This window comes from Oncorhynchus mykiss, chromosome 25, assembly GCF_057628025.1.
Source record: "Oncorhynchus mykiss isolate SJ-2025 chromosome 25, ASM5762802v1, whole genome shotgun sequence".
In the NCBI taxonomy this organism is placed as follows: Eukaryota; Metazoa; Chordata; class Actinopteri; order Salmoniformes; family Salmonidae; genus Oncorhynchus; species Oncorhynchus mykiss.
In genome coordinates, this window is record NC_143046.1 from 53,973,186 (window position 1) to 54,261,543 (window position 288,358).

General features: G+C 41.8%; 11 protein-coding genes and 2 pseudogenes across 79 annotated transcripts; 6 read left to right on the top strand and 7 right to left on the bottom strand.

Annotated features, from left to right (window-relative positions):
• Positions 1-5,404: 5,404 nt before the first annotated feature.
• On the bottom strand, positions 5,405-31,536 carry LOC110505297 (antimicrobial peptide NK-lysin). 2 transcript variants are annotated; one of them, XM_090220505.1, is made up of 5 exons: positions 31,348-31,536; positions 6,522-6,601; positions 6,192-6,275; positions 5,917-6,074; positions 5,405-5,735 (listed from the first exon to the last, which is right to left on the bottom strand). In XM_090220505.1, exons 2-5 carry the CDS (start codon positions 6,522-6,524, stop codon positions 5,705-5,707), a joined length of 276 nt encoding a protein of 91 aa, XP_090076631.1. In that variant the 5' UTR covers positions 6,525-6,601; positions 31,348-31,536; the 3' UTR covers positions 5,405-5,704. The 2 variants fall into 2 exon arrangements, with proteins under 2 accessions (XP_090076631.1, XP_021440116.3); XM_021584441.3 differs by lacking the exon at positions 31,348-31,536 and adding an exon at positions 6,771-6,924.
• Positions 31,537-35,729: 4,193 nt separating this feature from the next.
• Positions 35,730-61,799, bottom strand: tonsl (tonsoku-like, DNA repair protein). Of its 4 annotated transcripts, none has more exons than XM_090220507.1 (28): positions 61,244-61,799; positions 60,859-60,954; positions 59,714-59,803; positions 59,171-59,606; positions 57,277-57,406; positions 56,703-56,874; positions 56,264-56,378; positions 55,928-56,076; positions 55,519-55,671; positions 55,226-55,351; positions 54,830-55,028; positions 54,570-54,616; positions 54,342-54,431; positions 54,183-54,255; positions 51,113-51,276; positions 50,867-50,990; positions 49,750-49,991; positions 49,087-49,561; positions 48,707-48,891; positions 48,142-48,236; positions 47,552-47,708; positions 44,820-44,898; positions 44,203-44,510; positions 41,996-42,167; positions 41,569-41,690; positions 36,566-36,639; positions 36,282-36,415; positions 35,730-36,192 (listed from the first exon to the last, which is right to left on the bottom strand). In XM_090220507.1, the coding sequence occupies exons 4-28, from the start codon at positions 59,196-59,198 to the stop codon at positions 35,993-35,995; spliced, it is 3,813 nt and encodes a 1,270-aa protein (XP_090076633.1). In that variant the 5' UTR covers positions 59,199-59,606; positions 59,714-59,803; positions 60,859-60,954; positions 61,244-61,799; the 3' UTR covers positions 35,730-35,992. The 4 variants fall into 4 exon arrangements, with proteins under 4 accessions (XP_090076633.1, XP_090076632.1, XP_021440117.3 ...); XM_090220506.1 differs by having other exon boundaries at positions 41,569-41,744; XM_021584442.3 differs by having other exon boundaries at positions 41,569-41,744; positions 59,171-59,354; positions 59,661-59,803; positions 61,244-61,775.
• An 8,788-nt stretch (positions 61,800-70,587) lies between these two features.
• LOC110505300 (gamma-aminobutyric acid receptor subunit rho-1-like) lies at positions 70,588-85,351 on the top strand. 2 transcript variants are annotated; one of them, XM_021584446.3, is made up of 10 exons: positions 70,588-71,239; positions 77,103-77,156; positions 77,383-77,489; positions 80,651-80,718; positions 81,119-81,342; positions 82,178-82,260; positions 82,376-82,516; positions 82,692-82,844; positions 83,084-83,280; positions 83,591-85,351. In XM_021584446.3, exons 1-10 carry the CDS (start codon positions 71,124-71,126, stop codon positions 83,906-83,908), a joined length of 1,461 nt encoding a protein of 486 aa, XP_021440121.1. In that variant the 5' UTR covers positions 70,588-71,123; the 3' UTR covers positions 83,909-85,351. The 2 variants fall into 2 exon arrangements, with proteins under 2 accessions (XP_021440121.1, XP_021440122.1); XM_021584447.3 differs by having other exon boundaries at positions 83,084-83,181.
• LOC110505301 (peptidase M20 domain-containing protein 2) lies at positions 84,335-90,982 on the bottom strand. Of its 4 annotated transcripts, none has more exons than XM_021584448.3 (7): positions 90,460-90,982; positions 90,133-90,281; positions 89,882-90,024; positions 86,440-86,594; positions 86,208-86,334; positions 86,010-86,117; positions 84,335-85,784 (listed from the first exon to the last, which is right to left on the bottom strand). In XM_021584448.3, the coding sequence occupies exons 1-7, from the start codon at positions 90,892-90,894 to the stop codon at positions 85,606-85,608; spliced, it is 1,296 nt and encodes a 431-aa protein (XP_021440123.2). In that variant the 5' UTR covers positions 90,895-90,982; the 3' UTR covers positions 84,335-85,605. The 4 variants fall into 4 exon arrangements, with proteins under 4 accessions (XP_021440123.2, XP_090076636.1, XP_021440124.1 ...); XM_021584449.3 differs by having other exon boundaries at positions 85,299-85,784; positions 90,417-90,541; XM_090220510.1 differs by lacking the exon at positions 86,208-86,334 and having other exon boundaries at positions 90,460-90,953.
• Positions 90,983-123,029: 32,047 nt separating this feature from the next.
• On the top strand, positions 123,030-126,189 carry LOC118944255 (cannabinoid receptor type 1A-like). The gene is made up of 2 exons (XM_036962706.2): positions 123,030-123,348; positions 124,198-126,189. Exon 2 carries the CDS (start codon positions 124,209-124,211, stop codon positions 125,649-125,651), a length of 1,443 nt encoding a protein of 480 aa, XP_036818601.2. The 5' UTR covers positions 123,030-123,348; positions 124,198-124,208; the 3' UTR covers positions 125,652-126,189.
• A 479-nt stretch (positions 126,190-126,668) lies between these two features.
• cf166 (CF166 protein) lies at positions 126,669-133,314 on the top strand. Of its 2 annotated transcripts, none has more exons than XM_021582992.3 (5): positions 126,669-128,012; positions 132,021-132,155; positions 132,281-132,430; positions 132,527-132,598; positions 132,740-133,314. In XM_021582992.3, exons 1-5 carry the CDS (start codon positions 127,844-127,846, stop codon positions 132,748-132,750), a joined length of 537 nt encoding a protein of 178 aa, XP_021438667.2. In that variant the 5' UTR covers positions 126,669-127,843; the 3' UTR covers positions 132,751-133,314.
• On the bottom strand, positions 132,740-153,959 carry LOC110505302 (origin recognition complex subunit 3-like; annotated as a pseudogene). The gene is made up of 17 exons (XR_016491548.1): positions 153,937-153,959; positions 140,637-140,667; positions 140,334-140,388; positions 140,108-140,214; positions 139,816-139,964; positions 139,565-139,672; positions 139,235-139,379; positions 137,261-137,418; positions 136,868-137,112; positions 136,218-136,395; positions 135,933-136,063; positions 135,740-135,817; positions 135,430-135,564; positions 135,037-135,297; positions 134,682-134,798; positions 134,501-134,578; positions 132,740-134,088 (listed from the first exon to the last, which is right to left on the bottom strand). The product of XR_016491548.1 is annotated as an origin recognition complex subunit 3-like (transcript).
• Positions 153,960-154,205: 246 nt separating this feature from the next.
• LOC110505304 (zinc finger protein 292) lies at positions 154,206-179,093 on the bottom strand. Its single transcript, XM_021584450.3, has 8 exons — positions 178,859-179,093; positions 165,116-165,270; positions 162,260-162,338; positions 161,860-161,995; positions 161,531-161,733; positions 161,179-161,315; positions 160,905-161,046; positions 154,206-160,808 (listed from the first exon to the last, which is right to left on the bottom strand). Exons 1-8 carry the CDS (start codon positions 179,006-179,008, stop codon positions 154,632-154,634), a joined length of 7,179 nt encoding a protein of 2,392 aa, XP_021440125.3. The 5' UTR covers positions 179,009-179,093; the 3' UTR covers positions 154,206-154,631.
• A 494-nt stretch (positions 179,094-179,587) lies between these two features.
• On the bottom strand, positions 179,588-181,183 carry LOC110505305 (glycoprotein hormones alpha chain 1). The gene is made up of 4 exons (XM_021584451.3): positions 181,147-181,183; positions 180,929-181,041; positions 180,480-180,667; positions 179,588-180,286 (listed from the first exon to the last, which is right to left on the bottom strand). The coding sequence occupies exons 2-4, from the start codon at positions 181,020-181,022 to the stop codon at positions 180,212-180,214; spliced, it is 357 nt and encodes a 118-aa protein (XP_021440126.1). The 5' UTR covers positions 181,023-181,041; positions 181,147-181,183; the 3' UTR covers positions 179,588-180,211.
• A 1,363-nt stretch (positions 181,184-182,546) lies between these two features.
• On the bottom strand, positions 182,547-183,683 carry LOC110504182 (5-hydroxytryptamine receptor 1E-like; annotated as a pseudogene).
• Positions 183,684-202,096: 18,413 nt separating this feature from the next.
• Positions 202,097-211,251, top strand: LOC110505306 (heterogeneous nuclear ribonucleoprotein Q). 10 transcript variants are annotated; one of them, XM_036962580.2, is made up of 13 exons: positions 202,097-202,308; positions 203,798-203,957; positions 204,724-204,842; positions 204,950-205,057; positions 205,174-205,287; positions 205,524-205,700; positions 205,807-205,942; positions 206,593-206,798; positions 207,016-207,165; positions 207,265-207,386; positions 207,573-207,943; positions 209,634-209,672; positions 209,937-211,251. In XM_036962580.2, the coding sequence occupies exons 2-13, from the start codon at positions 203,810-203,812 to the stop codon at positions 209,963-209,965; spliced, it is 1,719 nt and encodes a 572-aa protein (XP_036818475.2). In that variant the 5' UTR covers positions 202,097-202,308; positions 203,798-203,809; the 3' UTR covers positions 209,966-211,251. The 10 variants fall into 10 exon arrangements, with proteins under 10 accessions (XP_036818475.2, XP_090076637.1, XP_090076638.1 ...); XM_090220511.1 differs by having other exon boundaries at positions 207,573-207,916; XM_090220512.1 differs by lacking the exon at positions 209,634-209,672.
• A 400-nt stretch (positions 211,252-211,651) lies between these two features.
• On the top strand, positions 211,652-238,898 carry LOC110505307 (sorting nexin-14). 50 transcript variants are annotated; one of them, XM_021584465.3, is made up of 29 exons: positions 211,652-211,981; positions 212,072-212,300; positions 212,526-212,646; positions 214,206-214,279; positions 216,168-216,246; positions 216,342-216,385; positions 216,491-216,578; positions 216,666-216,750; positions 216,848-217,004; positions 217,227-217,302; positions 219,987-220,112; positions 220,199-220,313; positions 224,379-224,534; positions 224,807-224,931; positions 226,536-226,594; positions 227,131-227,157; positions 228,498-228,630; positions 230,373-230,559; positions 234,562-234,645; positions 234,882-234,982; positions 235,483-235,594; positions 235,759-235,799; positions 236,076-236,195; positions 236,605-236,728; positions 237,006-237,170; positions 237,344-237,439; positions 237,646-237,737; positions 238,240-238,296; positions 238,588-238,898. In XM_021584465.3, the coding sequence occupies exons 2-29, from the start codon at positions 212,164-212,166 to the stop codon at positions 238,630-238,632; spliced, it is 2,826 nt and encodes a 941-aa protein (XP_021440140.2). In that variant the 5' UTR covers positions 211,652-211,981; positions 212,072-212,163; the 3' UTR covers positions 238,633-238,898. The 50 variants fall into 50 exon arrangements, with proteins under 50 accessions (XP_021440140.2, XP_090076650.1, XP_021440133.2 ...); XM_090220524.1 differs by having other exon boundaries at positions 238,591-238,898; XM_021584458.3 differs by lacking the exon at positions 227,131-227,157 and adding an exon at positions 227,746-227,904.
• Positions 238,899-269,249: 30,351 nt separating this feature from the next.
• Positions 269,250-271,151, top strand: LOC110505309 (5-hydroxytryptamine receptor 1B-like). The gene has a single exon (XM_021584469.3). It carries the CDS (start codon positions 269,742-269,744, stop codon positions 270,882-270,884), a length of 1,143 nt encoding a protein of 380 aa, XP_021440144.2. The 5' UTR covers positions 269,250-269,741; the 3' UTR covers positions 270,885-271,151.
• The last annotated feature ends 17,207 nt before the right edge of the window (positions 271,152-288,358 follow it).

Genomic DNA, 288,358 nt, shown 5'->3' on the forward strand with positions numbered 1-288,358 from the left:
CTTTATTTCCCTTTGAAGTCTCTGGTAATGCAATAATTGACATTTTCATTAGCTCACACATTGGAACTGTTAACTACATGCAATATGGCAATCGAGATTGCTCACACATTCTATGCAGAAGAGCACCATCTACAGACAGCATAGTGAACATTGTGTTCTCATGATTATACATAGCATCAATAAGCAATATGGTCACCAAGTCACTGACTCACAGTTTTTCATCCCTCTTTATACATCTGTCACAAATTATTCATAAAAGTCCCACACAGATAGCCGGGCCTCCAATTTTTGCACCCACACGTGAATTAGCTTATGCTAATTGGCTCATCATTTGCTCAACTGGACCACTTAAATTATCTTCGCCCCATCAAGCTGTTATGATTTGTATGCTAATGAAAACCGCTGTATTGTGGCTCCCAGACACAATGCAGCAGGATTCTATAAGTATTTTCATAATGTCTATCACAGCATCCCAGGGACTGTATTTGGAGGGCTTCTGAGTGGCGCAGTGGTCTAAGGCACTGTATCTCAGTGCTTGAAGCGGCCAAGCCTGGTTCAAATCCAGGCTTTATCACATCCAGCTGTGATTGGGAGTCCCATAGGGCGGCACGCAATTGGCCCAGCATCGTCCAGGTTTGGCCAGGGTAGGCCATCATGGTAAATAAAAATTTGTTCTTGACTAACCTAGTTAAAATACAAAAAAAAAATATATTTTTGTATTGATTATGGATCCTCATTAGCTGATGCCAAGGCAGCAGCTACTCTTCCTGTCATGTATAATGAATAGGAGACAGGCACAGGAATACAAAAATAGTTTTAAAAATTTCTCTACCCAAAATAGCGTACGTCATGACGGGGATGAAACCCAAACACACGTGTGTGTGTGTGTGTAATATATATATATATATATATATATATATATATATATATATATATATAAAAACACAGGGCTATAACCCAAACAAAGAGTGAGGTGTACCTCTAATAAATACAAGGGACGAGGCCCCTCTAATAACAAGTGCACACAAGCCGATAAAACAGCACAGGTACTCACAAGACCAACGGACATGGAACAATAATCAACAAGGACAATGGGGAACAGAGGGCACATATATACACATACTAATCAGGGGGAATGGGAACCAGGTGTGCGTAATGAGACAAGACAGTCTGGGGTTGGTGGTAATGAATCAAGTTCAGTGACGCCTAGAAGGCCGGTGAGGTAGACCTCCAGAGCTGGTGAACAGAATGAGCAGCAGTACCGGGGGAATCTGTGACACTTCCTGGGGTACAGCAAAATTAAGGCAGCTATACGTTTTAAAAACATTACAATACATTCATAACAGATTTCACAACATATTAAGGGTGTGCCCTCAGGACTCTACTCTACTACCACATATCTATAACACAAAATCCATGTGTACATGTGTGTACAGTGTGTATGTTACCATGAATTTGAATGCATGTGTTTATGTTGCTTCACAGTCCCATAAGGTGTTTTTTTTATCTGTTTTCTAAATCTAATTTTACTGCTGGCATTATTTACTGGATGTGAAATAGAGTTCCATGTACTGTAGTCATGTCTCTATGTAGTACTGTGTACTGTACTGTACTCACATAGTCTGTTTTGGAATTGGGGACTGTGAAGAGACCTCTGATGGCATGTCTTGTGGGGTATGCATGGGTGTCCGAGCTGTGTGGCAGTAATTCAAAAAAATAACTGTGACAGTCAATCTGAAGAATGTTACTTCAGGGTGAAGTGGTATTAACTCTTTTCTGACTGAACCTTATTGTGATCAGTCCACTTTCCTATCCGGTGCACATGTTAGGAAACCACTCTGTTCATGTTCAGTCCCCACGACCTTGACTGCAGCAGAGGATAAACCATGAGGTCCATTATTAGGAGATGGTTTTACTGCAGCTCTCAGGTTCAGTTGCCCCATAAGGCAGCTGTTCAGAAGTGTGGTGGCTGTGACTGCTGGATTATTATTTTGGCAGGAGGCAGAGACCGTTCTAAAGACGTGCCCTTGTCTTGCTCCCCTGTTCTCTGTCTTTGTCATGACATCCTACATTGGTGTTAGCCTGACATTAGCCTGTATTGCACTGGCAACATTTAGCATTTAGAGTGTTGCAGCATGAACAAAAGTGCTACCCAGCTTGGTGAATCCAACGGCTGTTTTTTTTACATATATCACACAATGTACACTTTGTCGCACAATGGTGTGGTTGGGTGTGAGTCGGTGGGTGGGTGTGTGTCGGTGGGTGTGTGTGTGCTTGCGCACGTGCGTGCGTGTCGTGGGAAAGAAAGAGGTGCTAAAAAAAAAACGTGTCTAGCTCTAAGCCATAATAGACAGGCTGTGGTAGTAGTTTGTCACTTGGCTCGTTTTGGAAGGCAAAATTAAAACGAGAAAAAGGAAGCCAGTGACAGAAGAACAAAAGGGAAACTGTAGCAAAAATGAGCTGTGACACAGCAAAACCCACTTGGCCGCTTCATTGCTTCGCCTCAGCTAGGAATGCCTGGACTATCTCCAGATACTCAGTGAGATTGCCGGTGAAATTAAGAAGAAAAAAGGCTGCTTCAGGTATGCTTGAGGTATGCCATCTCAACACAACCTTCTACCGAAGTTACAGAAATACTTTAATTAACAAAAGGTTCCTCACAGGTATATATAGCATGCCAGGTGCCACAATTTGTCAAAACAATAATTTGATTCATCCCCCGGATTTATATACAACTATTAATAAATCACTGACCTATGAAATGATTAGTGGAAGTTGCCTCAAAGTGTGTTGAGGATTATATTAAGAGCTGCAGGTTGTAGCTTAACTGAGGTTCCCCATAGAGTCGTTTTAGTCGTTGAATGAACATGAGGCTGACGTTAATAACTCACACTCTCCCAGTTGTCATGCCAATGAGCTGTATGTCAGTGCCCGTTGTGAAAACTGGCATTGGCCTCCTGGCTGGTACCCTTCAACAGCTGGCCCCTCAAACAATCATAACTCTCCTGTAGCTCAACATGATGCCTGTTTGTCTTACAATGCCCTCGTCCATTCTATCTACTTGGTCCATTTCCCTCAGTTGTCCAATAATATAAGAGTCTATGGTATGACTCAACCTTCTAGTATCCGGGCGGATAATTTAACCATGTGTAATAAAACTAGGGTTCATGTGCCATGGGTAGAGTTTTTGTTTTGTTCAGCTGACATCTCCGGAACAAGCCGGGAACGAGACAAAAACCTCCAGGTGACCATGACAGAGCGTTCTAAGTGCATCCTATAAACATCCTTGGGGACGTCCCCAGAACAAACCGGGTAGGGGTGAGTGGGGTATGTTCAGCAATCTTTACATTCAGCATCACTATGTCAAGGGAAATATGGTATTATTTCTAACAAAGATATCTACATATATTTCTGGATGTTGTGTATCCCTGGGAGTAATCATAATTCATGTAAACATACGTTTTGAAAACATATCTTGTCCAAAAAAAGCAGTCTCTTGACATGGGGTAAGTTGAATATAGGGGCAGCGTAAGTTGAGCCGCCTTGGGGTACGTGGGTAATGGTGTACTGTGACAGTGGGTGATGGTGCTGGTAGGTGATAATTCATGGAATGGGGTGTGGTATATTGTATATCTTAAATGTATGCCAACATCCAGATATAGAGCTCTCTGTTCAATATCACTTACCCTTCCATTTCTTGACCAGTTGTCTGGGACTAGGATTTTGTTTTGATGTAGCAATTCGTAGGCAAGTTCTCTGCATTTGGGGCAACTAAGCCCATTAAACTGGTCCGCAAGCTCCGACTCCATGTGACAGGTATCAGACCTTGTGTGCCTCTGCTACTATTTCATAGCCTCTCTTTCGCACAGATATGTTTGTTTTCTTTTTTGTCAATGTACCTCTTCAGCAGGGTTTATTAGGTTACTTTCTAAATGTAATCTGTTACAGTTACCCACATTCAGTAATGTAATCTGATGACTTTAAGTTACTATTTTTATATATAATACTGTGCATTCTGAAGGTATCCAGACCCCTTCACATTTTCCAAATTTTGTTACGTTACAGCCTTATTCTAAAATGTTTGTTTTTTTAAACAATCAACACACAAAGCGAAAACAGGGTTTTAGACATTTTTGCAAATAAAAAACATACCTTATGTTCAGATATATTCAGACCCTTTGCTATGAGACTCAAAATTGAGCTCAGGTGCTTCCCGTTTCCATTGATCATCCTTGAGATGTTTCTACAACTTGGAGTCCACCTGTGGTAAATTCAATTGATTGGACATTATTTGGAAAGGCACACACCTGTCTATAAAAGGCACCTAAAGGACTCTCGGACCATGAGAAACAACATTCTCTAGTCTGATGAAACCAAGAGCGAACTCCTTGGCCTGAATGCCATAAGCATCACGTCTGGAGGAAACCTGGCACCATGGTGGCAGCATCATGCTGTGGGGATGTTTTTCAGCGGCAGGGACTGGAAGACTAGTCAGGATTGAGGGAAAGATGAACTGAGCAAAGTACAGAAAGATCTTTGATGAAAACCTGCTCAGTCTGGGGCAAAGGTTAACCTTCCAACAGGACAACGACTCTAACCACACAGCCAAGACAACGCAGCTTTGGGATAAGTCTCTGGAGGGACCGAAAATTGCTGTGAAGCGACGCTCCCCATCCAATCTGACAGAGCTTGAGAGGATCTGCAGAGAAGGGATAAACTCCCCAAAATATAGGTGTGCCAAGCTTGTAGCATCATATCCAAGAAGACTCTAGGCTGTAATCGCTGCCAAAGGTGCTTCAACAAAGTACTGAGTAAAGGGTCTGAATACTTATGGAAATGTAATATTTCCCGTTTTTTTATTTTCAATGCATTTGCAAAAAAAATATTATAAACTGTTTTTGCTTTGTCAATATCGGGTATTGTGTGTAGATTGATGAGGGGAAAAAACAATTGAATCCATTTTAGAATAAGGATGTAACGTAACAAAATGTGGAAAAAGTGAAGGGGTCTGAATACTTTCCGAATGCACTGTATGTCATGTGTTTATACTCTACATGAAGAGATCAAACAGAAGCTGGTGGCAGTCTGTGGTGAAATTTGCTTCCTCAAATCTTTGTGAAAAAGTTGAAAATAGCTTTTAATCACAATCTTAATAATTCATATTTCTATACATTTTTCAGACGACAGCCCTTGCTGGATGTAATTTCCTACTAAGCGATCAAGATTCTTTACAGAAAGATGAGATTCTAAATAAAAATGTCAACATGAGTTTAGACATTGTCATGAAATGTTTTATCATTGTGTTATCATTGAATTTTTTTACTTCGGATGAGTAAAAATGGGTTCAGATGCCAAAGGTTTTCTTTTGGATAAGGAAGTTGGTGTCAATGAAGGGTAGCAGTTGTACTCTATATTAAATGAAGTTTATTTTTTGCTGACCAAAAAATTCACACAAACATAAAAAATTCAGAGAATAATAGACTATTTTATACTAAAATAGCAAAAAGTCAACAAAAATTACATGTTAAAAAATGTACTGCAATTTAAGAATGACTATACACTTATAATAATGTTCCAAAAACATTATTTCAGAACATATCATTCCAATAATGAATTTGAGATAGCAAGAGGCTGGCAGCATAGCATTGTCTTGACACCTGAACATCCATCTTCTCACTTTGGAATCTGGATACTGGCTGCTTGGTCAGTAGCTCAGATCCAAAATGTATTTTGGTCTAAAAGATACACAAAAAGATGACATGAGCGGAAGATCAAAAGACATAACCCCATATTATGTATTAATGAATACATTCTATTCAATAGTGTTTCAATTAACAAGCTCAGGTGATAATCTCTATACTATTAGGTCATCTGAACAGTCACTAAAGAGTATCCAGAGCAGTTTCTTCGACTCACTTGCAGGCCTTAATGTTAATGCAGATGGTCCTCACGTCATCGTTGGTGCTAAGCTCCTCAACCAACACCCACAAGTGCCTTTTCACCATGCCTTTACACAGAGATTTAAGGAGGCCCAATTTATCACAAACAGACAATAGCTTCTGCTTTATCTGTACCTATTGAAGAGAAATCATCAACACCAGTTGAAATTGAAATTTTCTGAGAAATATTTCAGTAAATAGTCAAATTTCTTGAAGGGACACACATGAATTGTAATGCTATTGGGTAGTTACCTCGCTAGAGGAAGAGGAGATGTGTTTCTTCACTTTGTTCAGTGCCCACATACACGCCCAGCATGTTCCCTTTAACTGTTGCACCTTTGGAAAGCATAAACAGACAATGATGTACATGGTGTGATGTATTCAGTATTATGGTTTAAGTACATTTGAATAATGAATGAAAGTCAGGTTGGACAAGAGTTTAATCAATGTCTTGGTTGCATTCATGTCTTTGGTTAAGTGCTGTTACACAGTAGCAGGTTAGTTGAGTATTCCAATAGAACGTTGCAGAAATGTCTACTGCTAGTTCATTACATTTTGACCATATAGTATATATACTGTTACCATGTGCTTTTCTGGCTGTGCTTCCACTACTTCCTGGTCATCAAGGTTAACCTCTTGGCATTGTCCACAGACGTCCCAAACTGTGAAGTGAAAATGGTACAACATTCCATTATATTGTACTGAAACGAAAGGTGAACTTGGAGTGGATTTTAGGTCCCCCCTTTACAGATTATCGCACACCGTGACCCAATCGAATGCATCTGCTCCATTTACAGCAGTTACTACTTGAGTTAACAAATGAAAGCTCACCTGAACAAGCCAGTAGGCCGAGGGTAAGGAGGACCAGAGATGTCTTCATGATTTGTGGTGGTAAGAGATGTGAAGAGTAAAGTTGTGTTGGGGTTTGGTAAAGTGACTTATGATTCAGACAAGCCCCTTTATACACCGAGGCCTGTCTACCCACATCCCCCTGTACAACCCCCACCCACGACGACCTTTAATCTCTTTTTCATCTGTCTTATCTTCCTTTTCATTTGTCAATTACAGATACCCCTTGGATTTCTTCATATTTTATTGTGCTACAAAATGGGATTACATTGTTATTATTTCTTTCAACAATCTACTCAAAATGTGATGGCTAAAATATAGTCGTTACAAAAGTGTTTAGCCCCTTTGTTCAGGCAAGCCTAAATTAGTTCAGGATTTTAAAAAAAAATGGCTTAACAAATCACATAAGTTACATTGACTCACTCTGTGTGAAAAAGTAGAGGTTGACATGATTTTTGAATGATTAACCCTTCCTCTGTCCCACTTATGTTCAACATCTGTAAGGTCCCTCAGACAAGTATTGAATTTCAAGCACAGATACAACTACAAAGACCAGGGAGCTTTTCAAAAGCCTCACAAAGAAGGGTAGCGATTGGTAGATGGGTAACAATAACAAATCAGACATTCACTGTTAATAGTTATGCTGTGGATTATGTATTAAACCACCCGGACACATCAAAGATACGGTCATCCTTCTGAACTAAGCTGCAGGACAGGAATGAAACTGCTCAGGGGTGACTTTAAAATGGCTGTGATGGGAGGAAACTTAGGATGGGTCAACAACATAGTAGTGACTCCACAATAATTACTTAAATGATAGAGTGAAAAGAAGAATACAAATATACAGAATATAAATATTCCAAAACATGCATATTGTATGCAACAAGGCACTAAAGTAATACTGAAGAATAAATGCAAAGCCTTATGTTTGGGGCAAATCCAACACAACACATCACTGAGAAACTGGCTCCTTATTTTCAAGCATGGTGGTGGCTGCATCATGGTATGGGTAGGCTTGACATTGGCAAATACTGGTGGAGGTTTTGAGGATAAATAAATGCGATGAAGCTAAGCACAGGCAAAATCCTAGAGGAAAACCTGGTTCAGTCTGCTTTCCACCAGACACTGGGAGAGAAATTCCCCTTTCAGCAAGACAATAACCTACAACACAGGGCCAAATCTAAACGTGTGTTGCTTACTAAGAAGACATTGAATGTTCCTGAATGGCCAAGTTACAGTTTTGACTTATATCTGCTTTAAAATCTATTCTATTCCACTAAGCTAACATGTGAAATTGTTTTAAGATGGTCATACCAAGAATCATTTAGTTATTTCATTTTGAATTTTAGTTCCCTATTAAGTATAAAAACTTTTTTTTGATGAAACATTCAATTTGGCCTTACTGCTATTAGCCCATAGAAACGCATTGAATAACAGGTTCATACATGGAACAACAGATGGTCAATGAGTTAGGTCGCCATTGGCGGATGAGGTAGAATGAGACGCAGCCCATGCAACAAAAAAAACGGATATCTCTAGCTTAATCAGAAAATAATAATAATCATCTTCCTTCCACTTTGACATTAGAGCATTTTGTGTAGATTGTTGACACTTTGTAGCACAATAAAATCCAAACATAACAATGGTCATTATGGCCAAACAGTTCTATTTTTGTTTCATCAGACCAGAGGACACCAAAAAGTACGATCTTTGTCCCCATGTGCAGTTGCAAACTGTAGACTGGCCTTTTTATGGCGGTTTTGGAGCAGTGGCATCTTCCTTGCTGAGCGGCCTTTTAGGTTATGCGATATAGGACTCGTTTTTCTGTGGATATAGATACTTTTGTACCTGTTTCCATAGTAGGGAATGAGTTTCTTGAAATGCTTATGCAACTAGCTATCTAGCTAACGTTAGCTGTACTAAATGTGTAATGTTTTGGTATCAGAACTTCGGAATAAAGTGAGAGGTCATAGTTACATCTATTTACAGGTTTCTATAACATGAGAGATTGGCCCACTGCAGGTTTGCGATTTCTCAGCACAAGCATCCCCAGTGTAATGCAATGGAGGAGCAATGGTGAGTTTATGCTACCTAAATAGCTAGAAACTACAACGGTGCTTATAACAGCAGATCGACAACCAGAATAATTAGCTAACTAACTAGTTGACTTGGCTATTCCTTTTGCCTTGCCCCACCTATCCCGATGTAATGTTAACCTCATGTTACTGTTGTCACTGACATGCTTGACATTCTGATGATCTCGAACAGAATACAGGCCTATACTGTGAAAATATGCAGCTCAATTGAAAGACAGAGGAACAATATCAACACACATTATGTGCTTTCTTTCTGAGGTAGGGTTCAGTGGAGCTGTAGCTGGGTCAGGGTATTGTGAAAGCCTAGGGAAAGGGCTGCAATCGGGGTAGGGAATCTCTTTGGGGGCAAACAGTTTGAATGTGCTTGTGCTTGAGAATAAGATAATAAACAGCCCAACTTCTGTAGCCTACAGTTCACCAGATTATCAAACCTGTCATTTGCGTGTTTATCATCCCAAAGAGTTGCATGTGGATCGCAGGCTGTGATCGTAGTACCACTGAGACACGACACAATCTGCGTTGTCTTTCTGCATTTACAACCAACCCAGTATATGCGGAAATGTGCGAATAATTTTGCACGCCCAATTTTTCCGTTTTTGATTTGTTAAAAAAGTTTGAAATATCCAATAAATGTCGTTCCACTTCATGATTGTGTCCCACTTGTTGTTGATTCTTCACAAAAAAATACAGTTTTATATCTTTATGTTTGAAGCCTGAAATGTGGCAAAAGGTCGCAAAGTTCAAGGGGGCCGAATACTTTCGCAAGGCACTGTATATATATATATATATACACACACACTATCTACTGCCTAGAAGGCCAGCATCCCAGAGTCGCCTCTTCACTGTTGACATTGAGACTGGTGTTTTGCGGGTACTATTTAATGAAGCTGCCAGTTGACTTGTGAGGTGTCTGTTTCTCAAACTAGACACTAATGTACATGTCCTCTTGCTCAGTTGTGCACCAGGGCCTCCCACTCCTCTTTCATTCTGGTTAGTGCCAGTTTGCGCTGTTCTGTGAAGGGAGTAGCACACAGCGTTGTACGAAATCTTCAGCATGGACTAGCTTTCATTTCTCAGATCAAGGATAGACTGATGAGTTTCAGAAGAAAGCCTTTTGTTTCTGGCCATTTTGAGCCTGTAATCGATCCCACAAATGCTGATGCTCCAGATACTCAACTAGTCTAAAGAAGGCCAGTTGTATTGCTTCTTTAATCAGGACAACAGTTTTCAGCTGTGATAACATAATTGCAAAAGGGTTTTCTAATGATCAATTAGCCTTTTATAATGATACATTTGGATTAGCTAACATAACGTGCCATTGGAACACAGGAGTGATGGTTGCTGATAACGGGCCTCTGTACACCTACAGTATGTAGGTATTCCATAAAAAAATCAGCCATTTCCAGCTACAATAGTCATTTACAACATTAACAATGTCTACACTGTATTTCTGATCAATTTGATGTTATTTTAAATGGACAAATACATTTCCTTTTTTTTTTTTTTCTAAGTGACCCCAAACCTTTGAACGGTAGTGAATATATTCTTATTCCATTCCTTTGCTTAGATTTGTGTGGATTAGGTAGTCGTTGTGGAACTGTTAGACTACATGTTGGATATTGCTGCACGGTCAGAACTAGAAGCACAAGCATTTCGTTACACTCACAATAACATCTGCTAACCGTATGTATGTGACCAATAAAATTTGATTTGATCAATTGAATGTTAAACATACTTGTGATGTTCACCTACATGCCTGTCATGTTCTCTTACAGACTTCTCCTGTCGGCCATGCATTACAATGAGAATGCAGACAGGCCTCAGGCAACCACTCCAGCCGGAAGAATCCAGGTTCAAATTCGGTTCCCTAAGGGGGCTTTCACACCAAATTGGTTTGGAGCTTTTTTTTTTTTTTTACTCTGGTCCATTTACCCTGTTAGTTCAGTTCTTTTGGACTGGTGTAAACACTCTATTCGCACTCGGGGAACGCAGTAAGTAACACACTGTGGTTCGCACAAAAAGGGTGGTCTCAGTCCGATTCGTACCGTGGCAGTTCGCTTCAGATGACAACACAGTCCAGACTAAACGCAGGAAAATAACCAGAGTCGCACAGTATTATTGGTTGTTTGACTGTGAGCATTTGATGAAATGCACGCAGCATCATAACTTGAGATGTCTGAAACATTCTGTGAGTAGCAGCGCATTTATGAGCACATCCGATGCAAATTAGGGTAGACGGGGCTATCTGATGCAGATTACGGGAGACAGGGCTATACCGGGGATATAGGCTACTGAATATAGCCTATTCACGTTGTAGTTAGAGCGGCTATTCCTGCATGTTGTTGGAAGACCAAAGTGAAAGTAATATTAAGATAAGATTGGCTTCATGATAACCATAGATGGATTTAACTTGAGCATGGACATGTGGCTTTGTTTAGGAATGTTTGTTTGTTTGACATTTGGCAATGTCAAACCAACCAGACCAAATGAAAAAATATATAATGTGACAAATAATTGAACTCCATTTTGAAATATAGCTCAAAACTATGTGTTAAAAAAGCCCTAGTTCGGTTGGACTGGTGTGAACACTAGGTGTGTGCCGTTATGGCCATACTTGTATTCGTAAACATATCTATAAATTGACAGTTGATAGTCGGATAGGATGATACTCGAGATCGGAAAAAAATGAAATGTTTTCATATGTCAAAGTAGGAAAAATCTCCCTGCACCAAATGAAAAAAATACAATGTAACAAATAATCTAAATCTAATATGAACTATAGCTCAGAACTATATATGCAGTGTAATATAGAAAATCCCCATCAACTGGATGAGTCACCATTTATAGTTTGGTGGAAATTATCCAACCATTATGTAGGTTGGTGGAAATCCCCATCAACGGAGGATGAGGGGTCTCCATTATGTCGATGTGTAAAGATTAGGCTGAATAATAATTAACTGCATTTGGTGACTGGAGTCATTGACAATTTTTGGGTTCTTCCTCTGACACCGTCTGGTATATAGTTCCTGGATGGCAGGAAGCTTGGCCACAGTCATGTCCTGGGCTGTACACACTACCCTCTGTAGCGCCTTACGGTCAGATGCCGAGTAGTTGCCATACCAGGCGGTGATGCAACTAGTCAGGATGCTCTCGATGGTGCAGCTGTAGAACTTTTTGAGGATCTTGTCGTGCCCTCTTCACAACTATCTTGGTGTGTTTGGACCATGATAGTTTGTTGGTGAACACCAAGGAACTTGAAATTCTCGAATACATAATATCCTTCTTAACAGTCTTAACAGCATAGAAAATTCCCTACTATGATATACAAACGTACATCAGGAGATCGGTTTACCAATGACTTCATGATCTAAGTTTAAATCCAGCTTTGATTCTTCCAAGATCACCAACTCCCAATATCTCCTATCATCTAATTAACATCACTTTGCATGGACCTAAACATTGAAACAAAGGCATGAAACTTCACACACATTCACACACCTCAACACTGTATAATAAGTGTCGCTCCTCTTTGAACTATCTGCCGTACAGAATAACACAGTTTCTCTGTAACAATACGTCCATAGCACTTACAGTACAGTGAAACATATCAACATTTATTGCTCTTCATGAACTCTTCAAACAATCCAAACATGACAATTGAACTCACAGAATATCATTCATTTAGTCAGTGACCCGAGGGCTTCCGTGAGAATGTCTCTTCATCAAGATTGCCACAGATCAGGTGTGTTTGACCCGTGATAACCCACAGATTGGTCTTTCACTCAAACAATGTCATAAATCGTGATTAAGTCATCACACTCTGCTGCCACACCAACCAGTCGCAAGTCGCAAGTATCACCTTCTCACAGTCTTCCACTACATGTGTGAAAACACCCTGAGAACGAAGGAAACCACAGTGTGCAACTGTGTGTCTTTAGAAGATCACACCTAGTAGGGGGGGAAATAGTTTTAATGATATTCCACCCATAGAGTTGTCGGAGATATATCGGCTGTGGGAAGAGATTAGGGGAGACATAGCAGAATGAAAGGCAAATGTTTGGGTTTGACCTTTACTTCAGTCAGTCAGCAAATTTTGGGAGTTTGCATGGAAAAAAGCACCATGGCAATAAACATACCGTAGTCCAAAAATCATTTTATTTTTCATTGAATACATATAAATACATAGACACAATACAAACAGACACAATTCACATGTACAGTGCCTTGCAAAAGTATTCACCCCCCTTGGCGTGTTTCCTATTTTGTTACATTACAACCTGTAATTTAAATGGATTTTTATGCATGTGTATTCACCCACTTTGCTATGAAGCCCCTAAAAAAGATCTGGCGCAACCAATTACCTTCAGAAGTCACATAATTAGTTAAATAAAGTCCACCTGTGTGCAATCTAAGTGTCACATGATCTGTCACATGATCTCAGTATATATACACCTGTTCTGAAAGGCCCCAGAGTCTGCAACACCACTAAGCAAGAGGCACCACCAAGCAAGCAACACTATGAAGACCAAGGAGCTCTCCAAACAGGTCAGGGACAAAGTTATGGAGAAGTGCAGATCAGGGTTGGGTTATAAAACAAATATCAGAAACTTTTAGCATCCCACCATTAAATCCATTATTAAAAAATGGAAAGAATATGGCACCACAACAAACCTGCCAAGAGAGGGCCGCCCACCAAAACTCACGGACCAGGCAAGGAGGGCATTAATCAGAGGCAACAAAGAGACCAAAGATAACCCTGAATGAGCTGCAAAGCTCTACAGCGGAGATTGGAGTATCTGTCCATAGGACCCCTTTAAGCCGCATACTCCACAGAGCTGGGCTATACGCAGAGCGGCCAGAACAATTACTTAAAGGAAAAATAAGCAAACTCGTTTGGTGTTCGCCAAAAGGCATGTGGGAGACTACCCAAACATATGGAAGAAGGTACTCTGGTCAGATGAGACTAAAATTCAGCTTTTTGACCATCAAGGAAAACGCTATGCCTGGTGAAAAACCAACACCTCCCATCACCCCGAGAATACCATCATAGTGAAGCATGGTGGTGGCAGCATCATGCTGTGGGGATGTTTTTCATCGGCAGGGACTGGGAAACTGGTCAGAATTGAAGGAACGATGGATGGTGCTAAATACAGAGAAATTCTTGAGGGAAACCTGTTTCAGTCTTCCAGAGATTTGAGACTGGGACGGAGGTTCACCTTCCAGCAGGAAAATGACGCTAATCATACTGCTGAAGCAACACTTGAGTGGTTTAAGGGGAAACATTTAAATGTCTTGGAATGCCTAGTCAAAGCCCAGACCTCAATCCAACTGAGAATCTGTGGTATGACTTAAAGATTGATGTACACCAGCGGAACCCTTCCAACTTGAAGGAGCTGGAGCAGTATTGCCTTGAAGAATGGACAAAAATCCCAGTGGCTAGAGATGCCAAGCTTATAGAGACATACCCCAAGAGACTTGCAGCTGTAGTTGCTGCAAAAGGTGGCTCTACAAAGTATTGACTTTGGGGGGGGGGGGGGGGGGGGTGAATAGTTATGAACTCTCAAATGTTCAGTTTTTGTCTTATTTCTTGTTTGTTTCACAATAAAAAATATTTTGCATCTTCAAAGTGGTAGGCATGTTGTGGAAATCAAATGATACACCCCCCCCCAAAAAAAAATAATAATAATAATTCCAGGTTGTAAGGCAGCAAAATAGGAAAAATGCCAAGAGGGGTGAATACATTCGCAACCCACTGTATAAGCACACACACACACACACTGTATGGATGGTCAGTCCCTTACATCCATAGCTCTGCCTATGAACCTGACAGTGGTTACACTTTTCCAGTGTTTTCCAATTACATTTACAGTGCCTTGCGAAAGTATTCGGCCCCCTTGAACTTTGCGACCTTTTGCCACATTTCAGGCTTCAAACATAAATATATAAAACTGTATTTTTTTGTGAAGAATCAACAACAAGTGGGACACAATCATGAAGTGGAACGACATTTATTGGATATTTCAAACTTTTTTAACAAATCAAAAACTGAAAAATTGGGCGTGCAAAATTATTCAGCCCCTTTACTTTCAGTGCAGCAAACTCTCTCCAGAAGTTCAGTGAGGATCTCTGAATGATCCAATGTTGACCTAAATGACTAATGATGATAAATACAATCCACCTGTGTGTAATCAAGTCTCCTTATCAATGCACCTGCACTGTGATAGTCTCAGAGGTCCGTTAAAAGCGCAGAGAGCATCATGAAGAACAAGGAACACACCAGGCAGGTCCGAGATACTGTTGTGAAGAAGTTTAAAGCCGGATTTGGATACAAAAAGATTTCCCAAGCTTTAAACATCCCAAGGAGCACTGTGCAAGCGATAATATTGAAATGGAAGGAGTATCAGACCACTGCAAATCTACCAAGACCTGGCCGTCCCTCTAAACTTTCAGCTCATACAAGGAGAAGACTGATCAGAGATGCAGCCAAGAGGCCCATGATCACTCTAGATGAACTGCAGAGATCTACAGCTGAGGTGGGAGACTCTGTCCATAGGACAACAATCAGTCGTATATTGCACAAATCTGGCCTTTATGGAAGAGTGGCAAGAAGAAAGCCATTTCTTAAAGATATCCATAAAAAGTGTCGTTTAAAGTTTGCCACAAGCCACCTGGGAGACACACCAAACATGTGGAAGAAGGTGCTCTGGTCAGATGAAACCAAAATGTAACTTTTTGGCAACAATGCAAAACGTTATGTTTGGCGTAAAAGCAACACAGCTGAACACACCATCCCCACTGTCAAACATGGTGGTGGCAGCATCATGGTTTGGGCCTGCTTTTCTTCAGCAGGGACAGGGAAGATGGTTCAAATTGATGGGAACATGGATGGAGCCAAATACAGGACCATTCTGGAAGAAAACCTGATGGAGTCTGCAAAAGACCTGAGACTGGGACGGAGATTTGTCTTCCAACAAGACAATGATCCAAAACATAAAGCAAAATCTACAATGGAATGGTTCAATAATAAACATATCCAGGTGTTAGAATGGCCAAGTCAAAGTCCAGACCTGAATCCAATCGAGAATCTGTGGAAAGAACTGAAAATTGCTGTTCACAAATGCTCTCCCTCCAACTTCACTGAGCTCGAGCTGTTTTGCAAGGAGGAATGGGAAAAAATTTCAGTCTCTCGATGTGCAAAACTGATAGAGACATACCCCAAGCGACTTACAGCTGTAATCGCAGCAAAAGGTGGCGCTACAAAGTATTAACTTAAGGGGGCTGAATAATTTTGCACGCCCAATTTTTCAGTTTTTGATTTGTTAAAAAAGTTTGAAATATCCAATAAATGTCGTTCCACTTCACTTGTTGTTGATTCTTCACAAAAAAATACAGTTTTATATCTTCAGTTTTATATCGTTTGAAGCCTGAAATGTGGCAAAAGGTCGCAAAGTTCAAGGGGGCCGAATACTTTCGCAAGGCACTGTATTTGCCATGTTGGGGGAAAATTCAGAGGTGTCAGAGCTGTCTCCCCGATATACAGGACCAGTCAAAAGTTTGGACACACCTACTCATTCAAGGGGTTTTCTTTATTTTTACTATTTTCTACATTGTAGAATAATAGTGAAGACATCAAAACTATGAAACAACACATTTGGAATCATGTAGTAATCAAAAAAAGTGTTAAACAAATCAAAATATATTTTATATTTGAGATTCTTCAAAGTAGCCACCCTTTGATTTTTAAGCTTTGAGACATGAATTTTATATGTGTGCCATTCAGAGAGTGAAGATTTAAGTGGTACTAGGTGCCAGGAGCATCGGTTTGTGTCAAGAACTGCAATGCTGCTGGGTTTTTCATGCTGAGCAGTTTCCGGTGTGTATCAAGAATTGTCCACCACCCAAAGAACATCCAGCCAACTTTAAACAACTGTGGGTAGCATTGGAGTCAACATTGGCCAGCATCCCTATGGAATGCTTTTCGACACCTTGTAGAGTTTATGCCCTGAGGAATTGAGGCTGTTCCGAGTGTAAAAGGGGGAGGGTGCAAGTCAATATTAGGAAGGTGTTCATAATGTTTTGTATACTCAGTGTATACTGATGTTCCCTTACAGCCTGCGCTAGAGGGTCTAGTGAGAGTTCAAATAGGCATCCCTGTTTTGTACTCCTATGCAATACAACTCAGGCGGACCAGGTTTCCTATTTGGATGCATGCAGTGGGACCACGATAGAGGGTACGAACCATATGGATAAATGAGGGTGCGAAGCCAAAACGCAAACAAAGCTGGACATAGATAGTCCCACTCCACGCCGTCAAAGGCCTTCTCTGCATCCAAAGAAAAGACTGAACAAGACTGCTGCTGAGCATGGGCAGCATCAATAAAACTGTACGTAGTAAACAACGGATATTATCCGAAGCCATACGGCCCTTTATGAATCCTGCCTCATCTAAATTTACCAGGGACGAAATACAAGTGTCCAATCTTCTTGATAGAACCTTTGCATACAGCTTGAAATCACAATTCAAGTTTGACAAGGCCCTGTAGCTGGAACATTCCACAGAATCTTTTACACTTTTTAAAAGAAGGGAAATAAGTGCAGTTTTCTGTTATCTGTGAAAAGTTCCAACCTCAAGTGAATAATGAATTGAGTCCAGAACAACAGAACCAACAGTATCCCATAATACAGTGAATAATTTGGGTGGTATGCCATCCAGCCCTGGCCATTTTGATTTTGAAATTGAGTCTAAATAATCTTTCAATTCACCCAAGGTGATGGAAGCATGTCATTTCATTGCATGATTCTCTGAGTGTAGGGTGTAGGGAGCTCCAAAGAATTGCCAAAAGTCTGCTCAGCCTGCATTTTCATAGTTGTTTTGACAGGTTGGAGAAATGGAGAAATTCTGCCTTGGAGGACAGATACTTGCATTCAGATTTGACAGTTCCCTCTGTCTGTCATCTGTATAGTTGGATCTCTGTAAAGATTCAAGGCGAGATATTTTATTCTCAAGGGAAGATGACTTACAGTTAGGTTCTCTATTCCGATGTGAGGAAAATTATGTACAAGCTCCATTTATGAAACAATTTGTTACTTTCCATAAGGAGTGTGAATTGACATCTGATTGAGAATAAACCTCAAAACCTCTTGACCGCCTTTCTTAATTTGGCTAAAGAAGTTGTTATTCTGTGAGAGAGAAACATTGAAATGCCACCTCTTAAACCCAGAAGGTCCAGGGGTGTTCAAAATAAATCAGGGCAGGCGCATGATCTGAGAATAGTTGCATGGGTAATCCATTAAAAAATATATATATAATACATTTGAGAAAATGAATGGTGGCGATAGAAATAGAAGGTGTAGTCCTTGGTAGTTGGGTTTGTAATAGAATCAATAGAGTGGTCAACTAGTAAGTTCAAATCATCTCCCAGGATGAGAACATAGTCTGAGAAATCCTACAACTTTAGCTTTAGACCATAAAAAAGGAGGGGTTGAACACATTAGGTGCACATATTGAGGACAGGCAGAATTGGGTACAAAACCTTCCCTCACTGTCTCCACCGGAAATTCCAATCTTAACATTAATCAACCCGCAAAATATAGAAAATGCGGTGTACAATCAGAGAGGTCAGAGCATATTTTTTTTAGATGCACTCAAAAGGGTTCCAAAAGGGCTCTTCGGCTGTCTGCATAGGAGAACCCTTTTTGGTTCCAGGTAGAATCCTTTTTGGTTCCAGGTAGTCACCCTTTTATGTTCCAAGTAGAACCCTCTCTGGAAAGGGTTCTACATGGAATCCAAAAGGGTTATCCTTTGGGGACAGCCAAAGAACACTTTTAGGTTCTAGATAGCACCATTTTCTAAGAGTGTAGACCTACGTTTTTGCTTATAATTTCCTATATGTTTGTAGACTGTTAGTCAACTTGTCTAAAGAGACATGCTGCTTTTCTGTAATTACTTGTTGCCCTAGAATACTAAACAACCCAGTAGAGTCGATTTAGTATTCTAGGTGCGTCTTTCCCGAAAATCGGTCTTCTCACGAAAGAGATTTGGGAGAAGAACAGGGAGTATGTCTCAAGGACAAGGTCACTAATCTCTGGCGGCTGGGTAGCAGGATATGTGTGTGCGTCTGTTTGTATGCATGTGTGTGTGTGTGTGTGTGTGTGTGTGTGTGTGTACGTCTGTTTGTATGCATGTGTGTGTGTGTATGGCTGTGGGAATGTATGGGCGTGAGAAGTCAGTATAAAATGAATTGTTTTGTATTCCTGACTTTAGGACGTTCCCGTGAATAAACCTTTTTGACTATCTATTGTCGCTGGGCCACCGTCTGTTTCATTCGACCAGGATCTTACAAATTCTGGTATGCAGACTGAGTAATATAATTAAATTGAGCTACGTACCTGGAGAACAAAATTCTCTTATCAATTGGTCCTTCGAGCCGGATCTCAATACCTGCCTCTGTCGTCCCAAGGAACTGCTGAGAACCGTGCACGGGCGGATCCAGGATCCGTAAGATGTATGGGAAGTAAGAACATAGAACATGCCAAAGGACAGAGAATGTTACAACCGACAAGACAAGGAGTTCCGAGGATTTTAGTAAGATAAAAAGGCCCAGAGAGGATGTCTGGTGGTTATGTGGAGGTATGAAGCTGTGGCATAACCTGCCAACAAATTGGACCGGTATATGTACACTGGTGCAGTTAGGCATGCCCTTCACCTTTATTCGACACAAAGACCTAGGGCCAGGTAGAAGAGTAAGGAGTGCTCCGTCAGGATCTTTTGACAATAGAATTTACATAGGATAGTATTGGATATGTTACTGGCTGAAAAGGGTGGTAGGGTGTGTGATATTCGGAAGTAGAATGTTGTACTTTAATCCCCGATAACACAGCTCCAGACGGATCAGTGACCAAGGCCCTGGCTGGTTTAACAACATTAGCTCACGAATTGGCAGAGAACTCTGGGGTAGATAATGCTCTAACAAATTGGTTTGATAGTATGTTTGGGAAACTGAAAAATGTAATAATCACTGTGTTATGGGCAACCTTCACCTGTATGAATGTTTTGGTTCTGTGTGGGTGTTGTTTGGTCCCCTGTGTGAAAGTTTTGCTTATCAGGACTCTGGAGAGGTCAATGATGCAACAGATGGTGAGGTACGAACCGATTTCGAGCTCCGGCCTGTGTGATGACGAATACGGGCCTACAGGCCTAGGAGATGGCTCCGTTTCTTTTAACTACAAGGAGCCAATGTTGGATGAGACTATTTTTGAGGGTTAAGACTGTTTTTTTATGAAGATTGTAATAAAAACAGGAAGTGTTAGGATACCTAATGTAGGCCTATAACTGTCATTGATGAAAATACACGTATTGGTTTTGTGAGATTGATTTTGAGTGACATTGACAATATTAATAAAAATAGATGTGTCATTTTTTGTAGTAAATGTTTAGGCAATAATTAAAAGGATTCCACCCTGTCACTGTAAAACATATGGAAATGTGTTTGAATCAAAGCAGACAAGGAACTGTGGCAGATAACTTATGACCACCGTGAATCTGATAGCAGGGAAGGAGGTCTCCCCACCCAGAGAGGGGAGAAACCGTTGGGCTTGCAATAGATGGGGTAACATATAGCAGGATATGATTAGCAATGTATTGGTCTGGATTATTCTTGTGTACAATTGATGTATCAGTGTGTATTATTTAGTCATTTAGGGTGGATTGTCAGGTGAAAATTATCAGGTTAATTGAATGATTAGAATATTCCGCCCTGAAACATATAATTCTATGGAAGTGATTTGAATGCATAACATCATAATCAATAAATGTGTAGTCTAGTCAGAAGTAGGGTAAAGACAATATGTCTTTATGGTATTATAAACACAGACTGTCTGAGCTTGGTGCCGACCTGACTAGAGATTTGGGAGAAGAACAGGGAGTATGTCTCAAGGACAAGGTCACTAATCTCTGGCGGCTGAGTAGCAGGACATGTGTGTGCATCTGTTTGTATGCGTGTGTGTGTGTGTGTGTGTCTGTCTGTTTGTATGCACGTGTGTGTGTGTGTGTGTGTGTGTGTGTGCGTATGGTTGTGGGAATGTGTGGGCGTGAGAAGTCAGTATGAAGGTTTTACTGCTAACCTACAAAGCATTACATGGGCTTGCTCCTACCTATCTCTCTGATTTGGTACTGCCGTACATACCTACACGTACGCTACGGTCACAAGACACAGGCCTCCTAATTGTCCCTAGAATTTCTAAGCAAACAGCTGGAGGCAGGGCTTTCTCCTATAGAGCTCCATTTTTCTGGAATGGTCTGCCTACCCATGTGAGAGACGCAAACTCGGTCTCAACCTTTCAGTCTTTACTGAAGACTCATCTCTTCAGTGGGTCATATGATTGAGTGTAGTCTGGCCCAGGAGTGTGAAGGTGAACGGAAAGGCTCTGGAGCAACGAACCGCCCTTGCTGTCTCTGCCTGGCCGGTTCCCCTCTTTCCACTGGGATTCTCTGCCTCTAACCCTATTACAGGGGCTGAGTCACTGGCTTACTAGGGCTCTTTCATACCGTCCCTAGGAGGGGTGCGTCACTTGAGTGGGTTGAGTCACTGATGTGATCTTCCTGTCTGGGTTGGCGCCCCCCCTTGGGTTGTGCCGTGGAGGAGATCTTTGTGGGTCATACTCGGCCTTGTCTCAGGATGGTAAGTTGGTGGTTGAAGATTACCCTCTAGTGGTGTGGGGGCTGTGCTTTGGCAAAGTGGGTGGGGTTATATCCTTCCTGTTTGGCCCTGTCCGGGGGTGTCATCGGATGGGGCCACAGTGTCTCCTGACCCCTCCTGTCTCAGCCTCCAGTATTTATGCTGCAGTAGTTTGTGTCGGGGGGCTAGGGTCAGTTTGTTATATCTGGAGTACTTCTCCTGTCCTATCCGGTGTCCTGTGTGAATTTAAGTATGCTCTCTCTAATTCTCTCTTTCTTTCTCTCTCTCGGAGGACCTGAGCCCTAGGACCATGCCTCAGGACTACCTGACATGATGACTCCTTGCTGTCCCCAGTCCACCTGGCCGTGCTGCTGCTCCAGTTTCAACTGTTCTGCCTGTGATTATTATTATTTGACCATGCTGGTCATTTATGAACATTTGAACATCTTGGCCATGTTCTGTTATAATCTCCACCCAACACAGCCAGAAGAGGACTGGCCACCCCACATAGCCTGGTTCCTCTCTAGGTTTCTTCCTAGGTTTTGGCCTTTCTAGGGAGTTTTTCCTAGCCACCGTGCTTCTACACCTGTATTGCTTGCTGTTTGGGGTTTTAGGCTGGGTTTCTGTACAGCACTTTGAGATATCAGCTGATGTACGAAGGGCTATATAAATACATTTGTTGTTTTGTATTCCTGACTTTAGGACGTTCCTGTGAATAAACCTTTTAGACTATCTATTGTAGCTGGGCCTCCGTCTATTTCATTCGACCAGGATCTTACAAATTCTGGTTTGCAGACTGAGTAATATAACTAAATTGGGTTATGTACCTGGAGAACAAAATTCTCTTATCAACAAATAAAACCCCAAAATTCAGACAAACTCCAAGCATTGATTATGCAAGAATGGTCTGCCATCAGTCAGGATGTGGCCCAGAAGTTAATTGACAGCATACCAGGGCAGATTGCAGAGGTCTTGAAAAACAAGTGTCAACACAGCAAATATTGACTATTTGCATCAACTTCATGTAATTTTCAATAAAAGCCTTTGACACTTATGAAATGCTTGTAATTATACTTCAGTATTCCATAGTAACATCTGACAAAAATATCTAAAGACACTGAGGCAGCAGACTTTGTGAAAATTAATTTTGTGTCATTCTCAAAACTTTTGGCCACGACTGTACCTACAGTCAGTATCCACATTTCAGGCTACTATTCCATTGTGGACCCCAAGAAGAGTAGCTGATTCTATTGCAACAGCTAATGAGGATGCTAATAAAATCCAACAAAAAATCTGAAAAAGTAGCCTATAGTTCCCTTGACGTGCCATTTTGAAGTCACGTCTTGTGACTGTCACAATCGTCACACAATTGCTATCATCCTCTTTTAGCACTTCACCAAATATTGAACAAATATTAGGCTTCTGGTAATTGGCATGTACACTGAGGATACCAAACATTAGGAACACCTTCCTAATATTGAGTTGCGCTGGATGTCCTTTGGGTGGTGGACCATTCCTGATACACATGGCAAACTGTTGAGCGTGAAAACCCCAACAGCTTTGCAGTTCTTGACACAAACCGGTGCACCTAGCACCTACTACCATACCCCGTTCAAAGGCACTGAAATATTTTGTCTTGCCCTTTCACCCTCTGAATGGCACACATACACAATCCATGTCTCAATTGTGTCGAGGCTTAAAAATCATTCTTTAACCTGTCTCCTCCCCTTCATCTACACTGATTGAAGTGGATTTAACAGGTGACATCAATAAGGGATCATAACTTTCACCTGGATTCACTTGGTCAGTCTATGTCATGGAAAGAGTAGGTGTTCTTAATGTTTTGTACACTCAGTGTATTTGGAGGGCGTACAGTTCTAACGACAGAGAAAAATTCTGAATGAAAATCCTCAGTGGAAGCCTATAGAATGAATTGCACAAGAATGATACATTTATGGATTTTAAATGCATTGTTTTCTCTTCTTTCAACCCACCACACACCCGTCCTTCATCCACACAATATTTCAACCCACGCATCACTAATTTGTACTCTACGAAGAAGACTTTGGCCATACAGATTCAGTGCTCCACCACATCCCCACAGGCACCACCCCACCCAGCCGAGAACGGTTCCGTTCAATCCCCCATCACTCTACCAGGAAATTCACAGCCTTTTGAAACAGATGCTGGACAGAGGAGTGGTACATGAGAGTGCTAGCCCTTGGGCTGCACCTATTGTCCTGGTCAAGAAGAAGAATGGTACATGGCGTTCCTGTGTTGATTACAGAAAGCGCAACTCAGTAACCCACATCCCAGGATCGAGTATTCCTTAACCTGAAAAAAGGATGCCTGGTACTCCACTCTTGACCTCGCCAGTGGCTACTGGCAAGTGGAGGTGGACCCCCGAGACCGGGAGTAGAATGCCTTCACCACTCCACTGGGCTGTTCGAGTTTAAAAAGATGCCGTTCGGGTTGTGTTACCTGCCAGCCCCTGATGCAAAGGTGTCTGCGGAACCAGGTAGGAGAATCATTGGTTATCAACCTTGACGATGTAACCCCTGAAGTGTCACCTGTTCCAGAGGCAGGTCACTTACCTTGGGCATGTGGTGGGCACCCAGGGGGACACACCGGACCCTGGTAAGGTCGAAGCAGTAAAGGAACGGGTTACCCCTACCACAGTGAGTCAGGTAAAATCATTCCTGGGCTATGTGGGGTATTATATATGATTGATCCCCAAGTTCTCCATGATTGCCGTACCTCTCAATAAGCTATTGGGCAGCCAGAGGTTCAGCTCACGAAAAAAAAGTGTCCCAGCACAGTGGTCTCTAGAGTGTCAAACTGCTTTTGATACCTTGAAAAGTAACCTTTTAGTATATGCTGACTTTTGTCTCCCCCTTCCTGCTCTAAGTAGATGCAAGCTTCCGAGGGCTGGGGGCTGTTGTCTCAAGTGCAGAATGGGCTGGAAAGGGTCATCGCTTACGGCAGCCGGAGTCTGATCGAAACTATCAAAACCACAGCTCCTTCAAGCTGTAACTGCTGGGACTGAAATGAGTGGTAACAGAGAAATTTAAACTTAGCTCCATTTTCACTGTTTACACTGACAATAATCCGCTTGGCCATCTGCATAAAGCTAACCTCGGGGCAGTCGAGCAGCTCTGAGCCGCACAGTTGGCAAACTACCAGTTTGACATCAAGTACCATGCAGAAGCCCACAGTATAAATGCTTCTCTAGGCTTCCAGAGGAAGGAGGTATAATACTTCATGATAAGCTGTAGACCACACTATCTCCCAAGAGCGTTCTTATCTACATTATTAGTAGCTGTGTCTATTTACCACCACAAACCGATGCTGGCACTAAGACCGCACTCAACAAGCTGTATAAGGCCATAAGCAAACAAGAAAATGCTCATCCAGAAGCGGCTCTCCTAGTTGCCGGGGACTTTAATGTAGGCAAACTTAAATCAGTTTTACCTAACTTCTACCAGCATGTCACATCCAGAGGGAAAAAAACTAAACCAGGAAGTACCAGTGACTTACTCAATACGGAAGTGGTCAGATGACGCGGATGCTACGCTACAGGACTGTTTTTCTAGCACAGACTGGAATATGTACCAGGATTCATCCAATGGCATTGAGGAGTATACCAACTCAGTCACTGGCTAATAAGTGGCATCAACGACGTCGTCCCCACAGTGGCCGCACGTACATATTCCAACCAGAAGCCATGGGTTACAGGACACATCTGCACCGAGCTAAAGGCTAGAGTTTCCGCTTTCAAGGAGCGGGACACTAATCCGGACGCTTATAAGAAATCCCGCCATGCCCTCAGACGAACCATCAATACAGGACTAAGATCGAATCCTACTACACTGGCTCTGACGCTCGTCGGATGTGGCAGGGCTTGAAAAATATTACGGACTACAAAGGGAAACCCAGCCCTACCGGCCAAACCCTCCCTAACCCGGACGACGCTAGGCCAATTGTGCGTCGCCCCATGGACCTCCCGGTCGGCTGCGACAGACCTGGGCGTGAACCCAGAGTCTCTGGTGGCACAGCTAGCACTGCGATGCAGTGCCCACTGCGCCACCCGGGAGGTCCTTAATTCTATTTCTTGGGTTTAAGGGCTTGTAAGTAAGCATTTCATGGTCATACAACACCTGTTGTATTCGGCGCATGTGACAAATAACATTTGATTTACCTCTCCCTGGGTCGCCCAGCCGACCCACTTACTGATGATGGTTGATGAGGTACACATGGGCTGGGCCCACAAAGGACCAGACGGACCACAACACAGCTTGAGAGCTATGGAAACACCTCTTCAAAACCTTTGGTTACCCCAAGCGTGTTCACAGCAACCGAGGGACAACTTGAGTCCACAGTGGTCAAACAGCTGTGTGAATTGTATTGGGATACTTGTGAGGATAAACCAGACACTGTTGACTCTGTTAAACACACTGAGCGAAAAAGTGCAGGCACATTGGGAAGAACAGCTACCAGCCATCCTTCAAGCCTACAACAATACAGTCCACAGCAGGACTGGGTACACTCCACACTTTCTAATGGTTGGTAGACATGCACGGTTGCCCATTCAATGTGTCCTTAGGAGTCAAATGTCCCAAGACAGGTGGATCACTGGGTGCAGCATCATGATGGGTCCTCCTGGAGGACTTTTTAATTGTTTCCGCAGGAGATCACATGGAAAGTTGGCGGATCGTTGGGACCCCATGCCTTCTGTATCAAACTCAAAAATCCCTTAATACGCCAGACATATTTTCTATAGTCGGACCCTTCTAGTTTTAGTGAAGGAAGAGCAATGCTTTTTGATGACATTATGAATGAATCAAACAGGCCTAGCTGCGCTCCGGGCTGCCGCATTCACAAAGACAGAACCGGCATGGACACAACATGTGACACATAAAATAATGTGACCTGCAAAACAAAAACCCTGTTTACACAACCTATGGTACCCTAACAACACTGTCACACTATCACCAATAGCAACAACAACCATGCCACATCAAAGGTGACAGGCTGGTGGTTGCTGAAAGACCAGCGACCATAACGGTGACGCAAACAAATTAGCAACACCGAGGTAAAGACAGTTTCAGGTTGGATATTCGATGGATATTCGCCTGTAGTTTTCCTTACGTCCACCAACAGCAGTTAGGGACTGTCAACATAGTGACAAATCTTTTTTTTAACCATTACTCAGAAAACTTTCAAAATGGCATACACACATTGCACACACTTTTTACATCTTGCACTATTTTAAATTAATTATTTACATTTTTGAATTTCAATTACTCATTGGTCATGTGACCTAGTGACTTCAAACAAGGTTCAGAATGTCCACTGATTACCCTTCTATATTGCACACCCTTTAGTTTCATCTCACAAGATTTGACATTCATTTTTCAAAATGTAACATTTCAATAGCTCCTTGGTCATGTGACCTACTGACTTCAAACATGGTGCAGAATGTACCCTTCTATATTACACTCTTGTTTGTGTACTGTAAAATCACGCAGTTTAACGTACATTTTACAATTTAAATTTCAATTGCTCCTTGGTCATGTCAATTACACACCTAAGAAGCGTGCAGTGGATATACACCCATACGGCATAACCTCTAGTTATATCTCTTCTATGTTGTTGTACATTAATATTAGTTTGACAATTAGGGGGTTCAGTCCAGTGTTGTGTTTACCCTTTTCTTTAATATTTATCTATAATAACTGGTAGTTCTAAGTACTTATTTTCCCAGTTTTCCCATAGGAGAGAGACAGATAATATCTCCTTACTTCGTTAATATCAACCATAAAGGAAAAGGGCAACGTACGAGAGTCATGCTATTAATTGTCCAAAGCAGGGATGGAGAGTGAGCTGGTGAGGTAGGCTGCAGTGGGTTTGCTGGTCAATACATATACTGAACATGTAACCACAGTAATGGTGGCCAGTAAATCAATTCAAACAGAAATTGTAGACCTTTAATCTTTTCCAACGTGTCAACATACAACTTAAAATAAGTATGAAACATTTCAGTGTTAACTTTCTCTTTATCCCTGGTTGATGTACATGTCAGAGCCTCTTCAGTGTGGATGGGGTATAGCATACATTTTCAACAACAAAGACTGCACTTCCAGTTTGTGTTGTTTGCTCTGTTGAACTATTTTGTCTTCATTCCTAGTTACAGCACATGGAACCACCGTTGGAATACAAAACATTCAATCTAAAACAAAATGTAACACGTTATAAATAATATCAAATATCAATGTAGTATGACGAATTAGCCACCCATTGTGTTATATCGTAAATTGTCTTACATGCCGTCACTGTTGTCAAAAGATGATAAACATGTTACTAACCCAGGCAGTCTTTGGGCCACATCCAGGTTCTTTATCAGTGGCACACATGAAGCAGTTGTTGGCTTTGTTGAACTCTGAAATCATAGGCATGAACTGAACATATGACTACATAAAAATAAAGAATTTACATTTACTTTTAATTAAATGTCATTACAAACCAGACATTTTTAGTATATCCTCAGCCATTTATTTTCGCACTTGCTCCATGTGTTTTTGAAGGTTCCATATCAATTTGGAAGGGGATGTTGGGGAAGTTCTGTGCAACTTCCTTGGCCATCTACACAAAAAAATTAAATATTTTTTTGATCTACTTGTCACATAACAGCTAACCAATCATTATTGAAAATATAACTATCAAACCTGCATTACAAAAACCACACAGCTGAAGGTGTCCTGCTGCATGGTGGGAGTTATTTCCCCTCCTTTCCACTTCATGTCCATCGTCTTTTCCATGGCAGGATCTCATTTTGAAGTTCTCTCTTTTTTATAGACAAATGAATACACAAGCCAAATGTGTATGCTGTTTTCCTTATCACTATAATCTAGTAGTAATTTAGTAGCAGAGGTAATTTCCTTTATGCCCCATTCTACACACACACAGCCTAAATTATAGGCGCTGAACCATTTACAGGACAATAATAAAAGGAGCATATAGGATCCAACCCTATCACAGAGTGAATAAATGTAGAGCGTTTGTGGACTTTAAGAAAAAAATATTAAGTGACAGTTTCATCAGTACGTGCCTAAAGAAAGTCTTCACAAAGATCACAGATCTTAGGTTCCATGATAATTTGGGTGAGATTGAGGGCATCTAGCTTAGATTGTAGGATGGCCGGGGTGTTAAGCATATCCCAGTTTAGGTCACCTAACAGTACAAACTCTGAAGATAAATGGGGGGCAATTAATTCACATATGGTGTCCAGGGCGCAGCTGGGGGCTGAGGGGGGTCTGTAACAAGCGACTTATTATTTCTGGAAAGGTGGATTTTTAAAAGTAGAAGCTCGAACTGTTTGGGCACAGACCTGGATAGCATGACAGAACTCTGCAGTAGATTGCAACTGCACCCCCTTTGGCAGTTCTGTCTTGGGGGAAAATGTATACACACACAGAGGCATTTTTCAGCTATGATTTTACCACTCAGAATCCAGAATGGATATGACAATGTGACCAGCACAGGACGTAATACACCCTTATAACAATCTACTTTCTGATCTTTTTGACTTCTTATTTGGTAAACTGCTACTGTGTGTCAAGAAAAGAGCCCCAATTAGGGGTTAGAGTACTCCAGTAAAAAAGGGCTGGTTTAGATTAAAAACTATTGTCCTGTGTCCCCATTCATAGGGGCATGAGAGACTCGTCACTGGTAGAATTGAGTTTGCACTTTATTGGCCCAAACACCCACAGACCCACAAGGTTGAGGTTACTCATGGACAGTAATTAGTAATAATATTTTTTTTTTGCATTGATTCATTGGGTCTTCTAACTGTCCAAGAAGAGGATCCAAAGTGTTAGGAAATATTTTTTCACAGAAATACAAAGGAGGATGTCTCTCCTCATACCTCAGGCACTTTTGTCAGACTGCCAGACTGTGCACCACAGAGCCAATCAGGAGAGAATACATACAGGTCAACGGTGCCAATTGAAAGTCAAGGGGTGTGTCGGTGCCTTTTGGATTACTCTCTCTATACAGAGAACACCTGTGGTTCAAGTTAAGAGCTACCCTTCCCCTTTCAGTCTTAAAGTGACAGAGCCAGCAGCCATGAGAGTTTTTCACAGTATGTCATAAAAACGTATTACACTTATGAATGTATGTAAAATGCTAATATGTATTAGATCCAGTACAATGGAATAACTAAGACCTGAATTTGAATGCAGCGTGTTCCGATTCCTCCTTCTCTTTCTGTCCAGCAGGGTCAACCAAAAACACGTGGCCTGATGGTTCATGAAGATACTGGGGAAGCAATATAGGAATGTATTGATCCCTTAAAGGATTTGACTATTAAAGGACCCATATCACAACCCTCATACCTCTTCACGAAAATGTGCCTAAATCAATTTTGGAAAAAGGATTTTACTCAGAAAAGACATAGGAATTTATTTTTCCAGTTAGAAATAGTAGGCCATGCATCAAATAACTATTTTCATCAGACAAATTAACCCTCAAATACACTATTGCATTTTGTAAGTTGTCTGCAGGTGGCTGGTTTTGAATGCACTGAAATATCAAATCATTATCAGGTTATGTAAACGGCGTTCTAATACTCAACGTAGAAGGATTTGTCTTAATGTACAGTATATGAAAGTGATGCTATGAAAAAGATTATTTCACGTTATCAAGCTCACTGACTGACAAACCACTACCTATTACTGTGATTAAAAAGCGCATATGAAACATTGTTTTTCATGAGGCCTACCTGTGCGCCTTCCTTTAAGCACCTCTGTTCAAACACCTCTCTTGTCCTTGATCCATACCACATATAGCCATTTGCGGATCTTTACAGTGTCCATGTGAAAGATAGTTATTGCGAGTATGGAACATTTGTTAACTTAAAAAAATGTTTTTTTACACCCATGTAAAATGAAGGCCTGCAAAGCTTGCAGATTTCAGTCTAATAGCATGAGATGAAAGTAGACAAACATCAGAATGTGCGATATAAAAGGTATAGTCAGTGGACATTCTGAACCTTGTTTGAGGTCAGTAGGTCACATGACCAAGGAGCTATTGAAATTCTACATTTTGAAATATTAATGTAAAATCTTGTGAGATGAAAATGGACAAACTAAAGGATGTGCAATGTGTAGGCCCACAGATAGAACATTCTGAACCTATTGAAATTATACATTGATTTTTTTAAATGTAAAACCATGTGAGATGAAAATGGACAAACTATAGGGTGTGCAATATAGGAGGGTAGTCAGTGGACATTCTGAACCTTGCTTGAAGTCATTAAGTCACATGACCAAGGAGCTAGTGAAATTTTAAATTTGGGAAAATTAATGTAACATCTTGTGAGATGAAAATTGACAACCTAAAGGGTGTGCAATATAGAAGGGTAGTCAGTGGACATTCTGAACCTTATTTGAATCAAGTAGGTCACATGACCAAGGAGCTATTGAAATTCTAATGTAAAAAAAGGTTTGTACTTTGTTTACGCTCCCTAACTAATTCAACGAAGAATACAAAATGCTGCTCACATTTCCACGTTTATTAGCGTTGGAAAGTGAATGAATGTCCAAATCGTGAAAATAAGACCCGTGTAAATTGGTGCGCAATTTTTCCAACAGCATGACCATTATTTGGTGTCTGTGGCTCAAGTGGTTTGAAAGCGCGAATATCCGTCGAATATCCAACTTGAAACTGTCTTTACCTCGTTATTAGCAACAACATCCACCTTGAAGTTGATAACTATAGAATAACTACCTTCAAAGTAATGACTCGGGACTTCGGTTGTGAGATGAAAGCTTATTTTTAGTAATAATACTTGTTCACATTACATTTTACCACTTTAGATTCTACAAAACAATAAAAGAAAGTAGCTAGCGAAAGCCAGGATAATCTTGTCACTTGTACATAACTGGCGTGTTCTCGTTTTTTATTCCTTCTTTTCGCAAGGCATTCTGGTACTTGCAGTCAATAGCGTAAACCTATAGTAACCAATACAACATAAATATGTACATAGTTCCCTCAATCTCCATCACATGAATTCTAATACAATCACTCTTACAAATGTAAATAACTGTAAAATAAAATATCTTAAGCTACAGCTCAATGAATTAACTGTAAGCACTAACTCTGTAACCCATTAAAGTTACAACATCCTCCTCCCCGATGAACAAATGTGTTCAGATAAATCTCTCAACAGTATATCAACTGAATAGGTCTTCTCATCAAAGTCCCTGAGAAAGTACGAACTGAGCATGACCTAACTAGGCTATCTGGGCCTTCTGTCCCACTTTTGACTGAGTTAGCTCGATTTTTCTACCCAGAGACCACCAAAGAAAATCCTGATTGGATATTTTTTTCTCTTCAGTATTAACCATTCTCTTTCCAACAAAAACTGAAGAGTTTCAATCAAAAGATCATAAAAATGATCGTAAAGATGAAGTAAAAATCCAAATGAAATTGAATTAAATATATACAGTACCAGTCAAAAGTTTGAACAAGGGTTTTTCTTTATTTTTTACTATTTTCTACATTGTAGAATAATAGTGAATACATCAAAACTATGAAATAAAACTTATGGAATGATGTAGTAAAAAAGTGTTAAACAAATCTAAATGTATTTATATTTGAGATTCTTCAAAGTAGCCACCGTTTGCCTTGATGACAGCTTTAGGGCTCCCACTCAGGGCTCCCGAGTGGCGCAGCGTTCTAAGGCACTGCATCAGTGCTAGAGGCATCACTACAGATCCTGGGCTGTATCACAACAGGACGTGATTGAGAGTCCCATAGGGTGGTGCACAATTGGTCTAGCGTCGTCCGGGTTAAGGTTTGGCTGGGGTAGGCCGTCATTGTAAATAAGAATTGTTCATATTTTAATTGTTTTATCAATGTGTATTCGCTTCTGAGTCTCAGTCTCTTCAACCCAGCAAGTGAGGCACAGCTGTCGTAAAGAAGCTGTCGTAAAGAAGTGACTCTGGAGGCTGGAAAGTCCCGCCTATGACACTGTCAAATGAAGCACAACGCTGGAAATCTATCTGCATCCACATGAACTAGTCCCGGCATTGTTCTTTGACAAACACAGAAGGTTGTAAATTTAATTCAATAGAAGAAAACAGAGGGGGAGAGAGACTGCCAATTCCTTAATGTAGCAATTGGCTACAGTCTTTCCCTCTCCTTCTCTCGCTCTGTTTTATTGTATTGAATCATATGTAGCCTAATACTTAAACACTTATCTAAAGTGGGCAGGGGGGAACACTTGAAATGCACTAATCTGAAATATGTAGTTTGGCTGTTATAAGGTATTATATAAGCCAACGGTCATCTATTAGGCATTTATTCAGTAATAGTAATTCTATATCTAATAAATGTGTTCATTCATTCATAAGTAGGAAGTTGCTGGGCCCAGCACATGCAGTGTGGTCCCCTGTTCTTCTGGTACCAGTGCAGTGGGAAAGGATACTAGTTTTAGCAGAGACAGCTCAGAAGTAAGTACAGTAGATATAGGAGAAGAGAGACACAGATGTAATGTCAGTTAATATGTTGGCTCTACATGTAATAGCAATTAACACTTAGGAGTGACAGCGACAAGGAGAATCACAGACAGAAAGACAGTGACAGGCAGACAGAGACAGACTGCACACCAGGGAGGCAACAGAGGCACAGTTAAACTGGTGAGTTGTATCTCCAGTGGTGCTTTTACCTGTTGTATTTTATTAAACATGAGCTGGTTAAAAAAAAGGATGATGTTTCACCAGTCACCGGAACTGTAAAATGAGAGAGCGGAATTTGTCCCAGTACACCCTTGTTTTTAAGAGACACTTCCTACCTTTCCCAAATAAAGTATTGTTAATTGTGAAACATACCTGGTTGTCAGTCATACTTCGTGAATTTGCACCATAACCAGTGTTCTCATATCTGACATGTCTAACTCTGGCTTGCCTTACACGTAAAGGTTAGCACAGCAGCTGTGGGAAGAGAACATGACCACAGATATGCACTTGCTGCACGTTTGCAACACTGTCCTATACCATAATACTGTAGTTTGCAACAGTTTACACATCAAATCAAATTGTATTTGTCACATGCTCTGAATACAACAGATGTAGGTAGACCTTACAGTGAAATGCTTACTTACAGGCCCTTAACAACAATGCTTTAAAAAGTTAAGAAAAATAAATAAAAAGAAGTGTTAAGAAAACATTTTAAATAGAAAATAAAAGTAACAAATCATTTAAAAGCATTTAATCATTTAAAAGCTGCAGTAAAATAACAATATATCCAGCGGGTACCAGTAGAGAGTCAATGTGCACTGGTTAGTTAAGGTAATTGAGGTAATATGTACATGTAGGTAGAGTTAAAGTGACTATGCATAGATTATAAACAGAGTAGCAGCAGCGTAAAAGAGGGGTCTGGGTAGCCATTTGTTTAGCTGTTCAGGAGTCTTGTAGCTTGGGGGTAGAAGCTGTTAAGAAGCCTCTTGGACCTCGACTTGGCGCTCCAGTACTGCTTGCCATACGGTAGCAGAGAGAACAGTCTATGAATAGGGTGGCTGAAGTCTTTGACCATTTTTAGGGCCTTCCTCTGACCTCCTGGTATAGAGGTCCTCCTGGATGGCAGGAAGCTTAGCCCTGTGATGTACTGGGATGTACACACTACCCTCTATAGTGCCTTGCGGTCGGAGGCAGAGCAGTTGCCATACCAGGCAGTGATGCAACCAGTCAGGATGCTCTCGATGGTGCAGCTGTAGAACCTTTTGAGGATCTGAGGACCCATGCCAAATCTTTTCAGTCTCCTGAGGGGGAATAGGCTTTGTCGTGCCATCTTCACAATTGTCTTAGTGTGTTTGGACCATGATAGTTTATTGGTGATGTGGACACCAAGGAATTTGAAGCTCTCAACCTGTTCCACTAACAGCCCCGACGATGAGAATGGGGGCGTGCTTTGTCCTCTTTTTCCTTTAGTCCACAATCATCTCTTGGACACAGGGACTATGGTGGTCTGCTTAAAACATGTTGGTATTACAGACTCAGTCAGGGAGAGGTTGAAAATGTCAGTGAAGACACTTGCCAGTTGGTCAGCGCATGCTCGGAGTACACGTCCTGGTAATCCCTCTGGCCTTGTGACTGTTGACCTGTTTAAAGGTCCTTCTCATATCGGCTACGGAGAGCGTGATCAGTCGTCCGGAACGGCTGGTGCTCTCATGCATGTTTCAGTGTTACTTGCATAGAAGTAATTTAGCTCATCTGGTAGGTTTGTGTCACTGGGCAGCTCGTGGCTGTGCTTCCCTTTGTAGTCTGTAATTGTTTGCAAGCCCTGCCACATCCGACGAGCGTCGGAGCCGATGTAGTACGATTTAATCTTAGTCCTGTATTGACGCTTGCCTGTTTGATGGTTTGTCAGAGGGGGGATTTCTTATAGGCTTCCGAGTTATAGTCCCGCTCCTTGAAAGCGCCAACTCTACCCTTTAGCTCCGTGCGGATGTTGCCTGTAATCCATGGCTTCTGTTTGGGTCTACTTAAACAGTTAACAAGGTGGCAGTAGCACCATCAGAAACCATTTACAGATTTTTTTATAAATTGGAAATGACAATAACTAGTAAAGAAATTAGTTCTAACCATAATCACCTTGGCCCAATCGCTGAGTCATATTGTGGAACACTGAGGTGTGTGGTGTGAGTAGGCACTTTTCCCACATGATCTTGAAGCCAGTGGAGGCTGGTGAGAGGAGCTATAGGAGGACATGTGGTTTCCATGTTTGATACCATTCCATTAATTCCATTCTAGATATTACAATGAGCCGGACCTCCTATAGCTCCTCCTACCTCTGCTTGAAGCCCACCCAACACCATCCTCTGTGGAACTATTCAACAGTGAGAAGACCAGTCAGTGGGTTAACTAACAAGGTTGGAAACCACAGTGTGCAACTGTGTCTTCAGAAGCTCACACCAAGTAGGCGGGGAACAGCCCCGTTTGCAAGACTCATGATGCTCCACCCTGAGAGTTGTGTCGGAGACAGCGGCTGAGGAAAGAGACTAGGAGACAGAAGCGAGGGATTTAATCATTTCACAGTTTGACCGTAAAATCAGCTAATTTTGTGAGGTTGCATGGAAAAAAGCACCATGGAAATAAACAGCCCAAAAATAATGACAATCATGTTCACTTTATTTTTTTATGTTTTCCATTGAATACATACAAATACATAGACATATATAAACACCCACAAACACAGAAAATTATATCTACATTATGCATACAAGATCATTCATTCGGAGATCCTTCTGCAGCCTGTGTCACCAAAATATGCCACAAATACGACGACCAAAGGGTGTAAATCATCTCAAGTGTATGTATTGGAATCCAAGTGACACTAGTCTTTAACGGTGTGAGAACTCAAGGAGGCGTCCTCACAGTGAGGGGGCAACAGTGAGCAGGCACTTGGCATCTCTGGAGAGGAAGTGGCCCACGGGAGTCCTCTGGCCCCAGGTCTGCTGCAGGACCTCGCGGTCCAGTTTGTTGAGCCTCTGGGAGCACAGCCGCAGGTCCTGGACCTGTTCTGACAGGCCGTCCAAACTACAGCTGTCCCAGGGGCCGGCTACCTGACAACCTGAGAAAGAGAGATGGAACAAATTAGAGGGACTTAGAGAGAGACAAATACAGACTGAGAACCAATAGACTACTATAGGCCTAATGTACCTTGGAGGTTGAGATGGGTCAAAGGTCTCTGGGCGTCACGGAGGGCGGAGAGGAGGCTGTAGAGTCCTGCTGAGGTCACCGCCGGGTTCCCTGACAGGTCCACAGACACCACGGAGGGACAGACAGGCAGACATCTGGACACACAGAACATACGGATCTCAATATTGGACAGTCACATAAATCAGAGGTACTGTACAGAGCAGACACTTGGAAAAGGCACAGGCAGCTCAACTAAAGGACAAGGGTGACATGAATAGAGAGAAAACACAAAAATGCACACACACCTGGCGAGGGTGGCCACGCTGTTGTCCGTCAGTCCATTTCCCCCCAGGCTTAGATGGGTCAGGGAGCAGTCATCCTGTGGAACACACAAAGAACCAATCAGAACCATGTCCTCCGTGACTCAGCAAGGGACCAATCAAATCCCTGATCTCATGGTGTGCCCTTGACCAGGCAATTATAACGATGTATTAGTAGTACGTCTTAGTACCAGACCTGGGTGTGTATTTGATCATTTATTTAAATATGTATTTTATGTGTGAGAATTTTCAAATAAATGTGTCCCGAATCAACTACTTCTAGTGGTTAAATGGATTTGAGTCAGTGAATTAGTTTTTCAAATACATGCCAATACTTCAAGTGGATATCCAAAAACGTGTTTTCTGGAAAATAATGCATTTATTAATTTGCCAGTTGAAAATGTGACAACATCCACTGAAGTAGCTAGCAAGTCTACTGGCTAGATAGTTGCAGTAGTTGCCTTGGTAACCAAACCATCATCCTGGGCTTGCTATTATGAAAATCGAATTAAACAATGCCAATGTCTTCAATTCAACTTTTGCCTTCAAAAGCAGCTCAAAAATAGAACATGTAAGAATGAACTTCATAGCCATTTGAATTATACCGCGCAATTGTATGGAAATAATTCAGCAATAAAAAGGCCTGAGGGGGTGTGGTATATGGACAATATACCACGGCAACGCTGTCAGAGGAAGGCCCAACGCTTGGACACAATCCTTAGCAGTGGTATATTGGCCATATATCAGAGGTGCCTTATTGCCATTATAAACTGTTTACCAATGGAATTATAAACAGTTTACCAATGGAAAATAAGTGTTTTGTCATACCCATAGTATATTCCACAGCTATCAGACATGCAGGGCTTATTATAAACTGGGTGGTTCGAGCCCTGAATGCTGATTGGCTGACAGCCGTGGTATACCACAGGTATGACAGAACTGTCATTTACTTTTATAATAGCAATAACACATCTCAGGGGGGAGTGATATACAGTACATTCGGAAAGTATTCAGACCCCTTGCCTTTTCCCACATTTTGTTACGTACCAGTCATATTCTAAAATTGATTAAATGGTTTATTTCCCCTCATCAATCTACACCCAATACCCTATGACAAAGCAAAAACAGGTTTTTATAAATTTTGCACATTTATTAAAAAAATCAAAAAACTAAACTATTCAGACCCTTTACTCAGGACTTTGTTGAAGCACCTTTGGCAGGGATTACAGCCTCGAGTCTTCTTGGGTCTGACACTACAAGCTTGCCACACCTTTATTTGGGAAGTTATCCCATTCTTCTCTGCAGATCCTCTCAAGCTCTGTCAGGTTGGAAGGGGAGCGTCTCTGCACAGCTATTTTCAGGTCTCTCCAGAAATGTTTGATCGTGTTCAAGTCCGGGCACTGGCTGGGCCACTCAAGGACATTCAGAGACTTGTCCCGAAGCCACTCCAGCGTGGTCTTGGCTGTATGCTTAGGGTTGTTGTCCTGTTGGAAGGTGAACCTTCACCACAGTCTGAGGTCCTGCGCGCTCTGGAGCAGGTTTTCATCAAGGATCTCTATAATTTGCTCCGTTCATCTTTCCTTCTATCCTAACTAGTCTCCCAGTCCCTGCCGCTGAAAAACATCCACCACCACCATGCTTCACTGTAGGGATGGTGCCAGGTTTTCTCCAGACGTGACGCTTGGCATTCAGGCCAAAGAGTTCAATCTGGTTTCATCTGACCAGAGCATCTTGTTTCTCATGGTCTGAGAGTCCTTTAGGTGCCTTTTGGCTAACTCAAAGTTTGCTGTCGTGCGCCTTTTACTGAGGAGTGGCTTCTTCCATTTAAGAATGATGGAGGCCACTGTGTTCTTGGGGACCTTGAATGCTGCAAAAATGTTTTGGCACCCGTCCACAGATCTGTGCCTCGACATAAATCCAGTCTCTGAGCTCTACGGACAATTCCTTCAACCTCATGGCTTGGTTTTTGCTCTGACATACAGTCAACTGTGGGACTTTGTATAGACAGGTAGGTGCCTTTCCAAATCGTGTCCAATCAATTGAATTTACCACAGGTGGACTCCAATCAAGTTGTAGAAACATCTCAAGGATGATCAATTTAAACAGGATGCACCTGACCTCAATTTCAAGTCTCAATAAATGTGTTTTTTTTTATAAATGTGCAAATGTCTAAAAACATGTTATTGCTTTGTCATTATGGGTTATTTCATGTAGATTGTTGAGGAATTTCCTTTTAATCTATTTTAGAATAAGGCTGTAACAAAATGTGGGAAAAGTCAAGGGGTCTGAATACTTTCCAAATGCAATATATGGCCAATATACCACGGCTACGGTCTGTGTCCAGGCACTAACAGCCCTTAGCCGTGGTATATTGGCCATATACCACACCTCCTTGGGCCTTATTGCTTAAATATTCAACTATTTGTATTTTCAAATAAACAATATCTGAATACTTACTTCAAAATGTACAGTACGTGAAAGTAATTGAGAAATGTAAAATAGTATTTCAACCCAGGTCTGCTTAGTACCAGGCAGTGAGTACTATGTCACCCAATATATCAATGTTTAGTTCTCAGCTTGGCCTCCAGCTTTAAACATTAGTCGACATGAATCCTACTTAACAGGGGGACCATCACCACATTTGTTCCTCTATTGAAGACAATCTTGCCAGAGCTCCCCTTTAAGTCAAATGCTATATACACTTTAAGATACAACCATTGTGTCTTCCTTAACATATCAGCACGTCTCTTGGCCTGAATAGCAAACGGCAACGTTGTGCAGCAGATAAGTGTGAATGACATGCTTCCTTTTCAACCTGTGAAATGTTATTTCCACACGCTTTCAGCTGCGCCTGCCTCAGACCTGTGGTACAGGTAACTGCCAAAATAAAGGAAACACCAACAAAAGGAGTTGGGCCACTACGAGCCGGCCAGAACAGCCTCAATGCACCGTGGCATAGATTCTACAAGTGGCTGGAAGTATATTAGAGGGATGTGACACCCTTCTTCCATGAGAAATACCATCATTAGGTGTTTCATGTTTGAGATGAAAAAAAATTTCAGGCTCCACTCCAGAATCTTCCATAAGTGTTCTATAGAACTCGCCAGCTTGTCGTCCTAAAAAAAGCGGAAATTAGTTAGCATTTTCTACCTCTTGTTCCGTTGGGCATTCCTAAAGGGGAAATGAATGGGGAAAATAAACAGGGTATAAGGGAGATATGCCAAAAATAAGGTCTGAAGTTAACACAGGCTAAGGATATCTTATACGCTTTGTTCTAGGAGAGCCTTTATGTGCTCAGAATAAGTAAGTTGCTAACGAGTCACTAACCGTCTGAGAAATGGAACTACAACATTAGTCACAACATTTCCGAATCACTACAGCGACCACGCAAACTAGTCTACGCTACATTACGCCAAAAAAGTAGATGGTTAAGTTAGCTTTCTGCTTACCAGCTCAAACAAAAATACAAGGATGGTATATTGTTTTGCTCCAGGCTGCAAACCATATCTCTTCAGCGGGAAGGTGCTCATTTTATCATTTCTCGAACGATGTTGTCCCGAGGAGACTTTGGGTCCGTCTAATAAGTAATCTAAGTCTGTTAGCTAGACGTCAAAGGCATGCGACCAGAGGGGTTTTATTTTTTGACATGTTAGCACAGATGTTAGCTTTTTACAAAATCCACAAAAAGTGATGTTAGCTGATGAGATCTCATAGAAGAAAATGTATAAGATCTCATAATCCTGTATAGGGTTGCACATTATGGGGAACATTCAGAGGTGGAAAGTTTGTGGGAATTAACAGGAATACATGGGAATTAATGGGAATATATGCAAATTAATATTAATACCATTTAAATGTAGATGTTTTTTTTGCATTGGATATATTTACCATATCATATGGAGACAGAAACCTTTTATCTTATCATAAGTAGACATAATTAAAATGATTAAATCCTTCCAATAGAAATAGAAAAAAACTATTTAGTTACGAATTTAACTTTAATTAAATGAGTTCACTCTGCACATGGGATGATTTCACTAAACAACAAAAGAAAGGGACTATTGAATGATCCATTGCATCTCCCAAAAACATTTTCAACATACATCTGTAAAAGTCTAGAAACTAAAGCTTTGATTGTCTTCCTCTCAGGCTTCCATGTCTTCTCCCTGGACCTCCTCAATGTCCACCTCTTGAACAGACTCTGAGGCCTTATCTTCACTGTCACGTTCCAACCTTGTTGCGGATGGCTCGTTGCCAGGCTCAAAAAGCCTCAAATTTGCCCGAATGGTCACCAATTTTTCAACCCTTGTATTGGTCCAAACAAGGACCATTTGCACTTTGAGGTGGCTGCTGGTGGTGGGATTTGTAGGATGATCGAGGCAACAGGGGAAAGAGCCTCAGATCCACAAAGTCCCTTCCACCAGGTGTCTGATGAGATATGTTGGCACGACTGCCATATTGCATCTCCATCCCAAAGCCCTTGCTTGGAAGTGTCCTTCGCCAGACTGCCAAGAACCTTGCCCTCATCCAGGCCAAGATGGGACTCAGTAGTGCTGGGCATTTTTATACTAATTAACTCAGGTACCACACCTGTGTGGAAGCACCTGCATTATATATACTTTATATCCATTATTTACTCAAGTGTTTCCTTTATTTTGGCAGTAACCTGTATGGGTTTACTGGTTAGAGAGAAACAAGAGTTACCAGAAACCTAACCAATTGTTTGGCCAATATCCAATAATAGCATTTTTATAATTTACCAATGTATTTATTTTAATTGCACAGCAGTTTCTTTTCGTGTACATTCACGAACAAATTTACACCCACTTAAGGCTACTTAGAGAATATGATAGTTTGTGCAGTTCTTTCGCCAAACAATGCTTAATTAATGTCAAGTATTCTAATGATGCAGTTTTTTATTTTGTGCGTGTGCACGCGCGTGTATGTGTGTGTGTGTGTGCATTTGTGTGTTTGCATGTGCTGTGTACCTGGGACAGGACTGACGTCAGGTGTTCTAAAGCAGGGTGGTCAGCGGGTCCACAGCGGATGGCAGACAGATGGAGGTGTGTGAGACAGTGGAGAGGCAGAGTCTTCAGGACCAGCTCAAAGCCTGTAGAGCCCAGAGCATTATGGGATAGATTCACAGACTTCAGGTGCCCTGTACCTGTAGGATGATGAGATGATACTGATTCTTCTGGAACATTTCAAACTACCTCAAACAGATAGAAATGTGTCCATTTGGAGTGGTCTCCACCATTTATATACATTATATTTAATAATAATAATAATAATAATAATAAAATACAATTTATCCAAAGCGACTTACAGTCATGCATGCATACATTTTATCTATGGGTGGTCCCGGGACTCTGTAGAATATCAGTGTGAAAAGGGTATATTAATGAGCCTGTTTACCTGCCAGGGCTCTGGCCAGTAGGAGACGGTGTTGCTGTAGGCAGCGGGCTGTGAGGTTGCAGGCCTGCAGGGAGAGGTTGGCCAGTAGGGGGCACGCTGACAGCAGGCAGGACAGGGCCTGGGACAGACCATCACCCAGCGGGTTCACACTCAGGTCCAATTCCTCCAGACACTAGAGAGAGATGGGAGGGAAGAGACGACCATTTTGTTTAGCTCGCCATCAACACATCCATCCATATGTAGCACGTGATGTAGCCGCACTACGCCTTCCTTTACATAGTCGTCCTGTTCTTATAGTTTAGATATGAATAATCTACACATTGATGAACCTATGGGTGAGCAACAATAGTGAACACATACATACCACATGATTGATTCAAACTTTTGGTCAGTCATATACTATTCTTAAATAACATGACCTCTGTGCAGAATAGAACCATATAAAATGACACAGACCGGTGTACTGTAAACCATCACTGAAGATAAGGTACAGAATCCTGGGCCCCTACACGTCCATATAAAGGGCACAGCACAGCGAGAGTCTTACAGGTGAGTATTATACTTCAGTCCCATAGGGGCGCATATGTTTCTGAAACAACATTCTGGGATGCTAAAACATTCAAGGATAACAAAAAAGGACTTCTAACATTCATAGCTTCACTTGCTTTCCAGCTGAGAGTATTTCACTAGAAAATAAGAAACTATTCTTACAAATTACACTAAGTAAATACAAACGAACTAAGTAAATACAAAATCAATCACTATTTATACTGAACAAAAATATAAACGCAACATGTAAAGTGTTGGTCCCATGTTTCATGAGCTGAAATAAAAGATCCCAGAAATGTTCCATATTCACAAAAAGCTTTTCTCTATTTAGTGCACAAATGTGTTCACATCTCTGTTAGTGAGCATTTGTCAATTTCCAAGATAATCCATCCACTAGACAGGTGGCATATAAAGAAGCAGATTAAACAGCATGATCATTACACAGGTGCACCTTGTGCTGGGGAAAATAAAAGGCCACTAAAATGTGCTGTTTTGTCAACACAATGTTGAAGGAGCGTGCAATTTGCATGTTGACTGCAGGAATGTCCACCAGAGCTATTGCCAGATAATTTAATGTTAATTTCTCTACCATAAGCTGCCTCAAACTTTGTTTTAGAGAATTTGGCAGTCCATTCATCCGGCCTCACAAACGCAGAGCACGTGTGGACACGCTAGGCCAGGACCTCCACATCCGGCTTCTTACCAAACCAGGATCGTCTGAGATCAGCCACCTAGACAGCTGATGAAACTGTGGGTTTGCACAACCGAAGAATGTCTGCACAAACTGTCAGAAACCGTCTCAGGGAAGCTCATCTGCGGGGTCATTGTCCCCACCAGGACATGACTGCAGTTCGGTGACGTGACCAACTTCAGTGGGCAAATGCTCACCCTCAATGGTCACTGGCACGCTGAAGAAGTGTGCTCTTCACGGATGAATCCCGATTTCAACTGTATCGGGCAGATGGCAGACAGCGTGTATGAAGTTGTGTGGGCGAGTGGTTTGCTGATGTCAACGTTGTGTGCCCCATGGTGGCGGTGGGGTTATGGTATGGGCATAAGCTACGGAAAACGAACACAATTGCATTTTATCGATGGCAATTTGAATGCACAGAGATACCGTGACGACATCCTGAGGGCCATTGTCGTGCCATTCATCCGCCACCATCACCTCGTTTCAGCATGATAATGCACGGCCCCACATCGCAAGGATCTGTACACAATTCCTGGAAGCTGAAAAAGTCCCAGTTCATACGCACCAGACATGTCACCCATTGAGCATGGTTGGGATGCTCTAGATCGACGTGTACGACAGCGTTTTCCAGTTCCCGCCGATATCCAGCAACTTCGCACAGCCATTGAAGAGGAGTTGGACAACGTTCCTCAGGTCACAATCAACAGCCTCTATACGTGTCACGCTGCATGAGGCAAATGGTCACACCAGATACGGACTGGTTTTCTGATCCACACCCCTACATTTTTTTTAAGGTGTCTGTGAGCAACAGATGCATATTTGTATTCCCAGTCATGTGAAATCCATAGATTAGGGCCTAATGAATTTATTTAAATTTACTGATTTCCTTATATGAACTGTAACTCACTTTAAAATCTTTTTTAAAATTGTTGCATGTTGCGTTTATATTTTTGTTCATTGTAGTTACCGGGAAAGCAGGTTGAGTCTGCCCTTCCAAGGCGTTTGCCGCCTTCTTAAGCCCCTCCCCCGTGATGTGATTGGAGGACACATCCAGATGGCGGAGCCGGGGCATGGTGACGGCAGTGGCGACCAACTCAGGGAAGAGGTCATCGTGTAGACGGTTGCCAGACAGCTGTAGCTGGGTGAGGCTGGCCTGCAGTTTGAGGGCACGGAGGAGAGGGGAGAGGGAGGAGGAGGGCAGGCTGAGGCCACACACTGACACAGAGGGACTGCCGTCCTGCACCTCACACAGACGAGCCACACGCTTGTTCTCCTCTAGAGACAACACACACACACAGAAACACATGGCATGGATTAACAATGCACTTCAGGTATTCAAATACCAGTAATTTAGGGATACACGCTCAAAACTGTGAATTCTGTTATTCACCGATGAACTGGGTGTTGATTAAGGGAGCCCCACGCACCTCTCTTATTCAGAGGAGTTGGGTTAAATGCGGAAGACACATTTAGGTTGAATGCATTAAATTGCGCAACGGACTAGGTTCCCCCTTTCCTTCCCATATTCGCACATTTCCGCGGCAGGAAATTAACCAGAGAGGTATCAGTTGTTCACATACTCACCCACTGCCAGGCTGCGACAGGCCTTCTTGTAGCGCTCAGGAAGAGGGGGGAGGTCCCACGAACACACCTCAGCCACGACCTGCAGTGGACATAATCATCAGATTACACATTTGTGTTTCTAATATTGCAATCTTTCACATCACCATTTAAAACGGAGGTGGTACTGTTCCAGATGATCAACACAAGTAACAGAATTTGCCATCACAGTCCTACTTATGCCTATTTCAAGGTAGGAGTTTCTTCTACCGACAGATCTAGGATCAGATTACCCTATCCTCACTCTTAAATGTTAACCATTAGACTGAGGGATTAAATACGATCTGATCCTGTGTCAGTGGTTAAAAAGGTCCAATGCAGCAGTTATCATCTCAATATCAAATCATTTCTGGGTAACAATTAGGTACCTCCGTGTGATTGTTTACAATAAAAATGGTCAAAAAGGTACAAAAATAGATTCTTAGCAACAAAAATGTTGCTAGGAATGTCGGAGTGGGCAGGGGAAAATTAGCTGTTATTGGCAGAGAAGCACCAGTGACTCTGTCTATAAAAAAAAAGTGGTCAGATGAAGCAGATGCTAAACTACAGGACGGTTTTGCTAGTACAGACTGGAATATGTTCCGGGATTCTTCCGATGGCATTGAGGAGTACACCACATCAGTCATCAATAAGTGCATCGAGGACATCGTCCCCACAGTGACCGTACGTACATACCGCAACCAGAAGCCATGGATTACAGGCAACATTCGCACTGAGCTAAAGGGTAGAGCTGCTGCTTTCAAGGAGCGGGACTCTAACCCGGAAGCCTATAAGAAATCCCGCTATGCCCTCCGACAAACCATCAAATAGGCAAAGTGTCAATACAGGACTAAGATTGAGTCCTACTACACCGGCTCCGACGCTAGTCGGATGTGGCAGGGCTTGCAAACGATTACAGACTACAAAAGGGAAGCACAGCCGAGAGCTGCCCAGTGATACGAACCTACCAGATGAGCTAAATTACTTCGATGCTCGCTTCGATTCAAATAACACTGAAATATGCATGAGAGCATCACCTGTTCCGGACGACTGTGTGATCACACTCATATGAGTTAAGAGCTTTAAACAGGTGAACAATTCACAAGGCTGCAGACCCAGAGGGATTACCAGGACGTGTACTCCGAGCATGCACTGACCAACTGGCAAGTGTCTTCACTGACATTTTCAACCTCTCCCTGACTGAGTCCGTAATACCAACATGTTTCAAGCAGACCACCAGAGTCCCTGTGCCCAAGAACACTAAGGTAACCTGCCTAAATGACTACCAACCTGTTGTACTCACTTCTGTAGCCATGAAATGCTTTGAAAGGCTGGTCATGGCTCACATCAACACCATTTTCCCCGAAACCCTAGACCCACTCCAATGTGCATACCGCACCAACAGATACACAGATGATACAATCTCTATAGCACTCCATACAGCCCTTTCCCACTTGGACAAAAGGAACACCTATATGAGAATGCTGTTCATTGAATACAGCTCAGCGTTCAACACCACAGTGCCCTCAAAGCTCATCACTAAGCTAAGGACCCTGGGACTAAACACCTCCCTCTGCAACTGGCCGCCCCCAGGTGTTAAGGGTAGGTAACAACACATCTGCCACACTGATCCTCAACACGGGGTCCCCTCAGGGGTGAGGGCGCAGTCCCCTCCTGTACTCCTTGTTCACTCATGACTGCGTGGCCAGGCACAACTCCAACACCATCATTAAGTTTGCCGATGACAACAGTGGTAGGCCTGATCACCGACAATGATGAGACAGCCTATAGGGACGAGATCAGAGACCTGGCAGTGTGGTGTCAGGACAACAACCTCTCCCTCAACGTGATCAAGATAAAGGAGATGATTGAGGACTACAGGATAAGAAGGACCGAGCACGCCCCCATTCTCATCAAAGGGCTGTAGTGAAGCAGGTTGAGAGCTTCAAGTTCCTTGGCATCCACATAACCAACAAACTAACATGTCCAAGCACACCAAGACAGTCGTGAAGATGGCACGACAAAATCTATTCCTCCTCAGGAGACTGAAAATATTTGGCATGGGTCCTCAGATCCTCAAAAGGTTCTACAGCTGCACCACCGAGAGCATCCTGACGGGTTGAATCACTGCCTGGTATGGCGACTTCTCTGCCTCTGACCGCAAAGCACCACAGAGGGTGCCGGGGCCAAGCTTCCTGCCATCCAGGACCTCTATACCAGGCTGTGTCAGAGGAAGGCCCTAAAAATTGTCAATGACTCCAACCACCTTAGTCAGACTGTTCTCTCTGCTACCGCACGGCAAGCAGTACCGGAGCGCCTAAGTTTTGGTCCAAGAGGCTTCTAAACAGCTTCTACACCCAAGCCATAAGACTCCGGAACAGCTAATCAAATGGCTATCCAGACTATTTGCATTGCTTTGCATTTTCTTAAAACTGCATTGTCGGTTAAGGGCTTGTAAGTAAGCATTTCACTGTAAGGTCTACTACACCTGTTGTATTCAGCGCAGGTGACTAACGTAATTTGATTTGAGAAGTTTGGAACTCTTTCCTATTGGTCTATTAATTAATTTACTCCATCCTACCAAAACAGGCTGACATTTCAGGCGGTCTTTTCAAACAGCTCTTATACACTAAAAGTGCATTATCATTCTCACACAATTATTCCAACCTCCAGTGTTTTATGTGTATTTCCACACTATCGTAAGTGTTTGGCCTCACCTCTTCATTGGTGTGGAGAACAGCCAGTAGCAGGTCTTGGGGAGAGAGCAGAGCGCCCTCTTTCTGCAGCGAAAGGCGTGGCAGGAGGCCACAGGCCTGGTAGTAGCGCTGGGCCGCCTGTTCACATAGCCACGACACCGTGCATGAGTCTGCCTCGCTGGAATACACAGTGACACACACAAACACACACACCCCAGTTACAAAATATTTTCTTCTTCTTGAACTGCACTGTTGGTTAAGGGCGTGTTAGTAAGCATTTCACGGTAAAGTCTACACTTCGGCAAATGTGACAAATAAAGTTTGATTTGATTTTAGTATAGAAGCTGAATCTCAAGCAAGGCCAAAAGGGTCCCCCAAGTGCGGCAGGTAGCCTAGCGGTTAAGATTGACGAAAGGTCACAGATTCGAACCACTGAGCCGACTAAGTGAAAAATCTGCCAGTGCCCTTGAGCAAGGCACTTAACCCCAATTGCTCCTGTAAGTCACTCTGGATAAGAGCGTCTGCTAAATGACAAACATTTCAATTTAAATGTACCACTTTAGACATTCACTCACTTTCACACATACATGCAGGAAGACAAATACACCAACCTATGTGGTACTGGTATCAGAAACACGTTAGCTTGAACCCTGACCCGCATTCTGATTGGTGCAAGCATTGGCGCAGCGACTGTCTGGTTTGGGACCTGAGGTTGAGAGGCAGAGAAATACAATTTTAGAAACGATAAAAATATAATTACTAGAACAAAATCCCCATTCAAGTCAATGATCCGTGATGGGTGAACCAGTCTAGTAAAATATATTTCTACGTTACAAACCATGAACTACCCATGAACTGAGTCTGCGACATATCTTTGCAAGTCCGTTCACCTCTTTAGGACCTTCATCTCCCTACTGCCATCCCCGACAGTCCAAAACAGAATCTTGATGAACGATGTTCCGGTAACAGCCTAATATGTCCTGCTACAGTAATGATGTGACTTGACTCTGTCTCTCACGCTGTGCTTGATGGAGCTTGCTTGTTAAAATTGAACCAATAGAAAAGGTCCAAAAGGGCAAACCCGCCCACCTGGCAGACTAAATCAAACGCTCAAGCTATTTGAAAGATTTGAAAGAGTATTTGAACCCAGGTCGGATTTCACTTGATCTCTCTGACCTGCTGAGTGCTGTAGCGGGTCTGAGGCGGCGTGGAAGCTTGAGGGTCGTCGTCATCAGTTACGGTGGGACTCTGTGCCCTGCTGACCTCTCGGCGGCCCAGCATTACCATGCCGGAGAGCTGAGTCATCTTCACCTGCCGCGGCATGCCGCGCAGAGGGGGACCCCTACTGGAGGACGTTGACACTGCAGGACAAGAGAGAGATAGAGAAAGAAAAAAAAAACGGTTGTGATTCCACTGGCTAATACTGCCCCTTATAGTTCATAGATAGTAACATGGATATGCTTGTGCTCCTCTGTTAGCTTCCATATGGTTTCTACATTGAAGTACAGATATGGGGCTGCTTGCGCGTGCGTGTAATCAGTGCAGCTGCTACACACCTCTGCTAGCCATTTCAGTCGTGGTTGAACGACAGTTCTGACTCCTGGCCCCTGATGACATCATATTCAAGTCCCGCCTTCCATTCTGCTCCTCCCCCACTCTCCTCTTCTTCTTTGGGTGAACATTGCCCATGTCATTCTCCAGCCAATCATCTATCAGATATTCCTCCTCAGGAACAAGTGCTGGCCTGCTATTGGACGACACCGCCGGTGTGCTGCTGAACTGTGGCAGGCTCTGGGAGAGAAGGCGGGTCTTGGCACTGCCTAGGCTGCGAATGGTACTGTGGTACTCCTCCCTGCCAAAGACAGAGGGTACCGCAGACTCTCTCGCTTCAGGAACAGAAGAGCTTGTTTCCTGGCTGGGGGGAACTTCCTGTGGAGCTGGGGCTGCTCGGAAACGTCGGCGTGGTCGGACAGGGCGCAGAGGGCTAACCGCGCCATCCAAGTCACTGTGGTCGGAGGAGCTGCTGTCATCCTGAGAAAGACGGAGATTGTTTGTCAATTGAACAGTGTCTCACTTGCAAATCTGCTTCACAACAGCTAACTTTATGAACGCTGCTCTTGACTGACATTCTATGACAGTCGTAAAGTACTGGGTCATTGAGAATTGGTTTCAAACCTATGACAGACATCTAATTTCCTATGCTCTAAATCAACTAGTACCCCAAAGAGGATGGAGGCCTCTGTCCCTCTGTGTCGTTGTTGGGGCCCCGCTGTGCCGTTGGAGTGCCTCGGTTTGGGGATAGGTGGTACTGCGCTCTCCTTGGGGCTCCTAGTTCTGGGTTGGTTGTTGGTGGACGAATGGTGCCCTCTGGTGGGGATCAGAGGCTCTGAGTTCTCAGCATCAAACAGCTGACTGTCCTGCAGAGCAACAAATGGCTTGGGGGGCGCAGGAGCGGTGGGGACTGTGGTACAGAGAGTGTAGAAAAGTTAAGTGCACAGTGGAATAGTTGACGTCCTTACAGCAACAGGAATGTATGTTGTGGGAGACGCCATATTTTCTGGACATTAATTAAGCAGATTTTAGGCCTCACAGTGTGTGTGTGTGTGTGTGTGTGTAAGATGATGAATTCATATGTACAGAGTATTTTTACACACAACACAAACTAACTGTGACACATTGAATATACAAAATGTACAAACAAACGTCTTATCCACAATATAAAAAAAACTCTGATATGATAAGAACAAATGTTTGAAGCAGAGCATCAGTATCAAATAAGCATGTTACCCATAATAAAAACGAAAAAGCTATGATAGGAAACAGTGGGTGAGAACAAATCATCTGGAGATAGATTTGCCTGGAAGCTAGCAGATTTAGCCTTACGCAGCAGAGCATCAGGGTAGACTTCTCTGTGGCAAACAGTTCCTCTGGCAATCGTTGAAACCTACTTGGTAACGAGGGCACTCAGCATGCCTGTACTGAGGGAGGCTCTGTACCGGGTTTTGTTTTTGGAAATTCATATGTACGGAGTATATTTACACACAACACAACTAACCGTGACACATTGAATATACAACAGGGTTGGGGTCAATTTCATTTGAATTCTAGTCAATTCAGGAAGTGCACTGAAATTCCAATTCTCTTTAACGCTTTTCACTGAGGAACATTTTGAATTTGGTTTACTCTCTGAATTGACTGGAATTTCAATGGAATTGACCCCAACCCAAACAAAGGCCTCATAACCACACAGTTTCATTATATAAACCACTCTACACTGTTCTAGCCTTCTTGTATTGCATAGGCCTACACCCACTAGAGGAAGTATGTAGGCCTCACCTAACCCTGCTAGGGCCCTCCTCAGCAGTTCCTCTGTGCTGGACAGCTCATGTCTGGCCTCCTGGTCCAGCTCTCTTCTGTACATCCTCTGCCACAGACGCAGGCTGTCCAGGGGTGTCTCACCCTGAGGGGGACACAGACATACATGAGCCACTTGCACAAACACTCACAGGTGCATGCACCCCCCACCCCAAACAAACATGTGCACAGTCCTCCAAAACACACACACACACATCTTGTCCTGACCTTGGCATTGCGGACAGTGACTGAGGCCCCCCTCTCCACCAGTAATCTGGCCGCTTGGAAGTGTCCACAGTTGAGAGCGTCGTGCAGGGGGGTGACGCCCTCACACAGTGACCCCCCTGGGTCGTTAATGTCAGCCCCCCTTTCTAGCAACAGAGCCACCACGTCTGAGAGAGAGAACAGAGAGAGAGAGAAGCAGATGAGGGTTAAAATGCTGATTAAGTCCAGACCTGCCCACCCTGTCCAGCTTTTTAGAGTACCAGACGCGCGCGGCAAATTGGGGTTTCAACTCATGCACCGAATTTGGGTTCTCTCCCCCCCGCAACGCTCGTGCGCGCTCTGTTTGTGAGTCTGATCGCAATTCTAGAATTGTACCAAATCTAGTCTTTAAAAGGTTGGAGTACTTTCTTCTTGACAGCATTCCACTTACACATATGATAATAGTCCCTAACAAGATGTAATGAGAGAGAACACACAAAGGGCCTTTATTCTTAGGAGTTTAAAAAAAAATGTATTAAACAAATAATAACAAAATTATTTGTTTAGGTACAAAATGTACAAACGTCTTATCCACGATGTTAAGAAAAAAAAAAAAACTCTGATATGATAAGAACAAATGTTTGAAGCAGAGCATCAGTATCAAATAAGCATGTTACCCATAATCAAAACGAAAAAGCTATGATAGGAAACAGTGGGTGAGAACAAATCATCTGGAGATAGATTTGCCTGGAAGCTAGCAGATTTAGCCTTACGCAGCAGAGCATCAGGGTAGACTTCTCTGTGGCAAACAGTTCCTCTGGCAATCGTTGAAACCTACTTGGTAACGAGGGCACGTACAGCATGTCTGTACTGAGGGAGGCTCTGTACCGGGTTTTGTTCTTGGAAACGAGACTGAGTATTCGTTCGCAGTCTGAATCGCTGTGGAATATGACCAATATGCCCAGCATCACAGCCGAAAAAGGTGGGAGTAGATCAGGCTGCCCTCCCCTCTCATTGTGCCGATTTCTCTCCAGGCCTGATCCGTGCGCATGTTGCCCAGACTCCGCTCAAAGGTTGTTGCCTGATAGAGTCGAAACTCATCTTCCACCAGATCAACAGAGGCTCCCCTCGGGAATAACGCAGGGAAAGCCTGCCATGAAAAAGTTGAGGGATGAGAACTTGGTTGTCTGCTTGTTGGCAATGTCAACAACCACTGCATGCTGGCGGAGCACATCTCCAAATGGACATTTCATGTAGTCTACTGCAGAAGAAAATATATTTCTGACATCTGCATAGGTCTTCAGATCCAGCTTGCCTTGGCCCCCCAAGTTTAGTCTCTATAGTAGAGGAACGCTTGTCACCTCTCAAAACAGGACCAATCACTAGGGCCAGCTCACAAGTCCTTGGCTTTTTAGACGCGGTTCCTAATCAACACTAAAACCAAAATCATTTTGAAAACATAAAAACAAATTATCACATCGACACAGACCGCAAACTGGCTACACAAAGCTTAAGTAGGCTACCGCAAAGGGAATCTGGCCGCTGTTCTGTAGGCTACCGTAAAAGGAAAATCTGTCCGCTGTTCAGTAGGCTACCACAAAGGCTATCTGGTCGCTGTTCAGTAGGCTACCGCATAAGGAATCTGGCAGCTGTTCAGTAGGCTACCGCAAAGGGAATCTGACCGCTGTTCAGTAGTCTACCACAAAGGGAATCTGACCGCTGTTCAGTAGTCTACCACAAAGGGAATCTGGCAGCTGTTCAGTAGGCTACCGCAAAGGGAATCTGGCAGCTGTTATGTAGGATACCGCAAAGGGAATCTGGCCCCTGTTCAGTAGGCTACCGCAAAGGGAATCTGGCCCCTGTTCAGTAGGCTACCGCAAAGGGAATCTGGCAGCTGTTCAGTAGGCTACCGCAAAGGGAATCTGACCACTGTTCAGTAGTCTACCACAAAGGGAATCTGACCGCTGTTCAGTAGGCTACCACAAAGGGAATCTGACCACTGTTCAGTAGGCTACCACAAAGGGAATCTGACCACTGTTCAGTAGTCTACCACAAAGGGAATCTGACCGCTGTTCAGTAGGCTACCACAAAGGGAATCTGACCACTGTTCAGTAGTCTACCACAAAGGGAATCTGGCAGCTGTTCAGTAGGCTACCGCAAAGGGAATCTGGCAGCTGTTCAGTAGGCTACCGCAAAGGGAATCTGGCCACTGTTCAGTAGTCTACCACAAAGGGAATCTGACCGCTGTTCAGTAGTCTACCGCAAAGGGAATCTGACCGCTGTTTCAGAGAGTGTCTGCTGTTTCAGCCTATGTAAAGATGCCTATTGGATTTCTTTGCAACGCATAGATCATTACAGATCTTTGAAATTGATTGAAATCTCAAATCTAGTGCAAAGGCACATTAGAAGCATTGCCTCCATCTATAGCTAATACTCATTCATTCTTCATCGCGCCGTCTTCTATACTCCCGACTCCATTTAATGCCAAGATGTTTATATTTATTTTGATTCTACTTTTGTAATGCTTTTTGTGACGTGGATCATAATTACAGTTACAGTCTATCAGGTTGTGTGATCCTTGTAATGTTACGTGGAAAATACAACTACTGGGATGCAGAATTAAACGTATATCACACTCGCACAAACGTGACCAGTTCTTTTTTTGTATTTGCATTTCATTTCTTTCACTAGCAAATGCGAGTGAACTGCTGGCACTTTAGAGCCCACTGAATGTCCATCTTATGTTCGCTAACGTTAGCTTGAAACAATCCGTGTTCACCTTCCCACAACACACGGAGTCGAAAAGGGATTTTGGCCATGTGTTTACGTACAGCTGACAGTCGGCAAACTCAGCATCACAACAAACAGGGGGCAGCTACGTCGAATAACGATGTATTGATCTCCATGTCCGTTGACACAAACCCCTTACATGTCTGTGTGTTGCAGCTCGAGAATCGGGATGTTCGATTTACTCAGTGTATTTTTTTTTATTTATTAAAATGTAAAAATAACATTTCAAAAAACGTGCTAAAATTATTATTATTATTTTTTTTAAATCAGGCCCTATTTATTTCTGCATACTTTTAACTGTTACCTGTGTGTCCGTGGTTGCTGGCCTCGTGGAGAGGAGTCCAGCCACAGTAGTCCCTGGGGTTGACAGGATGACCCTGAGACACAGACATACTGGCTGAATACTACCACAGACAGTACCATGGCCACAAAGTAGTAGGAGTATAAACCCAGTTCCACTCACCTGCTCCACCAGGTACTGGACCTGCTTCAGGTTCCCATCTATACAGGCTCTGTGGAGAGACGTCTCCCCTTTCTCATTCCTCTTGTTCCACTGAAATCCAGGCAGACAGACATGAGTCTCTGCTTCTTTCAGTAATTTGAATGCAGACTGCTTTTACACAAGTTTTTTTATTTTTTATATCCCAAACAAATCAAAAACAAAGCCATCATTGACAAATCTGGCACTTACCCGAGCCGGCTTTCTCCTGCCACTACAGACCATCTTGTCATCGTCCTCTACGGTGAGACAAGAGAAAGACAATTAGCCAGACTAAAATAATCTGCCAAAGCAGTGTCAATTTTCATTGCTTTATTCAGCAACATCCTGTATGCTAAACTAAATGACTGGATGGCTCAAACTGAGGTAAAAAAAAAGAAAGTGTTTATTCCGTCATATGACAGATGCCCGCAGAGGACAAACATCGCGGTGGAGACCGTAGTCTCACTCACCAGAGTCTGAGAACTGGATATCGCTGTCCTCCATGAGTTCACTGTTCTCCATCTCCTCTTCGTCCTCCTCTCCCTCGCTCCCCCCCTCAGGACTCCAGCCCTCGGTGGCACACAGCTCCTCTAGCCTGGCCTGCGTGTCATCAGTCTGCGACGAGCCCCCGCGGCTCTGGGCAGCCAGCCACGTCTTCAGCACTCGCCTCTGGTGAAGAGAGCGACAGAAGGAAGGAGAAAGAGACCAAGAAAGATAGAAATAAAATCTGCTGTCCGCAGAATAAAATATTTGATCCATACAGGCCAAGTGCTGTTCATTTAACCGAGAGAAAAAAAGAAAAGAAAAACGATGAGCATATTTCTACGGTGAGCCCAGTCAGAGTGGGCCACTGCAACCTACAGTACCTGGAGTTTGGGTTGGCCAGCCCTCTGTGCACAGCGCAGGGCAGTGTCGTAGCTACAGTCCACATCCTCCACGGTCCTCCCATTCTCCTCCTGGGCTGCTGCGATGTTCAGCCACGTGTTACACTCCTGGCACACACACATACAACAAAATAACACGAGCATGGATTAAAAGAAGCACAGCCAATGCTAAGATAGTATGCACCAAAGGAAACTTTTCTATATGACAAGCCCAGACTAAGAAATCCAGCCCCCATTCTGTCCAGCCCCAGGCCTGAGTCCCAGGCACGTCGTACCTCTTTGGGGTTGCCCTGTCTGAGGGCCAGCTCCTGTCTGTAATGTTCCACAGCCTTGTCATGCTGCCTGATGTCTGTGTAGGTGGCCGCCAGGGACACGTGAATGACAGCCAGCTCCCGAGCAGGCTTCCCCAATGCCTCTGCACTGGATAGCTACCGAACAGCGGCGACAGACAAGTGTCATGTCATTGGATAGGTCAAGGTTACACAATAAATACATGGATTGTTCATGCAGCTCACGACACACAAGACTGACAGGTATAGATGGGGCGGGAAGTGGGGATACGTTTGGATGGACGTGTACTCATCCAGGCAAGTGATTTCAATAGTTAAACTTTAACAAACAGGAAGTGAAAATGGACACCGGAAGTGGTGACTGTGTGGGGCTAAGTGAGTGTGATGTTTTCACCTGCGTACGGTAGGCGTCCAGGGCTTTGCGGTAGCATCCCACTTTACAATAGAGGTCCCCCAGCTGCTCCGCCAGTCCCACAGCCTCCTGGAAACGCCCCTCGTCACCCAGCTCCCCCGCTGCTTCCTCCAGCTGACTGCCCCGAATCGCTACGGCAACCACACACACAGAGAGAGTTCAAAGTTGCTGCAAGAGTAAGAAAAAACATTGAATCTATGAAAATGACATTTTCCCCCAGACACAGAAAGCCCAGTCCAGGTTGACACGTGTGGCCCAGCTCCACTCTCTCCATCTCTGTGGTTTTAAGAGAAACAAACAAGCCTCTCTCTCTCTCACCTTGTTTGAAGGCCTTCTTCACAGCCTCCCTGTCCACATCCTGCTGGGAGCCCAGAGAGAAGGCCTTCTTCAGGGAACGCCTGGCCGCCACAAAGTCCCCCAGGGACAGCTGCACCTACACACACACACAACGTACATAGAGACACATGTAACAGAGGTGATTGAGTGACCACCCTCTCGTGATCACTTGAGAAACCCTGCTCAAGATCTGAAGAGTTGCATTGCGAGTCAATACCCAGGCAATTAATGGGCAGGCGGAGACCCAGGTTCGAAACCTGTCGCATGCTCGAATGCACAGCCAAATGCGCGCACACACACTAGCTTATACTGTTAATGGGAAGTCAGTTATAACATAAAACTGTAATGCTTTATAACTGACTGAATTAGTGTGTTAATTTAAAACGAAAAATCGAATGCCATGAGAATTTCCACTCCTTACCTTGCCGATGGAGTGGAAGCACTCGCTCTCGCTGAACTTGTCTTTGATCTTGCGGGCACACTCCTTGGCCTGCTCGAGACTGCGCAGGGCATTGGAGTGGTGCCCGTTGCGGAAGTAGATGTTGCCCAGGTTTAAGTTGGCACGGTACAAATCCTCCAGGAGCTGGTTCTTCCTATACAGACAAGGCAGAGGGACATCAACTCACTTAATGGTAAGATATTAGGAAAGGTATTATCTACTGTACAAGGATGCCATGGCTTGAACCTTACTCTAGGTCCTAGTTCAAAGTGTATTAGACCTAGGTGTATTTTTACAGAGTGTGGCATTGTATTGCGCTGTACTTCATGTTCGGTCAGCTATTAAATGTGTGGCATTGCAGGTGCATCTAGCCGATGCCATTGAACAGCACAGGTTGGTGTCATGGTGTGCTGTGTTACCATTGGCAGACCAGGGCCCGCATCCACAAAGCCATAGGAGAGCTGATCTAGGATCAGAATCCCACCTGTTCATATAATCTTATCAATTATGATGTGAAAGGCCGTGGATACGGGCCCAGGTTGAGGTGAGCTCTTACTCTGCAATGTAGACGCTGAGGCGGATGTATTCACTGCATTGCTTGGGCTCCCCCAGGTGGTCACACACCAGCCCAAGGTTGAGGTACAGGCGAGCCCTCATCTCACTCAGCTCCAGAGCAGCCACGGATCCTGATGAGGAGAGGAGATGAAGCGTTGTACAGGAGGAAGAGAAAGACGGAAAACCCTTTGGCTTACCTCATGAATAGGCCCAGGGGTTTATCCTGATCAGATCAAGTGTTCAGGAAAAACTCTGTGCCCCAAATATGCCCAAAAATGTGACTTTTCTGTTCACACATGTATTTGCCTCACTTGGATTCATATATAAAAGCCATCCCACAAACACACAGTACCAGTCAAGTTTGGACAAGCCTACTCATTCAAGGGTTTTTCTTTATTTATTTATTTTTACTATTTTCTACATTGTAGAATAATAGTGAAGACATCAAAACTATGAAATAACACATATGGAATCATGTAGCAACCAATAAAGTGTTAAACAAATCCAAATATATTTTAGATTTGAGATTCTTCAAAGTGGCCACCATTTACCTTGATGACAGCTTTGCACACTCTTGGCATTCTCTCAACCATAATAATGAGGTAATAACCTGGAATGCATTTCAATTAACAGGTGTGCCTTGTTAAAAGTTAATTTATTGAATTTATTTCCTTCTTAATGTGTTTGAGCCAATCAGTTGTGTTGTGACAAGATAGGGGTGGTATACAGAAGATAGCCCTATTTGGTAAAAGACCAAGTCCATATTAAGGCAAGAACAGCTCAAATAAGCAAAGAGAAACGATAGTCCATCATTACTTTACGACCATCAAGCATTATGATGAAACTGACTCTGATGAGGACCACCAAAGGAAAGGAAGACCCAGAGTTACCTCTGCTGCAGAGGATAAGTTCATTAGAGTTACCAGCCTCTGATTCCAGCCCAAATAAATGCTTCACCGAGTTCAAATAACAGACACATCTCAACATCAACTGTTCAGAGGAGACTGCGTGAATCAAGCCTTCATGGTCGAATTGCTGCAAAGAAACCACTACTAAAAGGACACCAATAATAAGAAGAGACTTTCTTGGGCCAAGAAACACAAGCAATGGACATTAGACCGGTGGAAACCTGTCCTTTGGTCTGATGTGTCCAAATTTGAGATTTATGGTTCCAACCACCGTGTCTTTGTGAGACGCAGAGTAGGTGAACGGATGATCTCCACATGTGTGGTTCCCACTGTGAAGCATGGAGGTGGTGGTGTAATGGTGCTTTGCTGGTGACAGTGTGTGATTTATTTAGAATTCAAGGTACACTTAACCAGCATGGCTACCACAGCAGTCTGCAGCAATACTCCATCCCATCTGGTTTGCGCCTAGTGGGACTATTATTTGTTTTTCAAAAGGACAATGACCCAAAACACACCTCCAGGCTGTGTGATGGCTATTTGACCAAGAAGAAAAGTGATGGGAGTGCTGCATCAGATGACCTGGCCTCCACAATCACCCGACCTCAACCCATTTGAAATGATTTTGACCGCAGAGTGAAGGAAAAGCAGCCAACAAGTGCTCAGCATATGTGGGAACTCCTTCAAGACTGTTGGAAAAGTATTACTCATGAAGCTGGTTGAGAGAATGCAAAGAGCGTGCAAAGCTGTCATCAAGGCAAAGAGCGGCTACTTCAAAGAATCTCAAATATATTTTGATTTGTTTAACACTTGGTGACTACATGATTCCATGTGTTATTTTATCATTTTGATGTCTTCAATATTCTTCTACAAATAATATGGGAAAACACTTTTTACAAGTGAGGACCGGCAAAATGTCCTCAATTCTCAGAATTTTTGTTGGTTTGCTGTTCTTGTGGTACTCACAAGTATAGCAAAACGTGTACACACCTTCCAGTTCTTTGTCCACAATAGCCATGCTCTTCCTAAAGGCATCTTCCGCCTGCTTCAAGCTGTCCCTCGATTGGTCAGACTCGTAGCGGAAGAGGAAGGTTCTTCCAATGGTGGCCAGTGCCCTTTGTTCCTCTGCATGATCATTGACGGAGCGAGCCAGATCAAGATGACACCGCTGGTGCTGAATCCAAACACACACTCTTAATTAATATACTCTGCTTGTGTATGATTGGCAACAAGTGAAATGGTGGGGATACTCTTGTAATAAACTGTTGGTTAGTACAGAATCTGATTGTATTAAACATTTCGCCTGTTCTTGTTGTGCCTTTCAGGCTGCATAGTTAGTCACAAAAAAGTATCCAAAATGTGTAGCACAAGCCCAATCTGAAGTTCCAGTCCTGCAGACAGTTGGCATCCCAAGTAATGTGCCCATCTGAAACAAAAGCAGGTAGAGGATCAGAGAGTAAAGCTTGAGCTGTTCACTGACCTTCAAAGCCGCCTCAATGTTCCCCATCTCCGCATAACACTCCCCAATCTTACGATTGGCCACTGCACGTCCAATGACGTCATGCATTGCCGTGGAAATTTGCAATTCCTGCCGATGTTCCTCAATGGCAGCTCCGTAATCGCCTGATAGGAAACAGAAATGTGCAGAATCGTAGAGATGAATCAAGAAAATGATGATGATTAAATGATTCCTCATGAAACCCTGACACACAAAAAAAAAAAGAACAGGACTTGGGGGATTTTCACGAAATGTAATGCATAGAATAGTCCTTTGGAGGAAGGATTGTTGACATATGCTTTTAGATACAAATGTCAAATATGATTGAGAAATAATTACTCAAAATTGCTAAATGTATGATATTTTGGCCTTACCCGGGCCTTCTTTAAGACTCAATGTTTCATCTGTAGATGTTACAAAACAAAAATTGGGGTCATATGAAGCTTAACGCTTGCTCTGTAATAGGAGTAGTATTTTGATTTGAATCAAATAAACATTCATTTTTCAACATTGAAAAATATAAACATGAATATTGAAATCCCAAATCTTAGATTTGGCAAATGTTTCAATATATTGTTGAACATAATACTCTATTGCATATCAAAGTTGCAGAGTGGGATCACCAACAGAGGGTGGCCATTTTCACTCCATTTTCACATTCACTCTGTTGGTAATGCTGACAAATTGGATCATAACTCTAAAAGTAGCAGAGACTCCAATCTGGAACATTGATATTCCCTTAGAGTATATTCTATTCAGTAATATATACAAACATTAAAATCTAAAATGTTCTATTTTCAATATTCATGTTTATACTTGTCAATATTAATATAAGAAGGTTATTGAAGTCAAAATACTATCATATTACAGAGCAAGCGGTACATTTTCATATGAAACCAATATTTGCTTCGTACCACCTAAAGATTAAACCCCATGGAGTCTTAAAGTAGGCCTGGGAAAAGGACAAAATGTCATAAATATGCCAACTTTCCTAAAAGCATAACTGAGAAATAATTTTAATACACACATATGTCAACAATCCTTCCTACAAAATGACTATTCTATGGATTTGTGAAAACACCAAAACTCATGGTCTTTTTATGTCCGAGTTTCATAAAGAACAGATATGACTAAATTGACACGTTCTCTATGCAATACAGTACAAAGATGGCCACATTACCATTTCGTGACAGCACCTCTCCCAGTTGATTGCACAGACTGGCCTCTTCGCTCAGATTATTATTGCTCTGAGCTTTACTCTTCGCTTTCTGTAGTTCTGTGGGTAAAAATATGAAAATGCATTGTGTGTAATATACACACACATGACAATTGCCTGAATGCCTTGGTATGAGGGTATGTTTGGTCAACAATTGTCTCGCGTTGCCATACCTTCAACATCACGTCAACAACAACCAGGCAATCATTATATATATATATATATATATATATATATATATATATATAAAAAACGTTCTGGCATGTTTAACTAACAGCCAATGCAGCTTTTGGCAACTAGCTAGCTAGTACTCATCATTACATGATCGGAGTAAAGGTGAGCAACTTACGTTTTACCTCCCGGGCAGTGTTCATCTTGTCCCGTTTGAAAGCGTACGTTAGGCAGAACTGACAAAATAAAACGAAGATCTGCAAGCTAGCTAGCTTTCATTGACAGAGTAAGGTACTAACGTTACACGGCTGGCTTGCTAGCTAAATTAGCTGGCTAACTAGGAGTGATTGTGAAGACACGAACATCAGCTACCGTTTTTATTGTTCTGTCTGCTGTTAGACTTTACTGACTACCTCATTATACGACTTTCTACACTCACATTTTTCTTGATCACGATCCATAGTTCCTATATAATCCGATTATTAACGTTTATCCGTTTTTGTAGCTAAAATCATTTGTTATCGTCTCAATACCTTTCCATAAAGTCCCGCCAATGTTTATTCTTCTTCCGGATTGGGTTGGCAGATCACATCCAACGTTTCAGGTGCATACACCGCCACCTACTGTAATGGAGTGTGAGGCTAGCCACGGCCTACCGACATTAAATTCTCTTCATTATTCCTGTTCCTCTAAGAAAGTGAAACAGAGCCCTAGACACCACTTCCCTCCCTGCACTACACCACCCAAACCCGTCCAGCCTCTCTAACTCTTTCACCCAATCTCACCCTATCTACGTCATACAGTTCACAAAATATCAACACACTTGCACCGTTTCCTCCACTAAACACTAATAATCGTAGACTTGTTTCATGTCTCCCTATCATCCATAACGTGGCATTCAAACCTGTGAGCACAAACCGTAGTCTACTCCACACAACTTCCTCTCTCCTACATGCCATACTCCCCACCTCTTCCTTTACTGACCGGTGCAGAGGATAAAATTGCCTCCCCTTACTTCTAGCATCCTACTCCCTTTGCCAAAGATCGAGCCCATTTGCCCGGATCAAGAACTTGACTTCCCTGCAGCCCAGCGGGACCTTAATATCTACTCCCTCTCTACTCACAGCACTCTTAGCCACAGCATTGTCTTTCTCATTATCCTCCACACCCACATTGGCCCAGCAAAAGCTTACCACCACTCCCATTCTCTCAAATCCCATTAACAGCACCATCATATCCTATCCGACCTGCCCGTCTTCACACTACTCAACACTGCATCAGAATCAGAACAGATCACCACTCTGAGTCGTTTCACCTCCTCCACCCATCTCATACCTAGAATCATGGCCATCAACTTGTCCGCATACTCTGACACATAATCAGTTAACTGCTTACATACTCTAACATTGAACTCTGGGATATTCACCCCTACCCCCACTCTACTGTACCACTGACTGGATCCTCTGAACCATCTGTATACAGTTGAAGTCGGACGTTTACATACACTTAGGTTGGAGTCATTAAAACTCGTTTTTTCAACCACAATTGTTTACAAACAACAATTGTTTACAGACAGATTATTTCACTTATAATTCACTGCATCACAATTCCAGTGGGTCAGAAGTTTACATACACTAAGTTGACTGTGCCTTTAAACAGCTTGGAAAATTCCAGAAAATTATGTCATGGCTTTAGAAGCTTCTGATAGGCTAATTCAAATCAAATGTTATTGGTCACATACACGTAGTTAGCAGATGTTAACGCGAGTGTAGCGAAATGCTTGTGCTTCTAGTTCCGACCATGCAGTAATATCTAACAAGTAATCTAACAATTTCACAACAACTACCTTATACACACAAATGTAAGGAATGAATAAGAATATGTACATATAAATATATGGATGAGCGATGGCCGAACGGCATAGGCAAGATGCAGTAGATGGTATAGAGTACAGTATATACATATGAGGTGAGTAATGTAGGGTATGTAAACATTATATAAAGTGGCAATGTTTAAAGTGACTAGTGATACATTTATTACATCACATTTTTTATTATTAAAGTGGCTAGAGATTTGAGTCAGTATTTTGCCAGCTGCCGCTCAATGTTAGTGATGGCTGTTTAACAGTCTGATGGCCTTGAGATAGAAGCTGTTTTTCAGTCTCTCGGTCCCAGCTTTGATGCACCTGTACTGACCTTGCCTTCTGAATGATAGCGGAGTGAACAGGCAGTGGCTCGGGTGGTTGTTGTCCTTGATTATATTTTTGGCCTTCCTGTGACATCAGGTGGTGTAGGTGTCTTGGAGGGCAGGTAGTTTGCCCCCGGTGATGCTTTGTGCAGACCTCACTACCCTCTGGAGAGCCTTGCGGTTGTGGGAGGACCAGTTGCCGTACCAGGCAGTGATACAGCACAACAGGATGCTCTCGATTGTGCATCTGTGACATTTTTGGTGACAAGCCAAATTTCTTCAGCCTCCTGAGGTTGAAGAGGCGCTGTTGTGCCTTCTTCACCACGCTGTCTGTGTGGGTGGACCATTTAGGTTTGTCCTGGATGTGTACGCCGAGGAACTTAAAACTTTCCACCTTCTCCACTACTGTCCCATCGATGTGGATAGGGGGGTGCTCCCTCTGTTGATTCCTGAAGTCCACAATCATCTCCTTTGTTTTGTTGACATTGAGTGTGAGGTTGTTTTCCTGACACCACACTCCGAGGGCCCTCACCTCCTCCCTGTAGGCCGTCTCGTCGTTGTTGGTAATCAAGCCTACCACTAATTGACACAATTTGAGTCAATAGGAGGTGTACCTGTGGATGTATTTCAAGGCCTACCTTCAAACTCAGTGCCTCTTTGCTTGACATCATGGGAAAATCAAAAGAAATCAGTCAAGAAATCAGAAAAAAAAGTCTGGTTCATCATTGGGAGCAATTTCCAAATGCTTGAAGGTACCACGTTCATCTGTAATACGCAAGTATAAACACCATGGGACCACACAGCCATCATACCGCTCAAGAAGGAGACGCATTCTGTCTCCTAGAGATGAACGTACTTTGGTGCAAAAAGTGCAAATCAATCCCAGAACAACAGCAAAGGACCTTGTGAAGATGCTGGAGGAAACAGGTACAAAGTATCTATATCCACAGTAAAATGAGTCCTATATCAACATAACCTGAAAGGCCCCTCAGCAAGGAAGAAGCCACTGCTCCAAAACCGCCATAAAAAAGCCAGACTACGGTTTGCAACTTGACGTAGCAGAATCATAATTAGTTAGGTAACATTGATAAATAAGATGTTTTATTTACATAATAATGCTTATGTGAGATATTTGTCATTAGGATGTTTTATTTTGGATAATACTGTTGGCAGTTGCAGTTATCCCTTCTTAGCTTGGACTTAGTCACTTGGGGCCCAGAGAGGGGAGAGATCAGGATTGTCTTCATATGTGAGGGTATCTGTTAAACCATGTGAAGGGCTCCACAATATCTGTACACCAGTCACTCCCTAATTTTCCCATTGGGGGGAGGAGTATGGCAGTGTTTGGAACCATTGTATGTCCTCTCTGAGGTTGCCCTTATCTTGACCTAGTATATGACCTAAGAGGTTCACTGTCTTTTCTGAGCTTGTCCAGGAGGGGGTGTATTTGAGATGGGAGTATCTAGATTTGACAATTGATATATGCCATTGGATGAGGTAATGTTTTGGTCCTAAGTGGTACCAAGAACGAGATTAGAATCTCGTCTAAAGAGACCAAACTGAACGATAATTTATAGCTAATGCTATCTGGATGGGATACTCCTCTCTCAAGTAAAATTCTTCATTTGTGCAGTTTTCCTAAGACCTGTGGTTTGTCATGTCGACTAGGGGGTGGATCTTTGCTATAAAGGATCTCAGTTGCCATTATGTTGACACTCTCAGAGAATTCATTTATAGACACTGAATTGATCTGAGAGTCAAAAAGGGCTATGGTGAAACTCATATAATTAAAGATGGACTCTATAATATAACTCTGACTTGTGTGTGGTTTGCTCTCTCAATGTTTAGTAATACAGGGAAATTACCACGACAAACTGCACATGGGGACAAAGATTGAACTTTTTGGAGACATGTCTTCTGGTCTGATGAATCAAAGATAGAACTGTTTGGCCATAATGACCATCATTATGTTTGGAGGAAAAAGGGGAGGCTTGCAATCCGAAGAACACCATCCTAACCGTGAAGCATGGGGGTGGCAACATCATGTTGTGGGGGTGCTTTGCTGCAGGAGGGACTGGTGCACTTCACAAAATAGATGGCATCATGAGGCAGGGGAAATTCTGTGGATATATTGAAGCAACATCTCAAGACATCAGTTAACACTTGTTCGCAAATGGGTCTTCCAAATGGACAATGACCCCAAGCATACTTCCAAAGTTGTGGCAAAATGGCTTAAGGACAACAAAGTCAAGGTATTGGAGTGGCCATCACAAAGCCCTGGCCTCAATCCTATAGAAAATGTGTGGGCAGAACTGAAAAAGCGTGTGCGAGCAAGGAGGCCTATGAACCTGACTCAGTTACACCAGCTCTGTCAGGAGGAATGGGCCAAAATTCACGTGACTTATTGTGGGAAGCTTGTGGAAGGCTACCCGAAACGTTTGACCCAAGTTTAACAACTTTAAGGCAATGCTACCAAATACTAATTGAGTGTATGTAAACTTCGGACCCACTGAGAATATGATGAAAGAAATAAAAGCTGAAATAAATAATTCTCTCTACTATTATTCTGACATTTCACATTCTTAAAAAAAGTGGTGATCCTAACTGAACTTAAGACAGGGCATTTTTACTAGGATTAAATGTCAGGAATTGTGAAAAACTGAGTTTAAATGTATTTGGCTAAGGTGTATGTATACTTCCAACTTCAACTGTATCTCTCCACACATATATCCTCACCCCATTCACTCCTACCCTCAATCATGTCCACATCTACACTTGGTTTCGGAAACAGCCACGGAGGAATGTTCCCCAATGCAATTGCCTGCCCTATCTCTCTCTTCCCCAGTCCATATTCTACCACCTTTTGCCCGATAGTCCACCCGTACAGTACGCCCTCTGCTTACCCACTCCTCGCTCCCAGCATTCCCCAGTTGCCGTGACCGCAGGATGTCCTTCTGAACTCCCTTTCGATCTCGCCCAGTACACTAATGCAAGTTTGTCCCACCTTATCCTCAGTGGCAGTTCCCCACTGTCCACCTGCAATGCCTCAACAGGTGTTTTCCCGAAGGGACCCACACACAATCTCAGGGCCCTTGACTGTATCCTATTCAGGCACTTTGTCTCCCGATCCATATACAAAGCATCCATAATTCAAATATGACCTGATCAATGCCTGGTACACATACACCAGTGTATGTCTATCTGACTCTCAATCATATCCTGCCACTGCCCTCATCAGGTTCAGCACCTTCCTACACTTAATTGCAATATGCTCAACATGTCTCTTCCATGTAAGCCCCTCATTAAACGACATACCTAAATACTTCAACTCAGACACCCTACTTATATCCTGACCATATATTTGCATATATTTCCTCCTAGAATACACCATAAACCCCCATGTAAGAGACCAATCTTCCACAACTCCCACAGCTTGCATCTTCCTCATCACAGCTTGCATCTTCCTCATCTTCCTCATCACATATTTCACATTCCCACCTCTTTTCCATACAGCCCCATCATCAGCATACAAGGCCACAACCACTCCCTTTCCCACCTCCTTAAATATATCATTTATCATCAGGGTGAACGACACTGGACTAAACATACTTCCCTGAGGAGAAACCCTTGTTCACTCTCTCTTGTATGACTCTGAGAAACACCAAAAGAAAGATGCCCAGGGTCCCTGCTCATCTGTGTGAACTTGCCTTAGGCATGCTGCAAGGAGGCATGAGGACTGCAGATGTGGCCAGGGCAATAAATTGTAATGTCCGTACTGTAAGACGCCTAAGACAGCGCTACAGGGAGACAGGACGGACAGCTGATCGTCCTCACAGTGGCAGACCACATGTAACAACACCTGCATAGGATTGGTACATCCGAACATCACACCTGCGGGATAGGTACAGGATGGCAACAACAACTGCCCAAGGTACACCAGGAACTCACAATCCCTTCATTAGTGCTCAGACTGTCCGCAATAGGCTGAGAGAGGCTGGACTGATGGCTTTTAGGCCTGTTGTAAGGCAGGTCCTCACCAGACATCACCGGCAACAACGTTGCCTACGGGCACAAACCCACCATCGCTGGACCAGACAGGACTTGCAAAAAGTGCTCTTCACTGACGAGTCGCGGTTTTGTCTCACCAGGGGTGATGGTCCTATCAGATCTTATCTGTCGGAAAGATATCAGTTTGTCTCTGTGAATGGTCTGTCCTCTGACAAATCAACTGTACATTTCGGTGTTCCTCAAGGTTCCGTTTTAGGACCACTATTGTTTTCACTATATATTTTACCTCTTGGGGATGTTATTCGAAAACATAATGTTAACTTTCACTGCTATGCGGATGACACACAGCTGTACATTTCAATTAAACATGGTGAAGCCCCAAAATTGCCCTTGCTAGAAGAATGTGTTTCAGACATAAGGAAGTGGATGGCTGCAAACTTTCTACTTTTAAACTCGGACAAAACAGAGATGCTTGTTCTAGGTCCCAAGAAACAAAGAGATCTTCTGTTGAATCTGACAATTAATCTTAATGGTTGTACAGTCGTCTCAAATAAAACTGTGAAGGACCTCGGCGTTACTCTGGACCCTGATCTCTCTTTTGAAGAACATATCAAGACCATTTCAAGGACAGCTTTTTTCCATCTACGTAACATTGCAAAAATCAGGAACTTTCTGTCCAAAAATGATGCAGAAAAATTAATCCATGCTTTTGTCACTTCCAGGTTAGACTACTGCAATGCTCTACTTTCCGGCTACCCGGATAAAGCACTAAATAAACTTCAGTTAGTGCTAAATACGGCTGCTAGAATCCTGACTAGAACCAAAAAATTTGATCATATTACTCCAGTGCTAGCCTCTCTACACTGGCTTCCTGTCAAAGCAAGGGCTGATTTCAAGGTTTTACTGCTAACCTACAAAGCATTACATGGGCTTGCTCCTATCTATCTCTCTGATTTGGTCCTGCCGTACATACCTACACGTACGCTACGGTCACAAGACGCAGGCCTCCTAATTGTCCCTAGAATTTTTAAGCAAACAGCTGGAGGCAGGGCTTTCTCCTATAGAGCTCCATTTTTATGGAACGATCTGCCTACCCATGTCAGAGACGCAAACTCGGTCTCAACCTTTAAGTCTCTACTGAAGACTCATCTCTTCAGTGGGTCATATGATTGAGTGTAGTCTGGCCCAGGAGTGGGAGGGTGAACGGAAAGGCTCTGGAGCAACGAACCACCCTTGCTGTCTCTGCCTGGCCGGTTCCCCTCTTTCCACTGGGATTCTCTGCCTCTAACCCTATTACAGGGGCTGAGTCACTGGCTTTACTGGGGCTCTCTCATGCCGTCCCTGGAGGGGGTGCGTCACCTGAGTGGGTTGAGTCACTGATGTGGTCATCCTGTCTGGGTTGGCGCCCCCCCCCCCCTTAAGTTGTGCCGTGGCGGAGGTCTTTGTGGGCTATACTCAGCCTTGTCTCAGGATGGTATGTTGGTGGTTGAAGATATCCCTCTAGTGGTGTGGGGGCTGTGCTTTGGCAAAGTGGGTGGGGTTATATCCTTCCTGTTTGGCCCTGTCCGGGGGTGTCCTCGGAGTGGGCCACAGTGTCTCCTGACCCCTCCTGTCTCAGCCTCCAGTATTTATGCTGCAGTAGTTTATGTGTCGGGGGGCTAGGGTCAGTTTGTTATATCTGGAGTACTTCTTCTGTCCTATTCGGTGTCCTGTGTGAATCTAAGTGTGCGTTCTCTAATTCTCTCCTTCTCTCTTTCTCTCTCTCGGAGGACCTGAGCCCTAGGACCATGCCCCAGGACTACCTGACATGATGACTCCTTGCTGTCCCCAGTCCACCTGGCTGTGCTGCTGCTCCAGTTTCAACTGTTCTGCCTTATTATTATTCGACCATGCTGATCATTTATGAACATTTGAACATCTTGGCCATGTTCTGTTATAATCTCCACCCGGCACAGCCAGAAGAGGACTGGCCATCCCACATATGCTCTCTCTAATTCTCTCTTTCTTTCTCTCTCTTGGAGGACCTGAGCCCTAGGACCATGCCCCAGGAATACCTGACATGATGACTCCTTGATGTCCCCAGTCCACCTGACTGTGTTGCTGCTCCAGTTTCAACTATTCTGCCTTATTATTATTCGACCATGCTGGTCATTTATGAACATTTGAACATCTTGACCATGTTTTGTTATAATCTCCACCAGGCACAGCCAGAAGAGGACTGGCCACCCCACATAGCCTGGTTCCTCTCTAGGTTTCTTCCTAGGTTTTGGCCTTTCTAGGGAGTTTTTCCTAGCCACCGTGCTTCTTCACCTGCATTGCTTGCTGTTTGGGGTTTTAGGCTGGGTTTCTGTACAGCACTTTGAGATATCAGCTGATGTACGAAGGGCTATATAAAATAAATTTGATTGAAATTTGATTTGATGGTCCGATTCGCGTTTATTGTCAAAGGAATGAGCGTTACACCGAGGCCTGTACTCTGTAGCGGGATCGATTTGGAGGTGGAGGGTCCGTCATAGTATTGGGCGGTGTGTCACAGCATCATCGGACTGAGCTTGTTGTCATTGCAGGCAATCTCAATGCTGTGCGTTACAGGGAAGACATCCTCCTCTCTCATGTGGTACCCTTCTTGCAGGCTCATCCTGACATACTGCTCGTTCTGTGCGTGATTTCCTGCAAGACAGGAATGTCAGTGTTCTGCCATGGCCAGTGAAGAGCCCGGATCTCAATCCCATTGAGCACGTCTGGGACCTGTTGGATCGGAGGGTGAGGGCTAGGGCCATTCCCCCCCAGAAATGTCCGGGAACTTGCAGGTTTCTTGGTGGAATAGTGGGGTAACATCTCACAGCAAGAACTGGCAAATCTGGTGCAGTCCATGAGGAGGAGATGCACTGCAGTACTTAATGCAGCTGGTGGCCACATCAGATACGGACTGTTACTTTTGATTTTGACCCCCCCTTTGTTCAGGGACACATTATTCCATTTCTGTTAGTCACATGTCTGTGGAACTTGTTCAGTTTATGTCTCAGAATCTTGTTATGTTCACACAAATATTTACACATGTTAAGTTTGCTGAAAATAAACACAGTTGACAGTGAGAGGATGCTTCTTTTTTTGCTGAGTTTATGTGGATTATCAAAATAACTACTAAGAAACAGAGCTGACTTCCTAAAAATAATGAATGACAGCCTATACTGATATACTCTTCATTGATGAATATGATTAATTTATATATTAATGAACTATTTGTTTAAATAGGTTAGGCTCATCCAATAGACACCAATCTCTTTAGAGCGTGTATGTAGGCCAATCCCACATAACTATGTTAGCAAAACTCAGGCTGAAGCCAAATTTTAGCAGCATACTCTTGCAGCCTTCGAAGACGTCTTAGCAAAATAGCCTCGGGAGACACTTTGAATAGCACTTATAAATACACAGCTAAGGGATTTAACAGCCTTCCACATCAAAGACTCTGTGTCCGACTGTGCGATCCAGATCCTGTAGCTGCAATATCTCCCACCATTGACCTCCCCAACGAGCATGCCGCATCATTATGAGAATTGGTCTGGGCGGTACAGAGCAGAGTAGAGTAGAGCAGCAGAGCAGAGCGAGTGAGCCACATCCGCCACTGGAGGGATCTAATCTGTGCAATCTGACGCTCAAGGATTTATAGGTTTAGTCAAAATTGCTTTTCTCCACTGTGGAGATTAAGTACCGTGGGATGTTTTGTTGGTCAGGCCAGAGCTGCTGCTTCTTACCCAGCCCGAAGCTGTTCTGCTGAAGACAATGTCCCAGGACCCACGCAGAGAGGTTTTAGCCCTAGTGGGGTGTGGAATTTGACTGGAATTTGAGGGGTCCACGGTGGTATGTGCACCATGCAAGTGGATACTGTGTTTGTGCTGTTCTGCGTCTGCCTCATGGGGGTTGCTGGGAGATCAGCTCATCAAAGAGGCCAAAAGCTAGAGACCTACAAACAAAGCAGGTAAATGCACCTTACAGCCTGGCATCTATTCATAAAATGCATTTTAAAATGGCATGAAATGTATAATTTGATTCACATTTTAACCCATGCCCAGATCTAAAATGTGAATCAAGTTATACATTTCATGCCATTTTAACATTTATTTTATGTATAGATGACTCTGTATTGTTTTAAAAGTGATTTCATTTAATGTAATAGTATTAATAATAAGCCATTTAGCAGACTCTTTCATCCAAAGCGATGTATGCGTGTGCGTGCACACATTTTTGCTTATGGATGGTCTCAGGAATCGAAGCCACAATCCTTGCATTGCGATCGCCATGCTCAACCAACTGACCCATATTTGATTGGTGCTGAGTGCCTGGGTGAGGTCCACTTGGTGACAATAATGTGTCACCTGTTCTGTTTTCCTCACCTGTTTCCTCACTCCACCAGGTGAATTCAGATTGATTCAGAAAGGGGATTAAGAGAGGGCACCTATATTCCAGTATCTATTTATGTTCTATTGGTGGATGTTGTGGCTGTTGCTCCATGGTGTGCTGGATGTGGCACTATTGGCAGATATAATGTATGTAATTCTGATCAGCTTATGATACATGTTTATGGAGCCCTAGCTCAACCTAGCCTAGTCATAGATCTGTTTGTGCTGTATTGTGGTGTTTAGTCACCTATTTTTGGCATGTCAACGACCATAGCTGGTGGCAAGACAGCACAAACAGATCTGGGACCAGGCTAGGCTCAATGAATACTTTGTATGAAATGCATACACTTAACAACAAACATAAGTAATTATGCGGGACTGATGGATTAATTGCTAGCTGCAAATACCATAACAAATACCACAGCATGCAAACTATGAAATATTCATTAAACGTGGTAGCTGAATTCTACAGTACAATGACAAGTGCACCCGTTAATCTCTGGTAAAGATGATAAGGATTTTTCCTATCCAAAGTGCAGGGTGCCTTTATCAGCTTTGAGTGATTTATACCCACTTAATGTATTCCAAAGGCCCTTTCATATCATAATCCCACAAACCATGTCTCCTTTAGACAGTATCACTCTCATGTGATCATGGCCCTTTGAGCTATTTTTAGGTCTGATCTGAAAACAGCAACTAGAAATCTGTTCACCATTAGACCAATCTTACAGATGGTTTATACCTACAGTGCCTTGCGAAAGTATTCGGCCCCCTTGAACTTTGCGACCTTTTGCCACATTTCAGGCTTCAAACATAAAGATATAAAACTGTATTTTTTTGTGAAGAATCAACAACAAGTGGGACACAATCATGAAGTGGAACGACATTTATTGGATATTTCAAACTTTTTTAACAAATCAAAAACTGAAAAATTGGGCGTGCAAAATTATTCAGCCCCCTTAAGTTAATACTTTGTAGCGCCACCTTTTGCTGCGATTACAGCTGTAAATCGCTTGGGGTATGTCTCTATCAGTTTTGCACATCGAGAGACTGAAATGTTTTCCCATTCCTCCTTGCAAAACAGCTCGAGCTCAGTGAGGTTGGATGGAGAGCATTTGTGAACAGCAGTTTTCAGTTCTTTCCACAGATTCTCGATTGGATTCAGGTCTGGACTTTGACTTGGCCATTCTAACACCTGGATATGTTTATTTTTGAACCATTCCATTGTAGATTTTGCTTTATGTTTTGGATCATTGTCTTGTTGGAAGACAAATCTCCGTCCCAGTCTCAGGTCTTTTGCAGACGCATCAGGTTTTCTTCCAGAATGGTCCTGTATTTGGCTCCATCCATCTTCCCATCAATTTTAACCATCTTCCCTGTCCCTGCTGAAGAAAAGCAGGCCCAAACCATGATGCTGCCACCACCATGTTTGACAGTGGGGATGGTGTGTTCAGGGTGATGAGCTGTGTTGCTTTTACGCCAAACATAACGTTTTGCATTGTTGCCAAAAAGTTCAATTTTGGTTTCATCTGACCAGAGCACCTTCTTCCACATGTTTGGTGTGTCTCCCGGGTGGCTTGTGGCAAACTTTAAACAACACTTTTTATGGATATCTTTAAGAAATGGCTTTCTTCTTGCCACTCTTCCATAAAGGCCAGATTTGTGCAATATACGACTTGATTGTTGTCCTATGGACAGAGTCTCCCACCTCAGCTGTAGATCTCTGCAGTTCATCCAGAGTGATCATGGGCCTCTTGGCTGCATCTCTGATCAGTCTTCTCCTTGTATGAGCTGAAAGTTTAGAGGGACGGCCAGGTCTTGGTAGATTTGCAGTGGTCTGATACTCCTTCCATTTCAATATTATCGCTTGCACAGTGCTCCTTGGGATGTTTAAAGCTTGGGAAATCTTTTTGTATCCAAATCCGGCTTTAAACTTCTTCACAACAGTATCTCGGACCTGCCTGGTGTGTTCCTTGTTCTTCATGATGCTCTCTGCGCTTTTAACGGACCTCTGAGACTATCACAGTGCAGGTGCATTTATACGGAGACTTGATTACACACAGGTGGATTGTATTTATCATCATTAGTCATTTAGGTCAACATTGGATCATTCAGAGATCCTCACTGAACTTCTGGAGAGAGTTTGCTGCACTGAAAGTAAAGGGGCTGAATAATTTTGCACGCCCAATTTTTCAGTTTTTGATTTGTTAAAAAAGTTTGAAATATCCAATAAATGTCGTTCCACTTCATGATTGTGTCCCACTTGTTGTTGATTCTTCACAAAAAAATACAGTTTTATATCTTTATGTTTGAAGCCTGAAATGTGGCAAAAGGTCGCAAAGTTCAAAGGGGCCGAATACTTTCGCAAGGCACTGTATATATAACTATATATCAATGGTTTATTATAGAGCAGGGTTCCCCAACTGGCGGCCCTTGGGTGATTTCATTTGGCACCCCAAGTTTTTGTATTTACATGTTTTAATTGTTGTACATAAAAGACTGTAAAAAACACCAGTAAATCAGCTCCAAGTGATTTTAATTATGGAAATCTGTTCCAATGTAACCCCACGCATATTAGAGATTTTAATATGTGATTGTGTACAAATAGATGTAAGCAAAGTTTTAAATTATAATTTTTGTTAATTATATAATTATATAATTATTATATTATAATTGTTGTTATATCTTTTTGGGCTTCTTGCGGTCAATTTGCTGCCTACAAATGATATGTAATTGTGTTCCAGCACCATCCGCTCAAGAAGAAAAATCACCCCGCGGCTGAATTAGTTGATGATCCCTGTTGTGGAGTCGGACCTCTCACAAGAGATATAGTCTATCAATAGGCATTAGGCAACGCATACTTTTACAGGACAACCATGTTTTAAATTTAAAGGAAAAAACATTGTGTTAAGATAGTGAATCACAATTATATGTTTCAGGGAAAATGTAAAGTTCTTTATTTCAAAGTTATTCAAATGAAGAGTTTATTTCCAAAATGCTATATCCACCAATTCTTCGCATTATAGACCACGGCTGTCAGCCAATCAGCATTCATGGCTTGAACCACCCAGTTGATAAATAGCGTTTGGAAATTACTCTTCAAATATTGTTGTAGATCACCAATTTCTCTCTCATGTAGACTGGAAATGATTAATTGTATGGTCATAGATGCCACACATTTTTGCAATTGAAACATAGCGGATTGGTGTGGGTGATACCAAATGTTAGTGACACATAACTTGAACCAGACCTATAAACTGGACATACTGTATATGGCTTAGACTTGAACATGTGTTATTTTCTCTCTATAAAAAACAAGCGAACAGAGTACAACAAAAACACTATCAGACCAGCTTAGCTAAGTTTAACAGACACTGATGGTATACTAACTAACCCTGACTTCTCACCCCGAAGGTGTTTCTCCAAAAGTCATGAAAAACATCCCCTGTCCTCTTGAATGGCACCAAATAACAACAATAATCAATAGTACAATCCGATTCTGAGAAATGCAATGGCGTGTTGGCTTACTGTGGTTCCAATCACAAAACTTGAGCAAACCTATTTCTGGACCGAGCAATTTTCAATTGGGATCTGTGAACTGCGATGCACTTTTAACTGAGTTTGTACTTCTTATGTGCACTTAACAGGAGTCGGTTAGTGATCATGTTGTTGACTCCGTCTGTCCAGAAAAGGCAGGCAGCTGTATAGCAGCAGCAGAACTATAGGAAGCCCAAAGGCAGTGTTCTGCAGACAGACAGACAGACAGACAGACAGACTCACAGACTCACAGACACACACATTCAGTCGTACACACACACACACACACATGCATACACACACACTGACAGACTGTTCTAGTCTCTGGTTCGTGGAGGGGATTCTGTCAAGCGGATTAGCTGCTGGGGCGTACAGAGAGGAATAGCATCCATTACCCATCAGCCCACAGCAGTTAGCACCCAGTAGCTCTCTCTCTCTGATTGTCACGGTAGATAATAATGCTGTCGGCTGTTCTCTCTCCATGCACGCCTGTGGGGCATGTCAACACATGCACTCATGCCTCTAGGCTACCCATTAATCCAGTTTAGGGTTTTAGGGGGAAATCTATTTTTGTATTCTGTTTCAAATGTTTATGCCCTGACTGGGATAATGCAATCAAAGAGACAATTCATTCAGATGTAGGATCTCTTTGAACGTTGTCAAGAGATGAGTGTGTTCTCTTGAAATAGAGTGTTTCTCTGAATGCCTTCATGCCCTTCATATCTTTTGGGATAAAAATGGCAATGAATCAGCCTGATCTATCTCCCTGAGCCAAGTTGAAAGTAAAAGAGACATTTTTGCTTAGCTGTAAAAGAAAACATGATATAAAGTGAGCTAGAAAAGTATTGGGACAGTGACATTTCTGTTTGTTTTGGCTCTGTACTCCAGCACATTGGATTTGGAAGGATACAATGACTATGAGGTTAAATACGGTCAGCTTTAATTTGAGGGTATTTTCATCAATATCAGGTAAACCGTTTAGAAATTACAGCCCTTTTTGTCCTTCCTGCAGTCCCCCCATTTTAGGGGACCAAAAGTATTGGGACAAATTCACTTATAGGTATTAAAGTAGTCAGATGTTTAGTATTTGGTTCCATATTCCTAGCACGCAATGACTGCATCAATTTTGTGGCTCTACAAACAAAATGCTGGATGCATTTTCTGTTTGTTTTGGTTGTGTTTCAGAATATTTTTTGTCCAATAGAAATGAATGGCAAATAATCTATTGTGTTATTTTGGAGTCACTTTTATTGTAAATAAGAATACAATATTTTTATAAACACTTCTACATTAATATGGATGCTACCATAATTTGTAGAGTCACAAGGTTGACGTAATCATTGCGTGCTAGAAATATGGAACCAAATACTAAAATTTTGTCCCAATACTTTTGATCTCCTAAAATGGGGGTTACTACTGTATGGACAACTTCTAAACGGTTCACCTGGTATGGATGACAATGCCCTCAAATTAAAACTGACAGTCTGCACTTTAACCTCATAGTCAGTGTATGATTTCAAATCCAAAGTGCTGGAGTACAGAGGCAAAACAACACAAAATGTGTCACTGTCAATACATTCGTAGCTCACTGTAGGCTAAGCTTTTGTATTTTTTTGCTTTGAATGATTTGTTTGTTGTTGTTGCTGCACCAAACTTCCTCTGTAATTCAGCCTCACAATACTGTCATACAATAGTCTTCAGCAAGATGATAGGTCATTACAGGGTTACTACACTTCTATGCTCCTTTGTCACTTCTTCTGTTTCTACCACCTATACTGGAATTCGTCTTGACATTTTGACCAGAAGTTGTTTGCAATCATTTTGTGATCTTTTCATTATGCCCAGGTGAATGCCACTATTTATTTCCTAAAAACAACAAACATCTTGTGATTTTTCCATCAACAGATCCAGGAGACAAACGTCAAGAATGGATGGAGAAACTCATAGCAACTCTGAAAGGTTAGAGTTCATTGTCATTGTACAAAACGCTGATCTGAAAAAGTAGGTTGCAAACTCATAGCATAAAATGAAAGGTGTTATCAATACTATTGATATTGTAAATACAGTAAAGCTGATATTGTAATTTGATACCCTACTTGACAGTGTAAAACATGTCTTTGCCCATTGAAAAAAGAGATCATCTCATTGCCTAACCCTATAAAATAACACATTTTCCTATCTACAGACCAATTCTAAAGCGAAGTTCAGACATGACAAAATCTCCCATGACAAAATCTGAGCAGCTCCTAAGAATAGATGACCATGATTTTACCATGAGACCAGCATTTGGAGGTAAGACTTTACAGGAGTCATATAATTTGTATATTTCTACCTAGTGAAATCATCAGGGTTAGTACAGTTGAAGTCGGACGTTTACACTTTAGCCAAACACATTTAAACTCAGTTCTTCACAATTCCTGATATTTAATCCTAGTAAAAATTCCCTGTCTTAGGCCAGTTAGGATCACCACTTTATTTTAAGAATGTGACATGTCAGAATAATAGTAGAGAGAATGATTTATTTCAGCTTTTATTTCTTTCATCACATTCCCAGTGGGTCAGAAGTGTACATACACTCAATTAGTATTTGGTAGCATTGCCTTTAAATTGATTAACTTGGGTCAAACATTTCAGGTAATCTTCCACAAGCTTCCCACAATAAGTTGGGTGAATTTTGGCCCATTCCTCCTGACAGACCGGGTGTAACTGAGTCAGGTTTGTAGGCCTCCTTGCTCGCATACATTTTCTATAGGATTGAAGTCAGGGCTTTGTGATGGCCACTCCAATACCTTGACTTTGTTGTCCTTAAGCCATTTTGCCACAACTTTGGAAGTATGCTTGGGGTCATTGTCCATTTGTAAGACCCATTTGCGACCAAGCTTTAACTTCCTGACGGATGTTGCTTCAATATATCCACATAATTTTCCGTTCCTCATGATGCCATCTATTTTGTGAAGTGCACCAGTCCCTCTTGCAGCAAAGCACCCCCACAACATGATGCTGCCACCCCCGTGCTTCACGGTTGGGATGGTGTTCTTCGGCTTGCAAGCCTCACCCTTTTTCCTCCAAACATAACGATGGTCATTATGGCCAGACAGTTCTATTTTGATTCATCAGACCAGAGGACATTTCTCCAAAAAGTACGATCTTTTTCCCCATGTGCACTTGCAAACCGTAGTCTGGCCTTTTTTATGGTGGTTTTGGAGCAGTGGCTTCTTCCTTGCTGAGCGGCCTTTCAGGTTATGTCGATATAGGACTCGTTTTACTGTGGATATAGATACTTTTGTACCCATTTCCTACAGCATCTTCACAAGATCCTTTGCTGTTGTTCTGGGATTGATTTGCACTTTTTGCACCTAAGTACATTCATCTCTAGGAGACAGAATGCGTCTCCGTCCTGAGCGGTATGACAGCTGCGTGGTCCCATGGTGTTTATACTTGCGTACTATTGTTTGTACAGATAAACGTGGTACCTTCAGGCATTTGAAATTGCTCCCAATGATGAACCAGACTTGTGGAGGTCTACAATTGTTTTTCTGAGGTCTTGCCTGATTTCTTTGATGTTCCCATGACATCAAGCAAAGAGGCACTAAATTTGAAGGTAGGCCTTGAAATACATTCACAGGTACACCTCCAATTGACTCAAATGATGTTAATTAGCCTATCAGAAACTTCTAAAGCCATGACATCATTTTCTGGAATTTTCCAAGCTGTTTAAAGGCACAGTCAACTTAGTGTATGTAAACTTCTGACCCACTGGAATCGTGATACAGTGAATTATAAGTGAAATAATCTGTCTGTAAACAATTGTTGGAAAAATGACTTGTTTCATGGACAAAGTAGATGTCCTAACCGACTTGCCAAAACTATAGTTTGTTAACAAGAAATTTGTGGAGTGGTTTGAAAAACGTGTTTTAACGACTCCAACCTGAGTGTATGTAAACTTCCGACTTCAACTGTATGTGAAAAACATGCTCCACATAAGATTTGAAGGTGCACTTCATCAATGTGCGTACTGTGCATCAACAGTGATGCACAAATTACTTTGAGGGCAATGTACAAATAGTTTATTCGCTCCTTTTAGTTGTTTGTAGTTGCTTTTAAAAATATATATATATTGTTGCTTAGAGCATAATTTTTTCCCTCGAACGGGGTCGTCCAATCTATCCAATGGTCTTATCAGCTCAGGCCTCCAAAAGCCCTTATGACATCAGCAACATGACAAGCTGTACATTGGCATGCTAGTACTCTTTCTTTTAACAGGGATGTTGACAGAGTGTTTGTGGTTTCATGGTCAATGTACAGGAATTTGCTGTTGTGGGATTAAAGGCCCTGCATGTGGGATCTATTGTATTAGTGAGAGGCTTAATGGGTTCTCATGTTAAAGTAACATGTTCTTTTTTTAGTTATTTACATGTTTGGAATCCATAATACCTCGAGGGCGGCCATCTCAGGTCAGAGATACATCAATGATCAAGGCCAAATGACAAAATGTGTTTCACACAAGCCCATGGATCAAGCAACGTGGGTTGCTGAAAATTAATGTCATATTTTTGACCAGAACAATGGCCAAATATATATTGTTTTATGTGTTTTATGAATATATAAAAATAAACAATAACAGACTGTAAGAGTAATCTGAGTGATAAAAATATCACACTATGAATGATCCTCCTTTAAAATGTCTACTATTAGGCCTCCCGAGTGGCGCAGTGGTCTAAGGCACTGCATCGCAGTGCTAGCTGTGCTACATGAGATTCAGGCTCTGTCGCAGCCGGCTGCGACCGGGAGACCCATGGGGCGGCGCACAATTGGCCCAGCCTCGTCCGGGTTAGGGGAGGGTTTGGCCGGCAGGGATGTCCTTGTCCCATCGCACACTAGCGACTCCTGTGGCGTGCAGTGCACTCTGACACGGTTGCCAGGTGCACGGTGTTTCCTCCGACAAATTGGTGCGGCAGGCAGGCTTCCGGGTTAAGTGGGCAAAAAATGTCTCCTTTTGCCACACCAGCTCCAAATCTGTCTGGAAGAGAGAGAAAAAACCTCAATAGCTTCCAGATGTTTGACGCTGCAACAAATTGATCCATTGTGACCTAATTGTATTCCTGTACAATGGCGGATGATGGCGAGTAAAGGCTAAAATAGGTAAAAAAAATAGCCAGTCATGGCACAAGCAAATCCAGCCTATTAATAGGCCTACACTGTATTTGAATAAAACTACTGTATACTACACACAAGCCTAGTCACAATACACTCAGTGGCCAGTGTATTAGGTATACCCATCTAGTTTCGAGGCAGACACCAATGCATGAATGAATGAATGAATGAAGGAAAAACTGTAGTGCTCTTCTGATTACATTTCTTTGATTTTGATAAGAGGTCAAATATAGTAAATTCAATCTGAAAATCTACTCTCTCATGGAACTTTCTATTAATATAATTGTCTTTAATTACAGGACCCCCTATTCCAGTTGGGGTAGATGTTCAGGTTGAAAGTCTGGACACAATCTCTGAAGTGGATATGGTGAGTGGGATTTGAGTCTCTTTATTACACCGTGAAGAGTAATCGTTCCTAGCCTGGTGTAACAAGCCTCATAGCGCGATAGCTCACATTCTGTTTCACTCGAAGCGAAAGGAAACGTGAGCACAGCAATGAGTCTGCTTGACCAAGCTAAATCTTTGGCCTATACTATTGCAAAAGTATTCCACTATCTAGAAAATGTTTCAACCAGAGAAGCCTTTCATGAATATTACGTAAGCACAAAAAATGAAGCTCACTCAAATCAGATATCTCATATGTGGAATCCTCCAACACATGCTGTACCTACATTCAATACAAAAAAGCAGCTTCATCGATAGGTGTCATTGTCCCCCAACAGAGGGCATCACCACCGCCATAACATGCCCCTGTTGTGTTGTTTCAGGACTTCACCATGACCCTGTACCTGCGGCACTACTGGAAAGACGAGCGCCTGTCCTTCCCCAGCACCAATAACCAGAGCATGACCTTCGACAGCAGGCTGGCCAAGAAGATCTGGGTTCCTGACATGTTCTTCGTCCACTCCAAGAGGTCCTTCATCCACGACACAACCACGGACAACGTCATGCTGAGGGTGCACCCTGACGGAAACGTGCTCTACAGTCTAAGGTAGCTGCTCAGCTCTCCTGTATTAGAATGATGAGAACTGGGCCGTGTCCATGTCCATTAGGGCACGGACACAACGGAACGGAACACTAAAACAAGCGTTTCTTATTGGACAGGTTCCGATAGTACCCCCGTTTCCGAACGTTTTCATGCTAGCTGAACACGACCCTCGTTACATGACTTACCCTCAAGGGTATTGGATTTAGCGCTGAGCTCATGTTCAAACTGATTTATCAAGGTATATGAAGAAGGCCAATTTGTTGGACTGCTAAACAAAGTTATTGAAAATGCTACTTAGTAAGCATGTAATGTTACCATATGGGAAAGGTTTGATCAGGTGCGAGCAACCTTCCTGGGTTGTTGAATTGGACAACCTGGGACACTTGAATGAGTTATCTTAACACGTATTTTGTCCATTGAATAAATTATGTACATTGAAAGATATACAGTGCGTGACATAATTTTTCCATTTTATGAGACAGATGGACAACACTGAAAGGGATGCTACACACTTTCCCTTCCCCAGCCAAATAGAGACCTCATGTAACCCATGTTATACATAAGTCATTCAGTGACATCCCACTGGGCAAAAACTGGTTGATTCAACACTGTTTCCACATAATTTCATCCCAAAAAATAATGTCATGACGTTGAATCAATGTGGAAAACTGATTGGCTTTGCCAATAGTAATCAACGTAGGGGCATTTTGTCGTCTTTTTTTCACCCAATGACATAGTGACATTTTTTGGATTGAATTCACATTAGTTGAAAACTCAACCAAATGTAAATCAAAACTAGACGTTAAGTCAGGCTATGGTGTCACTTTTGTTCTAACAGAATCACAGTCACGGCCATGTGCAACATGGACCTGAGTCGCTTCCCTCTGGACACACAGACCTGCTCGCTGGAGATAGAAAGCTGTGAGTGCATCTCTCAACTTCACCATTTACCTACACATCTCTGATGACATTTGATCCAGTTTTATCACAATCATGTGAGGTATTCATTGGGGGGTTTTTAACGTTCTCTCATCAGACGCGTACACGGACGATGACCTCATGCTGTACTGGAAGAAAGGCAACGAGTCACTGAACACGGACGAGAGGATATCTTTATCTCAGTTCCTCATCCAGAAGTTCCACACCACTACAAAGCTGGCCTTTTATAGCAGTACAGGTAACCCTGAAGTCACATATTTACTAAGACAACCATATGGGCCACATTAAACTGCCATGTGGGCCGCATTTAGCCAGCGGGTCGTGAGTTTCAGACCTCTGCACTGTGGGAATGGAAACAAATGAAAGGGACAGGATCTGCGTAGAATATCAACTGTGTTCTTTTTCCTTCCCAGGCTGGTACAACCGTCTGTACATCCACTTCACTCTACGACGCCACGTCTTCTTCTTCCTGCTCCAGACCTACTTCCCTGCCACCCTCATGGTCATGCTGTCCTGGGTCTCCTTCTGGATTGACCGCAGGGCTGTCCCCGCTAGGGTCCCCTTGGGTAGGAAAGGCCCTTGCCAGAAGGACAAGAAAGTTTCTAGCTCTAGGTTTAATGGATATTTCAGTTTTCTATTTGAGATGTAGTACAGTCTTGATGCTCATGCGTTTGATTGTGATGTTTGGTCTCAATGGTGGCCCCAATGAGGTTTTAAAATGAACTGTAAACTAAAAAGCTATTTCAATGGAGATCGGTGTCAAATCACCTAGGTTGCTGAACCCTCTTGTTTTGACTCTGTCCAGGTATCACCACGGTGCTCACCATGTCCACCATCATCACTGGAGTCAACGCCTCCATGCCCAGAGTGTCCTACATCAAAGCAGTAGACATCTACCTGTGGGTCAGTTTTGTGTTTGTCTTCCTCTCGGTCATAGAGTATGCAGCGGTCAACTACCTCTCGACCGTGCAGGAACGGAAAGAGAGGAAGCTAAGAGAAAGGGTACATTTTGTTTAATTTCATTAACATGAAATGTTTTTCTGCTTCTCTGTATTCATTTAGTTTTAGGGGCAACATCTGGTGCATTGCTCATATCGCTCCATATGCCAAATGTTGTGGCATACGGAGCTTAAACTACATAAGTAGCCTCAGGAGGAAGTCCCCGAAAACTTTTCTTGCCTCAAACAACCTTCTTTAGAAGCCCTATGCAAAATAAGTTACATATTAGTGTCTATAAAGCCACTTCAAATACTTCGGTTTTGTAGTTTAAGTCTTGTCCGTTAATTCACCTTTTACCTCCGCCTACTTGCAGTTGCCCTGTACCTGTGGTATTGGCAACCCGGACGACATGACGTGCGACCCCCAGATCTCCGGCTACACCACCATGGACGTCAACCGCACAGCGAACTATGGCACAGCAGGGAACTATGGGATGCCAGAGAACGGCGGCAGGCAGGAGAGGATGTTGGCCCAGGTGGTTCTGGGGGATCCCCAGCTCACGGGCCAGGTAAAGAGGCCAGGCTATGTGAACATTTGGATAGACACCCACGCCATAGACAAGTACTCACGGGTCCTATTCCCTGGTTCCTATGCCCTGTTTAACATCATCTACTGGTCTATCTACTCCTAACGCCTGGCCTGTGCCACAAATGGGGAAGGACCCTTCTACCCTATCACACTCACATGCTGCAGTTAGAGCACAACATGGTCATATTTATTAAGCACTAAATGGGCAGAGAACTGACTCAAACAGGGAGGGAGTGGGACTACATGAACTTGTCGATTTTTAGAGGGTGCCCTAATGAATATGACCCAGGACTCCACTGTGACTCTATTAACAGGGATAGTGGCCACATAGAGAACATGTTTTTGTCTGTTTTTCAAGACAGCGAAAGAGATTGAGATATGGCTTATAAAATGCAAGGAACATTGCCTTCTTGACCGAGCCTCTTAAATGGACTTATTTAAATATGTACTCTTTCCATGTGTATTCAAGAAAACAGTTATAAGGGTTTATTGTCATTTCCACTGAGCCACCGGGTCAAGCATTACAAAATTGGGTGCAGTATTTTTATTTAAACATCCACTGAAAATGTTCAGTTACAATATGGTTTCTCAAACATCAGACTAATTAATATTGATAACTGGTGCATCGGGGTTGAAAAACTATTTTTGATTGCAATGTTTTGGGAGTGTCAAATTTTGAAATACAATGTTGTTTGCACATGTGAATTATTTTCCATAGAACGTATAGCCCCTTGTTGATTATATATTTGACATTGAGATGTTTTTTTTTTTATTATGGTCACCATTAATTAAAACTTTTTGGGATTGTGTCATATTGATTGATTGTGACCAATGGACAACTAAGCAACTGAAAAACAACATTGATAGGTTTTAGATCTGAATGCTTGCCCACCGGGTGAAGGGCCTTGACATGAAGTGTATATATTAGTGACTTAGCATGACTATGACTAGACAGTGCCCCGGAGAGTGCTATCCCTTTAAACTCTAAAGCCTGAATTTCAGGTGATATCTTTACATTTTTCGTATTTGCAGTTCTAAAATATGAACACACTGTTTGGATGTTATGTATCGTTGCTTCTGATCTTAAACACTAGTTTGTTGGTAATAAGCAACCATTTGACCTTTGTGCTAATTTTCACAGCAATAGCACAACTACATGTGACACGAATAGATAAGAAACAAACCGGTTAGGTTATTTGAAGCCAAAATGTACAAATCACTTTAGGCTGTTTTCTTTTCCACTATTTTGAGACTTTTGAAGTTAATGTCTCTTCGTGTATATTATTATGTGAGATTCACTGTATTAGTTGTTTCGGGTTTTAGAGTTCATTCCCCTTTGAATCCGTTTGAATAAATAACCTCGTAGATAACCTCATATATAGCTACAGGATGGATATATTATTGTCTTACTAGGAGAGATTGTGTCTTCAAATACCCCCTTATTTTTTATAATCAATATGAGCATAAATCACTCAACACACCTATGTAAAAGCTATGTTGTGATCATTGTTAAACATATTTAATAAATGTGCTGTTTTCTGAGAAAGAGGAAGTCATTGCATCTGAAATGGAAGAACATGTTTTGAACTAGCCTAAAGACATGGAAATTGACATATTACAGTAATTGCAATGCTGCAGCGTCTCATTAGAAACTTTGCTTTATGGTGTATTAGAATTGCTTCATTGATAACAATGATTACCATTCTTCGAAAATCATGAGCAACTTGGCACTGATTGCAGACTAGAGGTAGTTTGAATCAATACTTCCTGTTAATCACGAGGTCATCAATGTTTTTTTTTTCATGAATGTGTGGAGCCAGTAGTGTCCTTGTCTTTCGGTCCTTGCTCCTGCTTCAGTTTGGCCTCAGAGAATTCCACCCTCATCTTGTGAAACAGCTCAGGGCAGCACAGCACATCCACAGCTGTCATGGCCAGGGCCTTGGCCGTCCGGAGTGTGTAAAACTGGGCCTTTTCTGCACCTGGACCGTTCAATGGAATAGGCATATGTGAATCAGTGGAGGCTGCTGAGGGGAGGATGGCTTATAAGCCATCCTCCCCTCAACAGCCTCCACTGATGTGAATAATGTCATAATGGTCAGAAAATCAGTCTGTACCAGGGTCCATTTTGTATCCATTTTATAGAGCTTAAAATAGGCTGAAGTCAAGTTGAGCAGTACCCATCTCTTTTTATTACTGGATCCTACCTGCAGCTGCGGTGTACTCCTCAGTGTGGTTCAGTGCATCGGTGCCAATGTAAAAGAAAGGGTGTATCCCAGGGACGACAAATGACACGTTGCCAAAGTCAGTGGAACCTGCCAAGACATAGACAAGACTATGAAGACAAGTGCTCATCTCCAGTAATATTACTCCCTCTACAATTATTATTATTTCATTTTTGCTACCTGAGAAATTGTTCTGCACTTCCACAAACTCAATCCCCAAGGCTCTACCATTCTCTTCGTAGAGCTGTGCAAGGGTGGTGTTGGGAAGGATGTTGGAATATGTGTGGTTTGGATAAGTTATCTCCACCTATGGGAAATAAACTTACACGACTTAACCATCCAACATATTTTCCCTCAACCTTGATGGCAAACAAGGGACAACGGAAGAAAATGCTATTTTGAGCATGCTTACTTGACAACCAGTTGCCATGGCAGCTGACCTGAAGCAGGCCTCTGCCTTGGCTTTGAGGTCAGACAGGTCCGTGACCAGTGGAGTGCGCAAGTAATACTCCAGCTCGGTGTAGGCTGGGATGATGTTAGGCTTCACTCCACCATGTTTGATGATGCCTGTTGAAGAAGACAAAGAAGAAACCAATTGAACCTTTATGTCCGATAAGGAAGAGGTGTACACAGAGACTGTGGATCAGCCAGGTATGGTGGTTTGCTCAACAGCTGTTACAGTATGAAGCCATCAATGGTGTACACAAAGACTTGATACATTACTGCACAGGCGCAACAGGTGAATACCAAAATATCACTTTACTTTCAATGGTTATGCCCACACATGCAGGCAGGGGCACAACTTTGGTTTTAGAAGTGTGGGGTGGGGGTTGGGGACATTATATACAGTGCCTTGCGAAAGTATTCGGCCCCCTTGAACTTTGCGACCTTTTACCACATTTCAGGCTTCAAACATGAAGATATAAAACTGTATTTTTTTGTGAAGAATCAACAACAAGTGGGACACAATCATGAAGTGGAACGACATTTATTGGATATTTCCATTTTAACACCTGGATATGTTTATTTTTGAACCATTCCATTGTAGATTTTGCTTTATGTTTTGGATCATTGTCTTGTTGGACGACAAATCTCCGTCCCAGTCTCAGGTCTTTTGCAGAATGGTCCTGTATTTGGCTCCATCCATCTTTCCATCAATTTTAACCATCTTCCCTGTCCCTGCTGAAGAAAAGCAGGCCCAAACCATGATGCTGCCACCACCATGTTTGACAGTGGGGATGGTGTGTTCAGCTGTGTTGCTTTTACGCCAAACATAACGTTTTGCATTGTTGCCAAAAAGTTCAATTTTGGTTTCATCTGACCAGAGCACCTTCTCCCACATGTTTGGTGTGTCTCCCAGGTGGCTTGTGGCAAACTTTAAACGACACTTTTTATGGATATCTTTAAGAAATGGCTTTCTTCTTGCCACTCTTCCATAAAGGCCAGATTTGTGCAATATACAATTGATGATTGTTGTCCTATGGACAGAGTCTCCCACCTCAGCTGTAGATCTCTGCAGTTCATCCAGAGTGATCATGGGCCTCTTGGCTGCATCTCTGATCAGTCTTCTCCTTGTATGAGCTGAAAGTTTAGAGGGACGGCCAGGTCTTGGTAGATTTGCAGTGGTCTGATACTCCTTCCATTTCAATATTATCGCTTGCACAGTGCTCCTTGGGATGTTTAAAGCTTGGGAAATCTTTTTGTATCCAAATCCGGCTTTAAACTTCTTCACAACAGTATCTCGGACCTGCCTGGTGTGTTCCTTGTTCTTCATGATGCTCTCTGCGCTTTTAACGGACCTCTGAGACTATCAGGTGCAGGTGCATTTATACGGAGACTTGATTACACACAGGTGGATTGTATTTATCATCATTAGTCATTTAGGTCAACATTGGATCATTCAGAGATCCTCACTGAACTTCTGGAGAGAGTTTGCTGCACTGAAAGTAAAGGGGCTGAATAATTTTGCACACCCAATTTTTCAGTTTTTGATTTGTTAAAAAAGTTTGAAATATCCAATAAATGTCGTTCCACTTCATGATTGTGTCCCACTTGTTGTTGATTCTTCACAAAAAAATACAGTTTTATATCTTTATGTTTGAAGCCTGAAATGTGGCAAAAGGTCGCAAAGTTCTAGGGGGCCGAATACTTTCACAAGGCACTGTATATATATATATCACAGTTGAAGTTGGAAGTTTACATACACCTTAGCCAAATACATTTAAACTCAGTTTTCACAATTCCTGACATTTAATCTTAGTAAAAATTCCCTGTCTTAGGTCAGTTAGGATCACCACTTTATTTTAAGAATGTGAAATGTCAGAATAATAGTAGAGAGAATGATTAATTTCAGCTTTTATTTATTTCATCACATTCCCACTGGGTCAGAAGTTTACATACACTCAATTAGTATTTGGTAGCATTGCCTTTAAATCGTTTAACTTGGGTCAAACGTGTTGGGTAGCCAAAACAAGCTTCCCACAATAAGTTGGGTGAATTTTGGCCCATTCCTCCTGACAGAGCTGGTGTAACTGAGTAAGATTTTGTAGGCCCTCGTTGATCGCACACGCTTTTTTCAGTTCTGCCCACAAGTGTTCTATAGGATTGAAGTCAGGGCTTTGTGATGGCCACTCCAATACCTTGACTTTGTTGTCCTTAAGCCATTTTGCCACAACTATGGAAGTATGCTTGGGGTCATTGTCCATTTGGAAGACCCATTTGCGACCAAGCTTTAACTTCCTGACTGATGTCTTGAGATGTTGCTTCAATATATCCACAGAATTTTCCTTTCCTCATGATGCCATCTATTTTGTGAAGTGCACCAGTCCCTCCTGCAGCAAAGCATCCCCACAACATGATGCTGCCACCCCCGTGCTTCACGGTTAGGATGGTGCTCTTTGGCTTGCAAGCCTCACCCTTTTTCCTCCAAACATAACAATGGTCATTATGGCCAAACCGTTCTATTTTTGTTTCATCAGACCAGAGGACATTTCTCCACAAAGTACAATCTTTGTCCCCATGTGCAGTTGCAAACCGTAGTCTGGCTTTTTTATGGCGGTTTTGGAGCAGTGGCTTCTTCCTTGCTGAGCGGCCTTTCTGGTTATGTCGATATAGGACTCGTTTTACTGTGGATATAGATACTTTTGTATCTGTTTCCTCCAGCATCTCCACAAGGTCCTTTGCAGTTGTTCTGTGATTGATTTGCCCCTAAGTACGTTCATCTCCAGGAGACAGAACGCGTCTCCTTCCTGAGCGGTATGACGGCTGCGTGGTCCCATGGTGTTTATACTTGTGTACTATTGTTTGTACAGATGAACGTGGTACCTTCAGGTGTTTTTAAACTGCTCCCAAGGATTGACCAGACTTGTGGAGGTAAAAAAATAAAACATTGTAGACATTTAGGTCTTGGTTGATTTCTTTTGATTTTCCCATGATGTCAAGCAAAGAGGCACTGAGTTTGAAGGTAGGCCATGAAATACATCCACAGGATCAAATTATGTTCATTCGCCTATCAGAAGCCTCTAAAGCCATGACATCATTTTCTGGAATTTTCCAAGCTGTTAAAGGCACAGTCAACTTAGTGTATGTAAACTTATGACCCACTGGAATTGTGATACAGTGAATTATAGGTGAAATAATCTGTCTGAAAACAATTGTTGGAAAAATCACTGCACAAAGTAGATGTCCTAACCGACTTGCCAAAACTATAGTTTGTTAACAAGAAATTTGCAGAGTGGTCAACCTGAGTGTATGTAAACTTCTGACTTCAACTGTACACCTCCCGTCCCCAGTGAAAGTTGGCGCCTCTGCATGCAGGCACATGACAGTAGGAGCCTCTCTCATTCGTCACTTACCATGGAGTCTCCAGTCTGGCTTCAGCTGCTGCCTCAGAACTGACAGGCTGTTGTACGCTAGCACTGCTGCATCCAGGGCATTGACCCCCTCCCAGGGGTACGCTGCAGCATGAGACGCCTTCCCATGGTACTTCACTGTCACACTGAGAATAGATTAACAGAGATGGAACCCAAAATGGAAGCATATATAACAGTCAGTTAAAATGTTGTAAAACTGGAACCGGATACAGACGGCAGAAACAGAATCTCACTCTGTGATGGATACACAGGGTAGGAAGGCAACATCCTGCTGAGCGGGGTGAGCCATGAAGACAACATCCATGTCTTCAAATGCCCCAGCCAGGATGAGGTCAACCTTCCCTCCTCCATCCTCTTCTGCTGGGGTCCCAAGAACTGTCACCTATGGCAATGACACATGGCTGTGTTTACTGAGGCAATGTAATCAATCAGTAGGTCAATCGATAATTTATTCAAATGGCAGATGGTGACATTTTATCCATGCACAATAAATTAGTAAGTGGACAAATGGACACACCTTTAATGCCACAATATATGCACTCCCTGCTGGAAAAATGTACCTTTACACGGAGAGGAGTCAGACAGTCTGTTGGTTCTCTTACTAATCCTAATGCACCCGTCAGCCCTAGTGCAGCAGCCACACCGACTTCTGCTATAAGGTTGTGTCCACATGCATGGCCAATACCTGGCAACGCGTCGTACTCGCATAGGAATCCCACATTCAAAACTCTGTCGCCGTCTTTGCCACCAAATGGGCCCCATGTCGCCCTAACTGCGGTAGGCAGTTTGTAGTGACTTTCAACCTCCCATAAGTTATCATCAGAGAGAAAACGAACGAGCCTGTCGTGCGACTGTTTCTCCCCATATGCAAGCTCTGGACACCTCCATATGTCTTGGCTTAGAACGAACAGTTTGTCTTGAATTGTGTCTATGCAGGTTCCAATATTGTGTTTCAACTGCATTCGATTTTCATGCGATTGAGAGCCTAGTGCCATAATCTTTTTTTTTTTTTGCAGTCCAGCAAACTCGTAATAGTCTTGCGCAGTAAAAGTTGTTTATGTTTTTTATTTCTCTGTGGCAGATGATTTTCAGCTGGCAGAGGTTGCCATCTACTGTCTGGAGTAAGAATGTGCACTTATTCAATGTGAGGTATCTGAGGAAGGCTGTAGTTATTATGGGGCTATAATTTAAACCATTCTGAAATTAACTAGGCCTGAAATTTAAATAGGCCTGAAAAGCATTTGTTTTAATCTATAGATGGTCATAAGCAAGGCTGAGACTGTTTTGAATGGTGTCCTTTTTGCAATCTCACATATGTAGGCTAAACGAGAAGCGAATCGAGTGAAGTCCATCAACCTCCTGCATTTCAATTAATATGAAGAGGTTGTTTTTCACTCTTACTACACTAGAGGGACCCAAAGTAATATGTTTGTGCCGATGCAAGCAACACGCTTCATGGTTGTTATTACTGTATTATATATCACTGCCTACAGCACTTAAAATCCTATTATTTGACAGAATGAGGGTTTAGCAGCAATTATTTCAGAATCCATTTTGTGAAAAAGACACTACACTGTATTGAATACAACATTTGTCTCTCACCTTGAATTAATAATGAAATCCAAACGGACAGTATTAGTGTGAAATAAAAGCGTAGAAGGAATAAATGATTCACCCCTCCTTTTTCGAATGTCAAGATACTTTTTTCATGGTCACTTGAATAATAAAACACTCATGCAGGAAACAAGGAAGTACCTTGGGATGGGGCTACACAACTGCGAGCAAGGTCTGACCCAGCGGAGCGAGCTCAATTACTGCCAAATGAATAAAGACAAGGCCATATGGCTGTCACGCTACGATAGAGGACTCAAGTGTGTGTGCGTCTGTGTGTGTGTGTGTGTGTGTTAGAGAGAGCAATTGTGTGCATGCGCTGTGTGTATGTGTGTGCGCACTCTTCATGCGCGCGTGTGTATAGAGGGGCTGCCGTGTAGGAGTTGGGGGGTTAATTGGGGTCTTTGTCAGCCACAGGAGGAGATGTTGTTGGACAGTGCAGAGCACGCTGTCACCAGTACCCCTCTCTGACAGGGCCTGTCACTCAGTTTACTTTACACACCATCGGTGTCACTCTCTATTGTCTGTCAATTAACTGACATGAGGGAAATAACCTTTTTGCTTTCCTATTTTCTTAATCACTGATTTAGTTTGTGGACCGCTGTTTAATTCCACCTGATTACCTAGTAGTGCTTCCTACCCTTTAATATCTACCCTGAGAGGATCAAGACTGTTCCATGCCAAACCATTTCCGTCAGCTTTCCCTCGGTTTCTCAGTGGTGGATAAAAACATAATATCTATGTTATTGCACTACTAAAACAGACGGTACGATATCAGCTCAATAGTGTAGAACACATTTCAACTCGTGTCTTCATATGAAATAAAGGTGCCAGGAATGCCAATCTGAATGATGGGCCAAATAAAATCCTTGCCAAATCCATAAAGTTCTCTCTTGCGGCAACATAGAGACATTTCCTATGTTCAATATTTCAAGTAAACCCTTGACGTGATGACTTGATCAGTGCAATCCGTCAGCGAATTGGCATCAATCCAAAGTAGAGTGATGTAATGTGCACATACAGGCATCACAACAACAGGAATTCCTTAGGGAATAGTGTGTTGCTAGGCAGAATAAATGTGCTCCTCATTTCAATGAAATCAGTGATTGGATAACAAAGACCTGTGTTTACTGCGTCGCGTGTGCTGTGTGCTACCTCTGTTGTGTGTGTGTGTGTGTGTGCGTGTGTGTGTGTGTGTGTGTGTGTTTGTGTCATTGACTCTCATCACAAACAGTGATGTCCTCAGAGACACACTCAGACAGTACTGATCAGACGGTTTTAAAACATGAGGTTTCAGTCGACTGAGGTGAACTGTCATTCTGTCATTATTTCTGGAAAGATGGGATCTCAATACCACTATCGAAAAAAAAAGCACACCCCAGCATGCACTGCTCCTCAGGCCAAGAGCTCTGTTAATTGGAGGAGAGGCCGCAGGGCCTCTTGAGGGTGTCTGTTCGCATGCTGCTTGACAGCCCTTCTTGCCATTTATGTCACACTGCACACACAATCACAGCACTCCTGCTGTGGTAGACACCTTCGATACAATTGGTTTTTCTTCCTGTAGGTCTAGGAGGAGGTTGGGTGGGATTCTCTCAGTGATGGTCCTGGTTTTGTGAAGACCGAATTACAAAAACTGTCACAAAATATTGTCCAGGTACTTTTTTGTCTATTAGGTAAAACATAATACAGTATATAAATGCTTGCTAAAACACAAATATTCCCTCCAAAACTCTTCCCCAGCATTGTAATACAAAACAATGTTGTAATGCATTTCTCTCCTTAGATAAATTATGCACGGGGGTCCTATTCTTCTGCCTACTTCAGTTCTGTCAGTCAGTGGATTGTGATTCTCAAGATTCACACAGAGAGCCCATACAACTGCCCAGCTACTCCCCAATATTCCACTGGAGGAGCTTATAGTTCCTTTGTGACACCACAGAAAAGGCTGCTGCCAGTCTGAATAATGTCAGCCTTTGTTGCGAGTGAGCTGTTCCTCCTACCGCAGAATAGCCTATCAGCAGGGTGGGTGGAGAGGTCTAGAGAATCAAAGGTTAGCACAGTCTCATGGTTTTTCTGTCCACAGAAGGTTGACCGCATGCTGTGCTTAAGTCTGTTGAGAGGCTAAAACGGCATTGTAGTATACCGTCTGAGTGCAGTGCAGAGACAACTACATCCTGGTCATGAGGAGAAAAATAATCATTAGACATTAGGACATCAGACATTTCTCAAACAGACGCATCCAATGCTACTAAGGTTGGAACTGGTCTGTGTGTCTGTCTGTATCAAACCTATAGTCCCCAATACTAAGCGACAAAGTGTAAACTAATACATACAGACGACAATAATCCAGCAGGTAAACAATTTTTTAAAATAAGTCCGTGTTGGTGGAGCGTTCACAGAGTTCAACCGTGGCTTTACAAACATTTTACATTTTGGTAGAGGACCTACAATACCTCCTCTCAGTAAGAGCTTATTACAACTAGAATGTCTTCAACTAGCTTGAAAGTTCAAACACTGAACCCTGCATGTGTATTCACAGAGACATGAAAGCTACAGAAGCTACAACCGCAGTGCATTCCCCAATGGAAAGATCTTTGTTGGATATTTCCCACTTGGTAAGGACAAAGATATTTGGATCTATTAATATTTTGAAGATTAGCTTTTTATTTTGGGTCCGTGATTAATTTCTCTCGTATCTGTGCATCCTTCCACTGCTATTTTCATCATAATGATGCCACATATCTTTATTATTGATTTAGTTCACCAGTTTAACATGTTCTTTGCCATGACCTTTGAATTACAGCAGTTGACTTATCACTAAGGAAGATAGTCCATTTGACCTCACAGATAGATTCATCATGACATGGTTCCTCTGGTGCATTCATTGTTGAGATGATGGGTTATAGGTCTTTGAAAAGCGGTATAAATAAAACATGGTCTGGTGATGAGAGACTTGAGCACAGGTGGCTGGTGTCACCTTAATTGAGGAGGATGGGTTCATAGTAATGGCTGGGACGGAGCTAATGGATTATAGTATCAAACACATCAAAAACATGGTTTCCATGTGTTCGATACCGTTCCTGTCACGACTTCCGCCAAAGTCGGTCCCTCTCCTTGTTCGGGCGGTGTTCGGCGGTCGACGTCACCGGTCTTCTAGCCATCACTGATCCATTTTTATTTTTCCATTGGTTTTGTCTCGTCTTCCTTCACACCTGGTTCCAATCCCATCAATTAGATGTTGTGTATTTAACCCTCTGTTTCCCATCTCCTTGTCGGAGATTGTTTGTTTGTATGTTTGTGTATTATGTATTGGTGCGCGACGGGTTCTTGTACCCACTTTTATTTATCTTGTAATTTTGGTTCTGGAGTTTTGTTAAGTCTATTAAACGACTCCATTTATACCAAGTTCGATTCTCCTGCGACTGACTTCCCTGCCACCTACACACACGCTATTACAGTTCCACTCACTCCATTCCAGCCATTATGAAGAGCCGTCCTCCCCTCACCAGCCCCCTGTGGACTGGAGTGCACCTGTCGAGTATGAAAACATATTGATATCACAAATGCTGCGTTGCCTCACTGAATACTAAGAACGCTGGTGTATTCCTCCTCACAGTGGTTCAATTAAAAAAGGTGAAACTGTAGCTCAAAAGTCAAGCTGTTGCCATGAAATGGATCTGCTGTGATTTAGCGTAGTAGGCGTGAGGTGTGGGGGGAGGGTGAGGATCAGATAGGAGTGTCATTGTCCTCAGGTGAACTCTCTCTCTCTGGGACACCTGCAGTCACAAATGGTCATATCCACTACCTCAGTGTGGACTGGTCACAGCCACTTGGAGGATACAAGTAGATGTGAGTCATAAACAGGGTCTCTCAGAGGTAACATTAGGTTTTGTTTTTGTCCAAGTTATATGTCGAAAATGTTATCTAAGAAGGTTTAAAGAAACAAATCAAATATGACCATCTGGGGATTTCAAACTTCTTTCTTTCATTTTTGGTTGGATCTCTAACTTCACAGTTACAAACGTGCATACATGCCCACACTTACGCTTTCAGGCACGCACTCACTCACTCCAACGCATCAGCCAGAGAGCTAGAGTAATTGGTAACTCTCCTATGGGAACTCTGGGGCATCTTTCTTTGTCCTTGGTGTTCATGAGCTAATGTGATTGGCCACGGCTGCCTTGGATTCACACTCCTTGAATAACGCACATACTTAATATTCGCTCTTTAAAGAAAGGGTTTTACCTGTTGTCCCTAGAAAATAGAAGTGGGTGTATTGTTGTTACACACTAGAGACCATGTCCACATGGTTACTTGTTAGTGTGTGATTTATTGCAAGTGTTTACTAATGCATTTACTTTGTGCATTCCCTGGCTGTTAGTGTGATAAATGTTGTTAGGTAATGTTTCTTTAGTATGAAAAAGTATGAGTATCCTAAAAAATAATTTACTTTGATTCAATTACTATGTATACTACTGAAATGTCCCCTGCAGAACAAATTAAATTTAATGAATGTCATGTGCTTGATCACTTAAATTGTAACCTCTAGTGATGACGCAATTCTTTTTCTGACTGAAGAATAATGTTGTCTCTACATGGTTTGTCTTCTGCTCATGGACACAGTCATACAAGAATGATACCATAATATCATGAATAGGAAATTAAAAGGAGCTACTCATTATTAATAGCAACTGAACCAGAGTCATGATTAAATTACTTGATGGATTTGACTGTATTGATCAGCCAAACATCAGTATTCACATCACAAAATGCACATACATTTTGGATGATTTCATGCACAATGCATCATACCCATTAGGTCACATTTGGCCCTTCAACAGTATAATATTTACATAATAAGTAGGGTGTGATTACATTTCATATTCAACTCTTATTTGTATTAGTAGCTGTGTTTTCATCCAATTGGCAACAGATTTTCATGCAAATATGTCCAAATCCACATAAAAACAGTATGCGCCTTTTCACATCAGAGATATGTTTCCATCAAATTGATTTGTTGCAGATACTGTAAAAGGTTGACATAATGCACATACAAATTAAATGGGTTTCCATTGCATTTTCAACTCTGATGGTTTTCTCACAACAACAAAAACATGTAGCGTGATATAGCAAGTGTGCCCACGCTGGTATTGACACATACGCTCTAGACAACAGTTTGCAGATAGAGTGCAGGCAGGCCAGCCTACATGATGAGATTTTTATGGACAAATGTATTGGTTTCCACTAGTTACCATAGCCACAAAGTCCAAATTGGCCAAAAGTAAAAATGTATTGAAAAAATATATATTGTTTTTTGGTCTTATTTTAAAGGTTAGGGTTATGCATAAGGTTAGAAATTAAGTAAAGGTTAGGGTTAGGTTTAAAATCACATTTTAAGAAGAGAAGTTGCAGAAATAGATAGAGGTTTATGACTTTTTGGTTGTGGTAACTAGCGGCGACCAGATTATTGTAATTTATAAACTGGGTGGTTCCAGCCCTGAATGCTGATTGGCTGATTGTCACGCCCTGACCTTAGTTATCTTTGTTTTTATTATTTTGGTTAGGTCAGGGTGTGACATGGGTGGTTTGTTTAGTTTTTGGATTGTCTAGGAGTTTTGTATGTCTAGGGGTTTTTCTCGTCTAGGGGTTTATATGTCTATGGTTGCCTAGATTGAGAACCAATCAGAGGCAGCTGTTTATCGTTGTCTCTGATTGGGGACCATATTTAAGTAGCCATATTCCTTGGGTACTTTGTGGGTTGTTGTTCTATGTCTAGTTGCCTGTCTGCACTAGCCGTATTAGCGGCATGGTTCGGTTTGTTGTTTTTGTTAGTTTGTTCAGTGTTAATTCTTTAATTAAAGAAGTATGTTCGCATATCACGCTGCGCCTTGGTCTCCTCCTTACGACGACCGTGACAGAACAACCTACCATAAAAGGACCAAGCAGCGTGCTAAAGAGGAGTGAATATCTTGGACCCGGGAGGAGGTAATGGCAGGGGACAAGACCCTGCCATGGAAGCAGGTGGAGATAGCACAGGAGGAACGGCGACGATATGAGGGTACATGGCTGGCACGGAGGCCCGAGAGGCAGCTCCAAGATTTGTTTGGGGGGGGCACACGAGGAGATTGCATGAGTCAGGTCGGAGACCTGTGCCAACTCCATGTGCTTACTGTGGCCAATGGACTGTGTGGTATAACACTGACATAGAGGTAATATGCATTATAAACCTGTGGAAACGGACAAACACAATTTGAGAAAATGAATTACAATTTTTAAAGGAACTGTTTGACTTTGTCCTAGCTAGCTAGGTCTTTTTATTTTGTCTAAATTTGCAGTAAGAATGGCATAATCAAGTTAATCAAGTTACAGTGCCTTGCGAAAGTATTCGCCCCCCTTGAACTTTGCGACCTTTTGCCACATTTCAGGCTTCAAACATAAAGATATAAAACTGTATTTTTTTTGTGAAGAATCAACAACAAGTGGGACACAATCATGTAGTGGAACGACATTTATTGGATATTTCAAACTTTTTTAACAAATCAAAAACGGAAAAATTGGGCGTGCAAAATTATTCAGCCCCCTTAAGTTAATACTTTGTAGCGCCACCTTTTGCTGCGATTACAGCTGTAAGTCACTTGGGGTATGTCTCTATCAGTTTTGCACATCGAGAGACTGACATTTTTTCCCATTCCTCCTTGCAAAACAGCTCGAGCTCAGTGAGGTTGGATGGAGAGCATTTGTGAACAGCAGTTTTCAGTTCTTTCCACAGATTCTCGATTGGATTCAGGTCTGGACTTTGACTTGGCCATTCTAACACCTGGATATGTTTATTTTTGAACCATTCCATTGTAGATTTTGCTTTATGTTTTGGATCATTGTCTTGTTGGAAGACAAATCTCCGTCCCAGTCTCAGGTCTTTTGCAGACTCCATCAGGTTTTCTTCCAGAATGGTCCTGTATTTGGCTCCATCCATCTTCCCATCAATTTTAACCATCTTCCCTGTCCCTGCTGAAGAAAAGCAGGCCCAAACCATGATGCTGCCACCACCATGTTTGACAGTGGGGATGGTGTGTTCAGCTGTGTTGCTTTTACGCCAAACATAACATTTTGCATTGTAGCCAAAAAGTGCAATTTTGGTTTCATCTGACCATAGCACCTTCTTCCACATGTTTGGTGTGTCTCCCAGGTGGCTTGTGGCAAACTTTAAACGACACTTTTTATGGATATCTTTAAGAAATGGCTTTCTTCTTGCCACTCTTCCATGAAGGCCAGATTTGTTGTTGTCCTATGGACAGAGTCTCCCACCTCAGCTGTAGATCTCTGCAGTTCATCCAGAGTGATCATGGGCCTCTTGGCTGCATCTCTGATCAGTCTTCTCCTTGTATGAGCTGAAAGTTTAGAGGGACGGCCAGGTCTTGGTAGATTTGCAGTGGTCTGATACTCCTTCCATTTCAATATTATCGCTTGCACAGTGCTCCTTGGGATGTTTAAAGCTTGGGAAATCTTTTTGTATCCAAACTTCTTCACAAAAGTATCTCGGACCTGCCTGGTGTGTTCCTTGTTCTTCATGATGCTCTCTGCGCTTTTAACGGACCTCTGAGACTATCACAGTGCAGGTGCATTTATACGGAGACTTGATTACACACAGGTGGATTGTATTTATCATCATTAGTCATTTAGGTCAACATTGGATCATTCAGAGATCCTCACTGAACTTCTGGAGAGAGTTTGCTGCACTGAAAGTAAAGGGGCTGAATAATTTTGCACGCCCAATTTTTCAGTTTTTGATTTGTTAAAAAAGTTTGAAATATCCACTAAATGTCGTTCCACTTCATGATTGTGTCCCACTTGTTGTTGATTCTTCACAAAAAATACAGTTTTATGTCTTTATGTTTGAAGCCTGAAATGTGGCAAAAGGTCACAAAGTTCAAGGGGGCCAAATACTTTACGGTGTCTCCAGTACCGATTCTATCCCAGTGCGCTCTATTCCAGCTCCTCGCATTGGCCGGGCTAGAATGGGCATCCAGCCAGGAAGGAGGATGCCGGCTCAGCGCTCCTGGTCTCCAGTCTACCTCCTTGGACCAGGATATCCTGCGCTGGCTCTGCGTACTGTGTCTCCGGTGAGTTTGCAGGTGAGTTTGCAGGGCGAGAATAAACATCCAGCCAGGACGGGTTGTGACAGCTCTACACTCCAGACATCTAGTGCGCCTCCACAGTCAGGTACGTCCTGTTCCTCCTCCCTGCACTCGCCCTGAGGTGCGTGTCACCAGCCCGGACCACCAATGCCGGCACCACGCACCAGGCCTACAGTGCGCCTTGGCAGTCCAGAGCGTCCGGTGACAGCACCCAGTCCAGAGCGACGGGCCACAGTCCGGAACCTCCAGCGACGGGCCACAGTCCGGAACCTCCAGCGACGGGCCACAGTCCGGAACCTCCAGCGACGGGCCACAGTCCGGGGTCTCCAGCGACGGGCCACGCAGCGAGGGTCCCCAGCCCTGGGCCTCCGGCGATGATCCACAGGTCAGTGCTACAAGAGCGGACTCAGGGTAAAGAAGGGGGGGCGGCATCCAGAACCGAGGTTAGATGCCCACACAGACCCTCCCATACAGGTTTAGGTTTGCGGCCAAGAGTCCGCACCTTTGGGGGGGAGGTACTGTCACGCCCTGACCTCGTTATATTTGTTTTCTTTATTATTTTGGTTAGGTCAGGGTGTGACAAGGGTGGTTTGTTTAGTTTTTGTATGTCTAGGGGTTTTGCTAGTCTAGGTGTTTATGTCTATGGTTGCCTAGATTGAGAACCAATCAGAGGCAGCTGTTTATCGTTGTCTCTGATTGGGGACCATATTTAGGTAGCCATATTCCTTGGGTATTTTGTGGGTTGTTATTCTGTGTTTAGTTGCCTGTCTGCACTAGCCATATTAGGTTCACGTTTTGTTGTTTTTGTTTGTTCAGTGTTCTGTCTTTAATTAAAGAAGTATGTACGCATCTCACGCTGCGCCTTGGTCTCCTCCTTACGACGACCGTGACACTGATAGCCGTAGTATATCAGACCTTATACAAGGGGTATGACAAAACAGTTATTTGTACTGCTCTAATTACATTGGTAACCAGTTTAAATAAAGCATCTCGGGTTGTGGAATATGGCCAATATACAATGGCTAAGTACAGGCAAGCTGTGATGCGTGCATAAAAACAGCCCTTAGCAATGGTATATTGGCCATATACCACAACCCCTCTGCCTTATTGCTTAACTGTCAAACGGCATTGATGATCATGTCACCAGAATAAGACACTCAATATTTATTGGAAAGTAGCATCATTTCATCACCTTGCACTTTCACCACCCTGTGAAGTTCATCATAATTTATTTAATCTGTAGACTAATAAATTGCATGCTTTCCTGCAGTGTTGCCATGTTCACGGCTTTCCTGTGAAATTGGGCTACTTTGAAAATGATATCACGGGTGAAAATGTATTTGTTGCAAAATAAATGTAAACACGTTTTTCAATCTTTGCACCCACACTGCTTGCGCACGTAACCAGGCGCTAAAATAGAACTTGGTTCTATTTATGACGTGTGACGCGCTGCAAGTCCCGCCGCTCCCATCTCAATGGTTTTTAGGAGCCCACATGGGGAATTGAAAGATGAACTGAGATCCACACTCCAGTCCAGTCGGAGGGGTAATGCACCTTAAAGTTGGTTGCCAACCACCATATAAAGTCCTAAGAAGCCTGAAGGAGGAGAGATTACTAGAAACAAACTCAGTTTACCGTGTTATCTGGTGTGAGAGAGCAGCACAGCTCTTCGCTGAGTCATGTGAGCGAGAGGAGATTAGGCTACAGGTAAAACAAATTCTAAAAAATCTGACAAGCATATTCGGTTCATGTACATACAGTGGCTTGCGAAAGTATTCGGCCCCCTTGAACTTTGCAACCTTTCGCCACATTTCAGGCTTCAAACATAAAGATATAAAACTGTATTTTTTTTGTGAAGAATCAACAACAAGTGGGACACAATCATGAAGTGGAACGACATTTATTGGATATTTCAAACTTTTTTAACAAATCAAAAATTGAAAAATTGGGCGTGCAAAATTATTCAGCCCCTTTACTTTCAGTGCAGCAAACTCTCTCCAGAATTTCAGTGAGGATCTCTGAATGATCCAATGTTGACCTAAATGACTAATGATGATAAATACAATCCACCTGTGTGTAATCAAGTCTCCGTATAAATGCACCTGCACTGTGATAGTCTCAGAGGTCCGTTAAAAGCGCAGAGAGCATCATGAAGAACAAGGAACACACCAGGCAGGTCCGAGATACTGTTGTGAAGAAGTTTAAAGCCGGATTTGGATACAAAAAGATTTCCCAAGCTTTAAACATCCCAAGGAGCACTGTGCAAGCGATAATATTGAAATGGAAGGAGTATCAGACCACTGCAAATCTACCAAGACCTGGCCGTCCCTCTAAACTTTCAGCTCATACAAGGAGAAGACTGATCAGAGATGCAGCCAAGAGGCCCATGATCACTCTGGATGAACTGCAGAGATCTACAGCTGATGTGGGAGACTCTGTCCATAGGACAACAATCAGTCGTATATTGCACAAATCTGGCCTTTATGGAAGAGTGGCAAGAAGAAAGCCATTTCTTAAAGATATCCATAAAAAGTGTCGTTTAAAGTTTGCCACAAGCCACCTGGGAGACACACCAAACGTGGAAGAAGGTGCTCTGGTCAGATGAAACCAAAATTGAACTTTTTGGCAACAATGCAAAACGTTATGTTTGGCGTAAAAGCAACACAGCTGAACACACCATCCCCACTGTCAAACATGGTGGTGGCAGCATCATGGTTTGGGGCTGCTTTTCTTCAGCAGGGACAGGGAAGATGGTTAAAATTGATGGGAAGATGGATGGAGCCAAATACAGGACCATTCTGGAAGAAAACCTGATGGAGTCTGCAAAAGACTTGAGACTGGGACGGAGATTTGTCTTCCAACAAGACAATGATCCAAAACATAAAGCAAAATCTACAATGGAATGGTTCAAAAATAAACATATCCATGTGTTAGAATGGCCAAGTCAAAGTCCAGACCTGAATCCAATCGAGAATCTGTGGAAAGAACTGAAAACTGCTGTTCACAAATGCTCTCCATCCAACCTCACTGAGCTCGAGCTGTTTTGCAAGGAGGAATGGGAAAAAATTCCAGTCTCTCGATGTGCAAAACTGATAGAGACATACCCCAAGCGACTTACAGCTGTAAGAGGTGGCGGCAAAAGGTGGCGCTACAAAGTATTAACTTAAGGGGGCTGAATAACTTTGCACGCCCAATTTTTCCGTTTTTGATTTGTTAAAAAAGTTTGAAATATCCAATAAATGTCATCCACTTCATGATTGTGTCCCACTTGTTGTTGATTCTTCACAAAAAAATACAGTTTTATATCTTTATGTTTGAAGCCTGAAATGTGGCAAAAGGTCGCAAAGTTCAAGGGGGCCGAATACTTTCGCAAGGCACTGTATGTTTTATATTTAATTCAGTGATTCAAATTATGACCCCATCCTCAGTAGCCTATTCCAGCAGGCTATTGGGAAACACTTCTTACCTCTTAATAGCCTCGCTATTCATGTTGAATAAATTAATCTGATAATTTGAAATAAGCAAGTTGCTAAATCGTTCAGTTTACATCTTGCCTACATCTTGTCTAGGCTACTGTATACCATCGGAAATTAGATGTAGGCCTATCAGGGGCAATAGAATACTTGCCTTTATCCAAGCAAACCATGGCAAATTTGAATTACAATCAAAAACCTAGATTTGAGTCTGCAGCCTATGACTATTGAAATGGGTCATTTGTAATCTTAATATTTGGCACATAACAGCACAATTGCCAGAAAATAGCCTAACATTAGTTTTTATGTTGATTCAAGTTTTTCTGTCCAATTTTCATCCCTCAAACTTTCCTGTCGGGTTTATCTATAGTTACTCACATGCGCAAAGGGGATTTATTTACAATTATCAACCTGGTTCGAGCCCTGAATGCTGATTGGCTGAAAGCTGTGGTATATCAGACCGTATACCATGGGTATGACAAGACACTACTTTTTACTGTTGTAATTACGTTGGTAACCAGTTTATAATAGCAATAGCGTATTTTATTTAGTCGACAAAGTTAGCAGACAAATGTTTTTTTTTTCCATTAGGCCTGTCATGACATTTTCTACAGTAATACAAGTGTTCTCACAGGATTGTTCATGAATTATTGGTGGAGGAGAAATTGGGAAAATCTAAATATCTGCCATGGTTGCTTTACAAAGACTCATTTTTTTTCCGTATGGAGATCCAATCAGCTCAGATTTGATTACTATTATAAAATGAATACTATCACAAAATCTGAAAATAATTTCACAGGAAATGATAAAGAGTATCTTCACTTTCTGCAATCAGTCATTTCTAAAAAAAAAAAAAAAAAAGCTTAATGATGGCTTCACTCCATGCTCTGACTAAAGGAATGCAAAATGCAGACTTCACCCCTTCTATAATCAACAGTACTATTTCCAATCAGAAACATGTTAGTAGATGAGATGTTTGCCAAAGAAAATGCCATCCATGATAGTACAGACACAAATTAATCAGAAGAACCTACTATTTCCCCTTCTATAATGATTCTGTTCAACATGACCAGATAATATTGGTTCCTAATACACTATTTCGGAGCATGACATCGTTGATGGAGTGGCATCATCCCAAATTAAATGTCAATACTGAATCCAAACGGTATATCACTCTGCAGAGTCTGCACCCATACTCAAGAGATGTTTGTTAGCTTTAGAACATCCTGTATCAGTATTCTAAACATGGGAAGATTGCGTTTCTATTAAGCAATGTCGTTAAAGCATCAAACGATGAAAATGAAACAGTCTCCGTTGATGAAGAGGGATTTATCTTCTTTGAAAGAATAGAAAGGGACAGTGGATGGAAAATAATGACACAGATCAGATGAAAAGCAGAAGACAAAACACTGTAATATACTTTAATTATAGATGTTATCCCCGATGTCTACCTCCTGTGACATTACACTGACTTTGTCCCAGCCAGTCGGAACCAAGTCTTGTCTATCAGGGATATATTTAAAGCTCATTCATCAATGACATAATCAATGTTCCCATTCTGAAACCACTGCTTCCTCAAACAGAATGAAGGGAGGCTGATAATGACCATGTGCTCCAGAGGTCACGTTTAAACAATATATTGAGACATCAATTTCACATTCGGGCTTGATGAAAAGTATAATATGCTGATCTTCCTGTGTGAACAGGTGTCCTTGTTTGACAGTGCCATTAATCAATCAAAACCTAACAATGAACTCCCTTGACCTTGGGCATGGACACAAGTTGGAGTGAGAGAGATTCAATGTAGTTAAAAGGTAAACCATTTAGACGTATGGGCTGGATAGAAGACAATGGGAGATCAGTTTCGTCTCCTGACAAGACATGTGGCATTGGCCTTCACTGGAGAAGCTCTGCCCTCATCTTGACATCTACCATGGTACTGTATGAAAATACTACCTCAGCCAATGACTGCTATAGCTCTGTACTGTATACTGTATGCCTCTTGGGAAGACTTACACACGTGACATAATGAGTATCAGAGTGTCTGGTACAATATGGTCAAAGAGTCTTGGTGAAGTTGCTATGGTGATTTGCCCTCCAATGCAGGTAAAATTGTATTAGTCCTCCTCATAATCTCCCTAAATGTAATTTCAAATGGGGATTGATAATTGCATTTGTCTAGATGTTATTTGATTGGGGACATGGATAGTAGTCAGAGCCAATTGCCAGAGGGATAGAAACAGTAGGAATGTGTGAATTACTACAGCACTGGGACAGCTATACAGACACATTGGATAATATGATGATGGTAATCATCACAGAAAGGTTAAGACTATTTGAAGATTTGAACTCCTTTTGACCTTTTGTCGTCTTCTTTTGACCAGGCTCAATACAGCAAGAAAGGTCAACACATTCACCCCCATCACTCTCATGAAAACAAATATGTTACATGCAGTGAGCTGATCAGAGGTACTGGACTGGGGCGGAGGGGGGGTGTGTGACTGTTTCTACATTCGGTTGTGTTAAAGCCTGAACTAAAGATGGATTAAATTGAGATGTTGTGTCACTGGCCTACACATTCCCCATAATGTGAAATTGGAATTATTGTTTTTAGACATTTTGACAAATTAATTAAAAGTGAAAAGCTGAAATGTCATGAGCCATCAAGTATTCAACCCCTTTGTTATGGCAAGCATGAAACAGTTCAGGAGTAGAAATGTGCTTAACAAGTCACATATGTTGTAGTGACTCAATCTAGGTGCAATAATAGTGTTTTTAAAATTGTTATAAAAATAGAGATGTTTTTTTACCCCTTTTTCACCCCAATTTTGTGGTATCCAATTGGTAGTTACAGTCTTGTCTCGTCGCTGCAACTCCCGTACGGACTCGGGAGAGGTGAAAGTATCGAGCTGTGCGTCCTTCGAAACACAACCTAACCAGGCCGCACTGCTTCTTGACACAAAGCCCACTTAACCCAGAAGCCAGCCGCACCAATGTGTCGGGAGGAAACAGTGCACCTGGCGACTATGTCAGCGTGCACTGCGCCCGGCCCGCCACAGGAGTCGCGAGTGCGCGATGGGACAAGGACATCCCTGCCACTCGAGAGGCCCTCAATAATAGTGTTTAACATTATTTTTTTATGACTACCTTATCTCTGTACCCCACACATACATTTATCTGTAAGGTCCCTTAGTCAAGCAGTGAATTTCAAACACAGATTCAACCACAAATACCAGGGAGGTTTTCCAATGCCTTGTAAAGAAGGGCACCGATTGGTAGATGGGTAAAAAAAAAGAAGCATTATATCCCTTTGAGCATGGTGAAGTTATTAATTACACTTTGGATGGTGTATCAATATACCCAGTCACTACAAAGATACAGGCGTCCTTTCTAAATGAGTTGCCGGAGAGGAATTTCACCATGAGGCAAATAGCAACTTTTAAAAAATTACATAGTTTAATGGTTGTGATAGGAGAAAGCTGAGGATGGATCAACATTGCTACTTTTTGTCCTGAATACATTGTGTTATTTAGGGTAAATCCAATACAACGGCCACTTATGTTGCTTATGCCTAGAAACGGTCAAATGGTACAGCCAGTGTACATTCAATCCTCAGACATCAGGCAAAAGTTTAGAACTGTCTCACAACTAATCTAATTTCCCTCTCAACCGCTTGTGATATAGTATTTGTGCTGCTGTTTAGATTACTGCTCAAAACACTGAAAAAAATGTGATATTGGAAAACAGATTTCAAAACCAAGCTGCTAATTACTAATTCAAAACTTCTGTTCTCTCCAAAAATCGAATGGTCTTTGTACATAGCTAGTACTTTCCACAGGTTTACAAATCATTAAACTAGTTAGTAATCCATCCAATTGGTGCCCCAACTGTTTAGCAATCAATGTAAATGTAAATCCTTGAATTAATAAAGCCACATAAAACATGGTCTCTTTTTTGCTTTCTTGACTAAGGCAGCTCCACAATGCAGGTGTTTCAGCCTAGCTCAGTGCTTCCTGTGGTGGGGCAGCCAGCGGAAAATACAGAGTGTAGGGGTTGGTAATGTTCTCTAGTTGCGCTGTGATTGGCTCAGTGTTCTGTCACTCATGGGGACAGCTTGAAAATTCAAGCCCCTTAGGGCTTAGATTTACATTAGAAGTGCACATCCAAGAAGGCTCAAGGTCATTGGCCAAAGATAAAATTACGTCAAATCACTTTGTATAGCTCTGATTGGACTGATCATGTCAACATCATACTTTCAATATATTAGCTAGCAAGCTAACAAGCAGTAATCATCATGAATCAAGTTGACAATCTACTGGCAAATCCTTTTCAATTTTTATTTTATTTTATTAATCTTTGTTTAACTAGGCAAGTCAGGCGGCCTACCAAAAGGCAAAAGGCTTCCTGCGGGGACAGGGGCCTGGGATTAAAAAAATAATAAAATAAATACAATATAAATATAGGACAAAACACACATCACAACAAAAGAGACAAAACACTACATAAAGAGAGACTGAAGACAACAACATAACAGCAAAACATGACAACAACATGGTAGCAACACAACATGGTAGCAACACAAAAACATGGTACAAACATTACTGGGCAAAGTCAACAGCACAAAGTCAAGAAGGTAGTGAGAACAATACAACATACAAAGCAGCCACAACTGTCAGTAAGAGTGTCCATGATTGAGTCTATGAATGAAGAAATTGAGTTAAAACTGCCCAGTTAGAGTGTTTTGTGCAGCTCGTTCCAGTCGCTAGCTGCTGCGAACTGAAAAGAGGTGCGACCCAGGAATATGTGTGCTTTGAGGACCTTTAACAGAATGTGACAGGCAGAACTTGTATGTGGAGAATGAGGGCTTCAGTAGATATCTCAGATAGGGGGGAGTGAGGCCTTTATAAATAAGCATCAACCAGTGGGTCTTGCGACGGGTATACAGAGATGACCAGTTTACAGAAGAGTATAGAGTGTAGTGATGTGTCCTATAAGGAGCATTGGTGGCAAATCTGATGGCCAAATGGTAAAGAACATCTAGCTGCTCGAGAGCACCCTTACCTGCCGATCTATAAATTATGTCTCCGTAATCTCGCATGCGTAGGATGATCATCTGAATTAGGATTAGTTTGGCAGCTGGGGTGAAAGAGGATGGAGGAAACCAAGTCTAGATTTAACTTTAGCCTGCAGCTTTGATATGTGCTGAGAGAAGGACAGTGCACCGTCTAGCCATACTCCCAAGTACTTGTATGAGGTGACTACCTCAAGCTCTAAAACCCTCAGAGGTAGAAATAACATCTGTGGGAAGAGGGGCATTCTTCTTACCAAACCACATGACCTTAATTTTGGAGGTGTTCAGAACAAGGTTAAAGGTAGAGAAAGCTTGTTGGACACTAAGGAAGCTTTGTTGTAGAGCATTTGACACAAAATCCGGGGAGAGGCCAGCTGAGTATAAGACTGTATCATCTGCATATAAATGGATGAGAGAGCTTCCTACTGCCTGAGCTATGTTGTTGATGTAAATTGAGAAGAGTGTGGGGCCTAGGATTGAGCCTTGGGGTACTCCCTTGATGACAGACAGTGGCTGAGACAGCAGATCTTCTGACTTCATACACTGCACTTATTGAGAGAGGTAGTTAGCAAACCAGACCAAAGACCCCTCAGAGACACCAATATTCCTTAGCCGGTCCACAAGAATGGAGGGCTCTGCCTTATCAAAAGCTTTGGCCAAGTCAATAAAAATATCAGCACAATATTGCTTAGAATCAAGGGCAATGGTGACATCATTGAGGACCTTTAAGGTTGCAGTAACACATCCATAACCTGAGATGAAACCAGATTGCAAAACAGAGAGAATACTATAGACATCAAGAAAGCCAGTCAGTTGATTATTGACAAGTTTTTCCAACACTTTTGATAAACAGGACAAAATAGAAATAGGCCTATAACAGTTAGGATCAGCTTGATCTCCCCTTTAAAGAAAGGATGAACTGTGACTGCCTTCCAAGCAATGGAAACCTCCCCAGAAAGAAGAGACGGGTTAGAAAGGTTGGAGTTAGGCTTTGCGATGATAGGGGCAGCAACCTTAAAGAAGAAAGGGTCTAAACCATCTGACCCAGATGTTTTTTGGGGTCAAGTTTAAGGAGCTCCTTTAGCACCTCGGACTCAGTGACTGCCTGCAGGGAGGAACTTTGTAGCTGGGCAGGGGATAAAGAGGGAGAAGCATTGGGGATAGTCGCATTAGAAGGGGTGGGATATGAGGAAATGTTAGACGAGCAAGGAGGCATGTCTGAGTCAAATAGGAATCCACACTTAATGAAGTGGTGATTAAGGAGCTCAGCCATGTGCTTCTTGTCAGTAACAACCACATCATCAACATTAAGGGACATGGGCAAGTGTGAGGAGGGTTTATTCTCCAGGTCTTTACCCGTTCTTGGGGTTAAAGCCACAGAGAGAGAACTGCTCCTTAAAGTAACTAACTTTGGCCTTCCGGATAGCCTGAGTGCACTTATTTCTCATTTGCCTGAACAATAGCCAGTCAGCCTGAGTATGCGTGTGCCGAGCCATTCGCCAAATGCAATTGTTGAGGTGGAGTAACTCTGCAAGATCACGGTCGAACCAGGGGCTGAACCTGTTTTTAATTATCAATCCTTGTCATATGAAGAGAAATTATAGATAAAAAGGTATCGGTGCTCATCGGCCATTGGACAAAAACATCGGCCATTGGAATCAATGACTAACTGCAAGCGTTGCAAAGCAATCACTAGCCTGCTATTCAGTAGAGTGGGTGTGTGGTACAATTATTTTCCTTTTTAAAAGGATAAACATTCACATGCAACACCATGGGCCAGAAAAAGTTGAATACATTGGCCATGCTGTCAATCCAGCATGACTTCTGCCGCGTTAAAAACAACTGGTAACTCTGAACTGGGAAATCTCCGACTTCAGTGAGTTCAAGACAACTGGGAACTCTGAGAAAAACTAGTTCCGACTGGGAAAATACGTTTTGAACGGTCATCCAACTCTGAATTCCAAGTCGGGAGTTCGGGCCTCTTTCTAAAGCGCCGACCTGAAGATCACTGATGCCATGTTTCGACCTGTTTTTTCCCCCCGAGTTCTCAGTTGTCTTGAAAGCACCATAAATCCAGAGAATGCCAAAAACTTTGATAACAACATTTTCCCACATAAGAACCGCTGTACCACCTTCCTGTTCAAGAGAGCACAGCACAACACGGTGAGTCCAAATATGTCTTGCATGATGCTGCATAAATGATGTAATATGCCAGGGAGATTTGTATACCGCAGATAAGAAAGTAATACTAAGTGTATGTTGTGTATTAAGCTGATCATTTTGTCCCTTTCCCCCTCATAACTTAGCCTACTGTTCGGACTTGGTGGTGCACATGTAGCCTATAGCCTGTTTGAGAGAAATGTCATGATTTAATTTTGTAAGAGCTTTCATTGTCTGCTTATAAGCCCCCTTTATGTATCCTATGGTTCTAACTTGGTGTACAGGAAGATTACTGAGAATACTGAATACCATGGACAGCGACAGGATTCAGAACATTTCAAAAGTGCTGAACAAATAGTTATATTTACTATGTCTGTCTTAGCTCGGTCATTCATTTCTTAATCAAAATTATGGATTGCCTCTTATCCACTCATTGTTCCCTCATGCCATAGTCTGTACATCTCAATTAACAGTAGAAACCGCATTTGTTAAGCAAGTCAGCCATATCATCTATGTTTCTTAAAAAGGCAGTAAATCAGGCTAAATGAACTGTTTCACTGCCAGACAAGGCTCCGCTGATAGCCAGGTGTAGCGGTGGTAAGGACACTCCACGGGGCTGAAAAGAAAACTCTGCTGTTTGGGACAGCTTTATGAAGGCCCTAACAGGTTGTAGGCTCCGTTTGTCACCGTTATAGTGCAATTCATGTATTGGTTAGTGTTGTGTAGTGGCTTTGCTGGCATGCAACATATTTTTTAAGTGAGCCCCATCAAGGTTTACATGCTAAAATCGCCATGGCAGACAGTGCAGGAAGGCTTGCCAACATGATGAGATGATTATGGACAAAAGAGCGAGATGTTGTTTTTTTGTCAAAAGGCAGCCAAGCATCGATCGTGATGTCACCAGAATAAGACCCTCGATATTCAAAGGAGCATCAATTATCATGCACTTTCACCACCCTGTGAAATTCATCAAAACGTATTTAATCTGGAGCCTAATTAACTGCATGCTATCAAAACTACGAAATAACACATATGGAATCGTGTAGTAATCAAAAAAGTGTTAAACACATTGGCATTCTCTCAACAAGCTTCACCTGGAATGCTTTTCCAACAGTCTTGAAGGAGTTCCCACATATGCTGAGCACTTGTTATGCTCAGTTGTGATGTCTTCACTATTATTCTACAATGTAGAAAATAGTCAAAATAAAGAAAAACCCATGAATGTGTAGCTGTGTTCCTCTCTTCTCTGAACTCAGGTCCTGTGAGGAGCACTCTCTCCTCGAAGCTACACAGACATCTCCTACTGTTTACATTCCTATATCTCCTTAGTCATCTGCTGTTTGCCCGTAGCCTGTGATACACTTCCAGTGTTTTAGGGACTTAAAGATAGTGTGTCGCTGAGCTGAACTGAGCGAGAGTAGTCATGGGAAAAATCATTGATGTCGACACAGTGTAGGACAGGAGAATATCCCAGATAGAGCGATGTGGAGACCTCTCTTTAGAAAAAAACACATCAATAAGGTTGATTCAAGGAATGGACACTGCTAAAATGGATTTTGGATATTTTTGGCATATATGTGTTATCATGCAGCTCCGTTAAGCAGGCCAGCAATATCACCCCACAGCCGGCTTTCACACTGTCTGTCACTATCTGACACAGGCAGTGCGGGGTGCCTCACATTAATTTGTGGCCCACCGAAGGTCATACAGTGAGCTCCAAAAGTATTGGGACATCATGGTAGCATCCACATTAATATAAAAGTGTTTATAAACATATTATATTCACAATAAAAAATAAATAAAAAAGACCATTAATTTCTATTCGTCACAAAATAATCACAAGCTTGATGTTGTCATTACGTGCTATAAATACGGGGACCAAATACTTAACTTTTTACTGCTTTAATACACATATAGTGCATTCGAAAATTATTCAGACCCTTTGACTTTTTCCACATTTTATGTTACAGCCTTATTCTAAAATGGGTAAAGCATTTCCCTCATCAATCTACACACAATACCCCATAATGACAAAGCGAAAACAGAAATACCTTAAGTAAATAAGTCAGCTCCCTGACCAAGGCCCTTCTTTTTTTTGAAAATCTAAAAGTAAACGAAACTGAAATAGCTTCCTTGGATAAGTGTCCACCCCCTTGTAATAGCAATCCTAAATTAGCTCAGGTGTAACCAATCACTTTCAAAATCACACACCAAGTGAATTGGCCTGTATTAAACACCTGTATTAAAATGTATTGATTCAGATGATTTCAGAATGAATTTAGCAGTTCCTGTAAGTTCCCTCTGCTGGGTAATGGAATGCAAAGCAAACAGTCAACCATGAGCACCAATGAGCTTTCAAAAGAAAGACACAGATCAGGGGATGAGTATAAAAAGATTTCAAAGGCCTTGGATATCCCTTGGAGCACAGTCAAGACTAAGAAGTGGAAGGTGTATGGCACCACTAAGACCGTACCTAGATCAAGCTATCCCTCCAAATTGGATGACTGAGCATGTTGGAGACGGATCAGAGAAGCTACCAACAGTCCAATGGTAACTTTGAAAGAGTTACAGTCATTTTTTTTCTCCAAGACTGGTCAAAGCGTGCTTGTAACAACAGTGCCCCAAGCAGCCATTACTTACGATAGCCCACCTTGATTCCAATTTGAAGTATGCAAAAAAAAATATTCAAGAGATTCTGTATCCAAGTGGCAATTTTTTTTGTGGTCTGACGATGCAAACATATTTTGGGGGGGCCTTATTGCAAAGCGTTATGTTTGGCGCAAACTCAACATGGCACATCACCCAAAATGAATGGAGCAATGTACAGAAAAGTCCTTGAGGAAAACCTGCAGCTCTCTGCAAGAAAGCTGAAACTGTGACGGAAGTTCACCTTTCAGCATGACTACCACCTGAAGCACACAGCCAAAGCTACAGTGGAGTGGCTAACGAATAAAAATATAAACATCCTTGTCAGCCCAGTCAGAGCCCCGACCTAAATCCAATCGAAGATTTGTGGCATGACTTGAAGATTGCTGTCCATCAATGCTCCACAAAGAATTTGACAGAGCTTTGACAATTTTGTAAAGAAGAATGGTCAAATATTGTCAAATCTAGGTGTGCAAAGTTGGTAGAGACCTATCCCAACAGACTCACAGCTATAATTGCTGCCATTGGTGCTTCCACCAAGTTTTTACTCAGGGTGATTGCAACTTATACAAGTATGATATTTAAGCTTTGTGCTTTGAATATATTGTTTTTTTCACAATAATAAAAAAAACATCCTTAAAGTGTGGAGTATGGTGTGTTTGGGGGGGAAAAAATTATTATTTAAATGTATGAAACTCCGAGGCACTGACACAACAAAATGTGAAAAAAGTTCAAGGGGGTGTAGACTTGCCATAGTCACTGTTTAAATGGCCTTTGCTTTTATTGGTTTATAAAATACATTAAATACTTTTGTTCACTTTCTGGCATTCAAAATAATAGATATCTCAAAATCCCCAAAGCATGTCACATCACTACTGGGACAAGCCAATTTTACCCTAAGTACTTTAAGCAATGCATAAACATAACGTGTTGCTGTTTAAAGGACTGGCATTATGTTTTATCAATTATCAACAGTTCAATATAAACAAAAACATGTATGATGTGTAACAATTTGTCATTGTTATTGATAGTTGCAAAGGCAAGGGAGGCAAATGCCCTCGCAATTCAAGAACGACCCATTATGACATTGTCAAGTTGCATTCATTTAATTATTTTTGTATGAAGATGGAAAGATTGTGTTTCTGCCACACATCTGCACACGTGTTGCATACTTGTTACACATACTATACCCAGATGTACAGTAAGAACCCGACATCAAAATGATGTGACTTGGGGACACTTCATGAAAACACGAGGGGATTTACACAAGAATGCGTACATATCTGATGTTCTGCGGGGCATGTGAGAGAGCAGTAATGCTGTACAGTAAGATACTAACAACGGAATCACTTTCTCACTGCTTGTATGTAGCCACCTGTATGCCATCCCTACCTCTCTGAGGTAAGACTGTACTCCCCTATCCCAGTCTGTCTCCACGTGGATCTTCCATTACTATGGGAGTAGAGCAATAGTCTATGTAGGAAAAGCAATTATCCTTTAGCTACTTATCTTAAACAGCAACAGTACTATTCTGCTGGTATGGGAAAAAGGGATAAGGGTAAAGATCTAGTGCCATGTCACAGGGGGGGTTTGTTCCCTCTGGGAGGCATGGATTCATCCCAGGAGTGATATGACTCCAAGCATATCATGCTTTACTTCAGAGTCATTCAGTTCAGTCTGTGGTCAAGGTGAGCTGATACCTCTGTTTCCCAGGATGTATACATATGGAACAGCCTTTCACCTTATGTGAGGTCAACCACTGATGAGTGATGTATAAGGGTCATCCCTGGTCATGCAGACTGCGGTCGCTAGAGATGACTTGGCAGGGCATAGGGCACTTTCCAGGAAAGAAGAAAATGTCTTGGAAGTAGGTCTTTTAAAAATAGAAAGTAGGTCTTGAAATAAAAGTAAGTCTTGAAAACATGTATTTCATTTTGATATTGTCACATAACCAAAGTGTTTTCAAGACCTTTTACAGGGCAGAATGACGCAGAATGATGCCATTCAAGACACACTGTTGGTATGTTTTTAAGTATAACCCCTTAATTTCAAAAACTTGTGACGTTTACCCATTTGCTTACATTTGGCCAAAATGACTGGGAAGATGAAAACCCTCAGGTGAAACATAACTCACAATGTGGACCCTGCATAGGACCACGAATCACCATTCACTAACTGCACCCGTCTCTATCACCTCTTAGCCCATGGAGATCATGTCGGTTTGGTGTGCACAGAGATTTATTGTAATGTGAGACCACAAAATGAATTATACATTTTCTGCTGTGGGCTTTTTATATTGCGTATAGAAGCCCAAACTCCCCTGGCGACCTTATTACCACAACACACAGTATATGCAGAGATAGGCCTCATTTCTTCCTTTTGTCCCCTAGCCTCCCACAAACAGCCTGCAACTGGAACCATTAGCCTACTAGCTGAAGACAGCCGTTTTCATGACAATAATCATCAATCATCTTTGTTTGCGCTGCCTGTTTCCAATTGCCGTACAAAGAATACGAGCCAGACACAAATATGATAGCTATGATATACACAGAATGGGCGTCAAAGGCAAACTTGAGGACAAAAAAAATGCCTTAAAAAGTCCTTACGCATTCATATTCGGAGGACTATGAAGATAATTGCAGTACCTTCAGAAAGTATTCATACAAGTATTCATAAATTATTCAAGGTCTGTGAAATTGGTTGTTGATCATTGGTAGATAGACAACCATTTTTAGGTCTTGCCATAGATTTTCAAGTATTTTCAACATTCACTGTCTTCTTGGTAAACAACTCCAATGTAGAATTGGCCTCGTGTTTTAGGTTACTGTCCTGCTGAAAGGTGCATTCATCTCCCAGTGTCTGGTTTTCCTCTAGGATTTTGCCTGTGCTTAGCTCCATTCCGTTTCTTTTTATCCTAAAACTCCCTATTCCTTGCCAAGCATAACCATAACATGATTCAGCCACCACTATGCTTGACAATCTGGAGAGTGGTAACCAGTGATGTTTTGTATTGGATTTGTCCCAAACATGAGACTTTGTATTCAGGACAAAAAAGTGAATTGCTTTGCCACATTCTTTGCAGTAAACTTTAGCGCCTTTTTGCAAACAGGATGCATGTTTTGGAATATTTTTATTCTGTACAAGCTTCCTTCTTTTCACTCTGTAACAAAGAGGTTGAATACGTACTGACCCAAGACATTTCAGTTTTGCATTTTTATTAAATTTGTAAGAATGTTGAAAAACATAATTACACTTTGACCTTATGGGGTATTGTCTGTAGGCCAGTGACCAAAAAAAATCAAATTCCATCCATTTTTAATTCAGGCTGTAGCACAACAAAATGTGGAAAAAGTCAAGGGGTGTGTCATTACTGTTTGAACACGACAGGGATGAAAGTAAGCCGGTCCGGTCCGGCAAAATAGTGAACCTATCACAATAATTAACGCAAAATGCCAAGAAAAATTGAGGCTATTTATTATTTAACATTACCTCATATCAGCCAAATGAAAAATGGCAAATGCTACAAATTGCATTGTGGTTCAAAGAGAACACTTATATTATTCCAAGCAGAGATGAGTGGTCGAGACCGAGACACAGGCAGACAACAACCGCAGAATGTCATTACATTACACGTTTAATTTACAATACACGTTTAATTATTTTTTAACAGATGTCTCTTTCCATTCATCAAATTGCGGGTACACAGTGCACTGTTTGAATGCTATAATTATTTTGAGTGGACCAACATGTGCAGGTAGCCTACAGGAGTGCCTTTGGAGGTGATTGTTTGACAATTAGATGAAAACAGGATGACTGGTCGTGTTTATGCCTCATTAAAAAGGTAATAGGCTACTAGGCCCACAGAGATCATATTACATTTATTTGGGTTCTATATGTAATTGTTTGATTAAACCTAGGTCATAAAAAAAGTTTGTGTGCCTGCTTGGGTGCCCCGTACCTGTAAGAAATTAAATCTACTTTCACCCCTGGCGCGTGGTGATGTGGGCTGGTGTTGCTGAAATGCCAGGGCTAAATTTTTGTCCCAGTCCTTCCCTGGATGTCCGTTTGCATTGATGGTGCTTTTCCTTGGTAATGACACTTCAAATGTATGGCCGTAATAGAGCTGGATGGAAAGACTAATGTTTTCTTTCATATTGTTTCATATGACGGGAGAGACAGCATTTTCATCAATGCTATGTTACTCTGTTTTGTCCATGTCTCATAGGCTACATTTGTGAGGCAGAAAAGACACACAGAAACAAATTAATGCAGTCTTACAAATGCAGAGACATGGAACAGATTATACTTAATGGGCCTGATAAAGTGTTATGAATACATTCTCATTGGCATTTAAACACAGTGTTGCTTTTGGACACAGTTTCTGTGACAGTCCAAGAGTAAGTGCTGAATTCCATCTTTGCTATATTGTAGAGGTCACATACACAATGAAAAGTGTCTGAACATTTTCCAAAATGCCGCATCTAAAAATAGTATGTTATTATCCTGAAAAGTTGTTTTTCATTTGGCGGTGGGGGTGTTTGGTGTCAGAGTTCATGGTGGAAGTAATTTTGCAGCTGTGCAACACAGAGAGGAACTACTTCAATCTTTACATATTATTTCATAATATTTATGGGCAAAAAAAGTGGTAAAAGGCACACTCACACCACACAAATAATGCTAGCAAAAATAGCCAGCCTCACAAACCCTGTCACCCTCATAAACCCCCATAGACTTGTCTGTTCAAAGTCAGTCTCAAAACCCAACCCTAGGCAAAAGCAATGTGGTCTCAGGGCAATTTATATTATTCTGTTGGTGGCGGATGTGTTGTTACCTACCCCTACCACCTGGGGGCGGCCCATCAGGAAGATCAGGATCCAGTTGCAGAGGGAGGTGTTCAGTCCCAGAATCCTTGTTGTTTATTGTTGAGCTTTGAAGGTACTATGGTGTTGAACACTGAGTGGTAGACAATGAATAGCATTCTTCAGATAGGTGTTCCTTTTGTCCAGGTGGGAAAGGGCCGTGTGGAGTGCAATAGAGATTGCATCACCTGTGGATCTGTTAGGGTGATATGCAAATTGGAGTGGGTCTAGGGTTTCTGGGATAAGTCTAGGGTCTAGGGTTTCTGGGTTGTTGATGTGAGCCATGACCAGCCTTTCAAATCACTTCATGGCTACAGACGTGAGTGCTACGGGTCGGTAGTCATTTAGGCAGATTACCTTAGTGTTCTTGGGAACAGGGACTATGGTGGTCTGCTTGAAACATGTTGGTATTACGGACTCGGACAGGGAGTGGTTGAAAATGTCAGTGAAGACACTTGCCAGTTGATCAGCGCATGCTCGCATTACACGTCCTGGTAATCAGTCTGGCCCTGGGGCCTCCCGGGTGGCGCAGTGGTTAAGGGCGCTGTACTGCAGCGCCAGCTGTGCCATTAGAGTCCCTGGGTTCACGCCCAGGCTCTGTCGTAACCGGCCGCGACCGGGAGGTCCGTGGGGTGACGCACAATTGGCCTAGCGTCGTTAGGGAGGGATTGGTCGGTAAGGATCTCCTTGTCTCGTCGCGCACCAGCGACTCCTGGGGTAAAATTCAAAACAAAACAAAAATCAGTCTGGCCTTGTGAATGTTGACCTGTTTAAAAGTCTTACATCAGCTGCGGAGAGCATGATCACACAGTCGTCCGGAATAGCTGGTCTCATGCATGTTTCAGTGTTATTTGCCTCGAAGCGAGCATGGAAGTAGTTTAGCTCATCTGGTAGGCTCGTGTCACTGGCCAGCTCTCGGCTGTGCTTCCCTTTGTAGTCTGTAATATTTCACAAGCCCTGCCACATCTGACAAGCATCTGAGTCATGGTAGTACGATTCGAGCTTAGTCCTGTATTGACCCTTTTCCTGTTTGATGGTTCGTCGGAGGGCATAGCAGGATTTCTTATAGGCTTCCGGGTTAGAGTCCCACTCCTTGAAAGCGGCAGCTCTAGCCTTTAGCTCAGTGTGGGTGCTGCCTGTAATCCATGGCTTCTGGTTGGGGTATGTACGGACGGTCACTGTGAGGACGACGTCATCGATGCACTTATTGATGAAGCCAGTGACTGATGTGGTGTACTCCTCAATGCCCTCGGAAGAATCCCGGAACATATTCCAGTCTGTGCTAGCAAAACAGTCCTGTACCTTAGCATCTGCTTCATCTGACCACTTTTTTATTGACCGGGTCACTGGTGCTTCCTGCTTAGATTTTTGCTTGTAAGCAGGAATCCGGAGGATAGAATTATGGTCAGATTTGCCAAATGGAGGGCGTCTCTGTGTGTGGAGTAAAGGTGGTCTAGAGTTTTTTTCCCTCTGGTTGCACATTTAACATGCTGATAGAAATTTGGTAAAAAAGGATTTAAGTTTCCCTGCATTAAAGTCCCCGGCCACTCGAAGCGCCGCCTCTGGATGAGCGTTATTCTATTTGCTTATTGCGGAATACAGCTCTTTGAGTGTTGTCTTAGTGCCAGCATCGGTCTGTGGTGGTATGTAGACAACTACGAAAAATACAGATGAAAACTCTGTTGGTAGTTAGCTTATCATGAGATTCTCCATCTCAGGCGAGCAAAACCTTGAGACTTCCTTAGATATCGTACACCAGCTGTTGTTCACAAATATACATAGTCCGCCCACCATTGTCTTACCAGACTCCGCTGTTCTATCCTGCCGATACAGCGTATAACCAGCCAGCTGTATGCTGATAATGTCGTCGTTCAGCCACTACTCCGTGAAGCACAAGATATTGCAGTTTTTAAAGTCCTGGTGGTAGTTTCATCTTCCTCGTAGGTCTTTGTTTTTATTTTCCAATGATTGCATGTTAGCTAGTAGAACGGAAGGCAGTGGGGGTTTATTCGCCTACGAAATTTATCGCCTATGAAATTCTCAGAAGGCAGCCTGACCTCTGTCCTCTTTTTCTCCGTCTTCTCGTCACGCAAATGACAGGGATCGGGCAGTATGTCTTTCACGTAGGGCTCGTCGGACTCGTTAAAGAAAAAAAAAGCTTCTGCCAGTTCGTGGTGAGTAATCGCTGTTCTGATGTCCAGAAGTTATTTTCAGTCATAAGAGATGGTAGCAGCAACATTATGTACAGAATAAGTTCAAAAATAAGTTAAACAACGCAAAAAAACTAACAAAAAACATATTTGGTTACCAGCCATTTTCTCTGGCACCATGATGTAATGTTAGGTTACATTATGAAAGGAATAGTACAATATCATAGAAATTGTAGGACGTATAGTATCATACATCTTACCCGGTCGTACAATAACATACGAATTGGATGATGTAATTTATCATATGCCTTCCGAGGGGGTATAGAATTATACGTCTTATATTGAGACCAGGTTGCTTGCTACGTCATAACAACAAAGGAGAATTACAGGGATAATTTTCGTTGGGGTTAGGGAAACAAAACGCACAGTGCCTTGCGAAAGTATTCGACCCCCTTGAACTTTGTGACCTTTTGCCACATTTCAGGCTTCAAACATAAAGATATAAAACGGTATTTTTTTGTGAAGAATCAACAACAAGTGGGACACAATCATGAAGTGGAACGACATTTATTGGATATTTCAAACTTTTTTAACAAATCAAAAACTGAAAAATTGGGCGTGCAAAATTATTCAGCCCCTTTACTTTCAGTGCAGCAAACTCTCTCCAGAAGTTCAGTGAGGATCTCTGAATGATCCAATGTTGACCTAAATGACTAATGATGATAAATACAATCCACCTGTGTGTAATCAAGTCTCCGTATAAATGCACCTGCACTGTGATAGTCTCAGAGGTCCGTTAAAAGCGCAGAGAGCATCATGAAGAACAAGGAACACACTAGGCAGGTCCGAGATACTGTTGTGAAGCAGTTTAAAGCCGGATTTGGATACAAAAAGATTTCCCAAGCTTTAAACATCCCAAGGAGCACTGTGCAAGCGATAATATTGAAATGGAAGGAGTATCAGACCACTGCAAATCTACCAAGACCTGGCCGTCCCTCTAAACTTTCAGCTCATACAAGGAGAAGACTGATCAGAGATGCAGCCAAGAGGCCCATGATCACTCTGGATGAACTGCAGAGATCTACAGCTGAGGTGGGAGACTCTGTCCATAGGACAACAATCATCAATTGTATATTGCACAAATCTGGCCTTTATGGAAGAGTGGCAAGAATAAAGCCATTTCTTAAAGATATCCATGAAAAATGTTGTTTAAAGTTTGCCACAAGCCACCTGGGAGACACACCAAACATGTGGAAGAAGGTGCTCTGGTCAGATGAAACCAAAATTGAACTTTTTGGCAACAATGCAAAAAGTTATGTTTGGCGTAAAAGCAACACAGCTCACACCATCCCCACTGTCAAACATGGTGGTGGCAGCATTATGGTTTGGGCCTGCTTTTCTTCAGCAGGGACAGGGAAGATGGTTAAAATTGATGGGAAGATGGATGGAGCCAAATACAGGACCATTCTGGAAGAAAACCTGATGGAGTCTGCAAAAGACCTGAGACTGGGATGGAGATTTGTCTTCCAACAAGACAATGATCCAAAACATAAAGCAAAATCTACAATGGAATGGTTCAAAAATAAACATATCCAGGTGTTAGAATGGCCAAGTCAAAGTCCAGACCTGAATCCAATCGAGAATCTGTGGAAAGAACTGAAAACTGCTGTTCACAAATGCTCTCCATCCAACCTCACTGAGCTCGAGCTGTTTTGCAAGGAGGAATGAGAAAAAATGTCAGTCTCTCGATGTGCAAAACTGATAGAGACATACCCCAAGCGACTTACAGCTGTAATCACAGCTAAAGGTGGCGCTACAAAGTATTAACTTAAGGGGGCTGAATAATTTTGCACGCCCAATTTTTCAGTTTTTGATTTGTTAAAAAAGTTTGAAATATCCAATAAATGGCGTTCCACTTCATGATTGTGTCCCACTTGTTGTTGATTCTTCACAAAAAAATACAGTTTTATATCTTTATGTTTGAAGCCTGAAATGTGGCTAAAGGTCGCAAAGTTCAAGGGGGCCGAATACTTTTGTAAGGCACTGTATAAAGAAAAGGTATAAAGCCTGTGTTTACCACATACCTTATTTTGGGCGTTTATCCAAAAATACAACAACAAAAAAAACGTGAATTTCCCCTTAGGCTTTGCCCAACCAGCCGTGGCAGAGTTTGTGCCTACAAAAAGATGCCTTTAGCCTACTATTGCTTTCTATTGAAACCAGACCCTAGTCATTGTTGCCTATGGTTCGATTTTCGAGACTTTGATTGAGGACATGTAACCATTTTTTTTTTATGTTGTGTTGTGCTGTATTTTTATTTTACATTGTATTGATCACAGTTTTTTTTCCATATTGTATTTGATTGTTATGTTACTGGGATCAGGGCACCCTTGTGAATGAGACCCTGGTCTCAATTGGTTTTTCCCTGAATAAATAAAGAATAAATAATTAACTTCCTCAATGGGAAGTAATCCTCAGACTGAATTCACATGATGGGCAGCTGACTCTAATAGCCCACTTACCAGAGACATATAGCCTATTCTCTGCAGTTGTCCCACTACACACCCACAACCTCATTTTAACACCTCTGCAGCTCCTGATATTATATATTTTTCAACACAATGCTACATGTGGTTAAATATATCACACTTGGCTGGATATTTTTTATTTACCCACTCTTCCTTCCAGGCTATAGAACACATCATGCCTTTTTTCCAGTCAAAATAAATGGCACACTCTACCATTAGTGATGGTTGCATACATACAAGAACACATCATACAGACATATTACCCAAGAAAGGAGGATGTCATCATTTCTTATAGGTTGAAGTGAGAATCTAAACACAATAGTAATAAAAAAGTGGTTTGCCAAGTAAATGTTAGTGTTTTAACATTAATTACAACAATGGTACTCATGCTTTCGTTTTCCTCAACACATCGATAATGGTTGGGTGGGTGATCAAAATGATGGAGTGTCTCATTATTGAGCGAGCGTGGATGTTGGGATGCGATGCGAGCGCACTATACTGGTCCAAGGCGTTGTGGCACCTCGGAGCACGTGACACAGAAGCGCACAAAGCGACCCCTTCCTTATAAATAATAATCCCATACCTCAGACAGACACATCGCTGTCTCTTGGCTTTACTAAACAATGATGCGAGGCTCATCATGACGAAAATTCGAAATAAAAACTACTTTTGATGCACTTTGAAAAAGCAACTGTTGACATCAATAGGCTACGATTCCTGAGAGTGGATGTGTGGATACACTTTCTCTTGTCTTCATGTAATAAATTAAATCTGGCATATGGATCGACGCAAGTTATTTGTGCAAAGAATGTGAAGGTAAAAACACATTTTGTTTTAATAAAATCAAATGTTGCATTAATGCATAGTCAAAAATGTGTTACTTCATTGATTTCGCTATAACCTTATGACAGTGTTTATTCTAATGCGAGTCTAATTACTTGCCTGCAGCCTCTCTACAACCCTACTTATTGTTGGTCTTTCTTATTCGTTCATGAGTAGGACAAGGGGCATCGTCACATTGTTGTATATTCTATATCACAACCAGTAAATGGTTTGCTTATCTATAAACATCTGCATGAAAATGTTATCACAATTATTCTCAATAGCCTGTACTTTTTTATTAATGAAAAACAAACATGTCGAATAGGCCTATGTAGGTTATTGTAATTTTTTTAGCCAAATGTACAGATGTATTAATTATCAAATGGAAGGGTTATGTACTGTTTATCTATGAGAGCAAAACATAGTCATTTACAGTTCTACAGATTGATTCAACAAATCAATCTTGTCTTGAGAGAATATAACTACCTTGATGCATAATTAATTGAATCATAATTTTGAAACGTAATTACCCCTTAATTGAAAGGAAAGATTGACCTACATAGGCTACTTAATGCAATGTTTTTATCCTGGGGGCAGCACAGAAGGTTAGATATGGGTCTCATTAATTTGTCATCGACTGTTAATTCTCTCATTATTGTCTGAGACGCATCTGCTGGAGAGTCAGCTGGCTGATACAGCAGGGATGTCAATAATGTCACTCAGCAACCTACCCACATCACCCACAGTTAAATACATACACGTTTGCCATCCCCCACGTCACAATTAAACTAAATAATAAAAAGTATTGATCATTTCTAAATTGTCTGGAACTTTTTTCTCTAGATACTCATCTTATGTTACATAATTTACCTTCCAACTGGACAGCCATGAAGTCTGCTCTGGATGGAATAGCTGACACCACTTTCCGAACAATAACTAATGGTTTGCAATATCTTGGCTCCAACGATGTAAGCTACAGTGACCCATCCATAGAGTCTGGCTTTGCCAAGACTGGATTCCATTTAGAGAAGGCTCACTCTGCCCCACTTAGAAACTACTTCCCTCGAGTAGCTAGAGACGAGGAGCTTATCTTTAACTCCATTTACCAGACCAACTTCTCTGATCTGGTTGGCAATGGGACCTTTGTGGACAGCGGGGATTCTATCCAATGCGGGGAGAACTCTGTGGACATGGAGTGCTTCATGATTCTGACCCCCAGCCAGCAGTTGGTAGTAGCGATCATGGCACTCACCCTGGGAACCTTCACAGTGCTGGAGAACCTTATCGTACTGTGTGTGATCCTCTACTCCAGCACCCTGCGCTGTCGGCCCTCCTACCACTTCATAGGAAGCCTGGCTGTGGCCGACCTTCTGGGCAGTGTCATATTTGTGTACAGTTTCTTGGACTTCCATGTGCTACACCGGAAGGACAGCCCCAATGTGTTTCTCTTTAAGCTTGGTGGGGTCATCGCCTCTTTCAGTGCCTCTGTGGGCAGTCTCTTTCTCACAGCCATAGACCGCTACATCTCCATCCACAGGCCCATGGCTTACAAGCGGATCGTCACCAAGACAAAGGCTGTCATCGCCTTCTGCATGATGTGGACTATCTCAATTGTCATCGCGGTGCTCCCCCTACTGGGCTGGAACTGTAAGCAACTGAACTCAGTGTGCTCTGACATTTTCCCACTCATCGACGTGAAGTACCTGATGTTCTGGATAGGGATGACCAGTGTGCTGCTGCTGTTTATCATCTATGCCTACATGTTCATCCTGTGGAAGGCCCACCACCACGCCGTGCGCATGATGAGCCACCACTCCCAGAAGAGCATCATCGTCTACACAGCGCATGGCACCAAGGTACAGACAATGCGACCCGAGCAGGCCCGCATGGACATCCGCCTGGCCAAGACCTTAGTGCTGATTCTGGTGGTCCTCGTCATCTGCTGGGGCCCTGTGCTGGCCATCATGGTCTACGACCTGTTCTGGAAGATGAACAACTTTATCAAGACGGTTTTTGCCTTCTGCAGCATGCTCTGCCTGCTCAACTCCACCATCAACCCCATCATCTACGCCCTGAGGAGTAAGGACCTGCGCCTGGCCTTTCTTAACATCTGTCAGACATGCAGGGGAACTTCTCAACTACTGGACAACAGTGCTGAGTCCGATTGCCACAGCAGGAGCGTAAAAGGCACAGCCACGGCCTACAAATCCACGGCTAGCTGTGCAAACACCACTGTGAAATTGGCCAAAGTTACCCTTTTGGTCTCCCCCGAGACAACTGCATCTACCATCATGTGACTGTGAAGGAATCGACTCTGAAGGAATTATGCAGAGTAGTCACTACCCCAACTTGCACTGCACTGAAAGTTTGCTAAACATCAACTTCTAATTCAGTTCTTTGAAGTATATGTAGCTATAGGATAAGAGAATGTGGCTTTTTATTTCAATCTTTCAGAAGAAATTCATTTTCATTGGGAAATAATGGCGATAATCATTGTTAAACTGTACAGTTGTGTATTTAGTGGCATGCTTTGACTGTATGGTTTGTCTCTATAAAGTGCTTGTAGGTGAAATTGGCTGCTCTTTATATTGTAAATTAGTACATTGTGATGGTTTGTAGTTCTTGTCATAAAGCATGTTGTATGAAACTGTTTTGATTTCCTTATTTTTTGAGTGATGCATAATTGAGGACCATGTTATGAAATACAAGAGTAGACCATGTACATCTTTTCAATGATTCACATTATTTAATTTTATGCGGAGACAGATTTCTGCCAAAGAAGAACCACAAAGACATGTCATGTTGTGCAGTATTAAATATGTTTTCCCCCTCTCCATATGCATTGTGTTTTTCTATGAATACACATTATAATAAATTTTTTAAATAAAAACATTCAGGAAAGCAGCTTGTGAACCACATACAGTATAATACACATGTATTTTTTTGTGCATCTCATGAGATTGAGGATGGCACTGCAATGCTACTGTGAAGAAAATACCTTATCTCATGAAACTACAGAGACAGAAAAAATATAAAGTATTTATGTGCAGTTACTTATTCCAAACCAGCTAATTTAGTAATAAGCAATGTATATGAATGTTTTCATCTGATCACAGCAATTGAAACACAATAGCCAGTGTGTTTTATTGCAGCTGTACCTACATCAAAAGCTTCCATCATCAACCAAAAACAGACAAAACAATGACAAATGAAAGAAAATCTGCAGAGGCCCTTCTAAGTCAGTGAAGAACTAAAGGAATGTGAATTTTTAAGAGGTCCCTACTAGGATAAAATGTGCACATACTTCATTTACAATCATAATCATTTATTTTCAAAATTATTAAACACCTTTATGTGGTTTAGTTTCCAAGCCTCTGAATAAAGTCAAGTGTGCACAGTACTCATAAAGGCAGTCTTATCGGGTTTTGGTTGTATATGTTTTTGTCAGTCTGGAGGAGAAAGAGGTGTAGGTAGTGGCACATGAGATAACGTGCCATGTTTTGTGAGGTACTGTACTGCCTCAAAAAGTAAGTTAAACCCAAGATAAAAAATAAATATAAAGTGAAAAACTAACAGAAAAGGCACAAAACCTATAAGTGAAACAAGCAATTTCACATTAGGGCCCATGCATTTGCAGAGCAAAAGAGACAGGCAAAGACTAATGGAAATACACCAATCTTCAAGATTAAAGTAACAAGAATGTGTATGAATATGGCTACTAACTAACTAATGTATATGGATAGCAGCGCAAAATGATGTAATTTATTATGTAATTCCATAACCACACAAACGACCAACTTTTGTCTGCACTACAAAAGGTTAGTGCTATCCGGAATCCTTGAGATGTGCCTACCCTTATCTCACTATTTGACCATTTTAAATGTCATAATTAATCGGCTAATGTCAGAGCTGGGACCTCCTATGGATTCCAGATTGCAGGGACCGCAGTCCAAATCACCGCCATCATCAGTCTCATCTGCGCATGCCCAACCGAACCGGCATGAGCGCATAATTGAATATTTGACGTCATCAATACGAGAAACAGACGGCTCTGGTGGTCAAAAACAAGAAAAAGCTGACGTTCGCTGCCTTTCAAGATGGTAACGTTAGGCAGCAAGTTATATCTTCGTCTGAATGTATAACTTAGCTAGCTAAGGACATCCAAACAGATAACGTTATAAGATAGTGAAAACAAAAGTCAACGTTACACGGGCGTCGGAGTGATAAGAGGAGGGTAACTTTTCCCGGAAAGGTGAAGGGAATTTGTTTTAATTTGGTTGGTTAACGCTAGCTAGCTAGCGTGATAAGTTAGCTAACAGTAGCAATACTCCTTCCTGGACTTGTCGAAGTTGCAAAGCTAGCTGAAAAGCCATCAGGATAAGCTCTTTCTTAGCTAGCTAACGAACGTTAGAAAGCCATTTTCTTTTGTGTTTCGCATTAGCCACACCGTTCCTCGTTCGGTCTTTGTAGACCCTCCTAGGTTCAAATCATGGCGTGTGGAGCGACCCTGAAAAGGACCATGGATTTTGATCCATTGATGAGTCCGACGTCCCCTAAAAGAAGAAGATGTATTCCGGTGTCCCCATCATCATCACCACGGAAATACCTTCGCATGGAGCCGTCACCATTTGGAGAAGTGTCATCCAGACTATCAGCTGGTAAGTACTATACCGGATAAACCCAAACTCATATCAGACATCTATAGCAAGATGGGCAGTGGGAAATCTTGCTGCACGTTAAAGGTCCAATGCAGCAGTAGTTTTTAATCAAAATATAAAATAATTTATGGGTAATTAAGTACCTTACTGTGATTTTTATTTAAAACAATGGTCAAAAAGAAATTGCTGGTAGGCCAAAACTCAATTCCACCAAAACAGGCTGAAATTTCAGGTGGTCTTTTAAAACAGCTCTTACGCTAGAAGGGCATTTTTCACAATATTATTTCAACCTCAGTGTGGAAATATAAAACACAGGAAAATCACGTTAATGGCACGGGGCCTTTTAAGGTAGCATGTTCTTTTCCCAAGATCATTCTAGGTGTTAGCCAATAGCTACTTGTGTTATTGCAGCAGCTACAGTGCATTCAGAAAGTATTCAGACACCTTGACTTTTTCCACATTTTGTTACATTACAGCCTTACTCTAAAATTAATTAAATATTTTTTCTCTCACCAATCTACAAAGTACCCCATAATGACAATCAATTTACCAATTGATTGGTAAATTCAATTGATTGGACATGATTTGGAAAGGCACACACCCGTCTATATAAGGTCCAACAGATGACAGTGCATGTCAGAGCAAAAACCAAGCCATGAAGTCGAAGGAATTGTCTGTAGATCTCAGAGGCAGGATTGTGTCAGGCACAGATCTGGGGAAGGGTACCAAAAAATGTCTGCAGCATTGAAGGTCCCCAAGAACACAGCGGCCTCCATTCTTAAATGGAAGAATTTTGGAACCACCAAGACTCTTCCTAGAGCTGACCGCCCAGCCAAACTGAGCAATCGCGGGAGAAGGACCTTGGTCAGGGAGGTGACCAAGAACCCAATGGTCACTCTGACAGAGCTCCAGAGTTCCTCTGTGGAGATGGGAGAACCTTCCAGAAGAACAACCATCTTTGCAGCACTTCTCCAATCAGGCGTTTATGGTAGAGTAACTAGGTGGAAGCTTCTCCTCAATAAAAAGGCACATGACAGCCCGCTTGGAGTTTACCAAAAGGCTAAAGGACTCTGACCTTGAAAAAAGATTCTCTGGTCTGATGAAACCAAGATTGAACTCTTTGGCCTAAATGCCAAGCGTCACATCTGGAGGAAACCTGGCAACATCCCTACGGTGAAGCATGGTGGTGGCAGCATTATGCTGTGGGGATATTTTTTAGCGGCAGGGACAGGAAGACTATTCAGGATCGAGGCAAAGATTAGCACAGCAAAGGACAGAGAGATCCTTAATGAAAACCTGCTCCAGAGCGCTCAGGACCTTAGGCTAGAGAGAAGGTTCACCTTCCAACAGGACAACGATCCTAAGCACACAGCCAAGACAACATAGGAGTGGCTTCGGGACAAGTCTCTGAATGCCCTTGAGTGGCCCAGCCAGAGCCCGGACTTGACCCCATCGAACATATCTGGAGAGACCTGAAAATAGCTGTGCAGCAATGCTCCACATCCAACCTGACTGAGCTTGAGAATGGGAGAATGGGAGAAACTCCCTAAATACAGTTGTGCCAAGCTTGTAGCATCATACCCAAGAAGACTCAAGGCTGTAATCTCTGCCAAAGGTGCTTCAACAAAGTACTGAGTAAAGGGTCTGAATACTTATGTAAATGTGAAAGAGTGTAGGTTGAGGAGGGGGGAAACAATTTAATCCATCTTAGAATGAGGCTGTAACAAACAAAATATGGGCAAAGTCAAGGGGTCTGAATACTTTCCGAATGCACTGTATCTTGAAAAAAGATCAGTGTTTTCAAACCCAGAGGCGCAACATCGTGATACTTACGGGAACGCATTGCGAAGCAAACTATTATGGAGTGAGAGACCTGCCAAAAGGTTGAACGTAGGTATTGTTAGATCACAAGAAAATGTATATGTAAATTGTTAGGATCGTAAGAAAAGCCATGCGTGAAACATGAAACGTAAAATTTCATCTGTGAACATACAAACACCATGTTATGATTACGGACTAACATTTTAGGCTTGAACCAATCTTGTTGCAATCCTTACGAACAATAATACCTTTTGAGTTTTGTCAGTTTCATATCACCAACACAAAGAAACGCACACCAAATGGCCTGTGAGGAGTGCTACGTGAACAAGCATAACACAGCATAATTTTTATTTATTTTTTTAAGTCAAGGAAACCGGAAAGAGGTATCCAGCATGTTTAAGTCTCCATTCTCTATTACTCTTTAGTTAAGTTTACTTCACATTAGGTACTTAATGTAATGGATTTGTTTGCCAGCGCAAGTGTAGATAGCACTAGCTCTGTTATGCCTACACCTAGCGTACTGAAACTTCACTGTTGTATCTCTAAAGCATGGGCATATCTCTGGGTGAAGTGACGTGGACATCCTCATCCATGCACCTTATCAAATAAGACTAATTCAATATTGCACCATTCCATTCTCTGGGCTCTGTCTGCAATCATAACCAGTAGTCTCTACCAGGAATAATGAAACACAGAACAATAATAGATCACTCAATCTTGCCAAAGCATACTCTGTACGATGGGTTAATATGAATGTAAAATAATTTGACATAATTTATATGAACCGGGTCATGAACATATGGACTGTGAAATGAATAATGGAGAGGTTAAACGTAGGCTAAGTCTGGCATAAGCTTATTCCCACACTTTACAGTAACTCTGTTGCAATGGTCTTAAGTAGTCTCCATATAGGCTATTCCCTCCATCGTGACACTGCTGGCCAGTTGAAGAGCTTGTGCAGCACCATGCGACTTTGGAAAAGCACCCCTCAGCCTCAGAAGATGCCCTTCTGGAGGCATGCAGCTATAGTTGTTACACCCTAATGTAGGCCTATTTGCCTACTAGCCAAATAAAGTGATGAGCATGCATGATGCGTGCAACTCGTCATTTGAACATTGAATTCATCCTTCATTCAGTTCAGTCAGTATGCCTTCCATTCAGTAATTTGTTGCAATAGGAACTAAATCAAAGAATAGAGCATTCTTATCCATGTATTTATTGAAATCTGTATTATCATTTTAATAATTAAATGTTTAATTTAGTCCTATCCAAATAAAATAAAAAAGCCTAAATTACAATGCCTAAAAGTTGAAGGCCTATCATTTTGGGTACGGGTGTCTTGCGGAATAATTTGAGAACTGTGTTTAATACCTGTTTTTATTATAGGGCTCCCCTTTAAAAGAGACCCTAGCTCCCAGGCCTCTAAATATAGCATCTAAATCATTTTTAAACAAAATAGTTGCTGATAGCTTAAACAGATCTGGCAATAAGAATAGGCTACAGATAGTCTTTGGGACCCCTTGGCTATTTCGCTGAGGACAGGTTATAGCCAAGACTTGAGCAATATTTTGTTTCATCTCATTTATTGACATGGATATAGCCTCTGCATGATGGGGTTGTGCAACGTAAATGTCTAAAACAAGCCTACATACAGAGTGGAATTCTTTAAAACAATAGTCAAAATGCCTAATAAAAGGCCTACAGTCCGTACTCCAAAATACTGGAAAAGGTGTGATTCATTAGGTTACATGATCACCACAGTAGCCCCACGCGGCTATAAAAATAAATGATGCACTTATATGGCGATTAAATAACACAACAGCATGGCATATTTAGATAGCGGAATAGACCTAGCCTAAATCATATTTACTTCTGTCTTTATCATTCTCACACAAGTCAAAGGCCCAAGCCAATACTACACCATCTACTGGTATAAAGTCGTTATTGAATGCAGATCTAAAACAAGGTGACGTGATGACGTATTTCTGCGCATGAGCTTTGCTAGCGAACATCATCTTGACATCGCTGACAAGTGTGATCAGGGATTTCTATTGGAGAAGCAGTTTCTGCATATCTTCATACTGTACTGTCTTTGTTAACATGTTGTCGGCCATAAGGATTGCACTGCAGTGCAAGGCCTCCATTAGATTTGACAAGTTGTTTGACCAACGTTCTATCTTATTCTAGAGCAAATTCTGAACAACATCAAGCAGGAGTACAAACGCATTCAGAAGAGAAAGCACATAGATGGAGTTTACCAACAGACAGAGGGTTGCTACTCGCCAGAGTCTCCACCCCATCTTAGTGGATCCAGTATGCCAGGTTTGTTATGAGCTTATAGTGTACTATTAGCCTAAACCCTGGTGAGTGGAGGAGATCCACAATACTAAAGGAACTAGACCCCCAACATGCAAATGACCTAATTGCTTTACTTGTGTCCTCTGCAGGCACATCTGCTGGAGGTTCTTCTCCATCAAAGAAAGAACAGCCCTTATTTACTCTTAGACAAGTTGGAATGATTTGTGAACGTCTACTGAAGGAGCGTGAAGACAAAGTGCGGGAGGAATATGAGGAGACCATGACTTCCAAGTTGGCAGGTGTGGACAGTCAAACACAATTCAGAAAGTGCACCATGTGATTTTTAGTTACAGTCAAATTAAACCCCTCCCTTTTCTCCCACATTTCTATTACAGAACAATATGACACTTTTGTGAAGTTTACACATGACCAGTTGATGCGAAGATTTGGAGAGCAACCTGCAAGCTGTGAGTATTGTGATATTTAATTATCAGTGCATGTACCATTCCATTGCTGAATGTGAGAAGGCAACTGTGACTCCTGAATGGAAAACTCTAAAAGGTTATGCTAATATGGCTGGTTTTCTGCTTTTATCTATTCATTTCCAGATGTTTCCTGAGAGACCGACTTTGCCAGGCGACCTTCTCTTGCTGGAAGTTAGAGTTTAAATCTTTGGAAATCCCTGCAAGTGATTGGTTTAATGAAACGTCTTACTGTGCCATATTTCTCCTTTGGGCAAAGGTTTATCTAAGCCGTTGTCAGTGGTAATCTCTCTCACGTAAGCAACTAGGTGCTTCCTAATGTAATTATATGGACCCCCTCTACCAGTGGCCTACATTTCTCCTGCTGTACCTGTATCGATAAGTTGTCACTCTCTTACTTTTATAAAGACATCTGGCATTCCAGACTTTATTCACTGTTTTATTTCTTTGTTACACATGTATATATGATAAAGGAATGTAGACAAAGGTTTGCTGGTCAATCTATTAGCAAGTGGAAGGTACGGTTTGGAGAAGATAATTTGCAATGCCCCAGAGCCTTTTTTAATGGACTTTACAAAGACTAACTTCAATTCATTAGATGTCTTCTGCTTTCAAAATGTTATTTATTTCATTGACTGTTTTGCTTTCAAACCTATGTACTTAGTAGAAAAACCAAACAATAAAATGTTAAGTTTCATGTCGTCACAACAGGATAATGCTTTAATTAACTGAAGTACTAATATTTCAATTGTTAATAGCTAATAATGTAATCAAGTAGATATACCGATATCAGGTTCTGTCAACACAGTCGCTTGTGTTCCACCACAGCTTCCTGCCTCCACTATGGAGTGACCAAGTCAAAGGCACTTTCAATCTCATTCCACGGAGGGCCGAGTGTCTACAGGATTCTGTACCACCCTTGTACTTGATCGGTGAATTAAGGTCACTAATTAGTAGGAATTCCCCTCACCTGGTTGTCTAGGTCTTAATTGGAAAAACCAAAACCCCACACACTCGGCCCTCCGTGTAAGTATTGATTGAATGTTCATCCCAGTTGCACTTCATCTAGCCCTCAAGTGGTAGAATGATCTTGTTTTGTCACCTGTTTACAACCACTACATGAAGACCCATCTGTTCATTACATATGAATGCACCCCTTAAACTTGTTAACATGGCTGCTTTTATAATTTTTGTGATACTGCTACTTGATGACAAAATATTTTATATTGCATATACACACTTCTCTTTGAGTGTGTTTGTTAATGGAGTAAACTGTAAACATGTGTGCATTTTCCACACATCTTAAGAATACACTGGAGCAAATCATGATAAAACAATTGACACATGCATACTATACAACACAAGCTCAGAGACTGTGAAACAGCAGCCTCCGCAGGTCAGACTTCTGCTTGGTGGATTTTACGAATCCCCGGAACTCTAGCTCAGAAACAGCCTGGATAAAAAATTTAAAAAACCTGGTTGCCTTTGGCAGGAGGCTGAAACTTGGACGCAAGTGAATCTTCCAGCAAGACAATAACCCTAAGCACACATCGAAGTCAACGTTTTGCTATGGCCATCTGATTCGCCACACTTGAACCCCATTGACAACCTGTGGTTTGAATTCAAGAGGGTTGTCTTTTCTGAGCAATTGTATTAGTATAATAATATTTTCAAAATTGCATTCAACATAGCTCACTCAGTATTTGTGCTAATTCATTTTCTACAGTCTTGTTGCTCAACTTTATCAAGGGTGCCAATAATTTGACCTGACTGTATATCTAGGCTATGGGAAAGGAAAGCGACTGCAGTAGGACATGTGGTATGAAAAGCAATATTCAAAATACATCACGAGCAAGCATTTTAAAACTTCCAACAGTTAAAGGATACCGTTTGAGTTCATCCACTTTGCCATAGTCCACAGTCAGCATCATTGCCCTCTGCAGCCGAGACCACTGTAGCATAAGCCTGCAAAATACATACAAATTCACTCAATGCAATATGTAAAGTGCTCTTGTTCAGTAAAGAATACCAACAATAGTGTTTCATTTGATTCTTTATAAAAACCTACCTCCTGCCAGTGATACAGGTTGATGAGCCTCCCACACTCCATATGGAGTTTGTACACAATGCAGATGTCAGGAGCAGCATTTGAAATTGTCCCGTCCTCGGTCCGCAGGTTTTCATTCTGAACCACACAACATTAGCATCAGCTGCTGTTGTAGCTTTAACACTTAAAGTTTGGGCTGATACTCAGTTGTCTAAAGAGACTGTCTTACCTCCTTTCCTTTTCCTTCATCTGCACTGAAATAATTGTGAATAGGTGACCGTAAGCCCACTGATAGTAGTCCACCAGGGAGAGGATATGAGGAAAGGAGTTTACTAGACACTATTGAGACAAAGCCTCTCAGTGGTAAGTTGTTTACCTTCAGGTAAAGGTAGGGGTTGCTGAGGGCAGTCTGGATGGCGTGGCGTTGAGGTGGGGTCTCAGGACAGCAGAGGAGCTTTAGTAGCACACATACTGGGATTCGGGTAGGGGCATTACTGTACATATTAGAAGTGTATTCAAATCGGTCTTTCTTTTCCATTACAAAAATGTTACCTTTTGCAGTTGGAACAGGTCTGTTTTCTTCTGGAGGCCTTTCCTTGGAGAAGAGATTATCTCCCCAGCTGCACCCGCTGCAGTAGCAACATCTGATAGGGTCGAAGCAATCAAAAAGTACATTTCACCACCATAGAAATATAATTAAAAAGTCTGCTATTTTAATGCGTCAGAGATCCAAATAAAAATGGTAAAGCAAAACCCTCATCGCTACTTTCTGTCCGACTGGTCAACTTTGGCAAGTAAATCCTCCAGTTGGAGCAGTGCAGCGCTCATTTTCTTGCTCTTGCCAGGTTTTAGGATCTCAGTGCACTTTTGCAGTGCTGCTACAAGTTCATCTTTGGCCATCATCCTGGGGTGAAACGTAGAGTGTTGTCAAAAGAAAGGAGAGCAAACAAACTGAACTTTCTTATCTTAGCAGGTAACCGAGTACATGGCAACTTGTATAGAACTTTGAAATAAGTTTCGTAAGGCAATGTTTGTGCTTTATATCGACGTTAAACAACGATTTTGGAATCAATCATTACCTCAGCTGCATGGCAGACACATGCTCTTCATTCTCCCACACATTCTTCTCCAGACAGGAGAATGTGCAGTTCCCTTATCTGAAAATCGAGGCATATGTGGAACATGCGAGACAGTTGGTGCCATGCTCTACAATTACATTCCTAACATGAGGTATTATTTCAATGGCAACCTTGATAAACAAAATGTTCAAACCTGTTTCCCCAGAGGGTATTTAGGTAGAGAAGACGTTAGAACGTGGAGAGGCATTGAGACAAAGCACTCAATATTTACCTTCACATGGTCATCACTGGTCAACAGCTCCATTTGCTCCTGGGGAGCCTGCTATGTACCTGGGGGAAAGGGTGCGAGGTAAACAAGCATCACAACAAGTTTTAAACAGACAAAACACACAACATTTAAATAATGTTACTCAACCATCATATGGGTAGAAGTGTGTGTGTGTTGGAGACTTGTGGGCCTGCGTGTGCGTATGTGTGTGAGACAGTCACCTCATGAAGGATGGCAGCTGTTGGATCCTCTCTACATCCCTGTGGCTGAGCTCAGTGGCGTGGCCCAGGGCCGCCGCCTCCTTACAGCACAGCACGCTCAGAGGCTGGCTGTGGAAGTGCTCCAGCAGAGCCAACTGGTAAGGGGGCCCCATGTTCAACACACAAACCTGAGATCAAGCAATGCAAAAGATAAATTCACAGGAATAATCCAAAATAATACATCCAGTGGGGTTAGGATCACCTTGAGACACAGACGGGAAAGCAATACACACACTAAAGTCTAAATTCTAACTTGGGAAAGACGTGTAACAAAACAAAAATAAAAAAATTATGTCATCAATGGGGATCAAGAGTGAAAATGTGCGTTGATCTCTAGTTGGTATTCAACTTCACCTTTAGAACCCTATTGGGTTTAGGAATAGGGCACAGAGGAGCATGATCACTGTGTCCAATACAACTACATCAAAGTGAATGGATGGGTCCGTGGTAGCTACAGACTACCTTGTCAATTCAATTCAATTCAATTCAATTTGCTTTATTGGCATGATGTAACAATGTACATATTGCCAAAGATTATTTTGGATATTTACAATATAAAATAAAAATAAGAATCAAAATTGTCAAAGGGACAACAATAACCAAGTGTCAAAATAACCATACATTCAACAATAACAATAAGCATACAGTAGAGTACATGTGCAGGTTGATTGGTTTGTCTATGACAGTGGTCAGGTGCAGGGTGCAGGACAGGGACTGGAAGAGCTCAATGCACAGCAGAAAGGATATGGACTGGGGTAGCATGTGCTGATTGGTGCTGCGAGACGTGGTGATGCCAAAGACGAACATCAGAGGAAACTGCTCCACGTACCGACTTGTCGCAGAGAACGGGGAGATTATATAGCACGTCACGCATGGGCATTTTTAACATATAGCTAGAGGTACCCTCACACAAGTACAAGTGCATTTTCGCCATTTAATCAATCTAACAGAGACAGAGGTCAGGGATCATGCTTTTCTCCCCCCTGCAGGTGGTGAGGTCTTGCAGCACTCTAGGGTTGAAAGCCTCTAGGTCTATGAAGATCACTAAAATGGGAGGATTCTGTTGCATGTCTTTGCCAAAAGAAGTACACTTTTTGCCTGGGGTGCCAGACAAATTATTAGGACCAAACAAATGATTTGTGCACATAAGACTCATGATCTGTAATGAGCATTTACACAATGTAGAGATAGTAAGGTCAAAATCTATAAGATGTGACTGTTTTACATAAAAGCCTTACATTAGTCCTTGATTGTGTGCAGTAGCTTCGTACCTTTGTCACAGTCTATCTATCCTACCCTGCCTTTCTAAGGTCTTCGAAAGCCAAGTTAACAAAACAGATCACCGACCATTTCGAATCCCACCATACCTTCTCCGCTACGCAATCTGTTTTCTGAGCTGGTCATGGGTGCACCTCAGCCACGCTCAAGGTCCTAAATAATATCATAACCGCCATCGATAAAAGACAATACTGTGCAGCCGTATTCATCGACTTGGCCAATGCTTTTGACTCTGTCAATCACCACATTCTTATCGGCAGACACAACAGCCTTGGTTTCTCAAATGACTGCCTCGCCTGGTTCACCAACTACTTCTCAGATAGAGTTCAGTGTGTCAAATCGGAGGGCCAGTTGTCGGGACCTCAGGAAGTCTCTATGGTGGTGCCACAGGGTTCAATTCTCGGGCCGACTCTTTTCTCTGTATACATCAATGATGTCGCTCTTGCTGCTGGTGATTCTCTGGTCCACCTCTACGCAGACGACACCATTCTGTATACATCTGGCCTTCTTTGGACACTGTGTTAACTAACCTCCAGACGAGCTTCAATGCCATACAACTCTCCTTCCGTGGCCTCCAACTGCTCTTAAATGCAAGTAAAACTAAATGCATGCTCTTCAACCAATTGCTGCCTGCACCTGCCCGCCCGTCTAGCATCACTACTTTGGATGGGTCTGACTTAGAATATGTGGACAACTACAAATACCTAGGTGTCTGGTTAGACTGTAAACTCTCCTTCCAGACTCACATTAAGCATCTCCAATCCTAAATTAAATCTAGAATCAGCTTCCTATTTCGCAACAAAGCATCCTTCACTCATGCTGCCAAACATACCCTCATAAAACTGACTATCCTACTGATCCTTGACTTCGGCGATGTCATTTACAAAATAGCCTCCAACACTCTACTCAGCAGACTGGATGTAATCTATTACAGGGCCATCCATTTTGTCACCAAAGCCCCATATACTACCCACCACTGCAACCTGTATGCTCTCGTTGGCTGGCCCTCGCTTCATATTCATTGCCAAACCCACTGGCTCCAGGTCATTTATACATTTTTGCTAGGTAAAGCACCGCCTTATCTCAGCTCACTGGTCACCATAGCAGCACCCACCCATAGTGTGCTCCAGAAGATATATTTCACTGGTCACCCCCAAAAGCCAATTCCTCCATTGCCCGCCTTCCCTTCCAGTTCTCTGCTGCCAATGACTGGAACAAACTGAAAAACAATCACTGAAGCTGGAGACTCAAATCTCCCTCACTAACTTTAAGCATCAGCTATCAGAGGAGATTACAGATCATTGCATCTGTACATAGCCCATCCAACTACCTCATCCCCATACTGTTATTTATTTTTGCTACTTTGCACCCCTGTATCTCTACTTGCACATTCATCTTCTGCACATCTATCACTCCAGTGTTTAATTGCTAAATTGTAATTACTTCACCACTACGGCCTATTTATTGCCTTTACCTCCCTAATCTTACCGCACTTGCACACACTGTATATAGACTTTTTTATTGTGTTATTGACTGCACGTTTGTTTATTCCATGTGTAACTCTGTGTTGTTGTTTGTGTCGCCCTGCTTTGCTTTATCTTGGCCAGGTCGCAGTTGTAAATGAGAACTTGTTCTCAACTGGCCTACCTGGTTAAATAAAGGTGGGGGAAAAAGTAATGTACCAGTCACAGAGGGTGCCAGAGGGTGCCAAGGGAGCAGTGCACCCTCTTCTGGTTAACATATGTACTGTGTTGCTTAGGCTCTTCCTTCTCTTCAACATCCACTGACACACAAGCACTCAGTCTCACTAGAACCCTATGCATCAGGTGCTTGAAGATTTGAGTGAGGTAGTATCCACGTGTCATAATAAAAAAAATGGCATGCAGATACTTATTTACATGAAAGTATAAATAAATTAAATCTACCCAATTACCAACCTCAAATAGCAGTTGTACAAATTCCCTTGTTGACTAATAATAGAAATAAGAGTTGTTTCTCAAGTACCACATACATGGGACTGACCTGCACACTCTTTGGCTTGTATGGAGACAACAAAAAGGAGTCACCGACTGCTGCAGCTGGTTAGAGGAGCTCTGGAAGGTAATTTCATGATTTGGCACATTCACTCTTACACAGTAAGAAGAGAAGAGACATACAGTTACTTGGTTAATCTCTATCCCATGGACAACATATCAAAATACACAAATTTAGGCATATGGCATGAGCCCTGGTCATGCCAAAGACTTTTGCGTGTGCACCCTCTCTCTAACATGCCACGCACTAGGGCAGCTGTAGGAATCTCATTGGCTCTCATACCTCTTGCCCAGTCATCCGTGCCCCGCTGGAAAGTGGAGTCACTCTTTCTGATAAACTCCAATAGGCTGTCTAAGATGATCCTGTTCAGCTCATCCTGCAGAACCTGTAAAGACGAAACAATGTACATTTCCATGCCTGATAACGGAACTTTTCTGTGAGGTGAAACGTTCACAACGTTACAGATAGAAATGTAATAAATAGAGCCGACACAATTCCCTATTCTGCATGACATGTATAGGCTCTCACCTCGGTGTCTGCCTTCATTGTAGGTTCTCACCTGGGTGTCTGCCTTCATTTTCCCCAATAATGTCTGCTATTCTCCGTGTCCTCATTGCCATGAGCGAAATAATCCTCTGGAGAAAACATGCGCGCGCGATCAATACAAAATGGCACTGGCAGAATATTCCGGTTTCACAAAACAAAGTACACGTATTATTCAATTACTGTGTTTATAATCTATAAAATCACTCACCCACAGTTGGCCTCTTCTTTCTCTTTTTGGCACTGGGCTTGAACACAAAGCAACCCTATCCATGCGGGGGATATACACATGATGACATGATCATTGTTACGTCAGTGGGCTGACAACAAGCAATAATTTAAACAAGTTTTGTGGCTAGATACCTAGAATTTTGTTATGGTCGTTTTGCCGAGCTAAAGTTAGTAAACCAGCTGACATACGTGGGAAAGATGTAACGTTATTTGCCACGATGATGTACTAATTCACCACTCCCAACAGGAAACCTCAATAAAACCAATGGACTCATTAGCCTACCTTTGAAACCGAAGAAGTTGTCAAAATGTGACTGTCCCAGACAGACTATGATCAGTAAAATGTTTTATTATTTGACAGATTGTACGGCGCACTTCAGTAGTCATGGTGGTGGGGAACGACAAACGGCCAGACTAATCTAATATCAATTCTCCCGTTTAAAAAAAAATCATTTCACTGATTTTTTTTCAAATTAATTCGTGTTTTTGTTTTTAACAGTTCTCTCCGATTTTGTATTCGTTCCCTCATTACATTTTTTTTTATTCCCTCAATTTTAATAATCTGCATGTTTTTCCATTCATTGTGTATGCAACCCTAAACCAGAAACATGCTGCTGATGGAACCATGGTCTGGAATCGATTAAAACAGGCAAATGATTTCTAATGTCTTATGTAGCTAGCTGTCTTGCTCTTTCGCGGTGTAGGAATTTAAGCAATTGATAGCTATTTGCTTTGTTGCTATGACAATACGTTCACCTGTAACGCTATACTAGCTGATAGCCAGGCTAGGATACGTAGCTAGCTAGCTTTTGATAGATATCCAACCAGTCTGCCCCCTCCATCCTCCGGAGTATAGGCTAGCAAGAGATGGAGCAGAACCAGGAATTGCTGCGCTTTTTGAGAGATCGAGGGTTTGATGAGGATCTGTTACAGACCTTCATCAATGAAAAGGTGGCCTACGTGATAGCTAACTTTTAGGGGTTTCATAACAAAATAGTTATAGCGCAGGGATGAGAGCGCACCATCATTGACATTTGCACCTGTTAACACCGAAGCCTCCAGTCCTAGAAATGATTCCTTTCTGCCTCTGACAATTAAACAATCAAACTCATCAAACCGTTTGCCTGATGCCATGTTTTACTGGAAGATTAAATTATGTCACTAAGCAAGCACATTTAGCGTAGTTCCGGGAGGAAAAAGTTGCGTTCTGTGCATGGTTGAGCTCTGTATTTACAATTCAGCAATATAATAATGTAGTTGACAGTACGGTAAGGAGCAGGCAAAATAAACTTTCCAGTGACCTGAACCATTGTCATGTCAGTGTTATTTCATGGTGTAATCTCAATTATCCAGCAGATGGCGCTGTTCATGTTGTACATATATCATGAATCCGAGTTTGCGCATTGTGTCTAGTTTGCGTCGTAAACATGCATAATTCAGTTATGACAGCTAGCGAGGGTCCTGACTTTTCAGGTTATTGAAATTGCTAAACTTAAAAGTGTACTTAAGGTCACCGTTCATAGAGCTACACAGATCCAGTCTGGAGTAGACTCATGCAAACTATAAAGTCAGCCATAGTTCTGAAAAGGGAGTAAAACAGGCAGTAAAGAGTTTGTCTCAATATATTACAATACTATACAAACAATGAATTCATAGGCTATTATAACCAAAAGTAGTAATGAAATGATAGCCTATCAACAAACAAAATGACTAATAAATGCAGTTCAAAGTGTCAAAGAAAAGTGTCTCGTCAAAACAACATTCTATTCAGATCAATAAACTGCATCAGAGGAATGTTGTCATGTATGTATGTATATATATATATATATATATATATATAAAAATCCATAAATAACTAATGAGCTTCACAAAAGAAAATTGATATTCAAGCCACTGAAGGCTGTCATGTTACTGCAAGGCTACTATCGGTGCACATAACAGCTTCCCGGAAATACAATCAATGACAGATAAATCAACAAATAAATCTTGGTTTATGATGAATTTAAATAAAATATAGAATGCCTACTTATTAAAGGAAGTTAAAGACGCATGCATGACAAACAAATCAAACTCAACCAAATAATGTGGAAATGACATTTGGGGAACCATGGTCAACTCTTTGGTGCTGGAAGGACAGCGCCGCTGCCTTGCCAGATATACAGTGCATTCGCAAAGTATTCAGACTCCTTCGCTTTTCCCACATTGTTACGTTATTGCCTTATTCTAAATAGTCCCCCCCCCTCAATCTACACACAATACCCCATAAAGTCCCCCCCCCCCCACCAAAAAAATTGAATAAACATTTCCGTAAGTATTCAGACTCTTCTCTCAGTACTTTGTTGAAGCATCTTTGGCTGCGATTACAGCCTCAAGTCTTCTTGGGTATGACACTACAAGCTTGGCACGCCTGTATTTGGGGAGTTTCTCCCATTCTTCTTTGCAGATCCTCTCAAGCTCTGTCACATTGGATGGGGAGCGTCGCTGCACAGCTATTTTCAGGTCTCTCCAGAGATGTTCAATCGGGTTCAAGTCAAGGCTCTGGCTGGGTCACTCAATGAAATTCAGAGACTTGTCCCGAAGCCACTCCTGCGTTGTCTTGGCTGTGTGCTTAGGGTCGTTGTCCTGTTGGAAGGTGAACCTTCGCCCCAAGTCTGAGGTCCTGAGCGCTCTGGAGCAGGTTTTCATCAAGGATCTCTGTACTTTGCTCCGTTCATCTTTCCCTCGAGTCTCCCAGTCCCTGCCACTGAAAAACATCCCCACAGCATGATGCTGCAAACACCATGCTTCACCGTAGGGATGGTGCCAGATTTCCTCCAGATGTGATGCTTGGCATTCAGGCCAAACAGTTCAATCTTGGTTTCATCAGACCAGAGAAATCTTGTTTATCATGGTCAGAGTCCTTTAGGTGCCTTTTACTGAGGAGTGGCTTCCATCTGGCCACTATCACAAAGGCCTGATTTGGTGGAGTGCTGCAGAGATGGTTGTCCTTCTGGAGGTTACTCCCTTCTCCACAGAGGAGCTCTGTCAGATTGACCATCAGGTTCTTGGTCACCTCCTGTGGGACCTTATATACACAGGTGTGTGCTTTTCCAAATCATGTCCAATCAATTAAATTTACTACAGGTGGACTCCAATCACGTTGTAGAAACTTCTCAAAGATGACCAATGGAAACAGGATGCACCTGAGCTCAATTTCGAGTCTCACAACATTAAAAAAAAAACTGTTTTCGCATTGTCATTATGGGGTATTGTGTGTAGATTGAGGAACAAAATGTATTTAATACATTTTAGAATAAGGCTGTAACGTAACAAAAAGTGGAAAAAGTCAAGGGGTTCGAATTCTTTCCAAATGCCCTGTATAATTCAACCCGCTTTTGGGCAGTGGATAGTTGGGGCACAGTTTGTCACAACATTTTGGGACTTATATATAAATAAATAAATAAAAACAATGCCTCATGAGCTTAGTTCAACAGTCATCCCCCCATCAGAACCCAAATTTGATTTTGTTTTTATTTTGGATGGTCAGTCCTTGCATCCATAGCTCTGTGTATGAATTTGAGAGTTGTTACATTACACCAGGCCCATTCCTCAGCTTTTTACCAAAAGAGGCAGGGTTGGCTGCTTTCTTATCATTTCAATTAAGGATTCTTGCTTTAATTGAGCTATGTATTCATCCATCCACTATAACCATCCATCAAATCAAGTTAATTACACTAAGTTGTAACTACTTTCTTTTGTTTTCAGATTTACTGCAGTGCCGTCAAGGTCATGATGGATGCCGAACTCGCAAAATACGTGCCCAGATTTGGTGATCGTATTGCCATAAGGCAGTACTGCAAAAGAGAAGTGGCCGCTCTCCAGGGATCCAGTGTGTTCAAAACTGCAGATCCGTTTTTTAATTGTTCCATAAGCCTAAAGAAAAGTCATAAGTAGCCTGCAAAACTTTGTGGAAACTCCAACGCTAAGACAACAGAACGTACTTTCAAAATTGGATGGCTGGAACAAGTTGGAGTCGACTCATTCTGCCAAGTTAGAGAGAAGAAAAAGGTGGTGGGACAAGACAATTAAAGGCACCAAAGATGGTCACTAAGGCACTTATTTCCAAATGGAAAAAGAAAACTCAATGATTTGGAATTTAACATGCAAGACTTTACTAAGGGAGCGCTAGACCCATCTACTTCATTGGTTGAACAATACGAACTCAGAAAAGAAAACATTTTAAGTCTATATCTTTCCAGCAGATGAAACTTGGCAGCTGCCTCCATCTCCAAAGAGAAGAATAACAGAACCAAGTACAGCAGAATCAAATGTTTATCAGTAACGTAACCTTTTGATTACCCAAACTCAGTAATGTAATCTGATTCCATTCCGTTACTTTTAGATTACTTTCCCCTTAAGAGGCATTAGAAGAAAACAAAAATGTATGTTAACAATTGAACGACATCTATTGCAGGATAAATCTGTTAAAGTTTACAGTGGCCATAAATGGATGTTACATTTTATGGGGTGGTTATTTAGGCTTCTTCTAACCCATAGCTTTCTAGTACATATAATAATACGATTAAATTATTTTTACATTAAAAACCAAAGTCTATCAAAATTCCAGTAATTCCAAGTCCTATGGATTTTTTTATCAGCATGAATTAGATTGATCAATAAAAGCCCCACTTACTCCATAGGCTTGGATCCGCGCTATGCAGCTGTTGCAAGAGCACATTTTTCACTGGCTGTCCACTGGTTTCAAAAACAATGATTGATAGGCAGCTTAAACTTCTTGAATTCAACCATTTAGATTTGTGAACAGCTATCCACAGCAACCACAATCCATAAGGCGCAAATAGCTAAATGAGAGAGCAGCAGTGTGATTCACTTCACATCAATGCGCTATGTAGATATAAATAATAAGTGATATCCGTATCACAGTAGACTACGCCACTGCTGCCATCCTTACCTCCAAGCATTTATTCAAGGTGAATAATCTTTGGATGCTGCACCATGGGAAGACAGCTTGGACTGTAGCCTACAAAAAATGTATATTCCTGCTCTTTACCCACGATCCATTAAGCACATTTGGTATCATCATTAGTGGTCTCTGACTTGTGGTCAGACTCGTTCAGGTGGAACAAACTTCAACTTGAGCCTTTTTTTCAATGCTCATTTGCATGTCATTGAGAAAGCAGAGAATTGTCAAAGATTTTTTTCCGCTAACATCCTTAATAAATTTAAAAATAATCCTCGAAGTAATCTAGTTTTTCAAAAGTATCTGTAAACTGATTACAATATTAAATGCTGGTAATGTAACAGATTACAGTTACCGTTTTTTTGTAATCCCTTACATGTAACCCATTACTCCCCACCCCTGACAGAGTCAAAATGCATGGGGGGGGGGGGGGGGGGGGGGTACGGACACATTTCCAAAGTGTGGGTGATGGACATCATTTTCATGTCAGACATTTTCTCTCACACACACAAATTAACTTGCTCAAATCAATCATGTAGAACTAGGGGTCGAATTGTCAAAAGTTACCAAGGAGGATGGTAGTTAGGTTATTGGGGAGCGGTATACATGTGTCGGTCTTGTTCCACCAGGCTACCTCACCCAACCCCCCACCAAACGATATGTTCAACAACTACATTCACAATATTATGTTTTACACGTTCTTAAAACAGGTGCAGATGTCCTTGTTTTGAGACCAAGAGTGACTTTGGAAGAAGCCCCCAAGACTGCTGAAGAACACACACATGCTGTACACAGTGTCGGCGTTGTCAGTGTCGCTTCGACATTAGGACCTGGCCACTATCAAGCTGGCCCTGATGATTGCAAACAGTGGCAAAACAGTTCTAAGTGATTACGCAGCCATATATTTCATATAATAGAAGTATGTATTTAAAGTTTTACTTGCAGTGTAATCTCAGATCCAAAAACCAAATGTAACAAACTTAAGCAAATGTTTAATAAAATATATATATATTTTTTTTAAGTGCAGAAATGGCTGTAGTTGAAGTAGATGGTTAGTTCATTGACCACCCCTCGCAAAGCCTCAAACACTCTCCACAGGCCCTCCCATTCCCTAAAGTCCCTCCATGTCAAGCACCACAAGAAAAATAAGTGTCATTGCAAGACCGAGTTTGGGAATCCCCGGCCTAGAGCATTAAAACATGTAGGCTCCCCACAGGTCTTCAGACAACGTTCAATTCATGCAGTTAAGAGTAAATGGCTGAAAATGGTGCCCCATAGAGGGGAAATAACTTTCAAATGACCAAAAACAATCAAAACAACATTCTAGTATTTTGTCACATTTCGTTTTAGGAAGTCACCAGTGGTGGAAAAAGTAACTAATTGTCGTACTTGAGTAAAAGTAAAAAGATAACTTCATAGAAAATGACAAAAGTGAGTGACCCAGTAAAATACTACTTGAGTAAGAAAGTCAAAAAGTATTTGGTTTTAAATATACTTAAGTATCAAAATTAAATGCAATTGCTAAAATATACTTATGTATTAAATGTAAAGGTATAAATCATGTCAAATTCCTAATATTAAGCAAACCGGATAATGCAAAAAATGTATTAAAAAAACACTGAAATACCTTATTTACGTAAGTACTCAGATCCTTTGCTATGAGACACAGAATTGAGCTGAGATGCAACCTGTTTCCATTGATCATGTTTCTACAAGTTGATTGGAGTCCACCTGTGGTAAATTCAATTGACTGGACATGATTTGGAAAGGCACACACCTGTCTATATAAAAAGGTCCCACAGTTGAAAAAAACCAAGCCATGAGGTTGAAGGAATTGTCCGTAGAGCTCCGACACAGGATCGTGTCTAGGTACAGATCTGGGGAAGTGTACCAAAATATTTCTGCAGCATCGAAGGTCGACAAGAACGGTGGCCTCCATCATTCTTAAATGGAAGACGTTTTGAACCACCAATAATCTTCCTAGAGCTGGCCTCCCGGCCAAACTGAGCAATCAAGGTCAGGGAGGTAACCAAGAACTCGATGGTCACTGACAGAGCTCCTCTGTGGAGATGAAACCTTCCAGAAGGATAATCATCTATGCAGCACTCCACCAATCAGGTCTTTATGGTAGAGTGGCCAGATGGAACCACTCCTCAGTAAAAAGGCACAACAGCCCGCTTGGAGTTTGCCAAAAGGCACCTAAAGGGCTCTGACCATGAAAAACAAGATTCTCTGGTCTGATGAAACCAAGATTGAACTCTTTGGCCTGAATACCAAGCGTCACATCTAGAGAAAACCTGGCACCATCCCTAGGGTGAGGCATGGTGGTGGCAGCATTTTGCTGTGGGGATGTTTTTCAGCAGTCAAGATCGAAGCAAAGATGAACGGAGCAAAGTACTTGGAGATTCTTGATGTAAACCTGCTCCAGAGCACTCAGGAACTCAGACTTGGGGCGAAGGTTCACCTTCCAACAGGACAACGACCCTAAGCACACAGCCAAGACAACGCAGGAGTGGCTTCGGGACGAGTCTCAATGTCCTGCCAGAGCCTGGACTCAAACCCGATCTAACATCTCTGGAGAGACATGAAAATAGCTGTGCAGCAGCACACCCCATCCAACATGACAGAGCTTGAGAGGATCTCCAGAGAAGAATGGGAGAAACTCCCCAAATACAGGCGTTCCAAGATTGTAACGTCATACCATGGAAGACTCAATGCTGTAATCGCTGCCAAAAGGTGCTTCAACAAAGTACTGAGTAAAGGGTCTGAATACTTATGTAAATGTGATATTTATATATTTTTTATTAAAACATTTCTAAAAACCTAATTCCTGCTTTGTCATAGTGTAATGTGTATAGATTGATGAATACTTTTTTAATCAATTTTAGATTAAGGCTGTAATGTAACAAAATATGGGAAAAGACAAGGGGTCTGAATACTTTCCGAAGGCACTGTAGCTAAAGTTAGTTACTTATTGTGTATTTATTTGTTGTATTATTTTTCTATTTCTAAAATGTTTCTCTCTGCAATAGTGGTAAGGGCCAGTAAGTATGTAAGCATAGTCTACACCTCTTAAGACCCATTTGACAAATAACATTGTATTTGGTTTGACAGTGGTTCAATCAATGGAGTTCTATTCTGCTACTTGTAGGCTACTGTCTAATAATTTCTCTCAATATATTTCATGATGTGTATGTAACCTAACATGCGCAATGTTGTGCCAAATCAGTGATTTAGTCCATTTTTATTGTGTAGGCATAGTAATAAGCCACCTCAATATTTGCAGCCGTAGGTGTTAATATCGCTCTTGGAGCTGATCCGTCATCAGTATTGTGAAATAATTATAAAAGTTAAGGTAAGATTTGAATGGAGAAAGCTGATCTGAGAGCAGTGCTCACTTTCTTTCGATCCTATTAGTATCGACACATGCCCCAACATCTCACTAAACGAGCGTTCTCTCTTCGTGGTGTTTTGGGAAATGCATCTTTGGCCATTGTTGGAAAGATGCATGTTTAAACACTTGTCAGCCTAAGTTCCATCGCTATCGGGAAACAGGGCCCTGGACATATATTTTGCCAACACATGGCTCACCTTTGTTCAACCAGCTAAACCAGATTGGGAGTTAGTCTATTAGCTAGAAAAAGGTATGCTAGAGTTATTACTTCCTCTTCCAACTATGTACCAAGTCCATTCATTTGAAAATGTTCCTTACTTGCCATTATCATTCATCTGATAAGACAAATTAATATTTTTTTTTGGGGGGGGGTTTACATGATTGGGGTCCCTAGGTCTGTCTCGGCAGGGTTCCATGGCAAGAAAAAGGCCCCTGAGCTAAACAGCTGCTTTTAGCGAAAATGTGTTTGGAGTTACATAGCCTATTGGCTAGAAAAATGTATGTGTACAATATGTACTGTAGGTCTCAAACTCACCAAAAAAAGAAACATCTGCTCACAGTCAACTGCGTTTATTTTCAAGAAACTTAACGTGTCAATATTTGTATGTACATAAGATTCAACAGACCAACTGAATAAGTTCCACAGACATTTGACTAACAGAAATGGAATAATGTGTCCCTGAACAAAGCAGGGGGGGGGGGGGGTTAAAATCAAAAGTAACAGTCATTATCTGGTGTGGCCACCAGCTGCATAAAGTACTGCAGTGAATCTCCTCATGGACTGCACCAGATTTGCCAGTTCTTGCTGTGAGAGATGTTACCCCACTCTTCCGCCAAGGCACCTGCAATTTCTGGGGAGGGGAATGGCCCTAGCCCTCACCCTCCGATCCAACAGGTCCCAGATGTGCTCAATGGGATTGAGATCCGGGTTCATCGATGCCATGGCAGAACACTGACATTCCTGTCTTGCAGGAAATCAAGCACAGAACGAGCAGTATGGCTGGTGGCATTGTCATGCTGGAGGGTCATGTCAGGATGAGCCACCTGCAGGAAGGGTACCACGAGCGAGGTCTTCCCTGTAACGCACAGCGTTGATTGCCTGCAATGACAACAAGCTCATTCCGATGATGCTGTGACACACCGTCCCAGACCATGACGTACCCACCTCCAAATCGATCCCGCTCCAGAGTACAGGCCTCGATGTAACGCTCATTCCTTCGACGATAAACGCGAATACGACCATCACCCCCGGTGAGACAAAACTGCGATTAGTCAGTGAAGAGCACTTTTTGCCCGTCCTGTCTGGTGCAGCGACGGTGGGTTTGTGCCCGTAGGCGACACTGTTGCCGATGATGTCTGGTGAGGACCTGCCTTTACAACAGGCCTACAAGCCCTCAGTCCAGCCTCTCTCAGCCTATTGTGGACAGTGACCACTGACGGAGTGATTGTGCGTTCTTGGTGTAACTCGGGCAGTTGTTGTTGTCATCCTGTACCTGTCCCACAGGTGTGATGTTCGGATGTACCGATCCTGTGCTGGTGTTGTTACACATAGTCTGCCACTGCAAGGACGATCAGCTGTCCGTCCTGTCTCCCTGTCTTAGGCGTCTCACAGTACGGACATCAATTTATTGCCCTGGCCACATCTGCAGTCTTCATGCCTTGCAGCATGCCTGAGGCACGTTCACGCAGATGAGCAGAGACCCCTGGCATCTTTCTTTTGGTGTTTTTCAGAGTCAGTAGAAAGGCCTCTTTAGTGTCCTAAGTTTTCATAACTTTGATCTTAATTGCCTACCGTCTGCAAGCTGTTAATGTCTTATCGACAATTCCACAGGTGCATGTTCATTAATTGTTTATGGAAGTTATTTAGATTTTTACAAGTTATATTTGAAAGACAGAGTCCTGAAAAAGGGACATTTTATTTTTTGCTGAGCTTCTCTCTCATATATAGTTATATACACTTAATTAAGTTGGAGTCATTAAAATTCATTTTTCAAACACTCCACAAATTTCTTGTTATCAAACTATAGTTTTGGCAAGTCGGTTAGGACATCTACTTTGTGCATGACAAGTAATTTTCCAACAATTGTTTACAGACAGATTATTTCACTTATAATTCATTGTATAACAATTCCAGTGGGTCAGAAGTTTACAAACACTGAGTTGACTGTGCCTTTAAACAGCTTGGAAAATTACAGAAAATGAGACCTCATTTGAGTCAATTGGAGGTGTACCTGTGGTTGTATTTCAAGGCCTACCTTCAAACAATGCCTCTTTGCTTGACATCATGGGAAAATCAAAAGAAATCAGCCAAGACCTCAGATAAACAATTGTAGACCTCCACAAGTCTGGTTCATTCTTGGGAGCAATTTCCAAATGCCTGAAGGTACACACAATAGTACGCAAGTATAAACACCATGGGACCACGCAGCCGTCATACCGTTCAGGAAGGAGACGCGTTCTGTCTCCTAGAGATGAACGTACTCAGGTGCGAAAAGTGCAAATCAATCACAGAACAGCAGCAAAGGACCTTGTGAAGATGCTGGAGGAAACAGGTACAAAAGTATCTATATCCACAGTAAAACGAGTCCTATGTCGACATAACCTGAAAGGCCGTTCAGCAAGAAAGAAGCCACTGCTCCAAAACCGTCATAAAAAAGCCAGACTACGGTTTGCAACTGCACATGGGGACAAAGATCGTACTTTGTAAAGAAATGTCCTCTGGTCTGATGAAACAAAAATAAAACTGTTTGGCCATAATGACCATCGTTATGTTTGGAGGAAAAAGGGGGATGCTTGCAAGCCGAAGAACACCATCCCAACCGTGAAGCACGGGGGGGGGGGGGGGGGGGGGGGTAGCATCATGTTGTGGGGGTGCTTTGCTGCAGAAGGGATTAGCGCATTTCACAAAATAGATGGCATCATGAGGAAAGGAAAATTCTGTGGATATATTGAAGCAACATCTCAATACATCAGTCAGGAAGTTAAAGCTTGGTCGCAAATGGGTCTCCCAAATGGACAACGACCCCAAGCATACTTCCAAAGTTGTGGCAAAATAGTTTAAGGACAACAAAGTCAAGGTATTCAAGTGGCCATCACAAAGCCCTGACCTCAATCCTATAGAAAAATTGTGGGCAGAACTGAAAAAGCGTGTGCGAGTTAGGAGGCCTACAAACCTGACTCAGTTACACCAGCTCTGTCGGGAGGAATGGGCCAAAATTCACCCAATTTATTGTGGGAAGCTTGTGGAAGGCTACACAAAACGTTTGACCCAAGTTAAACAATTTAAAGGTAATGCTACCAAATACTAATTGACTGCATGTAAACGTCTGACCCACTGGAAATGTGATGAAAGAAATAAACGCTGGTAAATCGTCTACACTCCGCAGTCACCATATTTAATGGTTGCTTGATAACTTGTGACAAACCTGGAACTTGCATCAAATACTTTGTCATTACTCTGGGCCGATTAAATTGACGTATACCAGTTTTTTCCAAAGGACCTCTAATTATTCATGATTTGGTACCAGAAGTAGTTGCAACGGTGACCTTAAAAGGAAAAGAAGGTTTTAATATCTGAGACTGTCGTCATGCATTATGCCACACATTTGCAATGATACAAAGTTTGTGCCACATAAAATGAGCTTTGTCAGTTACTTCATCAGGGGCGGCAGGTAGCCTAGTGGTTAGAGCGTTAGACCGAGCTGACAAGGTAAAAAAAAAACTGCCCCTGAACAAGGCAGTTAACCCACTGTTCCTAGGCCATCATTGACAATAAGAATGTGTTCTTAACTGACTTGCCTAGTTAAATAAAGGTAACATTTAAAAAAAAAAAAAAAAAAGTGAATTGTCAAAGAATCTGTATAAATGATCTTGGCTGCAACTGTCACTATGATCAACTGAAGATATTATTAAATGTAGCCTACACGTGAGCCTGTAGGACTTGTGCAACACTGTTTTATATGTTAAGTCTATGAAGAGTGCAATGATTAATACAAGGATAATAATCAATCTCCAAAAAGTTAACCTGTAGCTGCATGGCCTATAGCATTGACAACAGTTCACTGTAGATAGCTTTGTTGTTCGAAGGTAGAGCACCTTAACTATGCGGTGATCACTTTAGTTGAAGTCACCTACAGCCGATGATGCACCAAAAACCGGTGCGTGTAGCAGATCTGTCACTGGGTCCCTGAATAGGCCTGGTCTTGCCGGACTCTCTGTGCTTTGCTGAACAGACGCTCTTTTGGGACTTCTGGTCGAAACAGCCGCACCACACCTTTTCGTTCTTTACTCTTTCCCTCACAAAACAGCTGATTCTTTCCACGTCATTGGCACTTTTATATTTGAGAATACAGGAGCCACATACTGCTTTTGAAAACCCATCACTCAGCGTGACAGGTCCTGCTTTCTTTTCTAAAGCCAGTGTGTAGTCCGATCGCAATGAAGACGATTTACCTTCCAAAAGGTTGTTTCTTCCTGTTACAATTGTTCTGTTCACCACAAACACGGCATACATGAACATATTTTGATGGGGTTTTAAACCGCCGATTTCACCGCCATCCTCACACACTGTTGCACCTGACACTAATCTCGCCCAAACAAGGCATCAATGATTTACACCGGGTTCCCGCCCCTTTTATAACTGATTTTGTGCGATGGACTTTCCCAGGCTTCCCTTTTTTGTAACCTGGGGCTCCTGACTAGCTAACCATGAGCTAGTTGCTAGCTAGATAACAGCTAGTGTAAATGTAAAACTTGCTCAAGACAGTTCACAGAATTGTCAAATAGAAAATGTTGCTAACAGATAGTTAACAGATCCAGAGATTCTTACCTTTGCCTCAATTTGGCAGTATCATCCAGATAATGGCCCTGGTGAGTGATGTGAAGCTTGAGACAGGTATTTGTAGTTCTGTATGATAGCCACATTAGCATTTCATTTGGGGGGACATTACACCTGGGTAAGCCTACACAAAACACTACCCCATCTGAAGTGTTTCTAAAATCCCCTATGGGAAAAATAAATGGTGGAAAAAACGATTGGAACCATTTCCGTATGACGACTCTGTGGTTCATTATAGCAGTTCCAACAATCTTTGATCATTCTTTAAAACACTCACCCAACAATATAATGTGACTGGACATCAGTAAAACCAACCAACAAAAATGATGCACTGTCTTGAGTCATTTTGTCATAAACCCACTGCTCTGAAACCATTTTCTTTCATTACTTACCTGAGGCACTGTCTGATCATCATTATGGACGTAGTAGTAGATGCCATGTGAAGGGTATCAGGGAATCAGGGCTCAAACGGTCTAGCTGAATAAATACATAAATTACAAATTATTAGTCAGTTCTTATGCCTTCAATAAGGGTCCGGGTTATGGCGGTTTAACTCAATGTGTGTGTGTGTCAAAACCACCAGTCAAATGTAATGACATCAAATGGGCTCTTCACATAGTTGCTTCATAATACTGAATGTAAATAACATCATGCAAACAAGTTTTACAAAGGCAAACAGTTATTTTATTTAACACTTTGTGGAAGACATGTAAATATTACAGATACTAGTGTTGAAACATTTAAATAAACAAAAAATATAATCCCATAGGGATATATAAAAACAGTTTTTCCTTAAAATTCTTCATTTAGCAAAAACAATTAGTACTAGAAGCCTCATAAATACAAACATGTTCTAAAGTCTATGTTCCCTATAGATTACCTGGTTCTTATATGACTAACATACATTACCCAAACTTAAAATCAATCATAATAAGTAGAAAATACTCCTTCAATTGTTTAATGGTGAAAACAGTTTACCATTTGATATCTGAACAATATTAACATATATGTTTGCAGCATGTTACTTTTCTAATCCTGAGTTAAAAGAGTAAAAAATAAAAACGTCAGGCTGTGAGCTATCCATCAACTATGAAGCCACTTTTTTTATTAAAACCATGGGTCGCATATCTTGAAGTTGCTTTAGCAAAAGCTCAGCACCATTGGAAAAGGTTTTGTCCATTACTATCTTCACATTGTTCACCGATTGAAGACTGAGAGGATTTCTGAAGTCTACAAGGTTTTGACAGGCTTCAATAAATATATCAGGTGTTTCGCATATAATGTTGGCCGTCTTCTGCTGAAAGGTACGCTGCTGTTTTAATGGCAACTCTGTTCTTGAACCTCCACTCATTTTTCTTTTGGGAGTGTGGGTCGATGGTGAAGTTTCCAGGAACTTTAACAAAGTGTCCAGTGCAACACCATCCTCTGTTTCTTCCTCTTGAGAAGCAGTGAAGCCCTGGTCTAAAGTGTCTGTCAACCGGTAAACTTTATCTGCTGGACGATTTCTCAGAGTCAATCTTCTGTCCGGACAAGCTAATGCTCGCCGCGACGATTTGAGGGGACGCCCCCTTTTTTTGACCTCCGAAGTAGAAGACTGGGATTCAGAACTAGCATCAGTTGACAGTTTAGCCTCTGCTTGAATGATCCCATCCAACGCTTCTTGCCTCTGACAGGTGGTCTTTGAAATCTCAGGTTCACTCTCATTAGGGTCCGTCTCCTCAGCGGAGGCGTCTGTTGACATACCCTCGGATTTGTTTGCATCTTTGAATCTTGAGCGTGGGTACTTTTTGCAGAAAATGAACTGGCTTCTCTGATCCTCTATATATCTCTCAGTGAGTCCATGTGTGGTGTAATGTCTGAATATGTTCCGTTCAGCCCTCTCAACAGCATCACAGCCTTTTATCATGCATGGGTATTGCAAAGAGAAGTTTTTTGTGCACATGGCAGATGCTTCATCCATAGATTTCAGAGAGGGTTTTCCAAAGCTAGTCCAGTGGTCAGGTGATTTGTCATCTTTCTTTTTAGTGTTTTTTTTCTTCACTTTGAATTTGTTTTCAATGTTCTCTTTACCATTGTTGGGAATGACGCCTGTTCTCTGTTGCTGTGTTCTGGGAATATAAATTAAATTATGCTTTTTCATCTCATGACGAAGGAGGTTTGACTTTGTAGTGTAGACCCGGTCACAGCCATCATACTCGCACTTGAAAGTCTGATCCACACTGCCTCTCTCAGAGATGTTTATTTCCTTGTGAAAGTTTTTTATGTGGTCAATGTATTTCTCCACAGAGGTGAAGGAGAGTGTACATTCTGACCGGTCACACTGGAATGTCCCTACCTTGATGCTTGACATCATAACAGTGGCTTTATCTCGAGTGAATTTATGAAGCAAGAGGTAATGCTGCACTAAGGTGGTGATCCCCGGGAATATTCTTGAACAGTCTTTCACTTGACATCTGATTTCATTATTCTGGACTTCAGCAGCTTGTTGACCAGGGATGTCAGTATCAAGGTCTCCTGAAGGCAGGGGGAGGGATGACTGATGCATAGCCCTACAGTGAAGTATCAAATTTTGCTGGATCGTAAAAGCTGCAGCGCATCCTTCATGAACACAACGGTACGGCCTATATGGACTGAAAGAATTGTCAGCGTCACACAGTTGAAGCCCCAACCTTTTCTGAACCTTTTCTTTCTTTTGGACATGAACCTCATCTTTAGATATTGTGTTTTTTGAACAACCTGCTTTTTCAGGTAAGGGTTTCACAGTCTGGCTGGATATTGCTTCTGTTGCATGGCTAAAAGATTTAGTGTTTGAACTTGCTTCTGGCTCTTTTAGAGTGTCACCTTGACCTAATTTCTGCTTCAACACTGGGGTGTGGTTCATTTGCATGGCTGTCATCGATGGCTCATTCTTGGTGTATCCTGTCTTTGATGGTGATTCTAACTGGTAAAATGACTTGTCAAGGTCCTCCAGAGTATCTTGTGGTGATTGCAACCTCTCAACTGTTAACTGATGGAAGGAATCCTCTAGTACTACATCTCCTGCTGTAATGATCTCAGAGGACTGTGCATGTCCCTCTTGATTTGTGCTTTGCATTGGACAGCCAATGTCAATATCAAGTGGCTCTTGTTTGATTAAAGTCGACACAACTGAAGATCCAGTTCCATTACTACTCTCTACCTCTGTTTTGATAGAAGAGTTGCTTGACTTTTTTTTGCGACTTCCAACCTTTAACTTGTTCATCTCTGCCTGCGTCAGGTGGTGAACCTTTTCATAGTGAATTCTTAGGCCTGTGGTTCTGGTAAATGTTTTAGGGCAAATGTGACAAGGATATGGAGAGAATTTGACTGGGGTTTTCTTGAGGTCCTCAATCATCTCAATTGTGTAATCATGAACTCGAGCAAGGTGTCTGAACAACGCCTCTTTGGTCATGAACCCATATTCACAATTATCCATTTCACACTTGAACGGCTTGGGGCCATTGTCACGATTCTGGTCCTCCTTCATAATCATTTTTGTTGTCATGCTTTGATCACTATCTTTTTGCATGACATTATTGCTTGAGATTGCATTGCTTTGGCGGTCATTGTACTTTGAGGAACAATTTTCCTGCAAACTTTTCTCATGTGCAGCTTCAACTAAATCCAACATTTGTAAGGCATTTTGAATTTCTATAACCTTGTCATCTTGACATGCTGCAATGGAAGTTGTATTTGACCTTTTTTCAGCAAGACTATCATTCGACTTTCGATCCTTCTGCGGACTACCAACATTATTTTTTGACTGTATCAATTCTATCCAAACTTCTGTTTTATTTGGGCAGGGTTTGGATTGTCCACCTGTCAAAACTGAAGGAAAGGTGTTTAATGAATGAGAATCCAGTGGTTTTGAGGTTTCCTTTTGTGCTAAATCAGAGGTATTTGGTGTGGAGAGATTACCAACAACTTCCTGTGGGAATTCAACATTTACCAAGTTGTTTGATGAATCATTGGTTTCAGGAACATTTGGGTCATTGAGAAAGTCGAGAAATGATGTAGGCAAATCGTCCGTTAAATCCATTTCATCTAATGGTTTGCACTGGGAGCGTTTTGAAAGATGACCTCCGAGAGATTTCGTGCTTGAGAATTCTCTAAAGCATCTCCGGCAGATAACTTTACCATCCTTTATAATAGCAGGCCATTTCGTTCTCTTGCTGAGTCTGCAGCGTTTTACTGTCTGTGTCTCATGAACAGCATTCTTGTCATCTGCAGGGATAGCTTCAGATTCTGCATGACATGTGTCATCATATGATACATCAGTTTGGATAGAAGCATGTGGACTAAGAAGCATGTCATCTACAGAGCTGTTCATCTGATTCTCATAATTGGGTGATGTAAAATGGGTTATGTTCTCAATGTTGTTCATCTCCACTGTGTTTCTTGGTGCTACTTGGCCATCATGACTCAATACATTGCTTGGAATGTCTGTTGATGGCCTTGATCTTGAATTAAGATTGGAAGATTCATCTGGGACATATGAAGCAAAGAAACCGCCAGCTGACAAATTGCTACCATTACTTTCTTGGGAAAACATACTGGAATTGTTTTTTCTCATTAGGGAAACATCAAGACTATCTGCATTAACCCCCGAGTTAATTATCCCATAGTGTTGTCCTCCACTGTGCATGTGTCCTCCATTATCCAGCATAAGCGAGCTTGACACATAATCTGACATCTGATTCATCAAACTTGATTCTGATTTAATGGGATGGATGGCACTGCCATGCATATTTGCTGGTGTCTGTTCTCTGCCTCTTTCTAATGGATAGCCAGTTGGATAAGATTCTGATTGCCAAGGAGTTACACTCTTATTGGGGTATTCATTCAGATGGAAGACATCTGCATAGCAATTGTTCAATGTAGATGTCCACACTTCACCCATCTCTGACTGCATTAGCCCAGTCTGATTTGGTGGGGCTTCCCAAGGGGGGCAAACAGCAGGTAAACTTGAACATGCCATCGGATATTCAAACTGTTGTAGTCCAGTATTTCTGCATTGTGATACTTGATGAAGTGGTGTTTGGTCCTTTGAAGTCCTGTTCACGGAAGGAACCTTTCTCGAAGTTATTTTGGCAACTTTCTTGTACTTCTTAGCCAGTTTCCAGTCTTCAAAAATGTCTGGATGGTTTTTCTTTACATGTCGGGAGAGACTTTTAGGGGTACTGTATTTGCGGTCACATGCTTCAAGTGGACAACTATGTGCGTCTTCATCTCTACCAGTTATTGCAGGAGTGCTTTCATATGGATGTAGCAAAAACGGGGGTTCACTCTTAATTTCTGGTAGAGGAAAGGCCTGTGGTAACACTTTCTGAACAGCTTGAGTTGGTTGGTTATCCAGGTCCTCTTTTGGATACCCTTTCAAGGGATTGGTTCCACAGTGATTTTTATCCTCACAATTGGCAATCATATCTTGGAGTGGGACATCAGGAGATAGTTTTGCATTCTCCAATCCGAGCTTAGTTTTGATGAGTGGAACATAACACTTCTGTAACTCCTTTCTAGGATTGGTAACAGAATTCAACATGCTCTCGACTGAATGTTTTATTTTCACTGTGCCGTTTGGGTTCTCAGGAACTGTTGATGTTGACGAACCTGATTTAACTACTCCTTCCTTCACGTAATCATGTGCAGTCTTCTGATCTAGAATGACAGAGGCAGAGCAGGTTTCCTCTTGCCTAGCGGAGCACTGGGTGGAAGGTTCCATTTTAGGTACAGGATGGTTCTCACTTGTGATGGGCACTTCATTTGTATCATGGTTCTGCTGATGCAAATTTAGCTGGGACTGTGAATAGAAAATCTTCCCACAATTAGCTATTTTGCAAGTGAATGTAAGGTAATGTTGTGCCTCATGATCATACAACAGGTAGGCCTCATTGAAAATCCTTCCACAATTAGGGAACATACAACCTGCCTTAAAGTCAGTGTGTTGTCTTTTATGCATGAGAAGTTCCGAATTGCAGTGAAAGCTGGCTGTGCAATTCAGCTGTATGCAATAATATGGCTTAGCACCACAGTGCATTTGCAAATGATCATTGAGATGTCTGGCATTAACAAACTGCCGACGACAATACTGACACACAACCTTCTGTCGTTGTATCTCCAAAAAACGTGTTGCTTCCTCGTCATTTTTGTGGGCTTTTACATGAGTTACAAGACTCCGAAAAAACTTGAATACCTTCTGACAGTATGTAACAGGGCAGACACAATCCTCTGTAAATTCAGCTTCATATCTAGTTTGTACAGGCTTTGGAGGACTGACCTTAGTTTGTACAGGATTTTGAGTATTGACTTTGACAGTTTCAGCACTGTTGTGATTTCCATCCAGAAAATTAGCATCATTTGGACTGACATTGGTCTCTGCCTCAAGATTAACGACAGCTCTATCTTTCAAATGATTCCAATGACTGCTGGTGGATTGCATTGGCTTGGGCAATTTCCTAGTTGCTTTCATTGCAGCAAGTCGCTCTTTGCAAGATTGCTTTACATGTGATGCTACATGTGGCTCAAGGATCTCCTTAGTGTTAAAGCTGTCAGCACAAATTGGACAGGTGTAGACCCCATCTTTAAAATGCTTCTGTGCATGACGGACTATCCTGTGGCCAAGGAACTCTTTATCACATAGAACACAATACTGCATATAGGCTCGCCAATTCCTAAATCTTGCCGAAACAAACCCTTTCTCCCTTAATTTCTTAGCTTCCCTATTTTTCTCTTTTTCATCTGCAATTTCATTCAATTCATTTGTTGTGTTCAAAATAAAATCCTCAAGGTCTTTGAACTCTGAACCTTTTTCTGCGGCATCATCCTCAAGTCCCTCATCAGTGTCATTGAGAGTGTCGATAGATGACACAATGGATGCCTCCTCACCCATCAATGCCAAACAATTGCGCTTCAAGGTTCTCCAGTCCCAAAATTCTGGATCAAAAGGCCACTGTGTCTTCAAGGCCAACAGTAACTCACAGCGTAGTGAGTTGGGTACTGGAAGATTCTCATCCTCACGCTTTTCATCAGATTCATTATAGAGTGATTCAACAGCATAATATGAGTTCACAGTAGGCTGATTGAGGAACTCTGTTAGTTGGCATGCCTGTTTCACCTCGAAATCAGTGGGCAAAAGGCAGGAAATAGTTTTGCAGATGGTGGTCCTGCTGTCTGTGTTGTCACTGGATGCCATTTGTAGAGCTCGAATGCACATTTCAATGCACACAGGCAGTCCCACTCCTCCAACCTGAGAAAAGAATAAAGCCCAAGTCAGTCATGAGAATATAAATCGCTACAGGCTATATCCAGGCAGTAACGTATACAATTTTACAAAGAATTTCACCTCGGACTGGATAACCTTGATGAGGAAGAGGATATGACAGACGTTCCTTGATAGCAGGACCAACTTTCTGCATTGATCAAGAAATGAATCTCCTGAAGACTCTGACCGTATTAAAAGCTTACTCCAGAAGAGTGTGAGCTCCCTGGAAGAAGAAAAGTATATCATTATTGGTCTGCTACACATGAAGGGCTTTACAAGAGGTAGTTTGTCGTCAACACAACATCCGCTCTAAACTGTGAGAGCGAGTGGAAAATGAAAAGAGGGAAATACTCACCAGGCACAATACACATCTCCCTGGAGAAGCTGCCGCTTGAGGAAAGCAGAGCACAAACAAAGGGCTCCTTTTTCATCCCCATCCGATTCCAGGTTACAAATCATCTCCAATGCATCCTTACAGTCTACCTGGGTGATCTGGCACAGAGAAAACATATAATGATGGTAATTCATTGCCATCCACAGTTGATCATTTTACATTAGGGTCATCTTAATTTATCATTATCAAACAGGAGTTGTTTAATTTCTTCAGCAAATCTCCATCCGTAATTAAAAGACAAGCATTTGGGTCAGCACCCTTATTTGAATGCACTTGCCTGGTAAACGACTTAATGTAAATGCTATTCACTCACCTCTTGCATGAGTTGTTCTTGTGTTTTTGTTACACACAGGCAAACAAAGTATGTCTGCTTGAAGTTCCCTTTTCCTTCGTACTCTGGATACTCCGAGCACACCTTCGCTAAGACAGCTGCTTTCTCTGCTCGATTCTGTTTGATAAGGTGCTTTATTCGCATATTAAGGAGTGTAGGACCTTCCATCTGCAGGAACTCATTAACTGTGGAGTAGAGAAAGAGAACACTATTACAGATAGCACTTCTGAGCCGTCACCACAACATTTAATCAGTCAACTCACATGTAGAAAGTTGCTATTAGGAAAAAAAACAGGTAGGCTAAAACTAACCTCTGTCAATTTCAGGTATCTCATTAGACAGAATGCTGCACAGAGTGGTGTTGTTCCACACACCAGGCGCCTGTGCCATAGCTGATAGCATGTGAAGCTGTGTGTTCCCATTTTCTTGCAAAAGGCCGTGCGCCAACTATAAATGAAAGGAAATAACTTCATAAAATAACTTCATAAAACTTTTCAGATATACCGACCAAACAACTTTCTAAACACAAGATTCTCTAATTATGTCAAATAGGGTTTGTGATATGTGCATGCATATTCCAATTCAGTTTCAAAGCGACACCATGTCACTTTTTCTAGAGAGAATTGTCAGTACAAATAAATAAATACTCACTCCATACATTTCTGTTTTATGCAAAGTTGATAAAAAAAAAAGAGCAGCGTTGAGACTAACCTTGATAGAGGACTGAAACTCCCCCCATAAGGCACCAGGGACATGCTCAGGCAATCTGAGAAGGAGCTCCAGACAGCTCCTGCAAGTAAAACAGGGTCATTCAATAAGTTTGTTTAGGTTCATGCAAATGCTGCTAAAGTTGTGTGCAGATGACTAAAATGAAAGAAGCACTACACACTTCTGCCGCAGCTCTTATTATAAGGAAAGCCTCATTTATTTAGCTTGTGAAATGAGTGAGGCAGGATTACACGGAACCCAAACCGGCTGCGCGCGTGCGCAATCGTGCATACATTTATTTTGTCCCCCCCACACCAAACACGATCATGACACACAGGTTAAAATATCAAAAACTCTGAACCAAAGACATTAATTTGGGGACAGATCGAAAAGCTTTAAACATGTATGGCAATTTAGCTAGCTAGCTTGCACTTGCTAGCTAATTTGTCCTATTTAGCTAGCTTATTTGTCCTGGGATATATACATTGAGTTGTTATTTTACCTGAAATGCACATGGTCCTCTACTCCGACAATTAATCCACACATAAAATGGTCAACCAAATCGTTTCTAGTCATCTCTCCTCCTTCTCTGGACTTTATATTGCGATTGGCACCTTTCATAAATTCGGGGAATTACCGCCACCAACCTCATTTGTCTTTCAGTCACCCATGTGGGTATAACCAATGAGGAGATGGCACGTGGGTACCTGCTTCTATAAACCAATGAGGAGATGGGAGAGGCAGGACTTGCAGCGCAATCTGCGTCACAAATAGTGACTTCTATTTTAGCCCTTGGTAACGCAGACGCTCGTTGACTTGTGTGGGTGCAATAATTGAATAATATAGATTTCTAAATGAATTTTGCGACGTTCGCATCGCTTCAGAGTATTAGGGCTGTGGCAGTCATGACATTTTGTCAGCCGGTGATTGTCAAGCAAATAACGGTTGGTCTCACGGTAATTGACCGTTAATTAACAAACACATTTTGCATCTCCTGGCTTCCACGCATAGCCTACAAGCCATTGATGCGGACCTTTGGAACATGTACAATTTTTTTAAAGTCTAGTAATTCCATGTAATATAGCCTACACCATCACAATAAATCCATTTATTTAGACAGGTCTGAAGAAAATGTATTCTATTTCATTAGAACAGAATAGCATACTCTGAGTTGTCTGTATGTTAGGCCCTGATATGGTTATGCCATATGGCTGTGGGCTACACTAGTTCATTTAGCAGACAAGATTTGCTTAGAATTCCATGGCATTATTTTATAGTATGAAGCATACAATTGAACATAGCTGAATAAAATAGAAAGGATATTTTCTCCAACTGATTTGAGGGAGTACGCACAAGACTATTCTGTGTTGAGCGGTTAATAAAGAAACAGGAACTCCGGTTTGCTTAATTTAGTTATGATACAAATGTTGGGCTATAGATGATTTGAAAAAAGTTGCATGAAAGGCATGAGCTCAGCTTTGTTTTTTTGCGCAAGCTGTACACACGTCATCAGTCTCTCATTCACAATTTGACAAGCACTTGAATTTTCCGGCTGCACCCCCTTTGTGTGGCCGTAATGTCCCTTTAAAAAAAAATCTGTGCCTTGTGGCCAGTGGCCGTTGTGCCCTTGGGATGAACATAATAATTAAAATTCCCTTCTCCCGGCTGCATGCCCGAAGCACTCGGCACCTCTCGCTCTCCGTCACGTAAATGGGTCTTCTCACAGGCTACAAGTAAAGACAGACATTTGGCTGCAACACTGCTGGGATCGAACCCGGGTCTGGAGTGACACCTACAGCACTGCAGTGCCTTAAACCACTGCGCCACTCGGGAGGCCCATAAAGGTGCAATTTTCACCATAAAAATATCTTCCCCAAACTTGACTCAAACTTAATTGTATGCCAATTAGGCTCCTACATCCATTGTAAAGCAGATAAATGTGCTTCAATTTAAGTTATTTGGCCACTTTAGTTGTGATACAAACCTTATCAAAACATATAGGCCTATGGGCTAGGCTACAAAAGTTTTAAAAGCATGCGCTGTTTCTTGCCTTGAGCTGGGCATCATTCACAAGTGGTAATACATAATTCAGAAGTGGTAGGCTAATATTGTCACCCACCACACTATTATTGATTCAATCTTGTCTTTACATATACAAAATAATATATGGGTGAAATTTGTTTGGATTTAGAATGGACCATTATCATGCACCCGTCTCGAAACAGGGGCAGCGTAAAAAAATACATGACATTTATGAAATTAAATAGCGAATGGAGGGCGCTTTTCCCGTGGTTCATTTTCATACCAGCGAGGTAGGCTATACTCCTGTTTTAAAGAGAAGGAATGTGCTTAATATTAGGAAAGTTGAGAAATAAATATAGCAGGCCTAGCCTATAGAAAGGTAATGGGATCCTCTTTTTAATAGAGGCCATCAACTTCTCACGCAATTGTGTAGCCTATAGAAATGTTGCACAACATGAGCTCAAGTGTTTGATTAGATTTTAGATTACATTTGCATTGATGTCAGAGTTAGAGGGACAAGAGTGCGGAGTACCAGGCAGTTAGCAAGTTTGGTACGCTACTAACGACCATCAGCAGCATCAGTTTGGAAAAGCCTAACTACCGTGACTAAACGGTCACCAGGAATTTGACTGCATCATGACTTATGACCGCCGGTGTGGCGGTAATACGGTCACCATAACAACCCTAGGCAGGATACAGTTGTATTGGTCAGTAGCACTAGCAGAAGTGGAATGCAAACAGTCATTCAACAACATAGGCCTAGCACCATCTGAAATAATGCATAGCTGGTTCCATGAAGCATCTATGCATATGAATCAGACCATCTCGAGTACTCACATTGCTAGGTTTTCAAGAACGAGTGGCACATTTTCACATTCGGAGGAGAGACAGGACGTGGCCTTCGCATAACTGAGTATGGCCACTGTGTATGCCTCCAGTAAAGGCAGTGGCTCCTCCTCAGTCTTCCATCGGCCTGCATGTTCCACAAGGATCTGTAAACAAATGACAACATCATGGCATGCTCTCAGTCAGGCATAAAATGTGGCAAGCTGATTAGTGCTCGCTATTAAATGTATTTGTATTTTTTCAACTTTCCAACTACTTGACAATTTTCATAGAAAATGACTAATGGACTAATTTCATTAAGTATTAGTCCTTCCAAGTAAATTAGGCTACACTCCATTAAAATAGCAAATTGAGAAAACCACAACTACCAAAACAATTGGGAAATAATCAGGGCCGGAATGACACCAGTATCACCATACTCGTTAAGTTGTTTCGTAAGCCACAATACAATTTATGAACGCAGCCCTCATCCAGGGTCACATTTAATTTATTTTCCAAGCTATAGCTCACAATATTTTACGTATAGCAGGTTTTTAAAAGACCAAAGAGTTTGGCCTGCTTGGTGTTTACATTTTTGCCATGGAAAACATACTGTGATACTGGCATCATCCCAGCCCTAGAAATAATAGTCTATACTCTAGCCCAGGGATGGGAAACTCCTGCCCTCAGGTCCCTGATTGGTATCACACTTCCCCCCCAGCCCCACAGCTAACACACCTGATTAAACAAATTACATTCTAAACTGAAATAGATAAACATCCACGCATGATGACCTAGTGCAAATGTGCCCACTCTAGTCTTGGCACATACGCTCTAGCCAACAGCTCACAGATACAGCGGGTAGGCTAGTCTACATGAGATTATGGATAAGAAGCAAGAATATTTTTATTTGTCAAACAGAGCCAATCATCATGTCACCTCAATATGTATTGGAAAGGAGCATCAAGTTCATCAGTGCACTTACACCATCCTGTGAAGTTCATAACTTATTTTATCTGTAGCCTAATAAAGTGCATGGTTTCACGAGTCGTAGTGGGAGGACCACACACACACACAATATTGCGTGACGCCAAGTTAACTTTTATATGATGGGTATTATTTCAATATTAGAGTTAATACTTTTCCACCGCTATTTCTCATAATTGAAATGACAAAAAGAATCTCACAACGTACAAATTGTTGGCATTTATACAATTGCATCGAAACAATTTCAATAACAGCTGTTGCGATGTTATTTTTTATGCGGTATGACTTTTACTCAAATAAAAACAAAGGTTACCAAAGGTATCACAAACCATGTTAATACAGTCAAACAATGCACTGCACAAAATTGGAACGTTACCTAAAACATTCTTGCTTGTAGATGTTGTAATAAAATTACATTTGAATTGAATCCGCACAGGTAACAGAGTAACCTTCCTAAATATCCACAGTAAAGTACTAAACCGCCTTTTCAAACTCTGTTACCGGCGTTGAGATTTCTATTATTTGGCACATGCTCAAACCCATGTAAAGACCTGCAAGACTTCGGTTAGCATGCGTGCATCGCGTACATGTACTTACATCTTGTGCGCTTGCCTCTGGCAATGAACAAACAAACCATGAGAGCCACAGAGACCCTTGTTTTGAAGTTGGTTTAAAGCTGCCCTATAAAGAAATCTCTGTCATTTTCTGGTTGCTAAAATTGTAAGTTTGACTAATTTCTGTTTGTGTGACAAAAACAAGCAAGTACAGCATAGAAAATCATTCTACCATTTATACCACTGAAATATATTTTATATAACCAAAAATATTGTATTTTCAGCTGTTTGAAGACTCAAAAATGAAACACTTCAGAACAGGAATCATAGAAATAGCGCCATAGAAAATACCTACTGCTTCTTAGACTTGCTTACAATGCAAATGACAGACATAGAAAATACATTTCTATATGAATTTGGTCAGTGCGCCCAAAAAGTTATATATTGCAGCTTTATTAACACTTGTGGTTATTTTTTCTAAAATGTATATTAACAAAAGGACCAACTGAACCGACAACTGGTAGAGTAAATACATTTTATTCAACATTCTGGCTTGTAGTGGTTCAGAAGAAACTTTTAAAAAATATATGTTTTGCAGTGCATCGTTTCAGACTAAAAACCAACCAAAAAGGTATCACAGCCAGATATATTAGGCAAAGTCCTGTCAAGCAGCACCCCTTGGAAATTGTTGGCTAGTTCATTTTCCTTTAGGTCTTGAAATGTGTCAAGCCCAAACCCTGATACAGAAGTCCATTGAGACTCAGTCCTGGGATGCTCCATTCAACCGCAATTGGGAAAGTATGCATACCTCGACTTTTTCCACATTTTGTTACATTACAGTTCTCTTCTAAACTGGATACATGTATAAAACATTTTTTTAAAAAAAGGTAAATCCTCAAACTACACACAATACCCCAAAATGAAAAGGCAAAAACAGGTTTGACAATTTTGAAAAAAATAAGTCAGAAAAAACTTGTTTGCATACAGTACCAGTCAAATGTTTGGACATACCTACTCATTCAAGGGATTCTTTATTTGTATTATTGTCTACATTGTAGAATAATAGTGAAGACATCAAAACGATGAAATAACTAATAGAATCATGTAGTAAACAAAAAAAAGTAAACAAATCAAAATATATTTTCGAATCTTCATTTGTGCAATATACGACTGATTGTTGTCCTATGGACAGAGTCTCCCACCTCAGCTGTAGATCTCTGCAGTTCATCCAGAGTGATCATGGGCCTCTTGGCTGCATCTCTGATCAGTCTTCTCCTCGTATGAGCTGAAAGTTTAGAGGGACGGCCAGGTCTTGGTAGATTTGCAGTGGTCTAATACTCCTTCCATTTCAATATTATCGCTTGCACAGTGCTCCTTGGGATGTTTAAAGCTTGGGAAATCTTTTTGTATCCAAATCCGGCTTTAAACTTCTTCACAACAGTATCTCGGACCTGCCTGGTGTGTTCCTTGTTCTTCATGATGCTCTCTGCGCTTTTAACGGACCTCTGAGACTATCACAGTGCAGGTGCATTTATACGGAGACTTGATTACACACAGGTGGATTGTATTTATCATCATTAGTCATTTAGGTCAACATTGGATCATTCAGAGATCCTCACTGAACTTCTGGAGAGAGTTTGCTGCACTGAAAGTAAAGGGGCTGAATAATTTTGCACGCCCAATTTTTCAGTTTTTGATTTGTTAAAAAAGTTTGAAATATCCACTAAATGTCGTTCCACTTCATGATTGTGTCCCACTTGTTGTTGATTCTTCACAAAAAAATACAGTTTTATATCTTTATGTTTGAAGCCTGAAATGTGGCAAAAGGTCGCAAAGTTCAAGGGGGCCGAATACTTTCGCAAGGCACTGTAACTCTGGGTCTTCCTTTCCTGTGGTGGTCCTCATGAGAGCCACATTCTAGCGCTTGATGATTTTGTGACTGAACTTGAAGAAACCTTAAAAGTTGTTGACATTTTTGGGAGTGACTGACCATCATGTCTTAAAGTAATGATGAACTGTCATTTCTCTTTGCTTATTTGAGCGATTTTATTGCCATAATATGGACTTGATCTTTTACCAAATAGGGCCATCTTCTATATACAGTAGGGCAAAAAAGTAATTCAATCAGCCACCAATTGTGCAAGTTCTCCAACTTAAAAAGACGAGGCCTGTAATTTATCATAGGTACACTTCAACTATGAAAGACAAAATGAGAATAAAAAATCCAGAAAATCACATTGTAGGATTTTTTATTAATTTATTTGCAAATTATGGTGGAAAATAAGTATTTGGTCACCTACAAACAAACAAGATTTCTGGCTCTCACAGACCTGTAACTTCTTCTTTAAGAGGCTCCTCTGTCCTCCACTTGTTACCTGTATTAATGGCACCTGTTTGAACTTGTTATCAGTATAAAAGACACCTGTCCACAACCTCATTCAATCACACTCTAAACTCCACTATGCCAAGACCAAAGAGCTGTCAAAGGACACCAGAAACAAAATTGTAGACCTGCACCAGGCTGGGAAGACTGAATCTGCAATAGGTAAGCAGCTTGGTTTGAAGAAATCAACTGTGGGAGCAATTATTAGGAAATGGAAGACATACAAGACCACTGATAATCTCCCTCGATCTGGGGCTCCACGCAAGATCTCACCCCGTGGGGTCAAAATGATCACAAGAACGGTGAGCAAAAATCCCAGAACCACACCTAGTGAATGACCTGCAGAGAGCTGGGACCAAAGTAACAAAGCCTACCATCAGTGACCCACTACGCTGCCAGGGACTCAAATCCTGCAGTTCCAGACATGTCCCCCTGCCTAAGCCAGTACATGTCCAGGCCCGTCTGAAGTTTGCTAGAGAGCATTTGGATGATCCAGAAGAAGATTGGGAGAATGTCATATGTTCAGATGAAACCAAAATTGAAGGAGGACAAAGAATGCTGAGTTGCATCCAAAGAACACCATACCTACTGTGAAGCATGGGGATGGAAACATCATGCTTTGGGGCTGTTTTTCTGCAAAGAGACCAGGACGACTGATCCGTGTAAAGGAAAGAATGAATGGGGCCATGTATCGTGAGATTGAGTGAAAACCTCCTTCCATCAGCAAGGGCATTGAAGATGAAACGTGGCTGGGTCTTTCAGCATGACAATGATCCCAAACACACCGCCCGGGCAACGAATGAGTGGCTTCGTAAGAAGCATTTCAAGGTCCTGGAGTGGCCTAGCCAGTCTCCAGATCTCAACCCCATAGAAAATCTTTGGAGGGAGTTGAAAGTCCGTGTTGCCCAGCAACAGCACCCAAAACATCACTGCTCTAGAGGAGATCTGCATGGAGGAATGGGCCAAAATACCAGCAACAGTGTGTGAAAACCTTGTGAAGACTTGCGGAAAATGTTTGACCTCTGTCATTGCCAACAAAGGGTATATAACAAAGTATTGAGATAAACTTTTGTTATTGACCAAATACTTATTTGCCACCATAATTTGCAAATAAATTCATTACAAATCCTACAATGTGATTTTCTGCATTTTTGTTTCTCATTTTGTCTGTCATAGTTGAAGTGTACCTATGATGAAAATTACAGGCCTCTCATCTTAAGTGGGAGAACTTGCACAATTGATGGCTGACTAAATACTTTTTTGCCCCACTGTACCACCCCTACCTTGTCACAACAACTGATTGGTTCAAACGGATTAACAAGGAAAGAAATTCCACAAATTAACCTTCAAGGAACACCTGTTAATTTAAATGCATTCCAGGGGACTACCCCATGAAGCTGGTTGAGAGAATGCCAAGAGTGTGCAAAGCTGTCATCAAGGCAAAGGGTGGCTTCTTTGAAGAACCTTTGTTTAACACTTTTTGGTTTCTACATGATTCCATGTGTTGTTTCATAATTTTTATGTATTCACTATTATTATAGAATGTAGAAATAGTACAAATAAAGAAAAACCCTGGAATGAATAGGTGTCCAAACTTTTGACTGGTACTGTAAGAATTCAGACAATTTGCTATGAGACTCAATATTGATACTCAGGTGAATCTTGTTTCCATTATTCATATTTGAGATGTTTAAACAACTTGATTGGACTTGAACTTGATTATTCAATTGATTGGACATGATTTGGAAAGGTACACCCGACTATATAAAAAAAAAAGAAGGTCCCACAGTTGACAGTGCATGGTTAGAGCAAAAACCAAGCCATGAAGCCGAAGAAATTGTACGTGGAATCCGAGACAGGATTGTCACCGACAGCTCTCCAGAGTTCCTCTGTTGAGATGGGAGAACCATCCAAAAGGGCAACCAGCACCAATCAGGTATTTATGGTAGAGTGCCAAGACAGAAGGCACTCAGAAAAATGCACGACAGTTTGCCAAAGGGCACCTAAAGGACTGTCAGACCATGAGAAACAAGATTCTCTGGTCTGATGAAACCTTTGGCCTGAATGCCAAGCATCACATCTGGAGGAAATCTGGCACCATCCCTATGGTGAAGCATGGTTTTCAGCGGCAGGGACTGGGAGACTACTTACTCAGGCTCGAGGGAAAGATGAAGAGGAAAATACAGTGAGATCCTTGATGAAGTCCTGAGTGCTCTGGAGCAGGTACCCAGACTGGGGCAAAGGTTCACCTTCCAACAGGACAATGACCAAAAGCACACAGCCAGGACAACACAGGCGTTGCTTCGGGACAAGCCTCTGAATGTCCTTGGGTTCATGTCCGGGTTCTGGCTGGGCCACTCGATCAAACATCTCTGGAGAGACCTGAAGATAGCTGTGCAGCGACGCTCCCCATCCAACCTGACAGAGCTTGAGAGGATCTGCAGAGAAGAATGGAGGAGAAACTCCCCAAATACTGGTGTGCCAAGCTTGTAGCATCATACCCAAGAAGACTTGAGGCTGTAATTGCTGCCAAAGGTGCTTCAACAAAGTACTGAGTAAAGGGACTGAATTCTTATGTAAATGTGATATTTCAGGGGGGGGGGGGATATATAAAATTTGCAAAGATTCATAAAAACCTGTGTTTTGTCATTATGGGGTATTGTGTGTAGATTGATTAGGAAAATTATTTAATCAATTTTCGATAAAGGCTGTAACGTAACAAAACGTGGAAAAAGAGGTCTGAATACTTTCCGAATGCACCGTATAAATCCTAGTGCAGTCTCCTGTAGGCATATTTGTCATTCACTAATGTAAAGAATAGGGATGCACAATATATCGGTGAAAATATAGGAAAATCGTCCGATATTAGCCAAAAAAGCCAACATCTGTATCGGCCCGATGTCTAGTTTAACGGCGATGTGCAAAACCGATGTCAAAGCTGACGTGCGTACCTAAATAACGTACATGACGCAACGATGGCATGTAAAATTCTGCGCTACATGTGCAAAACAGCATTCCTAACCTAGCCCACAATGTCTGCTGTGTGAATCGAGCAGGTAACAAGTCGGCTGGCAATTGAAAGAGTAAGAAAATTTCAGAGAGACAGCAAAGGTGAAATTCATTAACGGCAAGACAGCGTAATTCGTTGCACTTGACAATCAACTGTTCTGTCGTGGGTGATGTTGGCTTTCTGATTGAGCACCGGTATACACTACCAAGTGCGCTATTTTTCACATGTTGCCCTACCGGAGTTACACAGTAATAGCACTGCTATAAGCTTCACGACATACCATGGAATGCCATTTGGGTCTTCGCGTGTCAAAAGATATGTCAAATAACACTATTTATCAAGTCAAATAACAGTTCTATTATAGAATGTTGTGTGTTAGGAATTTGCACGTGCAAGCCAAGCGCCACTACTACTATCAGTAGCACTGTCAAAGCTGTACAACAACAAAAAAGTCTGCAAACGAGCAAACACCGGCAACGAACGATGTCTTTAAAATACTGCGTTGGTAATGAAGCATTATTTGTTTGACCGCAACTTCTGGGGTAGCTAGCTTTAGCTTGGTACCTAGCTAGCACCAATACCACCAACCTGAAAACAATGACCAGTAGAAACTGCAGTCATTTTCATTATTCTTAGCAATGATTTAGGAATTATTTTGAGTAAGTTTTAGCTAGGTAGCCACTTGTTCGCCTATTGAAATTGAACTTCAGTTCTTGAAAATGAACAGCTAGTCAGTTACTTAAGCCTATTGCTCTAAACTAACGTTAGAAACAGCCAGCTAGCTTCATCTGGCTAGTGAGTCGAGGCCGGTCTGGATTATGTGTTGTGAAGCTAGCCACAATAACGATTAGGCACAAAAGTGGAATTTAAGGGTTGGCTTCAAAATAAAAGTAACTCTTTGAAAGTGATGCAGAAGGTTACAATTGGTGGAATCATGCCATATTTAGACTAGATAATGTTAAACAAGGTTGGCATGTGAAGCAATCTAATTATCAGTCTACTCGGTGACACTCACAGAACACAACTGTTAAGAGTTTACGCAAATATTAGCGTTGTAGCTCTTATTGCAGGACTGTGACAGTGTGAAATCACCTCCCCAGTCAGCCTATTGTGTGTATTGACATTCATATTGCACTGTACAGCTTTACCTAAGGATTGGGGATCAATGAAATGGGGTATCAGTCTACTCAATACCCAATATATTTTTTCCCCAACATCCTCCTCAGAGTTATCAGACTCCAAAACATCCACGCAGTATTGTTTTTCCTGGGGAATAGTGTTCAATACACATAGGTTGACAATAAATGTGGCTAAATTCATTAAGAGCTACGACGCTAATGTTCTCTGGGTGTCACGGAGTAGACTGATACCCCGTCATTGATCCACAATCCATAGGTAAGGCTGTACAGTGAAATAAGTAAGCCCCCAATGCAATTCTAAAGTATAATACATCCAGTGTGATTTCAGATATAAAATCAACAAAAGATAATTTGACATAACATTCCAACCTCGTTCAGCATCATCTATTCAAGTATGGCATAAATCTACTATTTGTATTAATTTGCATCACTGTCAATTACATACTTTTATTTTGAAGGCTACCTGCAAAATCCACTATTGTGGCTAATCCTTATTGTGGCTAGCTTCACATAGATGGGTCCGACCACCATTAATCAAATAAGAACCGTCTTATAAATTAGGGTTATTTTTGATGACACCTAGCTATATAGTTAGCTAACTGTAGCTACTGAAACAGATTGTCGTTTTTGCTATGTTTCTGGGGAAGAACATTGTTTGCATCCACAAGCTAGCTAGCTTTTTTTTTAAAAATTATGACCAGCACTGTAGGTGCGCAAGATAACTTTACCAACTTTAGCATCATAGCATACGTATCGATGAATCGTTGTGACATATGAAATACGAGTGATAGTGTAATCAATGTGTAATAACTACAGAAAATTATGAACGTAAAATTATGTGACATGCAGTCATATTCATGTCCTGAATGGTCAAATAGTGTTATTTTACACATCAAATAATGACGCAAACAGCATTCCATAGTATGAGAAATCCTGGGTGAGAATGAAACGACTGAACAACGAAAAAGCACAGCAAGAAAGTGAAAGAAATAGGTTTTGATTGTGTTTTATTGGTAATGGGGACATCGTTAAATGACAAAATAACATTTTGGTCAGTGTGGTGTGTGAAACCTTTAACTTGGCAAGTCAGTTAAGAACAAATTCTTATTTACAATGACGGCCTACCCCGGCCAAATTCGGACAACGCTGGGCCAATTGTGCGCCGCACTATGGGACTCCCAATCACGGCCGGATGTGACACAGCCTGGATTCGAACCAGGGACTGTAGTGACACCTCTTGCACGGAGATACAGTGCCTTAGACCGCTGCGTCCATATGTGTGTTAACTATTTAACTGTACTAGAATGCTTAAAAGGCCGCTAAAATGTTACATATCAGTTATCTGGATCGTTTTTTGGCTAGGAAAATATTGGATATCGTTATCGGCCAAAAATGTCATATCGGTGCATCACTAGTAAAGAACACTTTGTTGGACTGCGAACATTCACCTCCTCATATATGTGGTCTAATAAAAAAAATGAAAGATGAACCAGTGCCTTCAGAAAGTTATTTGTACTTATTCCACATTTTGTTTTACAGCCTGAATGCAAAATGTATTAAATATATTTATCTCACCCATCTACACACAATATACCCCATAATGACAAAGTGAAAACATGTTTTTCGAAATGTTTGCAAATTTATTGACAATGAAATACAGCAATAGCTTATTTACATAAGTATTCACCCCATGAGTAGGGCTGGGCGGTAAACTGTTTTTTACAATATACCGGTATTGATGCACAGACCGGTTTGAGTTTTTACTTTACCTTCTACAACAGTATTTGAATGTTTGGTTTGTTAAATGGGATATGCCGTGTGTCCATTTTTATAGTTTACTTCGCTACTTGAGTCATCTCTCTCCGCTCTTGCTCTCCATGCTGGTTTCCACACAGATCTAACCCCGCCCGCCGCCTGTCACTCAAGGAGCGCATTTGTTGTTCCTCGAAAACTTGCGTTCAGTCTGCATGGTCAACGCAGCACATGCAACAATGTTGACGACAATGAAGCCGTTTTCACTTTGCTTCTTAATATAAATCCACTAGCGTTCTACAATTACACTTAATTTGTGTTTCTTACATCTGCAAACAGCTAGTTTGTCTTTTATTAGCAAGTTAGGCCTAAATCTTCTTTGCTGCTAATGCTAAGTTAGCTGGCTAGCTAGCTAATAAATGTACTGAGTAAGAGAACCTAATTAGCTATACAGCCTGATTATACCAGTGATGATATAGACCTAAATCTGCATGTGTGCAACAGTATCTTTTAAATCAAAGAGGAATACGTGAAGCATGAATAAGTAAGCTACATGAAGTAGCTAATTGAAAAAAATCAATGTAGCCAAAGATTATAGGGTCCCCTTGGAAACACTTGTCAACACTTTGGTTCCTACCCTTTCACAATAACTCCTCTCTGGCATCGTCATGTCAAACACTATTCAAAGTGCCCACAATTATATTCCAGCTATAAAAGGAGAACAATCATTATATTTCCATCATTCCAACAGCTCACCCAAGTGTTTCTCTAATTCACAAGTCAAATCACAATTGCAACATTTGGTTAAAAATAAGGCCTAGGTTGTTGGCCCATATCGTGCAACCCTACATGGCAGTGTTAAAATGATCTCAAATTAGTGCAGGAAATGCAGAAATGTATTTGGTTGAAGTTGAATTGAACTGTATAAAACAAATCAGAGTTGAGAAAGACACATTCTAAAGGATTTCAATGGATGTTGCCACCCACTACCCATGAAGCAAATGTATAACTTTTATTATTCAAAAACATAAAATAACATGATTTGATATTTTGCCCATATCACCCAGCCCTACCTCTGAGTCAATACTTTGTAGAAGCTCTTTAGGCATCGATTGCAGCTGAGAGTCTTTCTGGGTAAGTCTAAGAGTTTCCACACCTTGATTGTGCAACATTTGCCCATTATTCTTTTCAAAATTCTGCAAGCTCTGTCAAATTTGTTGTTGATCATTCCTAGGCAACCAGGTCTTACCATAGATTGAAGTCGAAACTAACTTGGCCACTCAGGAACATTCACTGTATTCTTGGGAAGAACTCATGTAGATTTGGCCTTGTGTTTTAAACTATTGTCCTGCTGAAAGGTGAATTCATCTCCCAGTGTAGAGTGGAAAGCAGACTGAAAAAGGTTTTCGTCTAGGATTTTGCCTGTGCTTAGCTCCATCACGTTTCTTTTTTATCCTGAAAAACTCACCAGTCTACCAATTACAAACATACTCATAACATTATGCAGCTACCTCTCGGCTTGAAAATATGGAGAGTGGTACTCAGTAATGTGTTCTATTGGATGTTTTTTTGCAGTATTACTTGAATGGTTTCCTTCCTCTTCAGCAACAGAGTTACGAAGGACGCCTGTATCTTTGTAGTGACTGGGTGTATTGATCAGTGGTGTAAAGTACTTAAGTAGTACTTTAAAGTATTTTTACTGATGTAGTTTTTAGGGTATTTGACAACTTTTACTTAACTACATTCCTAAAAAAAGAATGTACTTTTCACTCCACCACCCAAAAGGACTCATTACATTTTGTGTACTTAGCACGACAGAAAAAATTTCTCATTCACACACTTATCAAGAGAACATCCCAGTCATCTCTACTGTCTCTGATCTGGTGGGCTCACTAAACACATGCTTAGTTTGTAAATTATGTCTGAGTGTTGGAGCGTGCCCCTGGTTATGCGTAAATTAAACAAAACAAGAAAACGGTACCGTCTGGTTTGCTTTTAAGTATCAAAAGTCAAAAATAATTTAAGTGTATTTTAGAGTCAATGTCTATTAAGGTATCTTTACTCTTACTCAAGTATGACAATTGAGTATTTTTTCCACCACTGGTATTGATAAACCATCCAAAGTGTAATGAATAACATGCTCAAAGGGATATTCAATGTCTCTTGTTTTTTTAACCCATCTACCAATAGATGCCCTTCTTTACGAGGCATTGGAAAACCTCCATGGTATTTGTGGTTGAATCTGCTCGACCGAGGGACCTTACAGATAATTGTATGTGTGGGGTACAGAGATGAGGTAGTCATTCAAAAATCATGTTAAATACTATTAATGCAGAGTGAGTCCATGCAACTTATGTGACTTGTTAATCATATTCTTACTCCTGAACTTAAGCTTGTCATAACAAAAAGGGGGTTGAATACTTATTGACAAGACATTTAAGCTTTTCATTCATTTGTAAAAATATATATATATAAAAACATAATTCCACTTAAACATTGTCGGGTATTGTGGTCCAGTGACTAAAACATCTAATCCATTTTAAAATCAGGCTGTAACATAATAAAATGTGCAACGTCAAGGGGTTTGAATACTTTCTGAAGACACTATAGCTACACAAGCATTATACAGGAGGCTGCTTGGACTTCTATAAGCCCGGCTCCTGATTGGAGCCTATAGTGTGGGCCAAATGGAATTCATGCAGTAGCCTACAATAGGCTAAACCACACGGAGTAGTTCATAGGCTACCCATGCAGGACAACATTCAAAGTTGAGAGTGAGACTAACTTGAATGCTACAAGCACTGACATTCTTCTCCCTGCCTGTCATCCCTTCCCCCAGTCGAAGCCTAATCTCTGCTCAATGAGTAAGGGTCTTCTAAGAAGGACAGTCCTAAATAGACTACAACTCAGGCTATTGCTAAACGTAGCCTAACATACCATGATATTTCATTGCATTTCCAACATATGAAAATAAATAAAAATGTAATTCTCAGCACATTATAATAAACACACACAAATCTTGAGGTGACCAGGTATTTAGAGGTTGCAGAGAAAACCCTGTATTTTAGTAAGTTAGCCTTGTAACCATCTAGCCAATCTTGTGTGTATTCTTATTACAGTCAGTGTCAGATAAAACACTAGTCGTTTTATATCCAAATGGAGCCTGAAGTTCATTCATAATCCCTAATATGACCAATGAATTAATCACTTCGCACAGATGGGGCTTCAAACAAGGCCCACCAGGTTTGCCACATTACACAAAAAAAACAGACTATATATCAAGCACAAAACCGAATAAACCTACCCAAACAGGCTGATGAGTTAATATTGTTTTTCTAACAATTAAAACTATGCATACGTAGTTAACCTATGCTGTGCATGAAAATCAATACCATTAGGTTGACCAGGCCCTATACAATACTTTTGCAGGCACACTCAATATTGATCCACTAACACAATGGACGAAAGGGAAAACGTTCTGTTGCCATAATTTAAGGTAAAATATGCACGTTTACATGGATGAATTATGTTTCGTCTCGTGCAAAACCTAAAACACTAACAGCTAGAGCAAGTCTGCACAAAACGCTAACTAGCTCTTCCCAGCATTAAGGAGCCTTAACTAGCTAGCTAGCCAGCCAGCATTCAACTAGCAACTCGCTAACTAGCTTGGGAAAATTAGTGATGCTCGAGTATAATTCGAAAGTAAGGGAATGAACTAAATATCGGAAAACACGTATGATGTATATAGTTCACTAACTACTATCGTTGGAAGTTAAAACGGGGAGTAATTGTGTTTTTTTATGTTCTGATGTGGCTAGCGCGAGCTAGCTACATTGTTGTACCTAACGTACACGCGCATCATCAGGCTGGAAGCTGGATGGAAGACTGCAAACCACTAGGATGGGTAGTCGGAAGGGAAAAAATGCTGACCTGGCAGAATTCCTGGCAGAAACGCAAAGAGGCCTCAGACAGTGATTCCGAGCTTTCTTTTAGCGTTGTGGTCAATTCCTGGAACCGTTCTCGGAGCCCTTCGATAGCTTTCCTTGTGTCATATTCCTTCTCTGTCTCTCCCCCCGCCATCTTCACAACAATCACGACCGCGTACGCACAGATGTTACGCTGCCAGGCTTGCACACGCACGGACAGGGGGAGGGGAGAGACGACGATAAAAGCGCTACATCGGTGTCACCGGCATAAGCGTGCATGACCTTTAATAAAAATAAGATAAAGCAAAAATACATAATACATTACTTATTAATTGAAAGATTCAAATAAGATGTTGACAATTATGTTAATATGCCTACTAGATATAACCTAGACTACAAATTGCGGATTGCCCATCAGCCAAGACCTGTGGTGGTAATCGAATAATGTTCCCCACATGCAATCTAATACTACAAAGTTCTGAAGTATTTTAGTAAATATCATGCTTAACCTACAGCTTGTTAGGCTACTTGAGGACATATAAACTCATAGTATGGCCACTAGGCTTACCTGAGGCTGTGTCATTATGCACATTTTATGTTGATCCATATGCTATTGAGTGTGGTGTAGTTTGGGAGAGGAACAATATTTGTATTTCTCGTAAAACCATAAACCATTGGTTTTACTCAAGGCATTAGTTTCTCAATAAAGAAGCAGAGGAGAGATCATGTGTCAAAATAATATGCATGTTAAGGACATTTGAATAGTTATTCAATTCATACAGTAAAGTATTTTGTTGATCAACACAGTACAGGAATACAACTTTATATAATTGTGACCATTAGAGCACTATAAATATTCTCAGCAGACTATCTTAATGTGATTGTTTTCAATTAAAATGGTCAAAAATAAACAAAAATAGCTTCTTAGCAAAGAGCAATTTCTCAAGCAAGAATTTGCTAGGACTGCCTGGGAGGGGTCTGAGTGGAAGGGGAACATTTTAAACTAGCTGTTATTGGCAGAGAAGTTTGGAACTCTCTTATTTGTCTATTAACTAATTTACCGTCTGGTGACATTACCAGGCAGGCCCAAATCCATCCCACCAAAACAGGCTGACATTTCAGGTGGTCTTTTCAAACACCTTACAATAAAAGAGTATTATCATCATTTTCAGTTTCACAGTATTATTCCAACCTCGTAGTGTGAAAACATATATAAAACACAGGAAAATCACATTTTTGACTGCACTGGGCTTTTAAAACACAAGGAACTTCAGGAATGAGTTGTGTAAAATATATAGTATCTGGTGCCAAGCTTTTACTTCTGCAAACAAGGAGATTTCCAGCCCTCACAGAGAGTTTATGACTTATGGTGATAACAAGTGCTGCAGTGACACTCTGTATGATTCGTCAGCTTGATGTTGTCGACCACCACCTGAGAAGAGAGAGAGAATCGAGAGACAGAGAGATGGTTTAAAAAAAACACATTTGGTAAATTTGAGTTGTTCTTAAATATTACGTTTAGATGTTATGTGATACTAGGAATGTCGTCATGTCAGATGGTCAAACTTTATGTAGCTGAAGATATCAATCCCAACTCCTATACCGAAATAGCTAATCATTCTTACCCTTTTCCCTTCTTTTGCAACGCAGCATGTGGCTTCAGAGGTGATGTTCTTTGGGACCAACATGGTTTTCTTGGACCGTAGTGGGGTTGGATAAGCTCTGGAGAAGCAACAGCCTGTACACTGATAGACAGGGGCACCCGGGTTTGAGAAGACTTTGTTCTCCCTCAGTTTGCATTCCTCACAGCCCACTGTAAAGATAATAAAGACATAAATTAATAGAAAATCTATTGAACAGTCTGATCTGTAAACTTGATGCACCATGCAACACCAATGTGTTGTCTCTCTTCCTTGTAAGCACACACTTTTTGGGAGTAAGGAGGTCATGTACCAATTTATATTCTCTCTAATGACAACCTACTCCAAGAACAACTCACCGGTCATTTTGTTTCCAGAACATGTAGACCATTAATAAAAACAGTACTTTCAAAGTAATGTCACGTAAAACGTACTGTTTGTCATGTCGCTGTTTGGATAAGAGTCTGCGATATTCAGAAGTATGGACAGGATGAGGGACACTCCAGTTAATTTAAACAAGCACATCATAGTGGCGGGTGGCAATAACCTGACAAGAAAAATGAAGAAAACCATAGTTGAAAACTCATAAACACAAAAACAGCAGTGAAACAATACAATGGAAACCCAATATATTGAGTGTAAAAAGCATTACCTGTTGTAATTGTCTCTTGGTGGAAGCCTGTTCAGCGTTCAGTGAAGAGCCTACTGCTCCCACCATTAACTTTTATACTGCTGTCCCTCTGCCCATGTGCTCAACGGGGATTAAGTGAACCCCTCCAACCTTATCAGTGATCTCTGCGAGGCATTGACCACTTAGCTACCTGCCTCATAATCCTTGAAATGAAAAAAGGTACAGCACACGCGGTCACAAGTCAAAACACACTTCCATCCTTCCATCCTGACTCTGGATGGGAGCTTTTAATCCCTTAAACAGATGGGATGCTGTTACTAGATAACTGCTGTTATGTCTCAGAGGGCGAGGCAGGGTCATTGGTTCATTAGTTTAACTTATGTTCATGGTCTTTTGCTTTGTAAATCATTAAATCTAAAGTAATTTTGAATACTTTAAATATCTGATTCCTCTTTCCATGCAGGATTGTAACCCCCCAAAAAATATGTAAATATATACACACAAAAGTGAAAGATTTGTCGTGAAATAAATGGGGTTTCTTATATAAACCATGAGGACTAGTCCCTGGCCGAGCTTTGTAATCCTCTGGGACAGAGCTAACATGAATGCAAGCAATGAATACTGTATGTGAAATAATGAACGTTGAATATTAAAGGGGCAATCTGTGATTGCGACATACATTTTTAAACTTTTATATTTGTGATAAACACTGAGTGTACAAAACATTAAGAACACCTTCCTAATATTGACCCCCCCCCATCGCCTCTGAAGCCACATGCTGCGTTGCAAAAGAAGGGAAAAGGGTAAGAATGATTAGCTATTTCGGTATAGGAGTTGGGATTGATATCTTCAGCTACATAAAGCTTGATCATCTCACATGACAATATTCCTAGTATCAAATAACATCTAAATGTAATAATTAAACTGTTGTACCCCATCAGAACCCAACATATAAGCTTGTTTTACTCCCTTGTTTGCGAACAAAGTAATTGTAAACAAACCCTTTATAGTCTCAAAACATAGATATAACTATAATATTGATATCATGGATGGTCAGTCCTTGCATCCATTTCTCTGTCTATGAATTTGAGTGTTTACACCTCTCCAGCCCCATCCTTCAGCTGTTTACCCAAAAAAGTGGTGGGGTGTCCGCTTTGTTATTGTTTAAACTGCTGTTTGCCCCTTTAAGATGCAGTACTATCTCTTCATCTTTCTGTTTACCGGTGTGTTTTTAAATCTCCCGGCCTTGGTTGCGTTGGAGACTAGACCTGGCAGATGTAACTCAATAAGCATTGAGGATAGCACATGAAATGTCTGACATTTAAAGGCTCTTTTTAGTTTATGGCGCAATCATGTCATGACTCATAAATATTCTTTACTCCACTCTTACAGTAATTGTATTCTAGGATTCAGAATGTTAATTGGCTTCTTTAATACATTTTCTACAGCCAATCAACAATCAGCCCAGACACAGCCAAGAAAGCAGTCCTATTTGCGCTTGTTACATCGGAGCAGTTTCTTAAAAGCCTTTTTGAAGTCCTCATTGAAGCTGGTGTAGAGCAGGGGGTTGATGAGTGAGTTAACATATCCCAGCCACGTGAGGCATGAAACGCCTGGATGCCGACCAGCAACTCTTTAACAAAGAAAGGCAGCCAGCATAGGATAAAAGCCCCCAGGATGAGGCCCAGTGTGCGGGCAGCCTTCCTCTCTCTGGAGGCACAGATCTGGGTCCTCTCATCACAAGTCCCCCAGTTCCCCGCTACCTGGCTTGGGCCGGTGGGATCGTTGACTCTATTCAGCTCTGTGTTTAGCACGGGATCCGAGGTAGACAGCTCAGACGCACAGAGAGACGTTGGTGCGATGCGGCAGCTACTGAGGCATTTGTGGCTGCTAGCTCTCCTCTTACACAGACTCCCAGAGGAGCTCCGTTTGTGGTACAAGGTCTGGGCAGCAATGAAGATCCTGTGGTAGAGGATGAGAATGAGGGCCATGGGGATGTAGAAGGCCCCGAAGGTGGAGTCGATGGTGTAGCCAATGTGGTCATGCTCGATGATACACTTGGTGTAGTTACCGAAGTTGTCATCCCCGCTGTGCCTGCAGAACAGAGGCGGCACTGAGATGAGGATGGAGATGGTCCACACGATGTTGACCATGATGGCAGCGTGGCGCGGGGATCTCTTGCAGGCGTACTCCAGGGCGTTGGTGATGGCCCAGTGGCGGTCCAGGGCGATGGCACATAGATGCAGGATGGAGCAGGTGCAGCAGATCATGTCCACGCTCAGCCACGCCTCACAGACTACACATCCCAACATCCACCTCTTTGTGGCGATGTAGAGGACGCTTAGGGGCATCACCAAGATGGCCACCAGGAAGTCAGTGACAGCCAAAGAACAGATCAGGTAGTTGGCGGGCATGTGGAGTTTTTTGGTGTTCATGATCGCAAGTATGACTGAAATGTTCAGCAAGGCAGTGATCAGGGTCACAATGCTGAGGAGGGTCACAACCAGCACCATATCATTCTCTGGTTTCATTTAAAAGCAGCCTGCAGTTTCTGACATACAGTTTGTTTAAACTTTTAGGCTCTAAAACTATCCATCATATATTCCTCTTTCTCTAATTAGGATACATTTGGCTGTGTCCCTAGTCCAATGCAGATCCTTTTCTCTCTCTTACTTTCATGCTTTCCCTTATTTGGAGCCAACTGTGAAGGGGAAAAAAATATATATTTGGGGTTTATTATTTCTTATTTTTTTTGTGTGAAAAAAACATTGATTTGAGTAAGTTATGTATAACACAGTAAATTGAATAAGATACATGTTGAAGTTATTTGTACTCAAAATGTCACTTCTTCTCGATGAGTAGATCACTCAGACCTTTTTCCACACGGTGGCAGAACTGATCAGGGAATCTTTGAGCCAAGTAAATCAGTGAGACAAATATTCAGTCATATTGGAGGCAGTTATGCTCAGCATCCTAACTCGTTGCAGACCCATGACATCAATGTCAATACTCAGCATAAAGCCCTAAATGTAACAAGTTTGCCCTAAACTCAATTTAGGAGTATGGGGAGCATACACAATTGTATTATTACGTACTAAGGAGCAGGAGTAGATGGCTGTTTTGCATACAGGGCTTTAAAAACCATGTTAAAAATAACACATTTCAGTCAGAGTGACACTTCCAAAGGTTTCAACTGTTGATACAAAAACAACAATTATGAAAAGACAATTGACAAACACGTCTAGCCTGATGTGTGTATCCATTGAGCAAGGGAAGCCTAATATGAACAATATTCAAATGGTTTTGTAATGCGATGCTACTGGCGGCAGAGAAGTCAGGCGCAGGAGAGCGGAAACGGATTTACAACGGTTGAGTTTAATAACCATAAACCACCGTCAACAGAATAATAATAATAAATGGGTCAAACAAAACCCGGTAAATACCAGCATACCATGCACAAGCACTACAACAAACAATTACTGACAAGGACATGGGGAGGGGGGGGGGGGGGGGGGGGACAGAGGGTTAAATACACAACGTGTAATTGATGGAATTTGAACCAGGTGTGAACCAGGTGTGATGTGGATCGGTGATGGCTAGAAGTTCGGTGACTTCGACCGCCGAACGCCGTCCGAACAAGGAGAGGGACCAACTTCGGCGGAAGTCGTGACATGTTTCTTGTGCATATGCCACTTTCCCTTTCAAATAAAGAATTTATATCTGCCCTGTGCAATCAGTGTTCTTCAAATAGTTGAATGGTGTCATAACTATGTAATTTCAGCTAGTAGCTCTTCAAGTATAACCACTTTGTTGAGTAGAAATACCTGCCATTACATAGTGTGGCTTACACTATTGCTTTCAACTACTTGGTCAAGGCAGCAGCTGAGCTGAGTTCGATTTTCATTTTGGAAGTCTATCCAAGCCGCTCTGTGGCATAACATCAATGGTCATACTGTGCCCCATACTCTGTAAACATTGTGTCCACAAGTGACAGACATGACTCATGCTAAAAAGTTTGGTCATACAAGGTCATCACCCTTCATCACTTTGTCTACTGCTCATACACATGCAGTTCACTCAGTCACTCCCGTTGATATATATTAAATATTTGTGCTGGGTGTTACTTGACATTTCCTAAATTATTTTTCATTTGCACACATTGGACATACAGTTGTTAGGACTTTAACTTAAAGTTCACATTTGTGGCATGCATGCCTTCTATTCTAGACATCGCAGCACCTGCACCACCTGTGCCATGGTGAAAGCTTGGGATCGTCTTGCTTGAGTTGGTCCTGATATTTCTCATTAAACTCAAGAACCTATATTGTAGAGGTTATTACTTGCCATTTTTGCTTCTGGCAATGGCATAATGCATTCAAAGATTAAATGAAGAAGATGAAGGAGCAAAATAAAAGCACAAAAACGGGAGCTGATCCCAAACCAACATACCGTAATAACATTACAAAAATAGGCTACATATAAATATTCTATTTTATAATATGATAGTGACATATAGCCTCATTATGATCAAATGAAACTATAAGGGGGGGGGGGGGGGGGGGGGGGGGATCGTTATCTGATATGGTATGCTACCAAATTAGGCAATATAAGTCAGGCTACCAATGTGGGCACATAGCCTACCTTCTGAATTGTTCAATCTTCGTGTATCCATTTCAACAAATGTTGTGTGTTGGTGATGGGACTCTCAAATATGTCTGAAGTCTGCAGTATTAGTCGCTAGTGCGTCCGCACCCCGAGATATTCCTCATCTCAGGAGTAAGGACAGGTCAGACGGACATCCAGCACTTCAAAGGAATGCACGAAATCGCAAGTGCAGGAGTTTGACACTGTCCAACTGCCGCGCGCGCGCCAATGAGGGAGCATTTTTTCCCGAACGGAGTAAGGGTAGGGCTCTCTGTCTCCTGGAGTACAAAATGTGACATTAGGCTACTCCATAGCGTGAGATGCTAGCAACATAGCCACGTTTGTGCGTTGGCGATGGATGGAACTTTCCCGCCATGCCATAAAAGTATGTGCATAATACAGTAGTAGCATTTGTGTTCATTTGCGCAACACATGCATATGCATGACATTACTACTAATGAACATCGACTTCATGCAGATGAGCATCAATGATCACCCATTGGATATCGGCTATTGTCAGTGTTATAGTCAAAACAGGGGTTCCCAAACCTTTCCCCCCAGGGCCCCTTTTTTTTTTTTTTTTTACATTTGAGAAATTCACATTCACAAAAGAACCAATTGGGGAGTAAAGGGGGTAAAAGTACAAAAAAATGAAGATTACCCAAGTCCAATTTCTTTGACTCCTTGACTTGAGAAGGTCTTAACTCAGCTTCTGAATGTCATGGAAATCAAGATGTTCCCCTGTGCATAAGAGTCATGTCTTCCTCTGGCATTTTACAGCGTGTTTAGCCTAAAGCATCTCAGATGTATGCATCGTTTAAGATCGGTATAAACAATCTCAAACAATCTCTACAAAATCTCTATATTAAAATATACAGTGCCTTGCGAAAGTATTCGGCCCCCTTGAACTTTGCGACCTTTTGCCACATTTCAGGCTTCAAACATAAAGATATAAAACTGTATTTTTTTGTGAAGAATCAACAACAAGTGGGACACAATCATGAAGTGGAACGACATTTATTGGATATTTCAAACTTTTTTAACAAATCAAAAACTGAAAAATTGGGCGTGCAAAATTATTCAGCCCCTTTACTTTCAGTGCAGCAAACTCTCTCCAGAAGTTCAGTGAGGATCTCTGAATGATCCAATGTTGACCTAAATGACTAATGATGATAAATACAATCCACCTGTGTGTAATCAAGTCTGCGTATAAATGCACCTGCACTGTGATAGTCTCAGAGGTCCGTTAAAAGCGCAGAGAGCATCATGAAGAACAAGGAACACACCAGGCAGGTCCGAGATACTGCTGTGAAGAAGTTTAAAGCCGGATTTGGATACAAAAAGATTTCCCAAGCTTTAAACATCCCAAGGAGCACTGTGCAAGCGATAATATTGAAATGGAAGGAGTATCAGACCACTGCAAATCTACCAAGACCTGGCCGTCCCTCTAAACTTTCAGCTCATACAAGGAGAAGACTGATCAGAGATTCAGCCAAGAGGCCCATGATCACTCTGGATGAACTGCAGAGATCTACAGCTGAGGTGGGAGACTCTGTCCATAGGACAACAATCAGTCGTATATTGCACAAATCTGGCCTTTATGGAAGAGTGGCAAGAAGAAAGCCATTTCTTAAAGATATCCATAAAAAGTGTCATTTAAAGTTTGCCACATGTTTGGCGTAAAAGCAACACAGCTCATCAGCCTGAACACACCATCCCCACTGTCAAACATGGTTGTGGCAGCATCATGGTTTGGGCCTGCTTTTCTTCAGCAGGGACAGGGAAGATGGTTAAAATTGATGGGAAGATGGATGGAGCCAAATACAGGACCATTCTGGAAGAAAACCTGATGGAGTCTGCAAAAGACCTGAGACTGGGGCGGAGATTTGTCTTCCAACAAGACAATGATCCAAAACATAAAGCAAAATCTACAATGGAATGGTTCAAAAATAAACATATTCAGGTGTTAGAATGGCCAAGTCAAAGTCCAGACCTGAATCCAATCGAGAATCTGTGGAAAGAACTGAAAACTGCTGTTCACAAATGCTCTCCATCCAACCTCACTGAGCTTGAGCTGTTTTGCAAGGAGGAATGGAAAAAAAATTCAGTCTCTTGATGTGCAAAACTGATAGAGACATACCCCAAGCGACTTACAGCTGTAATCGCAGCAAAAGGTGGCGCTACAAAGTATTAACTTAAGGGGGCTGAATAATTTTGCACGCCCAATTTTTCAGTTTTTGATTTGAAGTTTGAAATATGTTTGAAATATCCAATAAATGTCGTTCCACTTCATGATTGTGTCCCACTTGTTGTTGATTCTTCACAAAAAAATACAGTTTTATATCTTTATGTTTGAAGCCTGAAATGTGGCAAAAGGTTGCAAAGTTCAAGGGGGCCGAATACTTTCGCAAGGCACTGTACATCTTTAATTGAATCCTTCCAATCAATGAAGATCCCGCCCCCTAGGTTGGAAATCTCTGAGTCAGAGAATCTACCCCTACAATATGCAGGTCATCCCAACCAATGCCCAAAATAATGTTGCTGAGTAAGGTAGCTGTCTGAGTCCAGTACCCTATTGTATAAGTGTATAATGTAGCTCTTTTCCCATCTGTCACTGACCTAAATGGCATCCCTGAACTCATGCTTGCCAACATTCAGGCTCTTTCTTGATGCTTGATGTTCCATAATAGCTAGGAGACATAATCGGATACATTCTCTGATCCCTGAAAAGTGTTAGTTTCCAAAACATTTTCCCCTTAGTCAGCAGTTCATGGGCATGTTGGAAAGGATAGTGGTTCCAGTCCCAGATGGTATCCTTGATCTAAGGTACTTAGTCTGAATTTCCTCAGTAAGCATCCTGCTGTATAAATGAATATGGAGACCAGTAATGAGATATACATTGTCCATGGATGAGTAGCCTACTTGTGTGGCTACTAATCCTACTTGTCTTTGCAATGTGGGTCTTAAGAGGATATTTGATGAATACAAATTATTTGCCCCCTTGATTAATAAGAGCAAAAAAGACTGCATAAAATAAAAAATGCAAAATACATTGTATGCAAACAAAGGGGAAATTATATTATACTAACACAATTGCTCTAAGAAATACTTTAGATTTGATTTAAATTATACTTTTTTTCTCAAAAAGAAATGGGTCACAATTATTGGCACCCCTATTTTAAATACTCGGGCACCCTCCCCCTGCGAGGATCAAGGCACTGTGTCACGATTGTCGTAATGATTAGACCAAGGCGCAGCGTGCATAGAGTTCCACATATTTAATATGAACTGAAACTCAGCAAAACAAAACAAACAAACGAAACGAGAAGCTACTGGTGCACACAGGCAACTATCCGTAGACAAGATCCCACGAATAACAATGGGGATATGGCTACCTAAATATGATCCTCAATCAGAGACAACGATAAACAGCTGCCTCTGATTGGGAACCATATCAGGCCACCATAGAAATATATTTCACCTAGATGACCCAACCAAGTCACTATCACGCCCCAACCAACACAGAGAATAAACAGCTTACTATGGTCAGGGCGTGACAGTACCCCCCCCCCCCCCCCCCCCCCCCAAAGGTGCGGACTCCGACTGCAAAACCTGACTCAATAGGGGAGGGTCCGGGTGGGCATCTATGATGGATGACACAGGGCATCGGGGGCAGTTCCAGTGCGGAGCGCATCTCCGGAAGCTCCGGACCATGGGTCGTCGCTGGAGGTACCGGACCGTGGATGTTCGCTGGAGGCTCCGGACCATGGATCGTCACCGGAGGAACCGGACCGTAGATCGTCGCAGGAGGCTCTGGACTGAGAACCCCTGCTGAAGGCTCTGAACTGCAGACCGTCGCTGGAGGCTCCGGACCGCAGACCCTCGCTGGAGGTTCCAGGCAGGAGGTTCCGGACCGTAGACCGTCTCAGGAGGTTCCGGACCGTGGACCGTCTCAGGAGGTTCCGGACCGTGGACCGTCTCAGGAGGTTCCGGACCGTGGACCGTCGTTGGAGGTTCCGGACTGGGAACCGTCGCCGAAAGCTCTGGACTGGGAACTGTCGCCGGAAGCTCTGGACTGTGGAGGCGCACTGGATACCTGATGTGTGGTGCTGGCACTGGTGGTACCGTGCTGGTAACACGCACCTCAGGGCGAGTGTGGGGAGGCGGCACGGGACGTATTGGACTGTGGAGGCGCACTGGAGACCTGATGCGTGGGACCAATACAGGTGGCACTGGGCTGATGACACGCACCTCTGGGCGAGTGCGGGGAAGAGGAACAGGACGGACCTGACTGGGGACACGCACTTGAGGGAGAGTGCGAGGAGCAGGAACAGGACACACCTGCCTGGGAAAGCGATCTTGAGGGAGAGTGCGAGGAGTTGGCACAGGACGCACTGGGTTGTGAAGGTACACAGGAGACCTGGTGTGTATAGCCGGCATCAATTGTTCCGGAACTTTAACACACATTTCAGGACGAGTACGGGGAGCTGACTCAGGTGGCACCAAACTGACAACACGTTCCCTTATTCCAAATCCGTGCGTCCTCCACCAACTCAACAACTCCCCCATTTCTCTCTCCTCCGAATTCTCCTTCTTCTACCAGACTGGCTCTGGTTCACTCCTCGGTTCCGCCGACTGCTCCATGTGCCCCCCCCAAAAAAGATTCTTGGGGTTTCTGTGGCCTACCTCCCTGACTTCGTCGCTGTCCCTCCTTCGCTGCTTCCGCCTGCTTCCACGGCAGGCTCTTCTCTCCTGCTATAATGTCGTCCCAAGTCCAGGATGTTCTCTCCCTAATCTCCTCCACAGACCAGGATGCCATTATCTCCCGGGCACACTGCTTGGTCCGTTGTTGGTGGGATCTTCTGTCACGATCGTCGTAATGATTAGACCAAGGCGCAGCGTGCGTAAAGTTCCACATATTTCATATAAACCGAAACTCAGCAAAACAAAACAAGCACAGACAAGCATAAACAAGCACAAACGAAAAGTGAAGCTACTGGTGCACACAGGCAACTATCCGTAAACAAGATCCCACGAATAACAATGGGGAAATGGCTACCTAAATATGATCCCTAATCAGAGACAACGATAAACAGCTGCCTTTGATTTGGAACCATATTAGGCCACCATAGAAATACATTTAATCTAGATGACCCACCCAAGTCACTATCACGCCCCAACCCAGAGAATAAACAGCTTACTATGGTCAGGGTGTGACACACTGAGCTTTTTTCTAAAATGTTTTATGAGATTGGAGAACACATTGGGAGGGATCATGGACCATTCCTCCATACAGAATCTTTCCAGATCCATAGGTTTTCAAGTCCGGAGACTGAGATGGCCATTTCAAAAAGCAGATTTTGTGGTCAATTAATAATTTCCTTGAGGAGTTTGATGTGTGCTTCGGTTTATTGTCTTGCTAGAAGATCCACTTGTGATCAAGTTTCAGACACCTGGCAGAAGCAACCAGGTTTTTGGCTAGGCATAGTTTATACATTTTGGACCTGACTATATGTGCATTTTCATGGGCATTAATATGGAGTTTGTCCCTCCTTTGCTGCTATAACAGCCTCCACTCTTCTGGGAAAGCTTTCCACTAGATGTTGGAACATTTCTTCCATTCAGCCACAAGAGCATTAGTGAGGTCGGGCACTGATGTTGGGCGATTAGGTCTGGCTCACAGTCTGTGTTCCAATTCATCCCAAAGGTGTTCGAAGGGGTTGAGGCCAGGGCTCTGTGCAGGTCAGTCAAGTCTTTCCACACTGATCTCAACAAACTATTTCTGTATGGACCTCACTTTGTGCACGGGAGCATTGTCATGCTGAAACAGGAAATTGCCTTCCCCAAACTGTTGCCACAAAGTTGGAAGCACAGAATCATCTAGAACAGTGGTTCCCAAACATTTTATTGTCCCGTACCCCTTCAAACATTCAACCTTTAGCTGGTTACCCCCTCTAGCACCAAGGTCAGCGCAATCTCACATTTTGTTTTTGGCCATCATTGTAAGCCTGCCACACACCCTATACGATATATTTATTAAACATAAGAATGAGTGTGAGTTTTTGTCACAACCCGGCTCATGGGAAGTGACAAAAAGTTCTTATAGGACCAGAGCACAAATAATAATATAATAATAATCAATAATTTTGCTCTTAATCTAACCATCTTACATAGAAAACCTTATTTGTTCATCGAAAATTGTGAATAACTTGCCACAGGTTAATGAGAAGGGTGTGCTTGAAAGGATGCACATAACTCTGCAATGTAGGGTTGTATTGGAGAGAATCTCAGTCTTAAATAATTTTCCACACACAGTCTGTGCCAGTATTTAGTTTTCAGACTAGTGAGAGCCGAGAATCCACTCTCACATAGGTACGTGGTTGTAATGGGCATCAGTGTCTTGACAGCGTGATTTGGCAAGGCAAGAAACTCTGAGCGCAGCCCAATCCAGAAATCTGGCAGTGGCTTCTGATTAAATTACATTTTCACAGAACCGCTTGTTGCAATTTCAATGAGGCACTCTTGTTCAGATATCGGTAAATGGACTGGAGACAGGGCATGAAAGGGATAACGAATCCAGTTGTTTCTGTCATCCGTTTCGGGAAAGTACCTGCGGAATTGCGCACCCAGCTCACTCAGGTGCTTCGCTATATCACATTCGACATTGTCCGTAAACTTGAGTTCATTTGCACACAAAAAATAATACAATGATGAAAAGACCTGTGTGTTGTCCTTGTTAATGGAGACAGAGAAGAGCTCCAACTTCTTTATCATAGCCTCAATTTTGTCCCGCACATTGAATATCAACTCAGCAAAAAAAGAAACGTCCTCTCACTGTCAACTGCGTTTATTTTCAGCAAACTTAACATGTGTAAAAATTTGAATGAACATAACAAGATTCATCAACTGAGACATAAACTGAACAAGATCCACAAACATGTGACTAACAGAAATTGAATAATGTGTCCCTGACCATAGGGGGGTGTCAAAATCAAAAGTAACAGTCAGTAACTGGTGTGGTCACCAGCTGCATTAAGTACTGCAGTGCATCACCTCCTCATGGACTGCACCAGATTTGCCAGTTCTTGCTGTGAGATGTTACCCCACTCTCCCACCAAGGCACCTGCAAGTCCCGGGACATTTCTGGGGGGGAATGGCCCTAGCCCTCACCCTTCGATCCAACAGGTCCCAGACGTGCTCAATGGGATTGAGATCCGGGCTCTTCGCTGGCCATGACAGAAATCATGCACAGAACGAGTAGTATAGCTGGTGACATTGTCAAGCTGGAGGGTCATGTCAGGATGAGCCTGCAGGAAGGGTACCACATGAGGGAGGTCTTCCCTGTAATGCACAGCGTTGAGATTGCCTGCAATGACAACTTGCTCAGTCCGATGATGCTGTGACACACTGCCCCAGACCATGATGGACCTTCCACCTCAGGCCTCGGTGTAACGCTCATTCCTTCGACGATAAACGCAAATCCGACCATTGCCCCTGGTGAGACAAACCTGCGACTCGTCAGTGAAGAACACTTTTTGCCAGTCCCGTCTGGTCCAGCAACGGTGAGGACCTGCCTTACAACAGGCCTACAAGCCCCCAGTCCAGCCTCTCTCAGCCTATTGTGGACAGTCTGAGCACTGATGGAGGAATTGTGCGTTCCCGGTGTAACTCGGGCAGTTGTTGTTGCCATCCTGTACCTGTCCCGCAGGTGTGATGTTCGGATGTACCGATCCTGTGCAGGTGTTGTTACACGTGGTCTGCCACTGTGAGGACAATCAGCTTCCCGTCCTGTCTCCCTGTAGCACTGTCTTAGGTGTCTCACAGTACTGACATTGCAATTTATTGCCCTGGCCACATCTGCAGTCCTCGTGCCTCCTTGCAGCATGCCTAAGGCATGTTCACGCAGATGAGCAGGGACCCTGTGCATATTTATTTTGGTGTTTTTCAGAGTCAGTTGAAAGGCCTCTTTAGTGTCCTAAGTTTTCATAACTTTGATCTTAATTGCCCACCGTCTGTCTGTAAGCTTAGTGTCTTAACGACCGTTCCACAGGTGTATGTTCATTAATTGTTTATAGTTCATTGAACAAGCATGGGAAACAGTGTTTAAACCCTTTACAATCAAGATCTGTGAAGTTATTAGGATTTTTATGAATTATCTTTGAAAGACAGGGGCCTGAAAAAGGGATGTTTGTTTTTTTGCTGAGCTTAGTCACTTTTATAGTAATTCTTCTTAATTTAAACTCTTGAGATGTCTGTTAAGAAGTTAAATATAAGCTCTTTATGACATAATGTTAAAATTAAGGTTAAATAAATTGTTATTTTTGACACTATTCATAGAATGATCCAGTTCTATAAAGCACTGAATGAAAATACGTATTGGCAAACTGAATAGAGATCTTGACAAAGCTGTCTGCTTTCATGTCATAAACACTTACTAATTGTGATGCATGATGAACATGACAAAACCCTGTCTCTCTGCATCACCGTGCCGTGGTGAATCCTGCCCCTTCCGAAGGTATTCGCCAAGGCCTCTTTCATTGACTTCAGAGTAGGTTTCCAGGCCTTCGGCTGCAAAGCGTGTCCATGTACTTGCACTTGCTCGATTGAGGCTGCCAGTGTGAGGGAAATAGCTAACCTCTCTAATTTTATACCACCTCCAGCCACAGAGTAGAGGGCTCAGGCGTGAAATATCATACATTAAACTGTTTCAACAGCCCTTGGCCTAAAATTCCATACTCATCGTTGTGGAAGATGATGAGTAGAGTTGTGGTTAATTCAATTAAGGGAAGCTTTTGTCACCTATATCAATCACAGCTATCACTCAGCTCAATGATAGTGTCTACTCCTATTTCACCCCATTGGGTCTGAATGAAATTAGTAATTAAATGCATGGATTATAACTTTTTTCAGAAGTCATGGACAAGGAATTATCTATATCCTATAATTGTGGATGTTGGCACGACCATGCATATTTTATATAGCCTAACCAAGGTGTTACTTCAACTTTGTTGCTTGATAATGTTGCGATTTGAGAAGGACACAAAGAAGTCCCAATTTACAGGGACAGCAATGCTTAGATGAATTTGGTTTGGCTTTGTTCTGTCGAATACATGGGTCCCTACATCCCACATGTAATCCAGAAAGTCTAAGCATTGGTGGAGATGACACAGCATGCAGTTAGGAGGCCCATCATTCTGCCAGCACATTAAGAGCCACTTCAGATAAAGAAGAGAATATGCTTCCCTTGACAGGAACAGCCTGTTCTCCTGATGAAATCCAGTTTGAGTTATGTTCGTACCTCAACGTCAGGTGCCATTAATAGTGGATGGCAGTTGGCCATTACATCAACCATTACATTAACATCAAAGTTCCAAGACCTTTTCATTCGAAGGTCACCTAGGAAGAAATTTGTAGGTCAGTGTGATTACCCAAGTGCTCCGGGACTGGCCATCAGCAAGGGTAAATGTCTGTTTCTGACATGGAGACAACAGCACTGCCTCTGGCTCCCAGACTTCCAAAGACTTTCTTGGATCAGTGAGGAGGTACTGCCAGTATAAATCAGGAGAGGTTCTGTCATCTCTCAACTTTATATGCTGACTTGTAGGCAAAGCTCTTTGAATTGCTGGAGCTAAACTCTGATGTCCTTCGATCGCCTTTAGAGGTCTTCTTTTAAGAGTTGTTCTTTGCATCATTGATCTTGGTCCAGTGTTCTTCCACGTTAGATAAATTATGTTCCATCATGTTCCCAGTCTATCAGCTCTGTAATGTAAATATCCCCACTGTGCCTCAGAAGGCAGCAGACATCTTGGGGTTGGCAATTCAATTCAATTCACATTATTATAATCTTATACACCAAAAATTAGTTCCTAGCCAAATGGTCTCATGACTCAATTTTTTTTTTTTTATCAGCAAGGCTTTTAAACGTCTCAATATTGGCCTACGTTGGGTCCAGGCATTCATTGAGTTTGTCTTGGTGCCACAAATGTCCTGAGTATTCACCTAGATCTCACCTATTTCCTCAATAAGTATGTTTGAAAGGAACAGAATTTCAAAGGAGTTTCACATTATGCACCACTGGAATGCATAACATGTGATTGGACTAAAGTTTTGTGTAATGTATTCATCATGAAGCCACGTCATGAAACAGAATCAGTGGTTATGATCAGCCTCAGCTTTGTATGTGTTATGTCATTCCACCACTAAATTCATTTAGTGATGACTAGCCCAGACAAGAGCCCAAAATCATGTGGGCTATAGTGACTTCCCACTGGGCACACACTGGTTGAATCAACGTTGTTTCCACATCATTTTGACGTTGAAACAATGTGCAATAGACTTTAAATTGACGTCTATAACCAGTGGGTTGAGACTGTAGTTAGACCTAACCCCTAGTCCCATATAATTTAGAGGTCATTTGTATCACAGAAAGACATAAAACATTAATGTCAACAATATGTTAATATGACTCAATACTTGGATTAATTTATGATGTGTCACGCAGCTTCAGGCCCAAATATGGCCTGGATGGTACAGTATCTTCGGGCTGTCCTTCAATATACTTTCTCAGTTTATTATTTTATTTTATTTATTTATTTCACCTTTATTTAACCAGGTAGGCAATTTGAGAACACGTTCTCATTTACAATTGCGACCAGGCCAAGATAAAGCAAAGCAGTTCTACACATACAACAACACAGAGTTACACATGGAGTAAAACAAACATACAGTCAATAATACAGTAGAAAAATAAGTCTATATACAATGTGAGCAAGTGAGGTGAGATAAGGGAGGTAAAGGCAAAAAAAGGCCATGGTGGTGAAGTAAATACAATATAGCAAGTAAAACACTGGAATGGTTGATTTGCAGTGGAAGAATGTGCAAAGTAGAGATAGAAAAAATGGGGTGCAAAGGAGCAAAATAAATAAATAAATAAATACAGTAGGGAAAGAGGTAGTTGTTTGGGCTAAATTATAGATGGGCTGTGTACAGCTGCAGTAATCTGTGAGCTGCTCTGACAGCTGGTGCTTAAAGCTAGTGAGGGAGATGTGTTTCCAGTTTCAGAGATTTTTGTAGTTCGTTCCAGTCATCAGCAGCAGAGAACTGGAAGGAGAGGCGGCCAAAGGAAGAATTGGTTTTGGGGGTGACCAGAGAGATATACCTGCTGGAGCGAGTGCTACAGGTGGGTGCTGCTATGGTGACCAGCGAGCTGAGATGAGGGGGGACTTTACCTAGCAGGGTCTTGTAGATGTATTATTCTTATTGATTGGTAGAAAAACTGTTAATGCATAGCACATACAGTACATTACTCAATTGGCCAAAAAGCTGGAGTAATGCATAGCCCTCTCGTGGACAATAGTTACCTTTAGTGTCTATTCATGAAGGTATCTTCTGTCTGGAAGAGTTTTGTTAAGAGTCCCTACGCGCATTCTGAGCATTAACACGCAACGCTTGCGGTGCAGTTTTGGAAACACAAGGAACATATCTTTCATATCACTGAGAAATATATATATTTTTAACTAAAGGTTCAATTACTACACACCTTTATAGAGTTAGGGTTAGTTTTCCCACACTGCCATATCTCCATGTTACAGCGCTTGTTTACGGAAGACAGAGACGACCACCTGTGCTAATGAGCTATCTAACGGGCTTGAACACCTGTGTGTAAGCGTAGTTTCTTGGCTGGAGGCACACAGCCATATGCAGGGCCGACTCTAGTCTTTTGGGGGCCCTAAGCGAGATTTGGTTGGATGGATCTGTGCAAACCTGCTACAGTAAATGTATATTTTTTATTTGAAAGATTCTTTCTCGCTGTTATGAAAAATAAGTTCCATGTTTCAAAAGCCGTATCGCAAGCAATGATTGTTGACGTTTCTAAATGTTAAAACAGAGCATTGGGATCGTAGTTCACATGATCCCAACGGTAAACTGTGCTTATAGCTGAGAACCTTTGGGATAAAGCAGAATGCCTTGTTAATGCCTTGGGTTCTCGAGAGCTAGAGTAATGCAAATCAGAGCCAACACACTCATTACACATAATAGAGCTGACAACTTTCAAGGAACTCTTTGACTTTCATGCCATTTATTATGTTTTTTAATCTAATGTAAAATATCAAAGGGAACTGGAACAGAAACTAAAAGAACTAAAGCCCTTCTGCCAAATAATCATTTAAATTACAAATGCACAGCCTAAACTGTAAGATGAGGAGAGTAATGATTAATGATCTAGCAAGCCCATAGCATAGGGGGAAAACATATGAATCAAATATATTTATCCTACATTACTTGAAAATAGTTCATCACTTACTTTCTCTACACAAATGACTTGTTCATAGTAGTGATGGGGGGGCAAAATCGATATTTTTCACGATATATTGTATCGTATCGTTTATACAATATCGGAATATTAGTTTTGCGCTAGTTTGCTGTACCTGCACCAAAACTCCAGTATTTTCCCTTCATACGCTATATATACAAAAGTATGTAGACACCCCTTCAAATTAGTGGATTCGGCTATTTCAGCCACACCAGTTGCTAACAGGTGTATAAAATCGAGCACACAGCCATGCAATCTCCATAAACAAACATTGGCAGTAGAATGGCCTTACTGAAGATCTCCGTGACTTTCAACGTGGCACCGTCATGGGATGCCACCTTTCCAACAAGTCAGTTCATCAAATTTCTGCCCTACTAGAGCTGCCCCAATCAACTGTAAGTGCTGTTATTGTGAAGTGGAAATATCTAGGAGAAACAACGACTCAGCCGCAAAGTGGTAGGCCACAAAAGCTCACAGAACGGGACGTCTGAGGCACGTAGCGCTTAAAATTAGTCTGTCCTCGGTGGCAACACTCGTTACCGACTTCCAAACTGCCTCTGGATGCAATGTCAGCACAATAACTGTTTCTCAGGAGCTTCGTGAAATAGGTTTCCATGGCCGAGCAGCCGCACACAAGTCTAAGATCAACATGCACAATGCCATTTATCAGCTGGAGTGGTGTAATGCTCACCTCCATTGGACTCTGGAGCAATGGAAACGCATTCTCTGGAGTGATGAATCACGCTTCTCCATCTGGCAATCCGACGGCCGAATCTGAGTTTGGCGTATTGCCAGAAGAATGCTACCTGCCCGACTGCATAGTGCCAACTGTAAAGTTTGGTGGAGGAGCAATATTGGTCTGGGGCTGTTTTTCATTGTTTGGTCTAGGCCCCTTAGTTCCAGTGAAGGGAAATCTTAACGCTACAGCATACAATAACATTCTGGACGTTTCTGTGCTTCCAACTTTGTGGTCACAGTTTGGGGAAGGTCCTTTCCTGTTTCAGCATGACAATTCCCCTGTGCACAAAGTGAGGTCACTACTGAAATTATTTGTTGAGATCGATGACTGACCTGCAAAGAGCCCTGACCTCAACCTTTGGGATGAATTGGAACACTGACTAATGGCGCAACATCAGTGCCCGACCTCACTAATGCTCTGCGGCTGAATGGAAGCAAGTCCCCGCATCAATGTTCCAACATCTAGTGGAAAGCCTTCCCAGAAGAGTGGAGGCTGTTATAGCAACAAAGAATGGACCAACTCCATATTAACGTCCATGACTTTGGAATGAGATGTTCGGCGAGCAGGTGCCCACATATTTTTGTTCATGTAGTGTAGCTTGTTCTCCATCTTCTTTTTAAACAGGGAGACAAATTATTTTCAGCCCTTTTATTTCCATGACTGATCAAAACCCGTTTTCGCATGTCTCTTTGTTGTCCGTCTGCAGCAGACATATCGTGAGCAATATGTTTGGAACATCGAATCGCAAAAATCACAGTATCGAATCTCAACCCATAAGAATCGTGATAATTGCAATACATATCCTATTGGTATTGTGAAAATATCGTATAGTGAGATCTCTGGCAATTCTCAGCCCTAATTCGTAGGTACCATCCTAAACTGTCCAAACAGTCATACTTTTAGCTTGTCATACACAATATAAACAGTTCGTAAATGACAAAACTAAACTGCTGATGGAGAATTGTATACTTTTGTAATTCAAATCAAATCAAATTTATTTATATAGCCCTTCGTACATCAGCTGATATCTCAAAGTGCTGTACAGAAACTCAGCCTAAAACCCCAAACAGCAAGCAATGCAGGTGTAGAAGCACGGTGGCTAGGAAAAACTCCCTAGAAAGGCCAAAACCTAGGAAGAAACCCAGAGAGGAACCAGACTATGTGGGGTGGCCAGTCCTCTTCTGGCTGTGCCGGGTGGAGATTATAACAGAACATGGCCAAGATGTTCAAATGTTCATAAATGACCAGCATGGTCGAATAATAATAAGGCAGAACAGTTGAAACTGGAGCAGCAGCACGGTCAGGTGGACTGGGGACAGCAAGGAGTCATCATGTCAGGTAGTCCTGGGGCATGGTCCTAGGGCTCAGGTCCTCCGAGAGAGAGAAAGAAAGAGAGAATTAGAGAGAGCATATGTGGGGTGGCCAGTCCTCTTCTGGCTGTGCCAGGTGGAGATTATAACAGAACATGGCCAAGATGTTGAAATGTTCATAAATGACCAGCATGGTTGAATAATAATAAGGCAGAACAGTTGAATAACAATGCTGCAGTTGTTAATAATTAGTGTAACTAATGCTTTGTAATAACTAGAGTATAAAACAACGTTATACCTACGGTAGTACAAACTTATGCTTAGCTCTATCTGTGCAAGGATTCCCATTCCAGAGGGATGGTGGAAAGCAAACCCTAGGAGATATGGAGAGTTTTCGGATATGACTGCTGTAGAGTCAGGTCACCAAGCTCAGCTTTACCTGTCGATAAAGCACTGCGGTGTGGGGGCATATAGTGGGCCTATGTGCATATTTATGAAGCTCAGAAAGTCCTTCCAACCACCCCTTCCAGCAACGAAAATTGATTATGAGTGTGACATATTCAGAAAAAATTGCATATTTTACAATGATGGCTCGTTTATCCATAAGGCTTCTGTCTACCAAGTGAATAAATTAGGTACAAACCTATCATTAGGGTCCTGTCTTCCTCAAATGGTGATCCTAGAGCTCATGAATGACAAGGGCACTGCATAATGACATTGGTCATGCCCTTTGCTCATGCTCCATATCTCATGAATGAGGAAAGGTCATGCTCAAATTGCTCTGGTAAAATATGAAACTCTGGGCATTCGAGCCAACTCCTCATAGCAACAGTAAGTGATAAGATTGTGGTGGAGTATCATGCAATCTTGATAGGATAGAGGCTATGATAAAAATTTGATAAAGCCAAGCATTAGCCTTACTGAGAAAAGGTCTGTCGGAGGAGTGAAAAGCATAAATACAGCATGTGCTCACAAGTGCCAGTTTAGCAGTTTTTATTTTTTATTTTATTTTTTAGAACCAATGACTATCAAAGCTGTTCATCAGCAAATCCTCATCTACTCAAATTATACAGGGTTTTGTGAACACTGTATAGGCCTGGTTGTTTGTTTTGTTGAAGTTCTTTGTTCACATCATAAGTGTATGAAACAAGCCAATGAAGAGGGTGACACGCTGTGGTGGAAAAAGGCATTTTCAAGGGTGTTTCTTTACTACGGCTTTCTCTCAACCAATGAGGATTTCAACTCACTAGAAGCAGGGTCATATTCATTATAGGCACCAAACTGAAGAAGACAGACTGAACTTGTCCAATAAGAAACAGGTGTTTTCCATTTTGCTACGTTTTCAGTGTGCACTAGTGATTAAAACCCATGCTGATTTACCAGGACAGTTTGACTGAGAGAACAATACCGGCCTCTACGCCTCAGGGGTTTGCACAAATCAGTGTGCCTGATTGTTCTTCTAAAATATTCAGTGGAATTCAATAGAATCTGAACAGTGTAAAAACATGATTGAGACACTATTTGAGACACTAGTTATGTCTAAAAAAAATAAATAAAGTTGAAAATAGCCCATCACAATGGTCTCAAGAACAGCCAACCAGTTTATAAAATATTTGAAAAGGGTTGAGGTTTATTAAATGTAAAATCTGGCATTTCAGGAATAGTTTCAAATTCTAATTCAAGAACTGTAAAGTTCCACAATTTAAATTTCATTGGATATTTTTCAATTCCAAAACTTCCTGAATGGACCCAAAACATAAAAGGACTGATATACTGTTAACAAATATTTAAAATTCTAAAAATAATTTAGGCTAAGGTGCTGAACATTGTTATGATAGCCTATTGTTCAAAAGCTATCTTCACAGAAATGTTGAGTTTTAATCCTCGCCTCTCTTTTGTCATTCAAGCCATTTCAGATGCAAAATCAATCACTGTAGCACTACATACAAATCATTTCCCAATCTACTGTAGAGTAAAGGCAAGCCCGTGCATGGGTGTCTAAGAAACCCCATTGACGAGACAAAACTCGCAGCGTGAACGTGGCAGCCATTTTACATCCTCAAGAGTGAATGAGTGGAGCCGAACTAGTGCCGGGAGTTGTACACTTTTCCTCTTGTAATTATCAAAATTTCCTTCCGAAATAATCAACACCATACAAGTTGGTGATCCATCGGCAGGTATGATGAATACTACTAACTGGTCACGTGATCATAGCACAATTTATAGCTAAAGTAGTTGAGCGTGTGGTGTTTCAAACAATGTGGAAACGGGTGGTTGGGACGGGTTCTCCAGACCGGCTTTTTGAAAATGGACTCTCCCAATGTGGCGGCACGTTGACAAACCACGAAGCTAGCTAGTTACCATACTACAAGGCCTCTCTCTGCTCCACATATGGACATGTCGAGCCGAATTAAGTCAACCATCAAACTATATATAAGCTTTCGCGGTTTTAATGGTGTCGCTAGTTAACTCAGCCAAGTGGGATAATTATGCTACATCATGAATGACTTGATCGTTGTCACTACCTAACTGAACCAGCCAAACAGGGACCTAACCTCTGAGCGTGTAAACTTCGAGATAATTGCCTTTGTCAGATAGTTTTGATTCAACTCGCGAACTAACGTTAGTATAGCGTAACCAATTTGGCTAGCAAAACATTTGGTCGTCACTCCGCTAACGCTGCCTAGCTAGTATGGATAACTAGCTAGGTTTGTTATTGTGACTTGACAGGGTTGGAGGACCGTGATTATTTAACTTGGCGTGCTATTATTTAGCTGGCTGCTGGGTAGCTAACGTTATGGATAACGCAGCTAGGTGACGTTGGCTAACAATGTCTGAACACTTGTGGTTATAGCTAGCTAAATTATTAAGTTAAATATGAAAACAGGTTTAGCTAGAGAATTGGGTAACGTTAGCTAGTTCGCAAACGTTACGTTAGTTGGCTGCAATGAATACTTTTTGCATGAGCACAAACTGAAATGGCTTCGCGTTAGACTGCTCCCTTTACCCTAACTAGCCAAATTTGCTATCAGTGGTTTGCGACACGTTATCAAAAAATGTAACTAGATAGATGTAACGTTAGTCTACCACACCATGTAATTTGCTCCTGCACAAATGCTTGCGGACTGTCTTATTAGTTACCGGAAACGGGTGGCTTAGAAACTCTGTCGCGGTACTCTACCGAAGGAACACGTGTATCAGCTAGCTAGTTAGTGCTGAAGTCTGCAATCAGTAGGCTAATTTATAATTTAGCAATCAGGCCATGCCATTGTACGCAGCGGGAGATTAACGTAATGTTAGCAGCCATAGTGTTGTGCCAAGTTGTTATTCTAACACAGTCAAAGGCGGGAAATGTGTCATTACGTGTACACATTTCACCATGTAGCCTATGCTAACTCCTCATACATTGCACATGCAAACGAAAATAATTATAAGGTATGCTGTTATCATAAATAGCAATTGATACTTTTATTGGGTGTCAGCATTTTCAAAATTGATACAGACATGCAAATTCCAATATCGTAATTGAAATGTGACCTGATTCCACTCTTAAGGGACCACATGAACCCACATGTGTGCCTGTTGCACATGACACCTCCCCCCCAAAAAGCTATCAACAGTCTTGCACTTGAACCAGGATTAATTTGGCTCATTGCATTTGCACAGATTTCTGGAGACATGGCCACAGAACATATTAATGGAAATGGTCCAGAAGAACCAATGGACACCACTGCTGCAGTTACCCATTCTGAACACTTCCAGACTTTATTGGAAGCTGGTTTACCACAGAAAGTTGCTGAAAAACTAGATGAAATTTACATAGCAGGTAAGGCACATTGAATATCCAGCATATTCGTACACAAATTATACTTTTGCTATTGCATGTGCTGTCATATTTTACATTAACTTTGAATGTGGGAATTGGGATCCTCAAGCAACTTTTTGTGGTTTCCTACCAAAATGGGTACTGCAGTGTAATGGACAAAAGATAATTCATACACCACCAATATCGATGTGAAATAAATGTTTTGGGTACATGTCCATTGTCTTAAAGGTATATCTGGGCAGAGCACTGGTGTCACGGACACTTTGTGTTCTCAATAATTAAAGTGTAGCAGCACAGATGAGCAAAGAGTTAGGCCACAGTTCAGCGGAGGTCTCTGGAAAGTCTCAGGCAGAGAGTGCAGCCAGATGGGCACATGCAGCAACAATGGCAGCAGCTGTCGGTGGCTGGGACAGGTGATGGGCCCTCCAAGAGCAGAATGTGCACAAGCTCATTAGGGGCGTACAGTGCACAGGACTGCCATATCAAGTTAAAACATCATGTCTGTTGTGATGAGTTCTGCAGAGGTTGAATAAAGTGCTTTTACTCAATGCACTTTGTCCATTTTAAAATATCGGTCTCCTGAGATGGTTCCTTTTCTCTGATTATGTTATGCAAATTATTCAAATTTTAGCAATCCCTAAAGAAGTCACAGAAATAAGTGAACTTTGATACCCCCAAACATGCATTGTGGCTAGACCCGTTTGAAAAGATGTCATCCCGTAGTTCTGTTCCTGCTAGTAACCAATGTTTTTTTGATGTCCCTCAGGTTTGGTATCACACAGTGACCTAGATGATAGAGCGATTGAGGCTCTGAAAGAGTTCAACGAAGAAGGTGCTCTGCAAGTTCTGTTGCAGTTCAAGGACAGCGACCTCTCACATGTTCAGGTATGTATGGCGAGGGATGGTGGATTGATTGCATATGGGATCACGTCTTGAAATCAAATGCTACCATTTCACCCTCTAAAGTGTACAGATTTTTCTTTCATCGACAGAACAAAAGTGCCTTTCTTTGTGGAGTTATGAAGACATATAGACAGAGGGAGAAACAGGGTACCAAAGTCTCAGACTCCAATAAAGGACCAGATGAGGCCAAAATCAAAGTACGGTTTTAACGAACATTCTTGAAGTGATAATGGAGACATGTCATCATTATCATATATTGTGCAGTTGTTCTCTGGAAGGCGTTTGACTTCAATCATGTTATTTCAATAAACAGGCCCTGCTGGAGAGAACTGGCTACACGCTCGATGTGACAACAGGTCAGCGGAAGTATGGAGGCCCCCCTCCAGATTCTGCTCACACAGGGGCACAGCCCACAATTGGTACAGAGGTATGTATCTACAATAATTCAATGGTGTATTTGATTAGTGTGTTATAGTTTACTTAGGTGTGTATGATAGTGTTTCTGCATTCTGTCCAAATAATGAACATTTGTCATTTTTTCTGGAGTAACTCCGATTGCGCCGTTTTACTGCTAAGATCTGACTGTATTTTGGAGATTTATTGCGCAACAATGGCCCAATGTTTCTTTCACACCAAGTTAACCTAATTTTGCTTTCTTCTCAGATTTTTGTTGGCAAGATCCCTAGAGATCTATTTGAGGATGAGCTGGTCCCTCTGTTTGAGAAAGCCGGGCCCATTTGGGACCTGCGTCTGATGATGGACCCCCTCAGTGGCCTGAACAGAGGTTACGCCTTTGTCACTTTCTGCACTAAAGAGGCGGCGCAGGAGGCTGTCAAGCTGGTATGTACCACTTGTTGAAATCCTCTCATGATAGGAATGGCGAATTTAGCCCACCCAATCATGACATGTCATGCACTCTCTCATACCCACTCCCCTCTTTCCACAGTGTAACAACAATGAAATTCGACCCGGCAAACACATTGGTGTGTGCATCTCTGTGGCCAATAATAGACTATTCGTTGGCTCCATCCCCAAGAGTAAAACAAAAGAGCAGATTGTGGAAGAATTTGCCAAAGTCACAGGTAAGCAGCACCTCTTTTTGTTGAATGATCTTCTGGGACAAATTGACATTTTGCTTGGCCAGTCATATTCGGTCTTGACAAAGATTTATATTTACTTTGACTTTGACAACAGTGTTTAAACATTGCCTTATGTTACTGAAAGCAGCAATCATGATCAACCGCTAGTGTGTTAGATTGCATTTAGTCTGAGTTTGGGTTTATGTACGGTATGCTATGTAAAGCTGGGCTATATTTGCTCAACAGTTTAATTGCTAATTTCCAATGTCAGGGTTCAGTGTCTAAATGATGAAATACATCTATTCTATCCTGGAGTAACTCTGGTTACGCTGATAGTTTACCGCTAAGATCTGACTGGACACTTTGCACTTAACTAGGCACAAATCCATGGTCTCAAGACTTGTCTAAAGAGAACAGCTGTGTCAAAGAAAGGGGACACTAAATGTTTTGACTAAACCGAAGGAAACATTCCATGAATGTGTGATATTTTGTTCTGCTGCCAACTGTTTTAGTAAGGTACTCTAGAGTAACTCTGTTCCATTCCTTTTTGCTTAGCATTTTGCATGGAGATGGAGCAAGCTTTCTTGTGCACTGGTCACTGTTCAGCTAGGATACCTTTTTATGCCTTTCCCCTTCTGCCTCTCTTTCAACAGAGGGTCTTAACGATGTCATACTGTACCATCAGCCAGAAGACAAGAAAAAGAACAGAGGCTTTTGCTTCTTGGAATATGAAGACCACAAAACTGCCGCTCAGGCCCGCCGCCGGCTGATGAGTGGCAAGGTCAAGGTGTGGGCGAACGTGGTGACTGTGGAGTGGGCTGACCCCATAGAAGACCCTGATCCTGAGGTCATGGCCAAGGTAAGTGGAGCAAAGTTAACAGGACTCATTTCGCCTGTGATAAATAGTTTTTGTATTGTCCATCCATTAAACTTGTGAAATATTTCCGAGTTAACATTGATTTGATTTCGACGTTGTTTACCAGGGAGTAAGAATGGAAGTAACCACCAGTGTATGAGACAGGACAAAGCCACAGACTTTAAGTGTAATTGATAAGCCACTACCATTTTCCTTCCAGGTGAAAGTGCTGTTTGTCCGAAACCTTGCGAGCACTGTAACGGAGGAAATACTTGAAAAGGCCTTCAGTCATTTTGGCAAGTTGGAGCGGGTGAAGAAGCTGAAAGACTACGCCTTCATCCACTTTGAGGAGAGAGACGGCGCAGTCAAGGTACATGCTGGAGTCTTTATATTACTCTCACCAATGTATCACAAAACTGGTAACAATGGCTGTTTTTTGTGTAGTTATTCAACTTGCCTCTTTTGACAGGCCTTGGCTGACCTAAATGGGAAAGACCTGGAGGGAGAGCACATTGAAATAGTCTTTGCAAAGCCACCTGACCAGAAGAGGAAAGAACGCAAAGCCCAGAGACAAGCGGCTAAGACACAAATGTAAGCAAAGACAATTGATTTTCAATTACTTGAGACCTGCAAATGCGGGCCAAAATTATAGTTGCGTTGTTGGGCGGCCTTTCACCATTGATTTCTTTTGAATGATTGAATAGAAAAGTTAACGTGATCTAACAAGCGCAAATGCGTCCCGTACGGTTACTAAACAAGTGCATATCCTCTCCCCAGGTATGACGATTACTATTACTACGGCCCACCTCACATGCCACCTCCCACAAGAGGCAGGGGACGAGGTGGCGGCCGAGGAGGCTACTCTTACCCCCATGACTACTACGGCTATGAAGATTACTATGATTACTATGGCTACGACTACCACAACTACCGGGGTGGCTATGAAGACCCCTACTACGGCTATGAGGACTTCCAAGCTCCCAGCCGAGGAAGAGGAGGGGCCCGAGGCGGAGCCCGTGGTGGTGCCACCCTATCCTCCCGGGGCCGTGGAGCTGCCACACCCAGGGGCAGAGTGGGTGGCTTTTCTCAGCGAGGTGGAAGTGGCCCTGGATCGAGCAGAGGTGTGCAGGGGACCAAAGGGGCACTGGGTAAATAGGGACTAGCTGTGTTGGCAAAGGTCAATAGCAAATGGTTGCTATCAGCTACACAAAAATGCAAACATACTATTTGGGCAGGACTTACCACCCCCCAGACACACACTTGAATAACCTTAAACTAATGTTTTCAGTCTGCATTAATTTCTTCCTTATGGCATAAATTGACCGTAGTTCGCTATTTACATTCTGTGTAAAATATAGGCCTTGAAAGTAAGGAATCATATAGATGCAGACCTGCCAACCGGCATGTATCTTGCGTACCATGCATGCAATTTGATGTCAAAGTACGCTGGTACGAAAAACAACCCTAAAATAAATAGGCTTCTAGTTGGCACATTGTGGTTTTTGACAACTGAACCAATCCACTTCATCCATTGATACAACTGATGTGTGAGAGGAAAATGGAGAACAAACTGTTTGCCGACTACATTTTCCAGAATTGTATGTGTTAGTTACAGTGTTTAGCGAGAACACTTTCTTGGCCGCACATGCTTTGATCTCTGCAAAGGTAGTAGGCGCGAGCGCATTGATGAGCAAGGAAACGGTGAAGTGTTGCGGTAGTTCACTGCACATCGCTGTGGATGGCAATAGACATGGCAGAGAGACATGTTACGCTAATATCGTCCTTCACAGAAAGTTATGTTCAAGTGTAGTAGGCCTATGTTAATTAGTCAGTTCTTGGTCTGTCCTCTTGATATAGCTGTCAACAGTTAATGACAGCTAATGACGTGCTAATAGGTAGTTCGCCAATGACCAAGGTATGTTGAATGAATGGCAGCCTAGTAGTCCAACCTAATTTGACAGATTATGTCAGGGATGGAGATCTGAAACAAGCTCAAAGGCCTAGTTCAGTTTCATATACCAAATAGCCTACACTAAACCAGACTACTGAATGTTACATTGCATCCAGTAATTGAATTATATTCAGAATTTTCTCCCCAAACTAAATTAAGCCCGTTTTACACTTTCACTAGACTATCCACACAAAGACACCTATTAATTAGAATAATTAACCCCCTAAATTTAACAGAATTTAAAAAAAATTAGGATCAAACAAGACTTCTGTTGACTACATTGTTTGATGTAATTTAAGACTATGTTTCAGGAAATAGCAGTTACAGGTTTTTCAAAAATGATAAATCCTCTTAACTTCCTCTGGACCACCCCCTACCCAGCCTACATCAGCACCACCTTGTCAGAAAATCCTAGGGAGAGCCCTGATTTTGTACATTTAAACATATTTCTAGTTATCTACTGAAGAGCAGCCACTTACCAAGTACCCATAACAGTCTAGTCTACCATTCCTACTGAGCCAGTCTTCTGCCAACATTAGGCAAAAAAAAAAGGAGGCGCATTTGCCTATGATTTGAGCAGTGTGGGTGTCGACGCGTGCTGTAATGGGAGCTGGGGGTGCCGCCGCCACGCTGAAGTGGTACTTGTAAAAATTATTCAATGTTGGCAGGTCTGCAGACATCACCATTTTATTCCTTGTCTTTTGAAAGCTGAGCCTCACATTCAATTGGTAATTTTCAATGTACAGATGTGTATTTGGCTTTCAGTGTCCAAATGATGAAAATATGTATATTCTATCCTGGATTAACTCTGGTTACGCTGATAGTATACTGCGATGATCTGATTGGACATGTTTTATATTTTATTTTATTTCTGTTCATGTCTTTAGAAGACTTCCTCAAATTTGACTTCCTCAAATTAGTGATGGGTATGTATGCGTATTCTCAACATTTGAAAACACACCTGACTTTTGGCCTTAGGTCAAAACCTTGACAGGTGTCACCTTTCAGAGCACCAACTGAAAGGTCTGCTCCTCTGCAGATTTAGGGTCACCCTAATCTATTTTAATTTTTTAAAAATGTAATTTTACATGATTGGATGTCATTAGTCATGTTTATGTTCTGTGTTGTGATTTGTTTTTTTATTATTATTTTGAATTCCGTTCCAATTCTGTCTCTATTTGCTTGGTCAGCAGGGAAAAGGGGTCGAGGCCGGTCCTGACCTGTCACTATGAAGACTGACTTACTGTGTTGGGTTACACCAGAAGCTGCAATGGAAACGGATGAAAAAGTCAGCAAAATGGTCCAATATTCCAGCCTTACAGAAGCATCTCCCCCAAACTGCCACCTAAACAATCAGCGGATTATTTAGAAAAACTTGCCTCCCCTGTATGCCCCACACCCCCAAAAAAATGCCATTTTAAATAATTATTGAAGAATTTGCACTTTTTAAGTTTCTTAGTTTGAAGTGGCTCAAAGGAGCTTGATGCTATTGTATATTTTTGTGCTAATCACAATTTTTATTGTTGGAATATCCCTGTTAATCTTAATTGTTTGATTTGGATGTTTGAAGAGAACATTTGCAGGTTTTAGGTGTAACCACCTGGCATGGATAAGTCAGGCATTCCAGGAAAGTGGTTCTTTTCAGAACTTGTCTTTTTTAAAGGGTTGGTTAACTACCTCAGTACAGAGGATTAAACTACCCGGCCTGTACTGTAAATAGGGAAACTATATTGATGAAAGCAGGGCTTGTTTCCTACAAAATATGCACAAGAGCAGCAGCACAACCGAAAGGACTTGCTGCAGCTCTGACATGGCAAACAGTCAAACTGGGCATGCAAAAATAATCTCATATGATGAGCCTGAACAAGCCCTGCTTTTATCCTATTTTGAACTGAATAAGCCACCTTGCTTCTTCAGATTATTGTAGTTACTGGTTGTATAGTTTGGAAAATGTTACTTTTGTAAAGGCTTGAACATCAACAAGGGTGTCAACTGCCTTTGAAAAAGCCCTGCAGTGTCCCTTTGCCACTCCCAATTATTTTGTATTGTTTTTAGAATAGATCAGAATTATGTTCAGTACCACCCCCTTTACTGTAAAATAAATATCCCAATCATGTGACATCTTGAATGATCCCTCTAACTCTAAGCCAGCTACTATGTAATCAAGTCTTTTGATTAAAAAGGAATTGCCATACTGCCCAGCCAGCGAGCATGTGTGCCTGTAGCTGTTTCGAAGGGGATCGTGATCATACAGTGGTAAAAGGGATACTGCAGCTGTTATTCGTATTCCATGTATAGCGAAAAGGAGACTGAACTATTCATCCGGTTTTGTACACTGTTAACTCCCTCAATAAAATAATTACAACCACCTTTTGAAAAAATGTTAGCAGTTTTAAACTATTGTTGGTGGCCAACCACGTTTTTGCATTCCTGCAAATAAATTGTTTTATACTGTAAAATGGAGGTGAGTGTAACTTATTTTTGTAATAAAGTTTTTGATTTCTATCTGTGTCTTACTCTCTGTATGACATCTTGTTAAACCATGTCACACATTTTATGCACTGATTATAGTGTAAATACCCTGGGTTTATAGCTTTTTTAAATAGTTGTCTGATGCGCATCACACAATCACTTTCTCATTCCCAGGGAGGCTTCAACCAGAGGCGCATGTGTAACGTTACTATCCTGTGATTTCAATTTAATAATTACATTCAGTTATAATAAGCACCTCGCTGACAGTGAGTACTGCTGCCACGCATGTTAGTCGTTTGCTTCTAGCCTGCCACAACACGAAATCAGTACTATAGCGATGTGATTCAATTTTGGAATACTGTATATTCACCGTTATGTTGGCAGGTGAAATGGGCTATAAAAAATAACGGGCAAGAATGTTGCACGATCCCATAATAAACCGGATGTGACATCAGCCCGACGACGACTGACTGTCCAGTTATTTTAACGACGAAAATACGTACACATGGTGAAGTTGGGTGGACATTGATAATAATGATATTCAGAAGTATGTAGACGGTGAACGCATGAGAAGCCTTTACTGACTCGATTGGTTACACAGGTTTACAGCGGACTGGCGCGTGCCCTGCACACGTCAAAGACCGTGCGCATGTCTATGAGCGCCCTGCATAGAGAGGAGATGTTGACGTTTGGCTAGCGTGATGATAGATAGCGTTTCATACATCAACTATCTAGCTTGACTAATCCTGCATATTGGATTGTGGTGAGTATAGACGACAAATTATACAATTCCACCGTTATTCTGCATAGCCTAGGTATATGACGTTTCTAACATCGCACTTATTTGTCGCAGTGTTTATCATGGAAGGTCCTCCATTGCTCTCCAGTGAAAGTGCAACATAATTACGTGATTATAATTACTTGTGTACGTTGTCCATCCTGACAATGGGATGCATCAGAGTCTACCTGCAGAAGATGAGGCACAGGATGAAGCTGGACCTATTGAGAGAACTGGGCCGCCAGTATCCAGTATTCTGCTTCCTTCTACTTGTCTTGCTCTTATCCACTGTTTTGTTGAACAGGTAGGTACAAATAGGCTTACTGTATGCTTACAATGTTTCACACGTTTACAGATTGTAGGCATGTCTACAATAAAACAAACTATTGCATGATGCTCAGAATCACGAATAGGCAGTATTTGCATCAGTTTGAGTTAGCATATCGATTTAGCAATGACTAAGGTAGACTAATGAGTCACAATACATTCCCAATGTAAGCATATGTGTAAAATGTTATTGAATTCACAGATATCTGCACATTATTATGGTTTTCTGGTCGTTCCTGGCTGGCGTTGTCACATTCTACTGCTCTCTTGGCCCAGAGACTCTGTTGCCTAATTTCTTACTGTCTATAAAGCCAAAGACCAAGGTAGGTTTACCTTATGTACAGAAAATATATACCTGTAACTAGAGGTCGACCGATTTTATGATTTTTCAACGCCCATACCGATTATTGGAGGACCAGAAAAAGCCGATAACGATTCATCTGACAATGTAATTTTTTTATATATATTTTTGTATATGTAAAACAATACTCAATGAACACTTTTAACTTTAATATAATACATAAAATCTATTTATTATCTCAAATAAATAATGAAACATGTTCAATTTGGTTTAAATAATGCAAAAACACAGTGTTGGAGAAGAAAGTAAAAGTGCAATATGTGCCATGTAAAAAAAAGCTCATGTTTAAGATTCTTGCTCAGAACATGAGAACATATCAAGCTGGTGGTTCAATATTCCCAGTTCTTCAATATTCGCAGTTAAGAAGTTTTAGGTTGTAGTTATTATAGGAATTGTGACGTGTCGACTTTCTCTCTATAGCATTTCTATTTCATATACCTTTGACTATTGGATGTTCTTATAGGCACTTTAATATTGCCAGCCTAATCTCGGGGCTTGAAGTCATAAACAGCGCTGTGCCTCAAGCATTACTAAGAGCTGCTCGCAAACGCAGTAAAGTGCTGTTTGAATTAATGCTTACGAGCCTGCTGCTGCCTACCACCGCTCGGTCAGACTGCTCTATCAAATATCAAATCATAGACTTAATTATAATAAACACACAGAAATACAAGCCTTTGGTCATTTGATATGGTCAAATCAGGTTTAGTCGTTCAGTGAAATACGGAACCATTACGTATTTTGTCGAACAGTTGGCAACCCTAAGTCTAAATATTGCTGTTACATTGCACAACCTTCAATGTTATGTCATAATTAAATAAATATTCTGGCAAATTAATTATGGTCTTTGTTAGGAAGAAACACTGTTTGCAACGAGCAGGCGGCCCAAACTGTTGCATATACCCTGACACTGCTTGCACTGAACGCAAGAGAAGTGACACAATTTTCCTAGTGACTATTGCCTGCTAACATGAATATCTTTGAACTAAATATGCAGGTTTAAAAAAATATATACTTCTGTGTATTGATTTTAAGAAAGGCATTGATGTTTATGGTTAGGAAACATTTGTGCCAGGATTGTGCTTTTTTCGTGGGTGCGATTTTGTTAAATCATCACCCGTTTGACGAAATTGAAGTAGGCTGATTCGATGATAAATTAACAGGCATCGCATTTGATTATATGCAACGCAGGACAAGCTAGTTAACCTAGTAATATCATCAACCATGTGTAGATTGATTGATTGTTTTTTTTATCAGATAAGTTTAATGCTAGCTAGCAACTTACCTTGGCTCCTTGCAGCCACAAGGTCCTTTTGACGCTGCACTCGCGTAACAGGTGGTCAGCCTGCCACGCAGTCTCCTCGTGGATTGCAATGTAATCGCCCATATTTGGCGTCCAAAAAGGCAGATTACCGATTTGTTATGAAAATTAGGTCCAACATCAAATTAATCGGTCGACCTCTACCCTTAACTATATATTTACTTATAGTCCAGGTTGATAGAGGGTGGTATTGTATCTGTTAGCAGGACCAACAAGAGTTGTTTCCCTTGGGTCACAGCTGTGCAGTCTGCGGGAAAATAAAGTGTAAAAGGCACAGGTGAGATCACTGCTCCAAAAATACTGCATGTGAATGAATGTTGATTAGGACGTTGGCCTTATTGTATTTATGTGGGATTGAGAGTGAATAACACTGCTTGATGTTCCTACTGTTGGGTCTCTGTGAGTTTACTGTTCATCTCTCTCTATTAATTTGACAAAATAGCGCAGGAATTCCATACAGCTTACTATTTTGATGTTCACATTCATTGACTGGAGTTGTTGATTTTGTCTATCACCAGTGCGTTTTACTGCACCCCCAGTGGCAAAATGGTATACTGGAGCACATATTGGAATTGAAAGTGTCCCACATTGGTAGTTTTAGTAATTTGGCTAGATGAGACAACAGAATGAACTCATGGTTTTATCAATATTTCAGACTAATTGAAAACAAAAAGTGGAGTTAATTGCCATTATGTACAGTACCAGTCAAAAGTTTGGACACACCTACTCATTCCAGGGTTTTTCTTTATTTTTACTATTTCTACGTTCTAGAATAATAGGGAAGACATCAACATTATGAAATAACACATATGGAATTATGTAGAAACCAAAAAGTGTTAAACAAATCAAAATATATTCTATATTTGAGATTCTTTGAAAGAGCCCTCTTTGCCTTGATGACAGCTTTGCACACTCTTGGAATTCTTTCAAACAGCTTCATGATGTAGTCACCTGGAATGCATTTCAATTAACGTGTGTGCCTTGTTAAAAATTAATTTGTGGAATTTCTTTCCTTCTTAATGCATTTGAGTCAATAAGTTGTGTTGTGACAAGTTAGGGGTGGTATATAGAATATATCCCTATTTGGTAAAAGACCAAGTCCATATTATTGCAAGAACAGCTCAAATAATCAAAGAGAAATGACAGTCCATGATTACTCTCATGAGGACTGCCACAGGAAAGGAAGACCCAGCGTTACCTCAGCTGCAGAGTACAAGTTCATTATAGTTAACTGCACCTCAGATTGCAGCCCAAATAAATGGTTCACAGAGTTCAAATAACAGACACATCAACATCAACTGTTCAGAGGAGACCGCGTGAGTCAGACCTTCATGGTCGAATTTCTGCAAAGAAACCACTACTAAAAGACACCAATAAGAAGAAGATACTTGCTTGGGCCAAGAAACACGAGCAAGGGACATTAGACTGGTGGAAATCTGTCCTTTGGTCTGATGAGTCCAAATTTGTGATTTTTGATTCCAACCGCCGTGTCTTTGTGAGACGCAGAGTAGGTGAACGGATGATCTCCGCATGTGTGTTTCCCACCGTAAAGCATGGAGGAGGTATGATGGTGTGGGGGTGCTTTGCTGTTGACACTGTCTGTGATTTATTTAGAATTCAAGGCACACTTATCCAGCATGGCTACCACAGCGTTCTGCAGCGATACTCCATCCCATCTGGTTTAGGCTTAGTGGGACTATCATTTGTTTTTCAACAGGACAATGACCTCCAGTCTGTGTAAGGGTTATTTGACCAAGAAGTGGAGTGTTGGAGTGCTGCATCAGATGACCTGGCCTCAACAATCACCTGACTTTCACCCAATTGAGATGGTTTGGGATGAGTCAGACCGCAGAGTGACGGAAATGCTACAGTAAATGTTTTACAGTGCAGCCAACAAGTGCTCAGCATATGGTGGAACTCCTTCAAGACTGTTGGAAAAGCATTCCTCATGAAGCTGGTTGAGAGAATGCCAAGAGTGTGCAAAGCTGCCATCATTTTTCTTTTTTTGTTACTACATGATTCCATGTGTTATTTCATAGTTTTGATTTCTTCACTATTATTCTACAATGTAGAAAATAGTAAAAAAAATAAAGAGAAACCCTTGAATGAGTAGGTGTGTCCAAACTTTTGACTGGTGCTCTATGTAAATAATGTTCTATTGACAGACCAACATTACTTTTGGAGAACTATCAACCATGGCTGGACTTGAAAGTCCCCTCCAAAGTGGATGCCTCTCTATCAGAGGTATGGGACACTGGGAAAAAAAACATTTTATTTTGTGCCTTCTGGAAAGTGCTCCTGTCAATCTAAGATGTGATATGTTTTTGCTCTGTTTCAAGGTTCTGGAACTGGTTCTTGAAAACTTTGTGTATCCCTGGTATAGGTTTGTTACTGTATATTACTCACAAGTGCTCCATGTTGCACTAAATACATCCTCTGGCATGGTATATGCAGACATAGGACCTGTTTTTTTTTTTCTCCTGTGAAGGGATATCACAGATGATGAGGCGTTTGTGGATGAGCTGAGAGTGACTCTGCGTTTCTTTGCCGCTGTGCTCGTACGTCGAACTCAAAAGGTGAAACAGGATTTAGACTATTCTAGATATCAGATTTTTTGAAATATATATATTTTTATAATATTTATGTCCTATGTTCTTTCTCAGGTTGATATCCCAGGTCTTATCACGGCCAAACTGCTTAAAGTTTCCATGAAGCACATTGAAATAATAACCAAAGCAAGGCAAAAAGGTAATCATCTTAATTTTTAAATATCTTTTACTGCCAGAGTTCTTTCCAAAGAGTGGAACTTTGACCAGCGGACCCTTGACTTGTTTCTACTCCCTAGTGAAGAACGCTGAGTATCTACAGCAAGCAGCACTGGAGGAGTACGGCCCTGACCTGCACGTGGCACTACGCAGTCGCAGAGACGAGCTCCTCTACCTCAGGAAGTTGACTGAGATGCTCTTCCCCTATATTTTGCCCCCCAAAGCCTCTGACTGCAGGTAACATGGCACCATATTTCTTGAGGCAATATATGTCATTGTCTCCTGGGTTGAGTTCATTAGGGCACACTTATGACAGAAAATAAAATGTAGCATTTCTTATTAGTTGTTCAGATAGTGCCTTCTTGTTTCGGGGAGTTTCTGTTTCATGCTAACTGTATATGAAACCGGTCTCTGTTTTCCCATTTCTCTCTTTCATACCCGTCTCTCCACTATCCTCAGATCGCTTACTCTTCTGATAAGAGAGGTGTTGGCTGGCTCTGTTTTCCTCCCCGCCTTGGACTACCTGGCTGATCCTGTAAGTGCTTTGTAGCCATGAAACATGTTTAATTTAGAAAACATATGTAAAAAAAGAAAAAAAAAGATTTCACCTTTATTTAACCAGGTAAGCTAGTTGAGAACAAGTTCTCATTTACAACTGCGACCTGGCCAAGATGAAGCAAAGCAGCGCAACAGAAACAACAACACAGAGTTACACATGGAATAAACAAGCGTATAGTCAATAACACAATAGAAAAAAAAGAAAGTCTATATACAGTGTGTGCAAATGGCGTGAGGAGGTAAGGCAATAAATAGGCCATAGTAGCAAAGTAATTACAATTTAGCAGATTAACACTGGAGTGATAGATGAGCAGATGATGATGAGCAGATGATGGTGTGTAAGTAGTGATACTGGTGTGCAAAAGAGCAGCAAAGTAAAAAAAACAATATCGGGATGAGGTAGGTAGATTGGGTGGGCTATTTACAGATGGACTATGTACAGCTGCAGCTATCGGTTAGCTGCTCAGATAGCTGATATTTAAAGTTAGTGAGGGAAATGTAAGTCTCCAGCTTCAGCGATTTTTGCAATTTGTTTCAGTCACTGGCAGCAGAGAACTGGAAGGAAAGGCGGCCAAAGGAGGTGTTGGCTTTGGGGATGACCAGTGAGATATATCTGCTGGAGCGCGTGCTACGGGTGGATGTTTTTATCGTGACCAGTGAGCTGAGATAAGGCGGAGCTTTACTTAGCATAGACTTATAGATGACCTGGAACCAGTGGGTCTGGTGACGAATATGTAGCGAGGGCCAGCCGACAAGAGCATACAGGTCGCAGTGGTGGGTGGTGTAAGGCGCTTTGGTAACAAAATGGGTTGCACTGTGATAGACTGCATCCAATTTGCTGAGTAGAGTATTGGAAGCTATTTTGTAGATGACATTGCCAAAGTCGAGAATAGTCAGTTTTACTAGGGTAAGTTTGGTGGCGTGAGTGAAGGAGGCTTTGTTGTGAAATAGAAAGGTGATACTAGATTTGATTTAGGATTGGAGATGTTTGATATGAGTCTGGAAGAAGAGTTTACAGTCTAGCCAGACACCTAGGTATTTGTAGTTGTCCACGCATTCTAGGTCAGAACCGTCCAGAGTAGTGATGATGGGCTGGTGCGGGCAGCGAACGGTTGAAAAGCATGCATTTGGGTTTGCTAGCATTTAAGAGCAACTGGAGGCCACAGAAGGAGTGTTGTATGGCATTGAAGCTCATTTGAAGGTTAGTTAACACAGTGTCCAAAGAAGGGCCAGATGTATACAGAATGGTGTCGTCTGCATAGAGGTGGATCAGGGAATCACCCGCAGCAAGAGCGACATCGTTGATGTATACAGAGAAAAGAGTCGGCCCGATAATTAAACCCTGTGGCACCCCCATAGAGACTGCCAGAGGTCCGGACAACAGGCCCTCCGATTTTACACACTGAACTCTATCTGAGAAGTAGTTGGTGAACCAGGCGAGGCCGTCATTTGAGAAACCAAGGCTATTGAGTCTGCCGATAAGAATACGGTGATTGACAGAGTCGAAAGCCTTAGCCAGGTCGATGAAGACGGCTGCACAGTACTGTCTTTTATCGATGGCGGTTATGATATTGTTTAGTACCTTGAGCGTTGCTGAGGTTCACCCGTGACCAGCTCGGAAACCGGATTGCGTAGCGGATTCGAAATGGTCAGTGATCTGTTTATTAACTTGGCTTTCAAAGACTTTAGAAAGGCAGGGCAGGATGCATATAGGTCTGTAACAGTTTGGGTCTAGAGTGTCATCCCCTTTGAAGAGGGGGATGACCGCGGCAGCTTTCCAGACTGGTAATAGGGGTTGCAACAATGGCGGCGGATCATTTTAGAAAGAGAGGGTCCAGATTTTATAGCCCAGCTGATTTGTACGGGTCCAGGTTTTGCAGCTCTTGAAGAACATCTGCGATCTGGATTTGGGTGAAGGAGAAGCTGGGGAGGCTCGGGCAAGTAACTGCGAAGGGTGCGGAGCTATTGGCCGGGGTTGGGGTAGCCAGGAGGAAAGCATGGCCAGCCGTAGAGAAATGTTTATTGAAATTTTCGGTGGTGACTGTGTCACCTAGCCTCAGTGCAGTAGGCAGCTGGGAGGAGGTGCTCTTGTTCTCCATGGACTTTACGTTGTCCCAAAACGTTTTGGAGTTAGATCTACAGGATGCAAATTTCTGTTTGAAAGCTAGCCTTGGCTTTCCTTACTGACTGTGTGTATTGGTTCCTGACTTCCCTGAACAGTTGCATACCGCAGGGACTATTCGATGCTATTGCAGTCCGCCACAGGATGTTTTTGTGCTGGTCAAGGGCAGTCAGGTCTGGAGTGAACCAAGGGCTATATCTGTTCTTAGTTCTACATCTTTTAAAAGGGGCATGCTTATTTAAGATGGTGAGGAAATTACTTTTAAAGAACAACCAGGCATCCTTGACTGACGGGATGAGGTCAATATCCTTCCAGGATACCTGGGCCAGGTCGATTAGAAAGGCCTGCTCGCAGAAGTGTTTCAGGGAGCGTTTGACTATGATGAGGAGTGGTCGTATAGCTGATAGCTGACCCATAGCTGATTCGTATAGGATTGTTGTTTTCAGGCTTGATGTGATTTGCAAGTCTTTCCCAGGACATAAACAAGCCAGAATGGGCATAGATTTTCTGTTGTAAATCAATACTCATTCCCATTTTAGGACACTGTGAACCATTTGCTTCTCATATTCATCAACAACTCTCCTCCCGAGGCCGCCATGGAGCCCAGCTCAACCTTGGTTCCCTTCCTGCACAAGTACTCTGACGTTCGCAACATGAAGCCCTCTGTAAGTAGCCAAGTAACCCATCCTTTCCCCCTCTTCTCCCCATATACTGCCCTTCCAAACCACTCATCTTCTTCCCTATTTCTCAGGTGCTGAAGCTGGAGCTGAAGGAGATCAGGGAGCAGCAGGACCTGCTCTTCCGCTTCATGAACTTCCTCAAGCAGGAGGGGGCCGTGCATGTTCTCCAGTTCTGCCTCACTGTGGGTAAGCATGCTTTGGCCATTCGCCATTATCCCAGATATAGATGAATACAGACTGACAACTATGTCCTGGCCCAGAAACTCCCCCCTTCCCAGTGTTTGGACAGTCTGAAGGAAAATGGATAAGTGTAGGGTGTCCAATCAAAAAAGCATCTTTTGACCAATGGTTAAAATATGTTAATTGTGTAGATACTTTTCTAAGAAAACAATTGGTCCAAAACTCATGTCTGTATCATGATTCGTTCAAAGTTATTGGAGTTTTTACCCTTGTAGGATGACCAGAATTAGGGTTAATAAATCAATGGAGGCCAGAGGTAAAACATGTTTGTCAAAAATCTGGAAAATTACATTACTGGCTATCTGACAGGCTCACTTTCCTGTTGATCGTTCTTCTCGAATCCGCAGGACATAAAACAATATAGAGGTAAGATGGATATCGATTTTGAGACTTGACCATTAGTACACCCTAATAATTAAAAGTAATACGCTATGAAAGCAACGTGTTATTTACGAGCAAGATGGTGGCATAGGAGTTTTGCTCACTTTTCTGCAAAGTTTTTAAATGCTAATTCTAGTGTTCTTTTGACTGTCTGAACTAATCACGTACAAGAATGAGCGCTGAAATGCCTGCCAAGAGAAATATCAACATGTTGGAGCCGGCTACTCCGTCTCTGTCTACAAATCAAGAAGATACGAAATAGAAGCTGTTAGCATCCCTCTGTACATGGGTCTACAGGGACGCAGCTCCCCGTCAAAGAGGAGTTGCTCCTGATGTCGGGAAGGCTTGCTGAGCTAAAAGAGTCTATCCGAAATGTGCACTGATGTAAAAACTACTAAAGTCACAGTGATCGCCATCTTCGCAGACATTGAATCATTCAAGATGAAATTCACTCAATGTGAGATTGAAATTGCGAAGGTAAACCAGTCTGGCACAACACAATCAGCCCGCACAGACACAATGCAAGCGGAACAGCGTGAACACCATGATATCAACATCGATGCGGAGAACATGCAGGGCATGACGGATTGTTTAGCCGAGATGGAGGATTATTCATGCCGCTCATCCCTACGCCTGGTTTCGCTTTCTGAGACCCAGGAGGGTAGCGACGCTATATCATTCCTGCAGAAGCCGCTACCTGTTGTGCTCTTCAGCCTATTATCCTGCGGGGTGATTGAGATGGAATGCAAACACCGCATCTACACTAGACCTATACTGCATTGTGGTAATATTATTTTCCCTAAAACATACCATTTCATCTGTATGGGTCATTTTCTTTTGCTCATAGTCTTTCATTTTGAGGCCTGAGCATGAGAGAAAAGTATCATCGAGTATTCTAAAGTCTTCTATTTATTATAATAAAATTGCATGCCTTTATGTGAACTTCCTTTTTTGCTTCTTCACTGCATCTTTTCCTTGGAGTCTTGAGGCTGGTTTATATTATGAGTGTAGCGGTTTCACTCTGCAGTGGATTTAGTTTATATCTAATATAGAGAACATTATACCTTTTTTGTTGTTTATGGTTTGCATGGTGTTCCCATATTGTCATCATATGGGGGTATCTGGTGCCCACGGGGGTGTGACTTGGCATCTGCATATCACCAATGCATGGGGAAAGGGAAAGAGCAGGCAGCATTAATGGATTGTTGTGTGACCTACACTGAGTGTACAAAACATTAATAACACCTTCCTAAGGCCTCCCGGGTGGCTCAGTGGTCTAAGGCACTGCATCGCAGTGCTAGCTGTGCCACCAGAGCCCAGGCTCTGTCGCAGCCGGCCACAACCGGGAGGCCCATGGGGCGACGCACAATTGGCCAAGCGTTGTCCGGGTTAGGGAGGGTTAGGCTGGCAGGGATTGGGATCAGGGATCCTTGTCTCATCACGCACTCGCGACTCCTGTGGTGGGCCGGGCGCAGTGCACACTGACCAGGTCGCCAGGTGTACGGTGCATTGTGTCAAGAAGCAGTGCGTTGGGTTGTGTTTCGGAGGATGCATGGCTCTCGACCTTCGCCTCTCCCGAGTTCGTACGGGAGTTGCAGCGAGGAGACAAGACTGTAACTACCAATTGGATACCACGAAATTGGAGAGAAAAAAAAAAAACTTCCTAATATTGAGTTTTGCCGTCAGAACAACCCCAATTCATCGGGGCGTGGACTCTTCAAGGTGTCAACAAGTGTTCCACAGGGATTCTTGCCCATGTTGACTCCAATGCTTCCCACAGTTATGTCAAGTTGGCTGGATGTCCTTTGGGTGGTGGCTCATTGTTGATACACACGGGAAACTGTTGAGTGTGAAAAACCCAGCAGCTTTGCAGTTCATGACACAAACCGGTGCACCTGGCACCTACTACCATACCCCGTTCAAAGGCACTTAAATATTTTGTCTTGCCCATTCACCCTCTGTATGGCACACATACACAATCCATGTCTCAATTGTGTCAAGGCTTGAAAATCCTTCTTTAACCTGTCTCCTCCTTCATCTACACTAATTGAAGTGGATTTTACAGGTGACCTCAATAAGGGATCATAGCTTTCACCTGGATTCACCTGGTCAGTCTATGCTATGGAAAGAGCTCTTATTGTTAATGTTTTTGTACACTGTATAAATATACGTATGTACTTGAAATACAGGACAATCAGATCTACCATCCTATTGTTCTGTGTTTTTTCTTTCAATACTTATGACTAGTCTTTTTTTTTTCCCCCCCTTTGGGATTCCAAGAAATCAAAAGCTGGAACTAAGCAAGCACTATGTCTTGATTTTTATTTTATTCAGAGGAAAAATATTGATATGACTTTAATACAATAATCACATCTGTTGAAAGAGGATGTTCATAAATGTAGCAGTACCCTTTTCAAAGTAGTAGCTTCTTCTGCCCTTAGTAGGGCAAGAGGTGTGTGGTAGTTTGTAGAACTCTCGATATCAGCATTATAGACTCCTGGAATGACAGTGAAGGCAGGATCCTTTATCTCTCTGTATGCTCCAGCCATATTTGATAAAACCTTAATTTCACTATCTAATATATGGATTCAATTGTCCTTTTATTATAATTATATATATTATTTATTAAAACATTTGGTCAAAGAAGCACACATGCCTGCAGTTATTAACCCATGTTTAGATAGATCCAATTGAAAAACCGAAAGACCGAAAAATCCATCTTCTAGAGAGTTTACTTTCTTTTATCAGAGACATCAGTATTACTCAAGGATTGATTACATTTTGTCCTCTGTCACTATGTCCATTATTACAGAGCACTTAGATCCTCCATTCTACTTTATCAGATCACCATGCAAACTGTTGTATTTTAGATTTCAACTCCCAAACCCAGAGCACCTTGTTGGAAATTGAACATATCTTTACTCCAGAGTTAATTTATTTTAATATTAATTCAGTAGTTGATTGTCTGGGAGGCTATTTTAAATGATTTGTAAAGGACAATACAACATGGTTTGCACCCCATCTGAATAAATCTAGAACGACGAGAATATCTGGTTTAGAAAATAAATATTAATCTCTGGATTTAACCCAGCAATCCTCCTTTTGTGATTCAAAGGCTCTACAGCTCCGTCTTTAAGGAGCAAGCTGAATTCTTTACTCAGGCATCAAGTCAAAAAAAAATTATCCAGAGGTCATTGCAAAACCATTAAAGTAATGATAGCCATCCGTCACATCTTCTAACCATTAAACTCTGTTTTTAATGAACGGCTGCCCTCTCGTCAATTAATTCTCAAGGAGACATTGTCACTGTTTACATTCACAATTAACTACATATTGTCTGATTTACTTTGATCAACTTCTTAAATCTGTGATCTAGCTTTCTGCAGAGAATTGTCAGGCCTTTCTTGACAATATTGATCTTCAGAAGCTGTCAGGCTGAGGCGGCTGATCTGGGCAAAATTTTTTTTTTTTAAAGTAATAAAATAACCTGGGCCCGATGGAATCCGTGTGGATATGTATTTATTTTGGTTGCTTTGGTAGGTTGTGCGTGTACTATTAGTTTGCTTCCGATTTGTTGCCTAATCAACCCTGGGTTTACTCTAGTTGGACCTTTCCCTTTATCCCCACCAGAGGAATTCAACGACAAGATCCTATGTCCGGAGCTGTCGGACTCTGAGACGCTGATGCTCCACGAGGAGGTGAAAAAGATCTACGAGACCTACTGCCTGGATGAGAGCATCGACAAGATCCGCTTTGACCCCTTCATTGTCGAGGAGATCAAAAATAGTGAGTCATAGGGACTTGTTTGACATTTCCCGTTTTTAAGGCACGATCATTGTATTCGTCATAGCTTTTTGTTATTTTCTCTTTGAGAACTTATAATACCGTATCCTCTCCTTCAGATATGGATTTTAATATTGTATCTTCAGCCTTATCAACAGAATATCTATAAGTACTGTTTATAAATGGCCATACGAACAGTTTTATTAACAGAATGTTCATTATTACAAATGGCAGCTTGGTTAGGTTATGCTCATGCGGTAGGTTTCCCTCCCCAGTTGCTGAGGGCCCTTATGCCGGGGTGGTGAAGCTGCAGACCATGCGCTGCTTGTTCGAGGCCTACGAGCATGTCCTGTCCCTGCTGGAGAACGTCTTCACCCCCATGTTCTGCCACAGCGACGAGGTCAGGACTCGGGTTGCAAAGGGAGGGTATATTACTGGAAACTTTCAATGTCTACCAGAATTTGTGTCTTTCAAGGATTTTATGTAATCTATCACAAGCCATCTAGTGGCCCCTTTGGGTACTTCAGATTACCACAGGTGTCTGTCATGTCTCTGGCCCTCTTGTGTGGCCTTATCACATGTACTCTGAACAAAAATATAAACGCAACATGTAAAGTGTTGGTCCCATGTTTCATGAGTTGAAGTAAAATATCCCAGAAATGTTCCATATACACAGCTTATTTCTCTCAAATTTAGTGCACAAATTTGTCTGCATCCCTGTTCGTGAGCAGCTCTCCTTTGTAACGATAATCCATCCACCTGACAGGTGTTTCATATCAAGAAGCTGATTAAACAGCATGATTATTACACAGGTGCACCTTGTGCTGGGGAAAATAAAAGGCCACTCTAAAATATGCAGTTTTGTCACACAACACAATGCCACACAACACAATGGGAGTGTGCAATTGGCATGCTGACTGCAGGAATGTCCATCAGACCTGTTGCCAGAGAATTTAATGTTAATTTCACCTACCATAAGTCACCTCCAACGCCGTTTTAGATAATTCGGTATTACATCCAACCTGCCTCACAACCGCAGACCACGTGTATGGCTTCATGTGGGCGAGTGGTTTGCTTATGTCAACGTTGTGAACAGAGTGCCCCATGGGGGCGGTATGGGCAGACATAAGCTACAGACAACGAACACAATTGCAATTTATTGATTGCAATTTGAATGCACAGAGATACTGTTACACTGCATGAAGCAAATTAGGCTCTACATACTGACTGCTTTTCTGATCCACAACCCTTTTTTGTTTAAGGTGTCTGTGACCAACAGATGCGTATCTGTATTCCCAGTCATGTGTAATCGATAGATTAGGCCCAATTGATTTATTTCAATTGACTGATTTACTTATATGAACTGTAACTCAGTAAAATCTTTGAAATTGTTGCGTTTTATATTTTTGTTTAGTATAACATTTACATATAATGAAATATGCTGATTTTAAATAATAATAAATTATTGAATACCATTGGTGTTTTAATATGAGGGTCTCACCATAAAATATACTTTTATATTTGTTTTACACACCTGGGGATTTAAAAAAAGAAATACAACTCAATGTATTTGTTGTCAATGTTTTGGCGTCAAACTGGTTGCAGTTGGTAAATTACAGCTTTGCAACCCTAGTCTCTCACACACAAACACACGTGAGATCATGTCATCAATAATGGACACACGACTGACCAATGAGCTCGTGCAGCAAGTCATCATGCATTACACTATACAGATTCTCTCATTTTATTATCATACTGAAACATGAGGTGAAATAGTGTCGTCTTCTACAGATCCCTGAATACATAGAGTATCTGGAAAGTAGTTATTCGTAATAGTCTTTAGATATCATGGTTATGGCCTGGTGTTTTTCCTGTTCAGGTCAAATGATCAGGAAAAACGCCGGGACCCGACCACGGTACTTTGTTCAGTGTTAAATAGATAGTCAGGGATGGGAGGAGGTCCTAATATGTGTGACTGGTTTCCTCCCTGCCCCCTTTTCCCAGTATTTCAGGCAACTGTTGAGGGGGGCCGAATCCCCCGCCAGGAACTCTAAACTGAGCAGGTGGGTGCTGTTTTTCCATGGCCATAGAGCGATGTTTGTATCTATATTGTGTCTATGTTCTGTCTTTTCTTCACGTAGGCTTGTCTTTACTGTGCACCCGTGGTGTCGGTAGACTAGTTAATCTCGAAGGCACAGTTGAGCTTTTTGGATCCTTTTTGTGCTCACAAGTACGTAAATTCTCCCATCAGAATTTGGTTTTGGACCAAAAGGGAAATCCGAAGCTCCTCTGTGCCATATTACATTCACCAGGGTTTCTATCACAGGAGGTTGCTGGCACCTCAATTGGGGAGGATGGGCTCGTGGTAATGACTGGAGTGCGAAGGTGCCAGTTCATTCGCTCCGTTCCAGCCATTATTATGAGCCGTCCAGGTGTGTACAGACTTAAAATTGGACTTATACTACTCAAGCTAAATAAAGATTGACTTTTATCTGTACACACCTGTCTCACAGTGGCTAAGTTCAGTCAGTGTCTGTCGTCTGGTAGTGTGTTTGAGTGGCCTGTCATCTTTAACTCCTTGTGCCTGCTATTATTCCAGAAATAGCCTGAGTTTGGATGACATCCGGTGAGTATGCCCCCTCAGTATGGTGCTCAGCAATGGCTGTCCATTGCTTAGATAACACTGCACGCAAGATATGTAACTATACTTGCCTGAATGCAGTCTGAGGAAAAGAATACTGCCTTTGTAACAAACTCAACAAACCCTGGTGTAGTTTAGTCAACGGCGCTATGTATAAACAATCCCCTCCTTTTTATAACGCACATTGTTAAAGAAAAGTTGGAAAGATTGTATTTTTTTTTGCACAGATCTGTGCTCCCTTGCAGCAAAAAGGAAGGTAGGGTGGGGAATAGTTCTTGTTCTCTCGTAGGAACAGTCTTTGTTATAAAGGCAGTGGTCAAGGCAGCATGGACTGTGAAGTTGTCAGAAAGGAGGAGGTGAACGAGGAGAATTTTTAAAGTAGAGAATGGCACTTTCTGCTTCGGCACCCCCATGCGTGAACACTGGCCCTGTCGCTAACCCCCTCCCCTTGTCTGTCTCTCTCTCACCAACTGCTCGCCTATATCCACCATCTTGGACAGTGCTTGTTTTTTTTATTTTTTATCCATCCATCCCTCTGGATGTTCCATGCCTTACACACTGATGGCTCTAAAGCTCCTGGGAGTGGGACTATGCCCAGAGCCCTGAGTCCCCGTCCAGCACCCCTGGTTCCTCCTCACCTGCATCTGTTAACCACCACCTTCATGTCCAGTCCATTGTAGCCCTCCCATCCGGCTCTTATGGCTGTCTAACCTCACGCCCTGGCTCGCTGAAGTAAGTCGGGGTCCATTGCGAGGCCTGTGTGTATCCTACATTCCCCCCTCTATAAATCGCCCCTCGCCTCCCATCTCCTACGCATGGGTACTTGTCTTGTGGTGCTAATGTTTCTTGATTTGTTCCCCTACCAGCATGGCCTCCTTGTTTGTGACCGTTCTGGGTCTTGATTTGAATATGTCAATTTTGTGTTGCCTTTCAGTGTTAATTTTTTGTTTTAGGGTGACTACACAGTGTGTGGTTTCATCAGTCATTCACAAAGTGTCAGTGTTGTAATTGTACTTTTTTACTTGGCTAAAGCAACATTAGTTTGTTTTCCAATGAGTGTGGTTTGAGTGTAATACCCCAAGCCACTCTCATCCTATAATCTCGTCAATGATTTTTCATCCACTTCTATTTTATAGAAGTGTTCACTGTTATCTGTGGTCTGGTGTGGCTACCCTGGCTTCTACCTCCCCCACCTCAAACCCAAACCATATACAGTATCCCTTCTGTCTTCCAGTCCTGTACCCACACTGCATGCGATGTGCTGAAGCCATGCACAACTCCTGCATTGTCACAAAATTAAACAATCTCTCTTCTTTGGCCTGCAGGAACACCTCGAAGCGGGGCGAGTCGTTTGGGATCGGCCGCATCGGCAGCAAGATAAAGGGGGTGTTCAAGAGCACCACCATGGAGGGAGCCATGCTGCCCTCTTACGGACTGGTGGAGGGAGAGGATGACATGGTGAGTAGTGTGTGGCCACTGGGCTGCAGTGTGGAGCCAGGATTAGTTAGGATCGCACACTCAGGAAATGAAGGATTCATGGTAGAGGTGAAACTATGGAAGTCTTGGTAGATATGGTTTCTGTTGAATCCATATGGTATAATGATGTCATCCCGCAGAGTGTACCTTGAATATGAAAGATGGGCTTGGGACTCTACTTTTTTGAATTTTGTTGTTGATAATTTGAATTTTGAAATGAATTCACCAGAGACTTTATGAAGCAATACTGATTGCCAAGAGGAGTCATTTTTTTAAGGTTGTGAGTTTTCACTAACCTTTTCATTGGAAATCTGGTTTGTATGTTTACTTTTTCAATACCATGATGTGTTTCTTTCTTTGTACTAAGCAGACAACAATTAGGTTGAACTTCTTGTTGGCATATAATTTCTACTTGATGTTAATGGCTAACACCCTGCAACAAATTCACCAAAGGTGAAATCTTTAGCGTTTCTGCTCAGAAAATATATAATGTTGAACTCAACTAAAAATGGTTTATGATCATGTTTGATTCACTGACAGAGACCACTGCCCTGCCCCCTCTGACTAGGTATCATCATCATCATTCCCACAGCATTGCACAGCCGACCTCAGTATGTTTCTCTTCTTCTTCTCCCAGAGCCTTCCGTAGCTGACCCACTAGATAGTTCACATTCTAGCTATATTTTACCCCCACTAGAGCTGCTGTCACTGAATACATCTCCCATTTTACATCCTGTACTTTGTTGTTTATTCTAGTATGTCTTGTATATGTCACTCAATATCAGTGGACCTTTGCAGTGTGTCTCCCTTTTTACCTTGTGGTTCTGTGTGGCTTCACACAAGCTTTACCATGTATGGGACCACAGACCAGGCCCGTATTCACAAAGAGTCTTGGAGTAGGAATGCTGATATACATGCACCAGACAGTTTATTAGGTACACCTGTCTAGTACCGGTTCGGACCCCCCTTTGCGTCCAGATCAGCCAGAATTCTTATATATAATACATGCCATTTAGTAGACGCGGTTTACAGACATGCGTGCATACATTTTACATATGGGTGGTCCTGGGAATTGAACCCACATTCCTGGCATTGCACAAGCCAAAGCCATGCTCTACCAACTGAGTTAGAGGACCAATTATTTTGGACATGGATTCTACAAGGTTTCGGAAACGTTCCACAGGGTTGTTTGTCCATGCTGATGCGATGGCATCACGCAGTTGCTGCAGATTGTATGGTGGTACATTCATCCTGCGAACAGCCCATTCCATCTCATCCCGAAGATGCTCTATTGGGTTTGGGCAGCAGCAATGTTCAGATACACTGTGGTGTTCAATTGGTATCAAGGCACGTAATGTATGCCAGGAAAACATTCCCCACACCTCTACACCACTGCCACCAGCCGGTATTGTTGACACCAGGCAGGATGGGTCCATGGACTCATATTGCTTACGCCAAATCCTGACTCTGCCATCAGCATGACGCAACAGAATTGGGATTTGTTGGACCAGGCAATGTTTTTCCACTCCTCAATTGTCCAGTGTCGCGTGCCCACTGAAGCCGTTTCTTGTTTTTAGCTGATAGGAGTGTTGCAATAGCCTACTCTGAGAACCTTTTTGTGAATAGAGGCTCAGATTCCATACCAAACTTTGACTGTCATTCATTGTTTTGACCTTCACCCTCTTATCTCTGACCGCCCTCTGTCTGTGGCTGGGCTCTGTCAGGTGGAAGAGGCCATGATGGTTCTGGAGGATGACTCCCCCATGGAGGCCGTCAGTACCCCCAGCACCCCTCGCAATCTCTCAGCCTGGACCATCACCATCCCCTACATAGACTTCTTCGATGATGACATCAAGAGGGAGAGGATCCCCGTGTTCTGTATCGACGTGGAGCGCAACGACAGGAAGGCAGGTGAGATTCACAGGATGCTCTGGGATCTGTGTGGCTTACAGGTGAAACTAGGCCCAGGGGCTTAAGTATTACCTACAGGCTGGTCTGGGATCAGTGTGGTGTACATGTGAAACCAATACTGCTGATACTGTACAGTTGAAGTCGAAAGTTTACATACACTTAGGTTGGAGTCATTAAAACTCGTTTTTCAACCACTCCACAAAATGTCTTGTTAACCTCTGGGATCGTTTGGGATGCTAGCGTCCCAACTCGCCAACAGCCAGTAAAATTGCAGGGCGCCAAATTCAAACAACAGAAATCTCATAATTAAAAGTCCTCAACCAAAAAGTATTTGACACTATTTTAAAGATACACTTCTCGTTAATCCAACCACAGTATCCGATTTCAAAAAGGCTTTTCTGCGAAAGCAGAACATATTAGGTCAGCAACTAGTTACAGAAAGCATTCAGCCATTTTCCAACCAAAGAGAGGTGTCACAAAAAGCAGAAATATAGATAAAATTAATCATCAGATGACACTCTCAGGACTCAATGTTACACAACATAAATAGCATTATAAATCTTCACTTACCTTTGCTGATCTTCGTCGGAATGCACTCCCAGGACTCCCACTTCCATAAGAAATGTTTGTTTTGTTCGATTACGTCCATATTTATGTCCAAATACCTCAGTTTTGTTTGCGCGTTTAGTTCACTATTCCAAAGGCACAATGCGCGAGTGCAAAATCCAGACACATTTTTACTATGATTAAATGTCAGGAGTTGTGAAAAAAATTATGTATTTTGCTAAGGTGAATGTGAACTTCCGACAACTGTATATGGGTCTAAAAGGGCTTTTTTGAATAGGTTTAAATCTACAATGGCTAAACAAGGCTGTTCTATACTCCATTAGCACTGGATGAAATTCGGCTTCATTATCTATCATCATGCTGCCTGTTGCTGACATAATGCAAGTCATTCGATGACAACTCTAACTCTATTACAGAACTTCCTCTGTGTTCTGTCAGTCATCAACTTTTTCTTTCCATCAAATATTTGAAATACCTTATGAGCTTCCCATTTATAGCAAAACAGATACACAAGGGATGATTTTGCCAAGATATTTAGAGTATGTAGGCCTACTGTATTCACACCCCTTGACTTTTTCCACATTTTGTTGTTTCAGCCTGAATTTAAAATGGATTAAATGGAGATTTTTTTTGTCACTGGCCTACACACAATACCCCACAATTTCTAGGTGGAATTATGTTTTTCATTATTATTATTTTTTTGTTGAAAAAACTGAAAATCCTTTGAGCATGGTAAAGTAATTCATTACACTTTGACGGTGTATCAATACACCCAGTCACTACAAAGATACCAGTGTCCTTCCTAACTTAGTTGCCGTAGAGGAAGGAAATCGCTCAGGGATTTCACCATGAGGCCAGTGGTCGCTTTACAACTGTTTAATGGTCACAATACTAACCTAATTGACAGAGTGAAAAGAAGCAAGTCTGTACAGAATAAAACTATTTCAAAACATGCATAATTTTTGCAACAAGGCACTTAAGTAAAACTGCTAAAAAAAAAGGTTGCAAAGAAATTAACTTTATGTCCTGAATACAAAGCTTTTATGTTTTGGTCAAATCCAATCACTGAGTACCACTCTTCATATTTTCAAGCATGGTGGTGGCTGCATCATGTTATGGGTATGCTTGTCATCTGCAAGGACTAGGCAGTTTAAGATAAAAAAATTAGCTGAATAGAGCAAACCACAGGCAACATTTTAGAGAAAAACCTGGTTGTCGGCTTTCCAATAGACACTGGGAGACAAATTCACCTTTCAGCAGGACCATACACAAAGCATAAAACACCATGCCCAAATATACAGTGGCTTCGGATAGTATTCAGACCCTTTGATTTTTTCCCACATTTTGATAGGGTACAGCCTTATTCTAAAATTGATTCAATTGTTTTTTCCCCCTCATCAATCTACACACAATACCCCATAATGACAAAGCAAAAACTGTTTTTTTTATACATTTTTACTAATTTATATATAAAAAAAATAGAAATATCACATTTGCATACAGTACCATTCAAAAGTTTGGACACCTACTCATTCCATGGTTTTTCTTTAGTTTTACTATTTTCTACATTGTAGAATAGTAGTGAATACATCAAAACTATGAATTAACACACATGGAATCATGTAGTAACCAAAAAAGTGTTACAAATCTAAATATATTTGAGATTCTTCAACGTAGCCAACCTTTGCCTTGATGACTGCTTTGCTCACCCTTTGTCTCGATCCTAACTAGTCTCCCAGTCCCTGCCACTGAAAAACACCCCCAAAGCATGATACTGCCACCGCCATGCTTCACCGTAGGGATGTTGCCAGGTTTCCTCCAGACGTGACACTTGGCATTTAGGCCAAAGAGTACAATCTTGGTTTCATCAGACCAGAGAATCATGTGTCTCATGGTCTGAGTCTTTAGGTGCCCTTTGGCAAACTCTAAGCGGGCAGTCATGTGCCTTTTTACTGAGGAGTGGCTTCCGTCTGGCCACTCTACCATAATGGCCTGATTTGGTGGACTGCTGCAGAGATGGTTGTCGCTTTAGATCTGCCATCTCCACAGAGGAACTCTGGAGCTCTGTCAGCGTGACAATCGGGTTTTTGGTCACCTCCCTGACCAAGGCCCTTCTTCCCTGATTGCTCAGTTTGGCTGGGCAGCCAGCTCTAGGAAGAGTCTTGGTGTTTCCAAACTTCTTCCATTTAAGAATGTGTTCTTGGTGACCTTGAATGCTGCAGACATTTTTTGATACTTGCCCATATTTGTGCCTCTACACAATCCTGTCTCGGAGCTCTACCGACAATTCCTTCGACCTCAAGGCTTGGTTTTTGCTCTGACCTGCACTGTCAACTGTGGGACCTTTTAATATAGACAGACATGATTTGGAAAAGCACATATCTAATCAATTAAATTTACCACAGATGGACTCCAACCAAGTTTTAGAAACATCAATGATGATCAATGGAAACAGGATTCACCTAGAGCTCAATTTCAATTCTCATATCAAAGGGCCAGAATACTTAAGTAAATAAGGTATTTCTGGTTTTTATTTTGAATAAATTAGCAAAAAATGCAAAAATATCTGTTTTTGCTTTGTCATTATGGGATATTGTGTGCAGATTACTGAGTATTTTATTTGATCCATTTTAGAATAAGTCTAACGTAACGAAGTGGAATAAGGCAAGGGGTCTGAATACCTTATGAAGGCACTATACACTGGTTATTTACAAGATGACATTGAATGTTCCTGAGTGGCCTAGTTACAGATTTGACTTAAATCGGCTTGAAAATGTATGGCAAGACTTGAAAATGACTGTCTAGCAATGATCTGCAACCAACTTAACAGAGCTTGAAGAATTTGCAAATATTGTGCAATCCAGGTATCCAAAGCTCTTACAGACTTACCCAGGAAAATTCACAGCCATAGTCACTGCCAAAGGTGATTGTAACATGTTGGGGGTTAAATACAGTTGAAGTCGGACGTTTACATACACCTTAGCCAAATACTTTTCAACTCAGTTTTTCACAATTCCTGACATTTAATACTAGTAAAAAATTCCCTGTCTTAGGTCAGTTAGGATCACCACTTAACAAGTCCTAACCGATTTGCCAAAACTATAGTTTGTTAACAAGAAATTTGTGGAGTGGTTGAAAAACTAGTTTTAATGACTGCAACCTGAGTGTATGTAAACTTCCGACTTCAACTGTACTTATCTAATCAAGATAGTATATTAGTGTTTTATTTGTCATTTTGTTTTCCCAATGTTAGACTTTTTCTTCCACTTTGACATTAGAGTATTTTGTGTAGATCGTTCACAAAAAAAGACAATTAAATCCATCTTACTCTTACTTTGTAACACAACAAAATATGGAAAAAGTCTAGGGGTACTTTCTGAAGACCGTATGTCCACTCTTAATATTGATGTATTGTTCCCCTTTTGTATTTCACAGTGGGTCATGAGACCGAGCACTGGTCTGTGTACAGAAGATATCTGGAATTTTATGTCCTTGAATCAAAACTCACTGAGTTCCATGGTAAGTACATGTTTTAGATGATTTCTTCAGGTTTCAGTCCCTGTAACCACTCATCGCATCGTCCATTGTAAATTGACAGCCAGAACACATGAATCTCGAACATTGGCCAAATGTTTCTTCTCACACTGAATAATTCCACCCATTTCTAAGAATAGTTATAACAGTATTTTCACATTGTTTGATTGTCTTCAAGCCTTCTCATCCAGGATTTGTTTTGTGCTCCTCTGTCACAACAGGCTCATTCCCAGACGCCCAGCTGCCTTCCAAAAGAATCATCGGCCCCAAGAACTACGAGTTCTTGACCTCCAAGCGGGAGGAGTTCCAGGAGTACCTCCAGGTAGGTAGTCATTATGGACTAAATAAGCGCCGGGGTGACGTTTCCCATAGGTACAGATGTAGGATCAGCTTCCCCTCCCCGAATCCTAACCTTAAACATTAGTAAGGACAATGCAAAATTGACTCAAGATCAGCGTCCAGGGGAAACTTCACCTTACAACAGAGAGGCCATGCTTCAGGAAATAGCTGGTCTCTCCCAATGGATCTATGTCAGCTTATGTAGCTGATGTAGAGGCTAGAGAGGTATTAGCAACCAGAGGGTTTATGGTTCAAATCCCAGGGCTGCTGGGTTCAGAATCTACCACCAAACCCCAAATATAGGGTTACTGTGGTTGACCCTGAACTGGTTCCAGCTTCTCAAGTATGTGTGCTGACTCGGGGTGGGGAGCCTAGGGCACGTTTCCATTGTTACGAATGAATAACAAAGTGCTATTCTATGCCAGCCCTCACTGAATATGTCAACAAAGTGAAGATTGTTGAATCCTTCTGTTTATTTTCCAGAAACTGCTCCAACACCCTGAGCTGAGCAACAGTCAGCTGCTTGCAGACTTCCTCTCCCCTCACAGTATGGACTCTCAGTTTGTGGACAAGATGCTCCCTGATGTCAATCTAGGTATGCAACACTGGGCATGTAGCCTCGTCCCAGATACGTTTGTGCCATCTTGCCGACTCCTATGGTCATTGTAACGTGGCCAAGAGTTCTATGTTAGTAACATCTCTCACAACCTGCTCTCCTGTTGAACTCATTTGAGTTTAACATTGTTTATTTTCCGACAGGGAAGATCATCAAATCAGTGCCCAGCAAACTGATAAAAGAAGTAAGTCATCCATTTTCGACTTTGGGTTGGGAAAGAACGTTGTGGCGGCATCCTTGTAAAATAATTCCTGGGATAGTCATTTAGGAATGTAAGCCACACATGCCTGTGGAATCCACTTATAAGTCATGTCAGCTATGTTATTAGAGTATGCCAGTTGAAATAAATGTGAACAGCAGGGATCCAGTGACTCAAATGTCAAATAACACATTTAACTGTTTACGAGTGCTTTCACAGTAACCTATAAGGAATCTCCCCTGTGTTTTTTTCCCGTTTCAGAAAGGGCAGCATTTGGAACCATTTCTCAATTCCTTCTTTAACTCCTGTGAATCGCCCAAGCCCAAACCCAGCCGGCCAGAGCTGACCATCCTCAGTCCCACGTCAGAGAATGATAAGAAGGTGGGCTTACACTACACCTGGGTCTAAGTAGTATTTCATTTCTTTCAAATATTTTAGGTGTGCTTGATTTGGCTTACCTAGCCTGCTGAGTTGGGGTGGGGAAGGTTTGACTTTGCACTAGTCCATTGGTTCCATTAGACTGGGGAAGCTAATTCAAATGCACATGAAATATTTGGAAGAGATGCAAATACTTTTTCGATCTGTGTCTGGCATGCTTAGACTCCCATACTCACACACGCTTACCTTAGTTGACAAGTGTTTCGTGTTTCTAGTTAGGAGAGCCACTTAAATGCTCAGCCAAATTGGAACAGATCCTTTAAATATAACTGCTGGGTGTGTTTTTACATGTTGTTATTTTGTTATTCCCCTCCATTTTAAAGTGTTGTTGACGTTTGCTTGAACTCCCTAGCTCTTCAATGAATTATTCAAGAACAACGCCAACCGATCAGAGAGCACGGAGAAGAAACATAACCAGAACTACTTCATGGAGATGATCACTGTGGAAGGAGTGTATGACTACTTGATGTTTGTGGGTAAGTCGGCCCCACACATAGCATTTGTCTATCCAGCGACAAAGTAGTGCAGGAATGTAACGCTCAATACTAAATTGGTCTCTACTAGGCACTAGTGGAGATATGAGAGAATTAAGTAGGTGTAAACAATATGGTGGAAATTATATCTAGCCAATCAGAGGGTAAATCAGTGTTATTGTCACCTTACGTAAATCCTATACCTATTTAGAAAATCAATAATTGATTGGACGTAACCTAGCATCTCATCACTCTCCCACTGCTTGACTGTCATTGGCAGGTCGAGTGGTCTTTCGCATCCCTGATTGGCTGCACCACCTGCTGATGGGCGGGAGGATCCTGTTAAAGAACACCCTGGAGGCGTACACAGACCACTACCTGCAGCATAAACTGGACAAGGTGTTCCAGGAGCAGCGCCTCATTTCTCTCATCACCCTGCTCAGAGGTCGCTAGCTTACCTCCGACCTTCTACTGTTTTCTTCTTCCAATTTCTACTTTTTCTACATTTTATTTCTATTATTTTCTATTATTATCCTTCTATTTTGTAAAAAAAAAAAATTATATACTAAAGCAATGAGTGATATGAGTCTTATTTTGATGTTTGTCCTTGTGTACTAGATGCTGTGTTCTGTGAAAACAGTGAGCCACGCTCCTTGGCAAATAAGCAGAAAAGGGCCAAGAAGACCTTTGAGGAAATGACGAAATACATCCCAGGTCCTTAGTAGATCTCTTAGGTTCAGATGTTTTCATGAAGTACATCTCAAGTTAAAGTGGGAAACTTGGCGAGGACTATTAGCTCTTATTTTGGGTTCTATGTAGTTGGAAAAGTGTTTTTAATTTTTGCTATAAAGTCAAGAAAAAATCTATTATTAGAAGTCAATTGATTTGACCCTCTAAGATGACGAGTGTTTTCCCTTCAGAATTCCTGGGCAAGTGTATTGGAGAAGAGGCCAGGTACGAGGGGGTCCGCCTGCTCTTCGATGGACTACAACAGCCTGTTCTTAACAAACAGGTACGACAATGCAGCGAGGCATCTAAAGTTACAACTAGCATCACACAAAGTACAGGAGAATGCAGGGTTGAAAAGAATACTATCATTGTTTCAAATGCACGAAAACTGACTTGGTTGAAGTGTGAAAGCTCATTTGCGTCCTCAGCCATTGTAGGGTCCTCAGGCATTGTAGTAGTTGGAGGCTTGTGAAGGCCAGTTAGTCAGTGAATTTTTATCCTACATGTAAACACCAGAAAGGCAACTTATTATTATTATTATTATTATTATTATTTCAGACAGACTGTGTAACATCAGTATAAGGTTGCTACATACCGTAGCTCATTTTCATGAGCTACGGTATGTAACTCATGGGCAGCTAACCTAAAACATAATGGGAACAGTGTGTTTAGTACAGTACTGTATGATTTAGACAGCAGTAAACACATTTTAGATCAGTGATGAAAAATCCAATTTAGGAATTTTGTAGTCATTCTAATGATCCTTCTGCAACATTTTTCCTCAGTTGACCTATGTCTTACTGGACCTTGCTCTTCTAGAGCTGTTTCCTGAACTGAACAAGGTAAATGGATTATTTCAATTTAACTTCAAAAGGGAGACGTCCGCATATCTGGTAAGAGGTGTGTTGGAACATGAAATTCGATTTTACAAGACGTTTCTGTACACTACTTACTTGAAATGTTTAATTCACTTAATTGAAAGGCCAACATTTTGGTCTACCGACCGACAAGTATAAGTGCATTGTGTAAAAAGCCTGAACCGTCATCCTATTATCATTCCAGCAGTAATCAGTGTTTTATACATTGTATACATATTTTTAATTAATGGATTTGATTGATTTTTTTTCCACCAGCAGCCGGGACAGAAGGAGACTCCTAACATGGCTCCATGGATGTAGCAAGAGGATGGGGACTCTCTTTAGTCTTTGCTTTATCTGTTGCATGTGCAATAGACTGTGTACATACAGCACTTAAACCACTGATACCGCTGCACTTGTGATAATTTTTACTGTAAGCTGTGCTTAGCCTGTCATTTTTTTTACCATTGACAATTTCCTAAGATACAGATTCGTAAAAGTATAACACTGGAAAAATGTGTTTTGAAGATAAGCATGATTATGCTAATCAAATATTTATTGATCAAATAAAAAAACATCCTGATGTTCCTGACTGTCAAGACTCATAACATTAATCCGACTACGCTTGTCCAAACTTGGTCACTGATTTTGTCAACTTCCCCACGTGGTTTCTAGTTTCCTGTCTGGCCTATATATATATATATATATACACGCGTGTTCAGATCCATGACTCATTTGAGTCTGCACTCTGCGGTAGTCATTAGCAACATGCAGTCTTCCCTTCTCGGCAAGCCTTCGAAATAGGGACGCTTTAATACCATGGGTATTTCAGAAAGGGATGTGGAACAGGATTCTTTAGATTCCTCCATCGGTCTGTCAACACTTGAGGTGAAACATAATGGCTCCCCCGGCAGATGTACAGGACAGTCAGACTTATTCATATACTGCATGCAAAGACATTTGACATGTCAGTTCTTAATCTTAGAAATAATTTAGAGGTCTGAATATCAAAGTTTTTGCCTAAAATATTTTATATTCCTTTATGAACATGTCAGTCAACATGACTGAGTGGAAAAAAAATCCGCAAGAAATATACAGGGCTCTAGAAAACTGACAACTACATTTTCTTGGCAGTTCTTCCACTTAGCTGTACTTATAGGTAACTGACAAAATAAATTAAACCCTCGTAAATTAAGAATACAAAGTGTATTGGAAGCAGGTGCTTCCACACAGGTGTGGGTTCCTGAGTTAAAAAAGCAATTAACATCCCATCATGCTGAGGGTCATGTATACAAATGCGAAGTTACCCATTATTTTGGCTAGAAGAGATCCCAGTGACTTTGAAAGAGGGGTCTCAAAGAATCGTAGGGGTTTAAATGGTGTGTTTGTGTCAGTCACCAGATCTCAACCCAATGGAAATTATGGAGTGGTGCCTGGGAGCTTTTTCCACCACCATCAACAAAACACCAAATTATGGAATTTGTCGTTGAAGAATGCTGTGGCATCCCTCCAATAGAGTTCCAAACACTTGTAAAATCTATGCTCAGGTGCATTGCAGCTGTTCTGGGGGCTTGTGGTGGCCTAATGGTGTATTTACAGTGAGGCAAAAAAGTATTTAGTCTGCCACCAATTGTGCAAGTTCTCCCACTTAAAAATATGAGAGAGGCCTGTAATTTTCATCATAGGTACACTTCAACTATGACAGACAAAATGAGTAAAAAACATCCAGAAAATCACATTGTAGGATTTGTAATGAATTTATTTGCAAATTATGGTGGAAAATAAACTTTTGTTATTGACCAAATACTTATCTCAATACTTTGTTATATACCCTTTGTTGGCAATGACAGAGGTCAAACGTTTTCTGTAAGTCTTCACAAGGTTTTCACACACTGTTGCTGGTATTTTGGCCCATTCCTCCATGCAGATCTCCTCTAGAGCAGTGGTGTTTTTGGGGCTGTTGCTGGGCAACACGGACTTTCAACTCCCTCGAAAGATTTTCTATGGGGTTGAGATCTGGAGACTGGCTAGGCCACTCCAGGACCTTGAAATGCTTCTTACGAAGCCACTCCTTCGTTGCCCGGGCGGTGTGTTTGGGATCATTGTCATGCTGAAAGACCCAGCCACGTTTCATATTCAATGCCCTTGCTGATGGAAGGTTTTCACTCAAAATCTCACGATACATGGCCCGAATCATTCTTTCCTTTACACGGATTAGTCGTCCTGGTCTCTTTGCAGAAAACAGCCCCAAAGCATGATGTTTCCACCCCCATGCTTCACAGTAGGTATGGTGTTCTTTGGATGCAACTCAGCATTCTTTGTCCTCCAAACACGACGAGTTGAGTTTTTACCAAAAAGTTATATTTTGGTTTCATCTGACCATATGACATTCTCCCAATCTTCTTCTGGATCATCCAAACTTCAGACGGGCCTGGACATGTACTGGCTTAAGCAGGGGGACACGTCTGGCACTGCAGGATTTGAGTCCCTGGCGGCGTAGTGTGTTACTGATGGTAGGCTTTGTTACTTTAGTCCCAGCTCTCTGCAGGTCATTCACTAGGTCCCCCCGTGTGGTTCTGGGATTTTTGCTCACCGTTCTTGTGATCATTTTGACCCCACGGGGTGAGATCTTGTGTGGAGATTATCAGTGGTCTTGTATGTCTTCCATTTCCTAATTGCTCCCACAGTTGATTTCTTCAAACCAAGCTACTTATTACCTATTGCAGATTCAGTCTTCCCAGCCTGGTGCAGGTCTACAATTTTGTTTCTGGTGTCCTTTGACAGCTCTTTGGTCTTGGCCATAGTGGAGTTTGGAGTGTGACTGTTTGTTTGAGGTTGTGGACAGGTGTCTTTTATACTGATAACAAGTTCAAACAGGTGCCATTAATACAGGTAACGAGTGGAGGACAGAGGAGCCTCTTAAAGCAGAAGTTACAGGTCTGTGAGAGCCAGAAATCTTGGTTGTTTGTAGGTGACCAAAATAATTATTTTCCAACATAATTTGCAAATAAATTCATTAAAAATCCTACAATGTGATTTTCTGGATTTTTTTCCTTCTAATTTTGTCTGCCATAGTTGAAGTGTGCATATGATGAAAATTACAGGCCTCTCTCATCTTTTTAAGTGGGAGAACTTGCACAATTGGTGGCTGACTAAATACTTTTTTTGCCCCATTCTATATACTCTAGTGTTGCTTTCAATTGTCTTGGGTTGCGCAAAAACAGTCCCCGGGAAGCCTGAATTTCAACTTACTGTGCCGGTGGGCAAAACAGTTGGTCATTATGACGGGGGAATTTGAGACAACATATCTAAAGGATCATATTATTAAACAGACTTTCCAAATGTGGGTCTGTTGTAAGACCAACCTCTCAGCTTACCTCATGTCAAAATAAAAGTCCTGCAAGTGAGCCATATGTGGACAAAAAAAGGTCCTTTATATATTTTGCTTCAAATTTCCCCCGTCATAATGACCAACTATCCTACCCACCGGAATTTTGTGTAACACTAGCGTTGCTAAAAACACCTACCCAACACCCTATTAAGACACTTCATGTTGGTGTTTCCTTAATTTTGGCAGTTACCTATACCGGCATATGGAAAAAATATATAGTAATGCAGATAAAAATACATTTGATTGCTATAGTATACTTTGCTTTCTCGTAAACAGCAGCCTTTTTACAAAAATAGAAAAACTGGTATGTGCCACACCACCACATAAAGCAGCCATATTGTAATCTTGTGGACAGTGTCTCAGGCGTGTGGATAGGCCCCATAGCAGACCTAGCAGTAACAGAGTCAGACAGTTGGTTGCTAAACTTATTGAGGCCCTCCACGGTTGGGTAAGCCAGCTTCATCTCAGTGATATAGTTGGAGAAAACAGAGCGGTCCAGAAAAGTGGAGGTTAATCTTTTTGCTATAGCAAGGTTAGATTAGAATAATTTGATTTCAAACACATACAGTACAGAAATGGTTCACTGTGTGGCTTGGGGTCAGGCATCAAGGTTGTCACAGACAATATTAGCTAAAAAGATATTCATTAACAAGGTCATTCTGTTAAGATGTTTAATGCATTTTAATGGCATATTTTTTAAGCCTGTGTGGCACATAAGCAAAGTCGGCAAGTATTTAAAGACTGTACTCGTGAAGCCATAATTCACTTCTGTGATAATTCACTTCTGTCAAGTACTCAAGTGTTCCTATAACTAGGAGGCTTTATTTATAAGTCTCTTCACAGATATTTACTGGAAATCGAAGGCCATTTATTTATTATCTGTAATGTCATATATTACAGTCTTAAAACAGCAGATCTTGAGGTGACCAATACAGAAGTTTCTGTCAAAGACCTGCATTGGGTCTCAGAAACAACTCTGAAGTATTTAACAGGGCCAGAGTACCCACAATGCTAATGAATTCTAACACCAGCTGTTACTCTTCAGTGACACTCACTGGTCGATTTCTCATTTGGGACTTTTCATTCGGATGTTAATCTTCAAAAATAGTTACTACATGATCCTATTTGCCGTTTATCATGAGGCACAGGGGGATCTTATTTTTCTCATACAATGTCTATACCAACAGGGCCTCAGTACATTTACAATTGTGCTAATCAAGTACAGTATATTCAGTGAGGTGAAATGTAATCATTAGAGTTCACATAATTCCCTAATTTACATGACAATTTCCATGTGAATGTTCTGTATCGTTGTACCCTCCTGAACAGTCTCCTGTTCTGTTCAAAACTAACTTCTGCCACCCTGCCCAATGAGCTCACCAGCATCATGTGTCAGCTTCTCCTCCTTGATCATGGTAAAGCCAACCTGGGCTTAAAAATTAAGTTTAGTAATTAATTTAACATCGGAAAATGTCAAAACAGGACCCCGTTGACCCCTATGGGCATGACACCTCTGCCAGCTCCACGGACTGTCATCAACCTTCTGGGACGAGAACTGAGGACCCCGGTTGGAGACCCTGTCTATTGGCACTCCATGGATCCGGAAGACATGCTGCACCATGAGCTGGGCCGTCTCTTTAGCAGAGGGTAGCTTGGGGAGAGGAATGAAGCGGGCGGCTTTGGAAAACTGATCCACTACAGTCAGGATGGCGCTGTTGCCATCAGACGGGGGAAGACCCGTGACAAAGTCCAGGGATATGTGAGACCAGGGGCGGTGAGGGATAGGCAGAGGTTGAAAGAGACCAGCCGAAGCTTGCCGAGGAGTCTTGTTCTGTACACAAATCGTGCATGCGGTGACGAACAGGGAGACGTCAGGAACCATGGTAGGCCAGTAAAAGCGTTGTCACACAAAGTCCCGGGTGGCAGGCAAACCTGGAGAAGTGTGCCCGCTCCAGGACCAAGGAGCAGACCGTGTCAGGAACGAACATCTGGTTATCTGGGCCTCCCTGGGGTTTGGCTGGGAAAGCTGCGCCTCACGAACCTTCTCCTCTATTCCCCAGCTGTGTGCAGTCGTCAGGCATGAGTTGGGAAGGATGGTCTTGGTTTCCGGGTTTGAAGCCATGGGGCTATAGCGGCGTGACATTCTTGGATCCCGGCCGGTATGAGAGGGAGAAGTTGAACTGGGTGAACAGCAGGGCCCACCTAGCTTGCCTGAAATTGAGGCGCTTGGCGGTGCAGAGATATTCCAGGTTCTTGTGGTCAGTCCACACAATGAACGGATGTTCCGCCCGCTCCAGCCAATGCCTCCACTCCAACGCCATCTTCACCCCAAGAAGCTCGCGATTCCCCACATCATAGTTCCTCTCTGTGGCATTGAGGCGGTGGCAGAAGGCGGAGAAGGGATGTATAACTTGAGGTCCAGGGCAGAACGCTGGGACAGGGCAGCCCCCACTCCGACATCCAAAGCATCAGCCTCCACCACAAACTGGTGGGACGGGTCAGGATGAACCAAGATGGGAGCTGTGGTGAAGTGGTGTTTTAGATCCCAGAACAGAACCTTGGGAGAGGTGTGCAGACAGAGGGGGAGCCAGGGTGCTGTAACCCCGGATAAAGCAGCGATAAAAGTTGCTGAATCCCAGGAAATGTTGCAGTTGCACCCTGGATGTAGGGGAGGCCAATCCACCACAGCTCTCACCTTTCCGGGATCGATCTGTACACTCCCTGCGGCGATCATGTAACCCAGAAAGGGGATGGTGAAGCGATGGAATTCACACATCTGCTTTTACAAAAAGCTGGTTCTCCAGGAGGCATTGGAGAACCTGTCGGACGTGGAGCACGTATTCTTGGGTGGAGCGGGAGAAGACAAGGATGTCATCTAGGTAGACAAAGAAGAACCGGTTCAACATGTCATGGAGAGCATCATTAACCAGAGCCTGGAACACAGCAGGAGTGTTGGTAAGGCTAAATGGCATGACCAGATACTCGTAGTGACCGCTGGCCGTGTTGAAGGCAGACTTTCACTCGTCCCTTTCCTGTATCCGCACCAGGTGGTAGGCATTCTGTAGGGCCAGCTTGGAGAACACACTGTGGCCCCCTGGAGAGGCTCGAAGGCTGAGGAGATGAGGGGTAGCGGGTAGCGGTTCTTCACCATGATGACATTGAGACCCCGGCAGTTGATGAACGGGCGCAGGGTTTTGTCCTTCTTCTCCACAAAGAGAACCCTGCGCCGGGTGGGGAGGCAGAAGGACGGTAAAACCCTGCAGCCAGGGAGTCCTCAATGTAGGTCTCCATAGCCTTGGTCTCCAGACCCGACAGAGAGTACAGTCGTCCCCAGGGTGGAGTGGTGCCTGGGATAGGGTTAATCCTGCAGTCATATGGTTGGTGTAGCAGAAGCGAAGTGGCCCACGCCTTGCTGAACACCTCCCAGAGTTCCAGGTACTCTGCGGGAAAGGCGGAGATGTCCGGGGCAACTTCCGAGCCCCCAGGAAGACATCCCGGGGCAGGCTGCGCTGACTTCAGGCAATGGGCGTGGCAGAATGGGCTCCAGCCCATGATGGCACCAGCAGACCAGTCAATGAGGGGATTGTGTTGCAGGAGCCTGGAAAATCCCAATAACACGGGAATTTGAGAACTTAAAACCTCTTAAGGATCTGCCCCCTTATTTTTCAAATTTAAACTAAAATGACATACCTAAATCTAACTGCCTGTAGCTCAGGCATTTAAGAGAGGATATGCATATTATTGATACCATTTGAAAGGAAACACTTGTGAAATGTGAAATGAATGTAGAAGAATATAACACATTAGATCTGGTAAAATAGAATACAAAGAAAAAACTGTTAAAAATGTTTTTGTACCATCTTTGAAATGCAAGAGAAAAGCCACACATTCACCTTGGAAGCTGGAGGTAATTTAGATGGTGTCCACAAGAGGGCAACAGTATATGTGCAAAGACTGATAACTTCAAGAATGAGTAAGCTACATGATATTTAGTATGAAGTCACCCAGGTGTCCTTCACGATTTGCCCAAAAGTACCCAATTGGTAAATTGATACATTTTCAAGAACATAACTCACTCCCAGGAATGTCATACATTATGGATCATTAGCTTCCTACATAAATTGTACTAACAGGAGACGTGACAAAAAAGCTGATCCAATGTCTCCAAACACAGAAGTGAAATATTTAAGATAAGGGCCAAGTTAGCAGCCAACACTGAACACACCACAAACCACACATACACACAAAGTAAAAATAAATAAAATGTACACACTATTTACAATTACAGTATTTAGAACACCCTCTACACAAGATTGTGCTGCTGGTCTCAAGTCCCAAGTCTCTTTCTGCTGTAAAGCACTTACCATCCTCTACTTGTAGGCTGGCTGGGTATTCACACCTCTAGATGGCCGGACAGGGGTTTGTAGTGGAGGCAGAGAGAACAGCAGTCAGACTAAGTGGGGGATGGAGGATTTAGATGTGGTCTCTTCGAAGTCAGTCTTTATCACTATTGAAGATTTTTTTTTTTTTATATCAGTAAGAACTCAAGCTTATTACTTATTTTATTCAACCTTTATTTTAGCAATACATCAAATAAACACCACGTCTATAAACACATATTATATAGAGTGGAGAACACTGTGGTGAAGTGTGCACCAATTATTTTATTCTTTTATTTTTGTAACCTTTATTTAACTAGGCAAGTCAGTACAAATTCTTGTTTACAATGACGCCTAACCCGGCCAAACCCGGACGACGCTGGGCCAATTGTGTGCCACCCTATGGGACTCCCAATCACGTCCGGATGTGATGCAGCCTGGATTCGAACAACAGTGCCACTCGGGAGCCCAATGTGTATTCTATGTTGACTTTGACATGTTGTGGCTTTCGAGTGCCTTGTTAGCTATTCATACACATGTCATTAGGGAATATATATACAGTTGAAGTCAGAAGTTTACATACACTCAGGTTGGAGTCATTAAAACTAGTTTTTAAACCACTCCAGAAATTTCTTGTAAGTGAAATAATCTGTCTGTAAACAATTGTTGGAAAAATTACTTGTGTCATGCACAAAGTAGATGTCCTAACCGACTTGCCAAAACTATAGTTTGTTAATAAGAAATTTGTGGAGTGGTTGAAAAACGAGTTTTAATGACTGTAACCTAAGTGTATGTAAACTTCAGACTTCAACTGTATGTGTGAGTGTGTGGGTAGAGTCTAGTGAGTGTGCGTAGAGTCAGTGTAAGAGTCACTGCAAAAAAGTGTCAATGCAATAGTCTGGGTAGCCATTTGATTAACTGTTCAGCAGTTATGGCTTGGGGGTAGAAGCTGTTTAGGTGCCTTTTGGTCCCAGACTCGGTGCTCCAGTACCACTTGCCTTGAAGTAGCTGAGTGAACAGTCTATGGCTTTGACAATTTTCCGGGTCTTCCTCTGACACTGCCTGGTATAGAGGTCCTGGATGGCAGGGAGCTCGGCCCCAGTGATGTACTGGGCCATCCGCCCCATCCTCTGTAGCGCCTTGGGATCGAGGGCGGTGCAGATGCCATACCAAGCGATGATGCAGCCAGTCAAGATGCTCTCAATGGTGCAGCTGTCAAACTGTTTGAGGATCTGAAGGGCCATGCCATGTCTTTTCAACCTCTTGAGGGGGAAGAGGTGCTGTCTCACCTTCTTCAAGACTGTGCTGGTGTGAGAGGACCATGTTAATCCTTTTCATTTGCAGATTTAGACACTGTACGCAGTGGCTGTACAGTAACATGCTATAGATAACGTCAGAGCTCAGGGTCTCCGCTTCACAGCGCTGTATGGGTTTCGACTGACAGCCATTCTGAACTTGAGCACTGTGCGCGACAAGTTGCCCCCATCCCTTTTGCAAATGTTTTGTTGTCTGAGTGAGGGAAATACTGTAAATTAAGCAAGCCAAACAACGTGATGTCCAAATGTGCATATCATAAAATGCATGTAATATGCAGCGTCAACGTTTATGACCACTATGTTTGAATTACAGTTACAAGATGACATTGCGTTATACCCAGGGTTGTCCTGAACAGAATGAGCCTGTTTGTTGTATTGTAAAAAGAATTGCTGCGGACCGCGCATCTGAATGCACCCATGACTCCATTCTATGTGCAGCAAAATTAGAATCTGCTCCTCTGAATTGCCCTGTGAATGCCTAACACTGTAAGATCATATTTGTTCATTTAGCTAGTCATTTTGACAATAGAACAAGCTTTTAAATGATGCCCACCTGATCCAGATTGCGATTTATAAATGGACTGTTTTTGGATTGCGTAAACAACAACAGTAATTGTGTGATGCAGGCCTGTGTTCAAAACAACCACAATACAAGTGTGCTTGCTTCAGTTCCTTAACACCACATAGTTAAAGACTGCATTGAAATGATTTAGGAACTATGCACACATTGGAGAGGTGTGTGGCCACTTGGAGACACCAGTTTGACCTCTCACTCAAACCCCTGTCAAATGTTTTGTTTTATGTTGCACCTAGCCCAAATTTTCCGATAATATTCTTATCATGTTTCCTGAATGTATCCAGAGTATTTTCAGATTTCGTTATAAACAAATGTACAGTAAATGTAAATTGCACATCAAATCAACAGTGTAATGTTTGGATTCAGTCATGTGTCAGGGGAATTTAAGTATGCTCCCTCTAATTCTCCCATGTGACAAATAAAATTGGATTTGTCTCTCTCCCCACCCGGAGGACCTGAGCCCTAGGACCATGTTTCAGGACTACCTGACCTGACTCCTGCCTGTCCCCATCCCCAGTCCACCTGGTCATGCTGCTGATCCAGTTTCAACTGTTTTGCATGTGGCTATGGAACCCTGACCTGTTCACCGGATGTTCTACCTTGACCCAGTCCTCCTGCTGTTTTCGACCTGCTCTCTCCCCATCTCTTGCTCTCCCTCCCTCTCTTCCACATCTGCTGTATTTTCCTCTGAATGCTCGGTTTTCAAGAAAAGCCATCTGACATTTACTCCTGAGGTGCTGACCTGTTGCAGCCTCTACAACAGTGGTCACCAACCTTTTCTGAGTCAAGATCACTTTCGCAGTCAAAAAGCAAGCCGAGATCTATCACTCAAGAATGTTTAAAAAAAAATGTTTACATGACTTAAAAAAAATGTAACATTAACCTAATAAAAACAGTTCTTATTCAAAATGATTCACAGCTGTAATGGCTGCCAAAGGTGCGTCCACCAAACATTAGCTCTGGAGTGTGAAGACATCGGCAATCAAGACATCTTTCTTTTTTAACTTTTAATTAGGAAAAGTTTCTCCAATTTTTCTTTCACTTTGAAAATGTGGAGTAGGTTGTGTACATTGGAAAAAATCTAATTCATCCATTTTTAGATTTCACTTTGAGGCAGCAAAATGTGAAGACTGTGCAAGGGGTGTGTAGACTTTCACTAGGCACTGTGAAAGTATTCAGACTTGACACATATTGTTAAGGTTACAGCCTTGTTTTAAAATGGATTAAATAGTCCCCCCCAATCAACACACAATACACCCTAATGACAAAGCAAAAACAGGTTAATAATTTTTTGCTATGATAAGAAATAAAAAAACAGAAATATCACATTTACATAGGCATTCAGACCCTCTACTCAGTACTTTGTTGAAGCATATTTGGCAGCAATTGCAGCCACGAGTCTTCTTGGGTATGACACTGCAAGCTTGGCACACCTGTATTTGGGGAGATTCTCTCATTCTTCTCTGCAGATCCTCTCAGACTCTGTCAGGTTGGATGAGGAGCATTGCTGCGCAGCTACTTTCAGGTCTCTCCAGAGATTGAGAAAAAAAAACAAAAAAACAGTCTGCCACCCCTTCTCTCTTACCTGCACCTTTCCCTGGGTGGCCACACCTCAAACGTAAGAAGGAAAAAAGGAAGTAACCACAGGTCTCAATTAATCAATCAACTAACAAACACTAAATTAGGAGCACATACGCAATAATAATAATAAATGAGGGCATTCATCACACCTGTGACATCTTGATATTTCATCATGCGCTTTATCCTCAACAAAGTGTAGAAAAGTTCCACTATTGACACTATGCTATATTTACACAGGCAGCCCAATTCTTATCTTTTGCCCAATTATTGTCTAAAGAGCTGATCTGATCAGGCAAAAGACCATTAAGTGTAAAAAAAATCAGAATTGGGCTACCTGTGTAAACGCAGCCAATGAGTACATTGACTCTTCAATGATCCATTGTCACATACCATGACATCCTAGCATAAATAAAATCCGATCAGCTCATTTCCTGCGACACAAGACTACTCATGAAAATGTGCACTTAGGAAATGGTCCTCCAATGCATTCTGGCTAAAGCATTAGGAGTACTCCTGTTACACCCTGTAGAGCTGCTCTATTAAAAATCTTAAAAAGCTACTTTGCTCTTCACGGCCATCGTACTAGCCCACCATGTAGGGCTGCATAAAATGACATAGCAGTCTCAAACTGGGAAGCTTCAACTCCCCAGTCTGGTCATTAGTTTTAGGAAACTTCAAAAGGAACCAGTTGAAAATAGTCCCCTTCTCCCTTCGGAGAAGGATTTGACTGGCATAGCCAGCGCCATACAATATGTCATCCTCACACAACTAAGACTTCAACCAGTCACATGGATCTGAAGCTCATCACATGGCCTATATTTGATCCTCTCTGCAATGTTTTTGCATGCCTTCCAGGTTTTTTTTATTTTATTTCACCTTTATTTAACCAGGTAGGCTAGTTTTTATTTGTTTATTTTTATTTATTTAACTAGGCAAGTCAGTTAAGAACAAATTCTTATTTTCAATGACGGCCTAGGAACAGTGGGTTAACTGAATGTTCAGGGGCAGAACTACAGAATTGTACCTTGTCAGCTCGGGGGTTTGAACTTGCAACCTTCCGGTTACTAGTCCAACGCTCTAACCACTAGGCTACCCTGCAACTGCGACCTGGCCAAGATAAAGCATAGCAGTGTGAACAGACAACACAGAGTTACACATGGAGTAAACAATTAACAAGTCAATAACACAGTAGAAAAAAAGGAGAGTCTATATACATTGTGTGCAAAAGGCATGAGGAGGTAGGCAAATAATTAAAATTTTGCAGATTAACACTGGAGTGATGAATGATCAGATGGTCATGTACAGGTTAAGTATTTGACAAGTACATGATTGTTCGAACTTGAAATTGAAAGACTGCAAAGGTGAAACAAAGTTCCCAATGACTTTCGGTCAGCTACGGAGACCACTCACTAACTATCTCCCTATACTGTATGCATCCAGTTTATTGACTTAGCTATGTAATGTGACACCAGGCATTACTGACCTGTCAACCTTGACTCGGGGGTAGACGTAAAATAGTAAACGTAAATCTGTCTCCCACCTTTACATTGAACAAAAATATAAACCCATCATGCAACAATTTCTAAGATTTTACTAAGTTACAGTTCATATAAGGAAATCAGTCAAATGAAATAAATTCATTAGGCCCTAATCTATGGATTTCACATGACTGGTCACAGATACCTTCGCATAGTGTTGATCAGGTTGTTGATTGTGGCCTGTGGAATGTTCTCCCACATTTTGCTGGATATTTTTGTAAACTGGAACATGCTGTCATACACGTCAATACAGAGCATCCCAAACTCAATGGGTGACATGTCTGGTGAGTATGCAGGCCATGGAAGAACTGGGACATTTTCAGCTTCCAGGAATTGTGTACAGGTCCTTGCGACATGAGGACGTTCATTATAATGCTGAAACATAAGGTGATGGCGGTGGATGAATGGCACGACAATGGGCCACGGTATCTCTGTGCATTCAAATTTCCATCGATAAAATGCAAAATATAGTCCGTAGCTTATGCCTGCCCACACCATAACCCCACCGCCACCATGGGGCACTCTGTTCACAACGTTGTTATCAGCATACCGCTCGCCCACACAACGCCATGTCTGCCATCTGCCCGGTACAGTTGAAACTGCGATTAATCCGTGAAGAGCACACTTCTCCAGCATGCCAGTGGCCATCGAAGGTGAGCATTTTCCCACTGAAGTTGGTCACGACGCCAAACTGCAGTCAGGTCAAGACCCTGGTGAGGACGATGAGCACGCAGATGAGCTTCCCTGACAGATTGTGCAGAAATTATTTGGATGTGCAAACCCACAGTTTCGTCAGCTGTCCGGGTGGCTGGTCTCAGACGATTCCGCAGGTGAAGAAGCCAGCTGTGGGTAATGGCGTGGTTACACATGGTTTGCGGTTGTGAGGCCGGTTGTACGTATTGCCAAATTCTCTAAAACGATGTTGGAGGGAACTTATGGTAGAGTGGTAGAGAAATTAACATTCAAGTGTCTGGCAAGTCTCTGGCAACATCTCTGGTGGACATTCCTGCATTCAGCATGCCAATTGCATGCTCCTTCAAAACTTGAGACATTTTGGCATTGTGGTGTGACAAAACATTTCAGAGTGGCCTTTTATTGTTCAAAGCACAAGGTGCACCTGTGCACCTGTGTAATGACCATGCTGTTTAATCAGATTTGCCACAGCTGTCAGGTGGATGGAATATCTTGGCATGAAACATGGGACCAACATATGTTGTGTTTATATTTTTGTTCAGTGTAGTATGATAGATGGGGATTTCCCCCAAGGGCATAAATGGACGAGGGTGTGTCTTTTTCTTTTGGACGCAGCCTATGTCTCAATTGTCTCAAGGCTTACAAATCCTTCTTTAACCTGACTCCTCCCCTTAGTCTACACTGATTGAAGTGGAATTAACAGGTGAGATCAATAAGGGATCATAATTTTCACCTGGTCAGTCTATACTAGGGAAAGAGCAGGTGTTCCTAATGTTTTGTACACTCAGTATATAAAAACCCTGCCTGGAGACGTGATGTATAAAATGAAAATAATACGATATTTTCAACAATCTCATGCAAATATATACAGAAATCTAAACAAGGGCTATGAAAATGTTATATCCCTCAAACGGGGAAAAAATGTAGAGGGAATCAACTGTATTCGGCCTCTATGTGGTTATTGCCTCCCTAAAAATAGCACTTTTTACATCCTGCCTAAGATTGGATGCTACTGCTCTGACTGCTGTGCTCCTAATGTATTTAGTGATGAGCCAAGATAGCCATTGTGATTTTACTCTACTCACTAAAGCACCTGAAGTGGGTCACTTTCCCCAAGGCCTACCTTTCAACTGAGCTAGGTACACACACAGGATTTGTTTTGTGATTCATGGATACTTGGGTTTTTTCCTTAATGGATGGTAAAAACATGAAATTCATCCTTTATATATTAAACAAAACATAACCAGAGAGATTATATTTTAGGTACATTTCTGTGTACATTACTTACAGAAATATAGGACAGAGGAGACTTCAACTTTGTTGAAGTGTGCCTTCGAATCAGTGGGTGTTTCGGCCTTTAATCACTAAACACCCTCATCAAAGGTGGCCAGCGAAAGGGTGATCAAGCCTTAGCTTGTGTCCCATGCCCAATTAAGATGTCCCACGGGACTATGCAAGGCAGGGGCGTCCTCTTCCCTGAGCCAGCCCTACAGCTGACCGCATACCTCATATTCCAAGTTCTTTCAGCAACCTGATGGTGGAAGAAGCCACGAATCCTCTGCATCCCACTTCAACTGGCCAGACTTTTGCATTCCAGCCACGCTGAGTTGCGTCTGCTGCCAACTCTGTGTAACGCAGTTTCTTACGCTCGTAGGCCTCTTCAACAGAGTTTTCCCATTGGACTGTGAGCTCTATGATGTACACAGCCTTTCGTGAAGGGGACCAGAGTACCATGTCTGGCCTAAGGTTGGTAGAAGAAATTTCAGGTGGAAAAATGAGTTGCTGGTCAATATCGACAAGCATCTTCCAGTCCCGGGCCATGGCTAGGTGTCCAGTTTCTGGCTTCGTAGGAGGATGCTTGGGCCTTTTCTGTCCCTCCCGGACCTACATTGACCTACATTGGAACAACATGCTAGTTTCTCAGAAGTCCAACTGACATCTATTTAATTCTCGCCTTTTAGGAGAACACTTTTCAGTCCTAAACACAATTAATTTCTTAGCCGTGTCCTTTGATTGAGACACAAATGTGGCAGCACTAGAGGAACAAAGGGAGAATATTGATCGTATCAAAACCCTTTGTCGCAGAGTAAAAAGAGATGCCCGGGGAACATTTGTGACGGTACCCCATAGAGCACCCAGAGGGCATAGCCATGACAGACTCATCTCACTTCCTCCATGGGGAAGAGATAAGGTCCCTCTCAACGTCAAATTGACATTTGTCTGTATGAGCTCTCTGTCGTGTCCAAGGTACAGACACCGACTGGACCATAGAGATCCTATTAAATTACTAGAGAGGGGATGTCATGGTGTTTCTGAAAATTTTTCTGTATATATTATCCTCTAAAACAGTGGTTCCCAAACGTTTTATAGTTCAAACATTCAACCTCCAGCTGAGTACCCCCTCTAGAACCAGGGTCAGCCCACTCTCAAATGTTTTTTTGTTGTTGCCATCATTGTAAGCCTGCCACACACACTACTATACAATACATTTATTAAACATAAGAATGAGTTTTTATCACAACCCGGCTCGTAGGAAGTGACAAAAAGCTTTTATAGGACCAGGGCATAAATAATAATATAATAATAATCAATAATGTATCTCTTTATTTAACCATCTTACATATACAGTGCCTTGCGAAAGTATTCGGCCCCCTTGAACTTTGCGACCTTTTGCCACATTTCAAGCTTCAAACATAAAGATATAAAACTGTATTTTTTTATGAAGAATCAACAACAAGTGGGACACAATCATGAAGTGGAACGACATTTATTGGATATTTCAAACTTTTTTTAACAAATCAAAAACGGAAAAATTGGGCGTGCAAAATTATTCAGCCCCCTTAAGTTAATACTTTGTAGTGCCACCTTTTGCTGCGATTACAGCTGTAAGTCGCTTGGGGTATGTCTCTATCAGTTTTGCACATCGAGAGACTGACATTTTTTCCCATTCCTCCTTGCAAAACAGCTCGAGCTCACTGAGGTTGGATGGAGAGCATTTGTGTCCCTCCCGGACCTACATTGACCTACATTGGAACAACATGCTAGTTTCTCAGAAGTCCAACTGACATCTATTTAATTCTCGCCTTTTAGGAGAACACTTTTCAGTCCTAAACACAATTAATTTCTTAGCCGTGTCCTTTGATTGAGACACAAATGTGGCAGCACTAGAGGAACAAAGGGAGAATATTGATCGTATCAAAACCCTTTGTCGCAGAGTAAAAAGAGATGCCCGGGGAACATTTGTGACGGTACCCCATAGAGCACCCAGAGGGCATAGCCATGACAGACTCATCTCACTTCCTCCATGGGGAAGAGATAAGGTCCCTCTCAACGTCAAATTGACATTTGTCTGTATGAGCTCTCTGTCGTGTCCAAGGTACAGACACCGACTGGACCATAGAGATCCTATTAAATTACTAGAGAGGGGATGTCATGGTGTTTCTGAAAATGTTTCTGTATATATTATCCTCTAAAACAGTGGTTCCCAAACGTTTTATAGTTCAAACATTCAACCTCCAGCTGAGTACCCCCTCTAGAACCAGGGTCAGCCCACTCTCAAATGTTTTTTTGTTGTTGCCATCATTGTAAGCCTGCCACACACACTACTATACAATACATTTATTAAACATAAGAATGAGTTTTTATCACAACCCGGCTCGTAGGAAGTGACAAAAAGCTTTTATAGGACCAGGGCATAAATAATAATATAATAATAATCAATAATGTATCTCTTTATTTAACCATCTTACATATACAGTGCCTTGCGAAAGTATTCGGCCCCCTTGAACTTTGCGACCTTTTGCCACATTTCAAGCTTCAAACATAAAGATATAAAACTGTATTTTTTTATGAAGAATCAACAACAAGTGGGACACAATCATGAAGTGGAACGACATTTATTGGATATTTCAAACTTTTTTTAACAAATCAAAAACGGAAAAATTGGGCGTGCAAAATTATTCAGCCCCCTTAAGTTAATACTTTGTAGTGCCACCTTTTGCTGCGATTACAGCTGTAAGTCGCTTGGGGTATGTCTCTATCAGTTTTGCACATCGAGAGACTGACATTTTTTCCCATTCCTCCTTGCAAAACAGCTCGAGCTCACTGAGGTTGGATGGAGAGCATTTGTGAACAGCAGTTTTCAGTTCTTTCCACAGATTCTCAATTGGATTCAGGTCTGGACTTTGACTTGGCCATTCTAACACCTGGATATGTTTATTTTTGAACCATTCCATTGTAGATTTTGCTTTATGTTTTGGATCATTGTCTTGTTGGAAGACAAATCTCCGTCCCAGTCTCAGGTCTTTTGCAGACTCCATCAGGTTTTCTTCCAGAATGGTCCTGTATTTGGCTCCATCCATCTTCCCATCAATTTTAACCATATTCTCTGTCCCTGCTGAAGAAAAGCAGGCCCAAACCATGATGCTGCCACGACCATGTTTGACAGTGGGGATGGTGTGTTCAGGGTGATCAGCTGTGTTGCTTTTACGCCAAACATAACGTTTTGCATTGTTGCCAAAAAGTTCAATTTTGGTTTCATCTGACCAGAGCACCTTCTTCCACATGTTTGGTGTGTCTCCCAGGTGGCTTGTGGCAAACTTTAAACAACACTTTTTATGGATATCTTTAAGAAATGGCTTTCTTCTTGCCACTCTTCCATAAAGGCCAGATTTGTGCAATATACAACTGATTGTTGTCCTATGGACAGTCTCCCACCTCAGCTGTAGATCTCTGCAGTTCATCCAGAGTGATCATGGGCCTCTTGGCTGCATCTCTGATCAGTCTTCTCCTTGTATGAGCTGAAAGTTTAGAGGGACGGCCAGGTCTTGGTAGATTTGCAGTGGTCTGATACTCCTTCCATTTCAATATTGTCGCTTGCACAGTGCTCCTTGGGATATTTAAAGCTTGGGAAATCTTTTTGTATCCAAATCCGGCTTTAAACTTCTTCACAACAGTATCTCGGACCTGCCTGGTGTGTTCCTTGTTCTTCATGATGCTCTCTGCGCTTTTAACGGACCTCTGAGACTATCACAGTGCAGGTGCATTTATACGGAGACTTGATTACACACAGGTGGATTGTATTAATCATCATTAGTCATTTAGGTCAACATTGGATCATTCAGAGATCCTCACTGAACTTCTGGAGAGAGTTTGCTGCACTGAAAGTAAAGGGGCTGAATAATTTTGCACGCCCAATTTTTCAGTTTTTGATTTGTTAAAAAAGTTTGAAACATCCAATAAATGTCGTTCCACTTCATGATTGTGTCCCACTTGTTGTTGATTCTTCACAAAAAAATACAGTTTTATATCTTTATGTTTGAAGCCTGAAATGTGGCAAAAGGTCGCAAAGTTCAAGGGGGCCGAATACTTTCGCAAGGCACTGTAAAACCTTATTTGTTCATCGAAAATTGTGAATAACTCACCACAGTTTAGTGAGAAGGGTGTGCTTGAAAGGATGCACATAACTCTGCAATATAGGGTTGTATTGGAAAGAATCTCAGTCTTAAAACATTTTCTACACACAGTCTGTGCCTGTATTTAGTTTTCATGCTAGTGAGGACTTACCCCAGATCTGTGCCAAGACAGAGTAGAAGTGGCTTCGGGACAAGTCTCTGAATGTCCTTGAGTGGCCCAGCCAGAGCCTGGACTCAAATCCGATCTAACATCTCTGGAGAGGCCTGAAAATAGCTGTGCAGTGACGCTCCCCATCCAACCTGACAGAGCTTGAGAGGATTTTCAGAGAAGAAGGGGAGAAACTCCCCAAATACAGGTGTGCCAAGCTTGTAGCATCATACCCAAGAAGACTCAAGGCTGTCTTATCTGGTGTCCTGTGTGAATTTAAGTATGCTCTCTCTAATTCTCTTTCTCTAATTCTCTCTCTCTCTCTCTCTCTCTCTCTCTCTCTCTCTCTCTTTCTTTCTCTCTGAGGACCTGAGCCCTAGGACCATGTCTCAGGACTACCTGGCCTGATGACTCATTGTTGTCCCCAGTCCACCTGGTCGAGCTGCTGCTCCAGTTTTAACTGTTCTGACTGTGGCTATGGAACCCTGGCCTGTTCACTGGACGTGCTACCTTGTCCCAGACCTGCTGGTTTCAACTCTCTAGAGACAGCAGGTTTCTTCCTGGGTTCCGGCCTCTCTAGGGAGTTTTTCCTAGCCACTGTGCTTCTACACCTGCATTGCTTGCTGTTTAGGGTTTTAGGCTGGATTTCTGTACAGCACTTTGTGGCATCAGCTGATGTAAGAAGGGCTTTATAAATACATTTGATTGATTGATTGATTGATTGATTGATTGACTGTAATCGCTGCCAAAGGTGCTTCAACAAAGTACTGAGTAAAGGCTCTGAATACTTATGTAAATGTGATATTTCAGTTTTACATTTCTTATACATTTGCAAAAGATTCTTCAAACCTGTTTTTCCTATGTCATTATGGGGTATTATGTGTAGATTGATGAGGAGAAAAATGTATTTAATCCATTTTAGAATAAGGCTGTAATGTAAGACTCTTCTGGGTTAAAAGCCAGTCTTCCCCTCGTGAATATATCATTATGTGTTGTAAAGCCAATTAGAGTGGGGAGAAAAATTACACTGTATTCCTACTTCAAATGCAAAATGTCACATGACTGCAAGGAAAACAATATTTCTTTGATGTTTTCTAGGAAACCAAATCACATTCATTGATGCCATTGACAAGTGAATTTGTCTGAAATGTACTGAGCAATTACCTATATTGAAACCAGTGGCGATTTTAGCATGTAAATGTTGGTGGGGCAAACAAAAAAATGTTTTTTAGATGCATGCCAGCAAAGCAACTGCACAAGACTAAACAATACATTAATTGCACTAATACGGTGGCCAATGGTGCCCACAAACTGTTCGTGCCTACATAAAGCTGTCCCAACACCAGAGCTTTCCTTTCAGCACCATGGAATGAATCCTTACCACCACATTACCTGGCTATCAGCGGAGCCTTGTCTGGCAGTGAAACAGCTAATTCAGCCATATTTACAGCCTGTTTTAAAAACCATAGCTAATATGGCTGCCTTGCTTAAACAAATATGGTTACTACTGACTCCTTGTGAATTTGTGTAAGTCGATAAGAACCGCAATCTCCTTCAACAATAACGAACTGCAAAATGAGTTTTGACTTTTGAACCATACACAAACATTATTACATGTTCAGTATGTTTCTAGTAAATTCACAATGCTTATTCTTATTTCATTAACACTTACAGTGGTTCCGCCTTTAAAAGTGGCGAGCTTACACCATGGGATTTAGAGGCACCCAGCGTCACGGCCTCATTGCGCCAGACCACCGCGAGGGGGAGTTAAGAGCACTCATTATGCATTTGGGTCCCGAGGTTTTTATATGAGCAATCATGTCGAATGGTTCCAATGACGAATTTGACGTGAGCCACCCGTCCCTGGTGACTTTCTTCAGCAAAGACGGCTGGCAAAACATTATGGTGGAAGCAAATGTAAGTAATTATAACGTCATAACGAGTCAGACAAAAAATGTACAATTGAGAGGAATATGTTAGTTAATGTAGAGACAAACATTTGGTGTAGTATTCCAATGAGATACTTCATTTCAACCAGTGGAGAATGCGAAATGCTTTTTTGAAAGTTCATTATCCAGGTGTTATAAATACATGATACATGCATTCTAAATATTATAATTTTAATATTCTAAGTACAAGTTCATTCTGTACTTCAATGCACATATGGTGTGTATTATAAAGAAAGAGGAAGAAAGAGGATGTGGGGAGAGAGGTGTAGAAGACAGAATAGGAAAGAGGTCAAACAGAGGAGCAGGGAAGACAGCATATGATTAATGAATTTACAGTGCTACTCTAATATTCTCTCACTTTATCACAATTACATAGTGTCTCTTGCGGTGTCTCCTAATCAGCCTTGGGCTCACAGTCAGCCCGAAGGTGGCGATGACGGGACTGGCTTCCTCTCTCACATCAAAACATACCTTCAGACGAGAGACAGATGGATAGAGAGATAGAATTTTTAAAAACAAAGCTTAATCATGCTAACACGGTCAGTCTTCATCATCAGGTGAAATGCAAAACTGACCTTGGATCATTAACTCTGGTACTACTACATCTCTATCTGCATTTCAATGTAAAGCATCTCTTTAATAATACTTCCTGTATAATATAAGTATGATATCCCTTATAACAAATCATGATAACATTGGATAGATAGATACATGTGCTTGTGTAGCATGTGACAATAACAGGATCATATCAAGGATAGTGTCACACCCTGACCATAGTTTACTTTGTATGTTTCTATGTTTTGGTTGGTCAGGTGGGCATTCTATGTTACATGTCTAGTTTGTCCAGTTCTATGTTCGGCCTGATATGGTTCTCAATCAGAGGCAGGTGTTCGTCATTGTCTCTGATTGGGAACCATATTTAGGTAGCCTGGTTTTCACTGTGTGTTTGTGGGTGATTGTTCCTGTCTATGTGTTTTCACCAGATAGGGCTGTTTAGGTTTTCGTTACGGTCTTTATTTTGTAGTGTTTGTATTGATTCGTGTTTTACGTTTGTTTATTAAAACATGGATCGCAATCTACACGCTGCATTTTGGTCCGACTCTCCTTCTCATACAGAAAACCGTGACAGAATCACCCACCACCAACGGACCAAGCAGCGTGTCAACAGGCTGCAGCAGCAGGAGAAGGAACATAGTACATCTGGCAATATCTACATTTTCGACCCCTTGATCAGCTCGCACTCTGAAAGTAAAGAAAATAGCTTCTTTTTTTGTAGATATGAAAACAATAACTGAGAAATAACCATTCAATCTAAAGAAGCAGATATCAATTTCAGGATACGTCAAAAAAACACAGAAAGCTTAACACCAGGCTGTTATTGTGGTTGTTCATTAGGTGTTGGGAAATATGCAATATGCATACAAAATAATATCCTTACCTTCCTTGAAAATCCATCTATACTGCCAAAGATGACAATGTTGTGTCTTGAAAAAAAGCATTGGAATTAAAAGTGGAATGTTTAACCTATTAACCTTATTATTATACCAGTTGATGAAGAACAACTCCAATTTCATACATCATTGAAAATTTGTCTACCAGTAAGTAAGAATAAAAAAGTTAAAATAACTTCTTAGATTTGATGGAGACATTATACATCCTAGCAAAAGAGGCTGGGTTTGAGTGAAAGAGCGGGAAGACTGAGTAACAAAGGAAGAAGCTCTGTGCTATCGTAAATACAGTATCTTATGCATTCTAAATTACTGCCCATTTGGAAAAGGAAAATGCAATAAATATTTACTCTGAGCTGCGCTTCGGTAGGTAGATGGAAGGCCGTGTTGCCAAACCGAGTCCTTTGTCCTTTGAAGAATGTCTCGGGGTCAATTGGATACGTTGTAGTAATGTCGTAGTGTGATAGACGGGATACTCTGTCTGTTCCTTCCTAACTCTCGTTGGCAGCAGCAGCTAACTCAACGGCTAGGAGGTATCACTTCTGTAGTGAATAAGAGTTCAAAGTTCATACCATTCTCAACCAAAGCTCAGGCTGATGTTAGCTTCGTTCTGTAGTTATTATCTGAACCATTCTGACATCGGACCGTTGCCCCCACATCCTCGGAACAGGAGGTTATATTGTCGTCAAGGCTTTATATAGGAAGGGAGAGGAGGGCGTGTTTGAAGAGTTTTATAGCCCATGTCCCGCCCAGCTCTACTAGGGCGAGTAAAATGGTCAGAGTGGTCTCATTTGTGTCTGGAAGTAGCTAGCAAGCTAGCCAACGTTAGCTTGGGTGCTTGACTGCCATTGTAAGGCCAGAACGCTCAAATCAACCCTACTCCTCGGCTCGAACGTCCAGTGTGCTCTCCGAGAGCAAAAAACAGTCTGAATTTACCCAGCGGGTTTTCCGTTTTTCATGAAATAGAAACACCATAATATTATTCAAATGAATTAAGCAAGTACCAGTCAAAAGTTTAGACACACCTACTCATTCCAGGATTGTTCTTTATTTTGACTATTTTCTACATTGTAGAATAATAGTGAAGACATCACAACTATGAAAATGATACATATGGAATCAGTTAAGAACAGATTCTTATTTACAAGGACAGCCTAGTCCTTCCTCCCCGTCAGGAGATTGAACCCCGGTCTCCTGTCCGCACGACACAGGGATACTTTAGCTAAATAGCCCAGTACTGTACTGCCGACCGTCATGTTGTACAGCACCATATTTTCCATTCCATCCTAACAGAAACCCAGAGGGTTTTTGTTTTTCATGGAATAGAAACACCACAATATTAATCAAATTAATTAAACAAGTACCATTCAAAAGATTGGACACACATACTCATTCCAGGATTTTTCTAAATTTTTACTATTTTCTACATTGTGGAATAATAGTGAAGACATCACAACTATGAAATAGCACATATGGAATCAGTTAAGCCCGGTCTCCCGCGTGCCTGCAATATGGAAGACTATCAAATGCTTCTCAAAGATGCCCTCTGGTCAAACTAGCAATAACTTGCATTAACAAAAAAAATGGCTGACAAACAGATAATGTGCCACAGAATGCTGCAGCAGCTCGCAAGGTGTGCCGCAGTATGACGCAACTTCTAAAGGAGGAAGCACTGTAGCTATAAGTATAAGAAAGTGCAAGCAAACTAACTGCGACGAGCTAGGCCTATTCGTTCAGCACTTTCAAAATGGACACCGACATAAATTCAGATAGATGTTAGTTCAGATAAATTCAGCAAGATTTGGAGGCCTTAACTTTACTCTTCTTTAAGTCACCACACACACACACACAGGGAGAGAGAGGGAGGGAGACTCGTTTAGCCTACCATTTGAAGTATTTTATAAGGCTTGTGGTCTAAAAGGGAACGAAAATAAAATCATGAGGATCCCCTTTTATATACAATATACAGGCGCACAGACAGTGCATTGTGCAAAACAAAAACTCCCTCGCAATATCAACTGGGATTACATGGGTCTATTACTGAAATTTTTGTTGAAAACAAATATTTGAATGGGAAGAGACTGTCACTGGCAAACATGGTTACAGACCCAACAACATTATATAGTATCTACTCCTCATCAAGAAAAGCACATGAGATAATTATAATACACAAAGTGAGCAAAACAATGAAATCCTTACAACATTGCCTAAAATGATCAATAAGATACTAATGAGATACACCTATATAATCAATAGGCCTATAACAATTGAGATGTACAAACTATGGCATAAGGGAACGATGAGCGGATAAGAGGAAATCCGTAATTCCGATTAAGACATTAATGAGCGAGTTAAGATGGACGTAGTCAATATAACTATTTGTTCAGCACTTTGAAATATTCAGCGACAGAATTTATGTTTTTTATGTTTAATACATTTGAAAACATTTCTACAAACCTATTTTTACTTTGGTATTGTGTGTAGATTCCAAAATATGTTTTATTTATTTTTATTAATTGTAGAATAAGGCTGTAAATTACAGAATGTGGAAAATTCAAGGGGTCTTGAATACTTTCCAAAGGCACTGTACATCTATGGCAGCACCCAAGGGGGCTTGAACTGCCTAGTGCACCATGTAGATTCTGCGGTGACGTAGTGTGCCTGTCACACCCTGATCTGTTTTACCTGTCTTGTGCTTGTCTCCACCCCCCTTCAGGTGTCACCCATTTCCCCCATTATCCCCTGTGCATTTATTCCTTATGTTTTCTGTTTGTCTGTTGCCAGTTCGTCTTGTCTCATCAAGCCTACCAGCCTATTTTTTCCCGCACTCCTGTTCTCTCGTCCCTGTTTTCTAGTTTTCCCGTTTTTTTACCTTTCTGCCTGCCCTGACCCTTAGCATGCCTGCCATTTTGAATCTTTCTGACACTTCCCTGGATTACTGACCTTGGTAATGTGCAGATGGATCCTGGAAAGGTGAGAGCCGTGGTGGATTTGCCTCAACCCACATCCAGAGTGCAGCTGCAACACTTCTTGGGATTTTCCCATTTCTATCGCCATTTTATCCGGGCTTACAGCACCCTGGCTTTCCCCCTTTCAGCACTCACCTCTCCCAAGGTCCCGTTCAGATGGTCCTCAGCTGCTGACCGGGCGTTCCTGGACCTAAAGCATTGCTTCACCACACCTCCCATATTAATCTATCTGGACCCCAATTCCAAGTGGAGGTCGATGCTTCGGACATCGGAGTGTGGGCAGTCTTGTCCCAGCATTCTGCCCTGGAACTAAAGCTGCATCCAGGTCCCTTCTTCTCCTATCATCTTAATGCCCTGGAGAATTATGATGTGGGAAATCGATAACTACTCGCAGTGAAGATGGCATTGGAGGAGTGGAGGCACTGGTTAGAGGGGGCAGAACATCCATTCATTGTGTGGACGGATCACAAGAACCTGGAATATCTCCACACCGCAAAGCATCTCAACTCCAAGCTTGATGGGCGCTGCTTTTCACTCGATTCAACTCATCTGGGGAATAGAGTACCGGGTCTTGGTGTGGGCCCGGCTAACCGGATGTTTGTCCCAGACGCTGCCCGTTCCCTGGTTCTGGAATGGGCTCATTTCTCCAGGTTTGCCTGCCACTCTGGCACCCGTCGGACCATGGCCTTTGTGCGACAACGCTTTTGGTGGCCCACCATGGTTCCTGATGTTCCGTGTTCGTTGCCACCTGCACTGTCTGTGCTCAGAATAAGACTCCTCGGCAAGCTCCGGCTGGCCTCCTTCAACCACTTCCTGTCCCTCACCGTCCCTGGTCACAAATATCCCTGGACTTCGTCACTGGTCTCGCTCCATATGATGGCAACACCACTATCCTTATGGTAATGGACAGGTTTTCCAAAGCCGCCCATTCCCCTCCCCAAGCTACCCTCAGCCAAGGAGATGGCCCAGCTCATGGTGCAGCACGTCTCCCGGATCCATGGACTTCCGGTGACATGGTCGCCGACAAAGGTCCTCAGTTCTCATCCCGGTTCTGGAAGGCGTTCTGCACACTCATTGGGTCATCCTGTCCTCTGGGTTTCACCCCCAGTCTAATGGCCAGTCGGAGCGAGCCAATCAGGACCTGGAGACAACACTCCGTTGCCTCATCTCCGCCAACCCCACTACCTGGAGCCAGCAACTTGTGTGGGTGGAATATGACCGTAACACCCTTCCCTGCTTAGCCACTGGTCTCTCGCCATTCAAGTGTTCAATGGGTTATCAGTCCCCATTCTTCCCTGAGCAAGAGGAAGAGGTCAGCATACCTTTGGCCCAGATGTTTGTACGCCACTGTCGCCAAACCTGGAAGAGAGCCCGGTCTGCTCTTCTTAAGACCACCTCCAAGTATCAACAACAGGCAGACCACCACCGGACCCCGGCTTCCCGTTATTATCTCGGGCAGAGGGTATGGCTGTCTACTCGGGATCTGTCCCTATCTTTCACAGCAATCTCTTTAGATTGAGACACATCTGTCATGGACGAGTGGTGAAAATCCTATCTTTCAGACGCTTATTAAAAACGACAAAGAGGAACAAAGGGCGAATTTTGATTGTATCATCCCTTTCTGTCACAGAGTAGGAAGAGATACCTGAGTAAAAGTTGTGACGTTGCCCCATAGACTACCCAGCAGAGATCATAGTAATGACAAACCCATCTCGCTTCGTCCATGGGGATGAGTTAAGGTCCCTCTCTCAATGTCAAATTGACATTTGTCTGCAGGAGCTCTCAGTCATGTCCAAGGTACAGTCACTGGCTGGACCCCCTACATTTGACGTGAATGAGGATTGAAACCATGATAATAATGGTAGGCTTCATGGGTGGAAACAATTTGATCCTGGCTGCAACCAGTTGTTAAAACTACAGTGTAAAAGAGTACAGTGTAAAAGAGACAATAATACAACACCCAGAACAAGGGGCCTTAAATTCCTTGAAGCCACAACTTCTTCTAAATGCTACTGACATAATCTCCATCAGCGAAACTCTTAATGCCATAATTAATCAAGAGAATTTAGATATGTTTTCCAGAATAGCCATGTCTCTTAGAGGACAACAATACTGGTAAGTCTTTGGTTTTCCACTCAAGGAGACACCACTCTTAGTAATACCTTTGATGACTTTGAAAGGCTACTCAGTGCTCCTTCTACAGTGTGATACCCCATAAATCTCAATAAAGCCTTGAAGAAGAAGAATAAGAAGAAGAGGAAGAAAAAGAAGGAAGGGCGCACACTCTTTGTCCATACCCGCGGGCTGTGGTTGTGGCAGTTCGTCAAACGTTTGCAACGTCTTCAACGCTGTTTTGGGGAGAAGCGGCTTATCGCTGCTCTTACTGTAGTATTTGTTTGTGTGCCTTGTGGTAGGCAGGTAGGGTTTGGTCTTCTGTCTAGTTCACCTTAGCAAATGAACTGTATTTTTAGGGGGTAGATCAGCTTTAATTTCGCATTTAAATTGTGGCTTGCATCAATGTAATTGTCTGCATCATTTCCAATCCCCCATATAATGTATATTTTTTAGTAAGAGCAAGGATTAAGTCTTGAATACTTGCTATTATTTCTTGCCCTGCTGCTAATTCATTGTGTGTGCCCTCACACACTGTACTACGTCTAAGCCACAGTTACAGCCAGTGAGTCGGTTCCAGTTGTGGCGACCTGCTTTATGAATTGTGTTTGTATTAACATGCCCCTCGTGTCACAAAAAGGTAGCTTAGACGTAGTATAGTTTACAATTGTACTCACAGTTATGATGCACCGCAGACAGTCCAAAAAGTGTGGAGAATCTTACGTTAAATTCTCCGCACTAAGCCAGTGTCAAGACGTTTATGGTTCCTCCTTGAAATTAGATAACTATCCGCTCTGCACACACTGGTTGAATCAGCGCGGATTCCACATAATTTCAATGAAATTACGCTGAACCAACTTGGAACAGACGTTGAATTGACGTATTTGGCACGACTTTGTCATTCCTGAACAATTTTGAAAAAGTTCCCATTGGCTTGTTTGCCACCATAATATCTTATGCTTTTGTTGGAGGTCAAACCAGAGTTTGAACAGATGACTAAAGGAAATCAAAGGGAGCTCTGAACCTTTGAACCAAATGTGAAGAAATGTAAAAGTAATTTCCCCCTTGACATATATTAGTACAGAACAGAGAAATTGGCCTTGTTAAATAAGACTGCTTGAAAGAGCAGCTCAATCCATTCTATTGTCATTTGAATACTTGAGCTACCCAGTACACTTCAAACTTGGTCTACAATCAACATGTCAATCAGCAAAGTTTGACTGAGCCTGCATGGAGTGCCAGATAGTTGGGGTAACAGGTTTGCACTTCTGGGACTATTCCATTGCTTCCATTTCGTAAGTCAGGCTCAATAAAGCGCAGCTAAAGTATTTGAAAGAAAATACATACTATTTGAACACTTTTCTGTTATATATACACAATATGGCTGACATGATGCCTCTTGTGCCTTTATCTAAGGTGATGAAAGGCAGTCTCTCCATCTCTGCAGTGGCATGACTGGTTCATATACTTCACGGGTCATAAATGTGCTGGATGGAATTGATCTTCAGATCCTCGTCTACTGCACTGGCAGTGGGATGTGAGAAATATCAATAATGTATCTTTAATAACCCACTGGGCAAAAACCTGTTGAATCCACGTTGTTTCCATGTCATTTCAACCCCCAAAAATCGATATGATGATGTTGAAAGAACGTGGAAAACTGATTGGATTTGCAAAAACATCTCACCGTTAGGGCATTTCGTATTTTTTTCCACCCCACTTTAAACCTACATCCAATGACATGGTGACATTTGTTGTTGATTTTTACTTTGAATTCACGTTAGTTGAAAAAAGTCAATAATTTATGCCTTTGATGTGCCCCCTTTCACAAATATATTACATGTACTATAAACATTTGTTGCAGGCCCAATGGTCCATATCGTATTGGAAGAAATGTAATATCAAAAATAATAATGCTGGAACGTTTGCTTCCAGACCTTTTTTTACATGACATGACGTTTTCAGTCTCTGCAAATTATGAAACCGAATAACTAAATTGCCATATAAATCCATTGTATCTGCACCAAAAGGGCACAGCGATCCTTGGGCATGTTTATTATTACCAGCATGAACATTGTTATTACACCGAAACTTTTGAATTATGGAGAAACTGACCAAGACACTACCAGCCACCTAGCAATTTTATGAAGTTGGCTTTAGCTAGCCAAGATAGTTATAAGGTTGGAAGATTAGGAACCTAACTATCAATAAAGTCAAAGTAGCTAGTTTGTCTAGAAAATACTTTAGAAAAGTAAGCATTTACCAAATGTACTGAATAAAACTCACATTCCTTTCAATATTTTATCCAGATTGGAGCAGAGATGCAGAGAAGCATATTTAGTTTCCTTAAAACGCCCTAAAGCTGATTTCCGCGCTCCACAGAAATGTACTTAGCATAATAAAGAAATCCTCATCAAAATCCGTCTGTTTAAGCCAGAGATACTGCAACTGTCTCAATTCACAGCATCCGCCAATGTTGACCTTTCGCATCTCAGTGGAAGGTGGTCGATCAACAGCGGTGTCTGTCAGACCAGGATAATATCCCGAAAATCGGGCTTCTCACAAAACGTCTGTAGCGTCCGAACGTTCTACAAACAAGTATGACCACTCTATGGAAAGATGATACTCTCACAAACATGTACATGTTGGTATTTTACCCAGATTTAAGCAGAGAAGAAGAGAAGCATATTTAGTTTCTTAAAAAAAAGGAAAACACCAGTCAGGAGTATGCAGACAGCTCAAGAGGTATGCTTAGATACTGTATGCAGAAAAATACATGTATTTTTTTTTACATAGAATTAAGCATAATGATTATGGCTCTAGATTGAAGGAAAAAGCTTTTTCAGGTGTTTGGAAAATGCTAAATTCTCCAACTTCTTGATGGGGTGCATAGCCCCCTGCAAACTACCGCCCAACAATCCTCACATTGGTATCGTTTGTGATATTCATTATTTGTCCATATAATGGAGGAGTTGGCTGGTGTTGACTTTTATGATGTTTAAGAACATTGTAGCCTACTATATGTGTTGGAAATTAAATTAATGATTTGATGTGATATGTAGGCCTATTGTCTAAATGCAGTAAAGGTATACAATACCTCTGGTAATGTATTTACTCAGACCATGAGTGGCCAATGATGTAGGAAGTGATGGATCTATGTAGATGTTGAAATTGTTTTATTTCTAGTAGTCTATCGTGTATGTGTTGTTCAGGTTCAATATAGGTCTAGTAAACATGGATAGTAATGATAAAGGGCAAATACATGACTCATGGTGACAGGTAGAAATAGCAGGGCACTATGACCCAGTGGAGATGTGCTCACCTCTCCAGAAGAATCCCTGTGATCAATGCTGCATGTTAATGTTTGCTGTCAGAGGCAGGCGGCAGCAGCTGTATAAAACCAAGAGTGGAGGTCTCCTCACCATTCAACTGAAGCAGCCTGTAAGACAACTCCAGGAGACAAGGATTACAATGCAAATGGTAAGCTTGCAGTTGCAACATTTGTCAAATGGCTGCAAGTCATTGGTCTTTCATCAGTCTCAATGTTTATTTTGATAAACTTTCTATATACATAGTATTTATTTTGTTTAGATAGCTAAACTGTTAAAACAGTTGAGGACAGACGTTGGTATACGTTTTCCAGAGAACATAATGGATCTTTACTTCAAAATCCTTTTTTTTTTTTTTTACATCAACAATTATAATAGGGTCGCTTCTGCAATGAAAAAACATGAAGAAGAAACGGACAACAATGTTTTCCTGTCCCAAAATACTTTACTAGACTGATTGAAATGTATTAAGAAAAAATGGATGTTAGAGACTTGGCAACATAAGAAGAATATCCCTTCTCTTTGGACTGACCACACTGTTTCAAAATGAGGAATCAATCAGCGATGGAGAAAAACGACTAAGGGGATGGAGCGCTCAAGTCAACTCCAGCCTGCATTATATGGACAAATGATGAATATCACAAACGATACCAATGGGACAGAATCTCCAGAGCTTGATGAAAATGATGAGAGTTTGGCTTATCAAACCGGGTTGGCAGTGATTCTCTTCGTTGTCACACTCGCTACTACTTTGTCCAACGCATTTGTCATTGCAACGATTTATCAGTCTAAGAAACTGCACACTCCAGCAAACTTTCTCATAGCGTCTCTAGCTGTCACCGACCTCTTAGTGTCCATTTTGGTGATGCCAATATGCGTCCTGTACACGGTGAGTCACACCTGGACTTTGGGACAAGTTACATGTGACATTTGGTTATCCTCAGATATAACATGTTGCACTGCTTCTATCCTTCACTTATGCGTAATCGCTTTGGATCGATACTGGGCAATAACAGACGCCGTTGAGTACTCCAAAAAGCGCACGCCAGCGCGCGCTGCGGGAATGATCGTGACCGCCTGGGTCATCGCTATCTCCATCTCCCTGCCCCCGCTTTTCTGGCGCCAGGTGAAAGCGGAGGAGTTAACTGAATGCAATGTCAACACGGATCACATTTTCTACACTATTTACTCCACGTTTGGAGCATTCTACATCCCTACTCTGCTGCTTATTGTGCTTTATGGAAGGATATACTTAGAAGCACGTAAGATCATTTTGAAACAGTCACCCAAAAAGGTAGGGAAAAGACTCACTTCAGCGCACCTGATCACCAACTCCCCTGGATCTGTGGCATCGACATCATCTTCTCAGTGTAAAATACACGATACCCACTTCAGTGACACGGGGTCCTTGGCAAGTAAGAACCATGTGAAAGTAACCGTGTCCGACGCACTTTTGGAGAAGAAAAAGATCTCAGCTGCTAGAGAGAGGAAAGCGACCAAAACATTGGGAATAATATTAGGCGCATACATTATATGCTGGTTGCCCTTTTTCATATACACCCTGGTGGTGGCCGCCTGTGAAACTTGTTTTTACCCCGAGATGTTTGACTTTTTCACCTGGCTTGGTTATCTCAACTCGTTAATCAATCCAATTATATATACCATGTCCAATGATGACTTTAAAAAAGCTTTCCATAAACTCTTACGCTTCAGATTTGGCATATCCTGAACATATGTCTTCCATGTCCTATTTTGTTTGCATTATTGCTCTATACAATACAGCATACAATACAGATACCCTTGTGTGGTGTTATATGTGTAAATGCATTCATATGATGCAATTTAGGGCACGATAAACCTTTATGTAATGATGGTATTATGGGGACACCGTATAGGACACACAATTTTTACACAGTAGCTAACGTTGCGCAATACTCTAATTCAGGTTTAATATGTCATATATACTTAAGCCGATTATAATAAATTGTGAATACAACTGATTTGTTATTTGTGTTTCGCAAGGGCTCCCATTTGGGGATTATGGTGGCTCGCGGCGCATTGCGCGTTATTCCCTTCGCGACTGACCGTTGCATTTCAGATCCGCTGCATCATTAGTAAGAGCTATCCAAACCAGACTCGACTGAAACCATTACTTCTGTACATTGGCTGGCTATGACATTATCCACTGGGCACAGACGTCAGTTAAGCGTCTAGTTTGGATTTACATTGGTTGAGTTGTCAACTACTGTGAATTCAACATGATATCAACAAAACATTTCACCATGTCAATGGATTTAGGTTAAAAATTGGGGGGAAAAAATACATAATGCCCTTACGTTGAGGACTTTTTGCAAATCCAATCAGTTTTCCATGTTGATTCGACGCAATCTAACAGATTTTTTGGGCTTGAAATGACATGGACACAAAGTTGATTCAACCAGTTTTTGCCCAATCATATCAATAATCTAATTTATTTGATGCGATTATTTCCTACCATGATGATGTGTTTTTTTTATGTTTTTGTTTTGCATACACTAGTGTGTACATAATAGAATGTACGTTTCTTTTTCATTGTGAAACTGTTACACCGAGATAAGGATCTTACTCTATTCTATTGATAGTTGATGGACACACCGTAAAAAAAATATACAGTTGTTTCAACTAATTATTATTAAGTAACTGGTTCCACAGCCTATTTTAGTTTACTAACCTTTTCGGTTAAAGTGTTAACTGAATTTAAAATGTTTAGTTGGCCCAAACCTAGCGCCAACTTTAGAAAAAAAATCAGTAAACATCAAATGATGTGTTTGTTCAACTTGTCTCATATGTTCATACAACTATTACTTGGGCATCTTAACTAAAAAAGTCTGTAACTGTTTAAAGACACAGACATTGCTTTTAACATACATTTTCAACATACACTACTGGTCAAAAGTTTTAGAACACCGACTCATTCAAGGGCTTTTCTTTATTTTTTACTCTTTTCTACATTGCAAAATAATAGTGATGCAATCGAAACTATGAAATAACAAATATGGAATCATGTAGTAACCAAAAAAGTGTTAAACAAATCAAAATAGATTTTATATTTGAGATTCTTCAAATAGCCACCCTTTGCCTTGATGACAGCTTTGCACACTTCTCTCATTCTCTCAACCAGCTTCACCTGGAATGCTTTTCCAACAGTCTTGAAGGAGTTCCCACATATTCTGAGCACTTGTTGGCTGCTTTTCCTTCACTCTGAGGTCCGACTCATCCCAAAACATCTCAGGTTGAGGTTGGGAGATTGTAGAGGCCAGATCAACGCTCCATCACTCTCCTTCTTGGTCAAATAGCCCTTACACAGCCTGGTGGTGTGGTGGATCATTGTCCTGTTGAAAAACAAATGATAGTCCTACTAAGCGCCAACCAAATGGGATGGCATATAGCTGCAGAACGCTGTGGTAGCCATGCTGGATGAGTGTGCCTTGAATTCTAAGCACCCCCATACCATCACAACTCCTGCTCCATGCTTTACGGTGGGAAATACACATACAGAGATCATCCGTTCACCCACACCGCGTCTCACAAAGACAGTGGTTGGAACCAAAAATCTCCAATTTGGACTCCAGACCAAAGGACACATTTCCACTGGTCTAATGTCTATTGCTCGTGCTTCTTGGCAGAAGCAAGTCTCTTCTTATTATTGGTGTCCTTTAGTAGTGGTTTCTTTGCAGCAATTCCACCACGAAGGCCTGATTCACACAGTCTCCTCTGAACAGTTGATGTTGAGATGTGTCTGTTGAACTCTCTTAAGAATTGATTTGGGCTGCAATTTCTGAGGCTGCTATCTCTAATGAACTTACAGTGCCTTGCAAAACTATTCATCCCCCTTGGCGTTTTTCCTATTTTGTTGCATTACAACCTGTCATTGAAAATCGATTTGTATTTGTATTTCATGTAATGGACATACACAAAATAGTCCAAATTAGTCAAGTGAAATTTAAAAAAATAACTGTGAAATCCAAAAATTAAAAAGTGGTGCGTGGATATGTATTCACACCTTTTGCTATGAAGACCCCAAATAAGATCTGGTGCAACCAATTACCTTCAGAAGTAACATAATTAGTTAAATAAAGTCCACCTGTGTGCAATCTAAGTGTCACATGATCTCAGTATATATACACCTGTTCTGAAAGGCCCCAGAGTCTGCAACACCACTAAGCAAGGGGCACCACCAAGCAAGCGGCACCATGAAGACCAAGGAGCTCTCGAAACAGGTCAGGGACAAATTTGTGGAGAAGTAGAGATCAGGGTTGGGTTATAAAAAGATATTAGAAACTTTGAACATCCCATGGAGCACCATTAAATCCAATATAAAAAAAAGAAAGAATATGGCACCACAACAAACCTGCCACGAGTGAGCCGCCCACCAAAACTTACAGACCAGACAAGGAGGGCATTATTCAGAGAGGCAGCAAAATGACCAAAAATAACCCTGAAGGAGCTGCAAAGCTCCACAGCGGAGATTGGAGTATCTGTCCATAGGACCACTTTAAGTCATACACTCCACAGAGCAGGGCAAAAGCGTTTGGTGTTTGCCAAAAGGCATGTGGGAAGGAAAACGCTCTGCCTGGCGCAAACCCAACACCTCTCATCACCCTGAGAACACCATCCATTCTGTGGGGATGTTTTTCATCGGCAGGATCTTTCAAACTGGTCAGAATTGAAGGAATGATGGATGGCACTAAATACAAGGAAATTCTTGAGGGAAACCTGTTTCAGTCTTCCAGAGATTTGAGACTGGGACAGAGGTTCACCTTCCAGCAGGACAATGACCCTAAGCATACTGCTAAAGCAACACTCGAGTGGTTTAAGGGGAAATATTTAAATGTCATGGAATGGCCTAGTCAAAGCCCAGACCTCAATCCAATTTAGAATCTGTGGTATGACTTAAAGATTGCTGTGATGTGCCAAGCTTATAGAGACATACCCCAAGAGACTTGCAGCTGTAATTGCTGCAAAACGTGGCTCTACAACGTATTCACTTTGGGGGGTGAATAGTTATGCACGCTCAAGTTAAAAATCTTATTTCTTGTTTGTTTCACAATAAAACATATTCTACATCTTCAAAGTGGTAAGCATGTTGTGTAAATCAAATAATACAAAGCCCCCCAAATAATCTATTTTAATTCCAGGTTGTAAGGCAACAAAATATGAAAAATGCCAAGGGGGGTGAATACTTTCGCAAGCCACTGTATCCTCTGCAGCAGAGCTAACTCGGTCTTCCATTCCTGTGGTGGTCCTCATGGGAGCCAGTTTCATCATAGAGATTGATTGTTTTTGCAACTGAACTTGAAGACACTTTTAAAGTTTTAGAAATTTCCGTATTGACGGACCTTCATGTCTTAAAGTAATGTAATCTCTTTGCTTATTTGAGCGGCTCTTGCCATAATATGGACTTAGTCTTTTACCAAACATGGCTCTTCTGTTGAACACCCCTACATAATCACAACACAACTGATTGGCTCTTATGCATCAAGAAGGAAAGAAATTCCACAAATTAACTTTTAAAAAGGCACACCTGTTAATTGAAATGCATTCCAGGTGACTAACTCATGAAGCTGGCTGAGAGAATGCCAAGAGTGTGCAAAGCTGTCATCAAGGCAAAATGTGGCTATTTGAAGAATCTCAAATCTCAAATATATGTAGTTTTCTTTAACACTTTTTTGGTTACTACATGATTCCATATGTGTTATTTCATAGTTTTCCTGTCTTCGCTATTACTCTACAATGTAGAAAATAGTAAGAATAAAGGAAAACCCTTGAATGAGTAGGTGTTCTAACATTTTTGACCGGTAGTGTTCATATTTAACACAGGTTGAAATTGTGCATGTTCATTTTTACAGTAGTTATTATTTAACTGGAACGTGTCCTCACCTGGGATTTGAACTCACAACTTTTTGGGTTCAAAGCATTCCAATATCTCGTCTACACCACCATATCTGTGTCAATCATCAGTTAATCGGACTGTTCTCTTATAATTTATTTGATTTACTTATTTCAGCAATTGTAGGGTTTTCTGTATGTTGGTGGAGCATATTACTGTTTTAATGTTACTCTTTAATAACTATGATAAATATAATAGTTTTACTGGAATGTACTTTCAACAGAGCTGACATTTACTTTGAAGTACAATGTGTGAAATCAGTCATTGACACAGACATGGTGGCGTAGCAGGAAGTGCGGTATGCCGTGAACCAAGAGATTGTGACTTGAAATCCAAGGCGAGAACATGTTGAAAAATAATTACTGTAAAGTATCCAGACACCTTCACTTTTTCCACATTTTGCTACGTTACAGCCTTATTCTAAAATGGATTACATCGTTTTTTCCTCATCAATCTACACACAATACCAGATAATGACAAGCCGAAAACTGTTTTTTTTATTACAAATAAAAAACAGAAATACCTTATTTGCATAAGTATTCAGACCCTTTGCTATGAGACTCGAAATTGAGCTCAGTGCATCCTGTTTCCATTGATCATCCTTGAAATGTTTCTACAACTGTAGTAAATTCAATTGATTGAACATGGTTTGGAAAGCCACACACTTCTCTATTTATGGTCCCACAGTTGACAGTGCATGTCAGAACAAAATCCAAGCCATGAGGTTGCTGGGAATTGTCCGTAGAGCTCGAGAAAGATTGTGTCGAGGCACAGATCTGGGGAAAGTTACCAAAAAATATCTGCAGCATTGAAGGTCCTTAAGAACACAGTGGCCTCCATTATTCTTAAATGGGAGAAGTTTGGAACCAACAAGACTCTTCCTAGAGCTGGCTGCCTGGTCAACCGAGCAATCGGAAGAGAAGGGCATTGGTTAGGGAGGTGACCAACAGCCCGATGGTCACTCTGACAGAGCTCCAGAGTTCCTCTGTGGAGATGAGAACCTTCCAGAAGGACAACCATCTATGCAGCATTCCACCAATCAGGCCTTTATGGTAGACCGGCCAGACGGAAGCCACTCCTCAGTAAAAGGCACATGACAGCCCGCTCGGATTTTTCCAAAAGGCACCTAAAGACTCTCAGACCATGAGAAACAAGATTCCCTGGTCTGATGAAACCAAGATTGAACTTTTTGGCCTGAATGCCAAGTGTCACATCTGGAGGAAATCTGTCACCATCCCTGTGGTGAAGCATGGTGGTGGCAGCATCATGCTGTGGAGATGTTTTTCAGCGGCAGGGACTGGGAAACTAGTCAGGATCGAGGGAAAGATGAACGGAGCAAAGTACAGAGAGATCCTTGATGAAAACCTGCTCCAGAGTGCTCAGGACCTCAGACTGGGGAGAAGGTTCACCTTCCAACAGGACAACGACCCTAAGCACACAGTTAAGACAACGAAGGAGTGGCTTCGGGACAAGTCTCTGAATGTCGTTGAGTGGCCCAGCCAGAGCACGGACTTGAACCCGATCAAACATCTCTGGAGAGACCTGAAAATAACTGTGCAGCGACGCTCCCCATCCAACCTGACAAAGCTTGAGAGGATCTGCAGAGAAGAATGGGAATAACATCCCAAATAAAGGTGTGCCAAGCTTGTAACATCATATCCAAGAAGACTCAAGGCTGTAATCGCTGCCAAAGGTGCTTCAACAAAGTACTGAGTAAAGGGTCTGAATACTTATGTAAATGTGGTATTTGTGTTGTCTATTTTTTATAAATTTGTAAAAATGACTAAACCTGTTTTTGCTTCGTCATTATGGGGTATTGTGTGTAGATTGATGATAAAAAAAAACGATTTAATCAATTTTAGAATAAGGCTGTAATGTAACAAAATGTGGAAAAAGAGAAGGGGTGTGAATACTTTCCGAATGCACTGTATTCACGTTAAAAACATTTGATGTCAAACGCATTGTGTGTGTAACTTGTTCCACAGCCTTTTTTTTGTGAAGATGCCCAAATAATAATTTCTAGTTGAATGAACATTTGAGACAAGTTGAGCAAGCACGTAATTTTAAGTTGACTTCATTTTTGCCAAAGTTTTCTCCAGCCAAATAAAAATGTTAAGTGCTGGTAGCTTTTTTAATCGAAAAGTTGAGTAAACTTAAAAAGGCTGTGGAATCAGTTACTTAACAATATTTAGTTTAAACAACTACATTTTTTTTTTTACAGTGAAGAATTAAATTATGGTCAAACTGTTTTGGTTCACTATTAGCCTGTTATAGAACAACCGATTACACATTTCTCAACCTCCTGGATCATGAACAAGTCTTGAGCTACACAATGACCAATTTTCTCTAGAAATGTCAAATGTGCATGTAAAAGCTGAATCCCTGGGATAGTCACAAAGTTAAATTCTTGACTGGGTGTGGAAACCTTTTATTGGGGTTTCAAGAGAGAAGGCCAGGATTCATACAACCTGAATGTCAAACACAGACCCAGACTGGTTTTTATTGTGGGTGATATTTATCCAATAGACATAACAGCTGATGAATAGCTTCACTTTTACTGAACAAACATGTAGTATTTAACAGTGTATGAGTGGGTGTTTGAACTGTATGTTCATACATTTAAGTGTATTCATGTCTGTGTATGTTCCGGCTAGCATCTGCTTCAAATTCATTTACTGCCCTGAATGACACAATACGTTAGCCTATCAAGATACAGAGAATTACACAATAAGTTAGCCTATCAAGATACAGACAATGTATATCAAACTCATCTCTCGGCATTGATATGTGAAACGTTGTGTTCTACAACATGTCCGAGGGCTTGCCATACATGTGAATTTGTGGACATCATTTTTCACAATAGGAAGTGCTGTAAAATAAAAACTTCTGCAATGAAATACTGCTCCATGAGAGTAAAATGTATTGTTAAATGGAATCTACAAATATGAAGTGTCATATGGTGTTACAGTGTAGAGTCCATCATTTGATGTGTTGATCACTGTCATTGGTGATGAGGGACCCATAATACTGTATGTCAGTTACTATTCTGTCAATGTGTGGGACAAAGTAGGTTGCACTCCCCCTTGTGGCATCACAGAGCCCACAAGCATGAATAAAGCATGATGCTAAAATAATGGAAAATGGTACAAAAAAATGTACTCAAGAAAAGACCAAGAGAAGCAACTACCAGTATTAATCAACTAACTCCATGTATGATTTCAATCCATTATATAAAAATTGCTGTAGGTCTGGTGGAAGATGTTGAAATCTCATCTGGAAATATAGTAACCTGTTCTGAAGACCAAGGGCTCTATTCAATCTGCATTGCAGAAGTTCAGCTTTACAGCGTGATGGAAATTTAAAGGCAATGTTCCAACTTTAGGGGAGACTGCATTCACGATAAACGCTGCATATATTGGCTCACTCTGAAACTGCCTTTACGTTAATATCGCAGAATCTGTAACGCTGATTGAATAGAGCCCTAAACATATAATTGCTTGACATTAGTTATCCATCACAAGCTCCCACACCTCTTTGCAGGTTTTATTACAGCACACGCATAATGAGATCAGCTGTGATCAAAGGTGTGAATACATGCACATACACGCACACACACTTTGACCTCTGACCTCACGCGTCTACCAAACACCTGAGCTGCCACAGCGCAGACCTGCACCACTGTCAGAGGATGTGCACCACTGGTCCTTCATCTGTCATGCACCAATAGCCAAACACAGCAGAGCAACACAGCAGAGCACTCATGGATTTTCACCAGATTCATCATGCATGATCGATGAATGTGTCCTGCAATGATAAGCTCTGATTGCAAATATGTCCCCTTATGGTTCAATGCAAATGTTTTCCTATAGGGTTCACGCTGTCAATGGGAAATTCAATATGGATCTACATTATGTGGGTTCTAATGATTTCAGGTTGACCAAATGGGCATGTTATCTGCCAATACAATGCTGGTTTGGGCTAACTGTGGGCTAACATTATAATGATGTGTCATGCAATATGTAGTGTGCCCTTGAGAAATATCAAATGTTTCTGCTGAGTTGGCAGTGACATCAACAGGAGTGGGTCACAGTTGTTCAAATTGAGGAGTCTCTGGGCAGTAAAACCAGGATCATCTATGTACTGTCAAGGTGACATGAATAGGATGACTTACAAGGCCTGAGGCCAAGGTTTTTCAAGCCAGAAAGACAAATGTTCTCTTGGGCAGTCGAGTCTTCATTCATGTTTCAACTCAATCCCCTGAAACACTACAGAAAGGAGTTTCCCTCATTCCTCTTAAGGGCAGCTCTGACTCGAGGACAGAAACAAATTTGATTAGTTAAGTTCAGGCAAGAAATTATACTGTTTAAGTTTGGGGAGGGATTCGAACCAGCAAACTTGTGTATGGAAACCCATGTTAGTCCATTTTACACCCTAGGAATATATTCAGAGTGAACATTAATTCAACCAAATTATAACATTGCTTGGCACAAAGCTCATAATACTGACTAGGGATAATGAAACCTGAGGGACATGGTTGACCTAGAAAGCATTGGCTGAAGCGCTGATGCAATATTCTTGTTGTCAAGTGAGTAAGATGGAAGGTATAAAGATACGGTATGTTATACTTACACATGCAAATGTATTTTACAAAGCAACACATACATCACCTTGTTATTGGGAACTAATGCGATACAGCTAATTATATGTTATCATTTATGTTCTATAGCTCAGTGTTCTGCTTCAGCGCTTCAATAGAAAACTAGTAAGTTGCATGACGGTTACAGTAGAATGATCAATGAAGACGAGGTTGAAATTAAGCCATAAAATATTATCATCTTGTATGCAGCTTTAGCAACAGTTTATCGATTCACCCTCTTTGTCCTCTGAGGCTTAGGCAATCATCAGCCCACAATGGCCTTGCGAAGCTCCTGATTTTTGTCACCAAATTAACTTATGCCTCTAATAACCATGATTGACCGTGACTAAAACTAGCAAATCATTTAGGCATGACATTAATGCAAGGAATACGGGGTTAATAATGTGGTTTCTCGCTCTAAAAAAGTATACTTGTCATGCAATCTCTAAATGGCAATAACAAAGCATGACAACATAAAGTATATCACATGAAAGGCATTACAACAAAACTATGTTCTAGACATAATGTTCTATGGAGTGATTCGTAGGACATCAAAATATGTGTGACTTGTTCGGGACCCCGTTCAGTCACATAAACCGCATGAGTAATCAATTGCTTTGATCTCGCAAGGGAATAGCACATTACACAGCATCAATAGCAGGGCTTGATGCTGGTGAGACTCCAATTATGGGCTTATTTCTTTCCCCTTTTCTACCCAGGAGAAACCAGAAAACGCACGCAAAAAAATCATATTATGGCAAATTGTGTTTCTTTCTCAACCAAATAGTGACAAATGCACTCCTGGTGTCCTTTCAGACTTTGTTTCTCATTCAGAGGTGTCATGCCACCTCAGATTTGTCCTGTTTAATAATAATAATAATTATTAGAATTTGACATTTTTTGTTGTTGTTTCTCAGTAATATTGCTAGCCCCCTAGCAACTTTATGATCTTGGCTTTAGCTAGCCCAGATAGGTTCCTAATCTCCCAACCTCATAACTATCTACCAAGAAGCCATTTCAGTCTATCAATTGAGTTAGAGTAGCTAGCTAGTCTAACTATCTTAGCTGGCATGCCTGCTGGCAAGGTTGGTAGACTTTAGAAAAGCATGCAATTACTAAATGTACCGAATAAGACTCACATTCATTTCAATCTTTTACCCAGATTTTTAGGAGAGATGCAGAGAAGCATATTTAGTGTCTTGAAAAAAAAAAACACAAGTCAGGAGGAAAAATAAACATATTTTTTACAGAGAATTAAGAATAATGATTATGGCTCTTGTTTGCAAGAAAAGGCTATTCCAGGTGTTTAAAAAATGCTAAATACCCAGTCAAGCATCCTCACGTACTTTTTGCCCCCTCAGTCAACTACAAGCAGCTGGAAAATGACCCTAATTAATTCAAATGACCCTTTCATAAGCTCCTGATGGTGATAAATATGGATAGGGTGCTTAGACATGAATCAAAGCCTACGAGGAACGGTGAAACCCAAACCTTTCATTCCCTTGAAAAGATGACATGCATATATTGTAGGCCGTCATGAAGTGCACAGCTACATCTTTAGGATGATTATTATCTCTGCGCTCTGTTGGTATCTCAATATAGCACATAAGAAATCTTAAATAATCTTTTGTAGTTTGAATCACCTTGTTAACAATGTTTCAATTATGCGGTATTATACAGTATTATAGCCTGACCAATGAAATACGAAAAGAATCATGGATGGTTGAGCCCAAAAACCTCCCCAAGCTCTCAATGTTCACATTGAGGAAGTGAAGCAGACTTTTCTCCTCACTCCTCAATCAGCTTATTCTACAGTTTATTTTTCAACTGAAAATGTCCGAAAAAATTGCCTCTTTTTAGGTAGCTGACATCATGTATAGCCTACACTCTCGGGCATGAATGTCTCACTTCAATCCTGATAATTGTGATATGAGGCAGTCGGTGGAGCTGTGGTTTAGATTTGAAATGCAGCTGGTCCACATATTGAGTGCCCTTCCATGTTCAATGCTGGTTCACACACTGACACTGCACAGCTCAGCAGTTTGGATCCAGCCTCATCATACACAGCACAACATTGAAGAAACCCCAAGCACACTTAGACCATGATGATATTTTGGATCACTAACCAGCTTTCCATCCAACCTTTTCATACATCAGATACAAAAATGTCAAGACAAGGCCTCCTGAGTGGTGCAGCGGTCTAAGGCACTGCATTGCAGTGCTTAAGGATTCAGTACAGATCTGGGTTTGGTCGTCCCATAGGGTGGCGCACAATAGGCCCAGCGTCGTCCGGGATAAGGGAGGGTTTGTCCCTGGGTTAATTACTGGAGAAATGTCATGGAAATACTACTATTTGCACATTTTTATATAATAACCATCATATCAAAGCAAATTTGGAGTCACACAATGACATGTTTTGTGGTCCTCTCACTACAACCCATAAGGAAAGCACGCAGTATGTTAGGCGACAGATTCAATAAATGATGATGAACTTCACAAGGAGGTGAAAGCTTGATGCTCCTTTCCAATAATTCTGCTGACATGATCATCGATCCTTGGCTGCCGTTTAACAATGAAAACAATCTCGCTCTTTAGTCCATAATAATCTCATCATGTAGGTTTATGTGGACTCTAGCTAAACAGCGCAGACGCTGATGTCTACACCGCACGTGCCAATACCCGAGTGGGCACACTAGCTATAGAATGCAAAACATTTTGTGAGAAAAACATAATTAGAGTTAAAAATGCATGAAAACTCATTTAACTTGCATTTTTTATTCGGTACATGGGAATTTAACAGCATAATGTATTCTTATGTGCGCTACGTCATCACGGACAGTCTTTAATCTGCAACAAGTCAATTTGATGGAAACCCATCTCCGGTGGGAAAGTGCTCATATTGTTTTTATGCGGATTTCAGAATAATCGCATGATAATCTGTCACCAATTCCATGGAAACCTAGCTATTGAGAACCATGAGGAATTTAAACGAGCGTTTTCTCCACATCGGTGACGGAGTTTTCTCCACAGAGAAACCGTCTTAACCCAGGAGCCTGTCTTGCACGGTTGTAATGCTCTCATTTCAAGCGGTGGCATTAAACAATAGCGGTGCACGAGTAAAATCAACCGGGAAGCCAAGCCAGAATAAAAAGCCAGATAAAGGCATCTATCTGCCATTCAACATTTAAGGCAACATTTTGGAGTGACAGTGGAATCAACCAATCACATTTTGACTTAATCGGTGGGACCGTTTTTACAAAAACTAATGGAAAGTTCTGCCTTCTTTGAAGGTCAACAGGTCACTGCGCAATAGCAAGCAATAGTTTTCACATGGTCTAGCTAGCTAGCTTTTGATGTCGGCCAGTTTGCAGTGGCAGCAGCAGGTGTTATCAAAGAGGATGTTGTTGCTAATTTGTTAGCTTCCCCCTTTTCAAGAATAACTTTCAACAAGAAGTTAAGTTTCAAATGAGCATCATCTGGTGAGTGGAACTGTGTTTTATATTGCATCTCTTTGAAAATAACATGTGTGTGAAACATTGTTGCATTTAAATTGACAACATTTTAGCAACATGACATCTTATTCAAATCTGTTCATATACATCCCCAGGCATAATTGTTTAACATTTTCTGACAAGCGACCACTTAGATATGGTCATTTTCACATTTTCATAAATTCCTAGAATGTTTGGGAATTACGGATACTAAGGCATTTGTGCAATTGTTATAGCAATATAGAGTGGGAAAGCGGCCATGCGTTTGGACAATTAATACACACTGCAGTAAATAAAACTAAATAAAAACATCTGTCTTGTCCAGGACCGGAGTCTACACAGACCGGTTGTCACGTTCGTTTAATGGAGGAGACCAAGGCGCAGCGTGATGTGAATACATGTTACTTTTAATGTAAGACGGACACTATACAAACTATACAAAAACGAACGTGACGCCATATATGATACGTGCAGACACATAGACAATAACCCACGAATTACCCAAAGAATATGGCTGCCTAAATATGGTTCCCAATCAGAGACAACGATAAACAGCTGCCTCTGATTGAGAACCAATCTAGGCAACCATAGACATACAAAACACCTAGATAGTAAACAACCCCATAAACATACAAAACCCCTAGGCAGTACAAAAACACATATCACCCTTGTCACACCCTGACCTAACCAAAAAAAATAGAGAAAACAAAGAATACTAAGGTCAGGGTGTGACACCGGTGCGCTATAGCTAATCAGAGCTACAGCAGGTCTTTTTTCAAACAAGCCATTTGGCACACTGGCCTGCCATAATTCACTTTGAACTGAACTGTGTGTTTACAGGCAGTTGCAACAGAGCGACTTTAGATCATTAGAACGCATTCGCCAAAAGCCACAAAATACACCTGAATGGATTTCTGCACTTATGTAAACAAAACGGCAGTCCTCTTACATTTGGGCATTTTACAGTTCTATTGATCAAACAACCATGAAAAGGTAAGCTCTTTCTCCCTCAGTTATGCACATCAACAACAACAAGATCAACAACTAATGCTAGCCAGAGCACGATGAGATAAAAATCTAACAAAGGAACATTAGATAAACCCTCTCAAAGTTTTTTCAGCTAGTTGGCCGTCACAATTGCACTGATAAACGATTGGGAATTGTAGCCTCCTCGTACTTCTACAGCTTGCCTGCCAATGCATGCTTATCCCAACCAAACACCCAAGTTAACTGGCTAAAGTTGGCTAGCTGGCTAGCTACTTCCAGACACAAACGAGAGAACACCTCACTCTGACCATTTTACTCGTAGCAGAGCTGTTTACATTTTTTTGTAGAGCATTCTTGACTAACTGTTACTTTTTTTTGGTCTACGTCTACTGACATCGGTCATATTCATCAGGCGTTGCGCGTTCGTAAATTCATCAGTTGTTCTGCGCTCTGGCACACTAAGAAAAAAAGATTGCATTCAGAGTGCAGTGTCCGAATGGGAAATGCTTAATGGTTGTGTTTTGTATTCTTATGATTGGGACCTACTGGCTTATTGTGTCAGAGTTTATGGACTGCTTATCCTTTAACATCATGCTGTATGTGACTGCTGTCTTTCCATCGGCCCTATGCAGTGGTGTAGTGGTGCCTGGAGAAGTGGGTATATCCAAATTTTGCCCAGAAGTTCCCAAACGGCCAACCCAGCAAAGGAAAGGGATCCTGTGTTGAAAATCCTACGATTTCCTATGCTTTTTAAATGAGTTTTCCTGTTGATTTTTCAGATTTTCACTCTCAAAATGACAGTAAAACAAATAATGCTAATATTTGATGGTCTACGTCCACAACAGTACTTAAACCACATCAATCTGATTGGGTGGCCTGTCAGAGCCTGGCTCCCCAGTGGGTTGGCCTCTGTCCAGCCAGGCCCATCCATGTCGACACGCCTGATGCAAACAGAACATGATGACAATTGTGCATCACAAATAGCCTACTAACCAACACTTCGGACTAAACTTTTACAATACCTGGTTTACATACCCATTGTTGCCTTAGTTAGTATTTACTGGTATACATTTAAATGTCTTTCCTACCCTACCAGCTACCGATGTTATTCTTCTGTGAGCTGCTCCATGACAAACCAGTTGAGATTGTACACTTGCTGCCTGCAGATGATATTGCACTGAATCTAGGCTATTTGTGCGGAGCGCATGTGAATATATTCCATGTGCTTTGCGATTGTGTAGGCTACTTTGTGTATGATTTCTCTATTGTACTACATAATTGATAAATCGTATACCTCCACTACACTACTTTGATATGCATCAGTAGGGATTCAGAAGTGAGTATACACAATGCCCACTGAACAATAAGTGGGTGTACGGCTTATACCTGCGTATAGCCTACCCTCCACAACACTACTGGCACTTTGTGTTTTACAGAAAGTGCACTCTCCTACATGAGTGCGCTGGTATTACGGTTGCCTATATGTTCACCACTGTACTAACCTGTCACACACTGAAGACCTATAGGTTCACCACTGTACTAACCTGTCACACACTGAAGACCTATAGGTTCACCACTGTCACACACTGAAGACCTATAGGTTCACCACTGTCACACACTGAAGGCCTATAGGTTCACCACTGTACTAACCTCTCACACACTGAAAACCTATAGGTTCACCACTGTACTAACCTGTCACACACTGAAGACCTATAGGTTCACCACTGTACTAACCTGTCACACACTGAAGACCTATAGGTTCACCACTGTCACACACTGAAGACCTATAGGTTCACCACTGTCACACACTGAAGGCCTATAGGTTCACCACTGTACTAACCTCTCACACACTGAAAACCTATAGGTTCACCACTGTACTAACCTGTCACACACTGAAGACCTATAGGTTCACCACTGTCACACACTGAAGACCTATAGGTTCACCACTGTCACACACTGAAGGCCTATAGGTTCACCACTGTACTAACCTCTCACACACTGAAGACCTATAGGTTCACCACTGTACTAACCTGTCACACACTGAAGACCTATAGGTTCACCACTGTACTAAGTACAAATGTCCGACACCGAGACAAGAGACAAGACCGAGTCACTCAATATGTGGTCTCGAGACCCCAGCAGAACTCAAAATATAAGCTTGTTTAATTTAAACGCAAACAAACACTGTATAGCCTCAAAACATGGTTAAAACAATAATTTTGATGTCATGGATGGTCAGTCTGTGTATCCATATCTCTGTCTATGAAGTTTACAGTGGTTCAATTTCTCTAGGCCCATCCCTCAGCTTTTTACCAAGACATAGGTGTGGTGTCTGCATTGTTATTGCTACAATTGTAAACATAAACTAATCCCTGGCAACTCCAGCTTCCATAATGGATGTGTACAGTTATGCTGTGTGATAGTTAATCAAAAGGCTAGTCTTAACTAATCAGCCAGATTTCCAACTAAAATGTGTTCACTACTGACTTAACACAACACGAGTAACTGGGATTATCAAGATATGACAGTTTAGATAAATAACAGAAATTATTGCAGACGTGGGGCATAATATGAACATGATGAGAAAAATGTCTGTCACGATGTGTGCTCAACATATGAGGGCTTGGTTGAGCTGTTGTCACACTGCCACTATCCTTTCCCGATTCCATCAGGTAAACTCTTAATATGCCAGTCCCAAAGTTGATCACCTGTTGTCACTACTTGATCTGTCAATAAATGTTCATATTGATCAAAGTCTGGTCATCATTACTTTAATCAGTCAGAGCCCCCATTCCTCCCCATATCCATACACGCACGCACGCACGCACGCACGCACGCACGCACGCACGCACGCACGCACGCACACACAATGTTAAGCGTCAATTGGCTAGAGTACTTCCACTACCTAGCTCAGTTCAGGGTTAAGAAGCTATGCCATTTCTGTCGACTGTCTTCCATTCAAGATCATGCTTCAGGGAGCTAGCTAACAAGTCCCTGAATGTTTCCCAAGCAACCCTGAACATCTCTCCTACCTCGAGTGAACCCCATTGAATAATCGCATGTAACTTCATCAGCACCTAGTGAGGGATGAAGGCTAAACGAGAAGGAAAGTCTCAGACTTAGAAACATCTTTCCTACACACTTCCCAGTAGTTGGAATTCAGACTTACCTTATGCAGTCTCGTAATGCACCCTATGGGTGTGGCTACCATGCGCACACTGAATATGTTATTCAACTGCTGAAAACTCTCCCACTTGCCGGCCAACAGATTTTCTCATGGAGTTTTCCATCAATAGGGTTTTCAGTACATTTATTTTAAGCCATCCCTTGAAATACTGTGTACCTTTAAGTTTGAATTTTGTCAACAAACTGACTAGAATATATTGAGAGTTCAATAAAAGAAAGCCAGCTAGATACATGCATATTCATCTCCGTTTCAGCACCAATTGGGAGATTTAAAACTATTCAGATCTTGTAGATTATTTAGGGTTAGTGAAGTGTTTATAAATCATAAAAAAAAACAGGTTTGGAGAGCTATTCCACAATAAATATATTGTTTAATACAAAATGCAGTGATTGCCATATTCATGTTCAATCGTTGAAAATTTGGAAGGTGAGAAAAGTGTATAATAGGTGTTGAACAATAGTCCTGTAAAATATCCTATTCCTCACTAATCATGGAACTGTATGACAACGGTCCAGTCGTCGGTGAACCGCACACCAGGCTCCAGGTATAAACCGCTACATATGGTCAGAGTACCATAATGATTCAAATAGGCTACACGTCCCATATTATTGCACAACGTTAGCCTAATATGATCCACTATTGCTCGCGACCCTCAGTAACAACTACACGGAAGGTGACAGAGGAAAGAAAGGAAAATGGAATGGAATGGAGTGATGCAAAATGTAGGCTACAAATTGAACGAGACTAACATTAAAGTGACAGTTAGAAATCAATGGGTATTACTGACAGTGGATCCCAATAGTAGCTAATTTAACACGATACAAATTGTAAAATAAAAAATAAAATGGAGAAAAGCCGGGGCATATAATTAAAATATTCTATAGTGCATAAATCAACTTGGTATGTTGGGCGCTACAGAAGCCTATAGATTGGTTCTCCAAACGTCATCCCCGCAAACGATGAGGACACACAA

Excerpts from the sequence above, each read along its gene's own strand:
- cf166 (XM_021582992.3), top strand. The coding sequence starts at position 127,844 with ATGGCGTGTGGAGCGACCCTGAAAAGGACCATGGATTTTGATCCATTG. Across the intron at positions 128,013-132,020 it reads GTCATCCAGACTATCAGCTG|AGCAAATTCTGAACAACATC; the intron begins GTAAGTACTATA and ends ATCTTATTCTAG. Across the intron at positions 132,156-132,280 it reads TAGTGGATCCAGTATGCCAG|GCACATCTGCTGGAGGTTCT; the intron begins GTTTGTTATGAG and ends TGTCCTCTGCAG.
- LOC110505309 (XM_021584469.3), top strand. The coding sequence starts at position 269,742 with ATGGAGCGCTCAAGTCAACTCCAGCCTGCATTATATGGACAAATGATG.
- LOC110505297 (XM_021584441.3), bottom strand. The coding sequence starts at position 6,819 with ATGAAGACATCTCTGGTCCTCCTTACCCTCGGCCTACTGGCTTGTTCA. Across the intron at positions 6,276-6,521 it reads CACAGCCAGAAAAGCACATG|GTGCAACAGTTAAAGGGAAC; the intron begins GTAACAGTATAT and ends TGCTTTCCAAAG. Across the intron at positions 5,736-5,916 it reads ATTAACATTAAGGCCTGCAA|ACCAAAATACATTTTGGATC; the intron begins GTGAGTCGAAGA and ends TGTATCTTTTAG.
- LOC110505305 (XM_021584451.3), bottom strand. The coding sequence starts at position 181,022 with ATGATGTGCTTGTTTAAATTAACTGGAGTGTCCCTCATCCTGTCCATA. Across the intron at positions 180,668-180,928 it reads AAACAGCGACATGACAAACA|TGGGCTGTGAGGAATGCAAA; the intron begins GTACGTTTTACG and ends TTATCTTTACAG. Across the intron at positions 180,287-180,479 it reads TTGCAAAAGAAGGGAAAAGG|GTGGTGGTCGACAACATCAA; the intron begins GTAAGAATGATT and ends CTCTCTTCTCAG.
- LOC118944255 (XM_036962706.2), top strand. The coding sequence starts at position 124,209 with ATGTTACATAATTTACCTTCCAACTGGACAGCCATGAAGTCTGCTCTG.
- LOC110505307 (XM_021584458.3), top strand. The coding sequence starts at position 212,164 with ATGGGATGCATCAGAGTCTACCTGCAGAAGATGAGGCACAGGATGAAG. Across the intron at positions 227,905-228,497 it reads TCACGCCCTGGCTCGCTGAA|GAACACCTCGAAGCGGGGCG; the intron begins GTAAGTCGGGGT and ends TTTGGCCTGCAG. Across the intron at positions 238,297-238,587 it reads TGTTTCCTGAACTGAACAAG|CAGCCGGGACAGAAGGAGAC; the intron begins GTAAATGGATTA and ends TTTTTCCACCAG.
- tonsl (XM_021584442.3), bottom strand. The coding sequence starts at position 61,268 with ATGAACACTGCCCGGGAGGTAAAAC. Across the intron at positions 59,804-60,858 it reads AGAGGTGCTGTCACGAAATG|GCGATTACGGAGCTGCCATT; the intron begins GTAATGTGGCCA and ends GTTTCCTATCAG. Across the intron at positions 47,709-48,141 it reads CTGATACCAGTACCACATAG|CGAGGCAGACTCATGCACGG; the intron begins GTTGGTGTATTT and ends TGTGTATTCCAG.
- LOC110505301 (XM_090220508.1), bottom strand. The coding sequence starts at position 90,894 with ATGGCACTAGGCTCTCAATCGCATGAAAATCGAATGCAGTTGAAACAC. Across the intron at positions 86,595-89,881 it reads GCCAGACTGGAGACTCCATG|GCATCATCAAACATGGTGGA; the intron begins GTAAGTGACGAA and ends CTTCTTCAACAG. Across the intron at positions 86,335-86,439 it reads CCATGGCAACTGGTTGTCAA|GTGGAGATAACTTATCCAAA; the intron begins GTAAGCATGCTC and ends TATTTCCCATAG.
- LOC110505306 (XM_036962580.2), top strand. The coding sequence starts at position 203,810 with ATGGCCACAGAACATATTAATGGAAATGGTCCAGAAGAACCAATGGAC. Across the intron at positions 205,288-205,523 it reads AGCCCACAATTGGTACAGAG|ATTTTTGTTGGCAAGATCCC; the intron begins GTATGTATCTAC and ends CTTTCTTCTCAG. Across the intron at positions 207,387-207,572 it reads CAAGCGGCTAAGACACAAAT|GTATGACGATTACTATTACT; the intron begins GTAAGCAAAGAC and ends TCCTCTCCCCAG.
- LOC110505300 (XM_021584446.3), top strand. The coding sequence starts at position 71,124 with ATGTGCACCATGCAAGTGGATACTGTGTTTGTGCTGTTCTGCGTCTGC. Across the intron at positions 77,157-77,382 it reads ACTCATAGCAACTCTGAAAG|ACCAATTCTAAAGCGAAGTT; the intron begins GTTAGAGTTCAT and ends TCCTATCTACAG. Across the intron at positions 80,719-81,118 it reads CAATCTCTGAAGTGGATATG|GACTTCACCATGACCCTGTA; the intron begins GTGAGTGGGATT and ends GTGTTGTTTCAG.
- LOC110505304 (XM_021584450.3), bottom strand. The coding sequence starts at position 179,008 with ATGGCGGGGGGAGAGACAGAGAAGGAATATGACACAAGGAAAGCTATC. Across the intron at positions 161,734-161,859 it reads GATACCTGAAATTGACAGAG|TTAATGAGTTCCTGCAGATG; the intron begins GTTAGTTTTAGC and ends TCTACTCCACAG. Across the intron at positions 161,316-161,530 it reads AAGAACAACTCATGCAAGAG|ATCACCCAGGTAGACTGTAA; the intron begins GTGAGTGAATAG and ends TCTCTGTGCCAG.